Consider the following 288,358-nt stretch of genomic DNA (forward strand, 5'->3'; position numbering starts at 1 on the left):
CAATGAAGGTGGACAGGGTGAAAGAGGCAAACAGAAATTCAGTCAGAGAGAGCAGCAGTACTTCTTCAAGGAAGTCATTCCTGGAAGAGAACTGGCAGTGAGTTAAACACTAAGGTAAAGGCAAAATACTGCGGATGCTGGAATCTGAAACAAAAACAGAAAATGTTGTAAGTCTTTCCTTTGCATGATGTGGAGATGCTAGCATTGGACTGGGGTGGGCACAGTAAGCAGTCTCACAACACCAGGTTAAAGTCCAATAGGTTTAGGTGGAATCAGGAGCTTTCAGAGCACTGCTTCTCACTCATCTGATGAAGGAGCAGCGCTCCGAAAGCTCGTGATTCCAAATAAACCTGTTGGACTTTAACCTGGTGTTGTGAGACTTCTTACTGTTTCCTTTACATGGACAGCACCATGTTGTCAACAACACAACTGCAAAACCAATGAAATGCAAAGAAACCAAAACGCTGGCGAATTATTTTTAATTTTGTATTTAAGTCAATTCCTAATTAATTCACAAAAAAATGGATTTGCTTCTTCTTGAAAGTTTATTTCCATGTAATTATGTTCTGCTATCGTGGCAATTATAAACACATATTTGCTCTGCAATGTACAGCATCAGTCTCCTGAGCCTGTCTGTTTGCAGCTCACATTAGAATGATTAATTGGGCTTTGAAACTCTGATCTTCAGCAGGTTTCTTGATGATTTTCTGATAGCAATTCCTCTCCACATCTGCAGCTTTCTCCTGGTGTGGGGAGGATGAAGGCTCCTTGCAAGGATAGGGCCATTGTATCCAGAGCGTCTCCGGCATCAGCCAGGAGGGTTATTTTTATGAAATTTGAAGGCAGAAACTATGAAGCAACATGTTTATTTTACAGTCCGTGAGGGAGCGGACTATTTTTTTCCTACAACACAAAGTGATTGTCTAGTTATGCAGCAAGCTGATCTCACCTCATTTTTTTCGCCCTGAGGTATAATTTCAACTTTCACCTAAAGAAACATATTTTATTAATTATCATTTCGAATAATAGTTCTTAAGAATAGTAAGTATTAACAAGTCGATGGTAATTTATTTTTCAAGCTCACATTAGCTCAGGTTTCAGCCTCCCTTTGTGGGCCGCGCCTGCAACATGTATTATTCAAAAGTAGCATCAGTTTGGAGCAAGGAGTTCCTAGAATGCCGGCTTCTCTCCATCCCCCCTTTCCAGAAGGTACCTGGGCTCCACATATCATGCTACCCACTCTCCTTGGTGTACATCTGAGCTTGTTTAACTTGGAAAGGAGAGAAGCTGATGTTTCTTATGTCTCTGCCCATTGAACCCATTCTTCAGTTTCTTTGGCACTGTAATACAGTACCAGCTTAGACAGATGGACAGCACCACTTCTGTGCCAATCTTCCCACAAGGGAAATGCTGAGTAAATATTTCTAAAATGAAAGGCATTGTAAATTGGAGTGCTTTGAATGTTGTTATTGCTTTTAATTTGATATACGAAGCGAGAAGTTGTATATTGTTCAGGTGACTCTTTACTATCAGGGATATGGGCATATCAGATGGCATGGTGGCACAGTGGTTAGCACAGCTGCTTCACAGCGCCAGGGACCCGGGTTTGATTCTGGCCTTGGGTCTAGTTTAATGGTGTGGGAGAGGTAGAAAGAGGGTGGGGCACGGGAAGAGAGAGAACAGAGGCAGAAGCGGAAAGAAATGCTTGAGAGGGGATGCAAATTTAGGAATGAAACTCAGAAATAATAAAACATGCAGTAAGGATAATAGAATTAAAAATAATTTCTGAATTTCCATACATTTTATTTTAAGGCTTTCAATTTACATTGGTGTTTTTATTTAATCATTATAAAATTATGCAACATAGATCTACAGATCTTGAGAGGTAGATCACATTGAAAGAAGTGGCTAGTGAGCTAGTGGATGGTTAGTACTACTGCCTCACAGCTCCAGGGAGCTGGGTTCAATACCGGCCTTGGGTAACTGTGTGGAGTTTGCACATTCTCCCCTTGCCTGCGTGGGTTTCCTCCGGGTGCTCCGGTTTCCTCCCACAGTCAAAAGATGTGCGGGTTAGTTGGATTGGCCATGTTAAATCACCCCTTGGCATCGGGGGATTAGCAGGGTAAATACGTGGGGTTACGGAGATAGGACCTGGGTGGGATTGCTGTCGGTGCAGACTCGATGGGCCGAATGGCCTCCTTCTGTACTGTATTCTATGATTATAATTTTTTTGCCTTATAGTGAATGATAATTATCATGAACTGTTTCCCCTTTTGCTTGGAGATCATCAAGTTAAAATGATGTAGCGGTCTGTTTTACAACAAAATAACCAGTGTAAAGACTGAATGGCTAATCACAGATTTCATAGATTAGGAAAAAACATCGCAGGTTGCGTTGTTCAGGAGGGTTCAAATCCACGAAGGCCTTTTAACTCCATGAACAATGTAACCATTTCCCTCATTGGGCTGTGTCTAAATGAGTTCCAGACAAAACACTGTGCAGATAATGCCTGCTCAATTAGAGGATTTTAGAGATCAAACCAAGAGAAAAAAAGGTCTCTTCACATAAGAGACAAAACTGACTCTCTTCCCTGCTCACACAGAACTCTTCCTCTCCTGACCCACAAGCGGCTGGCTTTGAAGGGGGAGGATAGGCGCACCCAAAGCACATTTCTATAAAGGATTGCTTTTGTTTACAAGGAATGATCCAGGAGACTGGTTAATGTAACAGTCTACATCTGGTTGATTACTGATAGAATCATTATACATTGCAGGGTTAGTCGCATGTAAAGCTTTTAATACTCTGACTGTAGTTAAACGATTTTCCATATCATTGTCTGATGATTAATATCAGACTTCCCCGAAAAAAAAAATGCAGCCATTTAGTTTGTGTTTTTAGGAGACGGGTTTTGACAGGAGCTGCCAGCGGAAAGCACCTGATGATTTTCTGTAGGTCAGATGTTATCTATTTCTCTCTTTCTCTTTTCCTCAAAGGTTGGAAAATTAGGCCTGGAGCAAGTCTTCGAGTTAATATGTCTCATGTTTCCCTGAGGACTGGAAAACTATGAGTCATAACTCACTCCCCGCCAAAGTCCCTTTGACTTGTATAGCAGTCTATGATGCACCACTGGTAGTGGCAATTTGATTTGATTTTCCACACTGTTTCTTCCAATCGATTGGGGCGGCGTGGTGGCACAGTGGTTAACACTGCTGCCTCACAGCGCCAGGGACCCGGGTTCGATTCCCAGCTTGGGTCACTGTCTGTGTGGAGTCTGCACATTCTCCCCGTATCTGCGTGGGTTTCCTCCAGGTGCTTCGGTTTCCTCCCACAGTCCACAGATGTGAAGATTAGGTGGATTGACCATGCTAAATTGACCCTTAGTGTCAAGGGAATTAGCAGGGTAAATACATGGGGTTACGGGGATAGGGCCTGGGCGGGATTGTTGTCGGTGCAGGCTTGATGGGCCGAATGGCCTCTTTCTGCACTGTAGGGATTTTATGATTGTCACGTGCCTATATTTCTACTGCATGTTTTGCCTGCTTGAATAACTATTGTCTGCCCTTTACATATAATAGATCTGCTACCAAAGTAAAGTGTAGCTCATCTTGGTGTGTATGTATTTCAAATTTTCAAAAAAAGGAAATTTGAGCTTATTCCATTCTCCTGTTTCCAAAATACTCTGGTCCTACTTCTCTCCTCAGTTCTGCAATTTAACAAAGTTGTTCAAAACGTTTGAGGCCAACTAAATGTCAGATGTGCACTCTGCCAAAGGATTCCAAGAAAAAGATTTCCAAGGATGTTACTGGGACTGGAAGGTTTGAATTATAAGGAGAGGCTGGATAGGCTGGGACTTTTTTCCCTGGAGCGTAGGAGGGTCAGAGGTGACGTTATAGAGGTCTATAAAATCATGAGGAGCATAGATAAGTTGAATAGCCAAGGGGTGGAATTCTCCCACAAAAGTTCTAACTGTCGAATTTGCGGGAAAGCTGGAGTAAATCACTCTGTTTTTTTCAGTGGGAATTCACACTAGAATCTCCCACACTCTGTGCAATGCAGAGGCCACCAGCGTGAATATCATTAGATTTCAGGGGAGGGCCTATTCCTGCCCGGGAGGCTGAAACCAGCGAGTCTCCGCGCGTGCACTGTGGCCCCCAACTGTCAGCCTCCCTGTTTGCTGGCCAGCTTGATCACTGGCCAGCCCGGGACCCCCACAGTGCTGCCTCCTTCAAACCCCCCATGGCCTGATCGCGGCCCTCCACCACCCATTCCCGGGCCAGCCCTGTCCCGGCCAGCCCCAAGCCCGAACCGATCTCCAGTCCCCACCAACACAGATTCACACTTCCCAGCAGTCCCGACACCACCCCCCCCCCCCCCCCCCACACCCCCCAGCCCATCTCAATCGCTGGCCTCCCTCCTGCCCCGATTGATCTTCATGTAGAGTGGCAGCAGGACCCGCATCCCTTTGGCACTGCCGGTGGACAATGCCAAGGTTCCCCCAAGCATGGGCACTTTCCCCTTGGGCAGTGCCGGGGGCACAGGCGGCACTACCAGGGTGCCCATGCCTAGGAGGCACCACCCCCTCCCGCCATCCGACCCCCGGGGGGCCCCGATTGCCCCCTTCACTCCAGTGGGGTCAGGGCGCTAGTACCCCAAAAGTGGGGAGCAAGTCTGAACCCAGCTGGGGTGGGGGATGCAAGCGGCCCAGAGAATGCAATCCCGGGCCCACTAATCACATTAAAATGACATTAAAATGAGATGTAAAGTACTTCATAGAATCATAGAAACCCTACAGTACAGAAAGAGGCCATTCAGCCCATCGAGTCTGCACCGACCACAATCCCACCCAGGCCCTACCCCCATATATTTTACCCGCTAATCTCTCTAATCTACGCATCCCCAGGACACTAAGGGGCAATTTTAGCATGGCCAATCAACCTAACCCGCACATCTTTGGACAGTGGGAGGAAACCGGAGCACCCGGAGGAAACCCACGCAGACACGAGGAGAATGTGCAAACTCCACACAGACAGTGACCCAAGCCGGTAATCGAACCCAGGTCCCTGGAGCTGTGAAGCAGCAGTGCTAACCACTGTGCTACCGTGCCACCCACCTAGTGTTCCCACGGTTTCCAGCGTGAATGAGATGGCGCCGGATATCCAGCGCTGGGAGATGCGCGCGCGGGGGAACGTAAGCACGAATCCCGCACATGCCCGGAAGCGAGATTCTCCCATCACTCTGTGCTAGAAAATTAGCACGGCGGGTGGGAGAATCGTCCCCAAGGTCTTTTCCCCAGGGTAGGGGAGTCTAAAACTAGAGGGCAAAGGGTTAAGGTGAGAGGGAAAAGGTTTAAAAGGGACCTGAGGGACAACTTTTTCACACAGAAGGTGGTGCGTATAGGGAATGAGCTGCCACAGGAGGTGGTAGAGGCGGGTATAATTACAACATTTAAAAAACATTTGGACAGGTACATGGATGAGAAAGGCTTAGAGCGATATGGGTCAAACACCAAAGGCAAATAGGACTAGTTTAATTTAGGAAACCTGGCCGGCATGGACAAGTTGGGCCGAAGGGCCTGTTTCTATGCTGTATATCTCTATGACTCTCTATGAATCTCTATGAAGGCTTTTAGATAGCACCTTTCTTGACCCGAGGATGACCCAAAGTGCTACAGACAATGAAATATTGCTGTAATATAAGAAACGCAGCAACCAGCACTCCCTCAAGCCCTGTACTGGAGCATCGGTCTTAATTTCTGTTCTCAAATACTGACTTGAAACCAAAACCTTCTGACTTACAGGTAAGAGTGTGACCAATCTCGTCATAGCTGACACTTAATGCCCTTCCAAAGAGTAGAAAATTAAAATGACCACGGTCTCTTCTCTATATTCTACTACCCTCCTCCTCCTGAGTTCTGGTTAAAATAGGATTTGATACCAATGATATCTTCAAGCCATGATTTTTGCATTTTATAACAAGCCCATACCTGGGATGAAGAAGGGGGAAGAGGGAGCAGGGCAGGAAGTTGGAAGAGGGGAGGGGATAGAGATGCAAAGGGAAGGAAGAAGATGAAGATGAGGGGTGAGGAAGAGGAGGTGGAGAGAGATAGTCTGGATGGTTGGGAAAGTTTGTGAAGATGGGGGGTTGCGGATACCTGGAAGTTATGGGGGGAAAGGATGGGTGACAATGTGTTGGAGTTGATTCTTTTAAGAGGGATGGTTGAAAACATCGAGGGTCTAGTTTAATGGTGTGGGAGAGTTAGAGGGTGGAATATGGGAAGAGAGAGAACAAAGGAAGAAGTGGAGAGAAATGCTTGAGAGGGGAAGCAAATTTATGAATGAAACTCAGAAATAATAAAACATGCAGTAAGGATAATAGATAATAAATAAAATAATTTTATTTTAAGGCTTTCAATTTACATTGGTGTTTTTATTTAATCATTATAAAATTATACAACATAGATCTACAGGTTAACATCTATAGATCTTGAGAGGTAGATCACATTGAAGGAAGTGGCTAGTGAGCTAATGGATCTATTGGCATGGTGGCTCAGTGGTTAGCACTGCTGCCTCACAGCTCCAGGGAGCTGGGTTCAATTCCGGCCTTGAATGACTGTGTGGAGTTTTCACATTCTCCTGGTGTCTGCAATGAGTTTCCTCTGGGTGCTCCAATTTCCTCCCACACTCCAAAGATGTGCGGGGTTAGGTGGATTGGCCATGCTAAATTGCCCTTTAGTGTCCAAAGATATGTATGATGTGGAGATGCTGGCATTGGAATGAGGTGGGCACAGTAAGAAGTCTCACTACAAGGATATGTAAATAAATATGTATAATAAATGTGTGGGGTTGTGGGGAGAGGGAGGGGGTAAGATACTCTGTCAGAGTGTCCGTGGAGACTCGATGGGTCAAATGGCCTCTTCTGCACTGTAGGGATTCTTTGATATTCAGAGGATACAAAAGGATGTAGATGGGTTAAGTGAGTGGGCAAAAATCTGGAAAACAGAGTATAATGTGGGAAAATGTGAAGTTGTCCATTTTGGCAGGAAGTTTGAAAAAAAACATATTATCTAAATGGTGTGAAATTGCAAAGCTCTGAGGTGCAGAGGGATCTGGGTGTCCTCGTGCATGATTCACAAAAGGCTTCTATGCAGATACAGCAAATGATTAGCACAGCTAATAATTATTTATTGTGAGGGGTATTGATTACAAAAGTAGGGAAATTATATTTCAGTTGTACAGGGCATTGGTGAGACCACATCTGGAGTATTGTACTGTACTGATCTCCATATTTAAGGAAAGATGCGTTAGCAATGGTTCAGAGAATTACTAGACTAATACCAGGAATGAATGGGTTGACTTATGAGGAAAGTTAGAGAGGTTACGTTTGTATCCATTAGAGTTTAGAAAAATAAGAGACAACTTAAGTAAAAGTAAGGGGCAAAACCTTTAAGACCTTGAGGAGTATTGACAGGGTGGATATGGAGAGGATGTTTCCTCTTGTCAGAGAATCGGGGACTAAGGGCCACCTATTAAAAATAAAGGGTCGCTCATTTAAGGCAGAGGTAAGGAGAATTTTTTTTTCTATCAGAGTCGTGAGTCTCTGGAACTTTCTTCCTCAAAAGGCAGTAGAAAAGTTTTTGAATAATTTTAAAGCAGACCTAGATAGATTCTTGATTAACAAGGGGCTGGAAGTTATTGGGGGTAGACGGGAGTGTGGGGTTGAGGTTACAAGTAGATTAGACATGATCTTATTGACTGGCAGAGCAAGCTCAAGGGGCCGAGTGGCCTACTCCTGCTCCTAATTCATATGTTCCTATTCAATGGAAAGATTTGCTTAGCCATTGAATTTTGACCCATAGTTGAGTGTTGGTGGTTCTTCACACGAAAGTGTATTAAGTGTTATTTCTGTGCTGATCATAGACCCTAATATGCAGCACAATATTCAAAGCGTGGGAAAATTCAACACAAATTGTAATCAACAGTGTACTGTGTCACCACTGTCCAGTCACGTTCATTCTACTCTCTTAGGCTCTATTCTCATTCCACAGATACTGTCAGACATGCGGAGATTTTCCATCATTTTCTGTTTTTGTTTCAGATTCCAGCATCTGCAGTATTTTGCTGTTTTCTTTGGGTTTTCCTTTATATTTTTTTTTCCTCTTTGTGAAGTACAAGCCTGCCTTTGTCATCCCAGTTGAGAGGTTTTGCATTGAATCATAGAATCATCAAAGGAGGCTATTCAGCCCATCAAGTTGCACTGACTCTCTGACAGAGTAACTTACCCACACCCGATCCCATAACCCCACATATTTACTTCGCTAATCCCCCTAACCTACTCATCTTGGGATGCTAAGGGGCAATTTAGCATGGTCCATCCACCTAACCTGCACATCTTTGGAGTCTTAGGAAACAGGGGCACCCGGAGGAAACCCACGCAGACACAGGGAGAATGTGCAGACTCTGCACAGACAGTGACCCAAGGCCGGAAGTGAACCCGGGTCCCTGGAGCTGTGAGGCAGCAGTGCCAACCACCGTGCCATTGTGCCCTCCTAAAGCTGATTGATCATTGATTGAGAAACAGCCAATGACCAAGAACCTTCCAAAATTCTAATCAGTTATCCTGACCGGGTGGGGTTCTCTGAGTTAAGTGATGCACCCCAGCATCACCCAGTAATGAATTCAAATCCAATATCACAAAGATTTGTCTTTATTACATTTACTGCTTTTTTTGAATACTATAGAAATAAGAAGTTAAAGTTTATAGAAATCATAGGTAGGTATATTTTGTGTAAGCGATCTTGTCATTCCAGAATAGTATGCTGAATTTGATATTTTCAGTTGCTATACAGGCTACTCCTGTGCCTTTTCGATTTCTGTTACATAATCTTTAAATATCTTATATTAATTATTGATTGAATGGTTAAAATTACTAATACTTTCTAAATTTCATAAGATTACAATCTTATGAAAGCAGATTTTGGATTACACACATTGGTAAAACAGTTCAGCATATGTGTTTGCATCCCCAAGGAAGATGCTATACCAGGCCCCAGATTCCGTTTGGCATGCCTGATGCTGACATATTATAGATAATAGTTATAAAATTTGGGTTGGGGCTGTACTGCTCAGGGATAAACTGCATTTTGTATGTGATTTTCTTCCCCACACTCCAATAGCTCTCATTTGAGTGGGAATTTTACCACCCCACCCGCCACGGGAATCGGAGTGGGTGAGGGGCGAGAACAATGGGAAGGTCCATTGACCTCGGATGAGATTTTATGGTTTCGGGACCGTAAAATCCCACCCTTGAACTGAGTAGCAATATATACCTAAATTAGGGCCCTGTGCTGAATGTTGTGCAGTATGCCAGCGTTGTACAAACTTTCATTACTGCTCTCAAAAAGTTATGACTTTGTCCTTGGAACTTTATAGATAATTTTTGTGATTTTATTGGAGGTATCCCCAATTATTATGAGAGATTGGCTGGTGTTCACCTGAAGCTCAGTGATATCACTGACATTATTAAATTGCAAAGGTATAACATGATTATGCAGCTCTACAAAAACAGTCACCGTATTGAGACCAACATAATTAGATTTGTTTGCTTGCGTTTTTTTTAATAAATGCTTCGAGCAATGTTTTTACTGCGAACCATGAAGTTTTAGATGAAGAGGAGCCATTGAAACGTTTATTGGCAAAAAAGAGTGCTTGGAATTTAATAAACTCCGAAGGAAAGGTAGTGATAGGTCAGTATAGACTGATGATATTGCTGATGGAGGGTACAGTAACTGCACTAACTCTGCACCGATCTGACATAACTCTACTCCAGATTAGTCCCAAAAGCCACATTATCATGAAATAGAATCAAGGGACTTTTGCAGGTAAATTGATTTACAGAACATGGGGGTGGCATTAGCACAGCTGCCTCACAGCGCCAGGGACCCGGGTTCAATTCCCGGCTTGGGTGACTGTCAGTGTGGAATCCTCAAATTCTCCTTGTGTCTACATGGGTTTCCTCCGGGTGCTCCGGTTTCCTCCCACAGTCCGAAAGACGTGCTGGTTAGGTGCATTGGCCATGCTAAATTCTTCTTCAGTGTACCCGAACAGGCGTCGGAGTGTGGCGACTAGGGGATTTTCACAGTAACTTCATTGCAGTGTTAATGTAAGCCTACTTGTGGCACAAATGGATAAACTTAAAGAAATCCTAAACGCATCCTATGTAAATATTGAATTAACTTTGCTCTCATATGACCAGTCACTGGTAACATTATGGCAAATGTAGGGCCTGTGGTCCCATCCATGGTCCATGGAACTTTGCATGGTCCGCCCCGTCTGCTATGGTTGCCGTGGCAAGCGGGACGGGAGAATTCCCCACAGAATGTCAGGTAGTGCATCTTAATTTCAATCTGAAATCGATGGCTCTGAAAAATTAGTTCTTGTCTTCCTATATATAATATATATATATTTAGCTTTTGCTTATTTCATAATAATCTAGATGACTGATATTCTGGTCACATATCTCTGACATTACAGAGAGCAGGGCGGGGGCAATTCTCCCAGCCCGCTGTGCTGCTTTAGCAGACTGGGAGACTCAAGCGAAGGCCGTTTAGCAGGCTCCCTGCTGGGATCCGTGTCCTCTACAAATCGCCAGCTGCCAGATTTCCAGCGCCGTCAGCTCCGCGCCAGAAATTGGCGCAAAGCTGTATAAATTATTTAAATTAGAATTAGCGTACAATTAGCGGGTCCGGGACTGAAGTCTCTGGACCCGCTAGAGTCTCCCCCTACCCTCACCCTCCACCAGGAGTGTTTCACTTGAGTGGGGTTTACAATAACACCCCATTTGCGGGGAGCTGGTGGCCCCACCCTGCTGCAGTGAAGAGGGGGCCAAGGAGGCTCCTCAGGAGGTTGGGGGTAAGGGGGCCAGTGCCGGTGGAGGGGAGGTAGGGGGAGATCGAGGCGGGCTGGAGGGAGGTGGGGGGAGGCTGAAGCTGGCCCAGACATGTCCAGGAGGCCAGCAATCGGGGAGTGGGGGGGGTCACGTGGCCAGTGATGCAAGGTCGCAGGGCTGGCCAGCTATCGAGCCCCCCAGGAGATGGGGGGATAATTGAAGAAAGTTTGAAGGTGGGGTTCACTAATGTCTTTATTGGAAGGAATTCTGCCATACTTGTCTAGTCTGGTCTTGATGTGACACCAAAGTGGTTGGATTTTAACTGCAACCTGAAGTGGTCCAGAAAGCCAGCCAGTTGTATCATGAGCTTCCTGGGGCTGCTGGTGATGAACACTAAATGCTAGACTTTCTAGCAGTACGCACATGCTGAGAATGAATAATAAAAGAGACAATTTTCTTAGCAGTCACCCACTATTAACTCCCTTTATATCTGTTCTTGGTGATCCCATTTGTCTGCAGTGTTTCAGATAGGGTTAATACACTTCACTTTGTCTACAGTGAGGAAGGGAAATTAGAGTCTAACTCACCCAAAGGCAATCCTATATATATATTTCCCAGCAACTCAACGGAAATGTTAAAAAGCTGTAGTTTTGGAAAATACACACTTCACATAAATACATATTTTCTCAGGGAATGAAATCCAAAAATTGGCCCAACAGATGGAAGCTCTCTTCAAATTTGACATTTGTGGAATTGGAGGCTTGTGCTTGCAGTGTAATTAATGCCTTAAGACGCGCGTTGTGTTAAAACACATGTCGAGATACTGCAGATAATGTAACTGTGAGAGCTCTCCCCTTTTTCTTCCTCAGTCCAGGGATCACAGAATAAAATCCCTCAGCTGCCTTACCATTAACCTGGTAATTCTGTGATGACTTTTTGCCGGAACCTACCTGCTTGATAGGTCCAACGATACATTCTTTCAAAGGAAGAAAGCTAGAAAGGATTGCTTGTCATTGATATTAACAGTAATCACGTACAAACCTTGATTGTTTCTACATATAAAGTGCTCTGCGTTGTAAGAATTTAAAGAGAAAATGTGTGCATGTTTGAAAAAGGCACTGAGGTAAAGCCAGTTTACTATTATTTGTTATGACAGATGATCATTACTTCAAAACAGACCACGTGTTGTATTTTACATGTCCCACCAAGTGTATTTTGGGTTGGGGGAGCATGTAAGATAGGACAGGTGCTTAGCCCACCACCTTCCCACCAGCTCCCGCGCTCACCCCCATAATATGAGGGGGAGCGGTGGGGGGGCGGGGAAGGTGGGCAGATATTTTTAAATTCATTTTTTATTCATGGGCGTCGCTGACTGGCCAGCATTTATTGTCCATCCCTAGTTGCCCTTGAGAAGGTGGTGGTGAGCTGCCTTCTTGAATCGCTGCTGTTGATGTGCTGTGGATTGACCACAATGCCGTTAAGGAGGGAATTCCAGGATTTTGACTGAGCAACTGCAAAGGAATGGTGATATATTTCCAAGTCAGGATGGTGAGTGGTTTGGAGGGGAACTTGCAGGTGGTGATGTTCCCCTGTATCCGCTGCCCTTGTCCTTCTAGATGGAAGTGGTTGTGGGTTTGGAAGGTGCTGCCTAAGGGTCTTTGGTGAATTGCTGCAATGAATCTTGTAGGCAGTACACACTGCTGCTACTGAGCATCGGTGGTGAAGGGAGTGAATGTTTGTAGATGTGATGCCAAACTTGGCAGCCTGCCCACTATATTCCAATCATTAATCAAGGTCAATCAGACTGGTTATCAAGCTGATTGACCCAGATAATACACTGCCCATGCCATAAAACCTTGGCATGGGCAGCCATGCCAGAGTGGGCAGTTGATTTTTGTTTGCCTGATTCTTTAAAGGGCAGGAAGAAAATGAGGGGTTCATTCTTCAAGGATTGCACTTTGCCACCTCCTCCCTAAAAGTGAACCCTCCCCTTCCTTCCTACCCACTCGCAACCTTAAACTCAACCCCACACCCCCCCCCAAGACATACGCGCTCCAGGGACATATGGGCCTTCTTCCTTCTTCTTCTGCAACTCCAGCAGCTGCCAATGCCCCACTCCTGGCACTGCCAGGACAGCCAATCCAATTGGCTGGCTGCTCCAGAGGGTAGGACCTCGCCCCAGTGAGGGGCTGAAGCCCAGCTTGGCCCTCGTTTAGCCGCCCCACAACACTTTATGGCTCCATGCTGACTTTGACTTCGGGGCGAGCGCCACAAACTAGATTCTGGTTTCAGATTTTTCCATTATGTGGCAACTTTGCCATTGTTTTTGGAACATTTTTGTTTAGCTGCTTCAAGCTACACTTCTGTAATGTCCGGGTGAGTAAGGTCAAGGACATCAAAGCAGATTTAAATGTGTTGGTTAGGTTATGAAATGAGTCGCCATTTCTAACTAACTTGTAACGAGCCTCAAGTGAACGTACACTTGGTCCAATTTTGACAATTGCTAGCACACAAGCCAAACATGAATAGTCGTTTTGTCTTTTGCCACTTGGGCTGGGATTTAATAGATTTACAAGAGTAGCCATGAAACCATCAAGAAAATGCTTTGGTCTGCCACAAGTGGTTTATTTTTGACTTGTTTTCCTTTGTTTACTTGGTTGGCTCGTTAGTCAGTTTTTGCATGTTTTTTAAATTCACTTGAGAGCGTATGGATTCAATAACTGCAAAAGCAGCTGGGCCATAAGTAACTTGAGGTCTCTCTACCCTGCCCATTCAGATACTCTTGGGAAAGCTAAAGAAAGAGATATTTTCTCAAATAAAGATCATTGAAGAGCAGACTGGCGCAGAGAGAAAAGTCCCTCCAGATCCTTTGGTTTCAGACATTAATTCTTTGTATGGATTTGGGCTTCATCTCCAAGCAATTTTTAATGGAAATTTCCATTTCATTTCAATGATAATCCATACGAAAGGTTTACTGTGTAGCATTGCAGCCAAGATTTAGTATTGTCACAAATGCTGTAGCACAGTGGTTAGCGCTGCTGCCTCACAGCGCCAGGGACCCGGGTTCAATTCCAGCCTTTGGTCACTGTCTGTTCTCCCCGTGTCTGTGTGGGTTTGCTCCGTGCTCATTAGATGCTAACTATTCTAAATTCTCCCTCAGTGTACCCGAACAGGCACCCGAGTGTGGTCACAATAACATCGTTGCAGTGTTAATGTAAGCCTACTTGTGACACTAATAAATAAACTTTAAATGTTTTTCTTTCTGTTAAAGACAGAAATGTTTTTTGTTGTGGTTAAAAGAAAAGATATTAGAATCAGGCATCAAATATTCCAAGCTCAGATATAACCTTTGAGCGAGCAGTATACTATCCCTAATTTGGGAAGGGCTGTCAAAACTGCGCCAATGTGACCTCTTTATACCAACCCTTCTGTAGTTCCTTTTATTGAAATTTCTTACCAAGTGTGGATCAGTGTTGAATCAAGAGCAATTTTGTGCGTAGACACTTCTGCAGTTGATTTTTAGAATTGTATTAAGTCTGCCCAGATGCATTTCATATCGAACCTTCACAACCAGAAAAATGAGATTTCCATCCCAATTATCCATTTTAGGCTACCATGGAAGATGAATTTCATCCTCAGCATCTCCCTATATAATTAGATACAAATGTTATGAGCAGAATTTAATGGAGACGCTGGGCGTCTTGCCCACTGGCTGGAGAGCCAGTGAGAACACTATGTCACCTCTTTTTGGGAACTGCCAATCAGGCACTTAACTGGGCAGCATCAGGCCTTCCCCAGGATCAAGGACCCCAGAGGCAGAAGGCCTGCAGCCCTTCATTACTCAGCAGTACCAGTAGGATATGCTGAGCGACCCAGGCCAGAGGGGAATGATGGCGGGAAGTGGATGGCTCTCTTGATGCTCTTTCCCCGCCTTCCTGATACCAAGTTCCTTGAGAAACCTTGAAGGGCTTTCGTTTTCAGGATTCCTGCATTGGGCGAATACCAGTGTGTGATGGTGAGGTAAGATGTTAGAGTTAAGTGCTGACTGACTAAAGATTGGTGGTGGATGACTGATGGTGTGTAGTGAATAGAGCAGTGGATGAGGCCAGTGATGACATTTTAAGATGAACTCACTGACATTGACAGCTCATATGAGATTGTTAAGTTTCTTCCTACGCAGCATCCATGTACTTGGAGTAACCTATTGGGCATTGACCTTCATTACTATTTGTTCCCACTGCCTCCTGAATATTTACCTGGAGGGTTTCCTACCTGTGGATGTAGAACATTTCCCTCCTTTCCACCAACACATTTTCAAAGGAGTCCCACCACTTTTGCAGTCACAGTGAACCTTCCTTTGCAAGGCTGCCTTTAACTGCCACAAGCCACTCATGCCATCAGGCCCCAGTCTGACATATGCAGCCAATGAGTTGCGTAGATAGTAACATGGTTGCACATGGTAATCATTATACCAGCAGGCAGCTTGAATATACCACACTGCTTACAACTCAATGAATGGGTACAGGTTATTCATGCACTGAGATTCCCATACTCATTTTCCGAGCTAACCCACTTCTCCTCTACTATCTCATAGGAAAGGGATAATAACTTATTGAAGTGGCACACTGGACGGAAGGGTATGATTTTTGAGATGCATGATTTTCTATCCAATGTGTTATTTTCCCAATATTTTTTCCACAGAAGGCATCAGACGTTTTTCTGCACGCTCCGATACAAAACTACAGCAGGTAGAGTTTGGAACCAATGCCATTCCAATTATATTCTGGTAGACAGCATGGAATTTCTACCACCTGTAGGATTCATGCCCACCACTCTCCACAGGGTAGAATCATAAAATCCCTACAGTGCAGAAGGAGGCCATTCAGCCCATTGAGCCTGCATTGACAACAATCCCACCCAGGCCCTATCTCCATTACCCCACGTATTTACCCTGCTAATCCCCCAGATACTAAGGGGCAATTTAGCATGGCCATTCCACCTAACCCACACACCTTTGGTCTGTGGGAGGAAACTGGAGCACCCGGAGGAACCGCACGCAGACACGGGGAGAACGTGCAAACTCCACACAGTCACCCAAGGCCAGAATTGAACCCGGGTCCCTGGCCCTGTGAGGCAACAGTGCTAACCACTGTGCCACCATGCCGCCCCCATAAGTTACTGTTTGCCAGTTGTGTGACGCTGAGAAGGCAGTGAACAAAGGCTTGACACTGAGAGAAAGGGAAAGAGACAAATCATTGCTCATCCAATGGTTATTCTGAGGCTGGTGTTCACCCAGAGGCTTTTGAATGGGTTCTTTTACTACCCAGCTGAAGATAGGATATAGCACAAGAACGACAACATATGAAAATAGAATAAAACTACCCCAATTAGTCTCCTCTCCAGCACATTTTCTTGGGGATTGCTTTATAATGTAGATGTATAGGGAGATAAATTATACTGTAGCTCTGAAACTGAGCACAGGGATTACAATGTACGATTGACCTTCACCTGTTAACTGTAATACTGACAGCACACTAACTTTGTGCGGCTATACACAATTGCAGTGACCAGCCAGTGATAACTGCACTGTTAATTAGCTGGACTCCAGAGAGCCAGTATTGTGAGTGCTTAGCCAATACTGCTTAAAGGTAGCCTGCCTCGCTGAAAGAGGAGGTGCAAAGTAGCTGGGGCAGGCACTGGGAGGCCTTTGTGAGTCGAATCTGACCCAGGAAGCGCTGATTAATGGCTAAAGATGGGAAAGAGCAGACTCCAAGCTTATCAGATGCTGCTCTGGAGGTCTCGCTGGAAGGGTTGGAAAGGAGAAGAGATATCCTGTATTCACAGGGGCTCCGGAGACCCTCTCGACACACTCAACGGCAGCACAACAAGAGAATCATGGAGATAATGGCTGGAGTCAAGCCTGAGTACCTGGTTACAGTGCTGCAAGAGATTCAGTGATCTTACATACTGAATGCTGCAAGAGATTCAGTGATCTTTACAGGAGTGATCAAGTTCACTGAACGCATCATCAAATGTCATATCTTACAAATGACAGCACTAACTTCCGGCAATGCTCAAATCACCACAGCCGCAGCACTCCCTGTGAACAACCTCTGAGTCAGGACTCGTACCTGACATTCATATGCTCTACCATACTCTCACATTCAATGTTGCTACAGACCCATATCCATATCTTTCTACAATAAAGGCAAATTACTGCGGATGCTGGAATCGGAAACAAAAACAGAAAATGCTGGAAAATCTCAGTGGGTCTGACAGTGTCTGTGGAGAGGGAATAGAGCCAACGTTTCAAGTCTGGATGACCCTGAAACATTGGTACATATCTTTCTGCCTGCACACAGAACCAGCTATTCAACCATGACACTACATCAACCAAATAGATTGTGTAACACTCACTAGCACATTCTCTGCTCTCTCACAGCTGAAGCTGGGCACAATTGGAGGCAATAGGGGCTAATTGGAGGGGACAGGTCCTGACAACAATGGAGGAGACAGTGCTGGCTATATTGGGATGGTCATTGCTGGGGCTGTGACTATCAAAGACATTATCCTCACACCTAACCCTTTTTCTCACATCTCACTTCACATTCTCTTCTGATTCACAAGCCTCAGATTGAATGAACATTGACCTCTTCATTTCCCACCCCTCCTTTCATCATAGCCTTACCCTTGGATTTTGGATCTCTCTTCTTTCGGAATCCAGAGGTACAGCCTGGAAAGGCAGTGGAGGCACAACAAGAAGGCAGTGATCGGGCAGCACAGTGGTTAGCACTGCTGCCTCACAGCGCTAGGGACCCAGGTTCGATTCCCGGCTTGGGTCACTATCTGTGCGGAGTTTGCACATTCTCCCCATGTGTGCATGGGTTTCCTCCGGGTGCTCCGGTTTTCTCCCACATTCCAAAGATGCGCAGGTTAGGTGGATTAGCTATGCTAAATTAACCTTAGTGTCAAGGAGGCGAGCTAGGGTAAATGCATGAAGTTATGGGGAAAGACCTTGGGTGGGACTGTGGTCGGTGCAGACTCGATGGGCTGAATGGTCCCCTTCACTGTAGGATTCTATGATGAAAACACAACATTGTTAATTGATTTCACACTCACAGCCAGCAGCTCAGATACTGGTGCTACACGTTAGAGGAAAGCAGAGAGATAGGATCTGCACACGGTGACACACCAGGATCGGCATACGGTGACACACCAGGATCGGCACACGGTGACACACCAGGATCGGCACATGGTGACACACCAGGATCTGCACACGGTGACACACCAGGATCGGCACATGGTGACACACCAGGATCTGCACACGGTGACACACCAGGATCGGCACATGGTGACACACCAGGATTAGCACATGGTGACACACCAGGATCAGCACACAGTGAAATACCAGGATTGGCACATGGTGAAATACCAGGATTGGCACATGGTGACACACCAGGATCGGCACATGGTGACACACCAGGATCAGTCCATAGTGAGACACCAGGATTAGTCCATAGTGAGACACCAGGATCGGCACATGGTGACACACCAGGATCGGCACATGGTGACACACCAGGATCGGCACACGGTGACACACCAGGATCTGTACACGGTGACACACCAGGATCTGCACACGGTGACACACCAGGATCTGCACACGGTGACACACCAGTATCAGTCCATAGTGAGACACCAGGATCAGCACATGGTGAGACACTAGGATCGGCACACGGTGACACACCAGGATCAGTCCATAGTGAGACACCAGGATCGGCACACAGTGAGACACCAGGATTGGCGCATGGTGACTCACCAGGATTGGCACACAGTGAAATACCAGGATTGGCACATGGTGAGACACCAGGATTGGCACACAGTGACACACCAGGTTTCAGTCCATGGTGACACACCAGGATCAGCACACAGTGAGACACCAGGATCGGCACACGGGAAGACACCAGGATTGGCACATGGTGAGACCCCAGGTATGAATGGTCTGCAGTCACATCAGGGGCAAGGATCGCTCAGGTGCCAGCTTGCTGCAGGGATAGCACACTGGTCCCACTGCAGGTAACTCAGTTGTGCACTTTGATGGGGCAGCCTATGTAAGAATGCAAATGGGTATAGGCATTGGGACAACTCCCAGACAGCCTGTGATCAATGTCGAGGAGCATGGTGGAGTCCAGCATTAACCTGGCACAGAGTTTTATACAGAACCTGGAGCCCAACATGGAACTGGTGACTAACTCCATCAGTGGACTTGTGGACCCAACCATAATTTCAATCACATTTCAACTTCCTTCACAGAACAAGCAACTTCCAGCCTGATCATGCAACGGCAGCCTAAATGCCTGGAGAAACCAGAAGGGCAGTTTAGCTTTCCTCTAACGTTTGACACCAGTATCTGAGCTGCTGGCTGTGAGTGTGAGATCAATTAACAATGTTGTGTTTTCATCATAGAATCCTACAGTGAAGGGGGCCATTCAGCCCATCAAATCTGCACCGACCACAGTCCCACCCAGGGCCTTTCCCTTACCTTAGGCAAAAGGTAAGGAAGGGAAGCGGCAGAGACAGCTGAGTGGCTGTTTTAAACCTTGGTGACAAACAAGTCTTAGTTCGGTGGGACATGGGCATCACTGGCTGGCCATCAATTTTTATTGCCCATCCCGAGGGAGGCAGTTGAGAGTCAATCACATTGCTGTGGCTCTGGAGTCACATGGAGGCCAGACCAAGAAAGGATGGCAGATTTCCTTCCCTAAAGGATATTGGTGAACCAGGTGGGTTTTTCCTGACAATCAACAATGGTTTCATGGTCATCAGTAGATCCTTAATTTGTTTTATTGAATTCAAATTCCACCATCTGCTGTGGGATTCGAACCCGGAATCCCAGAACATTAGCTGAGTTTCTGGATTAATAATCTAGCAATAATACCACTAGGCCATCACCTCCCCTTGTTGGAGGTGAGAGTGGTGGGGACATGAAGAGGTGTTTAAAGAGACAGTTGGTAGTGGAGGAAAAAGCCATGGGTTCTCTTTTCTCTCCAGAATGATTTTAAAATAGAAGGTTTATGTTTATACCTGTGTTCCCACACTATTGTGAAAACTGTGCTAAAACATTTCTGTAAATTTACTGCCATCTTCCTCATGCTTCTTTTCTGTCCCTTTCTCTTTTAAAACTTTGTCCCACTCAAAAATGACAGCTAGGTTTGTAAAAGCAAAGTTAATGATTTAAAATGCTAACAGGAACCCTGTTTTCAAAATGTCCTTCACCGAGATACAGTGCTTACCTGGTCGCATTCAAAAGAGGTCAACAAAAGATCTATATTGTGGGAAATGTATGTAGATCTTCCACAATAGCATTAATCTGTACCATCCCTCACAAAACAGTGCTTAACGCTGACAATGGACACGAAACAAAGCAGAATACAATTCCACACTCTACCATTCTCATCCATCATATTAATGAGACCGAAAACAGATCATTTTGCAGAAGTGTTCCAGCTGTGCGCATTCTACTGCAAAGATATTTTCATTAGCAAGAACACAATTTTAAAAAGACTCAATTAACCCTTAGCGTTGCACAAGATCATTCTTTAGAAAAGTACAAAATATACAGCTTAATTATTGAGAGAATATATCAACACTGTGAATTGTTCCGTGATTCCATTCGTTCTATTATATCCTGTTGAGTCATAATTTTGCAAGTAAGTGGAAAATGCACATTTTAATGTATACTTTTGAAGCATTCATATCCCAGTTAGTTTACTGGCTAAAAAAGATCTCACTCGCTCATTGCATTTCATGTAATGCCATATATCTGCAGCATGCATATATCTACTCAGTGTTATTGCTGTATATCTACTCAGTGTTATTGCTGTCGCATGTATATCATGCTGTCCCATGTATGGACTGAGATTTATAGATATATTTTAAAATTGTAAGAAAGATAATGTTGTAAAAGATTAAACTTGCAAACTATCTCCAAAGTAGAATCACTGAGTAAAGAAATCTGTGCAAATACTCTACATGGATTTTCGGGTCCAGATTATTTGATGTTCAAGGTTTTAATGAACCACCCTTTCATAGTCCAGAAGATGGACAACATTAATTCTAAAATTCTGTACAAATAGGTATGGCATATGATAGAGATGTGCCTAATGACTCTTAACTAAGACTGCGATTTTCACTGCTGTAATATTGCCTGTCAGCCCCAACTCAGGTCATCTGCTGCTGAAATCCTTGTCTTTGTTACCTCTAGACTTGACTACTCAAGTACATTCCTGGCTGGCGTCCCACAACCTATCTTCCGTAAACTTAAAGTTTAACGTTTATTTATTAGTGTCACAAGTAGGCTTACATTAACACTGCAATGAAGTTACTGTGAAATTCCCCTAGTCGCCACACTCCGGCACCTGTTCAGGTACACTAAGGGCAATTTAGCATGGCCAATGCACCTAACCAGCACATATTTGGAGTGTGGGAGGAAACCGGAGCACCCAGAGGAAACCCACGCAGACACAGGGAGAACGTGCAGACTTCACACAGACAGTGACCCAAGCTGGAATCAAACCCAGGTCCCTGGCGCTGTGAGGCAGCAGTGCAACAACAATATCCAAAATTCTGCTGCCTGCTTCTTAACTTGCATCGAGTCCCATTCACCCCATCATCGCTTGCTTGCTGGCCTGTGCTGGCTGCCAGTTTAGCAAGCCTCAATTTTAAGATTCTCATCCTGGTTTTCAAATCCCTCCGTGACCCTCTTTCCTCCCTATCTATCCAATCTCCCTCAGCCCTATAAACTTCTGAGATATCTGCACTCCTCCACTTCTGACCTTCTGAGTAACCCTGAGTTTAATTGCCCCAGATGGCTACATTTGCCTTCTGCTGCCAAGGCCCTAAGGGCTGGAATTCCCTCCTTAACCATCTCTCATCTTTTTTTTATTCATTCATGGGACATGGACGTCACTGGCTGTCCATCCCGAGTTGCCCTTGGAGGGCGATTGAGAGTCAGCCACATTGCTGTGGCTCTGGAGTGACATGCAGGCCAGACCGGATAAGGACAGACAGTGACCCGAGGCTGGGAATCGGTCATGAGGCAGCAGTGCTAACCATTGTGCCACCATCCCCCCCGTGCCAAATGAGAAACATTCTGGTAGTTAAAGAGAGTGGAATGATTGACAGCAAGAATCTGGTTATTGGACCATATTAAGTGAATTAACTCTTTTCTTATGTTTTAATAATCACAACCTTCAAATACAATAATAAATGGAGAAAAAAAGTCTGCCAGTGTGAAAGAGGACTGTATGGCATGGATTTAAGTTATAAACCATGCATGGATTTAAGTTATAAACCATGCCTGCTATATAATAAATAAATAATGGAGAATAAACTTTGGAAACCAGTGAAGTTTACCACTTGCAGTTTGTCTGATTGCCAGATCTCCCAGACTTTGTTGTTCACCATTATCTTAAGGTCCTTTCAACTTAGTCCATGTGCAACGAAGTAATGGGGCACCCATAATGACACTGGCATGATGCCCAGCTTCATTGCTGTGGCACAAACTGTCACACAAATGTAGCACAAAAGATGAGGAGTCCAGTAGGCAGGGATGGGATTCAGAGTGGTTGGTGGCTACCATTGGGGATCCAAGGACCCAGTGCCCAGTAGCAAGGTAAGCATCGAGTGGCAATTAGAGAAGTGAGTTTGCAAATGACAACAAAATCTATGCATGAGATAAGATAGTAATGGCGTACAATCAAACCCAACTCAGTTATCACTGTTAGAGTGCAACGTTGTGCATGTTGTTAGGTCCAATACAGAGGGGGGGATTTTCATGAGGGAGGTGTGGAATTCCTAGCAAATTTATGTGCATTGAGGCAGCCTTAGAAAAAAGCTTTAAGGAGTGCCATTTTTAATGTTCCCAACAATATGATAGAGAAAGGTTGGAGGCTTCTACGCTGCTTTGCCACCCACTGTCACACTCTACTGAATACAGGTAAAATCCCAAATATCTGATACATCCCTCAACCTCTTTCAATATGTGAGAGGGTGTAACAGACTTGCTGCTACATTACAACAGCAACTACACTTCAGAAATTACTTCATTGGCTGTGAAGTGCTTTTAGACATTCAATGGTCATGTAAAGTGTCATATGAACACAAGCCTTTCTTTGATTTGATTCCACAAAATGTGCACAGCATTAGTTAGAAGTTGCTACTGTTCACTTCAACCCATTCACGCCACTTTAAAAATATTGGACGTTGACATGAATGGGGCTGCAGAGATTCCATCCTTCTTATCAATCTCTTTAACTACCAGAACGCTTCTCAGTGAAATTGCCCCTTTGTCTTTTTCTTGCTGGACACAAATCTGCAGCACACAACGATTGTAGCATTTTGCAAATGGTATGTAAAAAAACAGCAACCGTTATTAATGATCTGGGATTCTATTAATTCCTCACAGCATGCTTACATATTAGAAGTATGCTTTTAACTTTAAAGCAAAACTGCTGAAGTTATGTGAATTATGTTATATATTTTTATCTCATTAGTATAACTCACTGCTATCACGCCTAAGGGAAAGATCTGTTATTAAGTGCCAATATTTACACTTTTAATAAATGTGGGCTCAGGAAAAATGACGGGAGGCAAAAATTACTCTTTTTTTTCTTTTGACTACTGGAATTTATTGTACGGCTAAATGTATTTCAGCAATTGTATAGATTTGTTTTCAGTTCCTATTCACTGAACTGAAATAATAGCTACTGACTATTTCTTTAACCCTTACAAGACATCAATCAGTTATATTTATTCACAGGAGCCTGCTATAATGAAGTTTGTTTGGGTTACTTGAGCAAATGTACATATTTCACTGATGTGATTCTGGAAAATCAAAGCACATCAAGGGAGGGTTTCTTTTTGGAAGCTCAGGCTAGCAGGCCTATTATAAACCGAGAGGCTGAGATCCTGAAATTTTCCGTGGTGTAAGAAAATTTGACCCTGTAATTCCCACTGAGGTTTTTCCAGTCGGCAAACTTGGTGGAACCCATAGGGAAACAGCATTTCAGCTAATAATGGCCATTGATACTACAGGCTTAATTTTCAAACCAGGGAACTGATAATTTCTGGGTCCCGACCTCGCTTCACAATGCATTGACCAAGCGATGCTATCTTAATATGTAAATGCTCTAACCAAGACGGAGGCGAGCTTGGTGTCCAATTAGCGGCACAGAGCATTACCAGGAGGTAGAGTGTGAGTGACATGATACGGCCTGCTGTGCCTTATAGAAGAGAACAGGCAGCAATGAAGCTTCACCAAGCACAAAAGTGGCTGGAAGGACAAGTGGAAGGTAAAACATACAATCCGGTGCAAGACTCCCCCAGCTTCTGAAATTTTTTAACTTTATAAAACTTTGGTTCAGCCGCACTTAGAGCATTGCGTTCAATTCTGGTCTCCACGTTACAGGATAGATGTGGAGGCTTTGGAGAGGGTGCTGAAGCGGTTTACCAGGATACTGCCTGGATTAGAGGCTATGAGCTATAAGGAGAGGATGGACAAACTGGGATTGTTTTCTCTGGAGCGACGGAGGCTGAGGGGAGACCTGATAGAAATCTATAAAATGATGAGAGACATAGATAGGGTTGACAGTCAGAATCATTTTCTCAGAGTTGAAATGTCTAATACTAGGCAGCATGCACTTAAGGTGAGAGGGGGATGGTTCAAAGGAGATGTGAGGGGCATTTTTTTACACAGAGTGGTAGGTGTCTGGAACACGCTGCCAGTGGGGTGGTGCAGGCAGATACGATAGGGGCGTTTAAGGGGCTTTTAGATAAGCACATGAATATGCAAGGAATAGAGGGATATAGACCAAAGGCAGGCAGAAGAGATTAGTTTAATTTGTTTAATTTGGTGTCATGTTCAGTACAACATCATAGGATCATAGAATCTACAGTGCAGAAGGAGGCCATTTGGCCCATCGAGCCTGCACCGACAACAATCTCACCCAGGTCCTATCCCTGTAACCCCACATATTTACCCTCCTAATCCCCTGACACTAAGGGGCAATTTATCATGGCCAATCAACCTAACGCGCACATTTTTGGTCTGTGGAAGGAAACTGGAGCACCCGGAGGAAACCCACACAGACAAGGGGGAAAAATCATCAAAATCATGGGCCGAAGGGCCTGTTCCGGTGCTATACTGCTCTATGCTCCATATTTTCTATGTTTTAAAAACAACTTTGACTTTTGCCCACTTTGAAACCAACAGACTATTCTGATTTGATGATTTCAGCTTTTTTCAAATTGCATTCTCACCTTCCCTGGCCCGTTAACAATCTCCTCAAAGAGCTTCATGGACCGTTTGAAGATGAACGAGTTCCCCCTTTCCTCCTGCCCCTCCCATTGTCCTTTTGAAAATTGTATTGTGTTCAGGAGGCAGCAGGATCCAGCGCCGTCCTCTGGGACCTAAACATTCAAACAGTATCCAAACCCTGGGACCTCAACATTAAAACCATGTCCAAATCCATCCCCCCATCACACTGGCAATTGGATTTCCTGGCCCATATCTCCAGGGCAGGGCTCCATCAAACTCCCATCAACTAGTGATTGAAGAACACCCACTGAATTTCAAAGCTTTATTTTTCAAAAAAATGAAAGCCTCCAGAATGCAATTTCCTAGTATTTCTTTCCAATAATGTGTTGTTATTTTTGGAAGCCCATTTTGAACGAACTTGAGCAAAACACCAAGAAGTTATTTTGGTTTGAAGTTAATGGAAATGAAAATGAAGAGAGATGTATAATGGCTGAATCGATATTGACCATTGAAACTCTGCACGGTTTAGAGTGCATGCTTCGTGCAAATGCAATTTTCCCGCTCTGTATGGCTGGCATACATTCGTATCGTTCCTCACTACATCAATCAAATCATATCTCTCTGAAAATACATTATGAAAGCTGGTTTGTTAATGGCAGTGAGGCAATTCTCTTGCCTCACAGTTCATTACTGTAAGAGTTCTGTTGAGCCTTACATAAACTGGTACTCCTCCTGCCTCAGAGCCTGCCATTTTGTTAACCTCTGTACATTACAAACAGTCCCACCATCAGAAGCCACAGTGCCTTTTACCTTGGAGGAATTTTTAAAAATATTTTTTACTCCATCCTTAAAGTTACAAAGCCAATGCTCAGAGTGGACCAGGCAAACCCAAATCCATTCCTTGCTTACTCCAAAAACCAAATTCAAAATCCAATTGAATCCAATTCATGGTCCCCACAAGAGAGACAAACAAGATCCAAGCTGACAAGACAATGCATTGCACACCATCTTGGGCTTGATCCCTTTAGCCCCAAGAGCTATATCTAATTTCTTCTTGAAATCGGACAACGTTTTGGCCTCAACTACTTTCTGTGGTAGTGAATTTTCTTTTCATCATTGGCAATGGAAAATCCTGCCCACTTTGTCCAAATTCTCTTTGCATCTTTGCATCTTTCTCACAACACAAATTCCCATATAACTTTGTGTCATCCGCAAACTTGCAAATAATACATTTGGGCCCCACATCTAATTCATTGATACATATTGTGAACAGCTGGAGCTTGAGTATTGATCCCCGTGGTACCCCACGAGCCATAGCCTGCCAATGGGAGAATGTGCCATTTATTTCTACTTTCTGTTTTCTGCCTGTTAGCCAATCCTTAACCCATGCTGGCATATTACCTCCAATCCCATGTGATTTAATTTTTCTCACCAACCACCTTGACTTTCTCAAAAGCCTTCTGAAAATCCAAGCATACTACATCAACTGATTCCCCTTTGTCAATTCTGTTAGTAATATCCTCTAAAACAGGTTCATCAAACATGATTTCTCATTCATAAATCCTATTCAGGCCTATACCCATTGGAAATTAATAAAATAAGAGATGGTTCTGCGAGACTTGATAGGGTGGATACTAACAGGACTTTTCCTCTTCTGGGGGAGACTTAAAATAAGATGTCACTCTTTTAAGACAGAGATGGAAATATTTGTGGGAAAACTGGAGTAAATCACGTTTTTTTTCAATGGGATTCACACTAGAACCTCCCACACTCTGTGCATTGTTGAGGCCACCAGTGTGAATATCATTAAATTTCAGGGGGCGGGGAGGCTGGGACTGCGCATGCGCAGTGGCCCTGAATTGTCAGCCTACAGTTTGCTGGCCAGCTCGATCACGGCCAGCCTGGGACCCCGCAGTGCTGACTCCCCAATCCCCACACAGCCCGATTGCAACCCCCATCCATTCACGAGCCAGCCCCAAACCCTCCACCACCATCTTGGACTGCCCAATCTCCAACCAACCCCCCCTCCCCCCCAGCAGTGACGACCACCGCCCCCCCCCAACACCCTGGGGAGTCCCAATTGCCCCCCACCTTCACTCCAGCAGGGTCAAGCCACTAGTTCCCCGAAAGTGGGGAGCTAGTCTGAACCTGCTGGAGTGAAATACTCCTGGCGGGGTGAGAGATGCTAGTGGGCCTGGAGAATTCAGTCCCGGGCCTGCTAATAGCATTTAAATAGTATTTAACATACTGTTTAAATAGTTTAACAATCCCCACCTCCCAGCCGATTTCCGACACCGCGCAGACGCTGCCAGAAATCCGGGCCTGGGAGATGCCAGCGCGGCGCGGTGGGAATCCCGCGAATTTGCCGACGGGTGATTCTCCGGGGCTGCTGTGCTAAAAAATTAGTGCAGTGGGTTGGGATAATTTCCACCATCGTTTTTCTCCCAAAAGATTGTCGGTATGTGGAATTCTCTTCCCTAGAAAGTAGTGGAGGCCAGGTCTTTGAATTTATTTAAGGCAGAGTTAGATAGATTTTTGTTTGTCAATGGAGTCAAGGGTTATGGGAAGTGAACAGGACCTGAGACCACAACAAGATCAGCTATGATTTTATTGAATGGTGGAGCAAGCTCAAAGGGCTGAATGGCGTCCTGTTCCTATGATTTGAAAAACGCTGACATACCTCAGCCCCAGTGCGTGTGTATTTCACCAGAAAGACTTTGTCAATCAGGTTTAGACTTTGTTACTTGAGATTTAAAGGAATCGTCTAATTGAGGAGGTCAGCTGATATACTAACCACAGAAACTGTAATATCATAACCTGTATTTTGAGATTAGATTGCACCCAAGCAGTTGCCTCCTTGTATCTTTTTATGCCAATGCATTTATATTCAATGTTATCTCATTTGGATTCAATTCTAGGACAATGATCGTGTCCATGCAATTAGACTGTCCATTCCATGCCGCAAAATGATTCACAATTGACATTTTACTACAACCTTAAAAACAATAATCTATAGCTGGTGACCGATCAATTATAATTTTAGAAGGGAGATATCATTTAACAAACTTCACCAATTAAGTGGATATTCAACATGTTTTGAAAAGCACGTCATTTTGAATTTAAACAGAAGCAGAGTGTATTTCAAATTGTAAGTGTCCTTCAGTCCCAAAGGGTACAATCAACTGTCCACAGAACATTAACTGACTGTTTATGACACATGTGTCATTACTCCTAATTGAAAGGTACCCCATCTTTTGTGTTTCATGTAAATTCGGTCTCAGTTCAAAGATAGCATCCCACAGCATGAGCTATGCTAACTGCATTGTGTGCTTGCAATTTAAAATACCTTACAACACAGGCAAGTGACAATCTAACACATTAATGTAACCGTACTGTATACCATTGGAGATTGCCTCCCCAGTGATATTCAAACTTTTAATAACAACGCAATATACAAGCGTTTGAATTAAATAACGTCTGGCACCATTTTAACACAGTTCAAACTGCATCTTTTTATTTAGTTTTTTTCTTGCTATTAAAGCAGAAACTGATATTTGGTGCTGGGGCCACAAATCTCACTGGAATTGCATGAATTATATTGTGCAATGAATTCAATTTAAATGTGTCAAAAATACTTTTTAAATTTTCCTTCTATACAATAAAGTACAATATTTTGTGTGTTGAATAGTCAAAAGATAAATCAATAAACAAAATTTAAATTAAATAGGAACTGACTGATCAGAGGAATAAGCCACAATCTATATTGTTTCAAAGTGGCATGGTGGCACAGTGGTTAGCACTGCTGCCTCACAGTGCCAGGGACACGGGTTTGATTCCCAGCTTGGGTCACTTGGGTCTGTGTGGAGTCGGCACCTTCTCCCCTTGTCTTTGTGAGTTTCCTTCGGGTGCTCCGTTTTCCTCCCACAGTCCAAAAGATGTGCAGGTTAGGTGCATTGGCCATGGTAAATTCTCCCTCAGTGTACCCGAACAGGCACCGGAGTGTGGTGACTAGGGGATTTTCACAGTAACTTCATTGCAATGTAAGCCTACTTATGACACTAATGAATAAACTTTGAACATAAACATGGGTTTGTCTTAGTATCATTTCACTAGACTTAAGCTTTTCTATATTGGTTAAGTGATTACGCACAATCTGTTTAAATACAGTCACATTCACATTTATTTTTAAAGTATTTAATACCTTGCAGTGTATTTCTAGTTAGAGAAGTCGAGCTTTGGAATAATGAGTGCATGGACTAGGCTTTCAGTGAAGAGGTCGGAACTGAACTCTGAGACATGTGAAGATGGAATACAGCTGTCTTAGTAACAGAATGGATGTGGGGAGGACACTTAATGACATGCGTCCACTGTGCTTGCCCTTGGCTCTGGGTCAGAAGGTTGTTGATTCAACCCTTTTTTCAGGTTTTAAGCACATAATTCAGGCTGACATTTGAGTTGATCAGTGCTGAGAGAGTGTTAGGTTATCAGAATTGCCATCATTTGAAGGGAATATTGAACTCAGGCCCTTCTATCTTTTCCAGTAGTTCAAAGACTAAAGACTCCAAGATGCTATTCCAAAAAGAGCAGGAAAATCTCCCAGTCCTAGTCAACATTCTTCCTTCAGCCAGCACAACCAGGAACAGATTCATTTCATTGCTGTGTGCAAAATTACCACATTGTCCACCGCCTACATAATAGTGGTGTCTAGAGCACATATAAATCTGTTGTATGTTAAGTAAGACAAGGTCCCACATAAATGAAAGTTCTTTCTTCTACGTGACCTCAGCTGTCTGGGCCTTAAACTCTGGAATTCCCGCCCTTAACCTCACCAACTCTGTACCTCCTTCTCCTCCTTTAAGTCACTCTTTAAAATCTACCAGCTTGATTAAACTTTTGGTCACCTGTCCTATTAACTCTTTGCACAGGATTCTAGGGCCCCGCTTGTCCCGAAACCATAAACTCCCACCCGAGGCCAACAGACCTTTCCATTGTCCACCCCTTGCCCGCTCCAGGCGCCACAGTAGCTCAGTGGTTGGCACTGCAGCCTCACAGTGCCAGGCGCCCGGGTTCAATTCCTGGCTTGGGTCACTGTCTGTGCAGAGTCTGCACGTTCTCCCCATGTCTGCATGGGTTTCCTCTGGGTGCTCCGGTTTCCTCCCACAGTCCAAAAGACATGCTGGTTAGGTGCATTGATCATGCTAAATTCTCCTTCAGTGTAGCCGAACAGGCGCTGGAGTGTGGCAACTAGGGGATTTTCACAGTAACTTCATTGCAGTGTTAATGTAAGCCTACCTGTGACACTAATAAATAAATCAACTTTGAAACTTTGATTCCTGTGGTGGGCGGAGCGGTAGAATTCCAGTATTTATGTGGCTTAATGTAGAGAAATGAAAAGAGATACATTTTGGGGGCAATAATAAGAAGAGGACATACATATTAAATGGTAAATGTTGAAAGGATTGCAGGAGCAAAGGAACTGACCAATCTTCAAAAATAAACATTGATTCTTAATTCTGGTAAATAGGACTATAGCGTACAACAGCAAAAAATAACTGCTGAACCTATAAAAATAGGTGGGGAGGTGGTGGAGTCGTCCTATTGTCACTCATAATCCAGAGACTTGGTTATGGTCCGGGGCGGTGGGTTTGAATCCCACCATGCCAGGCGGTGAAATTTGAATTCAATAAAAATCTGAAATTAAAAGCCTAATTGTTGATTGTTGTAAAAACCCAGCTGGTTCATTAATGTCCTTTCAGGAGGGAAATCTGCTGTCCTTACCTGGTCTGACCTACATTTGACTCCAGAGCCACAGCAATGTGATTGACCTGAAATGGCCTAGCAAGTCATTTCAAGGCAATTAGGGATGGGCAATAAATGCTGGCCTAGCCAGCAATGAATACAACCCATGGATGAATAAAAAAAAACCTTTTTGCACAAAGTTATAATGTCATGTCCACTTTTGGACAGTTTATTTTAGGCTATGGAGGTTACAAAAGACAGTCACATGGACAACATTTTTAAAATTTGTTCTTTTGTGGGATGTGGGAATTGCTGGCATTTGTTGTCCATTCCTAATTGCTCTTGACTGAGCAGATCGGTGGGCCATTTAAGAGGGCAGTTAAAAGTCAACCACATTGCTGTGTGTCTGGAGTCACATGTAGACCAGGTCAGGTAAGGATGGCAGATTTCCTTCCCTAAAGGATATTAGTGAACCAGATGAGTTTTTACAACAATTTATGATATTTTTCTTGGTTACCATCACTGAGACTAGCTTTCGGCTCTAAATTCTATTACTTGGATTTAAATTCTACCAACTGCTATGGTGGGATTTGAACCTGTGCCCCCACAGGACTCTGGGTTATTGGTCTTATGACACTATCATTATGCCACCATTTCTCCACTAACAATAGGAATGAGATACTTCAATTGTACTGAGAAACAAGAGGGAGATTAGAGCAAACATCAGTCAAGAGGGAACTGATGGAGATATTCAAAATTATGAAGAGTTCCAATAGTATAAATTGGGAAGAGTTATTTCCATTGGTGAGTTGATAAATAATTATAACAAATTTAAGATTAGAATGAAAGAATAAAGGAAGAATTCAAAAGTTTTTTTACATAGAAGATTCTGAAATGAAAAATCCTTTCAGAAGAAATGGTCTTAAGAAATTCTTAACAGCTTTCGAAATGAAAGAGAATAAGTTCTTTAAAAGTCAATAACTTGTCATTTGACATTTTATTCATTCCATTTAACAGAATATTTTTACCTTTTTGTTTCTTCATTCGTATTTCCAGTATAAATTTAAGTTCTCTCATTTCTACATCAGTTCTGTTCTTTCGCACTTGGATTTAAGGTCCACATTAAATACCGATAATTCCCTTCAGTATAAAACAAGTATAAAATGAATATGCAAACATGAGGTATGTATTTTCACTACAATTCAAAATGTGCTAGGAATGTTGCAGAACAGTACACAAACTTTTTTTAAAATAGCGTGGGAGATGTAATTTGTCCTGTTAAGAAAAAGAATTGTAAGCTGATTATATAATGAAAATACATCCAACTTATAATGAAAACATTAGTCCTCATGAATTGCTTCCATGATGTGATTTAAGTAATTAATCTATACAAGTTACAGTGACCTCTAGTGCTTGTGTACAAAGCGTAAAGAACCGCTAAAGTAGCAGGAACTTTATCCTTTAATAAGTGATTTGGTGGGATTAGCACTCCCTTTTAATAGTATTGTTTGGAAGGAGATTTGTACATCAAAATCCTATGCAGCAATTAGAAATATGTTTAGTTCTTTGGTCTGAAACTTGATGTCTGTGAGGTTCTATACGGGTATCTCGCCACTTCATTTGCCACTACCTTGAAAGTTATAAAATTCTATACACATCTCATAAATATGGGCCAGAATTCTCCAGCCAGTGGGATTCTCCTGTTCTGCTGCAGTGAATGGATATTTGGCTGAGTGCCAAATTCTCCGTCCTCACTTGCAGTGGCAGCGGGACACAAACGGTCGGAGAATTCCAACCCTGAACTAAACACATCAGAAATAAATAAGGCTTGCTCATTCCAATGTAAACATCTTGTTAATATTGTAGTGAGCATTAATTATTGCCAAATAATCTCTCTAAAACTTAAAATTTGTTTTTGCAAATGTGGAGTTTCATTCCTGCATGTGTTAATTACCATTGGAAATTTTTTTTTAAAATGTTGAACTCTACCTTTCAGTCTGTTTTTTATCTCACTCCCTCCTAATCTAATTTTTTCCTTAATTTTGTTTTCCATACCTGATCTCACATTGAACTAAATATTCTAAGTCACCCATCCTTGCTCAAACTCTGATCGATAAAGGAGATACAGAGTTGCTTGCCCTGTTCACATAGGTTCCAGATAATCTGGAGAGGGTGCTGCACTTTTTAGATGCTTGGGTAACAGTAAATTCCAATGCAAAAGCTCATGGAAAGGCTGCGAGCAAGTGCAATTTTCATTTATCAGTGACTCCAGCTATCTAAACAACCATTTCCGCCATCCTTTTAGGGTTTTTACTGATCTTCAAGATAGGCAGTGAGATCAGGAGAGCCCCATGGAACTTTTTCACTGCCTCGAATGTATTCATGTAAATTACACTGAAGGTTAGATTTTTGCAAAGTTATGGTATGCAATTTTATTTTATTTTAAAATTCCAATGAAATGCTATTCCCTTGTGTAAAGTTATTTGTGCACCATGAGTGTCTAAGCAAGATTCTGTGCAAGTGAACTGTCTCAGGGCGCGATCTTACCTGCTGTTCACGCCATGTTCTCGCTGCAGCGAAGTGGGAAAATTCGGCGCCTATCTCCGTTCATTATGGCAGGAAAATCTTCTGTCCATGCCACTTCAGTATCAACTACAAAGACTTGCTGTTCATTTTTATCTCTCTTTAAATGCCTCATTCCCACTCTTGTGTGTCCTCATCATAGCACGGCTGTAATTGAGGTTTAGCATGTACCCAAATTGTTGGATGGACAATTACACAGCATTTCAGTACCTTGTATTAATGTTATTTTAATGCCGTGAGGAATCTCCAGAACATTGTGACCAATGTTTGAATCTTCAGAAAGCACAACGTAGAAACATAAATCCTTGATGTGAATTTTTTGAATTCTGGTGGGGGGTTGTTTGACCCTAAATATATGTTGCTTTGTGAAAAACATAACCGCAATGATACAAGTCTATATCTTGGCTTGAATAAAAAGCTTTCTGGGCAGCAGTAGCCTGCATTTCTGTCTGTATCTCCACTTATTTTTATGCAAATGACAATATTAGGCATTTGTGTGGCATCTTAAGTGTTCATGAAACAGATGGATTTCATTGACATTTCTGCAAAACCTTGAGATAAACAAGAGGAAAATAACAGGCAACAATCTGTGACAGCAAAGGACATTTGGGGCTTACTGCAGGCAAGTGAAAGAGTCTAGGCGATATGAAGCTAAGATCTGTACTAGATAAAGAGATGAGGTTACCCAGACTCCACGCCCTGCCTGCTGTATTATTATTTCAAGCTGAGCTTTAAGATGACATTCTGTTTAAAAAAAATGTACATTTATGAGGTCACTGCCGAGCAGACCTGAACCAAGCATGTGGCATCTGGCTTGCAACCTTTGAAGGCTAATTGGTCATGAAGCTTGTTTGGCTAAATGGATGACATCACGACTGTTTACCAGCAGGAGTTCATTATCACCCTGGATGATATATGTGGAAAAAGTTAAAAAGAAAACTGCAAAAGTAGTCAACACCAGAATTGATGAGGCACACTCAGAGGGATTTTTCGTGAGAAGTTACATTTTTGGGCGGAAATATTAAAAATAGTGAAGAATTAAAGTCTTTGGAAAGTAACTGTTTGATTATCAAAGGTTCCTTCAGTTTTTTATACGTGTATTTTTGCAGAACATCTACAAATACACTCCCAATCACAAATATTATAATTATTAGAATTAAAATGAGCAGGATTTATGGAGGAAATTCCCCTCACAAGAGCCAGGCAGCAGGCCGGGCCTGACTGGAAATTAATCCCATCGGGGTTCCTGAAAATGGTTGCAGTTGCCACAGGTTTTCCAGGCGTGACCATTAAATCCCGCCCATAATCTAGGTGGGCATGACTGCACATTAACAAGGGACCGCTGCGTTGTGTCTTTTCATTGAGAGGATAGAAATTGGTCATTGTTATGCTGTTCCCAGGTTAAAATCAGGATAAAAAGTACCAATTTTTGAAGAGCTATGCCCTGCATTCCAAAGGTGCTTAAAAAATATTAGGTGCGCTATTGGCCTCGGATCATTTTTTACACTGAGTACAATGGCCTAAAGCAGGTATTAGCACAGCATGGTGGTAAGGCAGGTATTAGGCAGCACGGTGGCACAGTGGTTAGCACTGCTGCCTCACAGCACCAGGGATCCGGGTTAGGTTCTCGACTTGGATCACTGTCTGTGCGGAGTTTGCATGTTCTCCCCGTGTCTGTGTGGGTTTCCTCCGGGTGCTCTGGTTTCCTCCCACAGTCCAAAGATGTGCTGGTTAGGTGGATTGGCCATGCCAAAATGACCCTTAGGCCGCGATTCTCCCATCGCAACCTGCAGCTTTTCTGTCGGGTCGCAGTGGGAGATGCGTGTCGCTGGCCTTGAACAGGGAACGCATGCATATCTCCCAGAATCGGCGAACAGTCGCCTGTCAGACCATGCTGGAAACCGGCGGGAAGGCAGGTAAATAACTTAAATCTTTTTAAAATATGTTTTAAATATGTTTATTAGTTCAATATCAGGACCGTTCAGGTCCCGATCGAATCTCCCACCCCGCCAGGAGTATTTCATTCCAGCGGGGTTCAGACTCGCTCCCCACATTCGGGGAACTAGCGAGAGACGCTGCCGGAATGAAGGGGGGGGGCAATCGGGGCCCCCCAGAGGGTCGGGCGGCAGGAGGGTGGTGCCCCCTAGGCATGGGCATCCTGGCAGTGCAGCCTGTGCCCCCTAGCACTGCCCAAGGGGCAAATTGCCCATGCCCAGGGGGCATCTTGGCACTGCCCATCGGGCATCGGGCAGTGCCAAGGGGGTGGGGCCGATTGTGGGCGGTCCGAGGGGTGATCGGTAGGGCTGGGGGGTTCCCGCTGCCACTCTGCAGACAGGATTGGTCTAGGATGGAGAGAGGGCAGCGATTGGAGCAGGCTGGGTGGGAGTGGTGGGGTGGTCTGCCGGGGGGGGGGGCTATCTCCGGGGGAGTCTGACCTTGGAGGGGGAGTTTGGGGGGTGTCTGCTGGGGTGAGGTGGGTGGGGGGATCACCACTGCTGGAGGGGGGGAGGTGGGCTGTGCATCGGGGCATTCCGGAGCGGGGATAGGGGCCAGGGCTGGCCCGGGAATTGCTGTGGGGGCCGTGATCGGGCCGTGGCGGGGAAGTTGGAGGGGCAGCACTACAGTGGTCCCAGGCTGGCCAGCGATTGAGCTGGCCAGCAAACGGGGAGACTGGGACCACTGCACATGAGCAGAGTTCCAGAACTGTCAGACTCTGGCGCGAATAGCCCTGGCCCCCGGATTTTTTATGAGATTCACGACTGGGACCTCTGCAGTAAGAAGTCTCACAACACCAGGTTACTGTGCTTACCCCAGTCCAACGCCGGCATCTCCACATCACCTCTGCAGTGCACAGAGTGCAGAGATTCAGGTGAGAAGATTAGAACAGTTTTCCCACCAATTCAGCACTTTTGAGAGAATCGCCCCCTTAGTGTGAGGGGAACTAGCTAGGGTAAATGCATGAGGTTATGGGGATAGAGCCTGGGTGGGATTGTGGTCAGTGCAGACTTGATGGGCTGAATGGCCTCCTTCTGCACTGTAGGATTCTATGATCTATGATCAGGCCCCATACATGGCAATAAGGAGCTCAGAGCCTATTTTGGGGCCAAGTGGGGTCTCTGCCAACCTGTGATTCACCCATTGTCTTCTCTGTTAATTCATACCCCTCCCAGACTTACCCAAGGAATGCAGCCAATGAGGCAACTGGCTCAAATTCATCTGTTGAAAGGGACAAGCTGCCATGGAGTTTCCACAAAGACATTGGCAGTTTACCTAAATTGTCAAGCCTGAAGGTTCAAAATGACTGCCAGCGATGCTCAATTCTGAACCCAAATGGATTTCTATGTCAAAACATGGACCTCAGTCTCGTGCTCATGCAGACACAAAAGATTCCAAGGTTCGTGTGCAGGTGAGTTTGGACCTTTAGTTCCCAAAGCTTTGCATAAGGTGGGTTTTCCTCAATATGCCTGGGTCTGTTTTAAACTCATTGCTGGAGATTGATAGAGATATAAGCTGGAATTTTACTGGCATGCCCGCCCCAGAATCAGGATGGGCGCAGCTCGCAGAACAGAATTCTCCGTTGGCCTCAGGCGGGATTTTACGAGACTCGCCCGAGCGAGGTCGTTGGTGCACAGTCAGGAAATTTCACAGTTCCCTATCGGGGAATTGACCCCCGGTCTTCCGTGTGACAGGCGGGGATACTGACCACTATACTAACGAGGAAGTGCAAATATAGTAAACTTTGGTGTTAAATTTGTCGGAGGGTGGAGTGTTCCAAGAAGCATTGATGCATGTTTATCAGCTCTGGGGGGGGCAATTTTTCATATGTACAGTTTGCTGGACGAGTCATTCCCTCAGGTGTATACTTGCTGCTGCAATGAAAGGGTGTTGAAATTGGGGGCTTGTTTTGGGGTCTCCAATGCATTTCGCAATTTAATTCACCTGATGAAGGAGCGACACTCCGAAAGCTCGTGCTACCAAATAAACCTGTTGGACTTTAACCTGGTGTTGTGAGACTTCTTACTGTTCCACAACTTAAATGAGGAGGGTGAGTTCATGTGGACATCAATAGAAGATGAGGCTCATTCTCATTGGTACCCCATTACCCACAGATATATATCCCAACAGTTCAACTTCAACATGTCAGAAGAGACTTGACTCCACTGCCTATGTTATTTTCCAGATGGTTATCATAGAGCTATGCTACCTATGCTAGGGAGAACTGCTGAAAATGTCTATCAAGGCTGAGAAATTTACCACAGTGCTTAGGTTGTTGTGCTGTTGGAATCTTCCATGCAACCAGAGGAGACATCTGCCAAATCAACTCATCACCATCCAAATAGCCACATTTGCAGGAAACAGCACCTTTCCCATGGAAAGCAGGCTCCAATCAGACAGGTAACTGGATGGTAGGTAGCTGGCTGTAGGTAGCTGGATGGCACAATTACAAAGATTTCAGAATGTAGATGGTAATCACGTGGGCACGAGGATTCCTTGCATAAACTCCATTAGCTACAAAGAATTCTAAAATCATAGAGTGCAGAAGGAGAACATTCGGCCATCGAGACAATCCCACCCAGCCTCTATCCCCGTAACCCCACATATTTACCCTGTTAATCTCCCTGACACTTACAAGCAGTTGAACATGGCCAATCAACCCAACCTGCACATCTTTGGAGTGTGGGAGGAAACCGGAGCATCCAGAGGAAACCCATGAAGACACGGGAAGAATGTGCAAACTCTGCGCAGACAGTGACCCGAGGGCGGAATTGAACCCAGGTCCCTGGAGCTCTGAGGCAGCAGTGCTAACCATTGTGCCCCGGTGCTACATGATCAGAAAAAGCTTGCATTCAATTACTATTCACATGGAAGTAGAATGTCCATGGAGTCTGTAATACCAAAGCAAGAATTCAATGTTGGACCACTTAAGCAGGTTGATGATTTACAACCCAGCACCAAAATAGTCACAGGCTGCTGCATAATAATGCAATATAATCAGATTGCAGTCAGATAAAAATGAGGCCCATGACACAGCAATAGCAACAGAAATGGAAGAAGCAGAGGTGTAGCTGTTGGTGCAAAAGATATTCATTGATAATGATTTACTGTTTCTTCCAGCAGCTCCACCGATATTTCAGTAATCAAAATCTTACACTGTAGATGGGTTTTCTGGATTAGCATTTTTAATACGTTACTATGTCTACCAGTAATGCATTTGGGAATTTCTGTTGAATCACTGGGAATACTGAAGCCACAATTACTCTGGCCTTTCCATAAATAACCTCCTAAATACTTCCTTAATTTGACTGTTGCTGAAAAAATAACAGGCTGTCAAAGCTTTTTATCATGCTCTCACTAGGACAGATTCGCAAGAATACGAATTGTTCAGGAAACAACAATTTATGTATTGTATGAGAAGAGAGTGCTGAATGGTTGGCATGGTGGACTTTGATTGTTACTGACATTACCATGGAGAATGCACCGAGGAATAGTGAACTGAATGCATCAGGGAACAGTTAACCAACAAGTTTGGGTTTAAATTCAAACTAGGCAGGTTGGCTCTGGTCCTTTTTTACCCACATCCATGCCTACTTTTAACAATTCCAAAGGGGACCTTACTTCTTCCAAAGGGCAATGTACCTTTCCCAATGGCCACCTCACCTCTCCCAAAGGTCCCTGGGCAATATCTAAAAGAGTAACATACTTTCCAAAAAGATACCCTACCTCTCTAAAGAACTCGAGTAAATTTAGAAATTCACTTCCCGGGTCTAAGTGCACAAGTTGAGTTTTGGACATCCCATTAGCAAAAATCAGATCTGATTGAGGTAGTTGTACTTTACCATGTGTGATTGCTTCCATGAACCATGGATGTGCTATTTAGAACCTGCCCCCATTCCCACCCTGTGTAAGTTGTGGGACTAGGTTCAGGGACAAGGCTTCCAGATTCATGCCGATGCAACCGTTTTTTCGCTAAGGCTCTCTACGCAACAATTCAGGCCAAGGGATTAATGGTAGCAAAAACGATTCTGATGAAAGGTCACCCATTTCAAGCATGATCATTCCTCTTCATTCAACTGTCCATTGTAACTACAGAAACAGGGTGGGGACCTGGCATGTCTTTTGCCTCATCCTGATACCCCAAACATTTTGCTCATGAATTCGGATTTGTGGTATTAAGTGTTTGCCAATTTGCAGTGGAGCTCCAGAGAGACCAAACTCAAATATGATTTCATCAACATTGTAGTGGGTCTGTGGAAATATTAGGCTGGAATTTATGGGCGTCGATGACTTCAGTATTTGACATGTTTACATTGGCTTGAGAAATGATGACAACATACTTCGTGCTGCTCAATGGCACTCTATGATTTGCTTTAATGCAGATCACTTGGCATTCTGGAGGTCTGCCCAGCATCTGGGGCTTGGCAAGAGAAGGGAAATATGAAGTAGCTCCCTTTCAAGGTGTTTTAGCGTCCCTCCAAACCAGCCCGCCATTTCAATGATTAAGGAAGACCTTGTTTGTGGACAGCAACTAACTGTCATTAACTTCTTGGATGTGACTCCAGCTGTCACAGAACTATCTTATGATCGGGCACGCATAGTCATTGTTAAATCCCTCCCTCAGAGCCTGCACTGAACAAAAGCAGTATTTATTCCTCCTACTCATGGAGCACTTGGATGCATTAGGCAATAGGAGATGTACACTTTAAAAGAAGGTACAGTGGTAGATTTCAGACAACCTTCAACTGCAAGTATCGTATGGTACTTTTGAGAACTCTATTTCACCTTGGCGTAAACACCTTTTGATAGGCAGGGCCATGTTGAAGTCAGGTTGATGGCAAAATGATGCAATTAAGGAAGTTGTTGTTTGGTCGTACAGAACTTGAGTGTTGCTGAAAAAAGAGACTTGCTGTTGAAGCTTTTCATCTTGCAGTTATCAGGACAAATTACCAATTTTAAAGGAATACGACTAATCCTGCATGAGAAGAGAGTGCTGATTGGTTGACAAGTGCAGTCTGAATGGTAGTCTGATTGCCATTGAGAATGCACCAGGGAACAATTAACTGCCAAGCTTTTGTTTAAATTCAACAAATTCAAACTATGTCACTTCTAGCACATGTAAGTGAGCCACACTGCGATGCCCACTGGTAATCTTAATTTTGTCGTCAGTGTAATTCTTAACACAATTTTTAGCTGTTTAGCAAGTGCTGTCCAATCGCAGAGTCATAGCTAATGATGACACTGTGGCCGGAGTTTTACTGGCAGGCCTGGCCGAGGCTCGTAAGATCGCGCCCAAGGCCAATGGAGAATGCCATTCTGCAAGCCTCGCCCTGAAATCGGGGCAGGTGTGCTGGTGAAATCAGGGCCCATGTTTTGGGTTTTGCGGGCATGGGCTGATTCAGCATGATCAGCCTGTTGTGAACAGCCGATAAAACAGTTTGATACAATCCAGCAGTTATTGGGACGTACAGCCTGCATACCTGGGGGACAATTCACTCAGCCCGCTGCACTGCTCTAGCAGTTCAACCAGCGGGAAACATCAGCCGAGGTCATTTAGCGGGCTCCCCGCTGGGCACCAAGGCCTCCGTGTGTCTCCCAGACAGAGATTTTTCGAGTAATCAGCTCCGTGCCGATTTCTGGCACAGAGCTGATTTCCATATTAAAATATGAATTTGAATGTGATTAGCAGGCCTGGGACTGAAGTCTCCCAACCTGCTAGCATCTCTCAGTATCCCCCCCTGCCCCACCCCCCGGCAGGAGTGGTTACCTCCAGTGGGATTTACAACAGCTCCCCACTAACGGGGAACTGGCAGCCTGATTCCGTTGGAGGGAACAGGGGCCATGGCGGCCTCCCCAGGAGTTTAGGATAAGGGGGTGCCCCCTGGGCAGTGCCAGCCTGGCAATGTCAGCCTGGTCCCCGGCACTGCCCAACGGGCAAGCTGGCAATGCCCAAAGGGCACATTGTTACTGCCCACCAGGCATCGGGCAGTGCCAAGGGGCAAGGCTAGAGGGATGGAGTGTATTCATGGCGTGGCCTAAGGGGGGGGCCAATCGGTGGGGGTGGGAGGTCTGCTGCATCTCTACATAGGGATGGCAGAGGGAGGGAAGTGGGTGAGCCAGGCTGGCTATCCGGGTGGGGGCGTGGCCGGGACTGCCAGGGGGTCGGGACTTCCAGGGTTGGGGAGGAGGGGAGGCCAGAGATCGCAGGTGGGAGGGATCAGAGAGGCAGCGATGCGGGGTCGTGGAGCTGGCCAGCGATCGTGATGCCAGCAGTGCGGGGCTACTGCGCATGCACCGATCTAGGCGCTAACAGATCGGTGCATGTGCAGTGGCCCACTCAGTGCTATGCTGCCGGCCTCTCCAACAGGAATAGGTCCCACCCCCTAATTTTCAGAGTGAATCCCGCTCAGGCTGTCTGCAGTGCACGGAGTGTGGAAGATTCATTTTGAAAATCCCACTAAAAAAATCAGCGGAAGTTACTCCAGTTTTCACAGGAATTTGGCACTTAGAATTTTTTGGGAGAATCCCAGCCCTGGCATCACACTGCCACTAAAATTCATATACCACATTATTCATTTAGGATAGGCAGATCATCTTTTCCACTCATGTTGCTGCTGCATAGTCTGCTAGCTTCACCTGTTGCTCAAATTTCTGAGACACCTTACCCGTCCAGGGCAAATTTAATGGAGATAGTTGTCTCTTTGACAGCCCGTCCCATATTATTCCTGCAGTACTTTACAACCACACTGTTCAGCATACCTAAATAATTTCCATTACCACAGGAAGTCGTTGATGCCAAAACATTGAATATATTCAAGAGACGGCTGGATGTAGCCCTTGGGGCGAATGGGATCAAAGGTTATGTGGAAAAAGCAGGATTAGGCTACTGAGTTGGATGATCAGCCATGATCGTAATGAATGGCGGAGCAGGCTCGGAGGGCCAAATGGCCGCCTCCTGCTCCTTTCTTCTATGTTTCTATGTTAATCCAAATAAAAGGCTCATTGACACCATCAATTTTAAAAAAAGACAGGACACTTTTCAGGACTGGAAGTGGTGTTCTTAGGTCATTCATGAGTTTTTGCAATATACAGCAAACAATGATCTAAACAGGGTAGCCATTATCCTGCAGGATGGCTTTGATGTGCCCTATTCAGCATCAAGCTTGCACAGTGAGCAAGTGGTTCATGGCCTACTTATGAGGTTGCCAATAAGGCTAGTTTTGCAGCACGTTGAAACTGTAGGAATCCCAATGCATATATTGACCAGTGAAGGTAGGCTTGCAGTAGACAATAGCAGAGAACCTATTGGCAGATTTCTCAACTAGCACATTGAGGAAAGGGAGCTCATTTGACTGCTCCATTGCAAAGATGAATTTGAGTGCAGGATAGAACCCATTAAGATGTGTAAAGAAATTCTTACATGCAGCTGCAGATTCAAATATAGCAAACATATTGTCTACCTATTGGAAATATGCAAGGATTATCTGGTGCCGCCAGACTTTTAACTGGCTCGCTGCAATTTACAGCTCCTCCCCACTGTGATTGAGCTATAAAATTCTGCCCATAGAACTTTATTTTGTTTTATTTCATCTCCATAAGGGTCCTGAGGTCTACCCATGGTGGATACTAGGTGAGTTTTCATGGTAGGTTTAAGAGCCATGGGTGGTAAGTCGGGCCTGGATTGGCATGAGTTAGCACAACTTGGCGTAAGGACTTAAAGGGCCACGGGGATTGGTATAGGAGCATGTGGAGTGTGCGGGGGCTGAGGGATGGAGGGCTTTTTGTGTTTTATTCATTTTTCAAAATTTGGACACATTGTTGGAGCCCTAAGGCAGGCCATCCACCCAACTCACCTCTCCACCTGGCATCCCCCTCACTATTTCTGAGGTTCTCTGCCCCAACTTCTAATATAACCCAACGCCTCCATGGACTCAAAATATGCTCTCCAGGCAGCCAATTTAAAAAAAAAATGAATTGGCAGAGCCAGGAATTACCCAACTCTGCGCACCTGGCCTGCGGATAAAAATCCGGGCCAATGAATTCATCAATGGACACTTCAATTTATTTACCTCAACATGGGTCCTGAGAGCTACTCATGATGGATACTGGGTGAATTGGCATGGATGAGGTAAGGGCAAAGGGTGGTGGGTGGGTGGGCATTAGTTGGCAACGCTGGGAGCAAAAATTCAGACTCATGTCTACAGCAATTGAGTATAATGCCTAGTATAACTAGGTGCTCAATGATGTGACATTGAATAGAACAAACAGAAGAGTGTTTTTGAAGTTTTAAGGCCAATTTAAACTCATGTTTGGACTTTTGTGATGTTTTCCCCCTCCCCGTCCCCAATTCTGGCATTGGTCTATATCTAATCTCTGGCTAATGGTACAAATAAGCTGGAAATTTGAGAGCTATTTGCACATTGTCACTCAGGCAGAATTAGAATTAGGTTTAACCTTTTGGATATAACTTGCATCATTAGAGAAAATTCAACACTTATTGTCCTTTGAAGAGACCTTTAATGTCAACATTTCACCCGTTTTCTTCTTTTTGCTACTTTAACCTTTGGAGTTAATCACAAACCACCCTGAGTCAAATATTGCTTTCTTTGAGCCTTCTCTACTTAAAATTAGTTAATTTATTCTAATGGATCCCAGACAAAAGAAGAGAGAGTTTTACTTTATGTGGAATTAACAATAGCTGATCAGGGCCTGAGGAGGGGCTGATGAGATCACGTATCTCACTGTTCATATAGCATCTGTTTCATCAAATCAGCACCTAAATATTCACCATCAAATGTGAGGTTCTCATTCAATTCCATTCACTTCACAAATAGATCAGATAACATTCCTGTCTATAAAAAGTGAATATATTCAATCACTACTGCAATTTTGCAGTCAGAATGTTCAATTAGAGAGAATGATAGACATTAGACAATGGCTGAATCTATCATTAAGGTCTCAATAATTGATAAAGCATGAAATGATCTTACTGGGTTGATAGCAGCCATGTATTTCAAAGACAGGGCTCCTGTAATACTGCACTACAGTAATAATAACCTTTGTGATATCCTTGTGAAAAATAAAATAGCTAAAGCATCAATCAGAGTAATGATCATAGTCTGTTACATTTTTCAAAATGAACAATCCTGGAATATACCAGAAAAGGCAACATTTTAAAATACTTATAATTTTGTTTATTTGTCAATAATGGAAAAGGCACTATTTTCATAATGTTCATAGAATCTACAGTGCAGAAGGAGGCCACTCAGCCCATTGAGCCTATACTGACAACAATCCCACCCAGGTCCTATCCCTGTAACCCACATATTTATCCCCTAATCCCCCGCCACTAAGGGGCAATTTATTATGGACAATCAACCTAACCCGCACATCTTTGGACTGTGGGAGGAAACCAGAGCACCCGGAGGAAACCCACGCAGACATGGGAAGAACGTGCAAACTCCACACAGACAGTCACCCAAGGCCAGAATTGAACCTGGGTCCCTGGCAGCTGTGAGGCAGCAGTGCTAACCACTGTGCCACCGTGCCGCCCCAATATTCATTTTCTTGACCCCTTTTCCCTTGCTGAAGAGATGAACTCTTTGCTGGTGTACAATTCCAACCTGATTTTATTTTATTTGATTTATTATTGTCACATGCATTGGGATAGTGAAAAATATTGTTTCTTATGCACTATACAGACAAAGCATACCATTCATAGGGAAGGAAAGGAGAGAGTGCAGAATGTAGTGTTACAGTCATAGCGAGGGTGTAGAGAAAGATCAACTTGGTGCATGGTAGGTCCATTCAAAAATCTAATGGCAGCAGGGAAGAAGCTGTTCTTGAATCAGTTATTCAAGTGATCACTGTACAAGTTTAAGAAGGTGAGTTGCGGCAGGTTATTTGATTGCGAATCAAATCAAATCCTGCCCTTGCACACATTTTTAGAAAGGGATTGCTGAAAAATAGTTAGAAGCAGGAACCCCTCTTGATATTCTGTTTTCTAACTCAAGCCCACTGACGCTAATTGGAGTAGCCAAATACCAGTCTGGCTGGGATTAACTAATTTAACACAGATTGAAGATTGAAACCAGGACCTTTTTGATCTGTAGGGCTTTACTCATTGTGTAGACTTGCTGAGTTATTTGAATTTTTGAAAAAAAGAAATCTGCTAGACTGGTTCTGTGTCTCGAGCTTATTTTATGTCCTTTTATTAATATTTTTTAGTATTTTAATAGAAAATATATGTGCACATGGTGCGCATTTACTACCAAAAGACATTTGGCATAAATGTTCACTGAAGTTACTAGAAAGGTTGCACAATTATTCAGTAACAGAGTGGCTGTGGCAAGTGACATCATTGTGGCAGTGTCGAGTAAATGGATTCAAGTTTGTTTTAAAGACGTTAAACACAGCCTGACTGATGGTATCACACGCAAAGAGACAGAGGCAAAGAAGTTCAGGGCAGCAGTGCACTTGCTTGCACCAGCCAATGCAATATGTTGATTACATAGCAACCTTCTTGCAGGATCCATGTAAGAAGTCGCACCAAGCATACCTGTAATAAGGTGTTAACCTGATAAAGTCAGTAACACAGGATTGCGTGCATGGCAAAAGGCAGAAGCAGCATGTTGGAGACAGAGCTCCCATAATCAACAGATCACGTCACAGCTCTGCAGACCTCCCACATCCAGTTGTGAATGGTGATAGATGAGGCTCCATGAACATACCCTGCAAGAGACAAGGTTAAAGCATTTGCCCAGTGTGGATGCTGCACATTGGCCTACTCCTGAGGACCACACCATCACAGAGGTCATTCTTCAGTTAATTCCATTCATTCCACATAAATTTAAACTGTTCAAAGATGTGTGGGTTAGGTGCATTGGCCATGCTAAATTGTCCCTTAGTGTCCCGGCATGCGCAAATTAGAGGGATTAGTGGGGTAAATAGTTGCGGTTACGGGGATAGGGCCTAGGTGGGATTGTTGTCGGTGCAGACTCAATGGGCTGAATGGCCTCCTTCTGCACTGTAGGGATTCTATGTTTCTCTCCACAGATGCTGCCAGACCTGCTGCGTTTATCCAGCCTTTTCTGTTTTTTATAACTACACTATAATGTTTACATCTCTCGGTAATTTCTCTGCAGATTTGTTCCTCTACATCCTTCCCACAAGTTGGTGGTCTATAGACTACACCAAGCAGTGTACTTGCACCCTTCTTGTTTCTTAAATCTAGCCAAATTGATTATGTCCTCTTTCTAATGCTTTCCTTGATCAATACCACGACCACATCTTTTCTCCCATTCCTATCTTTTCTGAACACCTTATCGGTGGCCTGTTCCTGTGCTGTATTGTTCTTTGTACATTGTTTCTTGCTCTTACACCCAGGAATATTTAACACCAAGTCCTGCCTTCCTTAAGCCAGATCTCTGTTATTGTCACAACATCTTTCCACATGGCAATCTGAGTCTGTAACTCCCTAATCTTATTCACTTTGCTCCGTGCATTCACATACATGCACAGTAACACTGATTTAGACGTCATTACTTTCTCCCTTGTGTCAACTCCACCTATTAACTTACTATTCTCTCTACTAGTGCTATCTATGTCTCCTGGTACTTTGTGCACCCTGGTATTCCACTCTAATATCCTCTTTCGGTTCCCACACTCTTGTCAAGTTAGTTTAAAGCCTTCCCAACAGCATTAGCAAAACTCCCCCCACCCAAGGAACTCAGCTCTGTTCAGATGCAACCCATCAGATTTATACAGGTGCCACCTTCCCCAGACCCAGTTTCATTGTCCCAGGAATTGAAAGCCTTCCCTTCTGCACCATCTTTCCAGCCATGCATTCATCTGTCTTATCCTCCTATTTCTGTGCTCAATTGCATGTGGCACAGTATAATCTGGAGATTACTACATTGTTCACTTTCTATCTAGTTCCCTAAATTCGGATTGCAAGAACACGTCCCCCATCCTAGCTAAATCATTTGTACCAGTGTGGGCTTCTGGCTCTTCATCCTCCCCAAGAAGAATGTCATGCACCCGCTCGGTGACATACTTGACCCTGACACCCGGGAGGCAACATATCATCCTGGAGTCACATCCATGGCCACAGAAACAGCTGTGCAACTTACCAGACAAACAACAGATATGTCTTTACATGTAGAAAAGGACAATTATCCAGCACTGATGGGTCAAACATAGTTAGAAAAGATTCAACTAATCAACTAATTGGGGCAGCACGGTGGCCACAGTGGTTAGCACTGCTGCCTCTCAGCACCAGGGACCCAAGTTCAAATCCCGGCTTGGGTCACTGTTGGTGTGGAGTTTGCACATTCTCCCTGTGTCTGTGCAGGTTTCCTCCGGGTGCTCCGGTTTCCTCCCACAGTCTAAAGATGTGCGGGTTAGGTTGATTGGCCATGCTAAATTGCTCCTTAATGTCTGGGGGACTAGCAGGGTAAATATGTGGGCTTACGGGGATAGGGGCTGGGACGGGTTGTGGTCGGTGCAGACTTGATGGGCCGAATGGCCTCTTTCTGCATTGTAGGGATTCTATGATGATTCTGTGAATAAATTAGGCTGAAGTCAACCTGCTGACTAATACAGAATCAGGCCTTACAAAAACTCTCAAGAAACACGACTGCGTATTTGATGAAGAACTGGGTGGAGAGTATGAAAGGTACCACAGTGAAACTGAAGATTAGTGAAGGGAGCCAAACAAAATGCTTGAAGGCAAGGTCAGTACATTATGCCACAAGGCCTAAAGTAGAGGTTGACTTAGAATGACAGGTGAAGACAGGAGTCTTGGAAGCTGTCAACATTAGTGAATGGGCTACACCAATCACACCAGTTATTAAGAAGGACGGATCCATACAGATTTGCGGAGACTTCAAAGGTCTCTCTAAATCCAGTAGTGTGTGCAGAACAATACCCATTATCCCATCACAATGACCTGTTCGCAGGATTGGCAGGAGGCCAACATTTTAGCAAGATCGACATAACTAGGCATATCTACTAATGATTGTAGACCTGAAGTAGCAAGAGCTTCTGACAATTGTGACACACAAATGTCTGTTTCAGTACCGAAGATTACCAGCTGATATCCCCTCAGCTCCATGATTGTTCCAAAGAGCAATGGATCAAATCCTGAGTTGGCTAAGCAGAGTCCAGTGTTACTTGGATGACATTGTGGTTACTGGTAAAGACAAGAAGAACATCTTTGGAATCTGGATGCCACTCTTCAAAGACTGGAGGATTATGTGCTGAGCATCCGCAAGAACAAGTGCAAATTCTTCCAGTCTTCATTCAAGTATTTGTGACATGTGATAGATGCCACGGGCCTTCACAAACCTCCTTCAAAGGTCAAGGCTATTAAAGAGATGCCCGCACGTCAGAATGTAAACCAGTTGCAATCCTTCCTAGGATTGTTGAGCTACTATGGAAGATTTGTTCTAAATTTGGTGACCGTTTTAAAACCGTTGCATAACCTATTATGCCAAAACAAGTGGAAGTGGTCAGATCAATGCAATATGCTTTTGTGCAAGCCAAGGAAGTGTTGCTCAAGTCTGTAGTCCTGAAATATTTTGATCCAAACCTACTTCTACAGTTAGCGTGTGACATCTTTCCCTATGGTTTTGGGGCAGTGATATCCCACATCATGCCGCCAGGTGAAGGGAAACCCATTGCTGTTGAGTCCATTGAGCTTTGAGCAAAGCTGAAAGTAACCATGTAGGAATCGAAAAAGAAGCCTTAGGAATTATCTTTAGAGTAAAGAGATTGCACCAATTCTTATATGGAAGAAAGTTCATACTGTTGATGAACCATTGTCCATTAATGACAATTTGTCACAGGAATTCTGTCATTTGCAGCAAGTAGAATGCATTGCTTTTACCTGCACTACTTATACTATCAAGTATCGACAATCAAGTCTTCATTGCAATACAGATGGGCTTTCTCGATTACCACTATCAAGTCGCACAGCAACAAATAGTTCGAGAGGAAGCATCTTCTACTTTTTGAACAGGTAGACATTTTCAACTTGAAAACATATATATTTTCTGTTACATTGAATGTGCAAGATTATTTTCTGTTTTAATATCATAATCTGATTCTAACAAAGTAATAGTCATGCAAAAAATGCCTCAGTTCGCCGAATCTGCTAAGTAAATTAAAGAATTGTGAGTTACGTTTTTGCTGCGGTTATATTCTGGTGTAATCTTCAAATTGATCTGGGGCAACACGGTGGCACAGTGGTTAGCACTGCTGCCTCACAGCGCCAGGGACCCAGGTTCAACTCCAGCTTCGGGTCACTGTCTGTGTGGAATTTACACATTCTCCCCGTGTCTGCGTGGGTTTCCTCCGGGTGCTCAGGTTTCCTCCCACAGTCCAAAGGTGTGCAGGTTAGGTGGATTGGGCATGCTAAATTGCCCCTTAGTGTCAGGGCAATTAGCAGGGTAAATACGTGGGGTTATGGGGATAGGATCTGGGTGGGATTGTTGTCAGTACAGACTTGATGGGCCATATGGCCTCCTTCTGCACTGTAGGGTTTCTATGATCCGATCTTCTTACTATGACCTCTGGGTTCCATATGCATTCCTGCTTTTGATCATGATTTGATGCAAATCACAGATCTAATATAAACAAGGTTTAAATGACAGCAGTAAAGTTCAGACCAAAGGTACTGATGTTCCTGGTTACCGGACCATCAAACAAATGACACAAGCTATGGTGACAACAGTGCTTTTGTTGTTCTGTTTGGTGTTAGTTCATGACTTGTGCCCTTGAGGAGAGGTAAAATGAAATGAGATTCAGATTACAGCTAAGAATTAGCCAAGAGTGAGAAAAGGTGATTAAAACCTAAATAGAGACAAAGGCTCCTGGTAACTTTACCTGCAACAGATGTTCAAGTTTGAATGGGAATTTCGTAATGTTGAGGATGCAGTAGGAATTTTGGTCATGAATGTTTGATGGATAGAATCAAGTCATCAAATTTACTCATTTCCTTTCAGACGCACAATTATGGAGTGGAACAATACATAGGCCCCTATTCAGTGTTATATTTGTTTCCATAAAACTTCATAACAAATCAGGTAGAGCAACCACAAAGTAGTCAGTTACACAAAGTTGGAAGCAGTAATAGGAGAAGCATTTGAGAGCTCTGCAGAGATGGCCTGATTATGAAGGAAGGTCAGGGCAAAGTTTAATTCCTTTGGGGCTTTATTCAGCAACACTTTTTTAATAAGGGATTTTTAAATTCCCAAACCTTCATGGTGGCATCCATGGAAGCCTGCCTTTCACTTTCCTGAATCATTTCATTCCAGCTGTGATCCAGAAGGGATTAGACAAGGTTCATATTTGACGCCCCCTTAAGAAGAGTTTTGGAATTATTTCATTTTACTCAATTTCGGATTCTAACATACCTTAAAGAATTGCTGTTTATCTACTATCCCTACTGTCCAAGAATGCTTACAACATGAAGAAGCAAGTTTCTGATTTCAGATTCCAGTTGTCATTGATTTGATTTGATTTAATTTGATTTGATTTATTATTGTCACATGTATTAGTATACAATGAAAAGTATTGTTTCTTGCATACTATACAGACAAAGCATGCTGTTCATAGAGAAGGAAAGGTGAGGGTGCAGAATGTAATGTTACAGTCATAACTAGGGTGTAGAGAAAGATCAACTTAGTGCGAGGTAGGTCCATTCAAAAATCTGATGGCAGCAGGGAAGAAGCTGTTCTTGAGTCGGTTGGTACAAAGGTGGAAGAGAGTAATTCCAGGGCGCGTGGGGTCCTTAATTATGCTGGCAGCTTTTCCAAGAAGCGAGAAGTATAGACAGGGTTAATGGATGGGAGGCTGGTTTGCGTGATGGACTGGGTTTCATTTATGACACTTTGTAGTTCTTGCGGTCTTGGACAGAACAGGAGCCATTCCAAGCTGCAATACCACCAGAAAGGATGCTTTCCATGGTGCATCTGTGAAAAAGTCGTAGCTGACATGTCAAATTTCCTTAGCCTCTGAGAAAGTAGAGGCATTGTACACGTAATAGATGGTCAGACAAGAGACAGAATTCTGCCTTCCCAAATCCAATTCAAACATGACATAAGATGCGGAGTGAAATGTAACGATATATTAAAAATATCCAGTTGGTTACATTATAAAACATATCCTTGATTAAAAAGTTTAATGCCAAAGTTATTGTGGGAGAAATTGACTTTCGTGAGGAACCAGCTTGGAATAGGCAATGTGTTCAAAACTCATACTTGATGAAACTGGGTCTTAGGCCTCACCTCCATAATTCTGACAAGGTGTTAATGCCAATTGAGCATCTCTTGGAATTCACTGCTCTGGCATTTCCAGATATCTGTCAGCTCAGATATCAAGTAACATCAACCTCATCCCGCTTACTATCTGTTGTGGGGAAGTTATTGCCATCACCAAGGGTGAAGGCGGGGGGCAGCTTTGAAACTTCTCACCCCCACAATGGTTGGGAGAGGATCGGGCATTAAATTGATGAAAACACAAATATAACCCACGATAAAAACATCTACTTTTTATTTAGCTGTAGATGAAAATAACCCCTTTAGAGAGAATGATTCTAATACTTAGATTAGGATCCTTTAATGAGATTTGAATTTAATGCCTCCTGCACAGGTTCAAAAAACTCATTAAATTGGGGGCAAACATTTCACCATTGGTAAACCATGATAGACCTCCTTTGTACCCTCCCTAAGATCTTGATATCCTTTCTAAAGTGTGGTTCTCAAAACTGTACACAACACTCTAGTTGAGGTCTATCCAGTGATCTGTACATGTTTAGGATGATTTCCTAGTTTTTGTATACAATACTCCATTTACGGGGTCAAGTGTGGTATACACATTTTTTAACCACTCTATCAACTTGCTCTATCACATTCAAAGATTTGTGAATAGTCACCCAAGGTAATTTTGCTCTTTCTTCTTTCTCAAAACGCTACCGTAGATTATACTGTTCTTTACAAGGACAGCACATCAGCTGTTGATGCCTATGCTGGAATGGAAAGATGTGGAGATTGGAATGGAAAGAGGCAGAGGGTAAAATGTTAAATAACCTTGCCTGCTACTGACAGTATTAACTCAATTGAAGTTGCACCATATTCATAGAACAATACAGCACAGAAGGAGACCATCCAGTCTATTGTGACTGTGTCGGCTCTTTGAAAGAGCTATCCAATTAGTCTCACTCCTATAGTCCTTTCCCAATATAAATCAATTTCCTTTTGACAGTTAGTGAGTGAGAACCCATAGACATTGGCAGGTAGATGCACCAAGGCCAGCAGACATGCTTAGTGGTGTCATGATGAGTATGGTTAATCTGCTTGCTGATCTCTCACACATCCCTGTATTCATCTTGCACAGTAAATGCATGAATTGTCACAGGGAGATTTCATCGCATCCACTGCCATGAAGGTAAACTTGCCAAATGGCATCTAATTAGATGCAATGATATGCCATGAGGTGGAAGAAACACTATTGTGGAAGACACTTTACACAGGTAGGATCTCTCTATTCTGCAGATTCATGGCAAGAGTTTCTGTGAAGTCAGTGAGTTGGATTCTCCTTCGTGATCCCAGCTAAAATGGAACAGTACGGCAGCAAAGAATAAGAAACATTTCTGGAGGTGAGGTCTCCTGTTACTCATTGCCCTCACCTATATTTCATCCTGCCTGCCCCCACCTGGACCACCAATGGGTGTCCTTTTCCCTGGTTGTAACATGCAAATGCCTGGGTGTAGGTGAATAGAGAGGCGTGGGTAGATTCTAAGGGGGAGGGGATTCTGAGCCCGCATTCATCGTGAGCATAAATAGCGACGCAGGCCCAAAATATCGTGAGAGCTGGAAAACAAGATTCATGCTGGCATGGTCTCGTTTTCCAATTGTATTCATCCCTCGCTGGTGGCGTAGTAAGTTTTTTACCCAGGAAAGTCGGGAGCCTCATTTTGATAGATTTTAATCTCATTAGCAGACTGCACTGCCCACCCCCCCTCACCTCCCCCCACCCTGACACACACACACATACATACACACACACAATGTCACTTCCATCCTCACTGGATATTCAAACCTCGCTGGCATGGTTTACAACAACTTTATAAAAATGTGAAACTGGTGACCTCACCTCCAAGGGAGATAGCGAGGTATCCTATGGAGAGAGGGCACCAGAAAGGCCTTGGGGGTGCCAGATCAGCCATTCTTGAGTCCAGGGAGATTGAGTCGTGGTCTGGGAGGTGTTGGGCATAGCCTGGTGTGGGTGTCCGGTCTGGGAAGTGCTGTACGCAGGTCTGGTGTGGGCCTCTGGTCTCAGGTGGGGGTCATATGAGTGTGATGTTCGGGGGAGGTGGGGGCAGCATTAGTGTGGCGTTTTGCGTTGAGGGACATTAGTGTGGCGTTCTGCGTTGGGGGACATTCGAGTGGCATTTTCGGAGGGGGGCATTATTGTGGCCTCCTGCAGTGTGGCCCGCCTTTGCTGGGTTGTTAGCCCTGGATCCTGAGAGGGAATGGCAATCCTAAATGGTTACTTAAAGAGGTTGGGTGGGAGAGCAGAAGGGGGCGAGACTATGTTGCTAGGTGGGGTGGGAGCTACTCTTGGATGGCGGGCCAATGTGGGGGACATTGACAGAAGGTTACGCTTTGCTCCAGGAGGGGGGGAAGGACACAAGTAATATCTCTCCCACTGTCTGACTGCAATCCACAGCTGTAAGACCTGAGCAGTATCGAGGGGCACTGCACTGCTCTGGGAAACCTGCCCTTCTGGGCTGGGTATGTGGTTTTTTGGGTGTACAAAATGCAAGGCTCTATGAGCTGCAACTCCAGGAGTGTGGGGGATGCAAGTGGATGTTTATGATCAAGTAAAGTTTAATCATAGAATCTCTACAGTGCAGAAGGAGGCCATTGAGCCTGCATGGACAACAATCCCACCCAGGCTTAGATAGATAGATAGATACCCTACGGTGCAGAAAGAGGCCCTTCGGCCCATCGAGTCTGCACCGACCACAATCCCATCCAGGCCCTATCCCCATATCCCTACATATTTTACCCACTAATCCCTCTAACCTACACATCTCAGGACTCTAAGGGGCAATTTTAGCATTGCCAATCAACCTAACCTGCACATCTTTGGACTGTGGGAGGAAACCGGAGCACCCGGAGGAAACCCACGCAGACACGAGGAGAATGTGCAAACTCCACACAGACAGTGACCCAAGCCAGGAATCGAACCCAGGTCCCTGGAGCTGTGAAGCAGCAGTGCTAACCACTGTGCTACCGTGCCGCTTTACCCCATAACCCCACGTATGACACTAAGGGGCGATTTAACATGGCCAGTCTACCTAACCCACACATCTTTGGACTGTGGAAGGAAACTGGAGCACCCGGAGGAAACCCACGCAGACACAGGGAGAACGTGCAACTCCACACAGAGTCACCCGAGGCCAGAATGGAACCCGGGACCCTGGTGCTGTGAGGCAGCAGTGCTAACCATTGTGCCACCGTGCCGCAATCTGGAGGTTTGAGAATAATGCAAACCCACTTGACTGTTAACAAGTCAATTATGCCCAATAAGTTAGTTGTGTGGTGTATGAACCTGTCACCGAATGGCGCTTACAAGTTAACCCTTTCGACGATGAGCCTCCCATGGAAGTCCATGGCTATGCGAGCTTTCACTGAGAGAACTAGCAGAGGTACTGCATCCAATACAAGGGACAGAGGTTTCAGAGTTCAGCAGGAAGCCAATGTGTGATCCAATGTGTGCTGGTGCAGTGGTGTCCTTGCTGGCCTCCCCACCGCACACTGCCCCCCAATTCCACCCCCCGCCCCCCCCCCCCCCCGCACCAGATGTGTGTATACAGGGCCCATCAGTTAATGCATGGCCCTTGGCTCTCACCCTTAGGAAATGCTGAGGGCCAATAAAGGTCTCCAATATTGTTAAATCAATGACTTTCAACCGTTGACGGCTCCCAAATCCGTCCACTCACTGTTTCCCACAATGCTCTCTTACACCCATGATCCTACCCTTTCTCCAAGAGTTTCCATCTTTATTGGGCACTGTGGATCTCCAGACAGTCCGTGTTGAAGGTTTCTGTCCCTCACTTTACAAGCCATCGAACATGCCAACCTTCGTCGCTCGTATTAAATCACTAAGTACTGAGGTGTCTTCTCAGTAACTACTTCACAGTCAGGAGTCAGAGAACACAGAGCTTTATTCAGTCTACTCATTCCACACTCCAAACGTAGACTGCCCACCCTGGACAGATCCCAATAACCCACCCCACAACCCATTCCCTTAAAGAAGCTATGTCCCAACATACTTAACCGATATTGACACCCATCTGTCACATGGAGTTCGGAGAGGCTCATATGGGGTCTTGGCCATTGTGGGTGAGAGTAAGGGAGTTCAGCTCAGTGAGAAGGCGCTCACAGCTGTGATGACCATCAGTGATATGTTCCATGTCTTGAATGGGCAATGGATCAGGGCATTGACTAGACTCCTTAGTGCTAATATTCTGTTTCCTCCCATTTCGTTATTGCATTTATATAATCATGGAGCCCGTGGAGTTGGCAGCAATCCTATTAGCCAGCGGCAGGAGAGACAATGCCAGCGTCATCGTGTAGCTGCATGGAGGCAGGAGCAGCACCCTGAGGAGGAAGGGGTGGCAGGGCCTGCTTAGCTGCTGGAGTCTGCACCACACAGGGGTGTTGCTTGGAGGCGACAATACCGGGCCAGAGTCTCCCAATGGCAGATGACTGAGAACCAGAACAGGCAGAAACTGCGGATGTCCTGAGGGATGGCCAACCACCTTCACCAGATTATGCAGGAGTTGATGCCACATAGGCTGGAAAGTCACCCACTGCCTATCACCCAGAAGGTGACAACTGCCCTGAAACTCTATGCTATTAGCTCCTTTCAGAGCTGCACAGGTGACCACTGTAGAATCTCCCAATCCACCACACATAAATGCATCAGGGATGTGACCGATGTGCTCTTTGCAAGGGCACATCACTACTTTGATTTTGACTGGGACCATGTTAGCCAAGATGTCAGAACCGTGGGGTTCACACACATTGCTGGATTCCTCCGAGTGCAGAGAGTAATTGACTGAACGCATGTGACTCTATGCTCCCCATGGTGTCATGGTGCCTCACTCATGAACCGCATGGATTACCAGGATCACACCAGCATCATGGCAGTGTGAGGGAAGCTCAACCATTCGGCTGACATCCTCGCAGAAAGGAGATGGAGGAGGCACCATCGGAGGCCATCTAGCTTAGATGTGGAGGATGGCAGTGCATGCAGCACTGAAATGGAGGCACTAGGAGAGTGCATAAAGTGATATTTAATACATTATATGGTGGTTACACCAGTGCTCAATATCTTACTGTGCCTAACATCACCCGTGCCCGCACGGTGACTATAATTTCCTCACCTTCATAACACTGCCGCTACATCTAGGTGTTTCCCTAGGGTTCACTACTGAGGTGGAGGCTGTCTGTTGTCTGCCACACCCTGTTGCCTGAGATGACCTTGGCGGGCATCCTCTGTTCCTCTGCCTCTCCTCCACCGCATCAAGCATTTTCATGAGCGCTACCTCTGAGAACCTCGGGGCAGTTTTCCTGGCGGACAACCCCTGATTGTACTTGGAACAAGCACTGGGGAGGCACTCTCATGATTGATGAGCTCAAGTGATGCTGGGGGAAGCGAATGATAGGCAGGCTGCCATGGGCACACCGTGAAATTCATGGAAATCTTTTTAAAAATTGTGCCTGAAGATAGTGCATGATTTCTCACCGACAAGGTTGGTGGGATACTCTCAGGTTTTCTCACTAAAATCAACACCCTATTAATCCAGTGGATTTTCCTGATATCTTGGCCAGTGATTGTCACTTCCTGCAACTGCTGTGTGGCAGTGGACCATAGGAAATGTCACTATTATCCCAGCTGAAGGAAGAGAGCTTTGTAACAGCCTCAAGCCTACATCTATTTTTCTGTGTAGGTCTGTGATCCTGCTGAAATTTTAAATTTGAGACAGATGGATTTTTACTGGCCTGAAATCCCCATAATTTTCAACTGCTGTCCTGTCTAATTTCAAGTGGAATTATGGAATAATGACATAAGCCAAAATATATTGTTTAAAACGTGGTTAGATGCTATTCTTCCATCTCTAGTGTTAGGACTGAATCCAGCTCAGTCTGATGAGAGGGAGCCCTCTTATCCATTAACTATAAGTGCAAACTGACTTGGACAGTTAACCATAGGTATAAAACTGGTTCTGATTAGGTATCAAATGCCAATCTCAAAGACCACAGGGAGAGCTTCTGGAAAGCAAAACAAAACCAAATTCATGCTGTACAAGATACTCTTCAAAAGTTGGGGTTAAGGCACATTGTTGGGACAAAGCAGGAGTTTTACTTTGCAGCTGGGAGCATTTAATATTGGCACTGGGTGACAAATTTTGAAACAAAAATGTTCCATTTTGAACATAACACTGACTCAAAATGCTTTCTACAGCAATCTAATGTTCAAAAGCAGAGTGCTTGTAGTACATAACACAAAACAATGGATGGCTGGGGAATGAAGTGCAGATGTGTATTGTTGGTTTTTGGCCTTATGTAGACACATGATAATGGTAGACAGATACAGACTGGCCCAATACCAACTAGTGAATCCACCCACATCTGTAACACTTAATCTTCAACTGATCTTGTGAAGCATTTTCAAAATGGGCAATTTATATGCATCGCACAGCACTGTCATTATGCCAATTGATACGATCTAGAGTTAAAAATAGTTTTGACTATTAACCAAAAATCCAACAATCACACTATAAGTTTCCGTATAATGTTATTGCACGTCAAAAATTTCTTACAAAAAACTGCAACTAAAACCGAGATGAGGCAAATGTAATATTGATGCTTTTATTCCTGGTTTCTTAATGTTTAATTTACAAGTGTTTCTCGTAAATCCAATATTATAAATACTTCATCATACAAGAAGTCTCAGAGCCCATGAAAAATAATAATTATTGACCAGAATGAGAATTAAATTGTGTTCTGAACCCTAATGGCTATAAAAAGATCAAGGTGAAGAATTGCATATTGCAATATCAATACTCTCAAATAAATTTTTTTTATTATTATTCACTACAAGCTTATATTAATGTTCAGTGGAGGTTTATGCTATTTTTTTCCTTGCTGTCACTGGTTCTCAAAGCAGCTATCCTCAAAGGCAGAAATAAAGTATCACCCAGGGAAACATGCAGTCAGTAAATAGGAATCTGAAAGCAGTCAATTTTGAGATTTGTGAAGGGTCTTGGAGTTTATTAGATTTAGTAAGGTTACAGCTGCAGATATTTTATAACGCACAAAGCAGTAATTTTTTTTGGTGCGGGTAGATGGTAAATGTTTTAAAAATCTTTACAAAAGGAAACCCATTCTTATGCTGCTCAAGTGTTTAAAAATATTGATCAAAGTTCAGTATTAAATCCTGCAGCCTGAATCGGTAAATTTAAATTTATTGTAACAGGATAATGCTAATTTAGCACATAAAATGTACATCAAAAAAAATCAATATGCGCCCTTACTGCTGTTTGATTATATTCATTTACATCAGCAGCTTTCAATTACATAGCACCTGTAATGTAGTAAAATATTCCAAGGTGTTTCATGATATGCAGATATTTTAATTTTATACCTATTTTCCTCCTAAACAACTCTCTCTCCCAAAGGCTATGCATTACCCTATATTTACTGTCAACTCAGGACAGAGTACGTATGTTGGAACTAACAGATCTCTTGTGCCATTACTCACAGCAAGTTGGATGATGCATTTTTTTATGACAGGAGCATTAAATTATGTACTGCAAATACATTATTCTGTTGCTAAGGGGAAGCTAGGCCTGTCCCATTAAGGCTTCAAAATCTCATTAATGTAAACAGCCAGCGGTCAATTACAGTTAATTCTTGTTCATGAGGCAAGTTTGTCGAAAGGCAGTTACATTGCAGGTCAAAAGACATGCCAGCATGAAATGGCTGTCCTCCTTTCTCTTTTTAACTGCTTTTACCACTTCAAAGGAAGCTCTCAAACACACATACATATGGAGTTCCCATGGTGTTACTCATGGTGAATTTAAGATGGGAATATAGCAAGTGATCCAATAAGTAACGGTTTGAGGTTCAGCCGTGGAGGAGGGGAGAAGGCTGCAATATGTGCAGAAACAAGACTTTGAATACATTATAACTATAATACACTTGATGCAGTGAATAGCCTCAAGTTGTCTGAACAAATAGTGTTTCATGAGCATCAAGTTAAAAATGCTTCACAAATATCACCTTTTTATTAGTTTTCCACTTTCTTCCTTTTTCCTCCTATAAGCATTTGCTCACGTTGGAAAACAGTGCTACAGGCATCTCAACCAAATCATCATTCTCCAAGTATGAGCCTTGATAGGAAATGCCAGTACATTATCCAATAGTGGCGCAGCATAGCCAAGGCCCAATATGGTTTTGATGTGATTCTGCAAATGTACATTTTCCACTGCAGGTCACTGTGTAATGACCAGAAGTGAGACTCCTGGCAGGTTTTATTTTCCCCCCTCAGGGTCACTGCGACCAGGTACGGGTACTACTGCTGACCATCCCGAGATCAGCAAAACAGGGATCACATCCAGAACCATAGAATAGAATCATAGAATCCCTACAGTGCAGAAGGAGGCCATTTGGCCCATCGAGTCTACACCGACCACAATCCTACTCAGGCCCTATTCCCATAACCCAACATATTTACCTTGCTATAATCGCCCCTGACACTAGGGTCAATTTAGCATGGCCAATCCACCTAAGCCGCACATCTTTGGACTGTGGGAGGAAACTGGAGCACCCAAAGGGAACCCACACAGACACGGGAAGAATGTGCAAACTTAACCCAGACAGTGTCCCGAGGTTGGAATTGAACCCGGGTCCCTGGCGCTGTGAGGCAGCAGTGCTAACCACTGTGCCATTATGCCGACCTTACTGCTCATCAGGTACATAACAGACTTTCAAGAAAAACATCAATTCCGCTTTTAAAAAAACTAAATTAGGGGAACTAAGTTCCAGAAGCATGCTTTGAAATTACACATGGGCTCTCACTATCTCTACCTGTAACTTAAAATGGAGATGGGAACTCTCAGAGAAATAGCAGATAGCTGAGAATGAGCCGTTGTTTATCTGGGAGTTCTACCATTGGAGTTTTGGCAGAACACTCGGAGAGTCCCCGTGGCATTTTGAGTGCCATAACTCTAGTTAGGTCCAGGACAACTCAGATTTTCTTAAGTGAAAATAATTCCCTTCAAAAGGAGCACTTATCTTTATACAAAATATTCATCCTCCAATGAATGTAAATCTCAGTCACATAACGCGGTTAAAAACTAAGCAAGTTCAACTCATTTGGTAACAAATTAATTTGTGAGCCACAGACACGCAAGGAATATCATGCAGCTTTTTTGATCCCCCTGAGAAATTGAGCTTGTGAAGACTAACAAAGGGCTACTGTCTCATCAGAAATGTACTGAGTACCTGCATTCAATGCTATACCTGATAATCGTTATTAATTATTGTGCAATAGCCATGTTTATGACATAGCTTATCTCTAAGTGTGACCCTTAGCATAATTGGAAGTTAAGAACAGTTTACTTTAAGTTTAACTTATAACATCCATTTGTACCTTATTGGACTGAGCCAGCTTAACAGCTCTTTTAACTTGTGTAATGTCAATGAAGCCAAGGTTTGATAACAAGGTGATGACAAGTGCTACGATGCAGATATAATAATCTCAGTCAACACATTTTCTTATAAGAATTTCCAGATCCTTCAAGTAACTGTTCAGATTGTTAGATCTTTATATGCCAAAAACAAATCAAGTACACCAGTAATTTAAATATTTCTGCAATTGACTGAAATTTTGTTCAAATGTTGGGGTGTATAGAGAATTAAAGAAAAGAGGATTGCCCTTTTTAACAGTAATACAAGAGCAAAATATTGCAGATACTGAAAATCTGAAATAAGAACAGAAAGTGCTGGAAATGCTCAACAGGTCAGGCAGCATCTATGGAGTGACCATCAATATCAATCATCAAACCATTGTATCCAGGGCTGTCGCTAAACTCACCTCCTCTGGGGGTCTTACCTTCATAGCTTCCAACTCTGAACAGTCCACTTCTACTTCCCAAAATCCATAAAGAGTTGCTCTGGGTTGGCCCATTGCTTATGCCTACTTCACTGAATTTATTTCTTCCTATCTCCACTCTACTTTATCTCCCTTTATCCAGTCTCTTCCTATCTTCATCAGCGACACTTCTTATGCACCATACTGCTTCTACAGGTTCCAGTTTTCTGGCCCTAACCATCTCCTCTGATCATGGATGTTCAAAACTTCACCACCTCCATCCCCCAAAAGGCTTGAACAGAGGCCCATGCAATCCCCATCTACCATCACACTCTCTTCTGGCTGAACTTGTTCTCACATTGAACAACTTTTTCCTTCAACTCCACTCACTTGCTTTAAATAAAAAATGCTGCTGTGGGTACCCACGTGGATTCTAGCTGTCTCTGCCTTTTTGTGAGAAATGTGGAACATTTGTATTTCAAATCCTACTCAGATCGCCTCCCCCCTCCCTTTCTGGTATATTGATGACTGTATCAGTGGCTTTTTCTGTTCTCTGAACTGGAAAATTTCATTGATCTTGTTTCCAATTTCCACCCTTCTCTCACCTTCATCTGACCCATCTCTGACTCTTCCCTTCCCTTCCTTGATTTTTCTGTCTCACTTTGTGGGGATAAGCTATCAGCTAATCTTCATTACAACCGTACAGTTAGCTTGATCATACTTCTGCACACCATGTTTCCTGTAAGGACATTAATCCATTCTCCCAGTTTCTCCGCAACTATACTGACAATGTAATCTTCCATAATGCTTCTGATGCGTTTTTATTTTTCCTCAACCAAGGACTCCTCCCAACCTACTTGACAGGGCTATCCACCATGTTTGATCTATTTCATGCAATCATGCACTCATCTTGTCTCCTCCCCCACTACCCCGAGAACCAAGATAGGATTCCTCTTGTCCTGACTTTTCGCCCCACAGCTTCCTCATTCAATCATTCATCACCTTCCAACATTTCTGCCACATCCAACATGGTTCCAGCACCAGACATGTCTTTTTCTGCTCCCTCTTTTCAGAATTCCAAAGGGATTGTTCACACTGCAACACCCTATTCCACCCGTCAGACACCCCCAACACCCCTCCCTTTGGAGAGACAAAATACAGACTTTGTAGCAGCTTGTTACAACGGAATGACTTGCTAGGCCATTTTAGAAGGCAAAAAAGAGTCAATCACATTACTGTGAATTTGGACTCACATAGGAGCAGGGGTAGGCCATTCTACCCATCAATATGCTCCACCAATCAATTTGATCATTGCTGATCATCGACTTTAATGCTTTTTATGCACAATATCCCCAGGTTCCTTGATGTCAGTAACTGAGCTGCCACAGCCCTCTGGGGTAAAGAATTCCAAAGATTCACAACCCTCTGTGTCAAGAAACTTCTCTTCATCTCGGTTCTAAGTGGCTTTCTCCTTCTATTGAAATTGTGTCACCTGGTATTAGACTCCCCAACTTGGGGAAACATCTTACCTACGCCCAGCCTGTCTATTCCATTAAGTATGCTGTAGATTTCAATCAGATAACCTCTCATTCTTCAAAACTCTGGAGAACACAGGCCAATTTTTCCCAATCTCTCTTCATGTAGGGGGAATAAGTCTGTAGTTCCCCGCATTCTCCATAGCAATCAGAATCCCTCTTCTCATACAGTATAAAGATGTTGGAGATGATTCTCTCAAAAAAATTCTAAGTGTCGAATTTGCGTAAAAACTGAAACAAATCACGCTGGTTTTTTCAGCGGAAGTTTAAAAAAGAATCTCCTACACTCTGTGCATTGCAGAGTGCACTAGCATAAATCACGTTAAAAATCAGTGGGCTGGGCCTAACCCCGCTGGAGAGGCCGGCAGCATAGTGCTGAGCGGGCCACTGCTCATGCGCCGATCTGTCAGTGCCGAGATCGGCACATGCACAGTGGCCCTTGTCTGCCGGCATTCCGATGGCTAGCCAGCTCAATTGTTGGCCAGTTCAGCAACCCTGCAAAGCTGGCTATGCACCACCCCCATTGCAACTTGATCACTGCCCCACTCCCCCCGAGACATGTCCGGGCCAGCCTCAACCACCCCCACTCCCCCCCGGCAGCCTCAAACTCCCCCACCACCCCCAATCCCGACACTCCCCAGCAGTCTGCCCCTGCCACCCCCCCGCCACCCAGATGGCCAGCCCTAATCGCTGGCCTCCCTCCCTCTTCTCCCCCCACCAATCCTGACTGCAGAGTGGTAGCGGGAGCCCCCCCCCCCCACCGATTTCCAGGATGGAACTGTTGCGCTCAAGCCCGGGCGCTCAGCGGGGAACCTGCAAAACGCTCCTCACTAGAGTCTCCCAGCCTGCTGTGCTAAAAAAACAGCGCAGCGGAATGGGAGAATCACCCCTGTTGTTTTCCCTAATTAATACATAACTTGAGTGTTGCTGAAAAGAGACATTTTGTCTATCGAACTGTGGGAGGAAGCAGGAGCACCCAAAGGAAGCCCACGCAGAAACGGGAAGAACGTGCGGACTCCAAACAGACAGTGACCAAAGCCAGGAATCGAACCCAGGTCCCTGGCGCTGTGAGGCAGCAGTGCTAACCACTGTGCCACCGTGCTGCCTGTGTACTGTTGTGCCTTTTAATATTTTTTTCCCAATCCAACTCTGCCAATTCTCTCCTCATACCTTCATAATTTCTTTTATTCAAATGTAACACCCTGGCTTCAGATTGAACTACCTCACCTTCAAATATAATATTTCATCATTATTATGGTCACATCCCTAAAACCTCTTTTACAACAAAATTATTAATTAGCCTTTTCCCATTACATAATACTAGATCTACAAAATTGTCGAATTAGTTCCTCAATATGCTGCTCTCGAAAACCATTCCTAACACACTCCAGAAACTTGTCTTCCACAGCATTTATGCTCATTGGGCCTGATTTTACCATTTTCATTCTTAGTGTCGAATCTGGGCGTAATGCAGATCCACTTAGAAATCTGCTTTCAGGCGCCCCCATACGTTCTCAGCCATCTCCAGTCCCATTCGCGCTGTGGGCGGGGCTTAGCGCGGCTGAAACGATCGGAGCTCTGAACTGCGCATGCGCAGTTTGAAAAAAATTTGAAAAAGCGCGTCCGTGTCAGATCGCTCCCGGGCCGCAGAAAGCGGAGAAAGCGGCCCGGGAGCGACAAGCGGGAGCGAGGGTGCACACACACATCACTGTCCCCCTTATCCACCCCCCCACTACCCACACACATCACTGTGCCCCTTATCCACCCCCCCACTACCCACACACATCACTGTCCCCCTTATCCATCCCCCCACTACCCACACACATCACTGTTCCCCTTATCAATTCCCCCACTACTCACACACATCACTGTCCCCCTTATCCACTCTCCCCCACTACCCACACACACATCACTGTCCCCCTTATCCACCCCCCCACTACCCACACACATCATTTCAGACTTTTATTTAGCGGGTCCACTACGGCACGGTTCCGGATTGGTAAACGCGGTGGTAAAGGGGGAAATGCTGATAAAGTTGGGCGGGCAGTTCATTAATTCAATTTAAATGCATGCAAATGCATTTAAATCGTCGTTGCGCCCGTTTTGGGCGCGAATCGAATCACCACCATTCCCGGGTTTCGGTAAAGTGGCAATCTGCGCGGATGCAGATCACGATAATGGCCTCTCACCTGACTTTACCACGTTTTCGCGCCCATTAGGGCCCATTAAGTTTACCCATCTATATACAGATTGAAATCACCCATGGTTCCTGTATTACCATGCTACATGCTTCTCTAATCTCCTGATTAATACCATGCCCCACACATTATCACTTCTGTTTGGTGGCTTATAAACAACTACCAATGTTTGCTGCTCTTTGCTTTTTTTTTAGCTCCACCCAAACAGATTCCACATTTTGTTCTTCCAATCTGAGATCCTCCCTTACTAAAGTACAGATTTCATCCCGTATTATCAGCACAGCACCATCTCCTTTTCCTATTCGCCTGTCCTTAAATGTTAAATATCCTTGAATGTTCAGTTCCCAGTGTTGGTCACTCTGTAGCTATGTTTCTGTAAATGCAATTAGATCATACCCATTTACTTCTATTTGCACTTTGCTGCGTGTGCTGCATGTATTCAGGTAGAGCGCCCTTAATTTTGTCTTTTTAACATTATTCTACACTCAAAGCCTAGTTGATGCTTGGCTTTTTTTCACCTGCCTTCTAACTTTGCTTGTTACTTTTCTACATGTAGGCCATGCCCTTCCCCTAATTGACATTAGTGAACCAGATCAGTTTTTACAACAATCATAAATGATTTGATAGTTATTATAGAACATAGAACATAGAACATAGAACATTACAGCGCAGAACAGGCCCTTCGGCCCACGATGTTGCACCGACCAGTTAAAAAAAAAACTGTGACCCTCCAACCTAAACCAATTTCTTTTCGTCCATGAACCTATCTACGGATCTCTTAAACGCCCCCAAACTAGGCGCATTTACTACTGATGCTGGCAGGGCATTCCAATCCCTCACCACCCTCTGGGTAAAGAACCTACCCCTGACATCGGTTCTATAACTACCCCCCCTCAATTTAAAGCCATGCCCCCTCGTGCTGGATTTCTCCATCAGAGGAAAAAGGCTATCACTATCCACCCTATCTAAACCTCTAATCATCTTATATGTTTCAATAAGATCCCCTCTTAGCCGCCGCCTTTCCAGCGAAAACAATCCCAAATCCCTCAGCCTCTCCTCATAGGATCTCCCCTCCATACCAGGCAACATCCTGGTAAACCTCCTCTGCACCCTCTCCAAAGCCTCCACATCCTTCCTGTAATGTGGGGACCAGAACTGCACACAGTACTCCAAGTGCGGCCGCACCAGAGTTGTGTACAGTTGCAACATAACGCTACGACTCCTAAATTCAATCCCCCTACCAATAAACGCCAAGACACCATATGCCTTCTTAACAACCTTATCTACTTGATTCCCAACTTTCAGGGATCTATGCACACATACACCTAGATCCCTCTGCTCCTCCACACTATTCAAAGTCCTCCCGTTAGCCCTATACTCAACACATCTGTTATTCCTACCAAAGTGAATTACCTCACACTTCTCCGCATTAAACTCCATCCGCCACCTCTCGGCCCAACTTTGCAACCTGTCTAAGTCTTCCTGCAAACTACGACACCCTTCCTCACTATTAGTGAGATTAACATTTAAATTCCAAATGTATGAACTGAATTTAAATTCTACCAGCTGCTGTGGTGGGATTCAAACCCGTATCACCAGAGGATTTGCCTGGGCCTCTGGATTACAAGTCCAATGACATTACCACCGTGCTATGTCATAAAGTGCTCAAAGTTCATAAGTTCATAAGATATAGGAGCAGAACTAATCATACTGAAATGCTCATTTCCGTCATGGAGTCTGCTCCACCATTCGATCATGGTTTATATGCTCCTTATCCCCATTTTCCTGCCTTCTCTCCCTAATTACCAATTAAAAATCTGTCTAACTCATCCTTAAATTTACTCATTGTCCCAGCATCCACCTCACTTTGGGCTAGCGAATTCCACAGATTCACAACTCTTTGGGAGAAGTAGTTTCTCCTCAACTGTTTTAAATTTGCTATCCCTTATCCTAAGACTATGATCTCTCATCCTAGAATGCTCCACAAGAGGAAGCATCGGCCCCACGTCTACTTTATCCATATCCTTTATCATCTTATTCATGCCTACCATCCCTCAAAACTCTATGCAGCACTGACTGTCAATAAGCAGTCAAAGACAGTGGTTGAGTTAAGATGGGGAGTGGAGGTAGTCAGAAGTTGACAGGCAAGCTTCCATCTTGGTAATATTAAGTTGAAGAAAGTACCTGCTCATTCATGATGTATTGTCAGACAACATTGTTAGACAGCATTGCATTGTTTGTAGAATCAAGAATGGCAGCAGAAAGTAGAGATTGATGCTGTGAGCCAATGAATTATGTCAAGAGTGGAAGCATTTAGTCAAGTGGTTAAGATGAAGAAGGGTTTTCAGTGGCCTTTCCAAATCATACCAGATTTGCTTACCTGTTTTCAATTATCGGAAGATTATCCACTCCGTGTGAATCAGGAACCTAAGATAAATGATAGTGTTGCATCTCATTAATACCACTGGGACATGCACAGCATTTTAACTGAGGACCTGCTAATAGCTTGCAGGATCTTGAGCCCATCAATAAAACCTGGCAGCACCAAGAACCTATCATCTATAATGTTTTAGATAAAGGTTCCATATGGTCGACAGAAAGCAAGAGTGCTTCACCTAGACAAATTATCCTGTACTCCAGCTTTCTTCCAGCCCTGACTGCAGACTTGCCAATGCCCTTAACCCTGATTATCTTATCGGGAAGGGTCTGTGGGTTCCAGGTGGCAGCCTGTCACTTGTACAAATTTTGACACAGTGTAAATATATATAAAGAATGAAGTAATTTGAAACTCATAAGCTTTATCCCCACTATATCCTTTACTTATGCTTGAATGTTTTAAGTACGGTAGGAATGAAAGGTTAGCCGATAAGAAGTGTTTGAAATGCTGCCGCAGAATTTTTACAATATTTTCCAGCAGTCACGTTCCAAACCCATATAGGAATGTTTTGGGCATCTAGAATTCTAATTAGTCATTTTCTAAGGATTTACCAAACCAATTCAAAAAGTGTTCTGTTTGGAATTAAAAATATGCTACATTGGTTTGAAAATCTTGGAACACAGATTCTAATTTTGAATACAGTAAAATAAAATTCTGACAATTTTTAACAGTCAGTTATTGCAGTGTATTCCAGAACGCCTCACTTGGTGAAAGCTTACTTTGTAGCATTTTTTAAGTAGGACATACAAGCCAAAGATGGCTGAGGATGTAAAGTCTGTCACTGCTGAATTACTGGTGGATGAGACTCTGAGACAATGGAACCCCACCGTTTCTGGACAATATATTTTGAAAGCATGCTGAAACTAATTGTCATCTCCGGTGGAGGCAATGGGATATAATAGGAGATGAGTATCATCTCATCAAGATATATCATGTGCGTAATGCCCAGACGGATTTGTGGATTTTGCCTTCCAGGAATATAGAAAGACGGGGATAAAAGCCAGCTAAAAGCTGCCTCAAGTGGTTGTGCTTGTGTGAACCAGTGCTGGGTGTCAGAATGAGTGTGACACAGAAGAAGAAGCCAGCCGGTAGCACCAACTCTGCCACAGCTTTTGCAAGTATATTTCTATGTCTCTGAGTCAGCAAAGGCCACGATTGGGATTCTCCCAAAAAATATATCTTAGTTCCCAACTTGTGGGAAAATGGGAGTATTTTTTGCCTGTTTTTTTTTAGTAATTACCAGAGTGAATCTCCGACACTCTGAAAACTGCAAATTGCCTCAGCAGGATTCACTCTGGTATGTAGGGAGTGGGGCCTATTCCTGCCTGAAAAGCCGGCAGCATAGCACTGAGTGGGCCACTGCACATGTGCCGATCTGTCAGAGCAGAGATCGGCGCATGCACAGTGGCTCCTCCATTACCAGCCTCCTGATCGCTGCCCTTCCTAATCACAGGCCAGCCCTGCAACCCCCCGGATTGCCGATGCCTTCACCCCCTGATCGCTGGCTCCCGTACCTCCCCAGGCCAGCTCTTCAATGGCCTCTGTTCCTTCCAGCAGGGTCAGGGTGCCTGTTCCCCATTAGTGGGGATCAGTCGTAAACGTCGCTGGAAGGAACCACTCCCGACGGGGTGGGGCGGGGGGAGGGGGTGGCCAGGTGGGAGACACTAAGGGACCCAGAGAATATGCTCCTGGGCGAACTAATCATACTGAAATGCTCATTTCCGTCATGGAGACGATTATGCTAAAAATAATTACCTGGGAGATGTGGGAGGCCTGGGCGCCCAGCGTGAATCCCGCAAGACGGCCACCGTTGATGTCACCTGGCCATTACTCGAGCAGTGCAGCGGCCTGGGAGAATCCCAGGCCACTTTTGAAACAGAAACAGGGAAGCTTCTCCATGAAACTGCTGAACGCCAGAATCTCGAAATTGACTATTCACCTGCTGAAGTCAGCACTACTGGAATATCGAAACTGATATTTAGCTGATGAAGTCTGCCCTGCTGGAATCTTGAAACTGACTATTCATCTGCTGGAATTAGCGCTACTGAAACCTCAAATCACAATTCTCAATCATCTACTCGTCGCAAGTCAAACTGTTTCATCTATCTTTTTTCTTACTTAAACTCAATTATCACTTCTAATCGGCATGAACGTTTATGCATGTGATTTACCACTTTTTTTGCCTTTAATAGTTAATTGAAAACATGCAGAATTTTAAAATCAAGGCATTGTTTAACCAGGAACCAAAAGTCAGCAAGGGCAGGGGTGATAATTGAATAGAACTTGGTGTGAGTTAGGACATGAGCAGCAGCATTTTGGATGACCTCAAGTTTACAGAGGGTAGAACATCGGAGGTTGCCCAGGAGTGTGCTGGAATGGTCAGGTCTAGAGGTAATAAAGCCATACTGCATGGTTCATACGTTCATAAGATATAGGAGCAGAATCAGGCCATTGAGCCCAAAGAGTCCACTCCGCCATGCGATCATGGCTGGTATGCTCCTCAATCCCCATTTTCCTGCCTTCTCCCCATAACTTTTCAACCCATTACCAATTAAAAATCTGTCTAGCTCTTCTTTAAATTTACTCAATGTTCCGGCATCCACTGCACTTTGGGAGAGCGAATTCCAGATGTTTTCAGAAGCAGATGAGCTCACGCAGGGGCAGAGTTGGGCACTGTTAATTGCACTTTTAGTGACGAAGAGTTGTATGGTTGGAAGTTCATCTCTGGGTCAAATATGATGCCAAGGTTGTGAACAGTCTGATTTAGTCTCAGACAGTTGTAAAGGAGAGGGATTAAGGAGAGGTAGCTAAAGAATGTGGTTTGCAGTGGGAACCAAAAGTAATGGCTTCATTCTTCCCAATGATTTAAGGACTGACATTAAGCCACTTTGAAATCTTCCTTTTAATTTAGATGTACAGGTGGCAACATATTAGGGAGGAACCTGAGGAGGATCCAAAGTAATCTACTCCGCATTTTATGAATTCCAATTAAAGTCCAGTCCAACATTTATACCTAGTATCCCCAGTTTGTTGGTCAAATTACAACTAAAAAGCTGGGAATGGTGGGATTTTACAGCCTCGCTTGTCTCAAGACAGTAAAATCCCACCCGAGGTCAGCAGATCTTCTCACACTCCACCCCTCGCCCACTCCAATTCCTATGGCAGGCGAGCCGGTAAAATTCCGGCCATTGTAGTTTCAGGCCAGCATAATAATTAGCATCAATTTATGAATTCATTACAAGTAATTAATTCAGAAATAATTTAGAATTTTCAGTTTGATCATTTTGAAATGTAATTATTTAAGATTAAACAGCCTAAAAATGTAGCCTTGACAAATTTGGTTTCAGCTTGAATGAGATATGCACTAAACATTCCTAAACAAAAAATGTTTAGGCAAGTTAGAGAGAAAGAGAGAGCGCTGCCTTTGCTATTTAAGAACATAACAGTGCTCAAATAAATGAAAAGGAAAAGATTTACATTTATATAGCATCTTACAACAATTAAGTACATTTAGAATTGTACCTGTTATAATGCGGATAATTTTCATGCATTCTACAAATAGCAATGAGCCATACCACCAGAATATTTCAGCGATGTTAGATAAGGGATAAATATTAGCAAGGGAGCTGAGAGTTTTCCCATGCTCTTCAAATAGTGCCATGGAATATTTTACATCCACCTTGAGAACAGATTAGCTTTGGTTGATTGTCTCATCTGGAAGATGGCAGTTCCAACTGTGCAGCACTCCCTCAGTAATGTACCGAAGTGTCAGCCTAGATTATGATTTCAAATCTCTAGAGTGGAACTTGGGTCATTGGCCTCTTGATTGAGGTGAGAGTGTTCATACTGAGTCACAACTGACACAATGACCAAGATTAACTTCCCGGTTTAAACTATAAAAAAACTTGTTTACCATATTGGGAGCATATTGAAGACCACTAAGTAATAGAAGACTGAGACTTATAGGTAATTTAAGCGAGGTCTGCATTTGTAACAAAGTTAGAATAATTGATGGTTTAACATTTCCGAACCATAGAATCCCTACACTGTAGAAGGAGGCCATTCATGCCATCACATCTACACCAACTCTTCGAAAGAACATCTTACACAGGCCCACCCCACATCCTATTCCCATAACCCTGCACATTTACCATGGCATTACCTAACCTACACATCTTTGACTCTACAAAACAATTTATTATCGCCAATCCACTTAACCTGCACATCTTTGGAATGTGGGACAAAACCGGAGCACCTGGAAGAAACCCTCGCAGACACGGGGAAAACATACAAATTCCACACAGTCACCCAAGGCCGGAATTGAACCCGGGTGCCTAGCGCTGTGAGGCAGCAGTGCTAACCACTGTCACCGTGCCACCCAAGATAGACTTGGATAAGAAAAACCTTGGTGTTCAAAATGGGGATTCTTACAACATTCAGGATGCAGATTTTGATATCATCTTTGGCAAACTCACAAAATGTGCATGAACTAACATCAAACTCAGCCTTGGAACTGAGCGAATGGTTTATAAAGCCTGTGTTCTCAGCACCTTGGCTGTGAAGTATGGATGACTTACAGCTATCACTGAAGCTAGCTGAACAATTTCCATCTTCGCTATTTGCGGTCATTTTGGTTATATCCTGTCAGGACAAAAATCACAAAGGTGGCAGACCTTTCAAAGTTTGTTGGCACTTTTTGGACAGAGTGGCTTCATTGGCACAGGCACATCCATATGATGGAAGATGGTCACAGAACCTATTCTGTATCACGATGTAGCTGGGATCAGATGACCAGTGGGACACCCAAAGCTCCACTTCAAGGATGCTTGCAAGCATGACATGAAGGACCTAGACCGCAACTGTTTACGATTTACATAGATGGTTTGGAGTTGGGGACCAAGTGTGTGTCAAAATTTGCAGATGACACTAAGATGGGTGGAAGAGCAAAGTGTGCAGAGGACGCTGAAAGACTGCAAAGGGATATAGATAATTTAAGTGAATGGGCGAGGGTCTGGCAGATGGAGTACAATGTTGGTAAATGTGAGGTTATCCATTTTGGTAGGAAGAACAGCAAAATGGACTATTATTTAAATGGTAAAAAATTGCAGCATCCTGCTGTGCAGAGGGACCTGGGTGTCCTTGTGCAGGAATCTCAAGGATTTGCAGGTGCTAATTAAGAAGGCAAATGGAATTTTGTCCTTCATTGTGAGAGGGATGGAGTTTAAAAACAGTGAGATTATGTTGAGGCTGTATAAGGTGCTGGTGAGGCCACACCTGGAGTACTGTGTACAGTTTTGGTCTCCTTACTTGAGAAAGGATATACTGGCACTGGAGGGGGTGCAGAGGAGATTCACTAGGTTGATTCCGGAGTTGAGAGGGTTGGCTTATGAGGAGAGACTGAGTAGATTGGGGCTATACTCATTGAAATTCAGAAGAATGAGGAGAGATCTTGTAGAAACATATAAGATTATGAAGGAAATAGATAAGATAGAAGCAGGGAAGTTGTTTCCACTGGCGGGTGAAACTAGAACTAGGGGGGATAGCCTCAAAATAAGAGGAAGCAGATTTAGGACTGAGTTGAGGAGGAACTTCTTCACACAAAGGGTTGTGAATCTGTGGAATTCCCTGCCCTGTGAAGCAGTTGAGGCTACCTCATTGAATATTTTTAAGGCAAGGATAGATAAATTTTTGAGCAGTAAAGGAATTAAGGGTTATGGTGAGCGGGCGGGTAAGTGGAGCTGAGTCCACAAAAAGATCAGCCATGATCTTATTGAATGGCGGAGCAGGCTCGAGGGGCCAGATGGCCTACGCCTGCTCCTAGCTCTTATGTTCTTATTACACTTGGGAGTCACTAGCTGATGCTTGAGGAAAATGCTGACATCTCCTGTGTCCAACAATCCACAACACTTGGTAGGGTTTCATGTAGGGCACTTGTGGCAGAATCTGCCTCTCGAGGATTGACCTCTTCAGCCATCCATAAAGGTGAAGACTCCCTATCTGAAATGGATGTTACATGTCCATCATCTTTCATAGGTGGAAGAATGTCAATCACACATTCAGGCTGTATGATCAGCAAGGAAGGGTGCAGTACTAGATTTGTTATTTATGAAGACAATGCTGCTTTAATATCTTCTAGTCTTAACTGCCTGCAAAGATATTATTTAGCACCAATCATAATTAGTCATCAGTGAATGAAATACTAATCATCTGTGAACATAGTAATTAAACATTCTGCCACAGTTCATTGATATGGTAAGAGTTACAGTAGACTGACATAATAAATATGATAGCAATGGTGATATTAATTTTCATTGGATTAACTATTGCAATGAAAGATGTTGTAATATGAGGTTACTTGACACAAGTATTACTCAACCAGTATGAACATTTGCAATACTGATGACATTAGGGCTGTAACCTTCACCCGAACAAGATCAAAAATCTTGTCATTGCTGTTATAGTTTAATTATTATTGATTTACATCCTAGGTATGATGAAGATGGATGAGTAATGGTCCTTCGGTATACTGCAATAAAATGGTTCAATATTCATTTTCTTGAGGAGTTGAATGACACTACAGCAATAAACAAATCAACTGAAGATTATTTCTTACTATTTGAACAATAAACAAAGGATTAACCTACATTAAGTAAATACACATTGAAGGATTAGTAAAGGAAAAACAAAGATAAGATAAGCAAAGTGTTATTGGTAAAGTGTAATCTCAAGCAATATTGCACAAGATCAGTAATGGTCAAACTCTTTGAAAACTGTCTAGCAATATTATTTGCACCAAAATGATAAATTTAACAGAATTAGAATTAAAGTAAATGAATACAGACACTGAGGATTTTGTCCTCTGAGTGTAATGTTTAGACTTTTACTGAAAATTATACATCCAGAAATGTATAGCAATTAAATTTATATTAAAAGAAATCTTCAACATGTTCACTCCGATTATATTTTATAATAAATTCTTCATTATCAGATTTTTCATAATTACTTTTCAATAAACAGAATATTTTGTTTATGTATATACACTAACCTGCATGAATGTAGTGTATAATTAAAATTGTTTTAATTGTCCTATTCAGCAATGTTTTCCAGTTGTCTCTATTTTCTACCCCCTCTTGTGAAGATAGTAACTCATGGTGTTTGGTTCTACATACATTGCATTATTTCTCTAAATGTCCAATCTCCCTGCCTGAGCTGAGAGTGGAAGGCCGGCAGACTATTCAACTGTGACGAGATTCATAGCTGAGCCCTTCCTATTATCCTAGACACACAGTGGCTCATTAGTGCCATCACTGACTGGAGGAGGTATTGTGGGATTGTGGGACAATAGTCGCGTCCCTACCTCTGGACAAGAAACTCTGAGTTCAAGTCCAGTGCCAGGACTTGTTGGCCACTGATGGGGTGCTCATAATTGGCTGATAATGGAACCCTTCCATCACTTCCCCACTATTCCCCAAAGAGGAAAAAAGTGTTTGTGTAAAAATACACTGAAAGAAAATCTGACTGAGCCCTAAAAGACATAGCAGCCGAATTGGGCTTATTGTAAGTGGTGAGAAAACCAACATGAGCGAAAAGTCCACTTGACGTTGTTGTCACCAATAGATCTACCTCAGATGCATCTGTCCACGGTGGCATCAGGAGGAGTGACCAATGCAATGTCCTTGTGGAAATGAAGTCCTGACTTCCTACTGATGACACCCTCCATTGTATTGAGAGAAGCTACCAGGGTGCCAGGATTAGATCTGCAACACAAACTCTGTAACTCAAACTGGGCATCCATGAGGCCCTGTGGGATATCGGCACCAGCTGAATTTTATTCCACCACAATCTGTAAACTCATAGCACATCAAGAAAGGGTCCAACCCTGGTTCAAGGAGGTGTATCAGAGAACATATCTGGTGCAGCAACAAGCATCCTAAAAATGAGGTGCTAACCTGGTGAAGCTACAACACAGGACTAGGCTGCAAAAAGACATTGGTAGGATGCAGAGCTGGGCCGAAAAATGGCAGATGGAGTTTAACCCTGATAAGTGCGAGGTGATTCATTTTGGTAGGACAAATTTAAATGCGGATTACAGGGTCAACGGCAGAGTTCTGAGGAATGTGGAGGAACAGAGACATCTTGGAGATCATATCCACAGATCTCTGAAGGTTGCCACTCAAGTGGATAGAGCCGTGAAGAAGGCCTATAGTGTGTAGGGTGTTTATTAACAGGGGGTTTGAGTTTAAGAGCCGTGGGGTTATGCTGCAACTATACAGGACCTTGGTGAGACCACATTTGGAATATTGTGTGCAGTTCTGGTCACCTCACTATAAAAAGGATGTGGAAGCATTGGAGAGAGTGCAGAGGAGATTTACCAGGATGCTGCCTGGTTTGGAGGGTAGTTCTTATGAGGAAAGGTTGAGGGAGCTAGGGCTTTTCTCTTTAGAGCGGAGGAGGATGAGAGGCGACTTAATAGAGGTTTATAAGATGATGAGGGGGGATAGATAGAGTGGATGTTCAGAGACTATTTCCTCGGGTGGATGTAGCTGTTACTAGGGGGCATAACTATAAGGTTCATGGTGGGAGATATAGGAGGGGTGTCTGAGGTAGGTTCTTTACTCAGAGAGTGGTTGGGTTGTGGAATGGACTGCCTGCTGTCATAGTGGAGTCGGACACTTTAGGAACTTTCAAGCAATTATTGGATAGGCACATGGAGCACACCAGAATGATAGGAAGTGGGATAGCTTGATCTTGGTTTCGGACATAGGCTCGGCATAACATCGAGGGCCGAAGGGCCTGTACTGTGCTGTACTGTTCTATGTTCTATGACTACGTGCATACTGAACTGCAGACGTAATATGCTGTAGACAGCTAAGTGATCTCACAGCCAATGGATCAGATCAAAGCTCTGCAGGCCTACCAGACCTAGTCATGAATGATGATGGACAGTTAAATAACTAATGAGAGCAGGAGCTCTGTGAACATTCCCATCTTCGATGATCGTGGAGTCCACTACGTAATGTAGGTAATAAGTGGGACTAATTAGATAGATTTTACAAAGAGTTAACACAGGCATGATGAGTGGATTGGCCTCTTTATGTGCTATGTGTTCAGCTCATCTGCTACTGAAACTCTTTTCCCAACATATTACCTCTAGGCTTGACAATTCTTACACTCTTTTGGCCAGCCTCTTGCATTTTACCCCCCACAACTTTGAGCTGGTCTTCAACTCTTCAATCCCTGTCCCAACTCACACCAAATCCTGATCATCCATTATCCATATGCTAATTGACCCTCACTGGCTTCCGGTTAAGCAACACCTTGATTAAAGCGCTCTTCCTTGTTTCAAATTCCTCCGTGGCCTCACCCCTCCCATCTCTGTAATCTATCGCCCTCCAAGATCTTAGTGGTCCTCCAATTTGGGGCCTTGATCTACCCTAATTTTAATTACTCAAACATTGGTAGCCACACCTTCATTGATAAGGCCCTAAGCTCTGAAGTGCCTTCCCTAAACCTCTCCACTTCGTTTCCTCCTTTCAGATATTTCTTAAAACCTTCTTCGTTGACCAGACTTTTAGACATCTGTTCCAATATCTCCTTGTGTGGCTCAGTATGAAATTTTGTTTGGTAAAACTCTTATGAAGTGCATTAGGATGTTTACCTGTGTTAACTACAATGGGGGTTGTTCCAAACATGATAGCTGTAACATTGATCTCTAGCAGTGTTCCTCAACTATCGTTTTGTACTATCCCATCTCTGAATTGTAGTTTGTTTAAAGAGGACCTGGAATCTGGCACCTCAATGTTTGCTAGTGGAATAATTACTCTTAATTCTATCAATCTTTGTAGATAGAAGATTGGCTGACCAATAGAAAGTAGAGTGTATGCATAACTGGGACTTTTTCAGGTCGGCAACATGTGCCACAGGGTTCAGTGCTGGGATTTCAAGTATTTACAATTTATATAAATGACTTGGATGAAGGGTTGGATGGGACAGTTGCCAAATTTGCTAATGACACAAAGGTAGGTAGGAAAGGAAGTTGTACAGAAGATATAAGGCGGCTACAAAAAGATATAGATAGATTAAGTGAGTGGGCAAAGTTCTAGCAAATGGAGTACAATGTGGAAAAATGTCAAATTGTCCATTTTGACAGGATGAATAAAAGAGAAACATATAGGGGATAACCTTGAGTCCGTGCTCGGCGTCCACAGGGATGGCGGCAGGGGCTCATGATCCAGTGAAACCCAGAAGTTGTGTATTTCGCTGGTGAGATTGCGACTTCCAATTTCCGCTGCCTTACGCCAGCAACGTAATCAGGGTCACACCCACAATGGGCGTGAATTTGATTTCAATATATTTAAATACATTAATATGTTATTAAAGACCCCCCTTGCCACATATTGAACCTGCAACATATTTTCAAACTTTGCCAATGTGACATCACACGGTGCGATTTCTGACAGGTTCATCCAGACGTGAACCTGTTGTGGGGATTCCTCCCTGGGGGTGTAAAGGTGAGCACAGCACCAAGGGAAAATGGACATGGCCAGGCACTGCCCTGGCAATTCTCCCTGATGTGGAGATACCAGCATTGGACTGGGGTAAACACAGTAAGAAGTCTCACAACACCAGGTTAAAGTCCAACAGGTTATTTGGTAGCACATGCCACTTGCTTTCGGTGCACTGCCTCTTCATCAGGTAAGTGGGAGTTCTGTTCACAAACAGGGCACATAAAGACACAAACTCAATTTACAAAATAATGGTTGGAATGCGAGTCTTTACAGGTAATCAAGTCTTAAAGGTACAGACAATGTGAGTGGAGAGAGGGTTAAGCACAGGTTAAAGAGATGTGTATTGTCTCCAGCCAGGACAGTTAGTGAGATTTTGCAAGCCCAGTCAAGTCGTGGGGGTTACAGATAGTGTGACATGAACCCAAGATCCCGGTTGAGGCCATCCTCATGTGTGCGGAACTTGGCTATCAGTCTCTGCTCAGCGATTCTGCGTTGTCGTGTGTCGTGAAGGCCGCCTTGAAGAACGCTTACCCGAAGATCAGAGGCCAAATGCCCGTGACCACTGAAGTGTTCCCCAACAGGAAGAGAACACTCTTGCCTGGTGATTGTCGAGCGGTGTTCATTCATCCGTTGTCGTAGCATCTGCATGGTCTCCCCAATGTACCATGCCTCGGGACATCCTTTCCTGCAGCGTATCAGGTAGACAACGTTGCAAGTGCATGTACCATGTACCTGGTGGATGGTGTTCTCACGTGAGATGATGGCATCCGTGTCGATGATCCGGCATGTCTTGCAGAGGTTGCTGTGGCAGGGTTGTGTGGTGTCATGGTCACTGTTCCCCTGAAGACTGGGTAGTTTGCTGTGGACAATGGTCTGTTTGAGGTTGTGTGGTTGTTTGAAGGTAAGAAGTGGGGGTGTGGGGATGGCCTTGGCGAGAGGTTCGTCTTCATCAATGACATGTTGAAGGCTCCGGAGAAGATGTCGTAACTTCTCCGCTCTGGGGAAGTACTGGACGACGAAGGGTACTCTGTCCGCCGTGTCCCATGTTTGTCTTCTGAGGAGGTTGGTGTGGTTTTTCGCTGTGGCGCGTTGGAACTGTCGATCGATGAGTCGAGCACCATATCCTGTTCTTATGAGGGCATCTTTCAGCATCTGGAGGTGTCTGTTGCGATCCTCCTCATCTGAGCAGATCCTGTGTATACGGAGGGCTTGTCCGTAGGGGATGGCTTCTTTCACGTGTTTAGGGTGGAAGCTGGAGAACTGGAGCATCATGAGATTATCCGTGGGCTTGCTGTACAGTGAAGTGCTGAGGTGACTGTCCTTGATGGAGATGCGTGTGTCCAAGAATGCAACCGATTCCGGAGAGTAGAGCATGGTGAGTCTGATGGTGGGATGGAACTTGTTGATGTCATCATATAGTTGTTTCAGTGATTGTTCACCATGAGTCCAAAGGAAGAAAATGTCATCAATGTATCTAGTGTATAGCATCGGTTGAAGGTCCTGTGCGGTGAAGAGGTCTTGTTTGAACCTGTGCATGAAGATGTTGGCATATTGAGGTGCGAATTTGGTCAGGAGAACAGTGACCACGACACCACACAACTCTGCCACAGCAACCTCTGCAAGACATGCCGGATCATCGACACGGATGCCATCATCTCACATGAGAACACCATCCACCAGGTACACGGTACATGCACTTGCAACTCGGCCAACGTTGTCTCCCTGATACGCTGCAGGAAAGGATGTCCCGAGGCATGGTACATTGGGGAGACCATGCAGACGTTACAAGAACGGATGAATGAACACCGCTCGACAATCACCAGGCAAGAGTGTTCTCATCCTGTTGGGGAACACTTCAGTGGTCACGGGCATTCGGCCTCTGATCTTCGGGTAAGTGTTCTCCAAGGCAGCCTTCACGACACATGACAACTCAGAGTTGCTGAGCTGAGACTGATAGCCAAGTTCCACACACATGAGGACGGTCTCAACCAGGATCTTGGGTTCATGTCACACTATCTGTAACCCCCACGACTTGCCTGGGCTTGCAAAATCTCACTAACTGTCCTGGCTGGAGACAATACACATCTCTTTAACCTGTGCTTAACCCTCTCTCCACTCACATTGTCTGTACCTTTAAGACTTGATTACCTGTAAAGACTCGCATTCCAACCATTATTTTTTAAATTGAGTTTGTGTCTTTATGTGCCCTGTTTGTGAACAGAACTCCCACTTACCTGATGAAGAGGCAGTGCACCGAAAGCTAGTGGCTTGTGTTACCAAATAAACCTGTTGGACTTTAACCTGGTGTTGTGAGACTCCTTACTGAATTCTCCGTGACACAGGCTGGCAGTTCCAGATTGACACCACGCTAACCTGGTAGTGCGAACCTTTGCTGGAGGCAGTGCCAAGGGCACTCCCAGTGGGAACGTCATGGGGGAGGGAGGGAGGGGAATCATTTATTTTTGGTGCTGAGGGGAACAGATGTGGGAACTGGGGATGCCGGCGATGGATGTTTGGGTGGGAAGGGAAACACACCCACCTGTTTTTTTTTACAGTGTTGTAAGATCTGGAGAGAAAACTGGTGTGTTTTTCTGGAGAGAAACATGCCGTTTTTCTCGCTGGAACCAACACTCTGCCATTTTTTGGTAAGATTCCCCCAACTTCTATCTAAATAATGAGAGATTGTAGAGGGATCTTGTTGAGTCTTCGTGCATGAAGCGTACAAGGCTTGCTGCAGATACAGCAAGTAATTAGGAAAGCTAATAGAATGTTATCATTTGTTGCAAGGAGAATTTAACACAACAATAGGGAGGTAATACTTCAGTTATGAGACCACATCTGTGTACAGTATTAGTCACCTTATTTAAGGATGCAAGCGCATTGGAAGCAGTTCAAAGAAGGTTTACCAGACTAATACCTGGAATGCACGAGTTGTCTTATGGGAAACGTTGGACAGGCTTGGCTTGTATCTGCTGAAGTTTAGAAGAGAGGGAGGTGACTTGATTGAAACATATGAGAGGTCTTGACAAGGTGATGTGGAGAAGAAGTTTCCTCTTGTGGGAGAATCAAGAACTAGGGATCACCATTTAAAATGGAGATGAGATGAATTTGTTTCTCTGAGGGTCATGAGTCTTTGGAAATTTCTTCCTGAAAAGGTGGTTGAAGCAGAGTCTTTGAATATTTTTAAGGCAGAAGTAAAAAGATTCTTGATAAGCAAGGGGGTGATAAGAGTATCAGGGGTAGGTGGGATACAGTTTGAGGTTGCTGTCAGATCAGCCGTGATTTCATTAAATGATGGAACAAGCTCGAAAGACCAAATGGCTTATCCCTGCTCCTTGTTTGTATGCTTGTAGTCTTTAGTCTTTGCTACTTTCATCTAATTTTTAACCTCACTGTCTTTGTTCCCCAGTTTTTCCTGTAACCTTTCGTGCACATTTGGCAACTGCTCTGGACTCAAACACATCACTTCTATTTTCCCTCTTCTCTTCCCATTTCTCTTCAGCTGTCCCTACTATCATGCCTACTTTTGTTCCTCTACCTCTGGTAATCCAACTTCAGATTCCAATTCTTCAATACTCATCATTTCTCCTTCTCTCATGCTGCCACACTAGGCTTGACTCCTTAAATAACCGTACAACCCCTCAGCATTCTTAAAAACACCCATTACAGCACACTGCAGTGCTTTCTAACAACAGCAACACCTGCCCTTCTCACCTACTGGGGACTAATCTTGCAACCTCCTCTCTGTCCCTCTCATTGTTCTTAGCTCAGACTCTTATGAATTCTTCCCATAGGATGGCAGGCACTGCTTCCCTCCACATCTCCCTCCAAAATATTAATTTGCTAATAAAGCCCTGACCCTCCATGAGCTTAATGTATATGATTGCATCAACATTATGGCCTTGACAGAGGCATAGTTGAGGGGAGATAATACCTTTCCCCTTCGTGAAACTCTCCCCCAGCTAGCTAACCTTTTACCTTTAATTTATCATGACACCTCAGCAGCTACTGACTTCTTAAATCATAATCTTCCCACTACATTTGATGCCTTCCTTCCCACTAGAACTATTACTCTTTCCCACCTAATTGTTCCCTCTGATATAGCCCTTCATCTCATCTCTGCTTCCTTAAAGTGAATGGGTTATTAAATTTAAAAGTATTTTACAAACATCTTGTTTAACCATTCATTAGCAGATCTGGATAAAACATTTAAAAGCATTATTGGGCAAGGCTTTTCATCACTAAAACTGTCCACTATTCCAGCATCATCCAGGAAGGCAAAGGTAACATCCAGCTTCTCTTCTCCATGGCTAACCATGTTCTTAAACTACCCCTATTTGCCTCCACAACCCTCACCTCCAGTAATGAGGAGCTCACGGACTACTTTGTTCAGCTGTTTCCTTCTTTTCCCATATCCCACTCAGCCTAATTTATTCTTAGTTCATTCCTACCCTAACGCTTTGCATCTTTTTTCTAGATTCTTTCCCATCTCCCCTCATTTTCTCTCCAAGCTCATCTGGCGAATGAAATTCACCTCTTGCTTTCTAGACCTTATTCCTTCTAAGCTGCTGACCACTCTACTTCCCATCTTGGCTTTTATATTAATTGAAATTGTTAAGACTGTCTCCTCAGGGACTGTCCCTCTCTACTTCAAATCTGCTGTCATCACCCCCTCTTCAAAGAAAAAGCCCTTGACTCCCCTGTACTTGCAAGCTGCCACCTTATCTCCTCATCTATCACATCCCAAATCCCTGTCTATTTTTCTCTGAATTTCTTGTTTGAAATCCTTCAATCAGCTCTCCATCCCATCGTTGTAAAGAAACAGCTCTTACCAAAGTCACAAATTATATTTTAGTTGACTGTGACAAGGCCTTCACATCCTCCTCAGTCTGTCTGCAGCCTCTGCCACCCTTGACAACAAAATCCTGCTCCAATGCCATTCCACCATCATCCAATTGGGAGGGACAGCCTTTGCCTGGTTTCTTCCTTATCTAGTGGCAAAATACTGCAGAAGCTGGAAATCTAAATAGAAACAGAAAATATTGAAAATCTCCAGCAAGTCTAACAGAATCCGTGGAAAGAGAACAACAACAACATTGAATAAAATGATTTCAGTTACACCAGGTAAAAAAAATTGCTTTGAAACCAGCAGTTGTTACCTTAAAAGAACTGGTAGGCCTCGACATTTCAGGTAGCGCGCTCTGCCTATCGTCTCCTGAAATGACTCGAACAGATGAAAAAGATGGTTATATGTAGCGGAGGAAAGGAATATGAAGATGTTATTGCTGATTGGTCAAACTATTGTGCAAGCAATAAATCTGTGCATGTTAACATTTTTGCTGCTGATTGGTTGACAGAGCAGAATGGATGATAATGTGTTTCTTGAGTAAGCGTAGCCAGATGTCACTGATGAGATGGTCACTGCCTTGGCATACAGTGTGATGTTGGTAGATTTCCATGGTCTCCCTAACTCATTTTGTATGCCAGTGCCCGATGGATAAGTCTAGAATTGGACTGTTGTAGGTGGTGGTTATTAAGTTGAGTGTGTTTGATAATAACTAGCACGAGCTTTCGGAGCGTTGCCCCTTCATCAGGGGCAACGCTCTGAAAGCTCTTGCTACCAAATAAACCTGTTGGACTTTAACCTGGTGTTGTGAGATGACATACTATGCCTATCTCAGTCCAACGCCGGAATCTCCACATCATTGATAATAGCTGACATGTTCCATGTTTGAAGCAGGTTTTATGTTCCTTGAGTCTATTGTGTTTCTCCAATATAGATGATGCTACAACTGCACAATAGGCTGTAAATTTCTGGTTTATTGTGAAATGGTTTCTTTCTTTGAAGGCATGAAGGGTTGAGAGGAGCTTCTTAGATGACTTGTCTTAGGTGACTTTTATATCTGCTGACTTGAATATATGTTGTAGTCTGTGCAAGGTGGAGCCGATGTAATAATGGACGCTGATACTTCCTTGTCTTAATGCAAGTTGTTGTGGAAGGAGCAACAGATTTGTGAAGGGAATCCATGGAGTTGAAGTCGAGACTTAATATAGCAAAGTTTTTGTTGCATGTCAATGTTTCTTGTCACTGATTGAGTAGCTCTTCTAATGAGGGTGTTGAAAAGATCAATGTACTGGTTTCTGTCAGTGTGAGTGGACTTATGATAGACTTGATGGCCAAATTTCAAGCAAGAAAACAGCTGTGATCCACTGGCATGAATCAGATCACAACTGTCCCACATTTAGTCATATTTTGGAAGGGTGGTGGGTTTCACGTTGGTTCTGGAAGTGGCGGGGCCTAAATATTTCCACTCACAGAATTCCCACTCACCTGAAGAAGGGGCTTGGAGCTCCGAAAGCTTGTGTGGCTTTTGCTACCAAATAAACCTGTTGGACTTTAACCTGGTGTTGTTAAACTTCTTATGGGGCCTAAATATGCCAGTGAGCCTGGCTGCAAAGTGATCGGGCGCTGTTTTGAAAGGGCACACCAATCTCACAGTGCATTGGAAGAGCCCCTCCACAGGGACATCGGACCCCACCCCCTCACCCCCCCATTCGGCGGCATGTTTCCGACCCCCTCCCCGACACAGATCACTGGCTTTCGGGCCCTACCAATGGGTCCCCCTTCATGATACCCAACATGCCCCCGTTTCATAGCCCCTCCATCATAGCCCCCTTCATTCTCCAACCCTTTCATATTCCCCATTATACCCCACCCCTTCATGACCCCTACTCAGGCCCCACCTGCACTCAGGCCTCACACCCTTGGCACACTAGCAGTGCCCACCTTACAGTGCCCACCTAACCCCCTCCATGTGCAGCCCCGACCCTTCCATGTGCAACCCTGACCACCCTCCATGTACAGCCACGCCCCCCCCCCCCACCCCCACCCCCACCCCCACCCATGCTCAGCCCTGATTATGCCAAACGCTGGTAAGGATTTCTGTGCATGTAGGAGAGTCCTGGCGCAGTCTCTTAAAGGTCAGCAAGTGGGTGACATTCTGATTCCTATGGTGCAGTACAGCATGATAGGTTTAGCTCAGTTGGCTGGATGGCAGCTTTATGATGCAGGGTGACGTGAAAAGCGTGGGTTCAATTCCCTTACCAGCTGAGGTTATTCATGAAAGCCCTGCCTTCTCAACCTTGCCCCTTGCCTGAGGTATGGTGATCATAGGTTAAATCACCACCAATCAGCTCTCCCCCCTCAAAGATAAGATCAGCCTATGGTTATCTGGGACTATGGAAACTTTACCTTTACCTTAGAGCACGAGAGGAAGGTGATGGCCTAGTGGTATTGTCGCAATCCAGAAACTCAGCCAATGGAGACCCGGTTTCAAATCCCACCACAGCAGATGGTGGTATTTGAATTCAATAAAACATATCTGGAATTAAGAATCTACTGATGACCATGAAACCATTGTCAATTGTCGGAAAAACCTATCAGGTTCACAAATGTCTTTTCGGGAAGGACATCTGCCGTCCTTACCTGGTCTGGCCTACATGTGACTCCAGACCCACAGCAATGTGGTTGACTCTCAACTGCTCTCGGCAACTAAGAATGGGCAATAAGGATGGTCAGCCAGTGCTGCCCCATGTCTCACAAATGAATAAAACGAAGGATCAGTGTTTGCCGGCAGTAAATGAAACTTGAGGGCAGTTTAGAGGGAAGGGGACTCAAGGAAGCAGAAAACTGAGGCATTTGAGCAATTTAAGCTCTCAGGACACCGGGATCCGGGATTTTCTGGCCACGTTCGCCCCAAAACCCGAAAATCCCACCCAAGGTCAACAGACCTTTGCATGGTCTGTCCCACGCCTGCTACGATTCCCATGGCGGGCGGGACGGAAAAATTTCCTCTTGGGACTTTTAGTGAAAACCCAGGAAAGTTCCAGCAAAACCTGCCAGGTCACCAAGACTCCATGTGAAATGATGTTCCACAATGCTCCAGCAAAGCACCTTGGGCTGTTTTATTAAGTTTTTAAAAACTATATGAATGCAATGTGTTGCTATATGAAGCTAGCCCTATTTGTAAGCTGGAAGAGGACATATTTTAGTCAGCACTCAGCCCCTGTTGTCCATGTCCAGCTTTCCCGCCACTGCTGCCACTGAGCTCCGCGCATGCGGGGCCAGTCAGTGTGTTGGATGACAGTGAGCGGACACGATTCAGGTACGGATAGTTAACTCATAGCCAGAAGGAAGGAAATCGGGGCCGCTAAACATTAAATTCCGCGTTTAAGGATGACCATAACCAGTGGTTTCATTTACCGCCCACCCTGAATCTGGGAGGTGAGACCAGAGCCGCTTGAGCGTCGAGTGGAGCGCGAGCAGAGCGCGCGGCTGCTTCAGAGCGCGCGGCTGCTTCAAACCGCGGCCTGGCGCCCGGACGGTTAACGGCCGGAGGCCAAATCCCGCCTCAGTCCCGTCCGCTTCACACCCCCCCCTCCGCCTCCACCACACGTCCCCCCACCTCACACTCCCTCCCCACCCCCCCTCAGTCACCCCACCCCACACCCCCTCACTCCACACCCCCTCACCCCACACACCCCCCACCTCACCCCCCTCAGCTCACACCCACCCCTCACACACCCCCCCACCTCATACAATCCTCCACCTCACACACATCCCCCCCCACCTCACACCCCCCCCACCTCACACCCCCAAACCTCACCTTCACCCCCAGCCCCCACCTCACTCCCACCCCCCCACCTCACCCCCACCCCCCCCACCTCACCCCCACCCCCCCCACCTCACCCCCACCCCCCCCACCCCCCCCACCTCACCCCCACCCCCCCCACCTCACCCCCACCCCCCCCACCCCCCACCTCACCCCCACCCCCCCCACCCCCCCACCTCACCCCCACCCCCCCACCTCACCCCCACCCCCTCACACACCGTTCCCCACCTCACACACCCCCTCCACCTCATACGCCCCCCGACCTCACACACCCCCCCACCTCACAACCCGCCACACCTCACACCCCCCCCAACTCACATACCCCCCCACCTTACCCCCCAAAAATCACCCTCACCCCACCCCCCCACCACCACCCCACGCCCCCTTCTCACCCCCCCCACCTCACCCCCACCCCCCCACCTCACCCCCACCCCCCCACAACTCGTCCCCACCTCACCCCCACCCCCCACAACTCGTCCCCACCTCACCCCCACCCCCCACAACTCGTCCCCACCTCACCCCCCACAACTCGTCCCCACCCCCCCACACAACTCGTCCCCACCCCCCCACACAACTCGTCCCCACACCTCATCCTCACCCCCACCTCACACGCACCCCTCCACCTCACCCCCACCCCTCCACTTCACACACCACCTCACACCCCCCTCACCTCACACCCCCCTCACCTCAACCCCCCCACCTCACACCCCCCCACCTCACACCCCCCCACCTCACACCCCCCCACCTCACACCCCCCCACCTCACACCCCCCCACCTCACACCCCCCCACCTCACACCACCCCCACCTCACACCACCCCCACCTCACACCACCCCCACCTCACACCACCCCCACCTCACACCACCCCCACCTCACACCACCCCCACCTCACACCACCCCCACCTCACACACACCTCCACCTCACACCCTCCTCCACCTCACACCCTGCCCCCCCACCGTCACTCCTCCCCCCCCACCGTCTCTCCTCCCCCCCCCACCGTCTCTCCTCCCCCCCCACCGTCTCTCCTCCCCCCCCACCGTCTCTCCTCCCCCCCCCACCGTCTCTCCTCCCCCCCCACCGTCTCTCCTCCCCCCCCCCACCGTCTCTCCTCCCCCCCCCCACCGTCTCTCCTCCCCCCCCCCACCGTCTCTCCCCCCCCCGTCTCTCCCCCCCCCCCCCCCGTCTCTCCCCCCCCCCCCCGTCTCTCCCCCCCCCCCCCGTCTCTCCCCCCCCCCCCACCGTCTCTCCTCCCCCCCCCCCCCACCGTCTCTCCTCCCCCCCCCCCACCGTCTCTCCTCCCCCCCCCCCCCCACCGTCTCTCCTCCCCCCCCACCGTCTCTCCTCCCCCCCCCCCACCGTCTCTCCTCCCCCCCCCCCACACCGTCTCTCCTCCCCCCCCCCCCACACCGTCTCTCCTCCCCCCCCCCACACCGTCTCTCCTCCCCCCCCACCGTCTCTCCTCCCCCCCCCCCCACCGTCTCTCCTCCCCCCCCCCCCACCGTCTCTCCTCCCCCCCCCCCACCGTCTCTCCTCCCCTCCCCCCCACCGTCTCTCCTCCCCCCCCCCACCGTCTCTCCTCCCCCCCCCCACCGTCTCTCCTCCCCCCCCCCACCGTCTCTCCTCCCCCCCCACCGTCTCTCCTCCCCCCCCCCACCGTCTCTCCTCCCCCCCCCCACCGTCTCTCCTCCCCCCCCCCACCGTCTCTCCTCCCCCCCCCACCGTCTCTCCTCCCCCCCCCCACCGTCTCTCCTCCCCCCCCCCCACCGTCTCTCCTCCCCCCCCCCCACCGTCTCTCCTCCCCCCCCCCACCGTCTCTCCTCCCCCCCCCCCCACCGTCTCTCCTCCCCCCCCCACCGTCTCTCCTCCCCCCCCCCCACCGTCTCTCCTCCCCCCCCCACCGTCTCTCCTCCCCCCCCCACCGTCTCTCCTCCCCCCCCCACCGTCTCTCCCCCCCCCCACCGTCACTCCTCCCCCCCCCACCGTCACTCCTCCCCCCCCCACCGTCTCTCCTCCCCCCCCCCCACCTTCTCTCCTCCCCCCCCCCCACCGTCTCTCCTCCCCCCCCCCCCACCGTCTCTCCTCCCCCCCCCCCCCCACCGTCTCTCCTTCCCCCCCCCCACCGTCTCTCCTTCCCCCCCCCCACCGTCTCTCCTTCCCCCCCCCCCACCGTCTCTCCTTCCCCCCCACCGTCTCTCCTCCCCCCCCCGACTGTCTCTCCTCCCCCCCCCGACCGTCTCTCCTCCCCCCCCCGACCGTCTCTCCTCCCCCCCCCGACCGTCTCTCCTCCCCCCCCCGACCGTCTCTCCTCCCCCCCCCCGACCGTCTCTCCTCCCCCCCCCGACCGTCTCTCCTCCCCCCCCCGACCGTCTCTCCTCCCCCCCACCGTCTCTCCTCCCCCCCCACCGTCTCTCCTCCCCCCCCCACCGTCTCTCCTCCCCCCCCACCGTCTCTCCTCCCCCCCCACCGTCTCTCCTCCCCCCCCCACCGTCTCTCCTCCCCCCCCCACCGTCTCTCCTCCCCCCCCACCGTCTCTCCTCCCCCCCCACCGTCTCTCCTCCCCCCCCCACCGTCTCTCCTCCCCCCCCCACCGTCTCTCCTCCCCCCCCACCGTCTCTCCTCCCCCCCCACCGTCTCTCCTCCCCCCCCACCGTCTCTCCTCCCCCCCCACCGTCTCTCCTCCCCCCCCACCGTCTCTCCTCCCCCCCCACCGTCTCTCCTCCCCCCCCACCGTCTCTCCTCCCCCCCCCACCGTCTCTCCTCCCCCCCCACCGTCTCTCCTCCCCCCCCACCGTCTCTCCTCCCCCCCCACCGTCTCTCCTCCCCCCCCACCGTCTCTCCTCCCCCCCCACCGTCTCTCCTCCCCCCCCACCGTCTCTCCTCCCCCCCCACCGTCTCTCCTCCCCCCCCACCGTCTCTCCTCCCCCCGCCACCGTCTCTCCTCCCCCCCCCACCGTCTCTCCTCCCCCCCCCACCGTCTCTCCTCCCCCCCCCACCGTCTCTCCTCCCCCCCCCACCGTCTCTCCTCCCCCCCCCCCCCCACCGTCTCTCCTCCCCCCCCCCCCACCGTCTCTCCTCCCCCCCCCCCCACCGTCTCTCCTCCCCCCCCCACCGTCTCTCCTCCCCCCCCCACCGTCTCTCCTCCCCCCCCCCACCGTCTCTCCTCCCCCCCCCCACCGTCTCTCCTCCCCCCCCCACCGTCTCTCCTCCCCCCCCACACCGTCTCTCCTCCCCCCCCACACCGTCTCTCCTCCTCCCCCCCACCGTCTCTCCTCCCCCCCCACCGTCTCTCCTCCACCCCCACCGTCTCTCCTCCCCCCCCCGTCTCTCCTCCCCCCCCCCCACCGTCTCTCCTCCCCCCCCCCACCGTCTCTCCTCCCCCCCCCCCCCACCGTCTCTCCTCCCCCCCCCCCCCCCCACCGTCTCTCCTCCCCCCCCCCCACCGTCTCTCCTCCCCCCCCCCCGTCTCTCCTCCCCCCCCCCACCGTCTCTCCTCCCCCCCCCCCCCACCGTCTCTCCTCCCCCCCCCCACCGTCTCTCCTCCCCCCCCCCACCGTCTCTTCTCCCCCCCACCGTCTCTCCTCCCCCCCCCCCCACCGTCTCTTCTCCCCCCCACCGTCTCTTCTCCCCCCCACCGTCTCTTCTCCCCCCCACCGTCTCTTCTCCCCCCCCACCGTCTCTCCTCCCCCCCCACCGTCTCTCCTCCCCCCCCACCGTCTCTCCTCCCCCCCCACCGTCTCTCCTCCCCCCCCACCGTCTCTCCTCCCCCCGCCACCGTCTCTCCTCCCCCCCCCCACCGTCTCTCCTCCCCCCCCCCCCACCGTCTCTCCTCCCCCCCCACCGTCTCTCCTCCCCCCCCACCGTCTCTCCTCCCCCCCCACCGTCTCTCCTCCCCCCCCACCGTCTCTCCTCCCCCCCCACCGTCTCTCCTCCCCCCCCACCGTCTCTCCTCCCCCCCCACCGTCTCTCCTCCCCCCCCACCGTCTCTCCTCCCCCCGCCACCGTCTCTCCTCCCCCCCCCACCGTCTCTCCTCCCCCCCCCCCCCACCGTCTCTCCTCCCCCCCCCCCACCGTCTCTCCTCCCCCCCCCCCACCGTCTCTCCTCCCCCCCCCCCACCGTCTCTCCTCCCCCCCCCCCACCGTCTCTCCTCCCCCCCCCCACCGTCTCTCCTCCCCCCCCACCGTCTCTCCTCCCCCCCCCACCGTCTCTCCTCCCCCCCCCACCGTCTCTCCTCCCCCCCCCCACCGTCTCTCCTCCCCCCCCCCACCGTCTCTCCTCCCCCCCCACACCGTCTCTCCTCCCCCCCCACACCGTCTCTCCTCCTCCCCCCCACCGTCTCTCCTCCCCCCCCCACCGTCTCTCCTCCACCCCCACCGTCTCTCCTCCCCCCCCCCCGTCTCTCCTCCCCCCCCCCCACCGTCTCTCCTCCCCCCCCCCCCACCGTCTCTCCTCCCCCCCCCCACCGTCTCTCCTCCCCCCCCCCACCGTCTCTCCTCCCCCCCCCCCCCACCGTCTCTCCTCCCCCCCCCCACCGTCTCTCCTCCCCCCCCCCACCCTCTCTCCTCCCCCCCCCCCCCGTCTCTCCTCCCCCCCCCCCACCGTCTCTTCTCCCCCCCACCGTCTCTTCTCCCCCCCACCGTCTCTTCTCCCCCCCACCGTCTCTCCTCCCCCCCACCGTCTCTCCTCCCCCCCCACCGTCTCTCCTCCCCCCCCACCGTCTCTCCTCCCCCCCACCGTCTCTCCTCCCCCCCACCGTCTCTCCTCCCCCCCACCGTCTCTCCTCCCCCCCACCGTCTCTCCTCCCCCCCCCCCACCGTCTCTCCTCCCCCCCCCACCGTCTCTCCTCCCCCCCCCCACCGTCTCTCCTCCCCCCCCCACCGTCTCTCCTCCCCCCCCCCACCGTCTCTCCTCCCCCCCCCCCACCGTCTCTCCTCCCCCCCCACCGTCTCTCCTCCCCCCCACCACCGTCTCGCCTCCCCCCCACCACCGTCTCGCCTCCCCCTCACCGTCTCTCCTCTTCTCCCCCCCCCCCCCCCCACTCACCTGTCTCTCTTCCTCCTGACCGCTGTAGCAATAAAGGTGTATTACTGATCAACCCCTGTGCCTGCATGTTCACTGATTGATCTTGAAAAGTCCCTAGACCAAGAACGTAACAAACTGGTAATGAGGACGGTGGACCTTTTCAGTCAGACCACTCAAAAAGTGAAATTGAAGTAAGGAGACTTTATTTTCCAACTGAACCGCATGCTGTTTTTAACCTGCAAAATAGTCTGGCAGTGTTTGGTATGGGAACCTGCAGACATTAGAACAGAAAGAAACCTTCAAATTTTAAAAATAAAGTGAAACTGTACTATGCAACTAATAATATAGAATTGCATCTGTTTGAGAATTTTTAAAAATTGGCAATCAAGTGTTAAGTTTTAAAAAAGGAATAGTTAAAAGAAAATTAATAACAGACAAAAGGCTAGTAAACAGAAATTACTAGTTTTTAAAAAGGCCCCAATCGGATGACGAGCTCACTGAGTCTCCCCAAAGTGGGACATTCAAATTAAAAAAACTAGAGTTTAAGAGAATCAGAGCTAACCGCATGAATTGCTGCAGTTAAAACAAAAGTTCAAAAGCTTAAAAGTAACCTGGCACTAGAAAGCAAAGCTGCAGCTTCAAATTTAAAAAGAAAAGAAACGACCCGATGTAAAAGACAGTGAAATTTCCCGAAACACTCCCAAAGTTTAAAAAAATCCCCTTCATGACAAGCAGAGTGAAATGCTGAAATCTTGGTTTTAAAATCACTAAGCTAAAAGGAAATGTCTTCAAATACTAATTTTAAATAAGGAGAGTAGATTTAAGCTTGAAGCTCAGCATGGTCAGAACAAACTGGAACACTGTACTTTAATTGATAAATTTGTTGAAAAATGCACCTGCAGATTTCTTTTTCAAATATCTAGCTAGCAACAAGATGTTAAAAGAAAGAGGGAAGCCAAATGTAACCTAGCAACTATAGCATGTGGGGGAAAAAAATATTAAGCTCAATCTTGAAGAGGTAACAAAATTTAAAGCAGCAGCCACATAAATAAAAGGCTATGAACAGGAAAATTAGAAGAGACCCCCAGATGAAGGACAATTCTCAGAAAAGGCGTATAGGCAATGAAAGACCTCAGAAGACAACAGAAGACCCCAAGGAGAGAGCAACAAGGAGGCATCAGAAGACCTGAGAGGAGGCAATGAAAGACCCCAGAGGAAGGGGTCAACAAATAACCCCAGAAAGAGAATGATGGCAGAATTGTGTGACAATACACAATGATGATTGTGTATTGAATACACACGTGAAGTTGAAAAAGTGTGCAAAGGGACAGGTTCTCTTATAAAGATGTGAGCAGCTCAACCTTCTGAAAAAGATTACCTCGCTTTGACATTTCGGGACTCTGAAAATCATAAGAACTGTTTAGACTCTGAAAGAAATTAAAAAGCAAATCCAAGGTGGTTTGTACCAGTTTGCACTCAAAGTTTTATCCTCCTGATCTTGCTCAGTTCTCTGAGGACATTACGAGAATTGATTTGCAATAACGAGAACAGGATCGAGCTCGGACTTGGAATTAAAACAGGATCGATTACAGAAGGAGGCCTTTGAAAAGAAAGAGGAAGTAGTTCAGCAATAACAGTGTTGAGAAAAGTAGGAAGCGAGAACATGATTGCTGATGCATGATCAGGATTTTAATGAAAAAAGAAGGAATGTTCAATGTTTGAAGAGAAAGACTGAACTGGACTATACTATTGCTGTTTTTGCATGCTTAGACGCAATAAAATGTATGAATAGTGTACTAATAGTGTGAAAACTAGAGGTTTTGAAAAATTAAGCCACTTTTTCAAGTTGTTGGTTCATTTTTTAAAGGGGAAGAGTGATGATATGGATTTTAATAAATGTATTCATATGTTTTTTGTGAGATGTATGTTTAAAATTCAGCTCTGTTATACTCGGTGCTGATTCTTCTGCAAAATCAGGAAGTTTAGATGCTGAGAATGCAGGCTAATTGATTTTATTTAGGGATGTGTTTGTTTTAATCTGCGTTAATGCATTTTTGTTTAATAGGTTTTTCCCCTGGGGTTTCAGAGTAGGGTTTTAATTAGGTTGATTAACAGAATCATGTGCTTAAGGGGAAGGGCTAAGTTTACAGGGAAAAGCAGGCAGTTACTGCTGGGTTCTGAAAGAAACAAGAGGTATCTCTCTGGAAGCTACTGTTTGGAACCTGCTAGGAAAAATAGGTCTCTCTCTCTCTGTCTTTCTCTCCAAAGGTGTTCTGGAGACTCGACTGGCAGCCCAAGTACAAGTACACAAACTGTCTACTCATACTTGGCTAACTGATTTTGAGGAGGAGTTTAAGTCTATAATAGGAATATTGCTTGAATTGGAACTAATAAAGATAGATTAACAGTTAAGAATTGCAACTTCTTATGTTCGAGTATTTCAATTGGTAACGGTTAAGCTAATTCATTTGTTAAAGTATTAAATAAAGTTTGTTTTGACAAAAGCTTCCTAGTGTGTCAATGGAATCACACCTGGAGTGAAACATCTTATCCTCATACTAATGCCAAAATAGAATGCCTTTTGGAGCCTAGTTGAGCTTCATAACATACTTTGGGGTTTCTGATTTGCACCTCAACAATTGCAAAATGAAAACAAGTCAACATTTCTCCAGAGACAGACCTGGGCAACAGTGAAACTAAAAGAAAGGACAAAGACCAAAGTTCTGCTGCAGGCAGAAAAATAAGAGCCACAAATGAGATATGAAAACGTAAATTCAACACTGAAGCACAAAGCACTAGAGGAAGGAAAACCAAGCTGAATGAAAAGATTCATAACCTTGCAAAAGGATCTGAGAGTAAAATAACAAACAACTGTTTGGCTGAAGTTAAGACAAGTGGAATTGAAATTATGAAATGTATGGGTACATTTGTACGAACATGACAGACACCAAGTAAAAAAATGCATCATGATATGAAGTAAAAATTATATCTGTTAGAAGGAAGGAATGTTTTTCAAAGTTTTACCTGCATGCATTATAATGTAACAGTGCTTGGCAGAGCAAGGGTTAACATGAGATTGGAGAATAGCACCAGCCACGCAATAATGTATTCCATCACATTGTAAGAGACTGCAAGAGAACAGTCAAGAAACAAGTAAACACCTAGCCTGGATGGTGGAGCACCAGCATGCACGAACAAGGCCAACCCATGTGCTTTTTTTTGAGGTAGTCCACCCTCTTTCCCAAGTTCAGAAAATGTTTGTTAAACTGACAATTCCCATAAGGCGGGATGAATATGTTACCATGCTTTACAAGCCAGTGCATTTTGGGATCGCAGGACGCATGTTTTCTTGTTAGTTTGACTGCTGAAACAATAAAAGGGCAGATGCAATGTTAACCACCTCCTGTACCTACATGTGTACTTACTGATCTTGAAAGGTACCAGGACCAAAAACAGAACAGGTGAGTGGTTGGGTCAGATCTGGGTGGGGGCATTGTCAAGTCAAATTGGACCTTGGGGCGAGGGGAGGTGTCCAGTTAATTTAGGCCTTTGGGGAGGGGGTGTGAGGGGGCTGGCAGTCCTTGGAGAAGATTGGGTGTCAGGTCAAGTTGGATTTTCAAAATGGTGGTATTGGTGAAGTCGGGCGCTGGGGGTTGGGTGGGTATTGGTTTAGGTCGAACCTTTGAGTGATAATTGGGGATGTGGGTAGGGGGGTGAGAGTCAGGTCTGGCGGTGGGAGTAGTAAGGAGGAGAGGTAGGTAGTCAGGCCTGGTGGTGGAGGGGTTATGAGGGGAATCCTGCCGATTGGGGAGTTGGGAGTTCCCACTCAGTTGAGGGTGGGGGGAGAGGAGTATAGATCTGTGGGGATAGGGGTAGTCCTGTGAGGGAGTTTAAGTGGGTGAGTGGGGGTTGGATAGTCCTGAGTGATGGGGGTGTCCCGTGGCGAGCCAGCGTGGGTCTGTACAATAGTTACCCAGAAGCTAGAAGTGGTTTTAATTTTTTCTTTTTCTGGGTAATGATTGATGTAACACAGAATCATTTGAAGTTTGCAGCTTAAATCACATTTTTGGATGTTTCACAGTACAGGGCAATTGCCAATGGGAAGTTTACATCATCCAGGCAATTGCGATGCAAAAACCTTACTTGGGTACTCCTTGGTGGGGGTGGGAGCATCCCCATCTCATATCCCCATCTCATATCCCCAAATGCAACACCCTGAAGCTCGGATGTTACTGCCCAATGCCTCACATATTCTCCTCACTTATTCATGAATTTGACTTCTTTGTTGGGGTCAGGGGGTTCATTATTAAGGAGCTATTGCTGGTCCCTAATAATATCCAGGATATCACAATCCGGCTGAAATTTGTTAAAAAGGGTATCTGGTGGACAGTAATTCCCTCAGGGGGCCCCTTTCCTTTGAGGAGAGATAGATCAATCTTTCAGACCCATTTAACGTCTTTATGATCTGTCTTTCTCAACCTAAAGTTTAGGGGGATCATTTGAGAGGTACATTCGATCTCAGATTTTCCCTATGAAAATGTTTAAGATTATAATTCACCACAATATTGTTGCCATACCTTGAATGCATGATGAATTGTGACATCTCAAGGAGCACGTCTTTTGGGAGTGGATTTTTTTGTAGTTTCCATTTTGACACATTTGATGGAAAACATCTGTTTCTGTGGCTGTTTTGGGCTGGTGAGTTTTCTTTTTGTATGAATAGGAATTTTGCAGGCAAAAGAAAGCTGCACTACCATCACGTTCCCAATGAAGAAATGACTAAATCAAACTTTACTTTGTTTTGGAAGAAGAAAAATATGAATTGGATAGGCACTCTGATGATATTCACAAATGTCCAGTTGAGCTTCCATATTTGAAATTGTTTCATGGGTGAAAACTTATGGGAAATACTCAATCTACTGTATTAAATTTGTTGAAAATGTGTGAAATCTGAACTTATTTTTTTAAATTACAGGGTACGGAGATGATGGCTTTCAGTTCCTCTAGTCAGAATTTGGTTCCAATTTCTGATCTTCATCCAAACTCAGCACGTCCTGTAAGTCTAATTGCACAACAGCCTAGTAATATTAAGTCTATTTGATTCAAAGGATTTTAAACGAAGTTAGATCTTAAATACTTGTTACATAAGATTTTTTTATCAGTTATGCAATGATTTGTCACTGAGGTCTTTTTAAGCTTGATCCAAATCTACCCCTATCTGCGCTCCTGCTTCCGGTCCAAGAGGGAGCTGTAGAATGTCATAACATTAGATTGCTTGTATTGTGAAATGCTCATGACAAGCTAGGAGCAACAATGGAAGAGAAGAAATAAACTGCATTTTTTTTCTCCATGACGTGATGATCTCTGCTAGTTCCACTCTCCATCCCTCCCTACCATATTGCAACCAGAATGTATGCACATAAGTCTGCAGGTTAGAATTACATCCTGTAGAAAAGAATGAGTTGTCTCAGCCTTATATTAAAACACAAGTTAATTTCCTGTGACATTGCAGATAGAGTCACATCTCCAGACGAAGCAGAGTTAAAGGCAGAGATAGTTGGGCCAGGGCTTGCTTTCATAATGAAGCCTCAAAGAACAAAGAAAATTACAGCACAGGAACAGGCCCTTCAGCCCTCCAAGCCTGCACCGACCATGCTGCCCGACTAAACTAAAACTCCCTACTCTTCCGGGGACCATATCCCTCTATTCCCATCCTATTCATGTATTTGTCAAGACACCCCTTAAAAGTCACTAGCGTATCCACTTCCACTACCTCCCCCGGCAACGAGTTCCAGGCACCCACTACTCTCTGTGTAAAAATTCTGCCTCGTCCATCTCCTTTAAACCTTGCCCCTTGCACCTTAAACCTGTGCCCCCTAGTAATTGACTCTTCCACCCTGGGAAAAAGCTTCTGACTATCCACTCTGTCCATGCCTCTCATAATCTTGTAGACTTCTATCAGGTCGCCCCTCAAACTCCGTCGTTCCAGTGAGAACAAACCAAGTTTCTCCGACCTTCCTCATAGCTGATGCCCTCCATACCAGGCAACATCCTGGTAAATCTTTTCTGTACCCTCTCCAAAGCCTCCACATCCTTCTGGTAGAGTGGCGACCAGAATTGAACATTATATTCCAAGTGTGGCCTAACTAAGGTTCTATAAAGCTGCAACATGACTTGCCAGTTTTTAATTTTTTTAAAAACTCAATGCCCCTTATTTTAATCATACATTCTCTCTTTATTTTTATATTTCAGTTTTTATTCCTGTGTTTACGTTTTTGTGGAAACTGGTTTTGAATTTTTGCTTCGAAAAGGATGGTGTAATTATAGCTTAGAAAAGTTTATGTAGGAAGTTTCCATCCTACATGTAGCAACAGGAATTTCTAGTGAAACAAGTTGGCAGGAAGTATGGTGACTTCAGTGGAATGGAAAATTAGACAAAGTGCATGCCATGTGGCCGATCCATAAGCACCAGTTTCCTACTTGCAACCATCCTGAAAATTACCCCCAGGATCTTTAATATTATGCAAATAAACGCTATCATAGAAGCACATTTAGTGATTCAATTATAGGTAAAGTTGCCATAATCCCAAATAACCATTGGCTGCTCTCCCCTTTGAGGGGGGGAGCTGACTGGTGGTGATTTTAACCTGAGGATCCTAACACCTCAGGCGAGGGAGAAGTTGAGAAATCGGGCCTTCATAAATAACAGAAATTGAACTTGCGCTTTTGGCGTCACACTGCATCAGATTAGCCTATCATTTAACAATTGAATGATACTTAAGATACAATTCTTTGACTGCACACCTCTAAACATGAGAACCAATTCAAGTAATATTCCTCTTACAGACTTACCCCTCTTCAAAATCATTTGGCAAAACCCAGGCTTGCGTGCTTGTACTTAGGTTGTCAGCCCGGAAGCTCCAAGAAACCTCCAGAGAGCGAGAGAGAGACAGCAGGACATAGCAAAATAGCAAATAGCAAAATGGACTATTATTTAAATGGTAAAAAATTGCAGCATGCTGCTGTGCAGAGGGACCTGGGTGTCCTTGTGCAGGAATCTCAAGGAGTTGGTTTGCAGGTGCAGCAGGCAATTAAGAAGGCAAATGGAATTTTGCCCTTCATTGCTAGAGGGATCAAGTTTAAAAACAGCGAGATAATGTTGCAGCTGTATAAGGTACTGGTGAAGCCACATCTGGAGGACTGTGCACAGTTTTGGTCTCCTTACTTGAGAAAGGATGTACTGGCACTGGAGGAGATACACTAGGTTGATTCCAGAGTTGAGAGGGTTGGCTTATGAGGAGAGACTGAGTAGACTGGGGCTGTACTCATTGGAATTCAGAAGAATGAGGAGAGATCTTATAGAAACATGTATGATTATGAAGGGAATAGATAAGATAGAAGCAGAGAAGTTGTTTCCACTCGCAGGTGAAACCAGAACTAGGGGGCATAGCTTCAAAATAAGGGGAAGCAGATTTAGGACTGAGTTGAGGAGGAACTTCTTCACACAAAGGGTTGTGAATCTGTGGAATTCCCTGCCCAGTGAAGCAGTTGAGGCTACCTCATTGAATGTTTTTAAGGCAAGGATAGATACATTTTTGAACAATAAAGGAATTAAGGGTTATGGTGAGCGGGCAGGTAAGTGGAGCTGAGTCCACAAAAAGATCAGCCATGATCTTATTGAATGGCGGAGCAGGCTCGAGGGGCCAGGTGGCCTACTCCTGCTCCTAGTTCTTATGTTCTTATGTCTTGCTTCTTTCAGAATCAGGTGGGAATTCGCTGTTTTAAAATGTGAGAGAAACTGTGTTTTCCCTGCAAGCTTAGCTCCTCCCATTAGCACATGACTTTGTCTCTGTCAATCAAATCTGACCAAATCAAAACCCTACTCTGAAACCCTGGGGGAAAAGCCAAGTAAATACAAATGCATTAACTCTTGTTAGACGAACACACTGTTAGCAAAAATGAGTTATTATCCTGCAGTCTCAGCATGCACCTGAGTGTTATTTTCAGACAAGTGGACTCCTTGCAATGAGGGGCAACCATCAGTCTCAGCATGCAGCTGAATGTTATTTTCAGACAAGTGGACTCCTTGCAATGAAACACTGCCTCTTACAAGAAACGTGATATAAATATATTTCTTAAAGACACAGTATCATCACAGTATCTCGAGTTAAATACCACCTAACAAAGCTGGAGTTACACTCTAGGTTGTGATTCACACTCTTTGCCAGAAGAGACCTCTCTGCACCTGTCCCACGAACTGGTGGTCTGAACTCTGCTTCCTCAATTATTATTTTGAAATATTTGGCGAATGGATAGCAACGTCTGCTTGTTCATTAAAGTAACCAGGAGATCCAATGGATCAGGGATCATAACCAGTTTTAACTTACACCGCATCCAGAATTAAAGCCAAATATTATAAATGGTCTTTTGAAGGTGGGCTTACCACTGTTTAGTTTTAATGCATTTGAGTCAGATAAGGATCTGAAACAAGATATATTGTCAGTTGCGCATCTTAAACTGCTTTGCCTCCACCCACGAGTGACTGTATTACTGGAGCCTGCAAGCATAATGGTGTCAGTAAACCCAGACTGGAAGCATGACTAAAAACAAAAAATGCTGGATGAACTCGGTAGATCTGGCAGCATCTGTGGAGAGAGAAACAGAGGCCATGATTCTTCCAAATTGGGACTAAATGTCCACTCCAGCAGGAAACATGGAGGATTTCCTGCTGGCGTTAGCAGCATCTATCTAATGCTAATTTATTCAAATCAGACAACCCGCTGGCCTGCCCCACTGTTCTGAGACAGGGCCACCATTTTTAATGTGACCCGATCTCCATGCTCGGAGATAGCAGCCCTCCACCAACAAAACAAAAATGGTGGCCCCCAAACTGACCATGGGAGCATCACCAACCCCTCGTCAAAGAGGGGTCTCCTCCCTCACCCACAAATAATGGGTAACCCCATTATGGGTAACGCTGATATGAGTGTGACCTGACCCACCCCCTTCCCCCACTCAGGCCCCCTTCGCCCTCAGACCTACACTCAGCCCCCTTCCCCTCTCAGATCTCCCACTCAACTCCCCTTCCCCCGCAGACTCCCAATCTGCCCCCTTCCACCTCAAACTCCCACTCAGCCCCCTCCCCTCCCCATTCAGGATCCCTTCCCCCTCAAATCCCCCCATTCAGTATGTCTCCTCCATCCCCCCCGCCCACCCCATTCAGTATGTCTCCTCCATTCCCCTCCCCCCGCCCAATTCAGGCCCCTTCAGGCCATGCACCTTGGCTGTGCCAACAGTGCACGGTAACCTGGCCTGGCGCCTTGTACTCTGTGGGGGTTCAAGGAGGTAGGTCAGTTTGCCCCTCTGCTGCTGCCAGACTGCAGAGGAAGGGTCCCTCAAGCATCCTGGGGGTTAGTTGGACTCAGGCTGGGGGCAAGAGGTTGACCTTGCCATTCTCAGGTAGGATGGGGATGTTGTGGCTGGACTGCCCCTTCCAGCCCTGGCAGAGGGTCGAGAGTTTTTAGGTGTCCAGATCACCAAAAACCTGTCCTGGCCCCCCATGCATTCACTATAGTTAGGAAAACCCACCAACTTCTCTACTTTCTCAGAAGACTAAAGAAATTTGGCATGTCAGCTACGACTCTCACCAACTTTTACAGATGCACCATAGAAAGCATTCTTTATGGTTGTATCACAGCTTGGCTCCTGCTCTGCCCAAGACCGCAAGAAACTACAAAAGGTTGTGAATTTAGCCCAATCCATCACGCAAACCAGCCTCCCATCCATTGACTTTGTCTACAGTTCTGGCTGCCTCGGCAAAGCAGCCATCATAATTAAGGACCCCATGCACCCTAGACATACTCTCTTCCACCTTCTTCCGTCGGAAAAAAGATACAAAAGTCTGAGGTCACGTACCAGCCAACTCAAGAATAGCTTCCCTGCTGCCATCAGACTTGAATGGACCTACCTTGCACTAAGTTGATCTTTCTCTACACCCTAGCTATGACTGTAACACTACATTCTGCACTCTCTCATTTCCTTCTCTATGAATGGTATGCTTTGTCTGTAAAGCACGCAAGAAACAATATTTTTCACTGTATGCTAATACACGTGACAATAATAAATCAAATCAGACTTGAAGATCACCCCTGGCATGGTGATTTCAGAGTTCAATGTCAGGATTAGACACTATCTACATTGTGGTCAGGATCAATGGGGTACTTGAGGTGCAGTCGACTGAAGGGGAATTGCAATTAACACAGGTGGCTGGACGATGATAGAAATCCATTTATCTGACGGCTGAATCTTTTACGAGGCATTGCACATTGAATGTATGACAGATCAAAGGCTTCAAGTGCTACAGAAAAGGTTTCAATGATTGCTGCTTGCTGGGAAGCCTCAGCAATTTCAACTGAAACCTCTGTGCATACATTGGGGCTGAGTGCACAGCTGGGCAGACTGGAATCACCACCCCCAGTGAAATTAACCTCTATCAAAGGACTCCAAATGGGTCTGATCTCACCTGCAGCTTCTGACAGGGAGAAAGGAAAATCTCTGCTGCAGAATGGAGTGCTGCAATGATTCAAGATCCTGCCAGGTGACAGGGTGGCATGGAGGTTAAAGTGACCTGGCCATCTCAGAATTTGCACAGCTGACAGACAGGAATGCAGAAATTGATCACAGGGCTGCCTGAAATCACCATGCCAGGGGTGACCTTCAGATCTACCACACCTAAGAGGGCAGTCCAGCTACGATTCCCCCATCCCGGCTGAGAGTGGCAAGGTCTACCCCTTGCCCCCAGCTTGAGCCCACCCAACCCCCAGGACCCTTAAGGGACCCTTCCTCTGCAGAGTGGCAGCAGCAGAGGGACAAATGGCCACAAGACCTACCTCCTCAAGCCCCATGGGGCCCAAGGCACCAGGACAGTTGTCAGTGCCAGGGACTTTGCACTGTTGGCACTGCCAATGTGCATGGCCTGAAGGGGCCTGAATAGCAGGGTCTTTTGTCTTGGGCTGCAAGCCCACTAATTGTATTTAAATGTGACGTTTTGAATATGCATTGGCGAGTAGGAACCCGATTGGGGCCGGCTGGGAGGGTCGCAGCGGGTTTGAGCCCGGCACAAAACCTGCTTTCCCAATAACTCACGATTCTCTGGGCCATCATGATTTGTAATCGGAGTTAGCAGGCCTGGAGAATCCCTCCCAGCGTTAACGTTTCAAGTCCATATGACTTTACAGTTCTGTAGAAAAGTCATATGGACTCAAAACATTAATTCTGTTTCTCTCTCCACAGATGCTGCCAGACCTGCTGAGTTTATCCAGCATTTTCTGTTTTTATTTCAGATTTCCAGCATCCACAGTGTTTTGATTTTATTATGGAAACAGAATGGTTTTCCTTGGAGAGAAGAGGACTGAGGAGATTTGATAGGATTATTCAAATCATGAGTGGTCTGGACAGAGGAGGTGGGCAGAAACCTTTCCCACTCATGTAAGGATATAGAATGAGGGCACAGATTTAAATTAATCGGTAAAGAATGCAAAAGCGACACGAAACCCTTTTTCACACAGCGAGTGATTATGGTCTGGAATGCATTCATTGCCTATGAGGCAGTGTGTTGGAGGCAGGTTCAGATGAAGCATTCAAAAGAGAATTAGACTTATCTGAAAAGGAAGAATGTGCAGGGTTACGAGAGAATGGCGCTAAGTAAATTTCTCATTTGGAGAGCCAATTCAGACAAGATAGGCAGACTATCCTATCATCTTGCACTGTAATGATTCTGTGAAACCCATCATTCTTCCAACATACTGCACCTCTACTCCATATAGTGGTAACATTAATAGCATACACTGGACACCTCTGTTATTATTCTCATTGTTATATTGTGCATTTCAGAGTGTAGCTGGAGTCGTGATTGGAAAAATTGATGCCAAAGGATTTCCTGACCGAAAAAGTAAAGTATGCTTGTGTTCTTTTTAAAAAGATTGTATAGAATCACTTATTGGTTAATTGGCATATTTCATGTATTTATTTGTAGAATTGTAAAATGCTGGATGTTGAGATTAAATCTTGATTCAGTATTATATGCACAAGTACTATCGATGATACTGAAACAGAATCCATTCAGGAGCCTGATTCTAGATTTGTTGAGTAAAAGTGATAACTTCTGTAACAGTTATTTAGGGTGGAATTTTTTTCGTAGTAAATACATATCTTTCTTTATGAGGAGCATATAATGTCCTTGTAAAATATAATAAAAATGAATATTAGCCCTTGACCTTTGGGTTTGTTAAATTGAAAAGTTGTCTCATTTGAACAGCTTTGTATCTTTGTGTAGCATTTAATTGGGATGTCTGTTAATGTATAACATTGCTAAATCTAACATTGATAGCCTCATTGTATCTGTGTTTGAAATTGTTTAAATCACACCTTAATGATCCCCTTGTAGTTTTAACTTCAAATTGCTGCCTGGTAGGTAACTCAACTGAAGATAAATAAGAATACATTTGATGTATTTTGTGGTAATCTATTGACATCCAGTCTCTGTTTGAATTATTGTTTAAGGGGCAGGATGTGTTGTGCTGCCCCCAATTGTTTTAGATGACCTTTTGCCTGTTTTGGGGATGGCTGCATGGTGGGGTTTCTGTATTTGGGAAGTTGAAGTCCAGCTGCTCCATCTCCATTTCTATTCTTATAATTTGCTTATTTTCTCCTGATTTTTATTCTTTCGCATAAATGATGTCACTTTGTTTGATCTAAATATTTATTCTTCCTTGCAGCCCTTGATCATAATGGACAATTTCCCCTCGTGCTGTTTCCATGACTTTTTATCCTGGTCCCTAAATAACCATCCTGCCAATACAGCTGTTAACTTTGTCATTCTTGGGACTCATGCAATGACAACTTTTGTTTTGTCCGTTTGGTTCTATGCCTTCTGATTCAGAAGGTTGTGAGTTCATTTAACACAAATCTCTGTTTGCTATTTATTTGATGATGGGTACATTAAATGAGTAGTGGCAGCCTCAATCCATTTTCTTAGGAAGGACCCACAATGTAACACAGCAAATTGTCAGTACTGTCATGATGGATGAGGTAAATGGAACAGTTCACGTTGGTAGAGTAGGGGGTTAAGGAATCTTGTCAGAGAAGAGGGGGCTTTGTGCATTATGGTTATCTGACTTGGCAGTGTACAATAAATGCTTTTATGTTGAAAGACTGCAACCTACAATAAATGCATGATCTTTGATTGTGTGCTGTTTTAGTAATATAAATTTAATGACTTAGCAGAGGCTCATTTTGAAAAAACTTTAATAATTAACATGTAGAAATATATTCAAACGTTTCTCCAGAATTAGTTCATATAAAAATGGGCAGTTTTTCTGACTTGATTAAAACAATTCTCTACACTGGTATAATGGGTGGGATTCGCCGATCTTGTTCGTACCCACCTGCTGCCAGCGAGAATGGGGAATTTGATACTCAGCCAAAACTCCATTCATTGCAGCAGCCCCCGAGAATCTCAGTTGTGGACAAGGTTGGAGGCTTCCAGCGAATATGTTTAGGTAAATAGGTATAGTACTCAGATTACAAAATGCAGTCCATTATTTTCCAATATGTGGAATTGTCTTCAATAATTTTCTGAAAACATTTGAAATGTATGTCTTCATTTAAGGTAGAGCTGGAGTGGTTGATTGGCATTGAAAGATTCACTCGTTTATTCTTTAGTTATATGACATGTTTTCTCATTTTCTTTGCTGAAGCACCCTGTTAGTGCTTTGACACTGTTAAGTTCTTCTAAGAAATTGCTCACTTGTTACATTTTAGTATTTCACCAGTACACACACCAATCTGATAAACAGAACTTGTGCTGCACTGATCGTCCTGTGCACTGCAGCACCTGTGTTACAAACTCCTGTGACACTGAATTATATTAACTGAAGAGAGAGAAAAAAAATATTAAGGGAGAAACTTCCAATTCAAAATGCTTCCTTCTCCTATCTAAATAAAAATATTTGAAATTATATTCTCTTAAGAGCAATCTTATATTTATTTCTCTTTAAAACCATAAGTTTTCTCATAAGTTGAGTCTCCAGTCTATGAAAGCAACTCTTCTACCTTTGTTAGCAATGCGTGCATCTACAATGGCCATATCAGGGCAGCATCCGGGTCAATTCAGAATGCAAATAGAAAGGCATTTAAAGTAAGAGAATAGATGTTACTGAACATTAAAGGAGTGTCATTCTAAGCAGTCTTGTGCATCCCCTAGTGGCTAATTTAGGGAAGCATTGTCAGATGCCTGGAAGCAGGTCAGCCACCAATCGTTTGAGGCAACCGAAGAACTTGACAAATTAAGGAAGTTCACTTTCAAATAATATTTTAAAAAGTAATTGGCCACTGTAAATATTCGAAATTAATGATACTATATTTCAATTATTTAGAATTTTATGGGAGCATTACTGTTGCAGCATTGGGCATTGAAAGTGTTTCTATAACAGAAAATATCAGTGTACTTAAGCAGTCAAAATTACTAAACAATGACTTTACAACACATTAATTATTGTGTCAGTTTTATAATACTCTGCTAAAAAATTACAGAAACTGTCGGGCTTACACAAAGTGGGAAATTAGCATATTTTGAGAAGTTAGAAAATTTTGAGCAGATGCAAAATGATACTCAAATGTTTGCCCAAGGAATCATGCAAAGAAAATTGTTGCAGTTCAAATTAATAGCTATTGCTCCTGATTTCTGCCAGTTCCAGTATTCCAACAAAATAATCAGTTGGCATCAGTCTAAGAAATTCAAAATACTATTTATTTTAGTTTATTAATGTTTAGATCATTTTAGTTTATTTGTTTTCAAAAATAAAGACGACAAATAGCATTTAGTTAAAGTATATTTTCTCTCATCATAATTGAGGCTCTATTATGATAATAGACCTATTGATTGTGAACCTCACCCTGACCTTTCTTTAATGTGGTTAGCTCATAGTCAATAAAGGAGTTCTTAGCTAGATAATATAAACCCCTCTTCATAAATGTGCAAAATCAAGGTTTGACTACATGAAACAAATAGAGCATTGTGCCCATGTAATTGCTCAAGATAAGTCTGAGGATCTGCTATTTTGTGATAACAGAAGCATTATAACATGTAAAACAACCCCATCCTCAGCAATGGAGCTTCAGTGTACAGGTGATGTTTGTGTGTTCGCTCAGTCAGAAACTGAGCTCCAGGTCATTGTCAACTCCCTCTCCAAAGCATATGAGAAAACACCTGGAAACAACTTTTACAGATGCACCATAGAAAGCATTCTTTCTAGTTGTATCACAACTTGGTATGGCTCCTGCTGTGTCCAAGACCACAAGAAACTACAAAGGATTGTCAACGAAGCCCAGTCCATCTCGCAAACCAGCCTCCTATCCATTGACTCTATCTACACTTCCCGCTGCCTCGGAAAAGCAGCCAGCATAATCAAGGCCCCCACGCACTCCGGACATACTCTCTTCCACCTTCCTCCGTCAGGAAAAAGATACAAAAGTCTAAGGTCACATACCAACCAAACTCAAGAACAGCTTCTTCCCTGCTGCCATCAGACTTTTGCAAGGACCTACCTCGTATTAAGATGATCTTTCTCTACACCCTAGCTATGACTGTAACACCAACCTGCACCCTTTCCTTCTCTACATACGGTATGCTTTGTCTATAGCATGCAAGAAACAATACTTTTCACTGTATACTAATACGTGACAATAATAAATCAAAAACCTGAAGTTGTCTTCCAAGCAGCTCCCACATCCCCCCATTGATTAAGATCAACATCGAGATCCCAGAAAATATGGACAATTTTTTGAATCTTGGGAGCCTCCTCTTGAAGACAGACAAGGACAACAAAATTTACCATTGCCTCTAATGGGCCAGCTCAGTCTTCGGCCAACTGAAGAAAAGAAACCGAGGCTAAGGTCATGATTTACTGGGCAGTAATGACCCCTATGCCCCCTTATGCTTCAGAGACTTGGACAACCAATAGCAGGCACCTCAAAGAATTGGAGAAATACCACCAGTTGTGTCTTTGCACGATCCCCCACATACAGTGTCAAGAAAGGCAATCCAACAGAAGCATCCTCTTCCAAGCCAACCTGCTCAGCATTGATGCGCAAATCACTCAAAAACCAGCTCCACTGGGTAGGGCAAATTGTTCGTATGCTCTTCTCGGAACTCAGTCACGGGAGGAGATTCCCATGGAGACAATGAAACACTTTACCGAACAGGTGCTGGAGTGTGGCAACTCGGGGATTTTCACAGTAGCTTCTTTGCAGTGTTAATGTAAGCCTACTTGTGACAATAATAAATAAACTTTTTTAAAAACTCAGATGAGTTCCGGTCCCAATCCTGTGCCTGTGCTGCTTCACACTTGCAATGTAATCTTCAAAATCAAATGGCCTAATTGACTAGGAGGCAAACTCCACATCCGATTAGAGGTGCCAAACTGGTGCCAGCAGCAAATGCAGGTGACAGTCATGTTGGGGGCTACTGCTGCCTTGCTAGTTTGCGCAGGCAGCTCCTCAACAGGCCAGGAGGTCAAACAAGGAGAACAGCAGCCTTGAAAGAGGTAAGACCAGCTCTCATGATGGCTCTTGTTGGTCCCACAGGTTCCTCCCAAATCCATCTCCAAAGAAATTTATTTGTGCCCCACACCAAACCTGACAGCTGTACCCATTGAAAATTTGGAACTGTCCCAGAGGCATTGAGATGCCAACATGAGGTCTGGGACGTGATTTACAAAGCCGCACTTCATTGGGTCCCAACCCTGAGACCCTTTATAAATCCCAGCTCTAATGTTCAAGGGTCTGTATATAAGATTGTGTATAAATTTGGGACAGAATGGAGAAACTTCTTTTTACATAGAATATTGAGACTAAAGGATACAGTCCGAGTTGGTGATCATTTTTCAACATTTCAGAACATTCAATGTAGATGATTGAAGCAAACATGGAGAAGGGGATATTAGTATAGGATGGGCACATGAGATTTGGATTACTGCTCCTGAGAAAAGTAAATACTATGGACTGATTGAGTTGAACATTATGTATATGTGTTGTCATTTCTATGTAATTAGGATAATTAAAAGTTGATGGGGAAGCTTTTCTCCAGAAGTACTGATGCTTGTAAATCCCAGGATCCTCCTGATGGTCAGGAAACACCAGCAGACTTTCTCTTTATTTTTAAATAAAATTGTGACGCCAAAGTTCTTACTTGTAATTTAAATGTACATTAGATTTTTACTGATTTATTTTAGAAGTGCAAATGCATACAATTTGGTAAATTTCATTTATTTTCTTTAGACATTGGAACAGAAAGATATACTTTTACTTTCACAATCCGAGATTGTCCAATTTACTTCATCAATGTAACTTCCTGGGGGAGAGAAGAATACGTAAGAGGGCTTTCTAACAGTTTCAGAATTGGAGATTGTGGTACGTTTTAAGGAACTGATCGTTTTAAAAAAAGACTTAAAAATCAGAAATATTTTATAAGAAGTGTACTTTTCATGTGTATTCTATGTCATTTTGGAGAAAAGGTGTGTTATTCAAAAAATGTGTTATGTGATCGACATGCATATTGACTTTTAATAAATTGACTCATCCTAGGCAAATATTTTGCTTAAAAATCTGTCACACTGAACTCCATTAATTTTCTTTGTTAATTAGGTGATAAATGCTAATAGTTTTTTGGTTTAAATTATCTGACCCTTAGAAAATGCTGTTTCATATTTTAACGTTAAGTCATAGAATCCCTAGTGCAGAAGGAGCCGTTCGGCCCATCGAGCCTACATCATCAACAATCCCACCTAGGCCCTATCCCCGTAACCCCACGTATTTACCTTTCTAATCGTCCTGGCACTAAGGAGCAATTTATCATGGCCAATCCAAATAACCCGCACATCTTTGGACTGTGGGAGGAAACCAGAGCACCAGGAGGAAACCCAAGCAGACACGGGAAGAACATACAAACTCCGCACTGACAGTGACCCAAGTCGGGAATCGAACCCAAGTCCCTGGCGCTGTAAGGCAGCAGTGCTAACCACTGTGCCATCATGCCCCCCGCATATATACATATAAATCTATTTTTCCACAATGCCCCTCCCAACCCTCATTCTTTACATGAAGTAATTTATTCTTCAAAATGTTTTCCCGTACATCAAGAGTCCTTAGATGTCTTGCCCAAATATCCACTTTCAGGGCAAAGTTTTCAGAGGTTTTGTGTCATCAAGGGGATTTGGAAAGATTTAAGTGCCTATTGGAAAATCACAGCAATAAACCCATGATTTTATGATATTACTGCCTCTGCGTGTGGGGCTGTCAGCTAGTACAGTGACCATTAATAACTATACACAATTTCTAGGAGTTATAGGAGATCAATTAGGAACAGAAATCCAGGCATCTGGAACTGGCTGGTATTTTAGGAATTTTTAGAGATGCTGATGTTGTCTTTGAGCTGTATTTTTTAATTTCCTTTTATGGAATTATACTTTGTTGTGTCTTCTATTATAATTGTACCTTTTTATCTTTTATCTTTTGTTTAATCAGGTTACATCAATAAAAAAAAATGTTGGTGCAGTTTTCAAGAGCTTAAATTCAAACTAGAAGCAACTTGAGGTTCGCTTTTCAGTACATGCACTATGCAAGACTGATAAGCCTCCTGGCCAGAAAAGATGGGCTTGGATGACTTGACTGTGGGTTTGGCTGAAGCCAGTTATAATCTGTTGAGCACAGATTAGCAACATTTCAGCTCTTGGAAGCTGATCTCAGGAAACAGAATTGTACAAAATAATTTAATTGATGCAGTGCACCATTTGCAAGATGCAAACCAGATAGATTTTTTGATTCTTATCATGCTTACAAAGCTTTTATTCCCTTCTATATCTTTATACTTCTGTAATACGTTTCTTTTACTAAGCTGAAGTGATGAAAATTCAATTCCCTGACATATTAAGTGATAATTATCAGAGTATTTCTTAATTTATCTCCTTATCACGGGAGTAGGTTGGATGGTTTAAGACATCAAATTAAATACATTTGGGCCTGAACTTCCCCAGAGAGGCGATCGTCAGATTTCCACTCTGTTCACAATTTCTTAACTGAATTTTTTTTTCAATCCTATCTTGCCAACCTGCTGAGGGTGTCAAGTGGGTTGGGCCTGGGAGTTTGTCGGCGGTCAGGAGCGGCTGGAGGTTGTAGTTAGAGTTGGGCGGCAGGGTAGAAGGCTCCCCTTAAATATGAGGGAGTACCAAGTGGTAGAGAGGTCCTGTTGGGTGTCATATTCCCTTGTGGGTGGATGGAAGGTGGTGTGTGGAGACTCTTATGAGGTGGTGGGGGAGTCCCCATGAAGTTAGAAGTAGTTTTAATCCTTCTAAAGTTTTTCTAGGTAACTGTTGATGTAACCCATTCGGAACCATCTGAAGTTTGCGATTTAAATTGTATTTTCTGATGGTTCCTAGTGCAGGGCAATTTTTCAGAGAATGTTTGCACTTCTGGACAATTGCTATGCAGACCTGACCTGTGAACTTCTGCAGGAGATTCCCCAGCATATCTCTGGGGTACTGTCCTCCAATATGGCGCTGGGGAGCTTGGAAATTACATCCCTATGTTTCTGCTTCATTCACTAAAATCTACCTTTGGATTAGAAACATAGGCCACGATTCTCCATCCCGACCCGCAACTTTTCCAGCGGGTCGGGGTGGAAGATGCGTGTTGCTGGCCTTGTTCCGGGATTTGCGCATGCGCCGGGAACGCATGCGCATCTCCCAGAGCCGGCGAACAGTTTGTCGCCGGTCAGACTATGCTGGAAACCGATGGGAAGGCAGATAAATAATTTGAATCTGTTTTAAATGTATTTAAAATATGTTTACAATGTAATTATCGGTAACTTATCGGTCCCAATTGAATCGCCCACCCCGCCAGGAGTACTTCATTCTGATGGGGTTCAGAGTAGCTCCCCATGTCAGGGAACTAGCGGGAGACCCCGCCGGAATGAAGAGGGGGGCAATGGGAGACCCCCAGGGGGGCAGGGGGCGGTGGTGCCCCCTGGGCATGGGCACCCTGGCACTGCCCAAGGGGCAAAGTGCCCATGCCCAGGGGGCACCGATGGGCAGTGCCTTGTGGGCGGGGCCTAGGGGCGATCGGCGGGAGTGGGGAAGTCCCACTGCATGGCGATCGGTCTGGAATGGAGGGAGGGCAGAGATTCGGGTGGGGGTGGAGGCTGTGCCGAGGGTGGGCCTGCCCCCTGGGCGGGAGGGTCTGACCCCAGGGGGTGTCAGCGGGGTGGGGGGGGGGGGGGTGTGGGGGGTTGTGGGGTACAACCCCGGGACAGGGGGCACTCTGGGACTGGGGGGGGTCAGGACTGGCCCGGGAATTGTGGGGGCCACGATCGGACCGTGGGGGGGGTGGGTTTGGAGGGGCAGCACTGCGGGGTGTCCCTGGCTGTCCAGCGATCGAGCTGGCCAGCAAACGGGGACTCTGACAGATCGGAGCCACTGCGCATGCACAGAGTTCCAGAAGTGTCAGACTCCGGCGTGAATAAGCCCCGCCCCCAGGTTGTTAATGATATTCACGACTGGGACCTTTGCAATGCACAGAGTGGGGAGATTCGGGTGAGAAGCTGAACTGACAAAACTGTCGGGATCTAGAACAGTTTTCCCGCCAATTCAGCACTTTTGGGAGAATCGCGGCCATAGGGTGGAATCTTAATACAATACTCCTTCACTTCTCCTTTAGCTTAACAAGGTTTTAACACACAGGTTTTAAGATAAATACAAAGTACATTTGAAGCTACAATGGTCTCATTAGCACCCAAAGTTAAAGTTCATAGATTTTTTCTCAGAATCCCCCCAGATGATTGTCATATGAGGGTCTCCACTATCAAAGTACGCTTTAAAATCTTATGTCACAGTGATATATTCACTTAGTGTTCACATTCTGAAATTCAGTCCATATTTTCCAGTGGACTCTTGACCAGAACTTCCGCTCCACTTTGAACAGTGAGTCCATTCCATGATTTTGTACCAACCCCTTTAGGTTTTTGTTCCCTTGACTAACTCACTGTCACACAAATTCTGATATCCAGTCAATACTTTCATCCCAATTGCTTTACAATTTGGTCACAGATGGTAATAAGAGATTCCAAACTTTAGGATTACTTTAGAAACCTTTTTTTTAAGCATTCTCACCAACTGATTCCTTCTCAGCTTTGTCTGGGGTCATGAACAGTGTACTTCCAGGTTTCCAGACCCAGTCGTTCCTTAGATTCTACGGAGCTTGCTTTCATACACATTACTCCATTGTACAGCTCTTCTCTCTCTCCAGCTTCTCCAGAGTTGAGACAGAGCTGTTCATTTCTCTGTGACTTGTCTGCAACTGCCTCCAGCTAAATCTACAGAACAAAGAAAATTTTTTGCTTTACCTTACAAGGGCCCCTGGTTGCTAAGAAACTATAATTATTCTTCATGCCATAGCTCTAAACACAATAGAATCCCAACTGGAATTGAAACGAAACCCCACATATACAAACACATTTGTCCGGCATGAAATAAATTTCTTTCAAGCACAGAGACGTTAAATTAAACCCACCTAAAACTATACATTATTTCTAATGTCTACCAATACAAATATGAATCCCTTAGGACTACTTTTTGGTTTCCTAACTATATCAGCTTTCTATTATCTTAAAGGTGTGGACAGGATATTACACCTAATTTAGAAGAGTGACACTGTGATAGATGTCTTGAATTGTTTACACAATGTAACTGCTATGGGAAGTGACATATCTATCATTTGTTGTAAATGCTCTCTTTACCGCTATTTTACATTAATTTTACCCCTCTAGATTTTTAGATTTCTCCATAATATAAACACAATCTTGAGTTTATCACCTTCAGGCAACCTCGGTTGACCTACTGTAGGGTTTGTTTTTTCTCATTTTTTTGATCCCATTTCCCCAGCTATATATGATCTTGTTATAGTGATAGAGATTCTTAAAACATTTGCTTCTATGTACTTAACGATAATTTGAAAAATATTTTTTGCTAGTTGTAATTGAAAATCCACTAGTACAGGCCAAAGATACGGAAAAGGAAGAAAGATTCAGTCCATCTACTTCAAGGTATATTCAAAGTCATATCTCCACTATAATTATAATATTAATGCTTGAAGCTCACTGGTATAATTGAAATTGCTAAATTGTTGGTGTCTTAATAAATATGTCAGGCAGGATTTTTCCACCCCGCTGCGCTGGCCGAGTAGCAGGGTGGGAAATATGAGCTAGAGGCGAAAAATCGGGTTCGCGCCAATCAGATGTTTAACAACTCATTTATCTGCATACAATTTTTTTGTCCAAACCTCAAATGGAGGCTCCTGCAGAACTCTCCCAGTGTGAGAATCCTCGTAGAGAGCAGCATAGAGAATCTGCACAGAGGCCACACCCTCTTTTTAAATCAGTAGCTGCAGTGTTCTGGTAGTGTTTAATGGTCCCCAAGCTTCTCTGTGTTAATGAATGAATTGGTGAGTGGGTAGGTGTAAGTGGGTAGGTGGGTAACTGGGTGTGTGGTAGTTGGATTGGGAACTGAGGTGTAGTCAGGACATTGAGGGAGTTAGGCAGAATGGGGGGCGGGGTTCGTGATGGTGTTCAGTTATATAGTTACCCAGGTGTTACACTAGGATTTTTCTGTACAACATTTCCTTGGTAAGTAAGTTGGAACTGTCCAAAGTCTGCGACTCTAATTTAAAACCGGAGACTTTTTCACCGAGTCCTGGGGAGCAGGGGAATTGGAAGTTCAAACTTCCCTGGCAATTCTTGGCTTATTGACGGGGCACCGTATAACTGTCCTGCTCAAAACATGAAGAGCATGACTGGGCTTAGTACTCAAGGGTCTAATGCATAATAAACAAGCTTGGCTCCTTTACTAACGGTTTGCATTCAAGTGAGAATCCATTAGGTTTAGGTGCCTCAATGCATATGGTCCTAATTGGCAGCTGATCCTTACAGAGGCATATTAGAATGGATGTAGGATTTTTAAAAATGACCACACATGCTATGCAGAGACAGAATAGGCCCTACAATACAAGCCTCCATGTTCCTAGTGCACTGGTCATGGTATTCAAGGCACAGTGCTTGTACTGAGGACATAAGTGCAGGGATTATGTCTTTGTGGAGTTTGCACATTCTCCTCGTGTCTGCGTGGGTTTCCTCCGGGTGCTCCGGTTTCCTCCCACCGTCCAAAGATGTGTGGGTTAGGTTGATTGGCCAGGTTAAAAATTGTCACTTAGAGTCCTGGGATGTGTAGGTTAGAGGGATTAGCGGGTAAATATGTGGGGGTAGGGCCTGGGTGGGATTGTGATCGGTGCAGACTCGATGGGCCGAATGGCCTCCTTCTGCACGATAGGGTTTCTATGTTTCTATGATTATGTGTGAATAGTTATTGTCAAGGCCACTGGAGGACAACCAACACAAGGCTGACTGTGGCTTCTAATGCCTGGGCCTTTTGACACTAATTAAGACTCTCGTGAATGTGCAGTCACATCTGAGGGGAAAGCTCAGCCAGTGTCATCCTCCAGGATGATATCAGCGTGCAAGGGGTGGCCTTGTTAGTCAGGGGCTGGAGACTGAGTTCCTGCCTTGTATATGGAGGGAGACCATTCCACTGGAATTACCATTGATTACTTAATTGTATCCATTCACAGATTAAAAACATCTGGTTCACTAATGTATTTTAGGGAAAGAAATCTGCCATCCTTCTGGTCTGGCCTATATGTGACTAGATCCACAGCAATGTTGTTGACTCTCAAATGCCCTCTGAAATATCGTAGCAAGCTACTCAGTTCAAGGGCAATCAGGGATGGGCAATAAATGCTGGCCCAGCCGGCCATTGCTGTTTGCTGCACCTTGCATAACCTAACACTACAAAGGGGGAGCTAGACATCTGTTGGTTGAGAAGGGCGTTGAAGTGGATGAATCTGAAGAAAATGAGGATTCAGATGAGCCACATAAGGATGTCATTGTACAAGCATGGCGCAGTAGACATGCCAGTGACAACGTCAGCTATAAGATTCCATGAGGAATAAGGTGAAGACAACTTGCAATCACAATTCTCTTTAATGTTTCAATGCAGGGGACACAAGATTTCCATTGTCATCTTCAACATATCATGAGAGGTTATCAATCTCACATTGATCACAGAGGAAGCATAAGTCACCTTCAATTCTAACAATGGGGGTCAGCCTTAAACGGCTCAGTAGCCTAGGGACCATGTGATTGCTGTGGAATGTGATAAGCACTCCACTTGCACAAATCCTTAAACAGCTACACATAGTTCAGTTCTTTCAACCATGGCATTGACAAGTTAGTGGCCATGGCATCCTCAAGAGGCTGAAACACTATTGCACCCATGGCTGCATTCATCCTAGTATGAGAGCAGCTTAGCAAGGCAGCCAGAGGAAGAAAAATATTTATCAATGGTTAGTGCTTGACCATCTTGAGAGGGAGCTACATCCAAATAGCACCATCTCGCCAAACAGAGCTGTCATGCATGATTAATGCAGAGGCTGCATCTTGATCCTGACCCCCAAGTTGCCATTGGACATCAGGACACAGTTGTCTGTTATGAGACAGCATGTTGCCTAAGCTGCAAGTTATGATGGCAGAGAGTGGTTCAGCAGGAACATCATTTGATTTGTGACAATCGCTCATTACTCTGCATTCACTGGAAGCCTGTCAAGCTTACATCCTACATTGTTTTGGAATTTTGGAGAAACGTCGGCCAGTCAGTTTTGACGCAGCAGTCAATGATAACTTGTTCCCTTCATAGATACTGCTGAGCACTTAGGAGATGTGCTGGAGCATCGCTTTCATATCATTACAGTCTTTGACATTGTCTGTCTCTCAGAGGCCAATCCTTTTGATGAACCCTAAGTCAATGAGTGCAGTCATACAATGAATTCCATAATGATTTGCATTCCGTGACTTCACACAGGAATACTGTGAAGCACCGCTAGGCAACTATTCAGAAGCAAAGTAAGATCCTCGGATAAGTAGACAGAATCAGATGAGTATACACATCTGAGTGCGCACATTCCCGCCTAGCAGACATTTCAAATGTCACCCTCAGCTTCATGCATGTGGTGCGTGAGAACTAATAAAGGAATAACGTTCAACCTTAAACATGGAGATGGAAAAACACTGCATGGACGCTTAACAATGAATACTGCTTTCACCAAAACTTCAGTCATAAAACAAACACCATTGCAAAGTGCACTTGGGTAAAAAGACTAACATTGGTCACGGCAAGTACAACATCCACAAACTACAGACTTAATCGCAACAAAATCAGGATAATCATTAACCTTGACGAACAGTTCTCATTAGGCCACATAATGTGTGCCTGAGGTGTAAGGGCTACATGTGAATTGTCCATCCATCACCTTTCATATAGAAGTGCCTTTGTTCATGTCGCAGATGTGAAACTGAAGACGATTCACTGTAATGTGATTGAGAACTAAGGTACAAGATGAGAGATAATTGTAAAGGGGATTTCATTTTATACCCTTGAGTGAGCACATTACATTGATTAGTCATTCAATACTTGAAACTTAGGGATAAAGGCAAAATATATTACAATAGTGCAGATTATATACAGTGAATGAACACCCGTGCCAAAATTGTGCATTCAAAACTTCATAATTTTCCTAACTCTTATCGCTATGCCTGGGTGCAGCCCTGACATCTGCAGCAGAGGTGGGGGCAACCTCCTAACTGCTGCGCCCTATTCTCTGAGATTACTTTGGCGGGCATCTTCTGGAGGCCCAAGGGCTGGATGGTCCATGCCAGCTAAGGATCACCTACTCTGGGGTAATTGCACTCTCCTCAGCCTGACCTGCTGAAGTCGATGGAGTCACAGGCAGAAGGGATTTGCAGCATCAGGTGGATGTCCCAGAAATATCTAGCTGGTACTCCTCCTCCCTTTGGGTACCTGGGGAATCTTTCCTGAATCGTTGATGAGAAGGGACACCTAGAGGGAGGTAGCAGGGCCCCATGCCCCTCACTCCTAGCTACTGCTGGAGCGCACCTATGGCAAGAGTGATGGTGTGCAAATCCATCAGAAACTGCTCGGCGTGGTTCTCCGAAGCAGCCGCCACCTTTCCCATGGAAACTTTGCACTCAAATACCAGAGCTACAATATTGGACAGAATGTGGATGGACTCTTCCATCCTTCATTCCAGTCTGGTGACGGCCTCTGACAACACTTCTTGACTTTGCATATCCATTGCTCTGGGGCTGATTGCACAGTGTGGAGATGCTGGCGTTGGACTGGGGTAAACACAGTAAGAAGTCTCACAACATCAGGTTAAAGTCTAACAGGTTTATTTGGTAGTACTAGCTTTCGGAGTGCTGCTCCTTCGTCAGGTGAGTGGGGGTTCTGTTCACAAACAGGGCATATAAAGACACAAACTCAATTTACAAAATAATGGTTGGAATGCGAGTCTTTACAGGTAATTGAGTCTTAAAGGTACAGACAATGTGAGTGGAGAGAGCGTTAAGCACAGGTTAAAGAGATGTGTATTGTCTCCAGCCAGGACAGTTAGTGAGATTTTGCAAGCCCAGGCAAGTCGTGGGAGTTACAGATAGTGTGACATGAACCCAAGATCCCGGTTGAGGCCATCCTCATGTATGCGGAACTTGGCTATCAGTCTCTGCTCAGCAACTCTGCGTTGTCGTGTGTCGTGAAGGCTGCCTTGGAGAACGCTTACCCGAAGATCAGAGGCCGAATGCCCGTGACCATACCTGTACCTTTAAGACTTGATTACCTGTAAAGACTCGCATTCCAACCATTATTTTGTAAATTGAGTTTGTGTCTTTATATGCCCTGTTTGTGAACAGAACTCCCACTCACCTGATGAAGGAGCAGCGCTCCGAAAGCTAGTGGCTTTTACTACCAAATAAACCTGTTGGACTTTAACCTGGTGTTGTGAGACTTATTACGCTGATTGCACAACTCATTGGACTCTGACTCAGCAGGAGCCTGGTCTCCAGCAGTTCTCTGAGTACCAGAGACCTCAGCTGTCACTGCCTGCACCTGCTGTGGACACATGTCCGTGAGGTAATCACCAGATTGTGACCGCACACCTACTCTAGAACTAGGAAACACCAAGGTGCGTGTATCTGCACTGGTGGTGGGTGCAGGTAAACACAGTGACAGGTGTTCCTTGGATGCATCCTCAGCCTCCTCATTAGAGGGGGGAGACGATGTTGCAGTGGTAATGTCACTGGACTAATAATCCAGAGGCCCAGCATAATGCTCTGGGAACATGTGGTCAAATCCCACCATGGCAGCTAAATTCAATTAATAAAATCTGAAATTGAAAGCTAGTCTCAGTAACGGTGACCATGAATATGTTGTCAATTGTCATAAAGTCACAGCTGATTCACCAATGCCCTTGAGGGAAACAAATCTGCTATCCTTACCTGGGCTGGCATACACGCGATACAGACCAACAACAATGTGGTTGACTCTTAAGTACCCTCTGAAATGGTCCAGCAAGCTACTCTTTCCAAGGTCAATTAGGGATGAGCAAGAGATGCTGGCCACATCCCATAAAAGAATAAATTTTTAAAAGGTGTTCTGAGGTGATAGACTGGTGCTTAGTGTTTGCTTGTTGTCTTCCCCTGCCTTTTCTTGCTGGTGGCTGGAATAGAAATTGATTGACTAGGCAAGCTCCAACATTGGTCATCCATAGTCATTGTCTGATTGTGGCCGATGTATCCTAAGTGGACCCCTACTGGCTTGTTGCGGGAGGCTAATCTCGCCTTCCACGCAGGAATGATCTCTGTTCCACCTACTGATGGCATGTGACATCCCAGTGAATTTGGAGTGTGTAGAAGTTTTACTTATCCTGGCAAATGCATCAAATCATTCATTTGTTTCCTGCACTGCAGGGCAATTTTCTGTACTAATCTCCCTGGCAACTTCCTCCCAAAAGAGTGTGTCAGGTGGGAGAACCTCCTGCCCCCATCCCTCAGAAAGAGGATCACCTGCTTTTCCTGGATAGCCTGGAGGAGAATTCCTAGCAAGGTTTCGCTAAACTGTGGGGTCAAAGGTTTGGTACATCTGAGCATCATGATGGTGCAGAAGTTCACAACACACTTGGCCTGCAATGATTGAATGTCTTTGTGGTGCTGTTTAAATACGACACCAGGATCTTTGACCCCATGGGATAACAGTGAGGCAAACAAATCCATACCCGCCCTGCCATGAAATTCAACGTGCTCCTCATTGGATGCATAATTAATGAGCTGAAAAGCAGAAAATCGTGCAGAAAAATCTGGTCCACTGCCCAGCAGGAATCACGTCATCTTTCCTATCCACCATCACAAAGGTCTCCAGAATGGAAAACTCTATCCAATTAAATGAGAGAGCTGTCCAGAAGAGATATCCAGATAGTTATCAGAAATGAGACACTTATTTAATGTTTATCTACAAGCTATGTCATAAATCAAACAGTTCAATTTTATTGTTATTCATTTATTGCTATTAATTTGCATTTATTTTATATTAATTTGGATATACAGAATTGCAAATTAGTGCAAAATTAGTTGAATGACCGCTCACTGAAGTTTGTTCAAATATAAATTTAGCCTTGTGCCAACAGTGGGGTTGGAAAGATTGCCAACCATGTAATCAGACTGATTATGTACATTTTTCAGAACAAATTTGATCTAATTTCTAAAATGAAGTATTTTAACAGAACAGTTGAGAGAATAAGGCACATGATTACTCAACATTTTAGTTCTGATTTATCCTGCTGATGAAACCTTTGACATTAATATTGTTTGTTGTTTCACATTTAGTTGCTATAAACTTTTGGTCAGTGAGAACTTTTCAACAGTCAGGATGTGCCATGACCTGGAGCTTGAAACTAGGCTTCTCTCCTTATTGCATTTACCTGTGAAAGACCCTCAGGATTATTATTCACTTGGAGATATTGCTCATAATGGCCAAAGCCTGAATGGAAACATTATCAATATACTGGCATCAGTCAGATCGGTGAGCTTTTTGCAATTAAAATATAATAGATATTTTCTTCTATCAAGCAGTGTGCATTCACCAACACGCATTCTGTATGAATTGGTTAAAAAAAAATACTTTTAAGTATCTAAAACATACCTCAATTAAGGCTAACTGTTAAATACTGACAATTCTTTGATATGTTTTTCAAAGTACTCACCAGCATTTTTAATTTGTTTTTTAATTGGTGATATAAAAATATTATTTTCAGCCTTCCTTTTTATTATGTATCTCTGCTCTTACTTTAATTGATGATTTCTGATGACATCCCCAGGTAATTGGCATAGAGGTGTTAATGAATCTGAATGTGACATAAATTAGTATGATAATAAGATTGCAGAAAGATCCTGAGTTAACAACGTCATCTGTTGATACTATTTCAGCTTTTTCACATGCCAGACACAATTCAAAGAGATCCAGCTGGTGGAACTAACCTCTAGTGCCTAAAGGACATCGGAAACACATCCACTGCCACATTGGTTTTGGGTGGTAGTGAGCTGTCCCTGGTGGCCAGTTTAGATAAATGTTATGCACTTCAGTATGCTAATGAGGAGCCTAGTTTAGGACCCAAGCCAGACTATCATGGGCGACGTTCTTACTGCGTTTAAATCAATAAGTCATTAAATGAATGCTGGAGGTTTCTGCCAAAAAGCTGAGTTTTGTAAAAAGAAAACGTACCTCAATATGCAGCTAGAAGGAGTTGCCATTACTGACCACCACATTGATTTCTCAATTGCCTGCTGACACTGGCAGTGAGGTCAAATTAAAAGTTTACAATGATGTAAAGTTGATTTTCCCTGACAGGGAATCGGACCTGATCTGGGATGACAAGAGCCCCGAATCCTAACCACCAAACCATTTTGAAAAAAAGTTTACAATAATGTACATTTGCATTCAATTTGGAAAAGCTGCAAAATTTTCAGTTTAGTTTCAAGTAGTATACATTCGGCAATTTTGTTTTTAAACTGCTGACTACTAATACTCTGAATGCTCCTAAAATATGACTAACATTTATATTTGCATTGCCAAAACGTAATTGCCAGGATTTCCCTTGGATTGGCAGCTTAATGATGGTGTGGGATTTTCTGTGTGTCCACTTGACTCTGCCACAAGTCTGCCTGCTTTCTTCTTTCCCTAATTGATCCAGCTGATCAAGTCCTGCTAAAACTACCCACTATTCAAAGATCATCCAGTAAGTTAAAGATAACACCTGGCTTATCTTCTCTACCACATACCTGCTTCTTAAACTACCCTGCCTGTCTTCTCAACCCTTGCCATTAACAATAAATGCAAAGAGCACAAAAGTGCTACAAAAGTTGTCTCTGCTGCTTCCCAAACTTCCCCAATCCACCGGGCCTAATGCCCTTTAAGGTTCCCCATGCTCTAACCATAAATGTATATCTTTTCTCTTGTTGCTCTCCTATCTTTCTAATCCTTTTCCAAGATCATCTTGTTTATGCTAGCTATCTCTTTTCCTATTAAACTGCTGACCACCCAACTTCTTTTCCTGACATTAACTGGTATGAACTGCCACCCTCTCCTTCAAATCTTCTTTCATCGTTCCATTCCTCAAAAAAACACTTCACCACTATATCATTGCAAACTACCATCTCACCTGCAACCACACTTTTCTGTCAAGTTCTTGAATGTCACCTCCCAAATCCATGCTCCTCTTCCTTGAAAATCCATTTTTTAATCTTATCAAAATCACAAATTACTTCTATATGATGGTGACAAAGATAAGCTATCCATCCTCTTGCTTCTCAACCTATCTGTAGCTTTTGACATCATTGACTACAAAATTTTGCCCCCTGCCTCTCTACTGTCACCCAGCGGGATTAGGATTGCTCTCACTTGATTCTGTAGTTCCAGCAGGAGAATTATATGCAATGGCTTCTCTTACCATTCACATTATGCTATTTATGATGTCTTTTATTTCTCATTTGCTTGTTACCCCTTGGCGACATCAATTAAAACCTCGGCACCAGTTTCCACATGTACAAGAGCCTGATTTACCTAATCTCCACCTTTCTTGACTGATTCGCTGGATGTTCATTCTGTTGTGAAAAACGGAGTGTTTCCCGCTGACAGCGCCGGCGTGCTTTCGGGCTGAATCTTATGTCTCATTAGCGATAATTTTTAAGCCCATGCATTTTACACTGCCCCAGCAGGGTGTTCCCCATGATTTGCCCACCCCAGAACAACTTGATTGCTACAAGTACTGGGGAGTTCCATATAAATGGCTCCCCAGCACTTGTTCCACAACAACTGCAGGAGATGAAAGGCAAGAAGGCAGCACCATGCTTTTCGGAAGGGGCATTCACAAGGATGCTGAATGGAGTGCAGCAGAATGGGACACACTCTATCCTGTTCCAAGAGATGGCTTTCCAGCAGGGTCACCTGGCAGTGACTGCCCTGGTCAGTGCAAGCACACTCCAGAAAAGGATGAGGCAGCTGTGTCGGAAGAAAATGAATGATCATCTTCGCTCAGCCAGGGTAAGTCTCAGTCTCCCACTGGACCCCTTGCACACCCTTCACAGCACCAACCCTTTCTCTCACAGCCACCTTGATATTTGCCAACACCAGGCACCAGTTCCCACATCCTTTCTTCAATCACCATGTTCCTCCAGTAGCTGCTATGCTCCTCATAATCCAGCTCCCACTCAAGCCCCATGTCTGCCATACCTCATCACCATCATAAATGTCAATGCTCGCACATTCACTCTTCCTCTTTGTCATTGCAGGACAAATCCAACCACAACAGGCATCAGTGAGTGCAGCCAGCTAGAGTCATGCCCAAGCTCTGAACTCTCACACATTTTGAGGAGCAAGCCCTTGACCTGGCCGGGGAGGAAGAAGAGCGTGCCTGCGCTGCTGGTGAAATGGAGGGAGCAGAAAAACGTGCGAATCCTCAACACATATGCTGTCATTTCTCAAGTTTCAAGTGAGTAATCAATGTTCCCTCCATATCCCCTGTAATGCACTGATGCCATGTCCCTTCTTTTGCAGGCTGGCCAGCAGAATAGACCGGACCATCTTCGTGACCCCTGGACCCACCGGACTCCAGCAGTTCAGAGGGGGGAACTTCTCAAACCCCGCTGTTGATGAGGCGTTACAGCTGTCACCGGCACCAGTGCAGATACTCACACCTCGATGGGTCCAACGAGTAGGCAGGCTTCTACGTCACTCATTGGTGAGCAGCTCACAGCTTAAGATCCATAGCAGGGAGAGGCAGGGACATCCCAGGGAGCAGGCACTCGGGGGGATGCCAGATCCCAGGACTCTGCTGAGCCCCTTGCCGATGATGTGCCCCTTGGCCTGGTCATCCCACAGCTGCTGGAGCTGCATAGGCAGGAAGGGCTGACAGCAGTCCTCGGAGTGTAAGGCTAATGGAAGGAGTCCCATCGCCTTCTATCTGAGGAGATGGTGCTATCACTGCAGCACACCAAGGCCAGCACGGTGAGGTTAATGTCCGCAGTGGAGACCTTGGTGCAGGACATGCACTCCATGGCAGGAGATGTCTGCACCATGATGCAAGACTTTGACTGCATGGTACAGGCACTGGTGGGAATTGACGAGTGTCAGTGCCAGATGACAGTGGGATCTCTGGATCTCATTCCACCTGTCCCTCAAACCCATGGAGGAGCATAGAGGCCCCCGGGAACCTGAAGCGAAGAGGATGGTAATCTCAGGCAAAAGGGCATGGAAGTCAGCATGCCACCTCAACCTCAGCTGTGGATCCTGGGGATACATCGAGATATAGTGGGAGGGTCAGACAGATTAAGAAACCATAGGCACTTAGTGGGCACGAGTGAATATATACATGAGTGTAGATAGGTCACCATTTTGTTTTGAATGTTTGGCAATAAATTTCACTTTGCTCACCCACAGAGCCTCCACCCTGTCTTTTCATGCAACCAAGCTTGGGGAAACCACTGTGCTCACCTGGTGCCTCTGTCCTGTGGAGTATGAGGATGGCAGTGCAATATCCCTCCCACCATCTTGCCAGCCCCCACTAAAGAAGAGCACTCCTTCAGCTGTGACATGGACAGGAACCCAGGACAGAGGACATGGGAAGCGTTGCCTGCATACCAACCTTCATACCCCTTTAAAGCAAGGGACATCCTGACATGAAGGAAAAGTAGGGCCTGCAAGTGATCCCTCCTGACCCCTCTCCCCGAAATGGCGATTCCGGGACCCCTGGCCCCGGGTTGAACTTATCTGTGTCTTCCGAATCCTCTCTGGTGCACACCACGGACGATGCAGGTGACCTGAGCGCTCACCTTCAAAATCTTCCTCGGAGGTGAAGGCGCCAGGCGCATATGTAGACCTGTTGTAAATGGTGCTGGCATGATGTCTTGCCAGTGTCCGCTGAATATCCGGTGAGGGGGAAAGTCACGGAGAGAGCACTCATTAATTAATGACATGCAACTATATTAAAATGAGCTTTCTGTAGCCCCATGGCGAGTTTCATGCCACTCTGCTGGCAAGGGGCCGGTAAGATTGGAAATTCGCTGGCATAAATCACGCTCTCCGGATTTTGAGCACATACTGTCATTCCTGCAGATGGAGAGTGTGTGCTCAAAATCCTCCCCCGCCGCCACTGCCCCACTGTTTCTAATGATCAGACTGCATGTCCAACATCGAATAGTGGAGTTGCAAAATTTTACTCCAATTAAGTATTGGTGAAGAAGAGATTGTCATTGGTCCCCATCAGAAACTCTATCCCTTTGCCACTGACTACATCCCTCTCCCTGGCAATTGCCTGAGGTTGAACCAGTCTGTTGTGATCTTAGTGTTACATTGGACTCAAAGGTAACTTTCTGACTATATATCTACTCTAATACCACATACTTAAACCTCCCTGTTACTGTCCAACTCCATTGTTGCTTTTGCTCATTTTCTGTGAAACTTTCAGCATACCTTTGTTACCTGACTGTTACCTCAATACTCCCTAGTTCTATCCTGTGCGCACTTAAGATCATTCAAAACTCTACTGCCCATAAGTAGCTAGGCTTGAGCAAACTTGACTTCAAAAATAACTGCAGTGGTATTTTATGACTTATTTTTCTTCATTATTCCAACGGAAGTAGAATTCAATTTAAGATTGAGATCTTCAAAGAAACCCACTGTGACGTTAAACCCTTGATGTTTATGTTGAAAATGTAATTATTTCATTACTGTATTCGTTTAAAGATGAGAAAAATAACATTGTCTTAAGGTAGGGGAACACAAGCATTTTACCACTGCAGATAGAAGAAAAGGACAGCGATGTGAAGTAAGACTGTTTGATGAAACTGTACCATCATTCCTAATGAACTGGTTAGTATATTTTTTTAACTCTCAACAAATGTAGTTAACTAATTTTGGAAGTGGCTGAGATAAATTTGGATGGGCTGTTCAGATTATTTATTATCATTTATTTTAGAATACCAGCCCTTTTATCTCTGCGGTAATGCATCCAACTGAGTCTGGTGCCCTAAACTTGTCTTTCTGGCAAACCTTTGCCATGCTGCTCTACCATTGCTGGAAGTATCGCTTGCAGCTTAATTTTTCTATCCTATTAACTCTATATACTTATGTAAATTCCCGTTTGTGACATCTTTTTAAGGCTTAGAGGCCTGAGCCTTTCAAGTTAATATAATTATTTCCTTTGATGCCAGTGATCAACCTGTTTGTCCCTCTCTGCACTTTTCTTCTAGGCTCTAAATGATGCCTTTATGTCACAGCAAGCAAAAGTACTGTATGATATCAAGGCACCACCTGGCCAAAGTGCTGCACAACTTCAGTATGATCTGGAGGATTTGAGCCCAGTTGATTACTGGCATTTTTCTTTAACCTCAGATCTATAGCATTTGTAATTGTTACCGGTCTCTGTTTAGTTTTTTCATCCATTTAAATTAAGAACATTGAAATTGTTAGCTATGTTTCAGTATAGAAAAGCTTTTAGAGCTTTCAAAATAAAATCAATACCCAATATTAGAGAGTAATGCTATGCAACATTTATTGATTCACATAATACAGCAGATTGTGACATAATATATAGTGCTTTTGATATTTCCCTGCTTTACAAATTCAAGAGATAAACCATTTACACAGAAAGTAATTACTGGAATAAATTGGGACATTATTATCAGAGTAGATAACCGTTTCCTTGCATAATAGTGATTAATTCTCTATCAGCAATGAGAAAATAACAAAATTTTTGTGTGTTTGGGGAAAGTTACCTTTTTACTAGTTAACTAATTATATGTGTAATTTCTGTAGCTGGGATAATGAATCTATACAGCTTGCACAGACATGGATACCCAGGGAAACAGGTATTGAATATGTAAATTTATGTGAGTTATATTTTTCTTATTCTGAAATTAATAATTCTGTAGCAAGCCTTAATACGTTTTATAGATTTGGCTTTTGTAACTTACAGTACTGTTCATAGCTGATGTTCGAGTAAATTACGACAATTTTCGCAACAGCATGGCTGCCACAATGATCGCTAAAACGATAATTACAACAAATCCTGGTAAGATGTTTCAGTTTTATTGCATTTTTAATTATTTTGTCAAAATTGAAGATTAATTAACATTCAGATTGATTTTTTTTACACTTTAAGAGATATCAGTTTATTTATTGCAAGGGGAATGGAATATAAATGTAGGGAAGTTTGTAATAATTGTACAGGTGTTGATGAGATCACATTTGAAATATTGTGTACAAATTTGGTTTCCTTTCGAAGCAGTTAATTCCATTAGAAGCAGTTCAGAGAAGGTTCATTTGACTGAGCCCTGGGAACAAGGATTGTCTGATGAGGAAAGGTTGGACAGGCTGGGCCTGTATCCTTTCAAGATTTTTTTTCAATCATTTATGGGATGTGGGCTTCGCTGGCTAGGCCAGCATTTATTGCCCACCCCTAATTACCCTCAAGAAGGTGATGGTGAATTGCCTTCATGAATCACTGCAGTCCATGTGGTGTAGGTACACCCATAGTGCTGTTAGAGAGGGAGTTCCAGGATTTCAACTCAGCAACAGTGAAGCAATGGCTTCAAGTCAGGATGATAAGTGACTTGGAGGGCAATTTGCATGTGGGGGTGAAACCATACATATGCTCCCCTTGTCTTTCTAAATGATAGAAGTGATAGTTTTGGAAGGTGTTGGCAAAGGTGCCTTGGTGAGTTTCTGCAGCACATCTTGTAGATGGTACATCCTGCTACCACTGTGTGTCGGTGGTGGAGGGAGTGAATGTTTAAGTTGGTGGATTGGATGCAAATCAAGCAGGCTGCTTTGTCCGAGGTAGTGTTAATCTCCTTGAGGTATTGTTGGAGCTGCAGTCAAACACGCAAGGGGAGAATATCCCAGCACACTCCTGACATGTGCCTTGCGGATGGACAGGCTTTGTGGAGTCAGGAGGTGAATCATTCTCCACAGGATTCCTAGACTCTGACCTGCTGTTGTAGCCACAATATTTATGTGGCTGGGTCAGTTCAGTTTATGGTCAATGGTAACCCTCAGGATGTTGGTAATGGGAGATTCATTGATGGTAATGCCATTGAATGTCAAGGGGTGATGGTTAGATTCTCTTGTTGGAGATGGTCATTGCACGTACGTGGTGCGAATGTTACTTGCCACTTATCAGCCCAAGCCTGGATATTATCCAGATCTTGCTACATTTGAGGTGGCACAGTGGCTAGCCTTGCTGCCTCACAGCGCCAGGAACCCGGATTCAATTCTGGCCTTGGGTGTTCGTCTTTATGGAGTTTTCACATTCTCTCTGTGTCTGCATGTGTTTCTTGCGGGTGCTCCGGTTTCCTCCCACAGTCCAAAGATGTGGACTGGTTAGGTGGATTGGACATGCTAAATTGCCCCTTAGTGTCCCAAGATGTATAGGTTAGATGGATTAACCATGGCAAATGTGCGGGGTTATGGGATAGGATGGAGGGGGGAGGGCCAGGGTAAGATACTCTGTCAGAGGGTCAGTGTAAACTCGATGGGCTGAATGGCCTCCTTCTGCACTGTCGGGATTCTATGATCCTGTGGTTTGGACATGGGCTTCTTCAGTATTTGAGAAGTTGCGAAGGAAAACGAGAGGTGATCTTATTGAAACATATAAAATCCTAAAGGACATTGACAGTGTGGATGCTGAGAGGATGTTTCTCCTTGTGGGAGAGACTAGAACTACAGTTTAAAAGTAAGGGCGCTCCCATTTAAAATGATGATGAGAATTTTTTTGCCCAGTGGTCATTGATCTGTGCAATTCTTTTCAAATGCGAGCAGCGGAGGCAGTGTCGTTGAATATTTTTAAGGTTGATTTAGATAGGTTCTTGATTGACAAGGGTGTCAAAAGGGGGTACACTTGAAAGTGAATTTGAGACCATGATCCGATCAGCCATAGTCTTATCAAACGGTGGCGTAGATGCGAGAGGCCGAATTGCCTATTTCTGATTCTAATTCAAATGTTCGCGTGTAGCATGGAAAGTTTTGCATTGTCATATTAGTTTTTTTTGTGAGAAACAATATTGGCTCAGAAAATCAGGATGTAGAATCCGTCTGGGTGGAGCTAAGAAACAACAAGGGGTGAAAGATATTGGTGGTAGTTGTCTATGGGCTTCCAAATAGTAGTGATGAGATAGGGGGCAGCATTAAACAGGAAATTAGAGATGTCTGTAACAAGGCTGCGACAGTAATCATGGGTGACTATAATCTACTTACAGACAGGGCAGACCAAATTAGCAGTAATACTGTGACTGATTAATTCCTGGAGTGTGTGTGAGATGTTTTTTTAGACCAGTATGTTTGAGGAATCAACTGGAGAGCAGGCTATTCTGAATTTGTTTTGTGCAAAAAAGGATTCATTGTTGTGCAGGATTCTTTAGGGAAATGAGACCATAACATAACAGAATTCTTCATTAAGATGGAAAACGAGTCATAGAGGGTCCTAAATCTAAACAAAGAAAACCATGAAGGTGGATAGGCAATAGCCAATATTGAAGAAATCAATGCATGCATTGCCACAGCCATACATTCTTCCCTGATGCAAAAAAAAACAAGAACAGTGACTCCACCCATGGCTAACAATATAAATTAAGGGTAGTATTAGATCCAAAGAGGAGTCATGTAAAGTTGTTAGAAAAAGTAGAAAGTACGCAGATTGAGAGCAATTTAAAATTCAGGAAAGGAGGTCCAAGACATTGATTACAAAGGGAAAAATAGAGTTTGAGAGTAATCTTGCAAAGAACATAAAAACGAACTGTAAAAGCTTCTATAAGTATGTAAAAAGAAAAGCATTAGTCAAGTCAAATGTAGGTCCCTTATAGTTTGAAACGGGAGAATTTAGAATGATGAGCAAGGAAATGACAGCTGTTTACACTTAATTTATATTGTTTTCACAGAGGAAGACACAAATAACTTCCCAGAAATTCTGGAGAACCAAGGGTTTGTTGAGAAGGAGGAATTGAAGGAAATTAGTATTAATAAAAAAATAGTGCTGGAGAAATTAATGGGACTGAAAGCCAATAAATCTCCAGGGTCTGATAGCTACATCCCAGAGTACTAAAGGAGGTGGCTATGGAAATAATGGACATTGTTCGTCATCTTCCAAACTTCTATAGATTCTGGAACAATCCCAGCAGATTGGAGAATGGCAAATGTAATCCCACTATTTAAAAAAGGAGGAAGAAAACAGGGAATTACAGACTGGTTAGCCTAACATCAGTAGTAGAGAAATGCTAGAGTCTATTTTAAAGGATGTTAATATGTATGTTGGGCATACCCCTTTAAGAGAACGAGTCAGGTGACCCGGGACACAAGTTCCTCTCTGGGTGGAGCTTGCCAAGCCAGTCTTGCGCTGACTGTGCTAGAGATATGATGTGTTAATAAGCAGTTCCAGTTAGTTTATTCCACTTGCCTCGTGGCCTCCTATTGATCCATGAGTAGACCTCACATAATAACTGGCTGGCGACGAGGTTGACATGGCCCACAGACTGTGTGTCACCGCTGATTCTTCGGAAGAAGGGAGAAAGATTGATGTTGTCTTAGATTGTGAAAATGGCACGAATCACCATGGTACCAGGGTGGACACGTGGGAACAGGCCTAGGCATCAAGGGAAGCGATCGCGAGGGAACGTGAACTGCATTCGATATCACTAAAGAGGTACTGGGAAACGGGCTAAAGGCAGTGGTCGCAAGGGAACTCGAGCTACATTCAGAGGCCAGTAATAGGAGAGGAAATTTTCCACCAGAGAGCACCGAGACCATCGTGGGGCAAGCGGTCACGAGGGGACTCGGGCTGCACTCAATGGGAAGAGTAGGAGAGTACAGTCGGTGGGGGAGCAGCAGCGCAATGTGTGCGAAGAGTGGCAAAAGCACGTGAAAAGCAGCTACAGAACGTAAAAGCGGAAAAGAACTCCCACCAGCGGGAACTGAAAATGGTGAGCCAGTTCAGGACAATAGGGCCATTCAATGAAGACATGGAGAGCTGGACGCTAAACACGGAGCATTTTCATTCACATTTAAAAGCCAGTAATGAAGAGGAAAAACTTGTGGTCGTAGTCTTCCTGAGTACCATAGGCAATAAGATGTTCGTTACATTAAGAAGTCTCACAAAACTTGAAAAGCTCGCAGAGAAACCTCGAGCAGAGTTGTGCAAGATACTAAGGAAACATTATGCCCAAAGCCACTTATGTTAGCAGAACATTTCTGATTTTATTTTTAAAATTGGAAGAAGAATCCATCACGCAATTTGTGGCCATGTTAAAAAGACAAACAGAGCAATGTGAATTTGGTGGGTTCCTGCAAGAAACCCCGGACCGTTTGTTTGTGGGATCCGCAACAAAGCAATCCAATGGAAATTTTTGACAAAAAAGATCTTAGACTTTAAAATGGCTTTTGAAATAGCTGCTGCTATGGAGCCCATGCAAACACAGTTGGGTGTCAGTGCCCAGGCGCACAAAGTAGCTGAAGCGCAGCAGAAGCTGGTGTCAACTGCAGAATGCCGTAACTGTGGCAAGCCTGGCCACATAGAGTCATTGTGCTGGACTAGTGAAGCCCAATGCTGCAGGTGTAAGCGGGTGGGGCACATTGCCCAAAATTGTAGGGCGGAACTGAAAAAGGAAAAGGGGAGTTGGGGAGAGACGAACCTGAGGGGGACAACCAAGAGGGGGACAGGGAGTCCGCCGAATTTGCAGAGGAACTTAAATCTCCAGAACTCCGGCTTAATATATCATCCGTTCGAGGAGAAGCCAATAGATTCTGGGTTCTTTCCAAGATAAAAGGGAAGGTAGTTAAAATGGAAGTGGATATGGGATCAGTGGTATCGCTGATTCTGGACTCAGTACAGAGACAGATTGAAAACACTGCCATTGAAGCCGTTCAAAATCACTTTACGTACTTATACGGAGCAAGGGTTGCCACTGAGAGAGTATCTATTATTGTCTCATGAATTCAGATAAAGTGAAAAATATTGTTTCTTGCATGCTATACAGACAAAACATACTGTTCATAGAGTACATAGGGGAGAAGGAAAGGAGAGGGTGCAGAATATAGTGTTGCAGTTACAGATAGGGTATAGAGAAAGATGAGCTTAATATTTGGTAGGTCCATTCAAAAGTCTGATGGCAACAGGGAAGAACTTGTTCTTGAGTCAGTTGGTGCGTGACCTGAGACTATTGTATCTTTTTTCCAACGGAAGAAGGTGGAAGAGAGTATGTCTGGAGTGTGTGGGGTCCTTGATTATGCTGGCTGCTTCCCTGAGGCAACGGGAAGTGTAAACTGAGTCAATGGATGGGAGGCTGGTTTGCGTGATGGATTGGGCTACGTTTCTTGCGGTCTTGGTCAGAGCAGGAGCCATACCAAGCTGTGATACATCTGGAAAGGGTGCTTTCTGTAAAAATTGGTGAAAGTCGTAGTGGACATGCCGAATTTCCTTAGCCTCCTAAAAAAGTAGAGGCGTTGGTGCTCTTTCTTAACAGTTGCAGAGCAGGTTGTTGGTGATCTGCACACCTAGAAACTTGAAGCTCTTGAACATTTCCACTTCATCACAGTTGATGTCGACAGGGGCATGTCTTTCACTACGCTTACTGAAGTCGATGACTATCTCTTTCATTTTACTGACATTGAGGTAGAGATTATTGTCATCACACCATTTCACCATATTCTCTATCTCTTTCCTACACTCTGTCTCACCATTGTTTGAGATCCAACCCACTACTGTGGTGTCAGCAAACTTGAAAATGGAGTTGAGCGGAATTTGGCCATACAGTCATAAGAGTATAAGGATTGAGGACACAGCCTTGCAGGGGACTGATGTTAAGGATAATCGTGGAAGGGGTGTTGTTACCTATCCTTACTTATTGCGGTCTGTGGGCTAGGAAATCTAGAATCCAGTCACAGAGGGAGGACCAAAACCTGCACCATGGAGTTTGGAGATAGGTTTGTTGGTATAATGGTGTTGAAGGCTGAGCTGTAGTCAATAAATAGGAGTATGTCATAAGTATTTTTATTCATTTGTTGGAAACGGGCATCGTTGGCTGGCCAGCATTTATTGCCCATCCCTGGGTGCTGCTGTTAAGAGTCAACCACACATTGCTGTGGCTCTGGAGTCACATAAAGGCCAGACCAGGTAAGAATGGCAGATTTCCTTCCCTAAAAGACATTAGTGAACCAGGTGGGTTTTTCTTACAATCAACAATGGTTTCATGGTCATCAGTAGATTCTTAATTTGTGATATTGTTTATTGAATTCAACTTCCACCACCTGCTGTAGCGGGATTCGAACCCGGGTCTCCAGAACAATGGCATAGTTTCTGGATTATGGATTAATAGTCCAGCGATAATACTACTAGGCCATCGCCTCCCCTAACAAGCGTCCTTGTTATTCACCAGGTGTACTGGTGAAAATGCAACTGAGGGACCAGTGTGCGGAGCTACCATTGTACGTGGTCAAGGACGACTACCCTACCTTGATTAAAGGCTCCTGGCTGCAGAAATTAAAATTAAACTGAGGTGTGTTCAACAGGCTGGCGGATTTGAGTTTACTGGACGTCCTGGAGAAATATAAGGACGTGTTTAAAGGGACCCTGGGTGAGATGAAAGTGGTCGAGATTAAAACTCAACTGAAGTCAGAGACTTCAGAGGCGCATCCGGTACCATATGCCATTCGGCTGAAGGTGGAGGCCAAATTAGAACAACTGTTGAGCATGGGGGTGCTGGAACCGACCTAAATGTTCCAGTCTTGAAGATTACACGGTGAGAATCTGTGGGGACTTCAAGGTCACCATCAACCCAGTGCTGTGTGCGGATCAATACCTACTTCCTCTTATTGAGAACCTGCTTAGCGGATTGGCAGGAGGGAAGAAATTGTTGAAGATGGGCTTTTCTCAGGCCTATTTCCAAATGGAGGTTATGGAAGAGTCCCAACCACGTCTGATGATAATCGCGGGCTTTCCCACAATAAACGCCTTCCCTTTGGCATCACGTCGGCACCAGCCCTGTTCCAGAGAGCAATGGATCAGATTCTAAGTGGGTTACCTGGGGTCCAGTGTTACATGGATGATATTTTAGTGATGGGTTCCACCAAAGAGGAGCATTTAAAGAATCTTTGAAACGACCCACAGAAGGTTGCAAAAGCATGGCCTGCAAGTAAAGAAAGAAAAGTGCAAATTCTTTAAAGATTTGATTGAATACCTGGGCCACCTCACTGATAGTGAGGGACTACACAAGGCACTCAAGAAAATGGATGCCATTATGAAAGTTCCTAGACCAGAGAAAGTATCACAGTTGTGATTGTTCCTGGGGTTGGTCAATTATTATGACAATAATAAATTCATGCCAGATCTGGCCACTGTGCTTAAACCGTTACGCTGACTGCTTGGTAAAGACTGACCGTGGAGATGGACTCAAGCGTGTGAAGAGGTTTACCGGGAGGTAAAACAAACTTTATGAAGGTCAGAAGTGCTAATCCATTTCAACCTGAAGTTGCCACAGCAATTCGCCTGTGATGCCTTGCCTTATGGGGTTGGCGCTACATTGTAACACACATTGGGCCTGATTTTACCATTTTCATTCTAAGTGCCGAATCTGGGCATAATGCAGATCTGACTTAGAAATCTGCTTTCAGGCGCCCCCATACGCTCTCAGCCATCTCCAGTCCTATTCGCGCTGTGGGCAGGGCTTAGCGCAGCCGAAACGATCTGTGCTTTGAACTGCGCATGCTCAGTTTGAAAAAATTTTGAAAAAGCGCGCCTGTGTCAGATCGCTCCTGGGCCGAAGAAAGCGGCCCGGGAGCGACAAGCAGGAACGAGGGTGCACACACATCACTGTCCCCCTTATCCACCATCCCACTACCCACACACATCACTGTCCCCCTTATCCACCCCCCCCTGCTACCCACACACATTACTGTCACCCTTATCCACCCCCCGCTACCTACACACATCCCTGTCCCCCTTATCCACCCCCCTCCACTACCCATACACATCACTGTCCCCCTTATCCACTCTCCCACTACCCACACACATCACTGTCCCCCTTATCCACCCCCCCACTACCCACACACATCACTGTCCCCCTTATCCAACCCCCCCCCACTATACAGACCGATCGCCCGCAGAGTGGCAGCGGACCCCCCTGCCCCCCCACCAGAGATCCATCTGCCCCCCCCACCACAAGAGATCCATCTGCCCCCCCACCGCCAGAGACCCATCTGCCCCCCACCACCAGAGACCCTTCTGCCCCCCCCCCCCACCAGAGATCCATTTGCCCCGCCCCCCGACCAGTGAGCAATCGGGCCTCCCCCCCCCGCCGAGAGATACATCTTACCCTCCTCCCCCCACCCCCCCAGACAACGATCTGGCCTCACCCCCCCCACCCCAGTAAATGGTCTGGCCTCACCCCCCCCACCCCCCCCAAACCATACAACGATCTGCTCCCCCCTCCCCCCCACAATGAACTGGCTTCACCCCCCCCCCCCCCCCCCCAAGAGAATGGTCTGGCTTCACTCCCCCTCCCCTCCCCTCCCCTCCAGAGGAACATCTGACCCGCCTCCTCTTCCCTCCCCATCAGACAACGATCAGCCCTCCGCCCCTACCACCAGACAACGGTCGGCCCCCTCCCCCACCCCCCAGAGATACATCTGACCCGCCTCCTCTCCTCTTCCCCCCCCCCCCCCCCCCCCCCCCCCGCCCCCAACCAGACAACGATCTGGCCTCACTCCCCTCCTCCCCACCCCCCCCCCCCCAATCAGAGAATGATCTGACCCGCCTCCCTCTTCCTGCCCCACCACTGATCTGAGTCAGAGAGCCGTTGGAAACACTGAACGCACCTTTCAGAAGCTGGAGCGTCCGTTTCAGACTTTGATTTAGCAGGTCCATTACGGCGCAGTTCCAGATTGGCAAACGCGGTGGTAAAGGGGGAAATGCTGATAAAGTTGGGCAGGCAGTTCATTAATTCAATTTAAATGCATGCAAATGCATTTAAATTGTCGTTGCGCCCATTTTGGGCGCGAATCGAATCGCCGCCATTCCCGGGTTTCGGTAAAGTGATAATCTGCGCGGATGCGGGTGCAGATCGCGATAATGGCTTCTCACCCGACTTTACCACGTTAAAACGGGCGCGAGGCAATGGTAAAATAGGGCCCATTGTCTAATGGAGAAGAAAGACCCATTGCCTTTGCATCAAGGTAGAGGAAAAATATGACCTGGCCAAGAAAGAAGGGTTGAGTATCGTATTTGGGTGAAGAAATTCACCCAAATTTCCTATAAGGCCAGCATTTTGTGCTGTTAACGAATCACGAGCCCCTCACCACCATTTTCAGGCCATATACCGGAATACCATCCAGGGCAGGAGCACACTTACAAAAATGGGCACTACTTTTACCAGCATACTCCTACGACATACAGGATCATCAATCAGAAAAGCATGGTCAACACTGATGCCCTTTTAAGGCTCTCCCTGGAGGAATGGATGTTCCTGAATGGCATTTGAAAATTATGTACTTTCACCTGGATGATAAGGCATCAGTGTCCGCAGCCCAGGTATGAAACGCCACAAGAAACAACCCAGTCTTAAGTAATGGATTAAAACTTATGAGAGAAGACTATTCATAGAAATCAGTTTGATTTCCGTCCCTACTTGTCCAGGAGGTGGAGTTGTCCGTAACAGACTATGTCTGTTGTGGAGAATGAGAGGAAAGGTGCTGGAACACGGGCGTCCAAGGGTGGTGAAAATGAAGGAGATTGCCGGGAACTATTTTTGGTGACCGAGTGTAGACTCCCAGATCGAGGAAAGGGCAGGTTCTTGTGAATCATGCACTGTGGTACAGAAGGCACCGCCGTTGTCATCCCTCCACCCATGGAAATGGCCTGAAGCTTCTTGGCAAAAGATCCATATAGACTTTGAAGGTCCAGTGGAAGGAAAAATACGATTGGTAGTGATCGATATCCACTCAAAGTGGCCAGAGGTAGCAATTATGCAGTCGATGGCCGCAGAGGCAGCTATAGATCGACTCAACAAATTGTTTGCTCGATTTGGGAGTCCCGAACAAGTGGCAAGCGACAACGGGTCACTGTTTGTGACGAAGGAGTTCAAGGAATATCTCAACCACCAATGAGTCCGACACCAAGGTGAGGTCGGCTCCATACCACCCTTCCCGCCAGACAGAAAGGTTTGTCGATGGGTCTGAAGGAAGCACACAGATCAGCTGATGACCACCCCACATCAAAGGGAGGAAGTCCTCCCTGATCCAGAATTCTTACAGGTGGAGCCAGAGAAACCAACTGAGTCTAGTGTTCCTGAAACAGAGGTAGTTTTCCCCAGAGAGGAAACGTTGGCAGAGTCTACTGGAGACAGTAACCAAGCGAGAGAGGATGCTCAAGAGCTTCCAGAAATTCAGGGAATAACACCCGAGAAGACTCCTGAGGCAAGGAGACATTCGTCCAGGAACTGTCATCTTTCAGATAGAGTGATTATATCTATGTGGACATTTAAGTGGATATCGTATTCACAGTTCATGTCCATGTTCTTGTATATAGTTGAATTGTGTATATATATATATATTATTTTAACACAAATATATAATGATGCAACCAAACATATATATAATATATATATTATATATATATATATATTATATATATGTTTGGTTGCATCATTATATATTTGTGTTAAAAATGTATACATGTTATTTTGGGGGGTTTTGAAGTAGGAGGGGAGGAATATTATGTCATAGAAATCATAGAAACCCTACAGTGCAGAAAGAGGCCATTCGGCCCATCGAGTCTGCACCGACCACAATCCCACCCAGGCCCTATCCCCATATCCCCACATATTTACTCGCTAATCCCTCTAACCTATGCATCCCGGGACACTAAGGGGCAATTTAGCATGGCCAATTCACCTAACCCGCACATCTTTGGACTGTGGGAGGAAACCGGAGCACCCGGAGGAAACCCACGCAGACACAGGAAGAATGTGCAAACTCCACACAGACAGTGACCCAAGCCGGGAATCGAACCCAGATCCCTGGAGCTGTGAAGCAGCAGTGCAAACCACTGTGCTACCGTGCCGCCCTAATGTATGTTAGAGCATGCCTTTTTAAGAGATTGGGTCAGGTGACCTGGGACACAAGCTCCACTGTGGGTAGAGCTTGTCAAGCCACTTTTCTGCTGACTGTGCTGGAGACAAGATGTGTTCATAAACAGTTCCAGTTTACTCCAATTATCTTGTGGTCTCTTATTAATCCATGAGTAAATCTCATACATAATAGGACACTTAGAAAGTATCAACAGGATTAGACAAAGTCAGCTTGGATTTATGAGTGGGAAATCATGTTTGACAAACCTATTGGAGTTTTTTGAGGACGTAACTAGTAGAATAGATAAGGAAGAACCAATGGATGTGGTGTATTTGGATTTTCTGAAAACTTTTGATAAAGTCCCACGTAAGACGTTAGTGTACAAAGTTAAGGCACATTGTTTTGGGGATAATATGTTGGCATGGATTGGGAATTGGTTAGGCAGGAAACAGTAGGAATAAACATCTCTTTTTGGAGTGGTGGCGGTGACTCGTGGGGTACCACAGGGATAACTGCTTGGGCTCTAGCTATTCGTAATATACATCAATGATTTGGATGAGTGAACCAAATGTAATATTTCCAAGTTTGCTGATGATACAAAGCTTGATGGGAATGTGAGTGGTGAGGAGGATATAAAGAGACTTCAATGCAATTTAGACAAGTTGAATGAATGGGTAAATACATGACAGATGCAATATAATGTGGATGTTTGAAGTTATCCACTTTGGTAGGAAAAGCAGAATGACAGAATATTATTTAAATGGTGATAGATTGGAAAATGTTGATATACAAAGGGAGCTGGGAAGCAAGTGGTCTGTTGGCCTCATAAGAGAATTTTAGTACTGGAGCAAGGATGCCTTACTCCAACTGTACAGAGCCTTGGTAGACCATAACTGGAGTATTGTGTGCTATTTTGGTCTCCTTACCTGAGAAAGGATATACTGCCAAAAGAGGGATTGCAGCAAAGGATCACCAGACTGATTCCTGGAATGGCAGGGTTGACCTATGAGGAAAATTGGGTCAACTAGGCCTGTATTCACAGGAATTTAGAAGAATAAGAGGCGATCCTATTGAAGCGAATAAAATTCTGACAGCTCTGGACAGACTTGATGCGGGGATGTTGTTTCCCCCGGCTGGGGGCCTTGAGCAAAGGCTCACAGTTTCAGGTTACGGGGTAGGCCATTTAGGATTGACATGGGAAGAAATTTCTTCACTCAGAGGGTGTTAAACCTGTGGAATTCTCAACTACAGAAGGCTGTGGAGGTCAAGTCACTAAATATATTTAAGAAGGAAATAGAGACTAAAGGTGTCAAGGGGTATGGGAAGAGTGCGGGAGTATGGTGCTGATCAAAGAACAAAGAACAATACAGCACAGGAACAGGCCCTTCGGCCCTCCAAGCCCACGCTGCTCCCCGGTCCAGGATCGAATCCAGGATCCCCGCCCAATTTTCCAGCCTATCTACATACCAATATCCTATCCACCGAGCTGTCCCCCACAGCTACGATGATTTGTTCATTACAACCTATTAACTCACCCCCACCCCCCCATTCCAGACCATGTGATCTCCAGGGAGAGGCGAAAACCCAGAGTGAAAAACCCCAGGGCCAATATGGGGGAAAAAAAATCTGGGAAATTCCTCTCCGACCCCCTGAGGCGATCGAAACGAGTCCAGGAGATCACAATGGCCCTGATCGGAAAATGCTTCCCAACCCTAGTCATTTCCACTTCCACGAGAAACAAGGAACAATTAGCCCGCGCCGCTCCCTGGTCCAAACTAGACCACTCTTTTGTATCCCTCCATTCCCACTCCGTTCATATAGCTGTCTAGATAAGTCTTAAACGTTCCCAGTGTGTCCGCCTCCACCACCTTGCCCGGCAACACATTCCAGGCCCCCACGACCCTCTGTGTGAAATATGTCCTTCTGATATCTGTGTTAAACCTCCCCCCCTTCACCTTGAACCTATGACCCCTCGTGAACGTCACCACCGACCCGGGGAAAAGCTTCCCACCGTTCACCCTATCTATGCCTTTCATAATTTTATACACCTCTATTAAATCTCCCCTCATCCTCCGTCTTTCCAAGGAGAACAACCCCAGTTTCCCCAATCTCTCCTCATAACCAAGCCCCTCCATACCAGGCAACATCCTGGTAAACCTCCTCTGTACTCTATCCAAAGCCTCCACGTCCTTCTGGTAGTGTGGCGACCAGAACTGGACGCAGTATTCCAAATGCGGCCGAACCAACGTTCTATACATCTGCAACATCAGACCCCAACTTTTATACTCTATGCCCCGTCCTATAAAGGCAAGCATGCCATATGCCTTCTTCACCACCTTCTCCACCTGTGACGTCACCTTCAAAGATCTGTGGACTTGCACACCCAGGATATAGAGGATCAACCATGATCATGTTGAATTGAGGAGCAGGGGTTGAATGGCACACTTCTGCTCCTATTTTCTTTGTTTCTATGTTCTATTTCAAAATTTCTGTTGGTGTGGGTTTTGATGTAATCAAGGATAAATTATAGATGGTTTATATTGTAGTCATATCTATTTGAAGCAATATGATTTTCTCAGGTTGAACATGAGCATTGATGATAGCTAAGTCAGGCCCTGAAAGCTAGCAAAATAGGCAAAACTGATGGCATTCAGCAGGTAGAAACGTGAAGCTATTAAAGAGAGTGCAGAAAAAAATCATGAGAGTGCTTCCAGGGATGAGGAACTTCAGTTATGTAAAGAGATTGGAAAAGTTGGGGTGCCTTTCTTAGATAAGAGATGGTTAAGAGGAGATTTGGAAGAGTTATTCCAAATCATGAGGGGTCTAGACAGAGCAGGTAGGGAAAAACTGTTCCCACTGGTGCAAAGGTCAAGAACGAGAGGGCACAGATTTAATATAATTTAAAAGGAACAATGGAACTTTGAGGAGAAACCTTTTCACGCAGTGAGTTCTTAGATCAGAAATGCACTTCCTGATAATGTGGAGGAAGCAGATTCAATCAAGGCATTCGAGAGGGAATTGAATTAATACCTGAAAAGGATGAAGGTGTATGGTTGCGGGGAGAGGGTGGGGAATTCACACCAGATGAGTTGCTAATTTGGGAGTCAGCAAAGAATCTTGGACGCGATTTTACCGGCTGTTCATGTGCCACTGCAAGTGAGGACAGAGAATTTGGTGCTCAGCCAAATCTCCATTCGCTGCAGCTGGACCAGAAAACCCCACCGGCGTGAACGGCCATAAGATTCCGCCCGATGGTCCAAATGACCACGCTCTCTGCTGTTGCAATATGATTTTGAAGTGAGTTAATACTTTTGAAGAGAACTGATAGCATGACCATATGTGTCCTAACTCACATCAAGTCCAGTTCACCCATCATGATCCCTGTGCTGGTTGACCTTCATTAGTTAAGCAATACCTTGATTCTAACATTCTGGTCCTTGTTTACAAGACCCCAAAGGACCTCATCCTTTCTTATCTCTGTAATCTCCTCCAGCCCTATAACCCTGCATGATATCTCTCTGCTATTGGCAGCAATGCCATCAGCTACCAAGGCCTTAAGCTCTAGGATTCTTTCCCTAAATCTCCCTGCCTCTTGACCACTTTCCTCATTGAAACCTCTTTGACAAACTGTACTGTCTTGCTGAATATCTATTAGAGATTTCGATATTACAGCAGTAAAAGATCTCAGTAAAATACGACAATATGGTAATCCTTCAAGCTTTTCTTTGATACCTCAAATTATATTTTATGGAATTAAGTTAACTTCTTGGGAAATTAAATGCCTTTAAAAATAACTCTGAAGTTCTTGGCAGTATAAAACACTCCTAATTCAAGTGAATGGTCTGGACGTAAATTAAAATTTTACTGCTCTTAAATCAGGCCTCAGAAGAGGCCAGTGCAACATTTCAATATTGCATTGATGGTTATTGTTATGGTAATAAGATATTCAGTTTAACTCCAGTTTCTGCCAGATTGTGAGTAGATGCCGAAAGCAACAATTAAATGAAGGACCAGTTGATCTGCTCTTGTTGGTTTTGGTTGAATGTTGGCCAGGATGTCAGGAGATCTCCCACCATTTCAAAGAGCTCTACATACTCCATAGGTTCATTTTAATGATGGGAACCTCAGTTTATTTTCTTAACTAAAGGATGGCAGCTCTAACAATGCAGCAGTCCCGTTACTTTACATTTGAACTCTAAATTTATGTGTAAATCCTGGAGGGATTTGAAACCAGGGGGATGATTCTCCCTAAAGTGCTGAATTGGTGGGAAAACTGTTCTAGATCACAACTGTTTTTTCAGTGCAACTTCAAACCTGAATCTCCCCACTCTGTGCACTGCAGAGGTCACAATCGTGAGTATCATTAAAAGCTCAGGGGGTGGGGCTTATTCACGCCAAAGAGCCTGAAATCGACGGGATGAGAGGGAATCCCCGCATGCGCACATCACTGGGAGATTTCTGAAAAGACTTCGCAGCATCCAGATCACTGCCATCCAATCCCCACAGACATTGCTGGCCTCATCGCTGGCCCCCACAACCCCCCCACAGACACTGTTGGCCCCCACAACCCCCCCACAGACCCTGTTGGCCTCCACAACCCCCCCCCCACAGACATCACTGGCCTCCATAACCCCCCCCACAGACATCGCTGGCCTCCACAACACCCCCCCACAGACATCACTGGCCTCCACAACCCTCCACAGACATCGCTGGCCCCCACAACCCCCCCACAGACATCACTGGCCTCATCGCTGGCCTCAAAATCCCCTCCACAGACATCGCTGGCCTCCACAATCCCCCACAGACATCGCTGGCTCCCCTCCCCTATACAGACATCGCTGGCCCTCCTCCCCCATACAGACATCGCTGGCTCCCCTCCCCTATACAGACATCGCTGGCCCTCCTCCCCCATACAGACATCGCTGGCTCCCCTCCCCCATACAGACATCGCTGCTCCCACCCCCGTCTTCCCCCACACACAGACACGGCTGCCTGCTCACCCCATGCCCCCATGGATCCAGATAATGCGAGTACCCAATCCCTCCATCCCGTGAACATATTGTCCTCGGTGCTGCCCTGCAGAGAACTTGCACAACCCCAGCTTGCGAGCATTCCCTCTCTTGAATGGGAGCCTTGAGTATTGCACCCCCCCGGATACAGCAGCTGATTAGGAGCCCTGAGTATTGCCCCCCACCCCACTCCCCCGCACCCCGGTTGATACACGGCTCTACGACAGACCGGGTGGCTGCATGGGCCCTGTTGTAGCGGGTCTCTGCCTCGGTCTTGGGCCTCCGCACAGGCGTCATCAGCCATGACCTTAGCGGGTAACCCTTGTCACCTAGTAGCCATTCCAGGAGCCTGGGCTGGTCTTCAAAGGGCCCAGGGATGTCCGACTGCCTGAGCACAAAGCTATCATGGACACTCCCTGGGTGGTGTGCATCGACCTGCATGATCTTGAGCCGATGGTCGCAGACAATTTGGGCATTCAGGGAGTGGAACTCTTTCCTGTTCACAAATTGCTGCGGCCCTGCATGGGGGGCCCGCAAGGCATGTGTGTCCATCCACTGCTCCCTGCACATTGGGAATCCCAGCGATGAAAGCGAAGCCGAGAGCCCGGACCTTCTGCTGTGCATGGCCCACATCAAAATGAATGTACTGCCCTGCCTGGGCATGCAGGGCATCTGCCGCACACATCTATGCCCGGAGGCCTCGGAGATCCCAGCTAGGTCGCCACTAGGTGCCTGGATTGATCCAGAGGCATAGAAATTCAGGGCAGCCTTCACCTTCACGTTCACAGGGAGCGGGTGGCCGCCCCTCCCCTGAGGTGCCTGGTGTGCAAGCACTTCACAAATGTGTCGCACCATAGTCTTGGAGAGGCGCAGCCGGCGACGGCATATCTCCGGAGGGCCTCAAAAGAATTGTGGGCCCTGTACCTCCTTGGCCTCAGCACTCTCCACGTTCTGTGCACCCTCTCGGGAGCCTGCTCACCCACCTCCTGGCCCTCTGCGGCAGCCCCCTGCCCTCCTTCCTGAGGGACTGGTAGTGGCTGTTCCTGCGATGATCTCTCCACACCCGCCACCTCCTGAGCCGCCTCCTCCTCCTCCGCCCCTGCTGCCACCACCATGGCCAGCTCCTTATCGAGCAAACTGAGATCCATCTGCACAGTGGGTTTTGGAAAGAGCATAAAATGATGGATTTTTCTCATTGGCTGCATAGTGCCAGCACCACCCCAATCCCTCACTTGGACCAGCATCCCCACTTGTGGGAGCTGGCAACCCGACACAATCCATGGTGCCATGTGTGGCCCGATTAGGGTTGTGTGAGATTCTCATCATGACAAATGCTGGTACAGATTATGGAGGTCAGTGTGCAGTGGTGGGCAATGCACCATTGAGCCATTGCTTTGTGTGCAACTGCAACATCCATTACAGGCATGTGTTGCAGGTCTAGGCCATAAGGCAGGGACAGACTGCAAAGCAGCACCAGATGTGTGCCCAGTGACAGCAGATTCCATGCAGTCCATGTCTGAACCTCTGCACCCCGGCCTGGAGCAGCAGCTGCTTCATCTGCTTAGGCCTCAGTCAGCACATGGTGCACTCCTCTCCCACCCCTGAACACCAGCACTCAGTTGAGTCCCTGACCACACCCCGCGGCAAGACAATGCCACTGCAAAGTGCCCTGGAGGGGAGGGACAAGCAGGACTCTTTGACGGGAACTCCCACACTGAGCTACAGCGCTGCCCTGCAGGGGAGGTCAACAGGACTCCTTGATGGGGCCTCCCACACTGAGCTACAGCTCTGCCCTGCAGGAGAGGGGTCAGCAGGACTCTTAATGGGACCTCCCACACTGAGCTACAGTGCTGCCTGCAGGGGAGAGGTCAGCAGGACTCTTTGATGGGGCCTCCCACTGAGCTACAGTGCTGCCCTGTAGGGGAGGGACCAGCAGGACTCCTTGATGGGGCCTCCCACTCTGAGCTACGATGCTGCCCTGGAGGGGAAGAGTGAGCAGGACTCCTTCACGGAACTTCACCCAGAGAGCTGTGAAAAAATAGAAGCCCCCCCCCACCCCAGATATCAGTGGTCCATGGGCCAACACATGAAGATAGCAGGAGGAAGGCCACCAGGCATCTCCAGGGCCTGCCTGCAACATCCCCCGCGCTCCGCTAGCAGCACTTACCTCCTCACGCCAGTTCAAGGCTGCCACGCCAGGTTGAGGCTTTTATATACCTACTCTGATTCGCACCAAAGTGACATCACGCCAAAGAGGTGGGAGGCGTAAACGTGGGCAGAGATTGCCATGTTGATCCCGATAATGGCATGTTAAGGTATGTCAAGTCATGCAAATCAGCAGCACACTGGTTTTCTGCACGTTCCCGGCGGCGCCGTTTTTCTCCGGTTGGAAGATGCGTGCGGGTCGTAAAAGCTCACAGGGAACCTGCAAAATGGCCGACACACGCATCTCCCAGCCCGACCCACCAGAAAAGTTGTGGGTCGTGATGGAAGAATCAGTTTTCTGACTATCACACTGACCATCATCCCAGGTAAAATCAGTGATGGAGCATTGGTTTTCTAGGGTACCTTAACTACATTATTAATAAACTACATTTCCTATCTGTAATATTAATATTTGCCATGGAGCTACCTAAATCTAAATTTAAGAATAGAAAATAACGCATTAATGATATTTTAAATAGATTTTAACCAATTTCTTTTAACCCTAAGAGCTTTGGATTTTTTTTGTTTTGTTGATTTAAGGGGTGATGAAGTCATAGATATAATGGGCGGAATTTTATGAGATTGATTTTAAGTGTCCAGCGAGCGTGAAAATGGGAGAGTTTCTGATCCATTTTTGGGCGAGATTTCACGCCCAATCCTTTGCACTTAGTCATTGAAAATATAGGCGAGACTATTTCTAGCTGCTGCAGGCAGTGGGCTGGGCTTAATGCATCAGCCTGTAGAAGGTGCTACTGCGCCTGTGCAGACACCCACCCCCCGCCAATCCAATCCCGTTGCCCATCAATGGGTGGGGCAAGCTGGTACAATGCCACCCAATCTATTTTTGTAAGGTGAGTGATATGTATTTAGTACATTCTTTATTGTATTATCACTGAATAAGCAGATCATATTTTTCTCTGTAGTGACTGGATTATGATTCACTGACAGAGGTATGATTTAATTATAATCTTTTTTTGAATTGGACAGAAAAGAACATTGTTAACCTGATATATCTAAAATAGTATGATGCAATACAAATAAATGCATTATTGGTTTGTTTTTCTTTCTATCTGGAAGACACCAAAGAAGCGAATCTGCTATATAATTTTGCCAAAGAATATGCAGAAAATGATGATGAAGATCCAGAGCAAACAAATGAATTAATAAACTGTAAGTCATTCAGTTTTATATTTGAAAATATTGGCTCTTTATATTAATCAGTGATATAAAAATTAGACAAACTATGCAAATTGCTTCATTTAAATGTGATAAGCAGCTGGATTTTGCTGTCATCAACAATGTGAGAGCACTCCCGCTGACATCAAAGTTGCCCACAAAGATTGACCGATCTCTATACCATAGATTTTCCTTTTCCCAACACCCATTTGGAACATATGCCAAGTCAAGGGGATCTCCATTCATCCAGCAATAATGATATCATCAAGAAGGGCAAACAGCTGATCACATTGAAGCTTTCTCCAGGAAGTTTGAAGCACTGATTATCCTTCCCTTTTTAATATGACTTCACAGGGTATTAAAGACTTAAAGGTGTACATGGGATTAAGATAGTGTTAAGAGATAGTTTAAGTAATCTATATTTGTACTGTGTGTGTCAGAAGTAAGATATAGGGGGATTCTCTGGGCCCGCTAGCTCTGATCGCGAATCACAATGGCCCAGAGAATCAGAAGTCGGCAGAAAAGTGGGTTTTGTGCCAAGCAACAAATCTTCTGAGATCATCTCAGGCCACGCTGCTGACCTCAATCAGGTTCCTGCCCATAGCAGGAAGTAACTCGATGCATATTCAAAACCACGGAACTAAATATAATTAGTGATCTTGCAGCCTGAGTCAAATGGCCCTTGCTATTCACCTGGCCTCTTCAGCGGAATCTGCAGCAGGCAGGCTTTCATACAAGTCCTCACAAGCAAGGATCTGATGGGTTGAATCCCAAGGGTCGAGGAAGCGCCACCAACCAACCCCTCAGCAATGAAAGGCATCTTCCCATCCCCTAACACCACGCAGGCATGAGGTTTATCCCGCCCAAACCCCTGCCCCCCCCCTCAGCCCACATTCCCCCTCAGACTCCCATTCAGCCTCCCTTCAGGCCAAGCACCTTGGCAGTGCCAACACTGCCTCCTGGCACTAACACCTTGGCCTGTTGCCTGGAGCCCATGGGGCAGTGTGTTCAGAGGCTAATCCTAATGAGCTGGCCAACAGATTGCCTGATACGAATAAATTAGCTTCTGTCAGTATAGACGCTGCTAACACCAATGGGAAACCCTCCAGATTTCCAGCTGAATTGGGCACTTAGTCCCAGTTCAGAGAATCGCAGCCATAATTTTAAGTTTAATTTGTTTTACATATTTAAGTGCTAATAACGGGTTAAAACTTAAATTTAGTTTCATGTTAAACAAAGGTGCCTACAATCTAGGTTTTCATTTCACTTTAAACTTTGCCTGCATTATAGTTAAGGTCTTACGACGTAAAAACAACTACAGGAGTAAAAATACTAAGCTTAGCAATGAGCACGATGGGCACTGGTTAGCACAGCTGCCTCATAGCCCTAGGGACCCAGGTTTAATTTCCAATTTGGATCACCGTGTGGAGTTTGCACTTTGGCACAATGGTTAACACTGTTGCCTCACAGCACCAGCGACCCAGGTTCGATTCCCAGCTTGGGTCACTGTCTGTGTGGAGTTTGCACTTTCTCCCCGTGTCTGCGTGGGTTTCCTCCGGATGCTCCGGTTTCCTCCCACAGTCCGAAAGATGTGCTGGTTAGGTGTATTGGCCATGCTAAATTCTCCCTCTGTACCAGAACAGGCGCTGGAGTGCGGCGACTAGGGGATTTTCACAGTGACTTCATTGCAGTATTAATGTAAGACTACTTGTGACACTAATAAATGAACTTTAAACTTTAGAGGCTCACACTGAAAATCAAAAGCACTTGAGCTTTCTGTTAGAACTTGGCAACCGAGAGCTAAGAAGCATACCACAGACTGCCAGTATAGGCATGAGGGACAGAAAGCAGGTGCTAGAAGCTAAAGAACAAGAAGTCCCAGAAACCAGAGAGGTCCTGGAAGTTAAAGGAACAGAAAACTGGGAAAAGAAAGTCCTGTTCAATGAAGTCAGGAGCAGAGAGAGGGAGGCTTCCAGTTAAAAACAGGGATGCACAGTACAGACCTGGAGGCATTGGCTAGCAAGAAACGAGACATCCATTGTGATCCTAAGGTTGGTGAGACCTTAATACAGCCTGTGAAGTAGTAGTGCACTATGATGTGGCTGGATACCTAAGATATAGTGTGGAATCTTGAATCCATGTGGTGATCCAGGCCAGAGGAATACTGAAAGGAGAGGTTGTAACCCTGGATGTAGATCCTTGGTGAAGATCCAAGATAAAGTGTTGCGTCGGAGAAGATTCCAAGATCTGTTCTTTGAAAGTGGAGTTTGGAAACCCTCGTGTGAAAGTCAGAGTTCCAGTGAGACTTGTTGGCTCAATGTAACAAGCATCGGGAAATTTTATGAGAAATCCACAGAAGTTGTTTTGAGTGGTTTTGTCACTTGGTTTCAGAGTGTGGTGTGTCTGACCACATTTCACCTATTAGTTTACATGGACTGTGCACTTACTGAGAACATTAGAATATAAGATTTTGTAACTTGTGTTATCCTTCTAAATCTGTATATATGTGTAAAAGTATAACTGGGGTGAAAGAGTAGAGTATTATAGTTAATATTTTCTTGTTTAATAATGTTTCATTCTTTTGTTAAGAGTTAATCATTCCTGTGACTCTACTCATCTACATCTCTACACAAAAAATAAAAGTTAAGATCTATCGAACGAGGTTCCACAGTGGGATCTGACTGTCCAGTAGTAACATTAGCTGGGATCGTAACAGTAGACAAGTCATAGAAATCATAGAAACCCTACAGTGCAGAAAGAGGCCATTCGGCCCATGGAGTCTGCACCGACCACAATCCCACCCAGGCCCGATCCCCATATCCCCACATATTTACCCGCTAATCTACCCATCCCGGGACACTAAGGGGCAATTTAGCATGGCCAATTAACCTAACCCGCACATCTTTGGACAAGTGAATATCTTAAAAACCTTTTAAAGAAGTGAAAAATGTGCAATTTTTATCATTGTACAGAAATTTCACAAAGCTAAAAATAGGTTTTCAGGCCAATGAGGCTGTTCAGCTGTAATTATTAAGTTAGTACCCTGTAAAATACCCAAATAAGCCTCATCATCAAAGTGCAATTTTTTGACAGTTTTTACAGCAAGTCGAACAGTTGGCCAAGTTCTCATCAGTTCAGTTATTTCTATTTGATTGCAATGTAGGGGCTTCAAAAGCACATGCTTTGGTGAAGCATTGAATCGTTGACTGCAATTTCTGGATTTCCACTTTAAATTGTGTGAATGCAAATTCCAGAAGTTAATATAAGTTTCAGAGAAGTAATAAAAGTGAACACTGACAATTTCACCATCATTGCCACTGCAAAGTCCAAACCATGGATTAACAATTCTTCCAATTAGTATACAAATATTAAATTCTGATTTTAAAGGACCACTCTTTGATTTTAGATATATTTGAGGTTGCATTTTTATCAAACACTTAAGATGTTGGCCAATACAATTACCGTCGATTTTGCAATTTTGTAACATCTTGATATGGCAGCTAGTCTTTGAACAACATCAAGATTACATGACATAATGTGAGATATTTTTCCACAAATACAACAAAATTGAATATATTATGCAGGAGAATCTAGCCAAAGAACATGCGTCAAATAACAAATGCCATAAATGACAAGATGTTTGTGATTTTATTAATGTGATGACAGAAATACTATGCTTATGAAAGAATATTAGTAAGGGGTTTATTGAATACAAACGGAATCCAAAATAAGCTACTGCCAATTGGCAGGAACAGTCTGACATTAGGGATCTCATAAATGCAAGCACATATACACCAAAAAAAAGCTAATTTCTATCCCTGGATATTCTGAAACTGTAGAGCAAGCAGAACTTGGCCTTCTCACTCCTGAAGGAAAGGTTTTGGTTAATATGATTTAACTACTTCCAACACATGCTTAAGTAATCAATGAAGAGTTGAAATGAAGCAACCGTATGCTTGGAAGCACTAGTTTTTGTTGTGAGACAGATTCCATTATAGATGGTAGCTAATTTCTATGTAACAAAAGAATGCTGCAAAATTGATTTCTTTATTTGTTGACTCCCACAAAATATTTTTTACAATTTAATGCACGTTGTCTTTTGGACAGAATTACTCAGTAAACTTTATAATGGCACATTTTTATTTTACAAAAAACATACAATGAAAGCGCATTAAATAATTTACAATAAATATTCAATTTAATTCCAAGAACTTGTGATCTTGATGGCAACTAAATCGTTTACACTTTGCTTCTTATAAAAACACAGGGATAATTTCTGTTTTCATTGTGCTTCTAGCATATTAACAAGGTCCTAAGGTATGTGCTAATAAAGAAAATAATTATGTGACTCCAGTTAGTGATTAAATGTGAGATACCCAAGTTGATACCACTATTTATTTGTGCTATTTTGTGCTATTGCTATGCAATTACACTTATTTGTACATTTCTTTGAAGTGTCTTGTGATGCACACATTATAGACGTTTTACTTAGTAAGTAAATGGACAGCCAGCATTTTCTCTTCTCTATAGAACTCAGTATGAATGACTTAGCTGTAATTAGTTGTGGGCTGGATTTCTGTATTGTGCATTCCTTTTACTTATGTAAGAGAGGAACAGTTTACATATTTTCATTGGTTTGCAGTGCATTCTATTGTGGATGTGTTCACTGTGCAGCAGTTGAAAAATAAACTAATGGACAAAGTCGGCAAGTCAGAACCCATCTATGGAATCATATATGCGTACATTACTATGTTTAATATTGATTCTGACAATTCAAAGATAATTAAATCTAGATGGTAAGAATGACATTATGCACTTTAAATGTGAATATTAAAAATGGCAGAAACAATTTTGCTTGGTGCTGTATCAAATGTAAATGTTGTCTGTTCAATATATAAAAGCACAGTTAGGACTAAGGAAAATAATATTTAGTTTTACTGTTTTCTTCACAAAAATATTTATGACAATTTTGCTAACCCATCAAATCTGCACATTCTCCTGTTTGTGTATATCCATTTCATGTCCTGGGTGGAGTTAGCTAGCTTGGATGTTACTGGATATAGAATTTATCCTATTGCCAAAACAATTTTGCTAAACTTGAAGATTTCTTCCCAGTAGAAATTACAATGTAAGCAAAGGCTGTAAAATGATGCTAGAATGAAAAAAACATTAAGGCCTGAATCTTCTGATATTGGGAGCTGCGATTGACTCAACTTAAGCTGCTGTTGTGCCTCGGGGCTCTGAGGAAGTCCCGATACACATACAGGTACATATGCCAAAAGTTTATACTCCTGATTTCTGGTTTTACCCTGCCGCAACTGCAGCACAATTCCCTACAATATGATATGGCCACATTCATGCAGATGTGGGCAGTTTGTGCTACACTGTTCTGTTTTTACACTGATTTACTTAGAACTGTTTAGCAGGTGTAAAGCCTGCTCAGGAGCAATGCTACAAGTAAATAAGCTGGAGTAGAGTCCTCTGAAGGAACTGAAAATTATGAAAGCAGAATCATTACCAGTAACTGCTGTCCAAAGAAAAATGGGAATAGTGGTTATGATCTGAAATTGTGGAACTTGAGTCCAGAAAGTTGTAAAGTGGCTAATTGAAAGATTAGATGCTGTTCTGAAAGATTCCATTGAGATTATTTAGGACAGATGTCAGGATGGAGTAGGATGCAGAATTAAAATGGTGAGCACCAATTGTAAAATTATGCTGTATTCCAATGGTATTTGACAAGAATCTTAAAATGCATAATTCTGTGTTTATCAAAGTGGCAGATGCAGATTTTTGATCGATATTGAATCAAATGTATGCACAAATCCTTCCTGTTCATCTGGCACAATGAACCCTTCAAGTATTATCACCAGTTTTGATTTCTGGGTGGATGTGTCTGACCATACAGGCACTCTTCAGTCATGCAACTTAACAGGGAGCACAGCTGAAAAAACTCTTGGCTACACAGTAAGTATCTGGTGTTTGAGAGTTTTTGATTAAAGTTGCAATATGGGGACTGATATTGTTTTCTTCAACGTCCTTTACTCCAGTGATTCTCAAACTGGAGTATGAAAATAATTTTTTTGTGATCCGTGAGATAATGTGAAACATGAGAAGCACATCTTAAGAAAATATCTGTTTACTCAAAGGTATTATTAAAATATTTCCTTTATGCTACACTTTCATAGAAACATAGAAGAAACATAGAAAAACTACAGCACAAACAGGCCCTTCGGCCCACAAGTTGTGCCGAACACATCCCTACCTTCTAGACCTACCTATAACCCTCCATCCTATTAAGCTCCATGTACTCATCCAGGAGTCTCTTAAAAGACCCTATTGAATTCGCCTCCACCACCCCTGACGGCAGCCGATTCCACTCGCCCACCACCCTCTGTGTGAAAAACTTACCCCTAACATCTTCCCTGTACATATCCCCCAGCACCTTAAACCTGTGTCCTCTCGTAGCAGACATTTCCACCCTGGGAAAAAGCCTCTGAGAGTCCACCCGATCTATGCCTCATGTTATAAAGATATGGGCAGAATTCTCCCAAAAACATTCTAAGTGTCAAATTTGCATGCGCACATCCCTGTCCCCGGGGACATCACTGGCCTCCCCTCCCGACCCCCCACGGACATCACTGCCCCTACCCCGCTCCACGGACATCGCTGGCACCCCAACCCCCAGTGACCCGGACATCGCTGGCACCCCAACCCCCAGTGACCCAGATATCTCTGCCACTCCAGTGATCGGGACTTCGCTGGCACCCCGTTTCCCCCCCCCCCCCCATTCCCTTGTTGAACGAGAGCCTTGAGCATTCATTTCTGATCAATCAGGGAATTAAGGGATATGGGGAGCAGGCGGGTAAGTGGAACTGATTCGCCTCAGATCAGCCATGATCTTGTTGAATGGCGGGGCAGGCCCGAGGGGCTAGATGGCCTACTCCTGCTCCTATTTCTTATGTTCTTAGTACACTCCCTGGACACAGTATCTTGTTGAATAGAGCCAATCAGCACCTTGGGAGATGGCTAACCCTCTATTGAAACCAGAATTCCTTTACATTTCTCTCAAGGATTTTTTACTAATGGGCCCATGACTGAGCCAAACTGATTGCACCTGCACTCCCCTAACAAGCTGGAACTGTGTATAAGCTGCAATGATGGACACACAGCCAGTCACACCAGGAAGCTGGCTGGAAAGAAACCTGCCCCGAAGTTCTCCGAGGCTGACCAGGCCCACCTGCTGGATGCAGTGAAGGAGAGGCGCCAGCTGCTGTTCTCCACTCAGAGGCATTGCCCAAGGGGTCATGCCGCAAATGCATTGTGGAGGGAGGTGGCAGCTGCAGTTAATGCCAGGACCTTGACACCTCGGTCCAGGGAACAGTGTCAGAAGAAACTAAACGACCTTCTTCAAGCAGCAAGGGTGAGTGTGCATCCCATTCTGAAACCTGTACATGTGCCCTGGATCTGGCAGGGGGAGAATCAATGCCCAGAATGGTGACCGGCAGCCAGGTCGACGTCCGGCATGCAAGTGAGCATCAGCTCAACCCTCTTCCTAAGTCTTCTTTGAAGTAAGTGCTATGCTACATGGACTGCTTTCCCTCCCTTCCCCAAATGTGTGTTCTTTGTTACAGTCCTGGACCCTGATGCATCAGGCCCTTCAGGTATCAGCAGCCCCCCTGCTGCTCATGAAGAAACTCCCCAGGATACCTCAGACAACACCTCAGAGAGAAGCCCTGAAAATTTCTCCGAGGACAGCACGAGTGATTCAGCACAGGCATCAACCACACAACCCACCAACACGAGAGACTATCACAACAGTGGGTCATTTTAGTGCTGAGGCTTCTGGGTCACTTCCTGGTGAGCACACCACAGCTGCTAATGAACATTGGGTGGAGGCGGGCATATCCGAGGGCTTGGGCACACGAAAGTCTGCCGGAGGCGAGGAATCAGCTGGTCCCAAGCCAGATGCCGGGCCTCAGGGTTCGTTCCTTCCGAAGCTGGTGGAGATGCACCAGAAAACCCAGGGAATTGTGGATGGGCTGTCAGCAGCCAGGCTGCGACTGCAAGGCTGTTTAGAGGAGTCAAACAGATGCTGTTGCAGGAAATGGTGCCGGCACAGCATGGTAACCAAGCCAACACTGCAAGGGTGGCATCCGCACTGTAAATACTGGGTCAGGGATTAGGCCTCATGGGTGACAGGATCCAGGCCATCATGGAGACAGCGGGCCATGGCAGAGACACAGCAGGCCACGGCTGAGGGTGTCGCCGGCATCCAGGAGGCACATCAGTCTGTCATGGATATCGGGAGCATGTTGGAGACATTGTTGGTCATGGCTGGGACTCTTGCTGTCTTTCTGGAGACACAGCAAGCCGTGGCTGTGGGCCTCAACAACTTAGCCCAGTCTTAGAGGGCTAATGCTGAGGGGCTCCAGAGCTTTGCTCGCTCACAGAATGCTACAGCAGAGGGGCTCCAAAGCTTGGCCCAGTCTCAGAGGGCCGGGGCTGAGAGATAATAGTCCATGCGGCAGACGTATCTGGGCCTCCAGGACTGGCAGGACCAGGTGACGCCGGAGCTTCTGGAGCTCAGTCCAGCTACCCCGGCATCCATGGAGTGTCCCTTGGGCCTGTGGGCACCTTGAGGGAGGAGGAAGGGCCTTCCACCCAGGAAACTTCGGACATCCCAAGATCTTCCGATTTCACCCCCTTCCTCACACCGGGGCATCTTAGGGCCAGCTGGATGAACAGTGTGGCACAAAAACATCAGTGTCATCTGCTAGTCAGCCAGGGCCATCCAGGTATCGGCTACCCAGGGACAGCCGCCAAGAGCATCACAGGCAACGGGGCCTGGATCACAGCTGGACACCTCCATCTCTGATGTGCATCCTAGGGTAGCACCTAGAAGAAGCAGTAAGCCACACAAGATTAGAAAGTTATAGGTACACTAAGTGGGCACGGATGAAGGTCAGCAGTAATCAATCTTTTTGACTAACCAAATAAACTAAACTAAATTAACTAAGGGACAAATTAAAAGAGGCAGCCCTCAAAAAGAAATAAAAACCAAAGAAGAAAGGAAACTTAAAACGTCAAACTAAAATGTGATTAAAGGGATCGATAATACACCCCAATCCCTGCGGTGGGCACGGAAGGCTTCAATAGTGCCCTCGGACACTGCATGCTCCCTCTCCATACCGAATGCCCGTGACCTCATTCGGCCTCTGATATTCGGGTAAGCGTTCTCCAAGGTGGCCTTCACGACACACGACGGCGCAGAGTCGCTGAGCAGAAACTGATAGCCAAGTTCCGCACACACGAGGACGGCCTCAACCGGGATATTGGGTTCATGTCACACTATTTGTAACCCCCACAGCTTGCCTGGACCTGCAGAGTTTCACTGGCTGTCTTGTCTGGAGACAATACACATCTTTTCAGCCTGTCTTGATGTTCTCTCCACTCACGTTGTTTGTATCTTAAAGACTTGATTAGCTGTAAGTATTCGCATTCCAACCATTATTCATGTAAATTGTGTCTTTATATGCCCTGTTTGTGAACAGAATTCCCACTCACCTGAAGAAGGGGCTTGTGTGGCTTTTTCTACCAAATAAACCTGTTGGACTTTAACCTGGTGTTGTTAAACTTCTTACTGTGTTTACCCCAGTCCAACGCCGGCATCTCCACATCTGGATCTATTTATGGCAAGTTTGGCCAGGCCCAGGAGTAGGTTCATGGGGAGGTCTTCCGCCTTCCCACCCCCCTCTGCACTGGGTGCCTGTAGATCAGGAGCGTGGGACTGAAGTGCAAACACAACATGGTTTTTAAGGTAGCTAAAAAGAGAGTGCAGCTTATTACACTCAACATAGACATGGTTCACAGACTCCACAAGATTGCAAAAAGGGCATGTCTCTTGGGAGCCCGTGAACCAGTGCAACCTACAGTTGTATGGGACTGCTGCATGCACCATCCTCCACCCAGGCCCCCAAGATAATGGGGGAGGATCCCTCCGCAGAGGGACCTCCAGTGGGGACCTCCACCGCCTGACAGCAACAAGGTGCGCCAAGGTGTATCCGGGCGGTGGGCGAGGGCAAGGTAGTGAAAGGTGTGCAGCAGCAACGCATACTGGAAACTCATCCATGCCATGGCAAAGGGCACGGAGGCATGAGGTGGCTCAAACCATGGGGTGCCTGACCCGGGAATGGAGGTCTAGGCTTGGGGCCAATGTGAAATTCCATCTGAGCAGGGTTACACTCAGAAGGGATTCCACCACACAGTTGAGCCTCCTCGAGACCACGTGTAATTTCAGGTCCAAGCAGGATCGCTCTAAGGTCTTGGATGACACTGGCCGTGAGCCGGAGGTCAGCAGTAGATCAATTGGTTCTACTGCAAAAGCAATCTCATCAATCTGAGGGAGGGGGGGAGTGGGTTGTTGGGGTTGGAAAAGGGGAGAGACAGAGGTTAAAGAACTCTGCTCGCCCCCCCAGCCCAGCAATACACATTCCCCAAATTCCCTCCACATCCCCCCAGCAACACACACACCCCATACGCCCCCCCCCCCCACAGCCCCCGGCAACACACACTTCCCACACCATCCTCCACAGCCCCCCAGCAACACACACTTCCCATACCCCACCCCATAGCCCTCCAGAATGGCAGCATAGCTCCCCATTCCTCCCCACTTACAAACACACACCCACAATCATACAGTAATGGCCCCAGACATTGCTGCTTGACAAGTCCTGAGGCTGCAGCACTGCCACTTCAGAGAGTTTCCAGCCCATTCCCCACCAGCAACAATGCTTGCTGCTGCCAGCACTAGGATCCAGAATCAGCGCTAAAACCCAAGGTCAGCGTTCTGACCCGGGTTCTTGCTGAGAATCTGAAGTCGGACCCCGTGAGCAACAACAGCCCACCCCAACCCAAAGCACAACATGGCCACCACGAAACCCACCCCACCCCGAGCAGCACGGAGCAGTTTGCAAGCAGAGACTTAACCTCCTCACTCACCCTCACTACTCAAGCTCCTGAATCTGACTTTTATACTTTGTGTTTTCCTGATTGATTCCAGCTGCAGCAAACAAAGCTGTTAAGGCAAGTGAGCTGGGACGATTGAGAGTGAAGCTAGGTAACACTATGACAAATTCAAAAAAATGCAAAGTGCTGTTTCGCCCGCTTTGGGCGAGGTCCCAATTGCTGATTTTTTTTTTATTGATAAAATGGGAATGGACGCAGAAATGGAGCACATCATGCCTGATTTTACGACTTTATTCCGCTGCAAAACGGGTGCAATGAGGTTGTAAAATTCCACCCAGGGTCTAGGCTAACTGCACAAAACACTTTGGAGTCTTTGGCCTGAGTCTTAACAGTCCGTAATAAATTTAATTAGTAATATCATTGAACAAACATTTAAGATAATTTTGATTTTACATAGTATTACTAGCTTTCCTGGGTAAGGGTTATTTCTCAACAAATTCACCCACAAGTTTACAGTGTTGGGCACAAGTGAGAGATCTGAGTTTGATGATCCAGCTGCACTGCCAGTCATAGTCCTCGATTAGAGAATTCCATAGTGTTAGTGAAGTTACCTTGTAGAAGGAAAGAAAACTGCATCCCCTATGTATATGTCCTGCTTGTTCAACCGTCCAATTGTATATGTATTTACAAGTTATACCACCTTTGTAAGAGAAATTAAACAGAGCATAGAGATGCCTATTATGATTGTTGCCAATTGTTATGGGGATTTCTTTAGAGGATTCCATGAATAAGCATTTAATGATTGATAATGCCCACCACCATCATCTTAAGGGCAACTAAATACTGGCCATTTCCCACGAATGAATAAAAAAAGTTATGATTAAAGTAATGTTTGCACTGTTAACTATGTATATATCAGATAGGATTCAAAATTATGTCTAGCTGGCAGTCATTATATACATACAAAATAAATTAACAATAGTTTGGGCTATTTTCAAAATTCCAGTACATTGTTTGGATGTTTGTTCCCAATTCCACTACTGCCCACTGGTGGTCAGGACTCTTAGTTGCTCAATTCTGAATAAGTTTCCATCATGTTTTTAACATTTTGTATTTCAATAAATTGTTTTATGTACATGAGAAACAATTTACAGAATTCTTAACCATTCAATGAAAATAAAAGCAATACCATTGATTGGGACATTTTTTGACAAGTTTCTTTAATTGTTAAAAGTAAACAGAATCATGTTAGTTCTTTTAACTTGGAACATTGTTTTTAAAATATTCTGCAGTTCTGAAATGATATACTTGTGAATTTTTTGCACAGAAAAATAACTCCTTGTTTTTGCACAAAAAGATCTAATATTAATTAGGGTGCAGTCATTAATAATTTTAACCCCATACCAATCCATACATAGAATATTGCATTTTTTGTTTCAAAATACATTTCATAGAATTCTTACTGTGCCATTCGGCCCGTTGAGTCTGCACCAACTCTTCAAAAGAGCATCACCCCACTCCACATTCTATTCCCATAACCTTACACATTTACCATGGCTAATACATCTAACCTACACACCTTTGAACACTAAGGAGCAATTTTAGTATGGCCAATCCATCTGTTTGATCTTTAACTTTCAGCTGGAAATTTTGCTTATGTACGTATATAAAAATTGTTGTGTTTTTAAAAAAAATGTAAAACATTAAAATATACAAACGTATATTTAAAATTTTCTGATTTAGATTTCAATAACTCTAAAAATGATGGGAACCTAAATTATATCTAAACCATAGAAACCCTACAGTACAGAAAGAGGCCATTCGGCCCATCAAGTCTGCACCGACCACAATCCCACCCAGGCCCTACCCCAATATCCACCCACTAACCCCTCTAACCTACACATCTCAGGACACTAAGGGCAATTTTTAGTATGGCCAATCAACCTAACCCGCACATCTTTGGACTGTGGGAGGAAACCGGAGCACCCGGAGGAAACCCACACAGACACGAGGAGAATGTGCAAACTCCACACAGACAGTGACCCAAGCCAGGAATCGAACCCAGGTCCCTGGAGCTGTGAAGCAGCAGTGCGAACCACTGTGCTACCGTGCCGCCCCCATGTTCTTATTACTTAGCACATTGGCTTCATTTTCATATCGATACCAGTGTTACCCAGTCATAGCCTCTCACTTTTCTTGTATCTGTCCTTATTTAAAACCTGTTTCATATCTGACTTTCCTCAATTCTGATGAAAGGACATCAACCTGAAACATTTGTTTTGTCTCTCTCTCTCCAAGGATGTGCCAGGATTGCTGAGTGTTTCCAATAATTTTTGTTTTTATTTTATAGAAAATACTTAGTTGACACCAGAAGTAAATATCAAACTTCACAGATTTAATCTGTATTTCATCAATACATGTCCATAGAACTCTTTAGTGTCAGTTTTTCAGTAGACTTGCTCTCATCGAGGGATTCTCACACACCTAAGACCAATCTATTTTTTATCAGATCATCTTTTAGCTGTCCAAATTCACATGATTCTACCAGCTGCCTTACTGCCCTCACATACCATTCAATGATCTTGTTTTTATTCTGGACTCCAGTTTTGAATACGTAACATTCATATGTAACATTCACTCAGGGTTAAAAATGTGCATTCAAGCTTTCAAAATCTCTACTGTCGTTTTTCTTTGCGTGTCTGTTAGATTTAGAGTGATATTCACTTTGTAGCAGTCCTCCCACAGTAGTTTTAAAAGTGTGATCACTTATTATTTCACGCTTGTTCATTACCTCTTTGTTATCTCATAGTTTTTCTATTGTAAGTGGAAAAACTGCCAATTTTGCCATGTTCACTGTTACTGGAGATGGAATTGGAAAATTTACTGCAGCCATTTATATTCACTCAGTAATTTTCTTGAAGTCTATGCTTGTGCTTTGTCCTTTTGTGCCTGCTTGGGTAGGTCCTCACAGACTTGGCACCTCAAAGGACCCCTCTCCAGGTGGTGATGGTCATGGAGGCCCTCAACTTTTTCGCCACCGGGTCCTTCCAGGCCGCCAGCGGTGACCTCTGTGGGATCTCCCAGTCCTCTATCCACGAGTTCGTCTGCAAGATGGCAGATGCCCTATTCGCCCGAGCAGGCCAGTACATCAACTTCAACTTGGGCCAGACTCAGCAGGAAGCCCAGGCCGTAGGATTTGCCGCCATCATTGAGATGCTGAATTTGTGCAGGGGGCAATTGGTTGTATGCACGTCGCCCTGCTGTCCCCAAAACATCATGCATCACAGTTTGTGAACAGGAGGGGGTTCCACTCCCTGAATGTCCAGTTGGTCTGCGACCACAGAATGAACTTCATGCAAGTGTATGTATGCCACCCTTCCAGGCAGCGTGCACGATAGCTACATCCTGAGGAGCTCTGACATCCCAGTTTTTCCATTGTAAGACCAGCCTAAGCTGCCGGAATAGCTCCTGGGGGATAAGGGCTTCCCGCTAATGACGTCAATGCAGAGGCCGGAGACCCAATACAATGAGCCCCAAACTGCCACCCGGTCCATTGTGAAGTGGTGCATTGGGCTTCTAAAGATGCAGTTCCGCTGCTTGGACTACTAAGGCAGGGCCCTCCAGTGCAGCCCCCTGATAGTCTCCCTCATCGTGGTGGTCTGCTGTGTGCTCCACAATCACAGCAGCGGGGGGACTTCATAGAGGAGGAGGAGGGCAACCAGCCAGATGCCCCTGTGGAGGAAGAGGCCCAGGAGAAGGTGAAGGACGAGGAGGAACCTGGGGATGGACGACAGGCGGCAGCAAGGGTATGTATGGCAGGGCAGCAAGGGAAGTCCTCATCACCACAAGGTTCTTAGTCTAGGGGGCATGCAGTGTTACCGCAAGAAACCCCACCCCCAGTACTGCAACCATTCTCCCAGACCCCCAAAAAAACCTTTTCCGCACTCCCATGCCCTGGTAACACCAAGGTGTTAGGCCTGAGTTGGCCGTGTTAGCGAGGTAGGACGGTGATAACTCGCCACAATGTGATACTGCCCTGGTGCAGAATGAGTCAGACTCCTACCTGCTCTCTGCATGTACACTGGCGCCTCGGCCCACCACTGGGGTGCCATGCCAGGTTGTGTGACCCAGTGGGCTTGCAGGTCACACACAGCTAGCATTGTTTGTCCTAAGTGTTTGGAATGCCATACCAGTCACTAGTATGCCATAGACATTTGGCTAGAAGGATCACATTCTCGGTGGGCCAAAGTGCCACCCTCACACAGAATAATGGTAACGGTCATCCCTCATGGGAGGTGAAACACACATATTAGTCACAGCTAACGGAGTAATAATATTTATTGGTAAAACTAACAGTGCAATAACATGAGATGCTGATAGTTAACGGTGTAATATAACAGATGGATGTGATCGTTGACAGTGCCTAATTCCCTAAACTTATGCAGTCCATCACCCATGCCTTCTTGATGATCCTACAACTTCTTTATTTTACATAGCCTAGCACTACATCAATGTGTCCCCACCTGCCCCCCCCCCCCCCCCCCCCCCCCCCCCCATGATGTATATCATAGGTGGAGGCGGTCAGCTGCTTCCCATGCCCCGTTGTCTGTGCTACCCTTGGCGGATGTCCCCTGGAGTGCTGGGACCTGGAGAGCCCTGGCTGACTTTCTGGTGGCACTGGAGTATCCGTGCCATCCTATTCATCCTACTGCCCTTGAGATCCATCGGAGTCAGGAAGGGGAGAGTCAGAATGCCTTACGACAGATGGAGTCTCCCGAGTGGGAGGCCCCAGCACGGGCTATAGCCCTTCCTCCTCCCTCGTGGTGCCAATGGGCCCTAGGTCACTCCATGTTGTGGCGGAGCAGATGGACTGAGCCCCAGTAGCCCGGCGTCACCTGGCCTTGTCAGTCCTGGAGGCTTAACTGCATTCACCCCGTGATGTGTTAGCACTCGGTGATGGTTGTCTGAGTCTGGGCAAAGCTCTTGATACCTGCAGCAAGTGCCCTCTGAGACTGGGTCAAGCTCTGCAGCCGGTCAGCCATGGCTCACTGACTGAGCCATGCTCTCGAGGTCCACAGCCATAGCCTGCCATGTCTTGACCATGGCCCACTGGGTCTCCAGGATGGTCATATACCCCTCAGCCATGGCCTGCTCTGACTTGGCCATGGCCTTCAGGGACTCAGCCATGCCTTGGACTCTGCCACCCATGGTGACCATTTCCAGCCCCGGGTTTTCCACTGTGGATGCCACCTTGCAGAATTGGCCTGGATATCACACTGTGCCAGCACTATCTCCTGCACCCAAAGATTGTGGGATTCCCCCCTGCAGCCTCACAGTTGCTGTAGTGTTGCTGACAGTCCCTCCTCCATTCCCCAGCTCTGCTGCTGCATCTCCAGCAGCTTAAGGGAGAACTAATCGCAGTGGCCTGGCTTGTGGCCAGCTGATTATATGCCTCTGGCAAACCTCCACATGCTAGAGGCCTCGGACGTCCCGCTTTCACCCAGTGTACATCAACAGCTGTGTCGTGCGCACCAGAGAGTGACCCAGAAGCCTCACCACTAACCTGTCCCAACATAATGATAGTATCTACACTGGTAGATTGTGTGCTGGAAGCCTGTGTCGACTGACTAGTGCTGACCTCCGAGAATTCCCCTGGCCCTTTGAGGTTTCCTCCGAAGCTGTTGTGAAGCATCTTGGTGGGAGGCATCTTGGTGGTGCCAGACAGACCGGGTGTATTTGGGTCATTTTGTGAAACAAAGAACACAAGGTTGAGTGCAAGGGAAGGACAGGTATCTGGGCAGTATGCCACTTGTAATATGTCAAACGAATGAAGATTGGCGGTTGCTCACTTCTATGTCACAGGTGGACCTGGCTGCCGCCACGGTCCTGTCTTCCCCCGCCAGATGTTACCGGGGTGCTGCCAGAGGGGTTCGAGGCTGATGCTAGCAGTCAGGTGCTGAAAGACCACGAGGTGTCAGGGTGGATGGACATGACATATGGGACCAATGGCAGGATAGGATGGAAACTCACCCAAAGTGCCATCTTCCTGTGTGACTGCCTGTGTGTCTATTGTTAAAGCTTATATGGAGCTCTCTCTTGTTAGGGGAGTTCAACAGCAGGCCGTTTGGGCGAGTCACTTACTGCAGGCTGCATTCTGGCAAGAATCACTTGAGGCAGTATTGTTGCAATAGGGGGGTGAGCCATGGGGAATTCTGCAGGGGTGCTGATGGGGGGGAGTGGGAAAGAAGAGAAGTTTGCAGGGGTAGTGATCAGGGGAACTCTGCAGGAGTGGTGATCAGGGAGGAGGGTGGTGATGGGGGGAACTCTGGGGGGGTGCTGATTGGGGGGAAGGGGTGGTGATCGGGATGGGGGAACTCTGTAAGGGTGCTAACTGGGGGAAGGATGTGGTGATCGGGGGAACTCTGCAGAGGTGCTGATCGGGGAACTCTGCAGAGGTGCTTATCGGGGAGGGGGGATTTGGGGGAACTCTGCAGGGATGGTCTTGAGACCACCCGTGATTCTTGCCGGGGAGAACGTCGACCGGCGAGGTATTTAAGGTAAGTGAGCCCAGACATGTCATTAATATTTAAATCAGCTTTGCAATCACCAGCAAAACAGAGCTGGTACGATCGGGGAGGCAGGCACGAACCTGATTTTGAACCGGAGCTTACCAGCTCACCTTGCCAAAAGTCAGGCGCGACAAGGTCATAAGATCGCACTGTACATGTTATGAGCTCTATTGCCTAGAGGCCCCTTTACTATGATATTATTAACTAATCCTGCTTCTTTGCACATTACCAAGTCTAAAATAACCAGTTCCCTGGTTGATACCAGCATAAATGCACAGAATCCAGGGTGGAAATAGGTTAGTTCAAGTGCTAGCTCATCTGAAGGTGAGGTTGCATATAGTTCTGCTGCAGAGGATTTACAGTTGGGGACTTCAGAAGCCTTGACCATGGAAGATGGCCGATGGATGTACACATCCAAATTCTTGGTACACGAGAAATGCTGTTGGAAAGGATGTGCATGGGGCTTGGCACGAAGCATAAACCCATCCTTTCCAATATGGAATAAGTGATCACCTCTAGCACATATTGATGCAGCGTCTGCTGGCCAATGTGACAGTTTTCATTGCAGCACAAGTAGCTAACACCAAAAAGCTGAGTACTGGAATCTCAGACTACTGTCATGGAAGCTCATCTGGATATCACTGTTCAAAGGGGTTCCAGGGCAACACAAGCTGCCACAAGAAGAGCAATGGTGTTTTGGGTGATATACTAACAAACAGAAAGTAAAGACTTGGGATTAATGGTGAGACTGCACCTAGTAACTGTGTGAGTTTTGGTCTCCTTACTTAAGGAGTAATATAGTTGCATTGGAAGCAGTTCAAAGAAGATTCACTAAACTGATCCCTGGGATGAAGGGGTAGCTTTATGAGAAAACATTGAGCAGTTGGAGTTTAGAAGAATGATTATTTAAGATTCTGAGGGGGCTTCACAGAGTATATGCTGAGAGGATATTTTGCCTCATGGGGTAATCTAAAACTCAGCACAGTTTAAAAATAAGCTGTCTCCCATTTAAGACTGAGATGAACAGGAGTTTCTTCTCTCAGAGGGTTGTTAGCCTTTGGAATTTCCTTTCCCAGAGAGTAATAGAGGCTGGGTTATTGAATGTATTCTAGATTGAATTAGACAGATATTTGATCAACAGAAGAATTAAGGGCTATTGGACAAGGGGTGGTGTGGTGGTGGCAGTTGCAGACAGGAAAGTGGAGTTTGAGGCCTCAAATCAGCTCAACTGCAATGGGCCAAATGGCCCACTCCCATTCCTTTTATTTATGATTATCAATCCATTCTCCAACAGGTCAATAGGATCATTGATTGTTTGCCCCGAGAGAGTGACAGTGGCTCCAGGAAACACAAACTTGCTGTCTTCTCTCAGAATGACAGCATTCTGACTCACTCCGTTCCACTCCATCACTGTTGATACTGTTGTGTCTCAGCCAGCCAACCCGGACAGGTGCAGCCTAGGCCAAGATGGTGTAGTTGAAGCCAAATTTTCAAGGCCCAGAGCTGCTTGAGGTCAACCTCAAGGTCATCAGCAGTCTCTCCTGTTGAGGCTGAGCATCCTTCCTCCACCTATGCTACAACCACAGTGGAAGCTCTTTAGGTTTCGGAGTTCTAGGAAAAGAAGCATTAAGGAGTGCACAATGGTAATTAGTTTAATTGTGTATGCATTATGTAATGAGCAAATTTTAAAATTGGAGTAGCAAATGCATTTTCTGGTGGTTTATTTTGTGTTGTTGGAAAGAGGATGATGTAATTGTGATGGAAGATAGGGAGTGTGATTCTGTTGTCGAATGACCTACTGCATAACTAATAGTAGCAACAGCAGAGCTGGATATGCAACTCGACATTCAGTAATTTGAGAAAGTGTGCACAGGGTGCCAAAGCACAACTCACACACTGCTTGTCAAGTTCATGGAACTCTTCTCCAAACTCTCTTCTGGCAATGCCATAGTCAGATTTGAGGAACATATCCTCTTTACAGTTGCCTCTAGCTTTAGCTTGCAATTGCCATCTTTCATGCAATAAAATGAAAGACTGGAGTCAACCAAACAAAAGCTGTAATTTGGAGGAACTTCAAAAATAAGTAATAGTAGCTTTGGATGAATTCTAGTCAAACTGTGTAAGTAAATACCCAGGGAATGTGTGAATATAGAGCATTTTTCGACACTTTGGATTCTCAGTTATCAGCTGATATATTTTCATTGCATATGACTTTGTTCAAGCATTATGTTTAATTAGCATAAATTAGTTTGTATTAAAGAATCACAAAAACAGAAATGGAGGAGGCAGAATTAAAGCAACAATTGCAACACAGGCAGCCCACCAGCTTCACGCTGTCTGCTCATTTCAATATGTTCAGCCTGAAGCCAGCGCTAACCATTGTGTTGATTATAAGATGACTGCATCAGCAAGGGACCAATATCATGAGTGACCACTTAAGCTTAGCCTGCTCTGCTTAATGCTAGCCTTAAAGGCAAGATGTGTCATAGCTGCATGCTGCCAGTCATGCAGGAAGCAAATCTAACCTGGGAACATTGATGATTAACACAACATGGGAGAGAGCAGATGCCAAGGGTTTTGAATGCTGCAGCAAGAGCCTTGCTGGAGGGGATGGAAAGGAGAAGAGAAGACTTGTGTCCCACAGAAGGCTTCTCAGATATGCACTTAGAAGGCAATGAGAGCAGATCCTTTGAGGTCAAAGCACTGAGGACCTGGATGTAGCACTGCAAGAAGTTCAATGACCTCACGTGAATTGTCAAGATCAATGAATGTATCTTCAATTGCCATGTTCTACTAACTAAACCACTAGCCTCAGACACTGCATATTTCAGTCTCCCAAATAGATTGCTTGACGGTCTGACATACTTCCTACTCTCTTGAAGGACAAGGTGGCGCTCAACCGCAGACAGCTGGAGGCAATCAGAGGTGTATCTTTATGTTCTACTCCAGTGGAGGAGAGCACGGGCCATTATTGGGACAGCAGTTGCTGAGACTATGGACAGCCGTTGGGCTGTAAACATCAAAGAAGATAGGATTCTTGTACTTAATCTTCCTTTTCATCTCCCACCTGCCCCTTATCCTATGTTCTAGAGCTTTAAAGACTTGTACCTATCAAAATGAGCAATAATAAGTCAAATACTTTGCTTGGGACATTTTGAGAAACATTGTATTAAATCATAGTATAACAACATGAGAAAATTTAGCTTATTAATTATCTAATGAATTTAAAATTACACAACTGATACTGTTTATTTTATGCTGTAATTCCTAGACTGATGAGTTTTGCTGTTTAACAGAAGAGCAGAAAACATCATTAAAGTGGAACTTCCTTTTGGAGAGGTGCAAAATCTATCTAAAGGTTTGGATTTTATTCTTAAGTATTTTTTACCTGTGATTTCTGATTTTAATTTACAGCATATAGCTACAAATAACATGCATTTTAAAATAAAAAAGAACAATAACATCTGATAATGGCTGCAGTGCAAGGCTCTCAACGAAAGGGAGCAATCCCTGGTGATCTAAGCACACTGGTTACATGATCATTACACATACTATACAACTAATCGGTTAGAAAGTTCAACTTCAATACAGTAATCCAATGCAATAAGAAAAAATGTTGGAAAGGAAGTCTTCAGTCCACTTCCTCAATGCAGGATGTATCCTAGTGTCCTTCCAGGAGTGAGATCTCTTCTACAGTTCGAGAAGTGGGCTCTTCCATAGTTACCTCATGGTCAGTGCTCAAACCTAGATTCATTCAGTAAACATAGTTGGAGTGTGTCTGGTGAACATTTAATGAAAGCCCTGAAGAGAAGGATCACATGATCGTTCATATCTTTGGCATTCTTGGCTGCCTCAGCCTTTTGTCTCAAGGTATCCACAATTGCATGGTCAAGATTGATTGCAGGTGTTTGTTGATCATCGTGGTTATGTTGTCACTTAGGACCTGAACCTTCATGGTCTTCTCCATTTTTGTAATCCAACCTTAGTTGCTGATCACAATGCAGTATGGAGAGGATACAAGTCAGCTGGAAACTCACATTTTCCATTTGCTTGTGCAAGATCTCTTTCATAAACTCGTGAGATTGTCATACTTGACTCAGTCTTCACATTTTTTCTTCTCCTTACACAGTGGCACAGTGGTTAGCACAGAGCCAGGGACCCTGGTTCGGTTCCCGGCTTGCGTCACTGTCTGTGCAGAGTCTGGACGTTCTCCCTGTATCTGCATGGGTTTGCTCCGGGTGCCCCGGTTTCCTCCCACAGTCTGAAAGACGTGCTGATTAGGTGCATTGGCCATGCTAAATTCTCCCTCTGTGTACCCGAACAGGTGCCAGAGTGTGGCAACTGGGGATTTTCACAGTAACTTCATTGCAGTGCTAATGTAAGCCTACTTGTGATATGAATAAAATAAACTTTAAAAACTTTGGGGTGAATTTTCCTGTTCCGCCCGCCACAGGAATTGTAGCGGGCAAGGGGTGGACCATGGAAAGGTCCATTGACCTCGAGCAGGATTTTCCGGTTTTGGGGCGAGCACAATCTGAAAATCATGGACACTAACTCAAGGTCCTGTTCACACACTGCACAAAGGCAGTTTATGCAGTTTTAGTTTTCCTTCATACAAGAGACGTAGTCTGTCAGTGCGATGAGCTTATCCCCAGACTGCGAGGTGCAACAATGCAGCAGTTCAGACACCTTTTGCAATTCTGAGAGCACTTGTGAATACTAAGCTTGAGGTTCTTGGAGAACTGTAAGCAATTCTACAAGCAGTTCTCGTGTCCTCTGCCAACTCAGAGAATAGCTGCATGCATTTCTTGATGATGTTCTTGCCGATGACCTTCAGGATCGTGCTCTGTTGCAGCACCTCCTGGGAAATATTCAAGAGCAGGTCCTCAAATCCATCACACTGCAAAAAAGGTTGGAGTTCTCCAGGATCAACTTCGCACAGCTGTCCGTGATGAAAACTCTGTGAATATACAACTTGATGTTCTTCTTGCACTCAAAGGGAACTCATCTAGGAATTAACAAGAGGGCATGGAATCTGAAGTTGAGATATACTTCACTGCAAAGTTGTCCTCCCAATCATTAGTGAGTCTCTTATAAATCTCACCATACTCCTCCTGCATTATGTAATTGGGATTGTGGCTACCATAACTGATCGTAGTAGTAAAGTTATCCCCATCACCCTTTCCAGTATAGATTTTCACAGTGCAAAAAGCTGCCAGCTGGTGAATCCCAGGCACACGCCTTGTGTTACAATCCCCATAGGGACTCATAACTTTAAACAATAGATTTGAATTCCCAATGACCAACTGAAAGGATTACATGACAAGATTTTGAGACTTCTACTGGAACAAATTAAATGCAAATTCAACTAAACACTACTTAGTAGGCAAATAACAGGCGGCACGATAGCGCAGTGGTTAGCACTGCTGCTTCACAGCTCCAGGGTCCCGGGTTCGATTCCCGGCTCGGGTCACTGTCTGTGTGGAGTTTGCACATTCTCCTCGTGTCTGCGTGGGTTTCCTCCGGGTGCTCCGGTTTCCTCCCACAGTCCAAAGATGTGCGGGTCAGGTTGATTAGCCAGGTTAAAAATTGCTCCTTAGAATCCTGAGATGTGTAGGTTAGAGGGATTAGCGGGTAAATATGTGGGGATAGGGCCTAGGTGGGATTGTGGTCGGTGCAGACTCGATGGGCCGAATGGCCTCCTTCTGCACTGTAGGGTTTCTATGATTTCTATGATAACACTCTAAACTATCGGAAAGATCGCTCCTCTTTAACAACATGACTGAACTTACTGACAGCGCTGTGGGTGTACCTATATCAAATGGACTGCAGTGATTCAAGAGGCGGCTCACTACCATCTTCTGAAGGGCAGTTAGGGATGGGCAACAAATGCTGGCCTAGGGAGCAATGCCCACATCCTGTGAAATAATAACTTAAAAATAAAACTCCATGCCATTGTTATACTTTACATCTTCTCTGCACAAAATAACAGTTTTTACACAAGAACCAGAAAAACATCACAGCCAACTTCCAACGGGTTCACTTCTACCTGTTTCACTTTATTGTAGTGTCAAGTGATTGTCAAAAGGTGTCTATCTGTTTCCAGAGAAGTCCTGAATCAAATATCAGCAGCAAGGCCCACTCCAGCGATTCTTTTACCCATGGCCACACCAAGACAAATTTTCCAGATTCCTTAGATTACCATGGGATGCATCTCTTTGAAACTCTGCAGGTCCACGCAACTGTGGGAGTTACAAATAGTGTGACATGAACCCAATATCCCGGTTGAGGCCGTCCATTGGGTTCATGTCACACTATTTGTAACTCCCACAGTTGCGTGGACCTGCAGAGTTTCACTGGCTGTCTTGTCTGGAGACAATACACATCTTTTTAGCCTGTCTTGATGCTCTCTCCACTCCCATTGTTTTGTTTCTTAAAGACTTGATTAGTTGTAAGTATTCGCATTCCAACCATTATTCATGTAAATTGAGTCTGTGTCTTTATAAGCTCTGTTTGTGAACAGAATTCCCACTCACCTGAAGAAGGGGCTAAGAGCTCCGAAAGCTTGTGTGGCTTTTGCTACCAAATAAACCTGTTGGACTTTAACCTGGTGTTGTTAAACTTCTTACTGTGTTTACCCCAGTCCAACGCCGGCACCTCCACATCATGCATCTCTTTGACCAGGGACCATCCCCCTGCAATTCTGTTGGTAGCTCACGAAAGGGATACACTCCCCTCTTTGCTGACCATACTATCTGCAGTCCTTTGATTCTCCATGAGCCCTGATCCTGTCTCTTTCTGTCTGAAATCTTGGAAACTGAAAGCCTATCCATAGTCTGCACAGCTGCCTTTGTTCTCTTAGATGATCATTTTATATTTTATTTGCTCCCATTAAGTCTCAGCCTGGCTTCCCTGTTTCCATAGTAACCAAGCTGGATGGTCTGTTGGCAGGCAGAATTCGGAACATATCACATGAACCTCATCACTACTCCATTTTACCTGGAATTAAAGAGGCAGTTGCAAAACCTAATCATCTTATAAAACCTCACAATCATAATACATGTTTTGTGAGCACAATAATCTTCTCAGCCACCAGGTGGCCAGGATGAACCAAAACCAAACTGCTCAATTATTGAAATATCCACACCAGTCTGCAGGACTTTCATGTAGTTTCCTTCATGCCAGACTTGGAAACGGTACGTAAGTTGTTGATCAGGTCAGCCGTGGTCATCCCAATCTCAGTGTCTGATGGTGAAGGTACGTTCACATATATTGGGGATGATTGCAGTCTTCAGATCCTTGCCTCCCTACAGTTTTGAACGATCAGTCACACTTTCATTTTGGATCTTGTCCAGACCATCAGAAGCATGGAGATTATGTTCTCAGCAGATTTCTTTGTTGGAATAGGAATTCTTAAGATTCTATGAATAGAAGACACTGAGGATAAAGAACGTATGCTGAGCAATCTTAACCCAAAAGGCAAAGGTCTCCACCACATCCTTAATAATGCATCTTGTTCAGGTTGTGTGATGTCTGAGTGACAAGGTGGTTTTATTGCTGGCAGATCTTGCCTCTGTAGCCTTGAGAACCTTTGATGGGTCTCCCAGCAACTCAACTTCGAAGATTTGTCAGATAAAAGTCTTCCCTCTGTGTGGGGGAAATCTTTGCAGTGCTTATTTCCCATTCAGTTTCATTCCCCTTTAACTTCTTCATCCTTTGGCCATGGTGAGAAGCCTAAATGCCTTGAACTGGATTGTTTACATTCAGTTTCATGCTCCAGTATCTTTTACAAGCCTCTTGATTGACAAATCTATGCTATTTCACAGTAAGCAGTAGCTTTGTTTGGTTTTGTTGCCCTTAATGGCCAATCAAATGTGAAGTGCATTCTCCATGCCTGTACTGGAGTTGTTTTCAGCCATGGAAAGAGCTGGCATAACTCAGAAATTATCCTCCAAGGGGTCTTCAATAAGGACCTCCATTTACTCCTCTGGATATGATCACGCTGGGGGACTTGGAGGCCTTTGGAGCCCCTGGATGCTCAGGTACGTGGCAATACAGTGCCCTGGCCAGTCTTGCCAGGGTGGAACTCCCCAGGAGTGGGGCCTGAAGGAGGCGGGTACTTTTGTTCCCCCATATTGGAGTGTCTCTATTGTGGCTGGGGAGGGTTGGGTCAGGTCACCCTCACACCTGTAGGGATGGGGGAGTGACCCAAACATTAAGTGGTGATGGGGGTGTTGTCCATCTGGTGAAGGGTGCTCCATTTATGCTATGTCCATGGGAAGGGTGGGGGATTTTTTTTTCAACCAAAGAGGGGTTGAATTCCACCTGATTAGTGCTGCCAGTGAGAAATGCACCATTTTTCCTGAAACAGCAGAGGATGTCCTTGTGCCGACAGAAGCCAATGGAGACACTGGTTGGAGTGAGACAACTCTCGAAGAGAAACCCCAACTAGTGAAACTCTGTTGCTCTCAACATAAACTGAAGTTGCCTGACAGACTGAGGTATTGACATTAAGATCTTTATGTTAGAGCAACCTTGGAGACCACATGATCTCATCCGAGGTTTCAGCAAACCTCTGGAATCACATGACTCCCCGACCTATGGGATGGCTGCATGCGTAATTCGGAGCTAAAGATTGGGTTTTAAAACCCCCAGCTGCTCTTTCCTTCCTGTGAATAAATAGTTACGACTTCACCAGCTGCTACAGTACCAGAACTAGATGCGCACAGTAATAAAAATGAAAGGATTGAAGAGGACAGCAGCAGGATGGCAAAACATGGCAAAGATCTGGAGCTATGTGAGCAGATTAGTTTAAAAGCAATATTTATAGCATTTACTGGGAGGAAATATTCTGGTGTTGTGGATAACCTCCCTGCCTCTGAGCCAAAGTCCCAGGACTTGATTGCCAAGGAAGGTGCATTCATAACGCAGCCAACCTGGTTGAGTATCAACTTGTCAATCCTTCCATTCACCAATGTCAGGCATTCAGAGTGAGAGAAATTCCTGGTCAGCCATGTGATGGAAAGAAAATTGGAGTCTCTAACATCTCTATTATTTATAGGTCTGCATTAAAGTGCATGTTGATACAGCAACTCATTCTTTTGGGGGGGCCAGTTGGTTCAGCTGGCTGGACAGCTGGTGTGGATCAGATTGGTACCAAGAACACGGAGTTTGGTCCCCATTCTGGTTGAGATGAATTTAGGACCTTCCTCCTTGCCCCGCCAATGGTGGAGATAGCAGCACTGTGGGCCAGAATTGTCTTTGGGTAGAGAACTGAAAATTCATTGGGAGAGGCAGCAATTTACTTGTTTATTTAGCAGGGCCCGAGCCAAAGAAAACTACCGAGTAGGTTGGCTGCAAAGAGATAGGTAGATGTAAAATGGTGGCAAGGGGTGAACAGTCTCTGGGTCAGAAAGAGGACTGAGACAACTGAGACTGCAATGGATGAGCCAGCATAATGGAGGCAGAAGAGCTCTGGTTAGATTGGTGCTACTTTCAAAGCAGTTGACATTGGAGAAAGAAAGTAACATTGAAGTGTTCTGGAAGGGATTAGGAAGTCTGCAAAAGACATGAGAGAGCTAAATATATTCAATTTTAAAAAGTTAATTGAAATAGGACAAATATCACACAATAATTGGATCAAAAACAAAATGACAATAGAGCTGGTGAAGTGATATCAGACGTTAATTCAGAAGGCAAGCAACCTGTAATCATGTCGTAACAGGTTAGGAAATTCACTGGATTATTTTTAAATTTTGTTTAAACATTTGTTTTGGACATGAAAATTTTAGTCACTGAAAAAATTGGGAGTGAAAAGAATTCTGAATGCATTTTGAGAAACGTGTGGAAAGCATGTTGCCAAACTGTGGAATTGCCTTTACCGAGAAATGGCAGTGTTGTTGATGTGAAGGTGACCATTTCAGTAGATTTCCATGCAATTGATTTTTCCAAGCCACCATTTGGGTTATTTTCTAAATTAATCAGTCAACTGTGAATATACTGTAGGGAAAGCAAAAAATGACAAGTATTGGAAAGAAAATTCTTCACAGATTGCAAATCTGCTGAACATCTTCAGCTTTTATTTTTGGCCACACACCATATTTTGCTTGTGCATGTATATTGTGTGCTGTGCAAGTTAAATTCTTCAATTTACATTTGGTTTTGCTTTTTTATGTCTCACAATAAAAGCTGAGAAGTCATCGTCAGAATAAGTTAACCGTAACTTTTTATTTTGTTAATCAGTACACATTTTCATGAGTATATGTTTTTGTTTTAGTATAAAAATGCATCTTTTTTGTCATTGTGTACAGTTGCTTGCATCAGGCAGTGCAAGAAACGGAATAAGAACAAGTCTGCTTTCCTGCAAAGTAGCTGATCCTGAGGAGGCCAGTCAGACTTTATCCACCATAGCAATTTTCTGAAACAGCTGCTAATTATGTTCATGATGCCCAAGTGTTCAAATAAGTTACCGCCAAGGAAGATAAGCCTACAAGATATTGACCAGAAGTTCCGTTGTCAATTTATATGGACTAATTAGTATCTTAAGTAATTTCTTTCCATTAATTTGTTTTTGAAGAAACTTATCAAACATCACAATAGCAAAAAAAAATGTTTACATAATAAAGGCTTTTCAAGTCAATTTACAGTAAATGTATAACATGAAAACTGCAGCCAAGGCCAAAAATATCTTGTTTACATATTCTGAAATTTACTGTCATACTTCCTAAATTTACTTTATTTCCCCTGGACTCTATAATTTTCTTGAGCTATCCAGACTCTAGTTCAAAATGTTATTATTCTTAAATGTACAGCCTTTCCTCAGCTCTTGTTGATCCTCACTGATGTATTCTACTTCTCTGCGCTCACTATTCACTTTTAACAATTGAGGCAATTATTGTAAACTTTTGTGATATCAGTTAAGCTGCATCATGATGTCACAATAGCTGTTGTTATCTTAAAAAACTATGGAATTTGTCAGTTTATATTTTAACTGATATAACAGTCCATCATGTTTTTACCAGGTAGGTAAAAACAATTCTGTTATTCAATTTGCTATTCCTTTTCAATTTGCACCAAATATTGCCATTCATGTGGTTTGAAAGCTTCTTTTTCTCTGATCCTTGGGTTCGGTCTTTGAAAGATTTTGGGCGTGATCTTATGACTTTGTTCCGCCTGACTTTTGGCGAGGTGGGAAGATCGAGCAGGAAGTGAAAAATAAATGACACGCCCAGTTTCTCGCCTCCCCTAATCATACTAGCCCTGGTTTCCCGGCGAAATTGGCTCACTTACCTTAACTTCACCAGGCGGAATCACATATGGTCTCCATCAGCGGAGACCAGGCTTGATGGCCTCACCGGGGGGGATCGGAGGCTATTGAAGCCCCCAAGTGGTATGGGGCAGTGCCAGCCTGGCACTGTCCACCAGGCACCATAACAGTGGCAGTGCCGTTGGGGGTTGAGGGGGAGCTGAGCCTGTGGGGTGGAGCTATGACATGGTGGGAGGGAAGGGGGACACTCTGTGGGAGTGAAAGGGAAGGGGGAAACTTGGCAGAAGGTGGCAATCAGAAGTGGGGAGGTGGCAAGAGATCTCCCAGCATACTGGGAGATTGGGGCACGTGCATAATAGCAGACCCTGTAAGCTCAGCCCCCAAAAAAACAAACACTAAACTCTCCCATTTTCTTGCTCGGCACTTGGCTTTATGTTTTAATAATATGGGTATATAGGCTTTACCATTTAAAACTTTTGGATGTTCTCAACACTGCATGTCTTAATACCATGTAATTACTACTTTTGCATTGCTTTGAAGTGGTCTTGAATGGTCTAAAAATGACAATTAAATGTAACTCGAAAGTTAGGCACTAACACAAGAGGTGTGCCACTACCTGTAGAAAATAGTTTTTAACTATTTGGATTTCACTGCAAACCCAAGTCCCAGCTGCTCTCCTGATCCTAAAATGTAACTCTCCTATGAATGGCGCAGACCTTTTTTGACTTTGGGCACAGTACAACATTCAGCTGGCATCCTAACACAGTTCACAGTGCATTTGTGCTTAGTGTACAGTCACTGTTGTGGGCCAGATAACTCTAAATTATAATAAAAATAATAAACACGCAACTCATTAGGGGATTTTAAATGCTCATCATCATTGACTCAATGGTGATGACTATAAAAAACTCTATTGTCAGAAACAGTTTTTTGTAACTATCCATTTGTGCAGTTTTGGAAAGCAGCTAGATACACCTGCTATTACCAACTTAATTCCAATTTCTGGATGGGAAAAAAATTAAAAATGAATGGTGCATTTGTTTCTTTGCATTCAACATTACTGTGGCGGATAATCTTCCCAATATCCAGTTCCTAATTTAAAGTTTGAAAAATGTATGTTGCCCTTCACACCATTTCATGTATTTTGCCCTGTAAATTCCAGTTTATGAAGATAGTTTGAAACATTGTCGTACAGAACAACTGTAAAACCGTTAACGGTATAGAGCTTTGTTTTTTTTGCAAGTACTGCCCTGTTTTCTATTGGTTGAAGAAGTTTTTTATAAATTTCAGTTGATATATAAGTCTAAAATGCCACCTTGCTTTACTTTTGATTCAGAATATCTCATTTGGTAAGACTATACTATTGACTCAATGAGCAGGCATCTTAGCTACTTAATTCCTGCCCTGATGTGGCCAACTGCAACTTTAAAATTGCAGGAAGCAAGGATATCCAGCACACCAATGGGGTCCACTTTAAATATGTAGGCTAGGCTTTGATTACCTCATTGGAGGCCAACGGCTCTTAAAACCTGAGTCCTGAGATGGCAAATTCTCCATCTCCCAGCAGACCTGCCAGCACCCAAAGGAGATCCAGTAATTGTTTTTAAGAAGTTCTAGTTTCTTTCAGGACCCACAGAGGAACATAAGACTTTCTCTGTCCCAGGATTACCATCTGGAATCCTGACCAATTTTCACCTCCTTCAGATGTTGCTCTTTAAATGACTGGGAAAACATCTCTCTGGCTTCCCAACCCATTTTCGTTGGCAAGCTACATGTAAATGAGTTTTAGCCATTCACACCCAGGTCTGAGTTTTATATTTAGGAGTATGCCAGCAGTGCCCAAAATCTAACTACAATAGCAACTTAAACTTGTTTTTCATCTGGTTACATGATCTTATTGAATGGTGGAGCAGGCTCGAGGATCTGAGTGGCCAACTCTATGTATGTACTGTTACCTGAGCTTCTCCTTTCAAAAGGCAAGCAGAAACATTTGACTTGTTCTTGGCATTGCCTTTCTCTTAACTTCTAACTACAGACTGAACCCCTGGGCTTAACTGGGATATTTGGCTACTGTTCTCATGTTGACTATTCTGCTTAATGGACTTAGGATAAGATAACTTTCTCTCATTCTACCAGTTATGAATTCCACAAATTGGCTTAAGATGCAGCCCTTCAAAAATAACCTTTAACTCAATTCCAGTCATTTCCATGAAGAAACAAAATGACGAAAACTCCTGAAACATGACACCAATAATTCAGATGATTTGATGGTCACCCAAAATATTAAAGGTGTTTAAAGATCAGAAGTTCTGAGTTGTCTCTAAGATACTGTTGTCACTCAAATTTTAGTACAGTAGTGGATATACGAAATTATCAAACTACCCAGGGACCCGGGTTCGATTCCTGGCTTGGGTCACTTGTACGGAATTTACACTTTCTCCCTGTGTCTGTGTGGATTTCCTCTGGGTGCTCCGGTTTCTTCCCACAGTCCGAAAGACGTGCTGGTTAGGTGCAGTGGCCATGCTAAATTCACCCTTGATGTACCCAAACAGGCGTCGCCGGAGTGTGGTGACTAGGGGATTTTCACAGTAACTTCATCGCAGTGTTAATGTAAGCCTACTTGTGACACTAATAAATAAACCTTAAAAACCTATATTTGAATTCTGAAAAACATTTTGCATATACAATTTTTTTTTGTCTTTCTACATGAGTTAGCACTAGAAAGATTTTGTTCTATTTGACATTGGAATTAACTGGTTGTTACAGGTTTGTTGCAAATGATAATATTGAGACCAGTTTGAGATGTAAGAACTGTTATACTGTATGTAACAGCTCCCAGGATATCCCAAAAGTGTGTAGATGAGGGCATTGCAGTTGATGTAATCTACATGGACTTCAGTAAGGCTTTTGACCAGGGATCCAGGGCAATTTGGCACATTGGATCCAAAATTGGTTTAGTGGCAGGAGGCAAAGGGTAGTGGTCAATGTTTATTTTTGTGACTGGTAGCCTGTGTCCAGTGGTGTACCACAGGGATCAGTGGTGAGTCCCTTGCTATTTGTAGTACATTAATGATCTAGATGTGAAAGTAGGAGGCATGATCAGTAAGTTAGCAGATGACATGAAAATTGGTGGTGGTAAATAGTGATGAGGAAAGCCTGAAATAACAGGATGATATAGATGGGCAGAATGATGACAAATGGAATTTAATCCTGAAGTGTGAGGTGATGAATTTTGGCTGGGAGAACAAGGATCAGTAGGACGCTAGGAAGTACAGACGGATCTTGCAGTTGTTTCCCATAGATTCCTGAAGTCAACAGGACAGATAAGGTGGTTAAGAAGGCATATGAAATGCTTGTCTTTATTAGCCAAGGTATAGAATATAAGAGCAGGGAGGTTACAGTGTCAAACACTAGTTAGGCAACAGCTGGAGTACTGTGTGCAATTCTGGTTGCCACACTATAGGAAGGGTGTGATTGCACTAGAGAGGGTGCAGAGGAGATTGACCGTGATGTTGCCTGGGCTGGAGTGTTTCAATTATGAAGAGGAAGTTAGGCTGTGATTGTTTTCCTTAGAGCAGAGAAGGCTGAGTGGGAACCTGATTGAAGTGTACAAAATTCAGAGGGACATAGATAGGAAGGAACTTTTCCTCTTAGTAGAGCGGTCAATAACCAGGGGCACTGATTTATTATAAGAGGCAGGATATTTAGAGGTGATTTGAGGAAAAACATTTTTATGCAGAGTGGTGGGAATCTGGAACTTGCTGCCTGAAGGGGTGATAGAGGCAGGAACCTTCACACATTTAAAGAAGCATTTTAGGTGAGCAAACATGGTTCTAGACCAAGTGCTGGAAAAATGATTAGAATGGCTAGGTGCATGATGGCCAGCATAGACCCGTTGGGCTGAAGGGCCTTTGAGCTGTAAAACTCCATGACTGACACTGAACTGCTTTGAAGTACCGTTACCATGCAAATAAATGCAGCAGCCATTTTGCACACCACAATCCAATACGAATATCAGTTTGTGATGGCAGTGTTGTAATGCAGGAAATAATACTAAATCACCATTTAAACAAAAAACCAGAAGGAAGTGTGTTTGTGCCAAGAGGTTGAAAAGCAGCTATTGCATTTTTTAAAATCGTCAATACTTTATTTTGGCAGTAAAAACAGTATAATTGTTTAGTTTGTCAGCAGTTTGGTCTTCAATATGCCAGTCTGATGCAGCATTAATAATGTCATTACTCAGACCACGAATAGCTGCTCCCCCAGTTGAATGCATATTGTTGAATCATTGACAGGCACTTTCATGCTGCTGTTGTACAGAAAAACTGCAGTGTAAGCAATTACATTTTCAACAAAATTAATCTCTTTTCACTTTGAACGTCATGGTGACCAGGTCGTCAATACCAGCTTGCAGCTCATCGTGTTCCTGTACATCAGACACTCCTGCAGGCGTTCCGGTGAGAATCAGGTCCCCTGCTTCCAGCCGGATAATGCCACTGATGTAGCTGATGAGATAGGGGATAGGGAATATCATCTGTGAGGTGTGCCCTTGCTGCCTGAGCTGCCCATTGACCTTGAGCCAGAGAGTCAGGCCGTGCGGGTCGGGGAGCCTGTCCTTTGGGATGAAGTCGCTGACCGGGCAGGAACAGTCGAAGGCTTTGGCCAGAGTCCAGGGATGTCCTTTCTTCTTGCACTCCTCCTGGGTGTCCCGGGCCGTCATGTCCAGACACAGTGCATACCCTCCCAGGTGGCCCATTGCTTCCTCCTGCGGGATGCAGCTACCGCCCTTAGCCAGCACCAAGCCCAGCTCCACCTCGGGCTGCAGCCGGCGGCTGTAGCGGGGCGGCCGGATCGCCGAGCCCGGCCGCAGGTAGGCACTGGGCGGCTTGAGGAAGAGCAGAGGCTCGGCACCGGGCAGCGGGTTCCCCAATTCCCGGGCGTGTTCGGCATAATTCCTGCCCACGCAGACAATCTTCCTGCCCCACTCCCAAAAAGAGTGCAGATCCCGCATAGACATCTTTGGACCCCCCTTGTGAAATCTCAACTTCACCCTGGGCCCCTTTTAATTTTCTTTACAAATGCTAACTTGTGCTCCGCCCAAAGGTTATGGTGAAAAGTTGCAATTGGTTGCAATTACCCAATGAAGGAGTAGTTGAGGGTTGGAGGTGAAAGGCTGTGTGTGCAGAGCCTCCCAGTGCTGATCCCCAGCCCTGACTATGTTGGTGAAGCTGCACCGACTCGGCAGTGTGAGTGTGACTGTGCTGACAGCTGCTGCTCGGAAGCTCGGTAGGCTCCCTATTCCTTTCCCTCTCCTCAGGGTGACTGACACACAACCTTCCCAACCAGCTTAGTTACAGCTGCATTTGTCACTCCAGCTAGTGTCATGCCAAATGCAACAGCTCCTCGATAAACACATTCAGGTGTTTCCTCTTGACTGCAAACATTATGTCATTAGAAGTCTTTGTAATGTGTTTCAAAAGGTGTATGAGCTATTTAAAAGCAAAGAATGTTGTTCATAGCTGTGTCGAGTTTAACTTTTCCTGTACCTAAATATTTTATAATATTTCACATGATGTTGTAATTTTATCTCCTCTAATCCAGAAGCCATTCCAGCTAGTTAAGTTAAAGTGGTTAAAATCAACACACGGTTCAGTCGCTGCCTCTGTTTTGAGAGATGTGTCTCTTGTGGGCCTGCCACTTAACACAGAGGCCGAACTTGCTGACGTTAACAAGTATTGACCTGGGGATTAATAGTGTGTCAGGCCCTGGCAAATTTGTTGTTTTGGGGAGGTGTTCAAACAAGATTCTGGATTTTAATTATTTAGAGCTGTGTTTAAGATACGAGCCCCTGTTTCCAGTTCGGATGCCTTCAGGGAAATAAGTAAACGTCTGTTTTAGAAACGTCGAGTCTGGCTTGTCAGTGACAGCTAGTGGCCAAAGCAATAGAAAACGGAGGGTGACAACCTGGTCTGTTCTCCTGAATATCCCAGTGGCACCCATAGAGCAACATTAATGTAAAGTTGGACAAAGAGGGCACTCGTTATCTTGGTTACAAATAATCATTTGCAAAGGGCAAAAACTGAAGTGTAGTGTCATTTTTTTTAAAAATGAAGGGCTCTTTAAACAAACTGACAAATTGCTCATTAAATTTCTCTTTGGTAGGCCAATATTTTAGTGATTGATGGTGTGTTTCTGGAGTTTACTAACATACAGGAGATTCTATGCTTAAATCTTAATCTCCTACAGATCATAAAACAGCAAGTCACAGTTTGCATAAATAGGCTCTCTCTTGTTAAATGTAAAGTGCTCCTTCTAAATAAATCCGTTTCATATTACAATATGCAATGTTTTCCATATTAAACATCTTGTACAGGTATAACTATTCCAATGCTTATTCAGTCATTTATAATCGTGTTCAGTTGTTTTGTAACGATACAAGTCCCTTTCAACGCCAAGTTTCCTTTACTCCAGTTGGTTATGACTATCAATCAGCGTAATGGAACCTTTTCCAAATTCGACATGAAATGCAAAGAACTCCTAGAGATGGCCATACAAAACAAGGCCCTATAGCCATAACACAGTGGCACAGTTGTTAGCAGTGCTGCCTCTCAGCGCCAGGGACTTGGGTTCGATTCCTGGTTTGGGTCACTGTCTGCGGAGTCTGCACGTTGTCCCCGTGTCTGTGTGGGTTTCCGCCAGGTGCTCCCGTTTCCTCCCACACTCCAAAAGACGTGCTAGTTAGGTACATTGGCCATGCTAAATTCTCCCTCAGTGTACCCAAACGGGCGTCGGAGTGTCGTGACTAGGGGATTTTCACAGTAACTTCATTGCAGTGCTAATGTAAGGCTACTTCTGACAATAAATAAACTTTACAACTGTAACTGTTTGCTGTTCAACAAACTGTTTATTCAAATTGAACTGGTTTAAAAATGTATCACTATACACTTAGGCAAGAATTCTCTCTGCATTTCCAAGTTAAAGACAAGGCAATTAAAGAACACGCCTTCCTTTATTACAGAATATCTACTTCCAAAACAAGTTATATTGGGACCAGCCTGATGTATGATTGGATGTTACAACTGACCTCAGCATCCTGGGCTAGGGAAGGTTAAAATAGGCCATGACAATTATAGAAAGATCTGTGCTAGAAGTGCATTTTGTGATGATTGAATTAAGACAGAAATGAAATATAAATGAGCACAGAGAGAATATTTGCTTACATGAGGTAGGGAAGGACTAATTGCACGTATAGAAATTACCATAGCAAAATGAAACATCCAGGATAGGAGAGCAGAAAGTTGGGAACGGGAGGAGGAGGATAAAGACTTGAACAAATAATCATGGTTTTGGGTGTTGCGTGGCATCCTTTGATTCTAAAATTAGAGACCCCTTACAAAACTGAAAACAATTCTTATACTTTGGTCAGTTAAGAGTTGTTGTTTTCAATGTTAATTCAGGAATCATTTATAGATTTTCATATATCTGTTTATTTACATTCTCTGTCTGCAGGTTCATTTTACTTACACTCTGGAAGTGCCGTTAGAAAGTCTGAAACTGTAATTCAGGCAAACATGAAGGTTGAATTGTTGCCAGCATTGACTGATAACTACATGTATCTCCTCATTGATAATGAAACCAGAGAAGCAGCGATAGTGGATCCAGTGGAGCCACAGAAGGCAAGCAGGAAAAATAACTGTGAAAAACTTTAGTTAGTTAGCCATTGTTAAAAGTTGTTAAAGCAGATAAGGTATCCTCTCTTGCACGTGCTTTGTTTGTGGCTGCGACGCAAAGGGACTGACTGGGTTTATGATTCTATTCAGGTATTTCCAACATGACATTATAATCTAAGCCAGTGGCTGCCAATCTATTATGTGTCATGGCACACCTCTGTAAGTTGAGGCACACCTCCTATTTCCTCTGTCTTCTTCCCTTCCTGGGATCTTTGTTTTTAACTTCTCCCTGGCCTCTTGCCTTTTTTTTTTAAACTTCGCTTCTCCCAGGGTTTTTGTGCCACTTTTGAGTTTTTGCTTTCTGTGCAGGTGCATGGGGACCTTTGTCTTCAGCTCCAAGTCCTGTTGGTCAATGGGCATGGGGCCTGACCAATGTAAAAAATCTAAACTGCGCACGTGCGGCTTTTTCCCAGCCAGCGCATACGTGGAAAGCCCAAGGTTTGTTTGGTCTTGGAGGTGCCAATCACAGAGCTGAAGACAAAGATTGGTTTTAGTTTAATTACATTAATTTTTAACCTTTTTTGTGGCACACTTTGGGGGGTGGGGGTGTGTGGAGGGGGTCATGTGCCATGGCACAATCGCTGGGAGCCACTGATTTTATGCAGGCATGCAGCTTTGGATAGAAGGTTAACTGATTAAAATTGGCTGTAAGTCTTCTACTTAGCAACAGTTCAAAGTATTTCATTAAGAAGCTGTAAAGTGCTTTGGAATGTTTTGAAGTCATGAAACACAAAACTAGATTGACAATTGAGTAATTAAACTGGCAGCACAGTGGCACAGCACTAGGGACCCGGGTTCAATTCCCGGCTTGGGTCACTGTCTGTGTAGAGTCTGCACGTTCTCCCCGTGTCTGCGTGGGTTTCCTCCAGGTGCTCCGGTTTCCTCCCATAGTCCGAAAGATGTGTTGGTTAGGTGCATTGGCCATGTTAAATTCTCCCTCAGTGTACCCAAACAGGCACCGGAGTGTGGTGACGAGGGGATTTTCACAGTAACTGCATTGCAGTGTTAATGTAAGCCGACTTGTGACACTAAATAAATAAACTTTAAACTTTGCAGTGTACCTGTACACAGTAAGAACGGGCCCTATGCTTTGCTGCTCGCCAGCCTGCGCCTAAAGCTTTCTGAACTGTATTCCTATGGGGAAATGGTGTGCAGTAACTATCATGCAATCCAAGCTTATCAGAATCCCCTGGCCAACAAAATTGAACGTTACCTGCATAGTGATAATATAACCTGAATGAAGAAAATGGAAAATTTTGATCAATTTTACAAATATCAAAGCCACTGTTTCATTTGATTTCAACGTCATATCACTTACTTCTCCAAATTTCTTTTAAAATTATTTAATTATACTTCTTAGCATTCCATTGCTGAAATTCATTTTCGAAGGCCTGTGCCTTGAAAATTGCAAATGGAGTTCAGTTCCAAGTGAGTTATTTGTGTTTAGTCTATTTTCTTTCTTTTTAGGTAGTTGAAGCAGTGAAAAAGCATGGAGTGAAACTGACTACAGTTCTCACTACACATCACCACTGGTAAGCTTGTGATTTAAAAAAAAGAACTTTAAAAGTGAATAATATACACAACAGAAAAAGCACCTGGTATAGGCAGCATAAACCTGCAATAAAACTCAGAGTTCAAGCTGACTGTTGATTTTGGGATTTTGGGTCCTTAACGCAGTGTATTCCTACAAGTGAGTGTCAGTTGATTCTATATTCAGGCCTGGACTTAACAAAAAAACAAGATCGAGAGAACAGCAGATACAGTGCTTTTTAATAAAACAAAAACATCCCAAACAAATGCCGCAGTTAGTGATAGAGTTAAGGGGGATTGCCAAAAGCATGGGCAAAAATACATTTTTTGTGGAGGGGTTTAAAGGCTGAAATGATATGGTGAACTTTAGGGAGGGGGCTCCGGAGGGTAAGGCCGAGGCAACTTAAAGACCTATCACCAGTAAGGAGGGAGTGATGCTCAAAGTCTGAAAACCAAAGGACATTGGTTGGGAGTAAGATTGGAAAAGATTGTAGAAATATGAGACCAAGAATAATAAATATTTTGAACTGTCGGTTACAGAGAGTTAAGCAACCTAGTGTAACACAGGATGGTGGAGTTTGTGAGGGCTGAGATTTGGGAGGTCAACAAGGAGGACCTTGGAGGAAGTGTTCAGTCTAGAAGTGGCAAAGGTTTGGATAAGGATTTCAGCATTGTTGGGTGTGGAAGCCAACGTTGCTGAGGAGGAAGTTAGAGGATTTAGTGACAGGTCTGTGTCTGATGAGGTGGTAGTTAGAGGATTTAGTGACAGGTCTGTGTCTGATGAGGTGGTAGAGGATTTAGTGGCAGGTCTGCGTCTGATAAGGTGGTAGTTAGAGAATTTAGTGACAGGTCTGCATTTGCTGAGGTGGTAGTTAGAGGGTTTAGTGACAGGTCTGTTTCTGATGAGGTGGTAGTCAGAGGGTTTAGTGACAGGTATGCGTCTGATGCTACATTGGGCTGAACAGGGTGCTGAGCTTGTGCACAGTCCTGATTTGGCCTTAGCAAGAGACAAGAAAGGGATAGCATTGGTGGCAAGGACTTGAATGTGCTCTTTAACCTAATTTGTATCAACGTGCTGATGGGAATAGTTAGGGAATTATAAAGAAGAATGTGGCAATGACATGGGAGTTGCTGAATAATATAGAAGGGTGCAGTGCCTTGAGGTTATGGTGCATTGCAAAATAAGACAGCAATACAAAGTGCAATCAATGGCAATTACTTGTCTTGGAAATTGGATACTGCAAAGTCAAAATGATTTGAGTCTGATCCCTAAACTCATTGGATGGTATCCCAAAGCAAAAGTGGTGGGAACAGCAGCGATTGGTAAGGAAAGCAATGGCACTTAAGGGATTATCAATAAAACATGAGAGATTACAACTCCAGATCCAACTGATGCAGTCTAGTAATGGAGCGACAGTGGGTATCTATCATCTCCCTCCCCACTCACCCTGCAACTATGTACACATATATTGTCTACTTTCCTGCATTATTTGATACCTAGTTTTGATAATGTTGACCTGCTGTCTTGTTTCCAGGGACCATGCTGGTGGTAACGAAGAGCTGTTGAAGAAAGTACCTGGTCTTCAGGTCTATGGAGGTGATGATCGGATTGGAGCGCTCACTTGTAGAGCAACACATAAGAAAACATTTCAGGTACATCACCAAAATCTGAGCATGTACTTACTCACTAGAAGCATTACTCATACATAAGTTCCTGCTGCTTCCAGTTTGGCAGCCATAGCTGTATTATGTAAATTAATTCCAATAGAGTTTATGAATTTGTAAATGAGTTTAGGGATAAGATTCAAATGATTTGGACTTTGCAGTATCCAATTTCCAAGACAAATAATTGCTTCCTCATTAAAAAAAAATTGCTTGCTGTCTTTCATTTCCTAGCTGACTAATTGAGCACTCTGCCCAGCTTGGAGTGGTTTAGGCTATGGACTGCTTGATGACTAACTGGTTTCCCAGGAAATATAGATGCAGTAGATTGAGTGAGACATGTTTGTCTGCTTCTCTTGTCCTCTCTCTTCCCCCTCTCCCCCAAAGCTGGTTTTATCATTAATGCAGCCATGCTACTCCTTAAATCCTCTACCATTGAGGGCAAGTATTAGGCGATCCTCCGTCTCAGAATGTATCCATCTCACCTATGGTTGTGCCCTGTGCAGTCCCAAGTTTTGCAGCTTATTCCCTGGTAATGCTATTTTTAATAAAAACTTTTTACACAAAAAAAATGAATTATATATTCATAGAATCATAGAAACCCTACAGTGCAGAAAGAGCCCATTCTGCCCATCGAGTCTCCACTGACCCTAATCCCACCCAGGCCCTATCCCTATAACCCTACGCATTTACCCTGCTAATCCCACTGACACACCGGGCGGCACAGTGGTTAGCACTGCTGCCTCACAGCGCCAGGGACCCAGGTTCGATTCCCAGCTTGGGTCACTGTCTGTGTGGAGTCTGCACGCTCTCCCCGTGTCTGCATGGGTTTCCTCCGGGTGCTCCGGTTTCCTCCCACATTCTGAAAGACGTGCTGGTTAGGTACATTGACCCGAACAGGCGCCGGAGTGTGGCGACAAAAAGAATTTCACAGTAACTTCATTGCAATGTTAATGTAAGCCTTACTTGTGACTAATAAATAAACTTTTATTTAGCATGACCAATCCACCTAACCCACAGACCTTTGGAGTGTGGGAGGAAATCGGAGCACTTGGGGAAAACCCACGCAGATACGGGGAGAATGTGCAGACTCCGTACACTCTGGAATTGAACCCAGATCCCTGGCACTGTGAGGCAACAGTGCTAACCATTGTGTCACCGTGCCGCCCATGTCTTCTGTGTGTTTTACTTGCTATATATAAAGCTTACCCATAGTTTAATTCCAGGCGGAGTGGTTAACACGAGTCACTGTCTGTGTGAAGTTTGCACATTCTCCGTGTGTCTGCGTAGGTTTCCTCTGGGTGCTCTTGTTTTCGCCTACAGTCCAAAGATGTGCGGGTTAGGTTGATTGGCCATGCTAAATTAACCCTAGTGTCAGGGTAAGTATGTGGGGTTACAGGAGTAGGACCTGGGTGAGATAGTGGTTGATGCAGACTTGTTGGGCCGAATGGCCTCCTTCTGCCCTGTAGGGATTCTATGGATTGTATAAAATGTGCATGGTTTGGGAAAAGCAATACTATAGAAAGTTAAAGAATAACCAAGTCAATGATTCTTAGAGTGAGTAGAGCGGTGTTTAAAAATGAAACTAACTACAAGATGTGATGTGCTTAACCATTCAGGTTGGCTCTTTGAATGTGAAATGCCTGTTTACACCCTGTCATACATCAGGACATATCTGCTACTTTGTGACAAAAGAGAATAGCAGTGAAGCACCAGCTGTATTCACTGGTGAGTGTAGCTGAACCCTCCCTCTACGATGTAACAAAATTATCATTCAACATATAGATAGCATTTAGCCTGTACTCAATTCTCAATAGATCGGCTTTGCTTTTACAAGAGTAATCCACATTTGCCTCTGCCGTGAGAGGCTTGTTGAGTACTAAGCAATCGTTATATGTAATAAGGCCTAATTACTTTCTTTTAAAGCTTTTATAGACTAGATTAGATCTGAAACATTCTTCACTGCATTGGCACTGTTTACATTTGTCTGGATAGAAATCTCAAGTTGCTAGCTTTGATTAACCAAGTTTATGAATTTTCAAATTAAGACATAAGCTCGGGCACACCCATTTTTGGGATTTTCGGGGTGGCAACACGCGGTGCAGGGAACCAACCCTGTGCCTGAGTGCTGAGTTTTAAGTTACTCTCCGTCCAGGTCTCACCCTTGTTTATACTGAGCTGGTGAGGCCCTCTGCAATGCTTGGTCCGGTAAGTGGGCAAAGGAGGTAGTCAAGAAGTGATGGAGGTTGGGGTGGGGATAACTGGTGAGGGCAGTTGGGGTAACTGGAGGAAGAGGGTAGAATTGAACCCATGTTTCTCCCTGAGAGCATTATACTGCGCCTCTGGATTTTCTGGCATTCAGAAGAATGAGATGGGATTTCATTGAAAAGTATAAAATTCTGACAAGGCTGAATACAGGGATGATGTTTTCTCTGGCTGAGGTGTCTAGAACAAGGGAACAAGTTTCAGGATATGTGTAGACCATTTAGGACTGAGATGAGGAGAAACTTCTTCACTCAGAGGGTTGTGAACCTGTGGAATTCTCTACCACATAAGGCTTTGGAGGAGTATTATAGGCTAATTTGACAAGGTGGATTCAAATTTGGCTTTATTGTAGGAGACAGAGGGTGATGACAGAAGGCTGCATGACACTATGAAGTTCTGAGGAGCAAAGGGACCCTGGCATGTTTGTCTATAGATCTCTGAAGGCAGAACTACATGTTAGTAGGGTGGTGGAAAAAGCATATGGGACATTTGCCTTTATCAATTGAGGCATAGATTACAAAAGCAGTGAGGTCATGTTGGAGTTGTATGGAACTTTGGTGAGGCCACAGCTAGAGTATTGTGTGCAGTTCTGGTCGCCACATTATAGGAAGGATATGATTACACTGGAGGGGGTGAAAAAGAGATTCACCAGGATGTTGCCTGGCATGGAACATTTAATTTACAAAGAGAGGTTGGATAGACTTGGGTTGTTTTTGTTGGAGGAGAGAAGACTGAGGGGCAACCTGATCGAGGTGTATGATTATGAGAGGCAGGGTTGATAGGAAGTAGCTCTTACCCGTAGTTGAAGGATCAGTCACGAGGGGCCACAAGTTCAAGGTGAAGAGCAGGAGGTTTTGGGGGAGTTGAGGAAAAACTTTTTTATCCAGAGGGTGATGGCAGTCTGGAATGTGCTGCCTGGGAGGGTGGTGGAGGTGGGTTGCCTCACATCCTTTAAAATGTACCTGGATGAGCAATTGACACATCATAACATTGAAGACTATGGGCCAAGTGCAGGTAAATAGGATTGGGTGGGAGGTCATTAGGTAGGTAGGATAAGTGTTTCTCACGTGTGGGTGGGAACTCAATGGGCCGAAGGGCCTCTTCTGCACTGTGAGATCGTTGAAATCACTGAATATATTTAAGAAGGATATAAATTTCTAGAACTGTAAAGGCGTCAAGGGATAATGGGAGAGTGCGGGAGTATGGTATTGAGATAGAGGATCAGCCATGATCATATCAAATGGCAGAGCAGACTTGAAGGGCCAGATGACCTTTCCTGCTCCTATTTTCTATGTTTCTATTAACAAGCAAAAATTGATTTCTCAGAAACACTCTGAGACATTTGGTTGTGAATTATTGGCTTCCACACCGATTGCTCACAGCCTGCCTTCCCTCCTTCTCTTCACATGCATTCCCAAGGGCCCCAGATACCCAGGCCCAGGCCTTTAGTGCCTGCAAGGATCCTCCATTTCCCTCTAGCCTCATGGCCAGGACCCAGTAAGAGACTTTAGTATCTGTCTGTTTAGTGACCACAAGCTGCAAATTAGCTGACCTGCCACACACATCAAGGTGATCATGGACAGCAGACGGGAAAACTAGAAGGAAGGAGTATGTCACAAACTGAGACCAAGAGCAAGAGAGTTTAGGTCTTGATTTACATTTCCTGTTTGTAAAATCATTGCTCATCAATCTGAATAAAAACATCATTAGAAATAAGAATTTGACAAAAATATAATTAAATCTCAAATCAAAGGAAATTTTAACATGAAAGATATGGTATATACTGACCATTAAATCCTATGAAGTTTTTAATATGTTCTGTTGATTGTTCTAATTGACTATCTGAGGTTTCTCTTGTATTAGGTCTGTTTAGAATATTAAGGGCAATGGATTTGCAGTGTTGAAAAGCTAATCGTACTCTGTTTCTGTTTCTTTCTCTTTCCCAGTCACGTGTTTATTTTTACTTATGCATATTCACAAAATCTACTGCATGGCCTAGTATTGTCCCTATCATGATTTCTCAGTTGGTTTTGCTTTCCCCACAGGTGATACACTATTTATTGCAGGTTGTGGAAAATTCTTTGAAGGATCTGGTGAAGAAATGTACCGAGCTCTGATTGACATCCTCGGCAGCCTCCCACCTGAAACGGTAGATGTTTTGCCTTTGAGTAAGAATTCTAATTGTTAACCTGTTATTTTGGACATTCAACAGTGTATTTTCACTTATACATTGACGTTTTTTCAAAAAGAAATATCTGAGGAAATTATTTTGAAATAAATGTCGCTGGCATCCTCTTTTCCTGGTATTTTATTCCTTGCCTCATTTTCTGCCCTTGTATTTGTTCCCATTGCCTCTGCCACCCCTGAAGGTATGAGGTGCTTACTGGGCAGGGTAAGGCACAGTGTCAGAGGGCCATATTGTAAGAATTGAGAATTGAGTCTTGGACATAGTTTTACCTTAAGCAGTCTGAAATTGGGAACTGAATTGGTAACTTCGTTCCATAAGATTGGCTTATGCAAGAAATAGTGTGTTGCTAAAATGAAATAAAGCAGGTAATGCTTCTCAGAAGTGTAAAGAAAGAAACTGCATTTATAAATAACCCCCTCAGGCTGGAGAATTAATTTTAAAAATTAATCTCTTTTCAGGTGCAGTCATTGTTGCCATGTAGGCAGACACCTCGTCCAATTAGATTATAGTAAGGCCCTACAGACAGAAATCAAAAGAGAAAATGCTGGAAAATCTCAGCAGGCCTGGCAGCAACTGTAAGGAGAGAAAAGAGCTGATGTTTCGAGTCCAGATGACCCTTTGTCAAAACTGACCAACTTTTAGCTTTGACAAAGGGTCATCTGGACTCGAAACATCAGCTCTTTTCTCTCCTTACAGATGCTGCCAGACCTCCTGAGATTTTCCAGCGTTTTTTCTTTTAGTTTCAGATTCCAGAATCCGCAATGATTTGCTTTTATCCCTACAGACAGGAAATGAGGCAAGTGGCCAGTTCATTTATTTTTGGTAGGGTTGGTTGCAGAAGGAATGGTGGGCAGTACACTGGAATAATTTTTTGCAGTTTAAAAGATATGCAACCTTCTATATTCATCTGAACCAACGAGACAGGTAAACTGGATCTCGGTTTAATAACTCACCTGAAGATGGGGGCTGGAATTTTACTGGCCAGCCCATCACAGGAATCAAAGTGGGCGAGGGGTCGACAATGGGAAGGTCCGTTGACCTTGTGTGGGATTTTATGATTTGGGATGAGCGAGGTCGTAAATTCCCACCCATGATCTCCGTCATGACTCCCTCAACCTGACAGCAAAATGTAACCATGATGTGGAGATGCCGGCGTTGGACTGGGGTAAGCACAGTAAGAAGTCTCACAACACCAGGTTAAAGTCCAACAGGTTTATTTGGTAGCAAATACCATAAGCTGTCTCTGTGCACTGTTTGAGAGCACATTTCCACTCCATCTGACGAAGGAGCAGCGCTCCGAAAGCTTATGGTATTTGCTACCAAATAAACCTGTTGGACTTTAACCTGGTGTTGTGAGACTTCTTACTGAGCAAAATGTAAGCCAAGAATATGCACTAAAATCCTGGCTCAGGGCTTGGGCCTACTCTCCTCTGACTCAAATGCAAGAGTCCTAACAAATCAGCCAAGGTGACACAAAACCACAAAAGTGCAGGCACCTTATTGATGGAACTTTGGCATCCTTACGTGGGTCAGTACAAATACTCAGCAAAATATATTAATTTTTAAAAAGGAAATTAATGAAAAGGATACTAGAACACTGGGAAAACCCGTTCAATTTTTTCAAATCCCAGTAATACTGGAGTTCCATTTTAAGGCATGCAAGATCTGTTGGGACAATACTGGTACCTTTCATTTGCAAGTTTTATTGTTTTTTTTCCTTCAGAAGTATTTCAGTATAATCTGGCGTGGGAACAAGATGAGAAACGTCTGCTACCACTGAGAGTGTTACGAGGAATTAGGATGAAATTTGTGTTTTTGAATTCCAAATTTTTATGTGTTAATGTTATATTTTGTTTCAGAGGGTGTACTGTGGGCACGAGTATACCATCAACAATCTAAAATTTGCCCGACATGTTGAACCAAACAACGAAGCGATCAAAGAGAAATTAGCTTGGGCAAAGGTAAGTTTGTTCACCCTGAACGTTGCCAATCATTAGAATGAAGCACACATGGGATTTGTTACACTAGTTTGTGAACTGTCCACTTCTACCTAATGATCAATTCCAGATCAACGAGCCATTGTAATTAGCTGTAATGAAGTATAGGGTTGGCCTCTGGCATCTATTGAGTTCAATGCCCTACACACAGATGGTCCTGGGACAGATTTTCTGTTCCAACCATCGGACACAACAGGTCTTGAGGAAAATGTGAGGCTTAATGTTTCACAGTAAGAAGTCTCACAATGATGTGGAGATGCCGGCGTTGGACTGGGTGGGCCCAGTAAGAAGTCTCACAACACCAGGTTAAAGTCCAAAGGGTTTATTTGGAATCATGAGCTTTCGGAGCGCTGCTCCTTCCTGAGGTGAGTGGAGAGGTGGGTTCACAAACAGGGCATATATAGACAAAGACACAATTGTAAGATAATGGTTGGAATGCGAGTCTTTACAGGTACAGACAGTGCGAGTGGAGAGAGGGATAATCACAGGTTAAAGAGGTGTGAATTGTCTCAAGCCAGGTCATAAGTCTCCACTTAATCTTTAACAGTAACAGAGCTGATTAACCATCTCACTAAATCCTGTGACTAAATTCTTTGTGTGATGTAAGAAGCTGGTAGAATTATATTGTATAGCCTATTACCAAATGCATCTTACATAGGACAGCAGTTACTATCTTCAGCCATTGCTAGAGCGAATACCACTTAACCGCATACGGAGAATAAATATTTTCCTTTTGTGATGGTGCAAAAGCAAGTTAGAAACTGACCTCATCTATGCTGCCAGTAACAATCAAATTGTGCTCTCCCTATTCTCTCTCTGAGTCAGTGCTAGAGAGTTATGGTGGGTTTTATGTGAGACTGTGTAGCAGGTCATTAAATAGGGAAGAGATTTGCTTAATGACCTAGACACACAAATTGCAATGATCACTGGCAGGAAGAGAAAAAGAAAGACCTGTATTTATATCATGCCTTTCACAACCTCAGGACTTTCTAAAATAGCTTCCAGGCAGTGAAGTACTTTTGAAGTGTAATCATTGTTATAATGTAGGAAACATGGAAGCCAATTTGTGCACAGCAAGCTCCCACAATCAGCAATGCCATGAATGTTGGCTGAGGATAAATATTAACCATGACCCTAGCATTCCCCCCCCTCTTCAACATTGTGTTGTAGTATCTTTTACATTCACCTGAGATAGCAGACTGGGCTTCACGCAAAAGACAGCACCTCTGACAGTGAAGCACTTCCTCAGTATCGCACCAGAGTGTCAGCCTAGATTTTGTACTCAAACCTCGGGAATAGAACTCAAGCCAACACCTTTCAGAGGTGAGAGGTTAACACTGTGGTTAAGCTACCCCCTCCCCCCCCACTCCATTTCTGAATTACAGGAGGGGGGAGTCACCCTCAGAGAAAGTCAGAAAGGAGAGTGAGGAGCATCATGGTATAAACATAGGAGAGGGAAACAAGACATAAACGGCTGGAAAAACAAAGTAGGTCTGGCAGCATCTGTGGCAGTCATGATGTGGAGATGCCGGCCTTGGACTGGGGTAAACACAATGAGAAGTTTAACAACACCAGGTTAAAGTCCAACAGGTTTATTTGGTAGCAAAAGCCACAGAAGCTTTCGGAGCTCCAAGCCCCTTCTTCAGGTGAGTGGGAATTCTGTTCACAAACAGGGCACATAAAGACACGGACTCAATTTACATGAATAACAGCCATTATTTATGTAAATTGAGTCTGTGTCTTTATATGCCCTGTTTGTGAACAGAATTCCCACTCACCTGAAGAAGGGCTTGGAGCTCCGAAAGCTTCTGTGGCTTTTGCTACCAAATAAACCTGTTGGACTTTAACCTGGTGTTGTTAAACTTCTTATAGCATCTGTGGAGACAGGAACAGAGTTAATATTTTGGGTGGGTTTTTACGGCCTCGCTCGGGCTCGGCTCGGAAAATCCTGCCTGAGGCCAACGGTGAGGCGGTAAAATTCCAGCCTTGAATCCAATATGATGCTTCGATGGAACTAGCTTAGAGGACATTTAGAGGTTTTTAGAGGACATTAAAATGATTCAAAGCAAGATTCAGTCACCTTTTTTACAGTTGGATCCTCAAGTTAAGAATCCAAATTATTCTGTATAGTTGGTTAACAGTTATAATAACGGTTGATAACTCATTACCATTTTTTGGGAAATTTGAATCCTAGACTATTAGTGGTGTCTTTTTGCACTTGTTTTTAGGAACACTATGAACTTGGAAAACCTACCATCCCATCCACCATTGGAGAGGAGTTCAGTTACAACCCTTTTATGCGAGTGAGGTACGGTGAAATCCATATTCAACTTTTCGGCACAGTGGTTGGCACAGCGCAAGGGTTCCAAGTTTGATTCCAGCCTTGGGTGACTCTCTGTGTGGAGTTTGCACGTTCTTCCCCGTCTCTGCGTGAGTTTCCTCCGGGTGCTCCAGTTTCCTCCCACAGTCCAAAGATGTGCGGGTTAGGTGGATTGTCTATGGTTACTCCATGGGGTTACAGGGATAGGGCAGTGGGGTGGGCCTGGGCGGAATACTCTTCCAGAGAGTCGATGCAGACTCGATGGACCGAATGGCCTCCTCCTGCTCAGTAGGGATTCTGATTCTAAGACCTTTTTTATCTTTCTTCAGAATTGCTGCCACAGAAGGAAGAGAAAATGACACAGTTGCCAAGACTTTAATTAATTTTCTTTTATTCAGTTTGTTTTGTAATGATTGACTTCAATAGTAAATGAACATTGTTTCTATCTTGGAAAGGGACACCGTTCTGTAACCAAACACCCTCCCAACTCTGAGAAATTTGCAAGCCGGTCGATTTGGTGTGAAAGTAAGCCAGAGCCAGGTTGCATCATGCCTCACTCTTCATTCTTTCCATCATTCCTTCCTGCATCCAATCCTCCAGAGTTTTCCTGCAGCTCTCAGCTATTCACTAATGAGCTCCTCTTTTCCACGAAGCAGCGTTTGTCACAAGTTATTTCCTCTTGCTCAAGCAACTACGCTTGTGGTTGAGATTTGAGCACAGGATTCATGTTCACGATCGGGAGTGAAGGACCGGTAAAGTGCTAAATCGCAGTATTATCTTTACAGGGAGAAGAGCGTACAGGACCATGTTGGACAGAAAGATGCAATTTCTACAATGGATGCGATCAGAAAAGAAAAAGATCGATTTAAAGTACCAAAGGATTAATTGTAGTATGTATTAACACTCACCACCAGCGCTGGAAATTCTAGTATGTCTGGACTAACAGTGAGCTGCAAAATATGTTCAGCAGTGAATGCTCCGTTAAATCAATTAAATCCACTTTGCTGAATCTGTAAAATGTATATAGATTTTCATGTGTTGCAAATCATTTATGATCATCAAATATATTTTTTTTAGTCTTTTCGTGACCTGCTTTCTTCCATTTCTCTCTTTGATTTGCTGCCCATACCCCTCCCCCCCTTCCAGATGTTCAACCAGAACATTGCAATTTGAAATCCCAGTGTTAATTTGTCATTTGGACTTGGTAATCATGTGTTACTGAGTGATGAACACCAAACATTTGCACAGAATTTCTGTTCCCACAGATGGGGGGGGGGAAAAATATAACTCTGGATGAATCCATCGTAACAGAAAGATTTTGAAAATGGCTGCAGCTAAATGTATCCCATATTTAGGACGGCACGGTTGTTAGCACTGCTGTCTCACAGCGCCAGGGACCCGGGTTCAATTCCAGCCTTGGGTCACTGTCTGCGCGGAGTTTGCACGTTCTCCCCGTGTCCGCGTGGCTTTCCTCCGGGTGCTCCGGTTTCTTCCCACAGTCCAAAGATGTGCGGGTCAGGTTGATTGGCCATGCTAAATTACTCCTTAATGCAGGGGGATTAGCAGGGTAATAATGGGCTTACAGGGATAGGGCCTGGGTGGGATTGTTGTCGGGACAGGCTCGATGGGCCGAATAGCCTCCTACACTGTAGGGATTTTGTGATGCTGCTGGTGAAAGGTTTATGGAGAAGTCTCACCACCAAAACGGTCAGTGGGCAGCACATCTCTGCTCCAAGGAGTGTTAATTGGCTGGAGGCGGGAAGGCCTTCCACCCCCACCTGGGAGGAGATCCCACCTCCGAGAGCAGCCTGTTATCTGATTAGTTGGCAGTTTTCTAGTCCCTGCAGCGCCATCAGCAATTGTGGCCGCCGCTGGGACTGCATCCAATCCCAGTGAAAACAAACCAAGAACAAAATGGAAGGTGATTCCGGACCAGGTCAGGACTGAAGGCCCTGGTGGGAGGTGGGGGGAACAGGGTGCACATGCCAGGCGGGAAAGGGGCTGGGGGCGCCTAATTCAAAAGGGGATCCGGGAAGGAGCCACCCCTGAGGCCCCAGCATGCTACCCTAACAGTCTCAATCCGTTCCACCAATCCCCAAACTCGGACCTACGGCTGAAGAACTGCAGCCTGGGTAAGAAGTGGCCAATTGGGTGAGCCACACGTGGACCCACTTGGGCTTTGCCCACCACCATAAACTTGCAGTGGTGTCACGTGCGGGCAGGTAGGTGGGAAAACCACCTGCAGAATGTCACAAGCCTCCCTGCCTGCAAACTCGGGGCAGGGTGATGGAATTCACCACCATGGTGAATTTTAACCAGCCATGGTCACTTAATGTGTGAACCATCCAACTCCCATTTTGACTTCCCATCACACAATCCCATTCATTAATTTCTGAACTTTGGAAATCGTGAAATCCTCTTTAAGATTAGATCATTCCCTTCTCGGCTAGTTATAAATGATGGTGGTATTAAATGGGAAATGTTAAATTGTGGTTTAAATAGTATGATATTTGGATTTAGTCTCTGTTTATTGGTACAATTAACTTTCAGTTAAGAATTGGCCATTAGAGGAATCAAAACTGCAATCATTAAATCACAATCATCAATTGTGAAAAGTTCACATGCATTCGGATGCATGAACACTAGATTACCCCTCCCTTTGTGACAACACTACGAGTGCCTAGTATGCTTAACAATATAACAATTCCTCTTTCATGATACATCACATTTAATCTTTGCCTCCTTGAAGGTCTTTAAGTGTGTAGAGGATCTGTATTTGGGAATTCCTTTTTGTAAAATCAAGGGCCACTAGGAATGTGTAAGGAATGTGAGAACCTATTGTGATAGCCACAGTTAAATTATTTAGTGATTGCTCTCAAAGGTATGATCTAAAAACAGAGGCTAAACTAGATGACAATGCATTGATTTAGGATTTTAACCTATGTTAACTGCTGTGTTGTGGAGTGATTCCCTGTACGCTTGTAGCTAACATGATTGAAGTTATTCATATTACATCTTGCATATTAATCCAGTACCTTCCATTTTAACATAGAAGTAATGAGACCTTGATCAATACAACATATGATGCTGACTTTTCAACTCTTACATTGAACATTAGAATTGGGAGAATGACTTTTGCATTCTGATCCCTCTTTCTTGGCTTCCCTCTTTAATAGTAAGTTTCTCAGTTGACAAGGGCACTGTATGCCTGCTGATTTGTGCTTTTGTGTTTTTTTCTAGCATTCTCGGAATTGTAGTGTTAATCCTGCTGTTCTTCAGTAAAATATAATGTGAAAATGAAATGTTTTCTGTGGTATTCATTTGATTTACACTGAACTCAATGTCACTGGGCAGGATTTTCCAGCCGCGCTCACCCCCCCAAAGCCAGAAAATCGCACCCGAGGTCAACAAACCGTTGCATGGTCCATGGCCCACCCGCTACGATTCCCGTGGGAGGCGGGATGGAAAATTCCACACACTGGTTCAAAGATTAATTGGATTTTATAAGAAGAAAAATGTAAACTTTACAGAAACGTGAAACAATTTTGCAAAGAGTTAATAGTCTCTATTGTAGCACTACATCTGTGTATTAGTCTATATTTTAAAGAAAGGCTTGCATTTATATGGCACTTTTCACAAACACCAGACACATCAAAATGCTGTAAGAATTGGCCATTAGAGGAATCAAAACTGCAATCATTAAATCACAATCATCAATTGTGAAAAGTTCACATGCATTAGGATGCATGAACACTAGATTTCCCCTCCCTTTGTGACAACACTACGAGTGCCAAGTATGAAGTATTTTTGAAGTATTTTTATCACTGTTGTAGGAAACACGGAAGCCAAATTGCACACAGCAATTTGGCTTCCGTGTTAGCAATGTGATAATGATCAGTTAAACTGTTTATTATCATGTTGATTGAGGGGCAAATATTGGCCAGGACACTAAGAAGAACTTTCCTGCTTTTCTCCAAAATGGTGCCATGGAATCCTTTAAATCCACTCAACCTGGCCCCATGATGCTTTGGCTTAAAATGTTTCATTCAAAAGACAGAACCCTCAACAGTGCAGCACTCCCTCAGTACTGTTTGAGCCTTGTTTTTATGTGCTCAAGCCCTGAAGTGGGACTTGAAACCAAACTTTGAGTCTCCGAGGCAAGACTGCTACCTGCTATGCTATGGCTAACATTCAATAAAGTGCAAATCGTCAACATAAGGATATGGTGCTAGGAATGGAGCACTTTTTGATTCTTCTAACTTGGTTTCTTAACCCACAATACCCTTCTCCAACTGCAATCTATCAATCACATATTTGACTTTTTTCAAAGAAATGTTTTCTATGAATAGCCTATTTCAAATTGTAACTGTTGGATTGCCTTGGGCTGTATATTTGCAACTGGAAATGTATTTGTGAAATTAGAGGATAATTAAAAAATAATCTTGGTGCATTTGGGAACCACTGTTACAGGGAATAGAGACATAGAAACAAGAAGCAGGAGTAGGCCATTGGCCCTTCAAGTCTGTTCCGCCATTCATTTTGATCATGGCTGATCATTGAATTCAATATCCTGATTCCCCCCCCCTGACCCCCATATCCCTTGATCCCTTTAGCCCCAAGAGCTATATCTAATTTCTTGTTGAGAGATAATGCAATATTAAGTATTGTCATAATACAGGTCAGAAACTCCAAGGTTTTTATGAAGTCAGCCTCGACCAGTTTTGCACTTTGAATTTGGCTTGGGTAAGCATGAGATGTTTCATTCCAGGTATGATTCAAATGATCCACTAGGGAGCTTTTATCAAACAAAAGTTTATTTAAGAATACAGTTAGCATATAATAAGAAAAATCAGCAATAACTTTTACCAATTACAAAAAGATCACAATATTGTATAATAAGGGGGACGAATATCCTGGCGGGGAGATTTGCTAGAGCCACTCGGGAGGGTTTAAACTAGTTTGGCAGGGGGGTGGGACCCAAAGCAGTGAAGAGACAGAAGAGAAGGTTGAGGACAACACGGAAGTTAAAGAGAGCACATTAATTAGTAAAGGCAGTGTCAGTAATCCTAGTACCAGACAGATCAGGCAAAAGCAGAGCAGAGAGCAAGGGAAGTCCAGATTAAACTGCATTTATTTCAATGCAAGAGGCCTGACGAGCAAGGCAGATGAACTCAGGGCATTGATGGGTACGTGGGACTGGGATATTATAGCAATTACTGAAACATGGCCAAGGGAGGGACAGGACTGGCAGCTCAATGTTCCAGGATACAGATGCTATTGGAAAGATAGAACAGGAAGTAAGAGAGGAGGGGGAGTTGCACTTTTGATTAGGGAAAATATCACAGCCGTACTGAGGGGATATATCCAAGGGTTCGGCCACTGCGTCTATATGGGTAGAACTGAGAAATACGAAGGGGGAAATCACTTTGATAGGGTTGTACTATAGGCCCCCAAATAGCGGGAGATTGAGGAGCAAATATGTAAGGAGATTACAGATAGCTCCAAGAAAAATAGGGTGGTAATAGTTGGGGATTTTAACTTTCCCAACATTGATTGGGACAGCCATAGTGTTAGGGGGTTGGACGGAGAGAAATTTGTTGAGTGTATTCAGGAGGAATTTCTCATTCAGTATGTGGATGGCCCGACGAGAGAGGGGCCAAAACTTGACCTCCTCTTGGAAAATAAGGAAGGGCAGGTGACAGAAGTGTTAGTGAGGGATCACTTTGGGACCAGTGACCATAATTCTATTAGTTTTAAGATTAAGTTAAAATTCTAAATTGGGGCAATTTTGATGGTATCAGGCAGGAACTTTCAAAAGTTGGGGGAGTCTGTGGGAAGGCAAAGGGATGTCTGGTAAGTGGGAGGCTTTCAAAAGTGTATTTAACCAGGGTTCAGGGTAAGCACATTCCTCTTAGAGTGAAGGGCAAGGCTGGTAGAAGTAGGGAACCCTGAATGACTCGGGATATTGACGCCCTGATCAAGAAGAAGAAGGAGGCACATGACATGGAGAGGCAGCTGGGATCAAGTGAATCCCGTGAAGAGTATAGGGGACATAGGAGTAAAGTTAAGAGATAAATCAGGAGGGCAAAAAGGGGACACAAGATTGTTTTGGCAGATAAGGCAAAGGAGAATCCAAAGAGCTTCTACAAATACATAAAGGCCAAATGAGTAACTAGGGAGAGAGTAGGGCCTCTTAAGGATCAACAAGTTCATCTATGTGCAGATCCACAAGAGATGGGTGAGATCCTAAATGAATACTTCTCATCAGTATTTATTGTAGAGAAAAGCATGGATGTTAGGGAACTTGAGGAAATAAATAGTGATGTCTTGAGTGTACATATCACAGAGAAGGAGGTGCTGGAAGTCTTAAAAGCACCGCAAGGTAAATAAATCCCCTGGCCCTGATGAAGTGTATCCCAGGACATTGTGGGAGGCTAGGGAGGAAATTGCGGGTCTCCTAGCAGAAATATTTGAACCATTGATAGTCACTGAAGATTGGAGGATGGCAAATGTTGTGCCTTTGTTTAAAAAGGGCTGTAGGGAAAAACCTGGGAACTATAGGCCAGTGAGCCTCACATCTGTGGTGGGTAAGTTGTTGGAAGGTATCTTGAGAGACAGGATCTACAGGCACTTAGAGATACAAGGACTGATTAGGGACAGTCAGCATAGCATTTTGAGTGGGAAATCATGTCTCACAAATTTGATTGAGTTTTTTGAAGGGGTAACCAAGAAGGTAGATGAGGGCAGTGTAGTTGATGTCGTCTACATGGACTTTAGCAAGGCCTTTGACAAGGTACTGCATGATACATTGTTGCATAAGGTTAAATCTCACGGGATCCAGGGTGAGGTAGCTAAATGGATACAAAACAGAAGTCAGAGGGTGGTTGTAGAGTGTTGATTTTCAAACTGGAGATCTGTGACCAGAGGTGTGCCTCAGGGATCAGTGCTGGGTCCACTGTTACTTGTCATTTATATTAATGATTTGGATGAGAATATGGGAGGCATGGTTAGTAAGTTTGCAGATGACACCAAGATTGGTGACATAGTGGACAGTGAAAAAGGTTATCTCAGATTGCAACGGGATCTTGATGAATTGGGCCAGTGGGCTGACGAATGGCAGATGGAGTTTAATTTAGATAAATGCGAGGTGATGCATTTTGGTAGATTGAACCAGGGCAGGACTTACTCAGTTAATGGTAGGGCATTGGGGAGAGTTACAGAACAAAGAGATCTAGGGGTACAGGTTCATAGCTCCTTGAAAGTGGAGGCACAGAAAGTAGACAGAGTGGTGAAGAAGGCATTCAGCATGCTTAGTTCCATTGGTCAGAACATTGAATACAGGAGTTGGGACGTCTTGTTGAAGTTGTACAAGACATTGGTAAGGCCACACTTGGAATACTGTGTACAGTTTTGGTCACCCTATTATGGAAAGGATATTAGTAAACTAGAAAGAGTGCAGAAAAGATTTACTAGGATGCTACCGGGACTTGGTTTGAGTTATAAGGAGAGGCTGGATAGACTGAGACTTTTTTCTTTAGAGCATAGAAGGCTGAGGAGCGATCTTATAGAGATCTATAAAATAATGAAGGGCATAGATCAGCTAGATAGTCAATATCTTTTCCCAAAGGTAGGGAAATCTAAGACTAGAGGGAATAGGTTAAAGGTGAGAGGGGAGAGATACAAAAGGGTCCAGAGGGGCAATTTTATCACACAGAGGGTGGTGAATGTCTGGAACAAGCTGCCAGGTAGTAATTTTGTCTTTTAAAAAGCATTTAGACAGTTACATGGGTAAGATGGGTTTAGAGGGATACGGGCCAAATGCGGGCAATTGAGACTAGCTTAGGGGTTTTAAAAAAAGGGTGGCATGGAGAAGTTGGGCCAAAGGGCCTGTTTCCCTGCTGTAAGCCTCTATGACCTCTATGATCTCTATAAACCTTAACAGCTAAATATACTGTTCGAAACAAACATCCCTGCAAACATAGGCTTAGCACAGAAAGCAAGTATGCACATGTGATGCTGCACCTTGCAGTTTTCCAACGCCAGCTGTGGATTACTCCTTTGGAGGTTGAATTGAAAATGCTGAGGCCTTCTGGCCCTGGAACTTTGCACACTTCAAGAGACAGAGACACTACTTGCCAGTAGTTTCTAGCTAGTCAGCCAGTCAGCACCTGCCGAATTTCCAACGCCAGAGAGAGAGAGAGAAAAAAACATTGCCTTCAGCCTGAAGTGCCAACAGCTCCTGCTAAGATGAAAGTAAAAACCCCCTTTGGATGTCTCCTGTGCGAAAAAAAACTATCCAAAGGCACCTGACCTGCCAAACAGTCAAAAATCAACAATTCCAGAGAATCCCCACAGTGAAGAAGGAGGCCTTTCGGTCCATTGAATCTGCACCGGCTCTCTGACGGAACATCTTACCCAGGCTCCTTCCACCTTATCCCTGTAACCCTCCCACACTTACCCCAGTAATCCACTAACCTACACATCTTGGGACACTAAGGGGCAATTTAGCATAGCCAATCCACCTAACCTGCACATCTTTGGACTGTGGGACTGTGGGAGGAAACCGGAGCACCCGGAGGAAACCCATGCAGACGCAGGGAGAATGTGCAAACTCAACACAGACAGTCACCCAAGGCTGGAATTGAACCCGGGTCCCTGGCGCTGTGAGGAAGCAGTGCCAACTACTGTGCCACCATGCCCCAAAGGATCATAAAACTCCAGGACTCTGCACTAGGCCCAGATTAAAATTAAACAAGATGCCCATTAGATTGCTTCAATTATCCTGTTTCAGCAACCATAAAAGATGCTGGCACAGACAGCATGGTGCCAAAACAAAAGGTCAGGCTTGCTTGACAAAACTTCTGCAGAGAAACATGATTTAAATAAATTTCTTTAAGGCATAGTATCAAAGAACAAAGATCAAAGAAAATTACAGCACAGTAAGAGGCCCTTCAGCCCTTCACGCCTGCACCAACCATGTTGCCCGTCCGAACTAAAACCCCCTACCCTTCCGGGGACCATATCCCTCTATTCCCATCCTATTCATGTATTTGTCAAGACACCCCTTAAAAGTCACTATTGTATCTGCTTCCACTACCTCCCCCGGCAACGAGTTCCAGGCACCCACCACCCTCTGTGTAAAAAATCTGCCTCATAAATCTACTTTAAACCTTGTCCCTCGCACCTTAAATGTCGTCACAGTATGTAAGTGGTTAAAAGAAATGTTTACTTGATTGGCAATGGCTTTTGGCACAGGACTTCCAATGCTCCAGAGTTACCCTGGAATCTTGGAATGAAAACTTCATCACCTGCGCATCACTGAACAACACATCGGTTTTAGAAAATGGGTTTTTATAATTTTCTTTAAATACTTTAGTTAGTTATTCAGTAATTATTTTCTCCCATCAGGAGACTGTGGGGAGAGGGGAATTTTTTTTAAAAAGAAGCATATTATCCAAATGGTGAAAGATTGCGGAGCTCCGAGGTGCAGTGGGATCTCGGTGCCCTAGTGCATTAATCACAAAAATTTAGTATGCGTGTACAGCAAGTAATTAGGAAAGCTAATAGAATGTTAACATTTATTGTGAAAGGAATTGAATGAAAGTAGAGAGGTTATGCTTCAGTTATACAGAGCATTGGTGAGACACATCTGGAGTACCGTGTTCAGTACCGTCTACAATTGGTTACCTTATTTAAGGAAGGATGCAAATACATTGGAAGCAGTTCAGAGACGTTTAGCAGACTAATACCTGGAATGGTTGGGTTGTCTTTTGAGGAAAGGTTGGACAGACGAGGCTTGTATCCACTGGAGTTTAGAAGAGTAAGAGGCAACTTGATTGCAACATAAAATCCTGAGGGGGATTTACAGGGTGAACATGGAAAGGATTTTTCCCCTTGTGGGAGAATCTAGAACCAGGGGTCACTGTTTAAAAATCAAGGGTCATCCATTTAAAATGGAGATGAGGGGAATTTTTTCTGAGTGTTTGAGTATTTTTTGCAGCAGAGTAGATAAATTCTTGATAAGCCAGGTTATTGCAGGTAGGTGGGAATGTGGGATTGAGGTTACAATCAGATCAGCCATGATTTTATTAAATGGCGGAGCAGGCTCGAGGATCCAAGTGAACTACTCCTGCTCCTTGTTCATATGTTAAGAAAGAATTGCCTTGTCATCATGCTGAGATCATCAAGGCATGGGACAGGATTGATCCAACGCCTCTACTTTCTCAGAAGACTAAGGAAATTTGGCATGTCCACTACGACTCTCATCAGCTTTACAGATGCACCATAGAAAGCATCCTTTCTGGATGTATCATAGCTTGGTATGGCTCCTGCTCTGCCGAAGACCGCAAGAAACTATAAAGGGTTGTGAACGAAACCCAGTCCATCACTCAAACCAGCCTCCCATACATTGAGACTGTCTACACTTCCCGCTGCCTTGGCAAAGCAGCCAGCATAATTAAGGACCCCACGCATCCCGGACATTCTCTCTTCCACCTTCTTCCATCGGGAAGAAGAAACAAAAGTCTGAGGTCACGTATCAACTGACTCAAGAACAGCTTCTTCCCTGCTGCTGTCAGACTTTTTGAATGGACCTACCTCGCACTAAGTTGATTTTTCTCCGCACCCTGGCTATGACTGTAACACTACATTCTGCACTCTCTCCTTTCCTACTCTAGGAACAGTATGCTTTGTTTGTATAGTGTGCAAGAAACAATACTTTTCACTGTATATATGTGACAATAATAAATCAAATCAAATCAGATGACCTTATCCTAACTGGTGATTTTGTACATTCACAAATTGAATGGGTTGATAAGATAAATATTGGGAAATAAAACTAGAGGGCTTTAGAAAAGGATAGTCACTAATAACTCCAGCAGGGAATTCAGAAGAAATATACTCAGTGTATAATGTGGAACTTGCTCCACATGGAACCATTGCAGGTAATAATCTGCATACATTTAAGGGGAACCTATAGTCAAAAGAGAATAGAAAGATTTACTGATCTGGTGAAGTGAAGAGGTTGGGAGGAGACTGGTGTGGATCATAAACAATGATACAGATCAGTCTGATCGAATGACCTGTTTCTGTAAATTGAATGTAAAATATTGGAGGTTTTTTTTAAAAATGTCTCTTTTAGGGATTGTGTAGTTGGAGGCAGAAGGCCAGGCGATCAAACCTCCAAGTATATGTCCAAGCACAGATGGTAACCCCACTTGGAATGTGAGAATGGCAAATACAGTTGGTTTATACACAGACAGACAGCTCGCAGTTACTTCTTCCACAACTGCAGACCCGTTCTGCTTTTTGCTCCAAAATGCAGAAATAACCATAACCCTTTCTGTTTAAAGCAGAGACTCATTTTGGTCATAATCTCCTGATAAGCACCTGAAAAGAAAAGAAAATGCAGGGAGAGAGCAGGGAAGTGGGACAAGCTGTGTCCTTACAGAGCTGCATGGGTACAATGAGCCAAACAGCCTCCCTTTGGCCTGTAACCTGTAACCATTCTATGATGGCATAACCTTGATGTTGAAAATAAAATACTGCAATTGATAATAATGTAAGTAATATGTTTTAGGTCAACACTGGGGTCAAAGGAATAGTTGATTGCTCTGATTGGTGTTGTGCTTTCCTTTTAAGGCCATTATCTGGATGAAAAGTGGCAGGAAAGGACAGAATAGATTGTCATTTATATGCATTAGTGGCTTTGACTTGAGCGTAATGTTCCCACTAAGCTACATGTCTGCACTGCAAGGTACCAGACAGGCCTTATTAAATACAGCAGGTGGATAGCAGCCATGCAATAAAAAAATAAAGATTCCGCACACTTGAAAAACTAAACCGTGCATGATAATGACATTTTACTTGGAAGCACAGAGCACAATTTCAAAACTTGCAGATGACACAAAACCTGAAGAGGAAAGAGAGGCTGGTGGAATAGGTTCAATATAGAAAAGTGTGAGGTGATAACATTTTGGTAGGAAGAATGACAGGGTGGGGGGTGGGGAGGGGACGATCTGTCTACAAATTTTTGAAGGTGGCAAGGCAGGTTAACAAAATGATGAATAAAGCACAACCTGTGTACATGCATAATCACACAGTCAGTAGAACTCTGGATAAGTTACAGTTTGAGATATAGGTGAGGAAAGTTCGAGAAATTGACCCTGAAAGATGAAATGGGGATAGGAGCTCCGTGATATTGGGAGAAAGGAGATTGTTTCTTTCTTTCTGGTTGTATCACAGCTCCTACTCTGTCCAAGACCGCAAAAAACTACAAAGTGTCCTCAACGAAGCCCAGTCCATCACGCAAACCAGCCTCCCATTCATTGACCCTGTCTACACTTCCCACTGCCTCGGAAAAGCAGCCAGCATAATCAAGGACCCCACGTACTCCAGACATACTCTCTTCCACCTTCTTCCATCGGAGAAAAAATACAAAAGTCTGAGGTCACATACCAACCGACTCAAGCTTCCTGCCTGCTCCCATCAGACTTTTCAATGGAACTACCTTATATTAAGTTGATCTTTCCCTACACCCTAGCTATAACTGTAGCACTATATGCTGCACCCTCTCCTTTCCTTATCTGTGCGTTGTCTGTATGGTGCGCAAGAAACAATACTTTTCATTGTATACTAATACATGTAACAGAATAAATCAAATCAAATCATAGAGTCATAGAATCATAGAGGTTTACCGCATGGAAACAGGCCCTTCGGTCCAACTTGTCCATGCTGCCCTTCTTTTTTTAAACCCCTAAGCTAATCCCAATTGCCTGCATTTGGCCCATATCCCTCTATACCTATCTTACCCATGTAACTGTCTAAATGCTTTTTAAAAGAGAAAATTGTACCCACCTCTACTACTACCTCTGGCAGCTTGTTCCAGACACTCACCACCCTCTGTGTGAACAAATTGCCCCTCTGGACACTTTTGTATCTCTCCCCTCTCACCTTAAACCTACGCCCTCTAGTTTTAGACTCCCCTACCTTTGGGAAAAGATATTGACTATCTAGCTGATCTATGCCTCTCATTATTTTATAGACCTCTATAAGGTCACTCTAAGCCTCTTACGCTCTGGAGAAAAAAGTCCCAGTCTATCGAGCCTCTCCTTATAACTCAAACCATTAAGTCCCAGTAGCATCCGAGTAAATCTTTTCTGCACTCTTTCTAGTTTAATAATAAACTTTCTATAATAGGGTGACCAGAACTGTACACAGTATTCCAAGTGTGGCCTTACCAATGTCTTGTACGACTTCGGCAAGACGTCCTAACTCCTGTATTCAATGTTCTGACCGATGAAACCAAGCATGCCGAATGCCTTCTTCACCACTCTGTCCACCTGTGACTCCACTTTCAAGGAGCTATGAACATGTACCCCTAGATCTCTTTGTTCTGTAACTCTCCCCAACGCCCTACCATTAACTGAGTAAGTCCTGCCCCAGGTTCAATCTACCAAAATGCATCACCTTGCATTTATCTAAATTAAACTCCATCTGCCATTCATCAGCCCACTGGCCCAATTCATCAAGATCCCGTTGCAATCGGAGATAATTTTTTTCACTGTCCACTATGCCACCAATCTTGGTGTCATCTGCAAACTTACTAACCATGCCTCCTATATTCTCATCCAAATCATTAATATAAATGACAAATAACGGTGGACCCAGCACTGATCCCTGAGGCACACCGCTGGTCACAGGCCTCCAGTTTGAAAATCAACCCTCTACAACCACCCTCTGGCTTCTGTCAAGAAGCCAATTTTGTATCTATCAGATTATAGTGAAGCTCTAAAGTACAATTCAAGCAGAGTACTGAAATTCCCCATTGAGAGGGACACAAGGGTAGAATTGAACTAGGGTGTAGATAACACCTGGGGATCATGGTAACACAGAGCTGTAACTTGCTTAGCTATCAAAATTCAAAATACACACACTCTGAAGTTATCCAAAGGAAAAGGAGAAGGTATAGGCCATATAACCCCTTGAGCCAGCTCCATATACAATAAGATTATGGTGGAGTTTTGTACCTTCAACTCCACTTTCCTGCCCAATCCTTGAATCTTCTTAATTCCAATGATAAAGTTGGATTTTTAATTGAGAGATTGTGATTACTTTGCAATACTAGAGATTGAACACTTTACAATTCCGATGAAGGTTTTCTATTTCTTAAAGAGTTTGTATCATATTGAAAAAAAAATAATTCAGCACACACAAGTATTCCCTATATGATCACCAGTGCTTTTTATATTTGGTAATCAACTTGAATGGAGAGGACAATAATAACCAAATTAAATTAAAGTGGTTAAATTGGAAAAGTTTTGAAGGAGAAGGTAAATTCTACAATCTGTGATTATATTGGGTACAAAAAAATTAAAAAGACACACTCAGTTTGTTCTTTAATACCGTCATAATGAGGTGGTCTCAGTCAAGATAGACATCACATTCATGTTAAAAAATGAGAAGCTGAATGGAACCTTGTACTTTCTAAAATATTTCATCACAGGTTCTTAGTCCCCAAAACATTTCTAATTGAATAACTGAAGAAATGGGACATCAGAATTCAAAGGCAATCCAGTCGTAATTAGACTTAACTGGTAGATTAAGGATTGGCAGTGCAGTGGTTTAGAATGTGCATAGGGTTCTGCATGGGTTTAACATTAACCCAAACTAATGGACGATCGAAAGTGCATGTCCTAAAGCAAATCATCTGTGCAGTGGTGACAGAGTTCTTAATGAGCACAGGTTCATGTCCTGAGTGAGATTGAAACTAATGTTATTTTACACATAGCTGCTTCAGGAAATGGGATGGCACAGTGGCACAATGGTTAGCACTGCTGCCTCACAGCACATTAAACCTGTTGGACTTTAACCTGGTGTTGTTAAAACTCTTACTGTGGCCTCACAGCGCCAGGGACCTAGGCTCGATTCCCAGTGTGGGTCACTGTGTGGAGTTTGCACATTCTCCCTGTATCTGCGTGGGTTTCCCCTGGGTGCTCCGGTTTCCTCCCACGGACCGAAAGATGCGCTGGTTAGGTACCCGAACAAGTGGCGGAGTGTGACAACTACGGGATTTTCACAGTAACTTAATGTATTAATGTGAGCCTACTTATGGCACTAGTTTAAAGTTTTTTTTATTTCTTAGTGTCACAAGTAGGCTTACATTAACACTGCAATGAAGTTACTGTGAAAATCCCCTAGTCGCCATACTCCGGCGCCTGTTTGGGTACCCTGAGGGAGAATTGGCCAATGTACCTAACCAGAACGTCTTTTACACTGTGGGAGGAAACCAGAGCACCCAGAGGAAACCCACGCAGACACGGGGAGAATGTGCAGACTCTGATGGACAGTGACCCAAGCCGGGAATTGAACCCAGGTCCCTGGCGGTGTGAGGCAGCAGTGCTAACCACTGTGCCACCGTGCCGCCACTAATAAATAAACATAAACATGGTATCATTTCAACACCAAAGCAGGGAGGAGACAAAAGAAATATCAACTCATGTTGGCCAGTGTCCTTAACTCCAGCAGCAGAAAAAATAAAACAGTGGATGGCACGGAGGCACAGTGATTAACACTGCCACCTCACAGCGCCGGGGACCCAGGTTCGATTCCCGGCTTGGGTCACTGTTTATGTGGAGTTTGCACATTCTCCCTATGTCTGCATGGGTTTCCTCCGGGAGCTCCGGTTTCCTCCCACACTCCAAAGATGTGCAGGTTAGGTTGATTGGCCATGCTGAATTGCTCCTTAGTGTCGGGGGATTAGCAGGGTAAATGCATGGGGCTATGGGAATACAGCCTGGGTGGGATAGTGGTCGGTGCAGACTTGACGGGCTGAATGGCTTCCTTCTGCACTGTAGGGATTCTAATAATAAATAATCTAATAAGCTCACCGGAGTTGCTCTTTTGAGGCAGTTTGTCTGAACAATCTGGGGGAGGCCTAGTCTTCCAGCCTTCTGCCTTAGTCTGGCAGTGATTGGTGCTAGAACTGGATGAATAAAGGTCAACTATTCAGCAGTGCACTTTGCTTCCTCGGCCAACTTGTGTTGTGTATTCACAAATAAAGAGGAGCAGCTGGACTATATTGAAGAGTAGCTACAAAAATGAAGGTTATAGGAGGTGCCAGTTGATATTTTGTACCACTCGTTATAGGTTGTTGGCAAGAGATTGAAAAAATAGTTAATGTTTGTTCACTTAAAAATTAAGGTCAAAAGTACAATGATTGGAATTCTGGGTCTGTTAATTTGAGAGCTGTATTGGGACGATATAGTGGAGTGAGAGAAGCGATTCAAGAGCATCTATTAAAACAAAAAGAATACACTTAGCCAGCATGTATTTATAAAGGAGAGTTAATGTCTGACAAATGAGGAGTTGAATTGGTGGGAAATGATGATTTATTATATTGCCTGATATTCAGAAAACATTTGCTAATCCCCTCACAGGAGACTTACAGCCAAGGTGACCATGAGGACCAAGCAGGAAGTAGAAAATTGGATAACAAATTGGTGAGATAATAGGAAACAGAGGGTAGTTATCAATGGTAATTGTTCTAATTGGGCTGCTGTGACCAGTGAAGGGCCCCAGGGATCAGTGCTGGGACCCAGCTGTTCATACGGTTCATAAATAATCCAGAAGAGAGTTTTGTGTTTATCGTGTTGGGATTTTGTGGCTAAATGTGTGGGAACGCTGGATGTCCTGAACAGGATGGAGGGGAGAGTTAACGATCAGGCAGGGGAATGTCAGCCCTCTGATGCTAAAATAACGGATTTGGTGACCGGCTGAATCACTTGTATCACTAAACAGGACAGAGCAGGGGAAAATGATTGAAGTAATCTCTGACCAAATGCTGAGGCTGTTGCCTGAGTTAAATTGCAGCAATTGCTGAGACAAATTGTGATCATAGATAGAATTTATGTCAATAAAAATTATCCATAATGTTCTATTAAATAGAGGTGAGACCACATTTAGAACATTGGGTCCAGTTTTATTCAGAATAGTTATGGAAACATGCAGTGGAATGGATTCTGAGAATGACTACTAAGGTGACGCACAGTTTAAAGACAGTATACAGAGAGAGATTAAAAGAGCTTGATAACTCTTCCATATGAAGACCGGAGACCGCTTGGTGCATGAAGCTAGCAAATGTTCCTTTTATCACTGGCCTCAGTACCTCTGAATTAGGGAAGGGGAGAAGTTCAGCCAAAGTTGTTCCTCTTAATCATCTTCCAGGAATGTCCTGCCTGGAAAGTGTGCACGTCAAAGTGTCAGGTGCAGACATAGCCAAGTCAAATCTAATCCCTATTGCTCGACTCTCACCAGCTTTTACAGATGCACCATAGAAAGCATCCTTTCCGGATGTATCACAGCTTGGGGCGGCACGATGGCACAGTGGTTAGCACTGCTGCCTCACAGTGCCAGGGACCCGGGTTTGATTCCCAGCTTGGGTCACTGTCTATGTGGAGTCTACATGTTCTCCCCGTGTCTGCATGGGTTTCCTCCGGGTGCTCCGGTTTCCTCCCACACACCAAAGATGTGTGGGTTAGGTGGATTGGCCATGCTAAAAATTGCCCCTTAGTGTCAGGGGGGCTAGCTAGGGTAAATGCATGGGGTTATGGGGATAGGGTCTGGTTAGGATTGTGGTCAGTGCAGACTCGATGGGCCGAATGGCCTCCTTCTGCATGATTCTGTACGATTCTATGAATGATTCTATGATCCTTGGTATGGCTCTTGCTCTGACCAAGACCGCAAGAAGTTATAAAGGGTCGTGAATGAAGCCCAGTCCATCACACAAACCAGCATCCCATCCATTGACTCTGTCTACATTTCCTGCTGCCTCGGAAAAGCAGCCAGCATAATCAAGGACCCCACGCACCCCAGACATACTCTCTTCCACCTTCTTCCATCGGGAAAAAGATATAAAAGTCTGAGATCACGTACCAACCGACTCAAGAACAGTTTCTTTCCTGCTGCCATCAGACTTTTGAATGGACCTACCATATATCAACCTGATCTTTCTCGATACCCTAGCTTTGACTGTAACACTACATTCTGCACCCTTTCCTTTCCTTCTCCCCTGTGCACTCTATGAACGGTGTGCTTTGCCTGTACAGTGCGCAAGAAACAATACTTTTCACTGTATCCCAATACATGTGACAATAATAAATAAATCAAATCAAATCAAAATCAACAGTTCAAGTCACCTTGCTGACTTTCTGCTTAGAATCCCCATGAATCAGTTTTATAGGGAAAAGTATTCCCCAGAAGAGGAAAGAATCTAATGCAAAGACAAATCCAATGTACAGAGTGTGTACATCGAGTGTATATTTTACCTGCATATTTTTAAAGTGCACTCACTACAAGATTAGTGTTGCTACAAAGCAAGCTTTAAACTAACTCGTAGAGTGCTGAACTCACTGGAACCAAGTAAGCTGATCTCCTCCAAGGATTCTTATTCCTCTTCTCTCTGCTCTCGGGCTGGCTCAGGCTTTGGATTCAGACAGGATTGACACTAAAACTGTTTCATGACAATGCAATAGTTGGTTGTAGCCGGGACGGGCCCAGTACAGTGTTAGTCCATCGATAAATCTCATTACCTCCAGAATTTGCTTAGGGAATTTTAAAAAGAACGTGGAATTGTTTACTGTTGATTTCTATATTGTGGTTGCAGTTAGTGTGAGATGAAAAAATAGATTAACACTAAGTATCAAAGTTACACGTGATCAGTTTAAGCAGACCTGAAGTAAACCACACAAGACCTTTCTTCTCGTTAATTAATTAATTAATTAATTTAATTAATAATTACATTATTAATTTAATTTTGTCAACGTGACTTAAAAATGAATGAGTTAACTTTTACCCACTCCTCTCAAATGATTATCCTTTATTAAGCAAGGCTATCCATTTTAAAACAGCATGATAGAAACGTCTATTTCTTGTTTTGTACACCAATCATAACAAATGATTTATTAACTGCATTGCTTGTGGAGTTGTTGGTATTACGGCAGTAATGTATTACTGATTAACTGCTGAGTTACGAATGAACTGAACTCTCTGTGTGAAGGAATGCACTTAACATAGATCCTTGACGCCCTAGTTTTATCTTGTGACTCAACAATATCCTTCATGGAAATATGACTCTTGTTTCTTAGGTTGAAGGAACTTATTCAGAAGATGCTACTAAACTTCAGTTTCCACTGCAGCACTGCTGCCTCACTGTGCCAGGGACCCAGGTTCGATTCTTGGCTTGGGCCACTGTCTATGCGGAGTTTGCACATTCTCCCCATGTTTGCGTGGGTTTCCTCCAGGTGCTCCGGTTTCCTCCCACAGTCCAAAAGACGTGCTGGTTAGGTGTATAGGCCATGCTCAATTCTCCCTTTGTGTCCAAAGGTTAGGTAGATTGGCAATGCTCAATTGCGCCTTAGTGTCCAAAGGTGTGTAGGTTAGGGGGATTAGCGGATAACTGTGTAGGGTTTTAGGAATAGGGCATGGAGTGGGCCTGGTAAAATCAGAGAGTCAGTACAGGCTTGATGGGCTGAATGGCCACCTTCTGCACGGTAGGGATTCTATGATTCCATCATATCTATTCATTAACTTGGTAAAAGTTATTGCCATTCTGGAAGACAATTACATGTATCTGGTGAGTGAGGAGGCAATCAGAGAGGCTAACTAATTAGCGACACCCATTCCCAAACTGATAAAACTCAGCCATGAGATACAACAGTATTGTTGGAATTTAAAATATCTTTAAAAAACTTCAATATGTTTAGGTAGGTGAAAATGATCATATGTAAGTGTAGCCAAGTCAAAAACCCTATTATGGTTCAGATATTTTCCTCATACAACCATTCAGTGTTACTGTAAGATCTATGGAAATGGAACTGTGAGTCCATTTTCAATATATTAATGTTATTTGCTTGCCTACACATTCACTTTCTAACAGAAAATATTTTGTAAAATGTTTTGAAATGAAAAGGATTATATCAATCATTCATTATTTATGGAAGAAAGGATTCCACCAATTAGAACATGAGAAGGCAATTCTTCTAAGAAATTAGCTCACTTTGACACAAATTGCACATTTAAAACAACCAGACTTCTTTTGAAAATAACATTTTTGATTTGATTTAATTTATCATTGTCACATGTACTGGGATGCAGTGAAAAGTATTGTTTCTTGCGCGCTATCCAGACAAAGCATACTGTTCATGGAGTACAAAGGGGAGAAGGAGAGGGTGCTGAATGTAGTGTTACAGTATAGCTAGGGTGTAGAGAAAGACCGACTTAATATATAATAGTTCCATTCAAAAGTTTGATGGCAGCAGGGAAGAAGCTGTTCTTGAGTCGGTTGGTGGGCAGCGCAGTGGCATGATGGTTAGCACTGCTGCCTCACAGCGCCAGGGACCCGGGTTCAATTCCCGGCTTGAGTCACTGTCTGTGCAGAGTCTGCATGTTCTCCCCGTGCCTGTGTGGGTTTCCTCTGGGTGCTCCAGTTTCCTCTCACAGTCTGAAAGACGTGCTGACACGCTGGGATCGTTTAAGACTTATCTAGATAACCACATGAACAGACTGGGAATAGAGGGATACAAAAGAATGGTCTAGTGGGCACATGAGCGGCGCAGGCTTGGAGGGCCAAAGGGCCTGTTCCTGTGCTGTATTGTTCTTTGTTCTTTGGTTAGGTGCATTTGTCATGCTAAATTCTCCCTCAGTGTACCTGAACAGGCAGCAGAGTGAGCTGACTAGGAGATTTTCACAGTAACTTCATTGCAGTGTTAATGTAAGCCTACTTGTGATACTAATAAATAAACTTTTAATGTAATCTCAGGCTTTTGTATCTTTTTCCCGATGGAAGAAGGTGGAAGAGAGTATGTCCAGGGTGCATGGGGTCCTTGATTATGCTGGCTGCTTTTCTGAGGCAGTGAGGAGTGTAGACGGAGTCAATGGATGGGAGGCTGGTTTGTGTGATGGATTGGGCTACGTTCGCAACCCTTTGTAGTTTCTTGGTCAGAGCAGGAGACACACTAAGCTATGATACATCCAGAAAGGATGCTTTCTAATGGTGCATCTGTAAAAGTTGGTGATTTTAATGGTAAATTTTAAAAGATATTGCCTGTTGGTTTACTTTCCAAGTGGAGAGGTGACCCTAACCATCCCCTCTCCCCCCATCTCTAGCAGTTTAGATTGAGGACTGACTGAAGGTCTGTTTTCAGGGAGAAAAGTACAGGCTGTTCTGTAGCTGCACCTTTTTACCGAAGTCCAGGAAGCCCATGCAGAAACCAGTGCCAGATTTTTACACACCTGGTTTAGCTCTGACTGCTCATTGTAAATAAAAGCAAAGTACTGTGGATGCTGGAAATCTGAAACAAAAACAGAAAGTGCTGGAAAATCTCAGCAGGTCTGGCAGCATCTGTGGAGATGCTAAAATTTCAAGTCCAATATAAGTCTCCTTCAGAGCTGGAGAGAGGCAAAAACGTGATGTGTTGAAAAATTGAAGGAGGGGCAGGTGGAGAATAATAGGAGGTCCGAGATAGGTTAGAGAGCAGGAGAGATTAAATGATAAAGACATCATGGAAAACAAGACAGTAATAATAGTATCAAAGCCTAAAGCTTTGGTCCAGTGTTGATGTTAATAGCTGAATAATGGTCAGAACAGTCTGAAAGCAAAATAGCAGATTGCATTAATAGCAGAAAAAGGCTCAGCGCTGTCTGAAAGCAAAAAACAAGATGCAGACTAGCACTTGGGGAAGAAATAGAAATTAAATTCAAAATGGAGGACAGTGTTCATCATCTGAAATTGTTGAACTCAACATTGAGTCCAGAAGGTTGTAAGTAGCCAATCAGAGAATGAGGTGTTCCTCCAGTTTGTGTTGGACTTCACTGGAACATTGTAGCAGGTCGATGATAGGATTGTGAGCAGGATAGCAAGATGGAGAATTGAAATAGCAAGTGACAGAAAGGTTGGAGGTCCCATTTTTGGCCTGAGCTAAGATGTTCCTCATCGTATTCACTCTGTTTGCATTTAGTCTCTCCGCTGTAGAGAAGATCGCATTGTAAGCAGCGAATAAATTTGAAGACGTACAAGTGCATTTCTGCTTCGCCTAAAGAGTGGTTGGGGTCTTTGGTGGTGAGGAGGGAGGAAGTAAAGGGACAGGAAGGTGCTGTGGGAAGGGAATGGGGTGTTGGGGATTATAAGAGGAGTGGACCAAGGTGTCACAGAGGAAACAGTCCTTTGATCTCTCTGTCTCCATTTCTGGCGCTAGTCTGTTTACCAAAATTCATTACAAGCCCACTGACTCCCAAAGTTTCCTCGACTATACTTCCTCGCACCCTCACCTCTGCTTCCTGCTACTCAGCCAATTCTGGATCCAATTTGACAAAATTTCCTTGGATCCCATGGGCTCTTACTTTCGCTGTTAGTCTCCCACATGAGACCTTGTCAAAAGCCTTATTGAAGTCCAAGTAGACTACATCAAATGCATTGCCCTCATCATGTTCCAGAGAAGCCCAACGCAAACTGGAGGAGCAGCACCTCCTTCTCCAAGTAGGCATGATGGAAAGAATGTTCCGAGGCGTGGTACATCAGTGAGACCATGCAGACAGTGCGACAACAGATGAATGAACACCGCGCAACAATCAGCAGGCAGGAGTGTCTCCTTCCTATCGGGAAACACTTCAGCAGTCAAGGGCATTCAGCCTCTGATCTTTGGGTAAGCGTTCTCCAAGGCGGCCTTCAAGACACACGACAACGCAGAATTGCCGAGCAGAAACTGATAGTCAAGTTCCGCACGCATGAGGACAGCCTCAACTGGGATCCTGGGTTCATGTCACACTACAGGTAACCCCCACCATTTGGCCTGGGTTTGCAAAATCCTACCAACTGTCCTGGCTTGAGACAATACACACCTCTTTAACCTGTGATTATCCCTCTCTCCACTCGCACTGTCTGTACCTGTGAAGACTTGATTACCTGCAAAGACTCACATTCCAACCATTATCCTGCAATTGTGCCTTTGTCTATATACGCCGTGTTTATGAACCCACCTCTCCACTCACCTGATGAAGGAGTAGTGCTCCAAAAGCTTGTGATTCCAAATCAACCTATTGGACTTTAACCTGGTGTTGTGAGACTTCTTACTGTGTCCTACTGAACACTTTACCACCTTCTAGACTCAACATTGAGTTCAACAATTTCAGACGATGAACTCGCATCTCCATTTTGGTTTCCACCCCCTCCCCCACCTCTCGATCTTGTTTTTGTATTCTTGCTTTCAGGCTGCACTAACCCTTTTACAGCTATTAACGCATTCTGCTAATTTGCTTTCCGACAGTGCTGGCCTTTATTCTGCTATTAACATCTCCTCATGTAAATGTTGATGGAATATGGATATTATTTTGTGCTGCCCACTCAAGTAAAGAAGAAGAAACCCTATTCTTTGCTGTGGAACTGACCCGATTTTATCACTTGAAACTGGTGTCATTTGCATGGAGAAATGCAGATGCAGATAAGTGAATTGTTGGTGTTGGAGCAGATGTTCATCCACAAGGCTCAGAAATTGTCCCTTAGCAGGTTACCAGCACAAATCATTCTGATTTATCTGCTCCCAAAAATAACAAAGTCAGATCCATGAGAAAGATGCCTTTGTTACAATTGACTCCAGCTGCATTGCTACTTAATGCACAATCACACACACACAAATACACACACACAATCGCACACACACACATACACAATCACACACACACAATCGCACACCCACACACACAATCGCACACACACACATGTACACGCACGCACACACACACATATACACAATCGTACACACACATACACACAGACACAATCACACACATACACGCACACACACGCACACACATATACACAATCGTACACACACATACACACACACACAATCACACACATACACATATACACGCACACACACACACACACATATACACAATCGTACACACACATACACACAGACACACACACAGAATCATAGCCAGCAAGTAAGTACTTGCTAAAACATTTGTGGAATTGAAGCTGTAACAGTCTGAACAGTGAGTACCTTAATACCCCATGATTTGGACCAGTTATATTTTCCGTTAGTGAATGCATTTATCAAAGTAAAAGATTAGTAAAGTGAGAAAAATGCCTTTAAGAAATTTCCGGTTTGAAATGTGCATCTTAAAAAAAAATAATTGTTAAGAATGTCAGTACTCTGGTGTGCCAAACAGAAAGATTACGATTCACACTATTCCTTACCTGGTGAGTTTCCAATCCAGCCTGCTGATTGGGTGGCACAGTGGTTAGCACTGCTGCCTCACAGCGTCAGGGACCTGGGTTCGATTCCCGGCTTGGGTCACTGTCTGTGTGGAGTTTGCACATTCTCCCCGTGTCTGCGTGGGTTTCCTCCGGGTGCTCCGGTTTCCTCCCACAGTCCAAAAGATGTGCAGGTTAAGTGGATTCGCTGTGCTAAATTGCCTCTTAGTGCCCAAAGGTGTGTAGATTAGGGGGGGATAAATGCCTGTGGTTGCAGGGATAGGAAAGGCGGTGGGCCTGGGTAAGATGCTCTGTCGGAAAGTCAATGCAGACTCATGGGCCGAATGGCCTCTTTCTGCACTGTCGGGATTCTATGAAGGCGGGTTTCTAGTGTGAGGCTAAAATACTTCATACAGAGGGGAGTAAAGTATACAGACAGGGAGAAGCACAGTTGCTGATCTCTTTAAGCCAAGAGTTTACTTTGAACCAGATGAAATGATATTCATCGGTTAGTTTGTTTATACTGATATTTGAATGTTTACCGAGACAAGGTAGGCAGATTCATTTAATTTGCTGAAGCATTTAGACTGGCATTGAGACATAATTAATGTTAATTAGGTGCAATTTGAAAAGGCTGTATGAATGTTAATGCCAGCAGGATATAGCCATCTGCGCAATGTTTATTTTTCCAGCATCAGCCATTAATCAGTAATAAAGTTAATTGAGCATATCTAATTTTTGTATTTTAAATATTTAATTAGAATATTTTTGCATGGCACTGCAGGCATTTTGAGGTGGTGCATGTTGCAGTAATAAACCTATAATTGGTACTAATTGGTGTTGCGTTAAACAACAAAATTAAAACCATTTATCTTGAAGATGCATTGTTCCCAGGAGTTACGCACACATTGGAAAACAGCACATTTTTTGCCACTACTAATTAGTTGTAATTGCTTCATATGTGTGTGAAGAGGGTACACTGACGTGCAACCTAATCCTAATTACAGTAGAATGGGGGATTTTAATGCATTTCTTATATATCCAGAAAAATGATCATTTCTGCAAATCAAATGATTTAAAACTTTGCTTCCGCTTTCCGAAGGCAGCTTGGTCACTCAACACCCTCTTCCCAGCAGGATACATAACACCTGCCCTTTTACCTCCTCCCTACTCACTGCTCAAGGCCCCAGGCGCCACAGCAATTCCATTCTTTTCAATTTAGAACACTGCATTGACTGCTCACAATATGGTCTCCTCTACATTGGGGAGACCTGTCACGGATTGGGCAGCTTTGTGGAACTCCGCAACATAAACACAAGCTGCATAAATACAAACTGTTGTTGTTTTCAAATGTCAATTCATATTTGTAACTCAAGAGTGGGCATCCATGAGTCACTGTGGGCCTCAGCCACAATCTGTAACCCCGCAACCACTTCCATCTCGAAGGACAAGGGCAACAGATAGGTGGGAACACCACCACCTGCAAGTTCCCCTCCAAGCCACTCACCATCCTGACTTAGAATCATAGAACCATAGAATCCTACAGTGCAAAAAGAGGCCATTTGGCCCATCAAGTCTGCGCCAACCACAATCCCAACCAGGCCCTATCCCCATAGCCCCACGCATTTACCCTAGCTAGTCCCCCTAACGCGAAGGGGCAATTTAGCATGGCCAATCCACCTAAGCTGCACATCTTTGGACTGTGGGAGGAAACTGGAGCACCCGGAGGAAACCCATGCAAACACGGGGAGAATGGGCAAACTCCACACAGACAGTGACCCAAGCCGGGAATCGAACCTGGGTCCCTGACGCTGTGAGGCAGCAGTGCTAAGCACTGTGCCACCATGCCACCCCTTGGAAATATCTCACCGTTCCTTCGCAGTCCCTGGGTTAAAATCCTTGAATTCCCTCCCTAACAGCATTGTGGGTCAACCCACAGCACGCGGACTGCAGCGTTTCAAGAAGGCAGCTCACCACCACCTTCTCAAGGGCAATTAGGGATGGGCAATAAATGCTGGCCAGCCAGCGACGCCAACGTCCCATGAATGAATTAAAAAAATGGCCCGGCATATCCCCAATCTGCCATTGCCACCAAGCCTTGGTTCAATGAAGAGTGCAGGAGGACTTGCCAGGAGCAGCAGCAGGCATACCTAAAAATGAAGTGCCAATCTGTTGAAGCTACAATATAGGGCTACTTGCAAGTGAAATGACGGAAGCAGCTTATGATAGACAGAACTAAGCAATTAAACAACCAACGGATCAACTAAACAACTAACTGTAAGAGAAGTCTCTATAATATCCCTAGTCCAGTGACGGGGGAGCCCAGTGCAACCGTCTTCAGTTAGACGTGCCAAGTGGATGATCTTTCGTGGCCTCCTCTGAGCTCCCCACCATCATAAATACCAATCTTCAACCAATTCAAATCTCTCTACATGATATCAAGCAATAGTTGAAGACACTGGATACTGAAAAGAACATCAGAACTAGGAGCAGGAGTAGGCCATCTGGCCCCTCGAGCCTGCTCCGCCATTCAATAAGATCACGGCTGATCTTTTTGTGGACTCAGCTCCACTTACCCACCCGCTCACCATAACCCTTAATTCCTTTACTGTTCAAACATTTATCTATCCTTGCCTTAAAAACATTCAACGAGGTAGCCTCAACTGCTTCACTGGGCAGTGAATTCCACAGATGCTGTATCTGCTGATCCCACCCCATTCTGTTACCGCGATTGTCTCACCATAACTTTTAATTCCTTCACTGTTCAAAGATTATGGGCCCTGACAACATCCTGGCAGCAGAACTCAAGACTCGTGCTCTAGAATTAGCCATGCCCCTAGCCAACCTGTTCCAGCTATAAGCAGTGTAGCCCACAGTGTGGAAAATAGCCCAGGCACATCTTGTCCGCAAAAAGCAGGACTTACAAAATCCAGCCAATGACTGGCCCATCAGTCTATTCTCAATCATCAGCAAAGTGACGGAAGGAGTCATCAACAGGTCTATCAAGTAGCACTTACACATCATTAACCTGCTCAGTTTGGGTTCCGTAAGGGTCATTTGGCCACTGACTTCTTTACAGCATTTGTCCGGACATGAATAAAAGAGTTGCAATCAAGAGATGAGTGTGATTGCCCCGGACACTGAGGCAGCATTTGACTAAGTGTGCCATCAAGGAGCCCTAGCCAAACTGAGGTCAATGAGAATCATTGGGAGAAACTCTCCACTGGTTGATGTCATACCAAGCACAAATTAAAAGGAGTGTGGTTACCGGAGGCCAGCACAGGAGGTCACTCCATAACCGTCTCTAACAAGAGAGAATCTAAACACCTTCCTTCGACATTCAACGGCATCATCATCGCTGAATCCCCCACTGGGTGGAGGAGGTCACCACTGATCAGCCAGATAAACACAGTGGCTACAAGGGCAGGTCAGAGGCTGGGAATTCTGCGGTGAATACTCACTTCCTGACTCCCCAAAGCCTGTCCACAAGACACAAGTCAGGAGTGTGATGGAATACTCTCCACTTGCCTGGATGAGTGCAGCTCCAACACTCAAGAAGCTCAACACCATCCAGGACAAAGCAACTGATGCGCGATTAATTCACACGGGAGGCTAGGATGTACCCGGGAATAAAGGCTTTTATTCACAACAAGAATAGAGCATACTGCTTAACAATACTATCCCAGACTAAGGGCTACTAGGAAGTAGCAGTGACCTTTATACTCCTGTAAGAAGGCGGAGCCAAACGGAGTGTACCACAAAACAATGCTAACAGGTGGAACACCCCAACCCTAACCCCAACAGTAACAAGAGTAACATATGTACAAGTACCCATAGTGGTAACCATCTATGGTTCACCACAGCAACGACAATTGATTGGCACCCCATCCATGGTTTTGTGAAGGGGAGGTCGTGTCTCACGAACTTGATCGAGTTTTTCGAGGAAGTGACGAAGATGATTGATGAGGGTAGGGCAGTGGATGTTGTCTACATGGACTTCAGTAAGGCCTTTGACAAGGTCCCTCATGGCAGACTGGTGCAGAAGGTGAAGTCACATGGGTTCAGAGGTGAGCTGGCATGGTGGATACAAAACTGGCTCAGTCATAGAAGACAGAGGGTAGCAGTGGAAGGGTGCATTTCTGAATGGAGGGCTATGACAAGTGGCGTTCCTCAGGGATCAGTGCTGGGACCTTTACTGTTTGTAATATATGTAAATGATTTAGAAGAAAATGTAACTGGATTGATTAGTAGGTTTGCGGATGACACAAAGGTTGGTAGATTTGTGGATGAGGACCATCAGAGGATACAGCAGGATATAGATTGGTTGGAGACTTGGGGGGAGAGATGGCGGATGGAGTTTAATCTGAACAAATGTGAGGTATTGTATTTTGGAAGGTCTAACACAGATGGGAAATATACAGTAAACGGCAGAACCCTTAAGAGCATTGATAATAGAGAGATCTGGGTGTACAGGTACACAGGTCACTGAAAGTGGCAACGCAGGTGGGGAAGGTAATCAAGAAGGCATACGGCATTCTTGCCTTCATTGGCCGGGGCATTGAGTTTAAAAATTGGCAAGTCATGTTGCAGCTTTATAGAACCTTAGTTAGGCCGCACTTGGAATATCGTGTTCGATTCTGGTCGCCACACTACCAGAAGGATGTAGAGGCTTTGGAGAGGGTACAAAAAAGATTTACCAGGATGTTGCCTGGTATGGAGGGCATTAGCTATGAGGAGAGGTTGGAGAAACTTGGTTTGTTCTCACTGGAGCGACGGAGGTTGAGGGGAGACCTGATAGAAGTCTACAAAATTATGAGAGGCATGGACAGAGTGGATCATCAGAAGCTTTTTCCCAGGGTGGAAGAGTCAATAACTAGGGGGCACAGGTTTAAGGTGCGAGTGGCAAGGTTTAAAGGAGATGTACGAGGCAGGTTTTTTACACAGAGGGCGGTGAGTGCCTGGAACTCGCTGCCGGGGGAGGTAGTGGTAGCAGATACGACAGTGACTTTTAAGGGGCGTCTTAACAAATACATGAATAGGATGGGAATAGAGGGATATGGTCCCCGGAAGGGTAGGGATTTTAGTTAAGTTGGGCAGCATGGTCGGTGCAGGCTTGGAGGGTCGAAGGGCCTGTTCCTGTGCTGTAATTTTCTTTGTTCTTTGTTCCACTACCTTAAACATTCACTCCCTCCACCACCAATGCACAATGACCTCAGTGTATCCCATATACAGGATGCATTGTAAGGAACTCACTAAGACTCCATCGACAGCACCTTCCAAACCCACTACCTCTTATATCTGGGAGGACAAGGGCAGCAGATATATGAGAACACCACCACCTGCAAGTTCCCCTCCAAGTCACTCACTATCCTGACTTGGAAATAAATTACCATTCCCTCACTGTCACTGCTGGAACTCCCTCCCCAACAGCATGGTGGTTGTACCTACTGCACATGGACTGCAGCAATTCATGGAGATGCCTCACTACCATCTCTCAAAGGTAATCATGGATGAGCAATAAAGGCTGGCCTTACAGTGATGTCCACATCCCAGGAAAGAATAAAAATAGCATTGTTGCTTTCAGCTGCCGAGACCCTGATCTCTGGAATTCCCTCCCTAAACCTCTCTGTATCTCTAGCTCACTCTCCTTAAAACTTACTTCTTTGACCAAGCTTTTGGCTATCTACCTTAATGTTATGTAACTTGTAATGTAACAATCAAGCCAGATTGTGCTTGATAATGTTCCTGTGAAGTGCCCGATGATGTTTTATAACTTTAAAGCTAATATATAAATAGTAGTTATTGTTTCCATGGGCGGGATTTTACACCCTCACTCGAGCGAGAGCGGAAATGCCCACCTGAGGTCAACGGACATTTCCATTGTCCGTCCCTCGCCCACTCCGATTCCAAGGTGGCTGGGGCAGTAGAATTCCAGCGCAAATGTCTATTTGTATGTGTAATATATATTCTCTATATGTCAGTTTTCTGGTCATTTTTCCACAGATTTTGAGATTTAAAACATGGTGGATTCATGCAAGTTTAGCAAGAAAGGCTCTGAATTTCTTCCAATGCTATACTAATGACAGTAATTGGGTTCCTCTGCCCAGGAAAATCTTGTCATGATGAGCATTTTGCAGTTGCCTGCTCTAATGTTCCAAGTTTCCAGTCCCAGCTTTGCCGACCATCAAACGAATTTCTCAGAAAAACTGTAACTGGGTGGCACGGTGGCACAGTTGTTAGCGCCAGGGACCCGGGTTCAATTCCAGCCTCGGGTGACTGTGTGGAGTTTGTACGTTCTCCCCGTGTCTGCGTGGGTTTCCTCCCACAGTCCAAAGATGTGTGGGTTAGGCTGATTGGCCATGGTAAATTGTCCCTTAGTGTCAGGAGGATTAGCAGGGTAACTACATGAGGTTATAGGGATAGGATAGGATTGTTGTTGGTGCAGGCTCAATGGGTGAATGGCCTTCTTCTGCATGGTAGGTATTCTATGCTCTGATTGCAACCATAGCTTAGTGCAAATGTAAATGTAATATATTGTCAGAGCTGATCATATTCTGATACTGCCTGGGTAGGGAATAAAGTATCTGACAACCTGACCAGTGAAAGAAGAGTCTCTGTGTAAGTGAGTTCAATGCATCACAGAAAGGTAGCAGTGAGGATGGCGTGGAACTTTTTTTTTCTAATCAAGGACCAGAAAATATTGTGACACACTTCTTGCAACTTCGAAAGTTAATTGTAAGGCTGTTTTGGGCATTTGGAGAGATTGCTCCATTTGTTGTGTTGTTGAACAGCTCGGTGTAGTGTGGATAATATCACATTTTCCCATCACAGGTGTGTGAAGTGTGAACAGGTATAGGCCTGAGTTTTTAGGCTGGCTGGAGCTCAGCCACTGCCACCTGACTGGTTGGCAAGGAACACGCTCCCCGTCATCTTCGGCTGCTCCCACCCTCAATTTACACTCCAACGATTACTGATTGGCATTCTGCCCCCTCACTCGGGAGGAAGTCCTGCATTGCAGGCCACCAGTCAATCTGATTGGCCGGCAGCCCTCCAGCAACAGCGCTGCAGTGGTCAGGTGAAGAACTGCAACAAGAGGCCTGGGACCAAGACCGGTAATGTGCACGAACCAATCCCCTATCTGTGCTAATATGTTACACCATGAGCTCTTATTTTGATAAGTAACCTCTGATGTGACACCTTATCAAATGCCTTATGGAAATCCAAGTACACTACATCTTTCCCTTGCTTGTTAATTCCTCACAAAGTCATGTTGATTCTGCCTGATTTTAATCTGTTATCCCAGATGTCCTGCTGTTACCTCTTGAATAATGGAGTCTTGCATTTTCTCTCTGGCAGATGTTAGGCTAACTGGTTAATAGTTCCTTATTTCTGTCCCTCCTTTTCTTAAATAGAGATACATTCGACTTGGGAGCACTGGAGTTTGGAGCAGACATAGGCCCCTCTAACCTGCTCTGCCATTCTATAAGATCAGTGCTGATCTAATTATGGATTCAACTCCACTTTCCTGTCTGTTCCCAAAGGACTCAGATTAGCGATTCTTCAATGCATTGGGAATTTTCCAGAATTTAGGGAATTTTAGAAATTTACAACCTGAGGATGCAGGCCATCAGGCCCAGGGGACTTGTCCGCCCTTAGCAAGTGTTGAGTTTATGTCCAATACCACAAATGCCAAAACTAATGAGAATTTGAGAAGTTGGTTTGAAATTTATGGGTTGCCAGATGTGTTATAGCTGTATACATCACACTGTTATTGCTGTATACCACACACACTGTTATTGCTGTATACATCACAGTGTTATTGCTGTATACCACACACACTGTTATTTCTGTATACATCACACACTGTTATTGCTGTATATCACACACACTGTTATTTCTGTGTACATCACACTGTTATTGCTGTATACATCACACACTGTTATTGCTGTCTACCACACACACTGTTATTGCTGTATACCATACACACTGTTATTGCTGTATACCACACACACTGTTATTGCTGTATACCACACACACTGTTATTGCTCTATATCATACACACTGTTATTGCTCAATACATCACACTGTTATTGCTGTATACCACGCGCACTGTTATTGCTGTATACCACACACACTGTTATTGCTGTATACCACACACTGTTATTGCTGTTTACCACACACACTGTTATTGCTGTATACCACACACACTGTTATTGCTGTATACATCACACTGTTATTGCCGTATACATCACACTGTTATTGCTGTATACCATACACACTGTTATTGCTATATATCACACGCACTGTTATTGCTATATATCACACACACTGTTATTGCTGTATACCACACACACTGTTATTGCTGTATACATCACACTGTTATTGCTGTATATCACACACACTGTTATTTCTGTATACATCTCACACTGTTATTGCTGTATACCACACACACTGTTATTTCTGTATACATCACACTGTTATTGCTGTATATCACACACACTGTTATTTCTGTATACATCACACTGTTATTGCTGTGTATCACACACACTGTTATTTCTGTATACATCACACTGTTATTGCTGTATATCACACAAACTGTTATTGCTGTATACCACACACACTGTTATTGCTGTATACATCACACTGTTATTGCTGTATATCACACACACTGTTATTTCTGTATACATCTCACACTGTTATTGCTGTATACCACACACACTGTTATTTCTGTATACATCACACTGTTATTGCTGTGTATCACACACACTGTTATTTCTGTATACAACACACTGTTATTGCTGTATATCACACACACTGTTATTTCTGTATACATCACACTGTTATTGCTGTATATCACACACACTGTTATTTCTGTATACAACACACTGTTATTGCTGTATATCACACACACTGTTATTTCTGTATACATCACACTGTTATTGCTGTATATCACACACACTGTTATTTCTGTATACACCACACTGTTATTGCTGTGTATCACACACACTGTTATTTCTGTATACATCACACACTGCTATTGCTGTATATCACACACACTGTTATTGCTGTATACATCACACTGTTATTGCTGTAAACCACACACACTGTTATTGCTATATATCACACACACTGTTATTGCTGTATACATCACACACTGTTACTGCTGTATATCACACACACTGTTATTTCTGTATACATCACAATGTTATTGCTGTATATCACACACACTGTTATTGTTGTATACCACACACTGTTATTGCTGTATACCATACACACTGTTATTGCTATATATCACACACACTGTTATTGCTGTATAACACACACACTGTTATTGCTGTATACATCACACTGTTATTGCTGTATATCACACACACTGTTATTTCTGTATACATCTCACACTGTTATTGCTGTATACCACACACACTGTTATTTCTGTATACAACACACACTGTTATTTCTATATACATCACACTGTTATTGCTGTATACCACACACACTGTTATTGCTATATATCACACACACTGTTATTGCTGTATACATCACATACTGTTATTGCTGTATATCACACACACTGTTATTGCTGTATATCACACACACTGTTATTTCTGTATACATCACACACTGTTATTGCTGTATACCACACACTGTTATTTCTGTATACATCACACTGTTATTGCTGTGTATCACACACACTGTTATTTCTGTATACAACACACTGTTATTGCTGTATATCACACACACTGTTATTTCTGTATACATCACACACTGTTATTGCTGTATATCACACGCACTGTTATTGCTATATATCACACACACTGTTATTGCTGTATACATCACACACTGTTACTGCTGTATATCACACAAACTGTTATTTCTGTATACATCACACTGTTATTGCTGTATATCACACACACTGTTATTGCTGTATACCATACACACTGTTATTGCTGTATACCACACACTGTTATTGCTGTATACCATTCACAGTTATCGCTGTATCCCACACACACTGTTATTGCTGTATACCACACACACTGTTATTGCTGTATACATCACACTGTTATTGCTGTATATCACACACACTGTTATTTCTGTATACATCACACACTGTTATTGCTGTATATCACACACACTGTTATTTCTGTATACATCACACTGTTATTGCTGTATATCACACACACTGTCATTTCTGTATACATCACACACTGTTATTGCTGTATATCACACACACTGTTATTTCTGTATACATCACACTGTTATTGCTGTATACCACACACACTGTTATTGCTATATATCACACACACTGTTATTGCTGTATATCACACACACTGTTAATTCTGTATACTTCACACTGTTATTGCTGTATACCACACACACTGTTATTGCTATATATCACACACACTGTTATTGCTGTATACATCACACACTGTTATTGCTGTATACCACACACACTGTTATTTCTGTATACATCACACTGTTATTGCTGTATATCACACACACTGTTATTTCTGTATACATCACACACTGTTATTGCTGTATACCACACACTGTTATTGCTGTATATCACACACACTGTTATTTCTGTATACATCACACTGTTATTGCTGTATAACACACACACTGTTATTTCTGTACACATCACACTGTTATTGCTGTATACCACACACACTGTTATTGCTATATATCACACACACTGTTATTGCTGTATACATCACACACTGTTATTGCTGTATATCACACACACTGTTATTTCTGTATACATCACACTGTTATTGCTGTATGCCATACACAGTTATCGCTGTATACCACACACACTGTTATTGCTGTATACCACACACACTGTTATTGCTGTATACCACACACACACTGTTATTGCTCTATATCACACAGACTGTTATTGCTGTATACACCACACTGTTATTGCCGTATACAACACACTGTTATTGCTGTATACCACACACACTGTTAATTCTGTATACATCACACTGTTATTGCTGTATGCCATACACAGTTATCGCTGTGTACCACACACACTGTTATTGCTGTATACCACACACTGTTATTGCTGTATACATCACACACTGTTATTGCTGTATATCACACACACTGTTATTTCTGTATACATCACACACTGTTATTGCTGTATACCTCACACACTGTTATTGCTGTATACCACACACACACTGTTATTGCTCTATATCACACACACTGTTATTGCTGTATACATCACACTGTTATTGCCCTATACATCACACTGTTATTGCTGTATATCACACACACTGTTTTTTCTGTATACATCACACTGTTATTGCTGTATACCATACACACTGTTATTGCTGTATACCACACACTGTTATTGCTGTATACCATACACAGTTATCGCTGTATACCACACACACTGTTGTTGCTGTATACCACACACACTGTTATTGCTGTATACCACACAATCACTGTTATTGCTCTATATCACACACACTGTTATTGCTGTATACATCACACTGTTATTGCCGTATACATCACACTGTTATTGCTGTATACCACATACACTGTTATTGCTGTATACATCACACTGTTATTGCTGTATACCACATACACTGTTATTGCTGTATACATCACACTGTTATTGCCGTATACATCACACTATTATTGCTGTATACCACACACACTGTTATTGCTGTATACCACACACTGTTATTGCTGTATACATCACATACTGTTATTGCTGTATACATCACATACTGTTATTGCTGTATACCACACACACACTGTTATTGCTCTATATCACACACACTGTTATTGCTGTATACATCACACTGTTATTGCCCTATACATCACACTGTTATTGCTGTATATCACACACACTGTTTTTTCTGTATACATCACACTGTTATTGCTGTATACCATACACACTGTTATTGCTGTATACCATACACAGTTATCGCTGTATACCACACACACTGTTATTGCTGTATACCACACACACTGTTATTGCTGTATACCACACAATCACTGTTATTGCTCTATATCACACACACTGTTATTGCTGTATACATCACACTGTTATTGCCATATACATCACACTGTTATTGCTGTATTCCACATACACTGTTATTGCTGTATACATCACACTGTTATTGCTGTATACCACACACACTGTTATTGCTGTATACATCACACTGTTATTGCCGTTTCCATCACACTGTTATTGCTGTATACCACATACACTGTTATTGCTGTATACATCACACTGTTATTGCTGCATACCACATACACTGTTATTGCTGTATACATCACACTGTTATTGCCGTATACATCACACTATTATTGCTGTATACCACACACACTGTTATTGCTGTATACCACACACTGTTATTGCTGTATACCACATACACTGTTATTGCTGTATACATCACACTGTTATTGCTGTATACCACACACACTGTTATTGCTGTATACCACACACTGTTATTGCTGTATACATCACATACTGTTATTGCTGTATATCACACACACTGTTATTTCTGTGTACATCACACTGCTATTGCTGTATACATCACACACTGTTATTTCTGTATACGTCACACACTGTTATTGCTGTATACCACACACACTGTTATTGCTATATATCACACACACTGTTATTTCTGTATACATCACACACTGTTATTGCTGTATATCACACACACTGTTATTTCTGTATACATCACACACTGTTATTGCTGTATATCACACACACTGTTATTTCTGTATACATCACACTGTTATTGCTGTATATCACACACACTGTTATTTCTGTATACATCACACTGTTATTGCTGTATACCACACACACTGTTTTTGCTATATATCACACACACTGTTATTGCTGTATACATCACACACTGTTATTGCTGTATATCACACACACTGTTATTTCTGTATACATCACACACTGTTATTGCTGTATATCACACACTCTGTTATTTCTGTATACATCACACTGTTATTGCTGTATATCACACACACTGTTATTGCTGTATACCACACACTGTTATTGCTGTATACCATACACAGTTATTGCTGTATCCCACACACACTGTTATTGCTGTATACCACACACACTGTTATTGCTGTATACCACACACACACTGTTATTGCTCTATATCACACACACTGTTATTGCTGTATACATCACACTGTTATTGCCGTATACATCACACTGTTATTGCTGTATACCACATACACTGTTATTGCTGTATACCACACACACTTTTATTGTTGTATACCACACACACTGTTATTTCTGTATACATCACACTGTTATTGCTGTATATCACACACACTGTTATTTCTGTATACCACACACTGTTATTGCTGTATACCACACACACTGTTATTGCTGTATACATCACACTGTTATTGCTGTATACCACACACACTGTTATTGCTGTATACCACACACTGTTATTGCTGTATATCACACACACTGTTATTTCTGTGTACATCACACTGTTATTGCTATATACATCACACACTGTTATTTCTGTATACATCACACACTGTTATTGCTGTATATCACACACACTGTTATTGCTGTATACCACACACACACTGTTATTGCTCTATATCACACACACTGTTATTGCTGTATACATCACACTGTTATTGCCCTATATATCACACTGTTATTGCTGTATATCACACACACTGTTATTTCTGTATACATCACACACTGTTATTGCTGTATATCACACACACTGTTATTTCTGTATACATCACACTGTTATTGCTGTATATCACACACACTGTTATTTCTGTATACATCACACTGTTATTGCTGTATAACACACACACTGTTATTTCTGTATACATCACACTGTTATTGCTGTATACCACACACACTATTATTGCTGTATATCACACACACTGTTATTGCTGTATACCACACACTGTTATTGCTGTATACCATACACAGTTATCGCTGTATACCACACACACTGTTATTGCTGTATACCACACACACTGTTATTGCTGTATACCACACACACACTGTTATTGCTCTATATCACACACACTGTTATTGCTGTATACATCACACTGTTATTGCCATATACATCACACTGTTATTGCTGTATACCACATACACTGTTATTGCTGTATACATCACACTGTTATTGCTGTATACCACATACACTGTTATTGCTGTATACATCACACTGTTATTGCCGTATACATCACACTGTTATTGCTGTATACCACATACACTGTTATTGCTGTATACATCACACTGTTATTGCTGTATACCACATACACTGTTATTGCTGTATACATCACACTGTTATTGCCGTATACATCACACTGTTATTGCTGTATACCACACACACTGTTATTGCTGTATACCACACACTGTTATTGCTGTATACCACATACACTGTTATTGCTGTATACATCACACTGTTATTGCTGTATACCACACACACTGTTATTGCTGTATACCACACACTGTTATTGCTGTATACATCACACACTGTTATTGCTGTATATTACACACACTGTTATTTCTGTGTACATCACACTGCTATTGCTGTATACATCACACACTGTTATTTCTGTATACATCACACACTGTTTTTGCTGTATACCACACACACTGTTATTGCTATATATCACACACACTGTTATTTCTGTATACATCACACACTGTTATTGCTGTATACCACACACTCTGTTATTGCTGTATACTATGCACACTGTACTTTGTATATAATTAATACTTTGATGTGCAGAGTAACTGCAATAAAAGCAGTAAGATAGATTTGACATAATGGAACAACATCTAGATGATAATGAAGAAAGATTTTATGCTCTTGGTAACCTACGTCAGATGAGAGGTGATGGGAAAATGTTTTATCCGTCATTCCCAGCCTCAATGGTTTTTCTGAATTTTATATTTAATAATAAAACTGTCACGTACAAATGAAGGGACTTCAGTCAGTTCTTGAGGGGTTAAACACGCAGTTGCTGAGGCAGAAGTCTTCTCCTGTGGGGGTTTCTCTGATTTATGAACATTTCAACAAAGCAGCCAGCTTTAATAGCCTACCTGGGCCAGCAGAAGACTAACAGATGCACCATATGTGAGGTATTAATGATTTACCTGCAATACTTGGTGTGGTAATGATGCCAGTGAGTAGGACCATCACAGTATCACTTTTTAATGATCTAAAGCTGGTGCACTGCTTTGATATTCAACCTCTGTTCCCCCCCCCGTCCCCCACCCTCCTTCCATCCCACCCCCTCAACATTAAACTAATTACTGTTAATTCGTTACTTTATTTAGTAATGTGCTGAGCAAATACAAATGTGAAGCTCCCAAGCCAGTGATGCTGTGTTTGTCTAACAGGTACTTCAGCACCAGTGATGGTGATACATTACAATGATTTATGATCGCGGGTTGCTTCAGGGTAACACGTGAGTCCAGAGCATAACTTCATAAAAACACACAGTTTATAAATGAATCATCTGTCAGTTACTCAGAGTCTGACCGGTAAAGATAGAGACCCATCTGAAATGTTAATCTATCTTTCTCACTCAATCCTTATCACCTTGTTGAGCTATTGTTTCTGTCTTAGTCAAATTTGCCAGTTTTTTTTCCCTTTTCTATTTGATTTACTGTGAAGTATACATTTCTGTAATATTATCTTCAGAAGCTGTGCTAAGAGTATTATTGTCAGTGCTGCAGAATATGGACATTTTTATACTTTCTCACTGAGTTTAGTGCAGACAAGTGTGGGTTTTATATGTTAGTCATGATGTGGAGATGCCGGCGTTGGACTGGGGTGAACACAGTAAAAGGTCTCACAACACCAGGTTAAAGTCCAACAGGTTTATTTGGTAGCAAATACCATAAGCTTTCGGAGCGCTGCTCCTTCGTCAGATGGAGTGGAAATGTCCAAGTGTGATTTCCACTCCATCTGACGAAGGAGCAGCGCTCCGAAAGCTTATGGTATTTGCTACCAAATAAACCTGTTGCACTTTAACCTGGTGTTGTGAGACTTCTTATTTTATATGTTAACCATGGTAAATGCATCAGGTTTGTCATAACAAGGATATCAGAGATGTCACACTCCAGTGCATGCATTACATGTGTATTTAAGTTACATGTGAAGGAAGGTAAGGTACAGGAATGTACCCACTGTAGCTGTAGGGTATGGATGGACAATGAGATTGGGGATTTCAGGATTCCAGGTTAGCACTGCAGCCTCACAGCGCCAGGGACTCGGTTCAATTCTGGCCCTGGGTGCCTGTCTGTGTGGAATTTGTACATTCTCCCCGTGTCTGCATGGGTTTCCTCAGTGCTTCGGTTTCCCACAGTCCAAAGATGTGTGGGTTAGGTTCATTGGCCTTGATAAATTGCCCATTAGTGTCAGGGGAATTAGCAGGGCAAATATGTGGGGTTACAGGGATAGGTGGGATTGAGGTCAGTGCAGGCTCGATGGGCTGAATGGCCTCCTTTTGCACTGTAGGGATTTTATAATTCCCTGGGAATGTGGTGCCTAAAGGCATTACAGGATCAGTACCAGATGTTAATGTAAACAATGTGTTCAGGGCTGAGCGGGGAACATGTGCATTAAACCCCAAAATAAATTCAGTGGGTCGAGTTTCCGGATTGAATCATTCATTTTTTATCTCCTGGGTCTTATGTCTTCAAGTTGTACGGTGGGTATGATTCTCATGCACTCACTGCAATCTGATGTCCAATATTTGATGGGCCAATGCAGGGAAGGACTTTGGAGAAGGCGGGAGGTTTTATTTTATTCATTCCTGGGATGTGGGAATCACTCCCTGAGGGTATCTAAGACTCAATCACATTGCTGTGGCTCTAGAGTCACATGTAGACCAGACCATGGTAAGGACGGCAGATTTCCTTCCCTAAAGGACATTATAACAATCAACAATGGTTTCACAGTCATCATTAGACTGCTAAGTTCAGGTTTTCATTTGAATTCAATGGGACTCGAACCCTTGTTCCCAGAGCATTACTCTGGGTCTCTGGATGACTGATTCAGCGGGAACGCCACAGGCTCCCCTGCTTAGGGTGGGTTGACAAAGAGCAAGCACTGTGAGTCAATGATGCTTCCCTGGAGTGGCTGCAGTCAGGATCAAGAGAGACAAGAACAGAAAATGCTGGAAAATCTCAGCCGGTCTGACAGCATCTGTGGGGAGAGAATAGAGCCAACGTTTCGAGTCTGGGTGAACCTTCGTCAGAGAGACATATCATTCCCCAGCAACTGGAGGAAGAAAGCTGTGATTATCACCAGGAAGGTATGGTTTGACATAGCTGAGTAGGTGAGTAGCAGCAACATGGCACTCTGGTCTGATAGAGTGTAGAAAACAGTTTGATGATCTCACCAGTTCAGGGAAAATGGGCAATTTCTGATTCCTGTGGTGTAAACCCTTAACCCACTTTCACTCTGTCTTGCTAAACACTTTCCGACACATCACCCCTCACATCCACTCCGGTTTCAGCCTCACACTCTCTCTGTGTCCATTCAGCATTGCCACTCACCATAATCCTTACGTAATGTGCCCAATCTGTCTGATAGTCACCATCGCTGAATCCTTCAGTTTCTGTTTTTTGCCTGTTGTAGGAGAGAGCTCAGAACATCAGAGGGGACTGAGGAGGATGGAGATGTGCAGCTGACAGAAACTAGAGGGTAAAGCCACGGAGGTAAGAGGTGCAACTGCATCCCTCTCAATCAGAGATGAAGAGGCAGATTATTGGTGACAGAATTTTCTGATATACATGCTGACTTTACTTCTTCACTGATGGAAGCTGAACCTGTTGGTATCAACCCTCTCATCTGAGACATTGGCCCCTCTGTCTCTCTCACTGGTGCACCCATCTCCAATGTGTCTGCTGATCCCACCCCACCGTGTTATCACAATTCTCTTCCTCTCACATGTATTAACATACAGTGAAAACTATTGTTTCTTGCGCGCTATACAGACAAAGCATACCATTCATAGAGAAAGAAAGGAGAGAGTGCAGAATGTAGTGTTACAGTCATAGCTAGGGTGTAGAGAAAGATCAACTTAATGCAAGGTAGGTCCATTCAAAAGTCTGATGGCAGCAGGGAAGAAGCTGTTCTTGAGTCGGTTGGAACGTGACCTCAGAGTTTTGTATCTTTTTCCCGATAGAAGAAGGTGGAAGAGAGAATGTCCAGGGTGCGTGGTAGGTCCATTCAAAAGTCTGATGGCAGCAGGGATGAAGCTGACTTCATGCCATCCATGGTGCCTCCTGTCCTGCTACTGGCCAGAACTCTGCACAAGGTCTGCCAGAGGGGACTGACAACATAGCTGTCAGCATTGAGCCTTTACTGAGATTGGCGATCTGAGATTTAAATAGTTGTAGCTCAAACTCACCCCCTTTCTGTTGGTGAGGTGGTAAATTCAAATATTTCGTCAATTCAGTTCAAAATCTACAGATGGTAATGATGTTAAATCCTGTGCTAATTGACAACCTGGCTGTCCAAGTATTCACATTGCCACTCCTGAACTCGCAAGCATCCAAACTGATGCGCGATATAACTCACGAGGCTAGAGATGCTCGAGGAAATAAAGGCTTTTATTGACTACTACAATAGAGCTACCATATATAATACACGATCCCAGACTGAGGGGTCCCAGACAGAGCAGTGACCTTTATACCTCTCCCAGGAGGCGGAGCCCGACTGGGATGTACCATAATAACTATATTACAGGTAGAACAGCCCAACCCTAACCCCAACAGCAACATATATACAGACTCATGGTACTGGCCAGATCCTGGCTCAGTACTACCTGGTGGGAACCAACGATGGTTCACCACATTCACCCCTCCTTTGAAGACAAAGGCCAGCGGGGTACAAAAAAACACAGAACAATTGGTCATCAGTCTATAAGTTCAGACGGTCAGGGGGACCGCACCGTCGTTGTGACCTCCTCAACACCGGCGATGACACCAGAGTAGGCACTCGCGGTGGCGTTCTCCCCAAGGCAGTGTCCAACGGCTCCTCCACTGTCTCACGGGCCGGTTGACCCCGAGGTGGTGACAATCCGCTGAGCTCGGACACGCCTTGAAGTGGCGACCATCTCCTAGACTCAGGCAAGCTGTACACGGGAGTAAAAGGGTTAGGTAATGGTCCCGATGCTGCCCGCGCCGTGTCAGGAGGGGAAACAATAGTTGGGGGGTCTCTAACAGGAGGTATGGGAGCGACAGGGGTTTCCAAGCCCCCTGCTGGCGCCAGGTCTCGAATCGAGACCGTGTCCTCTCGCCTGTCAGGGTATGCCACATAGGCATACTGAGGGTTGGCGTGGAGGAGATGGACCTGTTCAACCAAAGGGTCGGACTTGCGGGCCCTAACATGTCGCCGCAGGAGGACAGGTCCTGAGTACGTCAACCAAGACGGTAATGAGGTCCCAGAGGAAGACTTCTGAGGGAATGAAAACAGTCTCTCATGGGGAGTAGCGTTGGTTGCCGTACACAGGAGTGAGCGTATGGAATGGAGCGCATCAGGGAGCACCTCTTGCCAACGGGAGACTGGAAGGCTTTTTGACTTCAACGCCAGTAAGACAGCCTTCCAGACTGTAGCATTCTCACGTTCCACCTGTCCATTACCCCTAGGGTTGTAGCTCGTGGTTCTACTAGAGGCAATCCCGTATGAGAGCAGGTATTGCCTCAAGTCATCGCTCATGAACGGCGAGCCCCTATCGCTGTGGATGTAACAGGGGTACCCGAACAGGGTGAAAAGATCACAAAATGCCTTGATAACCGTGGCAGCGGTCGTATCAGAACAGGGAATGACAAAAGGGAATCGTGAGTACTCATCAATGATATTGAGGAAGTACACATTCCGATCTGTCGAGGGAAGGGGGCCCTTAAAATCCACACTCAGTCTTTCGAAGGGACGAGTGGCCTTAACGAGTTGTGCCCTGTCAGGTCGGTAAAAGTGCAGTTTGCATTCCGCGCATACCCGGCAGCTTCTAGTTATGGACCTGACATCCTCCACCGAGTAGGGTAGATTCCGGGCTTTTACGAAGTGGTAGAGCCGAGTGACCCCTGGATGGCAGAGGTCATTGTGGAGAGCCTGCAAACGATTCTCCTGTATACTGGCGCATGTTCCACGCGACAGGGCATCCGAGGGCTCGTTGAGTTTCCCTGGACGATACATGATGTCGTAATTATAGGTGGAGAGTTCGATTCTCCACCTCAAGATCTTATCGTTCTTGATCTTGCCCCGTAACGTGTTATTGAACATGAACGCCATGAACCGCTGGTCCGTGATCAGGGTGAACCGTTTTCCCACCAAGTAATGGCGCCAATGCCGGACGGCCTCCACAATGGCCTGGGCCTCCTTTTCCACCGCTGAATGTTGAATTTCGGGGCCTTGGAGGGTGCGAGAAAAAAAGGCGACGGGCCTGCCCGCCTGGTTAAGTGTGGCGGCCAGGGCGAAATCAGATGCATCGCTCTCCACCGGGAAGGGGATGGACTCATCTATAGCGTGCATCGTGGCTTTCGCGATGTCGGCTTTTAGTTTTTCAAAGGCCAAACGAGCCTCTGGTGTTAGAGGAAAAGAGGTAGACTTGATGAGCGGACGGGCTTTGTCCGCGTAATTGGGAACCCACTGTGCATAGTAAGAGAAGAAGCCTAAGCATCTTCTCAGTGCTTTTGCGCTAGTGGGCAGGGGAAGTTCGAGGAGGGGACGCATACGGTCTGGATCAGGGCCAATGACCCTGTTTTCCACCACGCATCCGAGGATAGCTAGGTGGTGCGTGCGAAATACACACTTCTCCCTGTTGTAGGTCAGATTCAGGCGAGATGCAGTGCGTAGGAATCTAAGAAGGTTGGTATCGTGGTCCTGCTAGTCATGGCCGCAGATGGTGACATTATCCAGGTACGGGAAGGTAGCCCGCAGTCCGTTATGGTCCACCATTCGGTCCATAGCACGCTGGAAGACCGAGACCCCATTCGTGACTCCAAAAGGAACCCTTAGAAAATGGTACAAGCGACCATCCGCCTCAAAGGCCATGTATTGTCGGTCCTCTGGGCAAATGGGGAGCTAGTGGTAGGCAGACCTTAGGTCGATGGTGGAGAACACCCGGTACTGCGCAATCTGGTTGACCATGTCAGAAATGCGCGGGAGGGGATACCCATCCAGCTGCGTGTATCTGTTAATGGTCTGACTATAGTCAATGACCATCCGGGGTTTGTTCCCACTCTTGACCACCACGACCTGCGCTCTCCAAGGACTAGCGTGAGGTTGTATGATCCCTTCCTTGAGGAGCCGCTGAACCTCAGATCGAATGAAGATCCGATCCTCAGCGCTGTAATGCCTACTCTTAGTCACGATGGGCTTGCAGCCTGGCACGAGATTCTGGAATAAGGAGGGTGTGGTAATTTTAAGCGTCGAGAGGCTACAGGTGGAGCGCGTTGGGCAATTTGGAGGCTGCTGTTCTCCCACTGAAAGCGGAGGGAGTGGCCCACCGTACTGCAGGGTTACACTCTTCAAGTGGACCATGAAATTTAGTCCGAGGAGTATTGGCGCGCAAAGGTGTGGTAACACCAGGAGCTTGAAGCTCTCGTAAACCGTGCCCTGCACCGTTAGATTTACCACGCACCTCCCTAGCACGGTGACAGACCGGGACCTTGACGCCATTGAAATTGTCTGCTTGACAGGCTGGATCTGGAGGCCTCACCGCTTCACGGCATTTGGGTGAATAAAGCTCTCCGTGCTCCCGCTGTCAAACAGACAATAAATCGTGCGTTTGTTTACCTGTATGTCCATCATGGACTTGTCGAGTCTGTGAGGCTTTGCCTGGTCCAGGATGATCGACGCCATCGTTGGTTCGTGAGCGCCACTGCAGGCAGCTGAGATGGATCATGGCGGCCCCTGCTGGTCATTCGTGGTCGGTGCCGACCAAAATGGCTGCTCCCATAGGTCGCACGTGGGTGATGGCGCCAAAATCAGCGACCCCTGGTGGTCGCGCGTCTCTTGCAACTCCGTCGTCAGGAATGGTGACGTCCTGGCCTCGCACATTGAAGAAACCCTTGACGATGCCGACGACGAGGAACCCGGCTCCGGGGAGTCACACGCCGCACTGCTGTTCCTGGATGTAAGTTTGGATTGACATACCTTCGAATAATGCCCCTTCTTGCCGCAGGCGGAGCACAACACCGCTTTAGCGGGACGTCGCTGCCGAGTGTGCTTCACTCCCCCACAGAAGTAACACCGCGGGCCGCCTGGAGCTGCTGCCATCGTCAGGCCCGAGGGTGGGCACACCATCACGCAGCTTTTCGGACCCGCTGGACGAAGTGGGGTCTGTGACTGCTCCTGCCACGCCAGGCTTTTGGAGGCCGTTTCTAGCGTATCCGCTAGCTCTATAGACTTAGTGAGATCGAGATTACCTTGCTCCAACAGTCGAAGTCGGATATAAGACGATCCGATTCCCGCCACAAACGCATCTCGAACGAGGTCGTCCATGTTCTGGTCTGCTGACACTGCTTTGCAGTTACAGCCCCTGGCTAGCTGTAGGAGCTCGCACGCGTACTGTTCCGTCGTTTCGCCGGGCTGCCGTCGTCGAGTGGCTAAGAGATATCGAGCATGCATCTCGTTTGGCGGTTTAATGTAGCGCTTCTTAAGAAGCTCGAGGGCCCCTTTGTAGTCGGTGGCCCCACGGATCGCTAAATATACAGCGTCGCTTACCCTCGCGTGGAGGACCCGGAGTCTGTCCTCGTCCGTGGTGACCGCTGCGGAGGCTTCGAGGTAATCCTGAAAACATTTCAAACAGTGGTCGAAGGTGTTGGAGGCGCCCGCCGCACGTGGGTCCAGCGTAAGACGTTCGGGTTTAAGCATTTGCTCCATGCTCTCTGTATCGTTTTCTTTTTTTTTCAACGACGAGAGTTCAATTAGTAGTCAATAAAATTGATGCGCGATATAACTCACGAGGCTAGAGGTGCTCGAGGAAATAAAGGCTTTTATTGACTACTACAATAGAGCTACCATATATAATACACGATCCCAGACTAAAGGGTCCCAGACAGAGCAGTGACCTTTATACCTCTCCCAGGAGGCGGAGCCCGACTGGGATGTACCATAATAACTATAATACAGGTAGAACAGCCCAACCCTAACCCCAACAGTAACATGTAGAACAGCCCAACCCTAACCCCAACAGTAACATGTAGGACAACCCAACCCTAACCCCAACAGCAACATATATACAGACTCATAGTACTGGCCAGACCCTGGCTCAATACTACCTAGTGGGAACCAACGATGGTTCACCACACAAACACAACTCTGTTAATCCCTGAGAGGGACAAGTCAGGGTCATGCGGTGCTTCAACCCAAACCACCTTGGATTTCAACGCCCCCTTCATGGAATCTAAAACACAGGCCATTCAGCCCCACCTGCTCATGCTGCTGTTTGTGCTTCACCTCGCTTTACCTCATTCTCCCAGCAGAACATTCCATTCCTTTCCCCCTCATTCCCCCCCCACGCCCCATCCCCCAGGTTCCTCTGAAATGCATCTATTCTAATAACCTCAGGAGATAGTAAATTCCACATTCTTTACCATTCTTGATTTATTTGATTTGAATTATTGTTGTCACATGTATTGGGATACAGTGAAAAGTATTGTTTCTTGTGTGCTATACAAACAAAGCATACCGTACATAGAGTACATAGGGGAGAAGGAAAGGAGAGGGTGCAGAATGTAGTGTTACAGCCATAGCTAAGGTGTAACATTATTAAAAAGTTCAATTTCAAAAGCATAGAATGAGAGTAAAAGATAGAATTAGAGGGTACGCTGGGGACAAGAAGTCGCCATCTTGAATGGCGTTTCTTTGCATCAATAAATTTCTTCTCAATTCCCTGTTGGATTTATTAGTGATGATCTCATATTTATATCCATTGGGTCCTTTTCATACTGCAGTATAATTCATAAGTTGGTATCTCTTAAACTGCTGTCAATCATTACCACCTTGACACAGGATGTGATGTGGTAAACACAGGATGTGACATAGTACACCTGGGACTCTGAACTGAGTAGTCAAGCAGCAATGGCAAAGGTCAGCTGTGTACATCGTCTCCTAGTTAACACGACTTCATCCTCAAAGAAAGAAGCCACATTAGCGGCCGCGCTCGCCCCAAAACCGGAAAATCCTGCCCGAGGTCAATGGACCTTTGCATGGTCTGCCCCCCCACCCACTACAATTCCCGTGGCGGTCGGGACGGGAAAATTCCCCCTGCAGACTCCAACTGTACAGGAGGAGAATGAAAATGAGGAGATTGATGAAACTGGTGTAGAGGACAAGGATATAGAATTAGCCACATTCCAAGCCAATGTGTCCAGGGTTAAGGCTGTTTGAGCATTGAAAAATAACATTTTACTTGTTCCATTAATCTTCACTTTCACTTCCACAACTAATTGAATAAAGCAAATTTTACTTGCAATGTGGATTATTAGCATACTGTGTTTAACTTGAAGTGGTAGGACAGTGACATCACTTGAACTGCTGTCACACTGTGACATCCAATGGCATTAGCATCACTGGATCCCCCCCACTATCAATATTCTGGGGGGGGTTACTATTGACCAGAAACTGAACTGGACTACCCATATAGAATACTGTGGCTACAAGAGCAGGTTAAAGGCTGAGAATCCTGTGGCGTGTAACTGACCTCCTGAATCCCTGAACAAGTCAGGAGTGTGATCGAATATTTCCCACTTGCTTGGATGGGTGCAGCTCCAACAACACTTAAACAGCTCAACACCATCCAGGACAAAGCAGCCCATTTGTTTCCTACCCTTTCCACAAACATCCACTCCCTCCACCACCAGCGCACAATAGCAGCTGTGTGTACTATCTACAAGATGCAGTGCAGGAACTCACAAGGTTCCTTAGACAGCACCTTCCAAATCTACAACCAGTACCATCTTGAAAGATAAGGGCAGCAGATACCTAGAAATACCACTGGCAACTAGGGGAATTTCACAGTAACTTCATTGCCGTGTTAATGTAAGCCTTACTTGTGACTAATAAATAAACTTTATGTCCAGCTTTTCTCACTCGTTTGAAAATCAGTTCTTGCTAACTCCACTAGAGGTTCCCTTCAAGTCATTCACCATCCTGATTTGGAAATATATCACTGATCCCTCATTGTCGCTGAGCCAAAATCCTGGAACTCCCTCCCTAACAGCACTGTGGGTGTACCTACACCTCAGGGACTGTAGCGGTTCAAGATGGCAGCTCACCACCACCTTCCCAAGGACAACTAGGGATGAGCAATGGATATATGTTGCTCTAGCCAGCAACACCGACATCCCATAAAACAAATTTTAAAAAATCACTCTCCATGGCCAGAGAGGCAGTCCAGCATGCGGAATCTGTCTCCCTCAACAGGACATGAGGGAGCCTGCCTGTCACTGAGAGACACTCGGCTGGGTAAACCTCAATGCATGAGAAATCTCTAATAGTGTGGAGCTGCTTTACTTATGGTCAAAATGTAATGTGATTCAGATTGCATAATGTTTACACTCAACGATGGACTGCTTTCTAGGCTCAGACTATCCACAAAACCATTGCTGTTCTGGAAAAATAAACTTGTTTCTAAAGGGCAGCAAGTGGATTAAACTGGGAAACCTCTCAAATTAGACAGCTTTTTAAAGTTAGAGGTGCCATCTAGTGGAGTTAGCGAGAACTGATTTTCAAACGAGTGAGAAAAGCTGGACATAAAGTTTATTTATTAGTCACAAGTAAGGCTTACATTAACACTGCAATGAAGTTACTGTGAAGTTCTCCTAGTTGCCACATTCTGGCACCTATTCGGGTCAAAGCACCTCACCAGTAAGTCTTTCAGAATGTGGGAGGAAACCAGAGCATCCAGAGGAAACCCACGCAGACACGGGGAAAATGTGCAGACTCCGCACAGACAGTGACTAAAGCCAGGAATCGAACTCGGGTCCCTGATGCTGTGAAGCAGCAGTGCTAACCACTGTGCCACCGTGCCACCATGTTCCTGTCCCCTGTGATCCTGTGTTCCTAAGACAATCTTTGTGTATTTTCATACCTTTGATGCAGAATATACCACAGCTTTACAGAGACAGGGGGAGTCAAAACTAAAACAGATCAAAGGAATAATGGTAGAGAACTAGATCTGACTGAAAGCTTGCTTTTGAAGACAGATTTTGAACGAGGTTTTTGATTTATTGTCAAATGTATTAGCATTTAGTGAAAAGATAGGTGATGAAGAAATAGTGAGATGGACGGATTTAGGGAGTTTGTTCAGCGATCAAGACCAAAATATCAAATTCCCTTTGCATTCGGGTGAAGAGACAGGAGGTCTACAAATGGTTAAAGTCAGAGGAGCAGAAGGGGGTGCTGGGTTATGAGAGCAGAAGTTGTTGTACAGGATTGCCTGGCTGAGGCTACGGTGGGATTTAAAGACAAATATTTTAAATCCAGCATGAGACACCAATGTAGGTTAATGAGGGATAGGAGCGATGGGCGAGTGGGAAACTGGGAACTAAGCTTTGAATAAGTTAGAGTGATGGGGAGAACTTAAGGAGTGTGATGGAGATCTCGCTCACCAATTGGAGAACCAGTGGGAACCCTGCATTGCTTCTCTCTGGCTGGCCTGAGGTGATTACCAGGTAATTGGGCCTCTTAGAAAACCAACAAGCCCCCATTGAGTCAGAAATCCCAACCCCAAGATCTGCTGACCAAACAGAAGCCAGCAGCTGTCCAGTGGCAACAGTGCCACCGGGAGTGGTGGCCATTACCGGTACAGCACAGTGGTTAGCACTGCTGCTTCACAGCTCCTGGGACCTGGGTTCGATTCCCGGCTTGGGTCACTGTCTGTGTGGAGTTTGCACATTCTCCTCGTGGCTGCGTGGGTTTCCTCCGGGTGCTCCGGTTTCCTCCCACAGTCCAAAGATGTGCCGGTTAGGTTGATTGGCTATGCTAAAAATTGCCCCTAGTGTCCTGAGATGAGTAGGTTAGAGGGATTAGTCGGTAAATATGTAGGAATATGGGGGTAGGGCCTGGGTGGGATTGTGGTCGGTGCAGACTCGATGGGCCGAATGGCCTCTTTCTGTACTGTAGGGTTTCTATGAACACGTGGGCCTGCAAGAGGGATTGGCATCAGGTCCCCAGAAAGGGGAGTGTGGGTGGGATGGGTGTCCAGGGGAAGAGATCGAGAGCAAGAGTGAAGCTCCTCTTCCTCAAGCCTGGTCCCTCAATTGGGCAGACTGCCTAAAAATGAGGGACTGGTAGGCTGGATTTTTAAAGTTTATTTATTAGTGTCACAAGGAGGCTTACATCAACACTGCAATGAAGTTATTATAAAAATCTAGTCACCACGCTCCAGCACCTGTTCTGGTACACGGAGGGAGAATTTAGCAGGGCCAATGCACCTAACCTGCACATCTTTGGGAGGAAAACAGAGCACCCGGAGGAAACCCACGCAGACACGAGAAGAATGTGCAGATTCTGCACAAACAGCAACCCAAGCTGGAAATAGAACCCGGGTCCCTGGCGCTGTGAGGCAGCAGTGCTAACCACTGTACCACCATACCGTCCATATTTGTCACATGACTTACAGAGCTGGGCAGGATTCCCCAGGACCTCAGGCAGAGTAGGTGCATTGAGAGTTTGTGTGTTTAGTAAATAAACTGCCCGTTTGTTGAAAATCCCTTGCACAGTTATCGATTTAATGGACCATGCAGATCTACGTGGTGTCACGGCTGGCAGGACGGCACAGGGACCTCGAAACATTGACCCATTTATCTCTTGGAGGACAATTGGGACAAATTCAAGCAGGAATGGATCATTTTGTGGTGCAGTGTGGTCTGAAAAAAAATGAAACACTACAAGCCTATACTCGGGTGAACCTAACAGTTCCCACAGCAAGTTTAGATTGTTTCAATTCAATTCAGAAGAACATAAAGAGGATCCTACAATTATCCTTCAGAAATTCAAAAAAAATATGCCCCCCACTTAAAAACATAATTTTAGTCTGCAGGCAAACCCAATAGGATTTGCTGGGCTGCCTCCCTGCATGCCAACACCCTCCCTCCCCTAGTTGCATACCAGCAGCATCAGGATGAAGTGATCCTTACATATAAAAAGGCCGGCCACCCTCCAAGCCTCCTGCCCCGACTTTGATTGGGGGGAGGGGAGAAGGAAGGCAGCAGGGCCCCTGCACCACTCCCTCCAGCCATTCAGACTGTCTCACCCACCTTAGAACTCACCTCCAGGGTGGGGAGCATTCAATTCCACGCAGTCATCATAAACCAGGAGGAAGGTGTTTGTGGTGACGTGACCTGTTCTGAATTTTGCTGTTACTAAACCTGTCTGTTTTGACTGTTTAGTTTAAAGCAGGGCCCAGGTTGTTTTACTTGGAATAAGGTGCAAGATGTTCATACTTGTAGACAATGGCAGAAGCATCTGTGGATGTGGATTTTTTCTATTCGCTCAAGGGATCTGGACATTACTGACTGCCAATAATTTATTGGCCATCACCAATTGCCTTTGGTGAGCTGCTTTCATAACCCACTGCAGTCCTTGTGTCAGTGCTGTTAGGGTGTTTGTTCCAGGTTTTTGATACAACAACGAAGGAATGACAATATATTTCTAAGGATGGTATGTGACTTGAAGGGGAACTTGTAGGTGCTGCCATTGTCCTTCCAGGTAGAGATCATGTTTGGAAGGTGCAGACGGAGGAGCCTTGCTGAGTTGCTAGAGTGCATCTTGTAGACACTATGCTGCTGGTGGAAGCGAATCATGTAGGCTGCTTTATCCATTTGATGTTGAGCTTCTAGAGTGTTGGTGGAATTCCACCCATCCAGGTAAATGGACAGTATTCCATCACACTCCTGATTTGAGCCTTGTAGATTGTAGACAGGCTTTGGGGAGTCAGGCGAGTTACTCGCTGCACAATTTCCAGCCTTTGACCTGTCCTTGTAGCCACAGTCACACGCCCCTGCCCCAAGCCCATAATCCCAAACATTTACCCCAGTAATCCTCCTACACATCTTGGGACACTAAGGAATAATTTACCATGGCCAATCCACCTAACCTGCATATCTTTGGACTGTGGGAGGATTCTAGAGCACCCGGAGGAAACCTACACAGACACGGGGAAAACATGCAAACTCCACACAGTCACCGAAGGCCGGAATTGAATCTGGGTCCCTGGTGCTGAGGCGCTAACCATTGTGCTGCCCCCTAATACCACTGAATGTCAAGGGGAGATGGACTGTTAGTCTCCAAAGTCCGAGGGAGGTATTAATGCCAAGTTTCATAAAAGGTTACACTTTAACTGTCCATTTAATTTTGAGATAGAATTTAGACTGTCACTGGTTTAAAATTTTTAGCCATAGAGAACTAAACGAGTTTTACACTTTATTTGAAATGTTGAAAAATAATTACATTTATTATTTACAGAACCAGGTAACGTATATTGCTGACAGGCACACAGAACAGCACCATTCACAGGGTTTGTACATAAATCACATACAACACTTTGTAAAAGAAAGCAGAATCACAATCACACATTTCCCCATTTGAAATGTCCTTTTGTAGCAATATTTTCCTCTCGCCTCTAACAACAACGTTATTAAAAATCATGTCATGAATAAGGCAAGAGTGAAAACAGGAAAGAAATTCCAGGAAAAAGAGTCATCCTCTTCACCCAAGAACGCAGGCTTTGGAATAGACCCCAAACACACATACTGAATCTGGATCAATTACAAAATCGGTAGTGATTAACAAGAAATGTTTTCCAGTATTATTTTATTATTTTAAAGAATTTATTCACAACCTGTTCACTCTGATCAAGGTAAGGCACTGGTTTATTCCCATGATAAGAGTTGAGAAACCCCAAGTAGTGGTAGCTGATACGGAATTTTTCCAGCAAGGCCATGTTCTGACTATGATCCAGTTACGGATCTTTATTTTCTATGGAGTTGCTTGCCTGTAGATACTGCCTTGACTTTCTGCCTGCATGTTTCAGAGGGGAAGGAAAATAGAGACTGCCACTGATCTTCAGGTGTCCAATTCCACTGGGCAGCAGACAATGGAGTATCAGGAAGATGCTCGTGATAAGCAGCTCAGCCAGAGAAAATCAGACACGAGCTGACACAGAAACCGTGGGCAGAAAGTTGGGCATCTCTCACTTGTGAGAGGCCAGGAGCATTAATGCCCCTCCTGACTAACACAAATCAATTTGGAACCTTAGACTGACTAGTGGACTTTAGTGTACGTGAACATTACACCAAGGGTCCCAGTGACATTTACATTGGTCAATTGCCTGTCTCTTGAGGCAAGTGTTTGAAGGCCGCCAACTAATCAGCAGTAGCCAAAGAAGCCACGGAAACAGAGCAGCAAGGGCTGCATCACAATTTATAATGTTATCGGTCTGTTCCCACCTGGCAAAGTGAAGAATCAGCCTCGTGCAGAAAAAGTGTGTTCAATTTACTTCAATGGTAGAATGCATTGGAAATACTTCCTCCTCTTTTTAACTTGTAATTTACTTCAGGTTTAGAAGGGGGAATTAAAGCAGAAGGGGTAGTAGTTATTCCCATCCGATTGTCCTTGTTTTGATCGATTGCTGCTGATAATAGTGAGTCGTATTTCTCACCTTCTGTCCACTTATGAAGTCAGTTCATACTGTTAGTTGAGTATTTATTTGTAAGTTGCAAGTCTGTGCCCTCAAAGCATGAAGACCCCAGCGCAAAAAACAGTTAATCATCTTTCCCAAAAACAGGTTCCACATTGGTTCTTGTTAATGCCCACTGTGTGTTTTCAGTACAGACTTTGAGGTTTTCGGTATCCCTACCATTTAATATTCAAAGCATTATTCATTTTCTCCACAGCGTGGTACTGTGTGTGCAGCATTTTCAAAGTTTTGCTGCTATCAGCACCTCCGAACCACTGTTCATACAGCTTCTTAATGGACTCATCTGCTTCTGGTGCCTGGACCTTCACGCTTGTATAAAGTTCCTCAACGTGTTGCAACAAATCCTTACTGGATTCAGATCCCTCTGTTCGTATTTGGCCACCACCATTAAGACAACCTGTAGGCAGCAACAGATTTGATTCACTAGTCATTGGTTTTCACGACAAATTGATACATTAAAGAAAGCTCTGAATTATATTGGAAGCAGAACTACATCCTTGGGCATTCTGTTTTAACCTTGAAATTGATTTTCAGATAATTACATTCAAGTTTAAATGTCAATTGTTGCAGAGCTGTAACATGTCTAATAGGTCAATTAAAAACCATGTACCTAAAACTGAAAATGACACCACTGATGGGAATCTGCCGCAAGTGTCCATTCAGAGAGAGACATTAACAAAACCAGTAATCTATAACTAAAAATCTTACATGTGAACATTTCCTGTACATTTAAATTCCCATGTTCACATTTGTGTGTTCATTTGAGCTGCAAGTACACTCTTCTCCAGCAGAACTGAAGTACATCGCTTCCAGCTTTCAAAAGGATGCAATTCCAGACAAACATGTTTGCATTATAGGCCTCCATTATGAATGAGAATATTTAAAGAAATTATAACAATAAGGCAACAACGCAGCTTAAAATGGATACCCCATTATGTCTGTGCAACCAGGGCACATTATCCCCATGCTTTAATCTTCCCTCACCTGAAGGCTTGCGCCTCTGCCACATGCAAACTCAGAGGGAATCAACTATTAAAATATTTAAAGCTTCACTTCCTTTCAACCTTTGCCCATATGAATTCCCACGCCCACATTTAGAATAGAAACCAGCCATTGCAAATTGCCCCTGTAATCATACCCCACCAAAGCCTCATTTGAGGTTGCAACTGGCAGTTGAGAATAATTACAGCATAACAATTTTACACAGGCAGTTTCCATTATAATGCGGACCATCAGGAATTAATATCAGAAATATGAAAGGAAGGACAGAATGAATGATTTTAAATGACAATCGATTTACAGCCAACTGCTGCCCACTTTCCAATCCTGCTGAATCCCACTCTGTCTGCAATGCCATCGAAAAGTCAACCAGAGTGTTGGGGAAAAATTCAAAAGAAAAATCTAAACTTTACAGAATATGAAAACGTACAAAAAAATGTCCTCAAAGAATGCAAGGCACCAACTGAATTTGTACTTTGTGTTTCCAAACAGATCCGCAGGCTTGAGTGGCTGTTTATTTTTCTACCACACAAGCTGCAGCAAGCATTTCTCACACTCACCCTAAATTTCCATCTCCCCCCAACAAAAACGTGTCTGTAACGTTTTACCTGAAGGACAAGCCATCACTTCCACGTAATCATAGGTCAACTTTCCACGCTTCAACTTCTGCACCAGGTTCTGAATATTTCTGAATCCGTAGGCTAGTGCAAAGCGCAGCAGAACCCTCCCATCCTGTTCCAACGTTACCTCCTGGAAATCTTTATTCCTACAGAAAGGAAAGATTAGAAAAGTTATTGCCCAATAACCAGTTATACAAAATATTTAATGCTAAGGTGTCGGTTAAAGCTTATTAAAACCTGGGTAAAATGCTCTTTCAGGGAGTCGGTGCAGATTCAATGGGCCAAATGGCCTCCTTCTGCACTGTAGGGATTCTATGGTTCTTCATTGCTATGTGACAATCTTTGCATACAACAAAATGCATGACCTGTTAAAGCACTGTAGCTGAAGAAATTCCTGGGAAGTTGTTGCCTTGGCTCCCAAGCTGGTTAGCAATGAACAAATTCAAGAAAGTTACACATGCTTCAATCAAAGGTAATAAAATGCTGTTCTTATGAAGCAGCTGGAGTAGGTACAGTAAAGTTTAAAATAAAATTAATCAGAAAATGTCTACGGGATATCCAAATTATCCTCAAGAAGCCTTGCTTTCTGTAGGTTATTGGACATGGAGAACTACCAGGCAACACAGCAAGGGACAGAGAAATGTGATCAGCATGATAAAATTAACCTCTGGTACGGTACTGCTGTCTTAATGATCTCTTTCGGATTTGTATGGTTAATTACAGATCCACACAAGGTGTGATACATGAAATTCAAATGCATTGATCAGGTGAATAGAAATTATCTTAAGAGACAATTTAGAATAAAGAGGCAAGCTTTTAGTATTGGATATTTAAAGTCCCTTATGTTAGGTCATTTCCTTTGAGATTCTGTTAGACCAGACTACCAGAAGCAAACTAAAGCAAAACATGTGAATAATAACAGGATTTTTCCTTTCTTGTCAAATAATGGTTGTGGTAATAACTTCTCAATCTATAATCACTGAAAGATAGCCCATTTATTTCTACAAGTTTTTGGCACAGTTAACCTTTACAAAATTATTAAAGTTCACTTGGTTGTTACAGAGGTACTGAATTAGGGGCTACAATTGTTTCCCAAGTTACAGACCTGACCCTGGCTGATTCAGCTCAATATCAGCTCTATGTGTGATGATCACGTGCCTCACAGCCAAGTCCAATCCTGCTCTCATCCAATCATAAGTGCATTAATGATGGAAGTCATTCCCACAGGAGTGGGAACACTGACCAACATTCTCCTTGCTAGCTGAGACACACTGTGGCAATTATAACATGATGTGGAGATGCCGGCGTTGGACTGGGGTAATCACAGTAAGAAGTTTAACAACACCAGGTTAAAGTCCAACAGGTTTATTTGGTAGCAAAAGCCACACAATTTACAGCAGGAATGTACTTATCCTGAGTATTCTGAAATATCCCCTTAAAATGGATACCCCATTATGTCTGTGGAACCAGGGCACATTATCCCCATGCTTTAATCTTCCCTCACCTGAAGGCTTGCCCCTCTGCCACATGCAAACTCAGAGGGAATCAACTATTAAAATATTTAAAGCTTCACTTCCTTTCAACCTTTGCCCATATGAATTCCCACGCCCAATGTACAATATCCCCAAAGTGTGGCTTTTGCTACCAAATAAACCTGTTGGACTTTAACCTGGTGTTGTTAAACTTCTTACTGCAATTATAACAGCCCTACCACATGTCCTAGCTAAGGTAACTCAGTCTAAACTGACAAATGGATCAAGAAATGTCCTTTTGGTATGACTCAATAAATATTCTAAGTGATCATGAGAATCAAATTTTTCTGTTTTAATCAAAAATTAGGGGTAACCCTGTTGATCAAGGATGGCATTGGCTCAGGACAGCATGATATGGAATCAGTTTGGGTGGAGATGAGGAATAGTCAGGAAAAGGAATCACTAGTGGGTCTACAGCCCTCCTAAGTAACCACAATGTAGGGCAAAGTATAGCAGAAATATTGGGTGTTTGTGATAAAAGAACAGCAATAATCATGGATGACTTTAATCTACATATAAATTGTTAGAATCAGATTGGCAGCAGTTGCCTGGATGACGAGTTCACAGAATGCTGTTGGGACAGTCTCTTAAAGCAGCACATTCTGGAACCAACCCAGACCGCAGGTTATATTAGACTTTGCATTACATAATGTGACAGGATTAATTAATGATTCAGGATAAAGACACCCCAAGGTAGTAGCGACCACAATATGACTGAATTTTACACCCAGTTTGAAAGAGTGGGTCTAAGACTACCATTCTAAACTTAAACATGTGGGCATGAAAGTTGAGCTAGGTGAAGTGAACTGGTATATTACACTAGGGGATAGATCAATAGAGAAGCAGTGGTATACATTTAAGGGGATATTTCAGAATACTCAGGATAAGTACATTCCTGCTGTAAATAAAAATTCCATAGGGAGAAGTCACCATTCATGGTTAACTAAACAAAATAAGGAAAGCATCAAACTTAAGGAAAAAACATACAACTGCACAAAGATGAGTGGCACGTACAGATGATGGGTCAGAATATGATAAACAGCAGAGATTGCCTAAAAGGCTAATAAGGGGAAAGAGATTCAAGTGCATGAGGAAGCTAGCTAGCATGGTGGCACAGTGGTTAGCACTGTTGCCTCACAGTGCCAGGAACCCGGGTTTGATTCCCAGCTTGGGTGATTGTGTGGAGTTTCCCCGTTCTCCCCGTATCTGTGTGGATTTTCTCTGGGTGCTCCAGTTTCTTCCTACAGTCTGAAAGACGTGCTGGTTAGGTGCATTGGCCATGCTAAATTCTCCCTCAGTGTACCCAAACAGGCGCCAGAGTGTGGCGACTAGGAGATTTTCACAGTAACTTCACTGCAGTGTTAATGTAAGCCTACTTGTGACACTAATAAATAAACGTCAAAACTTTTAAAAAACTAGCTAGGAATATAGAAACATAGCAAGAGTTTATACAGGTTTAAACAGGAAAAAATAACTAAAATGAGTGTTGGTAGCCTGGGGAGAGGGAATAGGGAGTTAATAGTAGATACTAAGGAAATGGCAGGTGAAATGAACATATTTTGCTTCAATCTTTACTAGAGAGATTACAAGAAACATATTCCAATAATAGCCGTAACTCGGGAGGTAGAAAGGAAAGAGAAACTAGAGAAGTGGTACTGAGCACACTGATGGAGCTGCGGCTGACAAGTCTCCAGGTCCTGGTGAACTTCATCCCAGCCTCTTAAAAGAGGTGGCTAATGGGATAGTGATGCGTTGGTGTTAATTTTCCAAAACTCATTAGATTCAGGAACATAAGAAATAAGGAAAGGTACTAGCAGACTGGAAAGTAGCATATTTAACCCCGCTATTCAAGATGGGTGGGAGGCAGAAAACAAAAAGAGAACAAAGAACAATACAGCACAGGAACAGGCCCTTCGGCCCTCCAAGCTCGCGCCGCTCCCTGGTCCAAACTAGACCATTCTTTTGTATCCCTCTGTTCCCATTCCGTTCATGTGGCTATCTAGATAAGTCTTAAACGTTCCCAGTGTGTCCGCCTCCACCACCTTGCCCGGCAGCGCATTCCAGGTCCCCACCACCCCATCTGCGTAAAATACGTCCTTCTGATATCCGTGTTAAACCTCCCCCGCCTCACCTTGAACCTATGACCCCTCGTGAACGTCACCACCGACCTGGGAAAAAGCTTCCCAGCGTTCACCCTACCTATGCCTTTCATAATTTTGTACACCTCTATTAGGTCACCCCTCATCCTCCGTCTTTCCAGTGAGAACAACCCCAGTTTACCCAATCTCTCCTCATAACTAAGCCCTTCCATACCAGGCAACATCCTGGTAAACCTCCTCTGTACTCTCTCTAAAGCCTCCACGTCCTTCCGGTAGTGTGGCAACCAGAACTGGGCGCAGTATTCCAAATGCGGCCGAACCAACGTTCTATAAAACCGCAACATCAGACCCCAACTTTTATACTCTATGCCCCATCCTATAAAGGCAAGCATGCCATATGCCTTATTTACTACCTTCTCCACCTGTGACGTCACCTTCAAGGATCTGTGGACTTGCACACCCAGGTCCCTCTGCGTATCTACACCCTTTATGGTTCTGCCATTTATCGTATAGCTCCCCCGTAAATGCATCACTTCGCATTTATCTGGATTGAACTCCATCTGCCATTTCTTTGCCCAAATTTCCAGCCTATCTATATCCTTCTGTAGCCTCTGACAATGTTCCTTATTATCTGCAAGTCCAGCCATTTTCGTGTCGTCCGCAAACTTACATCTGATCACCCCAGTTACACCTTCTTCCAGATCGTTTATATAAATCACAAACAGCAGAGGTCCCAATACAGAGCCCTGCGGAACACCACTAGTCACAGGCATCCAGCTGGAAAATGATCCTTCCTCTACCACCCTCCGTCTTCTGTGACCAAGCCAGTTCTCCACCCATCTAGCCACCTCCCCCTTTATCCCATGAGATTCAACCTTTTGCACCAACCTACCATGAGGGACTTTATCAAACGCCTTACTAAAGTCCATATAGACGACATCCACAGCCCTTCCCTCGTCAACCATTCTAGTCGCTTCTTCAAAAGACTCCACCAGGTTAGTGAGGCATGACCTCCCTCTCACAAAATCATGCTGACTATCGTTAATGAGTTTATTCCTTTCTAAATGCGCATACATCCTATCTCTAAGAATCCTCTCCAACAACTTCCCGACCACGGACGTCAAGGTCACCGGCCTATAACTCCCAGGTTATCCTTCCTACCATTCTTAAATAACGGGACCACATTAGATATCCTCCAATCCTCTGGGACCTCACCTGTGTCCAGTGACGAGACAAAGATTTGCGTCAGAGGCGCAGCGATTTCATCTCTCGTCTCCCTGAGCAGCCTTGGATAGATTCCATCAGGCCCTGGGGATTTGTCAGTCTTTATATTCCCTAAAAAACCTAACACTTCCTCCCTTGTAATGGAGATTTTCTCTAACGGGTCAACACTCCCCTCCGAGACACTCCCAGTCACACATCCCTCTCCTTTGTGAATACCGACGCAAAGTATTCATTTAGGATCTCCCCTACTTCTCTGGGCTCCAAGCATAATTCCCCACTTTTGTCCCTGAGAGGTCTGATTTTTTCCCTGACAACCCTTTTGTTCCTAACGTATGAATAAAATGCCTTGGGATTCTCCTTAATGTCTGCCAAGGACATTTCGTGACCCCTTTTTGCCCTTCTAATTCCTCGTTTGAGTTCTTTCCTACTTTCTTTGTATTCCTCCAGAGCTCCCTCCATTTTTAGCTGCCTGGACCTAACGTACGCCTCTCTTTTCTTTTTGACCAATCCCTCAATTTCTCTGGTTATCCACGGTTCTCGAATCCTACCCTTCCTATCCTTCTTTTTTACAGGCACATGCTTGTCCTGTAGCCCTAACAACTGTTCCTTAAAGGACTCCTACATGCCAGATATGGATTTACCCTCAAACAGCCTCTCCCAATCAACAGCTGCCAATTTCTGCCTAATCCCACTAAAATTAGCCTTGCCCCAATCCAACACCTTACCCTTGGGACACCACTCATCCTTTTCCATCACTATCCTAAAGCTAACAGAATTGTGGTCACTATTTGCCACATGTTCCCCTACCGAAACTTTGAAGACCTGACTGGGCTCATTCCCTAGTACCAGGTCCAGTATAGCCCCCTCTCTAGTCGGGCTATCTACATTTTGTTCCAAAGAACCTTCCTGTACGCACTTTACAAATGCCTCCCCATTCAGACTCCCAGCCCTACGCGATTTCCAGTCTATACCAGGGAAATTGAAGTCTCCCACTACAACAACCCTATTTTTCCTGCACCTATCCATTATCTCCTGACATATCCGTTCTTCCACTTCCCTTGGGCTGTTGAGGGGCCTGTAGTATACCCCCAACATAGTGACTGCGCCCTTCCTGTTTCTGAGCTCCACCCACAGTGACTCGTTACATGACCCCTCTGAATTGTCCTCCCTCTGCACCGCTGTAATATGCTCTCTAACTAATACTGCTACTCCCCCAACTCTTTTGGCCCCTCCTCTGTCTCGCCTAAAACACTTGTACCCCAGAATATTCAGTTGCCAGTCCTGTCCCTCTTTCAACCAAGTCTCTGTCACCGCAACCACATCCAAATTCCTCGTAAGCATTAAGGCCCTAAGTTCGTCTGTCTTACCTGCTACGCTCCTTGCATTGAAGTAGACGCACTCCAGACCTCCAGGCCCAGTGAGGTCATCCTCCCCCAGAGTACTCTTCTTCTTTGCCAGCCTTGTCCTGGCCCCAAGCTCGTCCCCAGCCTCTACACTTGTAGACATAATTTTTTGATCCCCACCCCCCTGCCATATTAGTTTAAACCCACCCGAAACAGCAAATTATAAACCAGTTAGCTTGACATCTGTCATGGGGAAGGTGTTAGAATTGATCATTAAATAAGTTATAGCTGGGCACTTCAAGTTCAAGATAATTGGGAAGAATCAGCACAGTTTTATGAAAGTGAAATCTTGTTTAATTAATTTACTGCTGCTCTTTAAAGGATCTTATTGAATGGGGGAGCAGGCACGAGGGGCCAAATGGCCTACTTCTGCTCCTATTTCACATACTCGTATACAAGAGAAGTAAGTATCAGTGAAGAGGTGAAACTACCTACCTGAGTGTTTTATATATAATTTCATGTACGTCAATTCCAAAGAGTTCTTTAGCAGCATGCTTGAAAACATGTTCCAGATATCCACCTGAACCTCCACCAGAATGTCCAATCGCTTCGGCCTCAGTCCCACTACTGAACCTAAAAGTCAAATTGATTTGATGTGAATGCCAAAAGTGCAGAATTATTAATGGCTCAAAAATGTAAAACACTTATTCCACATTGTGGCATATCAGGCACGGTGATCCGAGTATCAAACAGCATTGTCAGCAAAGCTATTTTTAAACAAAAAAAATCCATCCCTGGAATTTATTAAAAAGACTTCTGAAATTATAATTCTTCTCAGTGATGTATTTTTGTACTCATCAGTGTAATTAATAATTAGTTTCTCCTTTTTAAAATGGGTTGGGAGAGTGAGAGTTGTCTTGTTCCTGCTGAAACTATAACTAGTGGCAGTGAACTGCAGGTTAGACTAAGTTCCCCTCCACCTTGGGTCATCCCCTCCCGGAGTGCTGTACATGTTACTCAGCTAACATGAATGTTCCACAAAGTCAACAAAAAGGTGACTGACATTAGTGCAGTACAACATAATCGTAAGCTAAATGCAAAATACTGCGGATGCTGGAATCTGAAACAGAAACAGAAAGTGCTGGAGAAACTCAGCAGGCCTGATAGCATCTGTCAAGAGAGAATAGAGCCAATGTTTCGAGTCAGCTCTGACGAAGGGTCATCCAGACTCGAAACATTGGCTCTACTCTCTCTCAACAGATGCCGTTGGACCTGAGTTTCTGCAGCATTTTCTGTTGTTACAAAATCTTTTAAGGTTGGTGTTAGTATCTAATCTGTCATGTTATAATGTGTGGTCACACACACAAGCAGCACGTAAACCTGACTTAGGTGGAGGGGGCAAGTTTTGTGTACAACATGGCTGCCAACTGTAGTAAAATATTTCACTCCGCAGCACGGAAATCCCTCACTTGATGTGTACAAAAGTTCAACTCCACAAAGTAGCAGCCATCCACATAAACAGAACTCTAGCTGAACTCAAGTGACCGTTATTATTTAATCAGTGCAAGGATACTAAAATTACTCAAATGTAACCAAACAGCACATAAATACCTCTGAAACATTTATTGTGTAAACACAGTTTTAAGTGGATCAGTACTCTAATGAAGCTTGTCTAGAATTGGAAGGAAGAGCTATATGAACCCTTAGGACATTCATAAGGTGGCCTGGTTCTGCTGTTTTGTTTCATATATTGTAGTTCCTTAAATTGTTGAGAAGACAAATTATAAAGTCAAATTATAGACAGATATAAACTATAGCAGTTAGATGCATATGGTTAAAAATCTTTAGCATCGCACATATTCTGTTAGCACCTGACTGCAGTTTACTATTGACGACTTAAAACGTTATTAAATACCTTGTATCGGAAGTATGTTATTACAGAAGTGCAGTTCTTCATTTTAACATCAGCCCTCAAATCCTGTGACCATTTTAAGTTCCAATGGATCAAATTGGGTGGATAATTCACAGGTAACAAGACATTTTAAGTCACTTCACTGTCAGAGCCTGCTCTCTTTTATTTGAATGTGGTGCATTCATTTTGGGTGGTAGACTCATAGAGCAATACAGCATGGAAACAGGCTCTTCGGCTCAACCGGCCCACACCAACCATGGTGCCCTCTAAATGAGTCCCGCATTTGGCCCATATCCCTTTCCCATCCATGTACTTATCCAAATGCTTTTTAAATGCTGCTATTTTGCCTTTCTCAATTGCTTTCGCTGGCAGCTCATTATATACACACCACCCTCTGCCCCTCAGAGCAGGTCGGAGACTAGGAATACTAGAACATAGAAAAGCTACAGCACAAACAGGTCCTTCGGCCCACAAGTTGCGCTGAACATGTCCCTACCTACTAGGCTTACCTATAACCCTCTATCTTACTAACTTCCATGAACTTATCCAAAAGTCTCTTAAAAGACCCTATCGAATCCGCCTCCGCCACCACTACCGGCAGCCGATTCCACGCACCCACCACCCTCTGAGTGAAAAACTTACTCCTAACATCTCCTTTGTACCTACTCCCCAGCACCCTAAACCTGTGACCTCTTGTGGCAACCATTTCAGCCCTGGGCAAAAGTCTCTGAGAATCCACTCTGTCAATACCTCTCAACATCTTATACACCTCGATCAGGTCACCTCTCATCCTTAGCTTCTCCAAGGAGAGAAGACCTAGCTCTCTCAACCTATCCTCATAAGGCATGCCACCTAATCCAGACAACATCCTTGTAAATCTCCTCTGCACCCTTTCTATGGCTTCCACATCCTTTGTGTAATGAGGCGACCAGAACTGGGCGCAGTACTCCAGTTGGGGTCGGACCAGGGTCCTATACAGCTGCAGCATTATCTCCCGATTTCTAAACTCAATTCCTCTATTGATGAAGGCCAGTATTCCAAACGCCTTCTTAACCACAGCCTCTACCTGCGACGCTGCTTTGAGCGTCCTATGAACCCGGACCCCAAGATCCTTCTGATCTTCCACACTGCCGAGCGTATTACCCTTATTATATTCTTTCATCCTATTTGACCTGCCAAAATTAACCACCACACACTTATCTGGGTTGAAATCCATCTGCCACTTCTCCGCCCAGTCTTGCATCTTATCTATGTCTCGTTGCAACTGCTAACATCCATCTACACTATCCACAACACTACGAACCTTTGTGTCATCAGCAAACTTGCCAACCCATCCTTCCACTTCCTCATCCAGGTCATTTATAAAAATCACAAAGAGCAAGGGTCCCAGAACAGATCCCTGGAGCACTCCACTGGTGACCGGCCTCCATGCTGAAAAAGACCCATCTACAACCACTCTTTGCCTTCTGTGGGCAAGCCAGTTCTGAATCCACAAAGCAATGTCCCCTTGTATCCCATGCCCCTTCACTTTCTCAATAAGCCTTGCATGGGGCACCTTATCAAATGCCTTGCTAAAATCCATATAAACTACATCTATCGCTCTTCCCTCGTCTAGGTGTCTAGTTACATCTTCAAAAAATTCAATTAGGCTCGTAAGGCATGATCTGCCTTGGACAAAGCCATGCTGGCTATTTCTGATCATACTATTCCTCTCCAGATGTTCATAAATCCTGCCTCTCAGGATCTTCTCCATCAACTTACCAACCACTGAGGTTAGACTCACTGGTCTATAATTTCCCGGGCTATCTCTTCTCCCTTTCTTGAATAACGGAACCATATCCGCAATCCTCCGGAACCTCTCCCGTCTCCATTGATGATGCAAAGATCATCGCCAGAGGCTCAGCAATCTCTTCCCTCGCCTCCCACAGTAACCTGGGGTACATCCCATCCGGTCCCGGCGATTTATCTAACTTGATGCTTTTCAAAAGCTCCAACACATCCTCTTTCCTAATGTCCACATGCTCAATCTTCTCAGTCCACTGCAAGTCTGCACTGCAACTACCAAGATCCTTTTCCACTGTGAATACTGAAGTAAAGTATTCGAGTACCTCTGCTATTTCTACTGGTTCGAAACGGACTTTCCCACTGTCACATTTGATAGGTCCGACTCCTTCACATCTTATCTTCTTGCTCTTAACATACTTGTAGAATGCCTTGGGGTTTTCCTTTATCCTGTCTGCCAAGGCCTTCTCATGACCCCTTCTTGCTCTTCTAATTTCCCTCTTAAGTTCCTTCCTACTAGTCGTATACTCTTCTAGATTTCTAACATTACCTAGCTCCCTGAACCTTTTGTAGGCTTTTCTTTTCTTCTTGACTAAATTCGTTACAGCTTTCGTGCACCATGGTTCCTGTAACCTACCATAACTCCCCTGTCTCATTGGAACGTTGCTGTGCAGAGCTCCAGACAAATTTTCCTTGAAAATTTGCCACATTTCTTCTGTACATTTCCCTGAGAAAACCTCCTTCCAATTTATGCCTCTAATTTCCTGCCTAATAGCCTCATAATTGCCCTTACTCCAAATAAACACTTTCCTAGCTTGACTGATCCTATCTCTCTCCAATGCTAATGTAAAGGAGATAGAGTTATGATCACTATCCCCAAAATGCTCTCCCACTGAGCGATCTGACACCTGCCCAGGTTCATTCCCTAATACCAAATCAAGTACAGCCTCTCCTCTTGTAGGCTTATCCACATACTGTGTCAGGAAGCTCTCCTGAACACACCTAACCATCTCCTCCCCATCTACCCTTACCCTAGGGATATTCTAATCGATATTTGGGAAATTAAAATCTCCCATCACGACCACTCTGTTATTATCACATCTCTCCAGAATCTGCTTCCCAATCTGCTCCTCCACATCCCTGCTACTATTGGGTGGCCTATAGAAAACACCCAGTAAAGTTATTGACCCCTTCCTGTTGCGAACCTCCACCCACAGAGATTCCGTAGACAATCCCTCTGGGGCATCCATCTTTTCTACAGCCGTGACACTATCCCTGATCAACAGTGTCACTCCCCCAACTCTTTTGACTCCTTCCCTGTCCCTCCTGAAACATCTGAAACCCGGCATTTAAAGTATCCAGTCCTGTCCCCGAGATAACCAAGTCTCTGTAATGGCCACCACATCACACTTCCAAGTAGTGATCCACACTCTAAGCTCATCCATTTTGTTCACCACACTCCTTGCGTTGAAATAAACACATCTCAACCCTTCGGTCTGAGCGCTTCCCTTCTCCGTCACCTGCGTATCCTCCCTCTCACACTGTCTACAAGCCCCTTTTATTTTTACTCTAACCTCTTCTCTCCCAGTCACCTCATTTTGATTCCCACCCCCCAACCATTCTAGTTTAAACACTCCCCAGTAGCCTTAGCAAACCTTCCCGCCAGGATATTGGTCCCCCTGGGATTTAAGTGAAACCCGTCCTTTTTGTACAGGTCGCACCTGCCCCTAAAGAGATCCAAATGATCCAGGAACCTGAATCCCTGCCCCCTGCTCCAATCCCTCAGCCATGCATTTATCCTCCACCTTATTCCGTCCCTCCCTCACTGTCTCGTGGCACAGGCAGCAATCCTGAGATTACTACCTTTGCGTTCCTTCTTCTTAACTCCCGACCTAACTTCCTATATTCTCCTTTCATAACCCCTTCCCCTTTCCTGCCTATGTCAGTGGTACCAGTATGCACCACAACCTCTGCCTCCTCTCCCTCTCACTTCAGGATTTCTTGGATACGGTCAGAAACATCCCTGATCCCGGCACCAGGGAGGCAAACCACCATCCGCGTTTCTCGACTTCCTCCACAAAAACACCTGTCTGACCCCCTCACTGTAGAGTCCCCTATCACCACTGTCTTCCTCCTCCTTTCCTTACCCTTCTGTGCTACAAGGCCGGACTCCGCGCCGGAGGCACGACCACTGCTGCTTCCACCAGGTGGGCTGTCCACCCCAACAGTACTCAAACAAGAGTACTTATTTTTAAGGGGCACAACCACTGGGGTACTCTCTACCACCTGACTTTTCCCTTTCCTGACTGTGACCCACTTGCCTGCTTCTTGTGGCCCCGGTGTAACCACCTGCCTATAACTCCTATCTATCACCTCCTCGTTTTCCCTGATCAGACGAATGTCCTCAAGCTGCAGCTCCAGTTCCCTAACTCAGTCCCTTAGGAGCCGCAGCTCGACGCACCCAGCGCAGATATGCACTTCTGGGAGGCTAGGAGACTCCACGACCTCCCACATCCGGCACTGAGAACAGCAAACTGGCTTCACATTCATAATGCCCCCTTTCCTCAGATTCCACAGGGAAAGAACTAAGATTTAAAAGTTGAAAAACAAAAAAAAGCTCCCTCACCCGTTTCCTCCTAAGCCCGTTGAGTCAAAGTCTTTCAGCTCTCACTCTGCTACCTGCTCACTCCGCTGCCCACTGAATACTGCGGCGAGTAACTCACCTCCTGACTCCCCAAAGCCTATCCACCATCTACAAGGCCCAAGTCAGGAGTGTGATGGAATACTCCCCACTTGCCTGGATGGGTGCAGCTCCAACAACACTCAAGAAGCTTGACACCATCCAGGATAAAGCAGCCCACTTCATTGGCACCACATCTACAAACATTCAATCCCTCCACCACCGATGCTCAGTAGCACCAGTGTGTACTATCTACAAGATGCACTGCAGCAATTCACCAAAGATCTTTAGACAGCACCTTCCAAACCCACAACCACTTCCATCTAGAAAGACAAGGGCAGCAGATAAATGGGAACATCACCAACTGCAAGTTCCCCTCCAAGCCATTCATCTCCAAGCCATTTACCATCCTGACTTGGAAATATATCGCCGTTCCTTCACAATCGCTGGGTCAAAATCCTGGAATTCCCTCCCTCATGACAGTGGGACAACCCACAGAACATGGACTGCAGCGATTCAAGAAGGCAGCTCGCCATCACCTTCTCAAGGGCAACTAGGGATGAACAATAAATGCTGGCCAGCCAGCGACGCCCATGTCCCACGAATGAATAAAAAAAAGTCTTTACTATAACAGTGTGACCAAAACTGTCCATAATACTCCAAATGCGGCCTCACCAATGACTTATACAACTGTAACATAATGTCCCAACTCCTATACTCAATGCCCTGACTGATTAAGTAGATTTTAACGGTCATGTCATAAACATTGAAAAGGGCTGAAATTTAATGCAAAGTTAATTTCTGCAAGAGTCTGAACTCCACACAAGGAGCTCAAGTGTTGCGAATCATCTTGAATACCAATTGCAAACTCACAGAGGCACTGCACAGAGTGAAAACAAAATAATCTGCAGAGTTTTAAAAAATGATAACAGCTGGAGGACAGACTATGTCCAGTCTTATTTTTAGCGGTAGCTGCCTTGTTTACAGGAAGTCTGTAATGCTAATAGCCAAGTGTGATTCCCATCACGTAGCTGCGCGGAAATTATTCTCATCAATAAAAGCAGCAGACAGGTCTACTGTGATAAACACAGGCTTTAGCATTTAGGCTCTGCTATCCCAGCCAAGTTCACTGACTTTTGCTTACCTTCCTACAGACTAATTAAGATATCAGCAGTAATAGGCTGAGTGGAATCATTGCCTTTGACTCGTAGGCTGCACCAAAAACAACCCTTAAAATATACAAAATTGCTCAGCCTTGGATTAATTGAGTAATTTCAACTGATTTAAATCAACTGTATTGACTTTCTCTCCAACAACAAGGAGATTTCAAACTGTAAGTAACTATGAACAAAATAGACAAACAAAACTGAACATTCTTTCAAACTTCCCATTTAAGATTGACCAACTACCCTTACATTCCTTTTACATGGATATGCTGCAGCATGGAGGGGCAAAATGGGCCAGATGTGCATGATTTAGCAAAGTGATCTCCCCATCCCAGCAACCACAAAGGTCTGGTGAAGGCTTTTCCACGCTCACTCACAGGCTAATATGGGGAACAACTTGCATTTATATAGAGTCATTGAGATATACCGCACAGAAACAAGCCCTTCGGCCCAACTCGGCCATGCCAACCAGGTTTCCTCAACTGAACTAGTCCCATATAGTAAAACAGCCAAAGGAACATATTCAGGCCAATACTGACAAGTTGAAGATGATAAAACTGACTACTTTTCAAGCTTCTAAAGGAGATGTAAAAGCTGAGAATTTTAGAGGGAATTCCAGTGCTTGGGCCTTAGCAGCTGAGAGCAAGGCCATCAAAAGTGGAGTGATTAAAATTGGAGATGTGCAAGGGTCCTCAACTGAAGGAATGCAGATATCTCAGAATGTTCTGGAGCTGATTGAAATTAAGGAGATAGGGAGGAGCGAGGTGATGGAGGGACTTGAAAACAAGGATAATAATTTTTAAATTATTTCTTCACTGAGAGCCAATGTCAATCAGCTAACACAGGGGTGGTGAACATGACTTGGTGCAAGTTAGACCGGGAGAGCAGAGTTTTGGACTTCAAGTTTAGAAGGTAGAAGGTGGAAGGGCAGCAAGGAGTATGGTGGAGACCTTGGGGTGAATCCCTAAAGGTAGCAGGATAGTCGATAAGATGGTTAAGACGACATTTGAAATCCTTCCATTTATTAGCCGAGAGCACAAAATCTAAGAGCAGGGAGATTATGCTGGAACTGTATAAATCATTAGTTAGGCTATCACTTGAGGACTGTATGAAGTTCTGGTCCCCTCAATACAGAAAGGTGTAATTGTATTAGAGAGGGTACAGAGGATGTTGCCAGGAGTGGAAAATTGCAGCTGAGGAAAGATTGGAAAGACTGAGGTTGTTCTCAGGACAGAGGAGGCGGAGGGGAGATTTGTACAAAATTGCGAGGGGTCTGGATAGAGTGGATAGGAAGAGTGTTTACTTTAGCAGAGAGGTTAGTGACTAGGGGACATAGATTTAGAGTGATTGGTAGAAGGATTGGGGGTGATGAGGAAAAGATTTTTCACCCACATTGTGGAGATCTGTAACTCACTGTCTGAAAGGGGACTAGAGGCAGAAACCCTCAACTCATTTTAAAAGGTGTCTGGATAGGCACCTCAAGTGCCGTAACCTGCAGGGCTACGGACCAAATGCTGGAACGTGGGATTAGGCTGGGTGGCTCGTTTTTCAGTTGGTGCAGACACAATGGGCAGAGTGACCTCTTTCTGAGCCATAAACTTTCTATGATTTTGTCCACTCTGGAAGTAAAAAGACATGAATGAACTGAGGCTGAAGCAAAGTCAATAATGTTATGGAGATGAAAACAGACATTCTTAATGGTGGCATGGCTAAGTGATTGGAAGCTCATCACAGAGTCAAGTACGACACCAGGGTTGTTGCAAGCAGCCTGAATCGGACAGTTGACGTGATGAGGGATGAAACTTAGCCTTCCCAATATTTTGTTGGAGAATATTTCCGCGCATCCAATTTTATTTTTTGGTTGGCTCCTGGAATGTTGGTGTCATTGGCAAGACCAGCATTTACCGCCCATCCCTATTTGCCCAAGAAGACGGTGGTGAGCCACCTTCATGAACTGTTGCTGGCCATATGATGAATGTACATCCAGAATGCTGTTAGGGAGGGAGTTGCAGGATTTGACCCAGTGACAGTGAAAGAACAGTAATATATTTCCAAATCAGGATGGAGAGTGATGATGGGGAATTTGCAGGTGATGGTGTTCCCATGCGTCACCTGCCCTTGTCATTCGAGGTGGTAGAAATTAGAGGTTTGGAAGGTGTGGTCAAAGGAGCCTTGGCAACTTCTACAGTGCATTTGTAAATGGTACACACGGCTGCCACTGTGTATTGGTGGAGGGAGTGAATGTTTAAGCAGGTGAATGGGCCGCCAATCAAGCAGGCTGCTCTGTCTTGGGTGATGCTGACATTGAGTGTTGTTGGAGCTGCACCCATCCTGGCAAGCAGAGAGTTTTCCAGCACAATCTGACTTGTGATTTGTAGATGGTGGACAGGCTTTGGGAGTCAGGAGGCGAGTTAACCACTGCAGAATTCCCAGCCCCTGACCTGCTCTTGTAGCCACAGTATTAATATGGTGGTCCAGTTCAGTTTAACAGTTTAATCAACGTTAAACCTCTTCGTTGATACTGGGGGATTTAATGATTGCAATGCCATTGAATGTTATGGGGAGATGGTTAGATTATGTCTTGTTGGAGATGGTTATTGCCTGGCATGGGTATGGCACAAATACTTTTGCCACTTATCAGCCCAAGCGTGAATATTGTCCAGATCTTGCTGCAGTGGATATAGATTGCTTCAGTAATGAGAGGAGATAGAAAATCTGGTGAACTGATGCGATGACAATAATCTCTCCCTCAATATCAACAAAACGAAGAAGATAGTCATCGACTTCAGGAAGCATAGTGGAGGACATGCTCCTGTCTACATCAATGGGGATGAAGTGGAATGGTTGAGAGCTTCAAGTTTCTAGGTGTTCAGATCACCAACCTGTCCTGGTCCCTCCGCTATAGTTAAGAAAGCCCACCAACGCTTCTACTTTCTCAGGAGGCCAAGGAAATTTGGCATGTCCGCTATGACTCTCACCAACTTTTACAGGTGCACCATAGAAAGCATTCTTTCTGGTTGTATCACAGCTTGGTATGGCTCCTGCTCTACCCAAGACCACAAAAAACTACAAAAGGTCATGAACGAAGCCCAGTCCATCACGCAAACCAGCTTCCTAACCATTGACTCTGTCTACATTTCCTGTTGCCACGGAAAAGCAGCCAGCATAATCAAGGACCCCATACACCCCGGACATACTCTCTTCCGCCTTCGTCCATCAGGAAAAAGATACAAAAGTCTGAGGTCAAGCACCATCCAACTCAAGAACAGCTTCTTCCCTGCTGCCATCAGACTTTTGATTGGACCTACTTCGTATTAAGTTGATCTTTCCTTTACCGTAGCTATGACTATAACACTACATTCTGTACTCGCTCCTTTCCTTCTCAATGCTTTGTCTGTATAGTGCGCAGGAAACAATACTTTTCACTGTATAGTAATACATGTGACAATAATGAATCAAATCAGTTGCAAATGGTACTAAAAACCATGCAATCATCAATGAGTATCCTCACTTCTGACTTTATGATGGAAGGAAGGTCATTGATGAAGCAGCTGAAGATAGCTGGGCCGAGGAACTCCTGCAGTGATATCCTGGAGTTGAGATAATTGACCTCCGACCACCACAACCACCTTCCTTTGTGTTTAGTACAACTCCAACCAGTGGACAATTTTCCTCCGACTCCCATTTACTTTCAATTTTGCTCGGGCTCCTTGATGCCTCACTTAGTCAAATGCTGCCTTGAGTTCAAATACAGTCACTCTCCTCTTTGGTGTTCAGCTGTTTTGTCAATATTTGGACAAAGGCTGTAATAAGGACTGGTGTTAAGTGGCCCTGCTGGCACCCTAACTGAAAATCAGTCAGCAGGTTGCTGCTCAGCAAGTGCGGCTTGATAGACTGTTAGCAACATCTTGCATCACTTTGTTGGTGGCAAGAGAGTCGAGTGATATGGTGATAATTGGTTGGGTTAGATTTGTCCTGCTTCTTGCCGACAGGGCATACCGGGGCAGTTTTCCACACTGTCGAGTAGATGCCAGAGTTGTAGCTGCACTGGAACAGCTTGGCTAGGGGTGCGGTTAGTTCGGAGTGCAGGTTTTCAGTGCTACAGCTGAGATGTTGTCAGGGCTCATTGCCTTTGCTGTACTGCATGCCAATTTAGAGTTAGTGAAGGGGTCAAGCCTTTTGTAATAGCTATGCTGTAGATGTAGGTAGATATGAGCTTTTCATGCAGTTTGCAATGGAATGCCGTTCAGCATTTTTTTAACTTGAAACAAATGTGTCCTGTCATGTTCCACACTAAGCCTATTTGACTTTCTGAATTTTGTTTTTTAAAAACCGGCTGCATTTGGTGTTTGCAGGACAAAAAGACAAAACAATCTTGGCTTCAGTTGTTAAATGCCTAGAGAGTCTGGTATTTGCAGAGAGGCTGTTTGCAGCTTCCTGAAGTTAATGACGTGTGACAGACAGATTGCCACCAGTGGGCTTTTCCAGCTCATATCTTGTCAGGGAAATTCAGAGCTCTGGCTGCAGCATCTCAAGATATAGCTTGGGTTTTTTTCCGGCTGAAAGTGGTGCATATGAAGGAATGTTAAGATGGAAACTCCTCTAAATAGCCAGAAAACAGATTGTGCACAATACTCGGGACGGGTGAGCACTTAAGACTGGCAGATGTAGCCCAATAGAATAGTATAGCCTGAATTCCACAATGCAATCCTGATTTGTTGTTTTTCACTTTTGAGTATTCACAATTATTTCATGGTTACTACCCTCGGGTGTGGAATAATCTAATCATTGAAAGATAATAATGTCACAAGCAGAATAAAATCAAATCACAGCATCAGAGAATGGTTACAGCACCGAGGGCCATTTGGTCCATCATGACTATGCCAGCTCGGAAACAACAGATGTGCATTTCTGCAGTAGGTGGTATTTTAGACCAGCACAACCCTAAGTTTTTATTCAGTAAAGGATTAGGAATTGAATATTTTAATTATCCACACAAAACGTTTCACAATTCCATCACCAAAAATGCTGAAATATAAAAGTACAATTTTTAAAATAAATTCAGTCCCTCGGCTGGGCCCATTAGTTCCAACCCCTTTTGGCTTACTCCATTTCCTAGACACCGATAACAGGTTTGAACTACTATCTTATCTGGCACAACAATTGCTCTGAAGTTAGGGAGGAGTAGTTCGGGACCCTCCAGATTAGGAAATTGTTTAATCGTAAGAGTAAAAGGAGCAAGGCAGCGATCTTTGCCAGAAAGAGTTCTGCATAAAATAACTTTAAAAGTTATAATTTTAGATTAAGACTATGGATTCATCACAATGTCACCAGTATGGAAGCCTTTCATTGCTGCATTATTCTGACTGTTTACATTACATGCTGAGGAAACTGCAGGTTTCCGGGAATTAATGACATCTGAACTCCTGCATTATTACAGTGAAGCGCCCAGATGGTGAGATGGATACTGAAGGAAAGGGAGTGTGCTTTCAAAACACACTACAAGGGCTAAACTACATAACCCTTTGAATGAATCCTAGATAACGTTCAAGAATTCCCTCATTTGACAAGAAATGTTTTCTTTTAAAATAAACATTTTGTTTAATTGAGCCATTGATCACAACCTAAAGAGCCTCGGAGACTTTTTGACTTACTGTGTATCCAGTGGCACTGGGTCCACATTTGCCAAGGAAAGACCCTCCTGTTCCAACATTTTCAGCACTTCACCTTCAAAACAGAGATTCTGTCATTAGTATATCACTGAGCAGAACTTTAAAACAAGCAAATGATAGACTAAACAAGAATGGAACCCTCACTGAAAAAACCAAACTCAAATTTGAATTATTTCAATAGAAGGAATAACTGGGATCCCTTTCACTAAAAGGTATGATGCTTTCTGGAGTGTACTCATTTGTAAGTCACATCACCATCACAACATGATAAGAATCTCCAGAAGCAACACCATCGGGTTAACTCATAGGCTGATCATCATTATATGAAGATACTGATGAGACTATTTCTAGCCATGATATATATAACAGCTAAAAGTTTCAAGACTTGAAGCTGCTATGCAATGTGATTATTGCCACTGCTAAAAACATAGCAATGCAATATGCTTTTACATTTCTCCATGAAAGTTATGTGATAAATTCCAACATCTATTGAAAATATACACCCCAATAAAATAGAATATCAGCACTATTGGTAGGAAGTTCACAAAAATGCTGTGTGACTTATATACAAGTTTGACTTTTAGTCAAAATATTCCCATTTTTTGACAGACTGATTGAGCCTTAAGCTGACAATTCAGCTGATTTGATTTAACTTCATGGAATAGCATTGAAGGCAGAGTAAAAGCCCAAGTGCAAAGGTGAGGGAGTAACAAGATAATACAGGCAGGCAGAGAATGACAGGAGCATTGATGCCAGTACGCATTAACAGGTATCCTTGTTTCAAACCTTGCTCACCTGACGTAATTACACAGTCCACATCTCTTGTGTGGTATTCTTCACTGAAGAAGTCTTCTCTCGAAGCCTCTAATTTTTTGTCATAACACGGCATCACTGTAACGTGGTATATTTGATCCGGTGTCATATTCTACGGGGCAAACAGAATACATCACAATCTTCTTTTGCTGTTGCCCTCCTGCACAAGCAAGTGAGCGCTTACACTTTCCGACTAATTCACATTGCATACTAGCTTCAACATTCCACCTAACAAAGAAAAATCCCAACTTTGAAGCAACATATTTGAAAGGAGTATAGAAAAGGTCAATCAACTCTTCAATCTTACTCTGCCGCATAATTAGATCACAGCTGATCTCTATGTCCATTCGATAGTCTTTATATCCTTACCCAACTACACTCTCATTTTTATTTTTGGAGTGCACAGGCAATTTAAGTGCATGACCTCGTGTGTGAACGTACAGCAAATTAAATGCATGGACTGCATGGAAAAGCTTAGGAACATCCACAGCCTCCAAAAGAGTTGCAGATTTTTACTAGCCTGGGTGAAAAGGTGCTTCCTGATTGCATTGCTTCACAGCCTAGCTCTCAAGGATTCCTCTGAAACCCCCACACCCCTACCTACAGAAATCAATTTCTCTGCATCTGCTCTACCAAATCGCTCTATATTTTCCAAGACTTCAATGAGATCACGCCAAATCTTCTCATCTCAAGCAAAAGTAAAAAGTGCTAACTTCAAAGCTCTATTGCCAGATGTGAGTCATAGTACAGGCGATTCCAGGTTACATGCGTCATGTGGTAGCTTATCAGATCAGAAATATATCAACTCCTCCTGGATAAGGCACAGCATTACGTAGCAGACATTACACAGTGCATAATACAGTCATGCAAGATCTACAAACAAAATGTTCAATCTCTTGTAGTAACAACACTCATCACACATCCAGGCTGGTAATTAATTTTTTAAACAAGGTGACGTATCATTGCTGGCAGATCTTTTGAACTGAGTGAACTATGCTACACACCCATGATCCTCCTCCCATCTTTATGTGAAGGAGATTTTAACCCAAGTTACAGCAGTGAAGTGGGGAAAGCTAGGAAAAATTTGCCCACACCAATGAGCACAAGAATTACAATGGTTTCATAGAATACCTACAGTGTAGAAGGAGGCCATTCAGCCCATTGAACCTGCACCAACCACAATTCCACGCAGGCCTTATCCCTGTAACCCCACCTATTTACCCTGTTAGTCCCCCGACACGAAGGGGCAATTTAGCATGGCCAATCAACCTAACCTGCACGTCTTTTGGACTGTGGGAGGAAACCGGAGCACCCGAGGAAACCCACGCAGACACGGGGAGAATGTGCAGACTCCACACAGACAGTGACCCGAGGCTGGAATTGAACCCAGGTCCCTGGCGTTGAGGCAGCAGTGCTAACCACTGTGCCGACCACTACAGTTTAAGCGGATGCTTTCCCTCAGCCTTCCCTAGCCACTATCAAAGAGTCTGAAGTTTGTTATATCAGTTTAGAGATTGTAATTCTGTGCTGCAACAATAGAAGCTTTATTGGATGTGAAAATAATGATATTGTCTCTTACCTGCAGCTTTGCAAAGTAGTCCTTCACTAAAGAGCCCATCATCTGCTGTGGGGATTTTGTTGTGCTGATATACGGAATAATGTAACTGCCATGGGTTTTCTCTGCATAACAGATCCAGCCTGAAAGACAGATGTTGGAGTGTAACAAGAAATAAATATTCCCATGTAACCGCACTAGATTATGTTAAAGAAGTTACTGCACTTCAAAAGCGATTTCATGCAAAGCGTATTTAGCAGGTATTTAGTGTAACCAGGCAATGTAAAGCTACGTGCAACATTTTAAAGACAATTATTGCTTCTGATTCAGTCAGCTTGGGTGAAATATCTCAGGAAGTAACCAAGAATCAGCAAACTTGAGAATGAAGAAATTTGCTATGAAATAGAAGTGGAACTGATTCCTCATAAAATCATTTGCTGCCGTGGCAATTGGCTACTGCAAAAAGTAGTCAGCTAACTAGCTTCTACAGATGCTAACTTACTTGCTATTAAGGTTGGGAATAGGATTGCAGACCATGAGAAGAGTATTAAGTGTCAACATTGGCCCAGTGGAAGCACTCTCATCTCTAAATCAACCTAATAGGAGCAGAACTTGGTCCTACGGTCCATCCATCAAGAACATAACTGAACTTCAACATCAGCTCCGCTTTCCTGCCCAATCCTCACTTAGGGCCAAAAAAATCTTTAATCTCAGTCGTGAATATACTCATCAACTGGGGTAGAGAATTCCAAAGATTCACAACCTCTGAGACAAGAAATTTCTCCACACTTCAGTCCTAAACAGGCAACACCCCTTACCCTGCGACTATCCAGCCCTAGAGGATTTTAATGTTACTGAAATCATCTCTCATTCTTCTACACACCAGTGAATACAAATCTATTTTGCTCAATCACTCCACAAAGGACAGCCCACTCAACCCAAGGATCAATTTAGTGAGTCTTCATTCTGCCTCCTCGGAGGCAAGTATATCCATCCTTAGATAATGAGACCAAAACTGTGGTCTTACCAAGCCTTTTCTAATTAAAGCATTACTCTTGTACTCCAACCCCCTTACAATAAAGGCTAATATATCATTTGCCTTCCTAATTGCTTGATGTACCTCCATATTACATTTTTCCAACTCGTGTAAAAAAAGCCCCAAATTCTTCTGATTAACCAATACTTGCTAGTCCCTCACCTTTTAACAATTATTCTCTTCCTCCATTCTTCTTACAAAAATGGATAATTGCACACTTCCGACTCTTCTACTCCAACTAGTACCTTCTTGCCCAATCACTTTTCTGATATATATCCCTTTTTGTCCTCCTCCAAGCTTACTTTCCTGGTTTATCCCTTCATTGATGTGCAAAATCAGATTATTTGGTATTCATTACACTGCTGTTTGTGGGATCTTGCTGTGCACAACATGGCTGCCATGTTTTCTACTCTGCAACAGGGAGTAACATTTTGTAAGTACTTTGTTGTCGATGCCAAAGCGGTGTACAAGTTCTTTCTATTATAAATACCTGGACAGGCAGAGGCCAGCATTGGTAGAGCTTTGCTATCCTCCTTGTGCCTATGGAAACGCTGAACAAACTCATGCTGACTCTCCAGCAAGCTGAAATTTCTCGAGAAGGTCGTGTCAAACACGTAGTGAATGCCTGAGAATATTTAGGAGGCAGAAAAGAGGGGTTAGGAAAATGACAAGTTTAGGAATAGGTTCCAGGACATCATAAACTCAAAATTCTAACAATCCATTTCACATCATGTTAACACGTTCACTTCCTGCATACGTGTAATTATCCACACTCGCCAATTAATTCACATCCTCCTACATGTGCACACAGCAATCGGGATGCAATTCCTTTAATGGAAAACAGGGGAATGCCTGATAAATTCCATTAATTACAGAAAACAAACTACCTTGGAATCTCAGAAACTACACATTTCAAAGCAGGGCAGTCACACAATTCTTTCGATGGGTCATTAATTGAGAAAAAAAAAGAGCATTCTCGAGAATTTTTTCTTTAAGAAGCAAGTTAACCCCGTAAAGTCGTGGCGGTTTCCAGTGAATTGCTCAGACTTTTAACTAATTTGCCCATGAAGAAAATGCTCCTCATATTAATAGAGGTGTTGCGTCCATAAATTTTTTTTGCAATTTTGCTCTCATGGTATGCAAGGTTTGCAGGTTTCTAAATCACACCCAAAGGAGCTGATAATGACAGGATAACATTTTAAGGTCAACTACCATGAAATGGAAATGAGCTGTGTCCTATATAGTGGCTGGGTGATCCACTCCGCCAGATTACCACCCATACATACCACATCTCCACATTCCCACGTCACATTTCAGATCATTACTATTTTAGCAGTCAACAAACATATCCCAGGTTCCACTGGAATTCCATGTAAAATATACTGGCACCCACCACCCCAACAATGGACGGAATCGATAAGATTGTGATAAATTGACCCAGTACCCCATGGCAAATTTAAACTGTAGCCATGTAGAGTCAGGATGCCTTGCCCTGACCTGCAGACAGCTAAGGCTTTTAAGGTAACCCGCATGATACACGTTATCAGAGTTGGAATTTTTATTGTAAAAGTTGACATGGCCAGTCTGGTGTTACACATTTATTTCAAATTGTGTATACGTGATATCTAATTGTCAGACTGTTGCTGTGCACCAGTAGAGAGGGCATGTTATTCCTCTCCAGCACGTAGTAAAATTAAGTCCACTATCATGAATTCAAATCGCACAATCAAAAGCCTCTGGAGGCTGTTACTTATCCTTATCTGCTAAAACAAACAGGCAATGCCAAAAAGCATGCTGCTCCAAATGGAGTATTCAGTTCAACAAACTAACTGTACACATTACAAAGCTGCACTGGCTCTGTTGCTGCGAATGGTTTTGTAAGCTACAAGGCCTCCTGGCTGAGTATGGTTTCACAGACTGCACCAGCTCAAATTAACCCATTCAGCAGAGAATGTGGATCAAATAGGGCACAGGACTGAGAACTGTCTCATTTGTATGACTCAGATACAACCTTAAATACAAACCACTGAGAAAGATTTTCATTTACTTTTCTCATTATCTAGTCGGGTGTGCATGAGACAACTTGTTCTCACCATTTCAACAATGGTGCAAAATCAAACACGAAGAGGTGCACAACTGTTGTACAGGATGACTCACCTTTCAATAATAAAAACACAAAATTCTGCAAATACTCAACAAAGTCAGGCAGCATCTGTGGCGAGAGAAACAGAGTTAATGTTTCAGGTCACCAATGCTGCCTTATTTGCTGGGTAATTTCAGCATTTTCTGATTTATTTCAGACTTCCAAGCATCCAGTTTTTTTGTTTGTTTTCGGTTCACCTTTCTTGGCTCTTTCTCTGCGTAGGGAAAATTAATTTCTGCGCAATGCTCCCCCCCAGATCAGTGAAAATAATTCAGTATGTGCGGGTGAAATCTCCAGTTCCATTCTGGCATGGAGTATTGATCCAAGGTGGTGCCACATGGCATCACCCTCAACTACACTGTTATCTATACCGAGCACGCCTACACCATTTAGAATTGAGTTGATTGTTTAGGTTTTATTCACTAAATAGCAGTGCAGCTTGGGTCACTGTCTGTGTGGAGTCTGCATGTTCTCCCCGTGTCTGCGTGAGTTTCCTCCGAGTGCTCCGGTTTCTTCCCACAGTCTGAAAGACGTGCTGGTTAGGTGCACTGGCCATGTTAAATTCTCCCTCAGTGTAACCCAAACAGGAGCCAGAGTGTGGCGACTAGGGGATTTTCACAGTAACTAACACAATAAAGTGTTAATGTAAGCCTTTTTGTGACACTAATAAATAAACTTCAGCTGTGTCAGTAAAGAACGTTATTCTGCCTCACCATGTCATGAATCCACTCACCCAGATTTTTGAAGAATGCAGTCAGCCGATGTGCAGCGTCTGTAACTTGGAGTTGATACCTTGCAGCTAATGATGCCCTGGATTGTGGTGAAACTGAAACCACCACCAGCTTCTGATTCGTGGAACCCGATACCTAATCAATTAAACAGCAATGCTCAGGGAGTATACTGGTGCTACACTGTGCTCTACTCAAACAGTGACCACTATCAAATGGGTTCAAAGAAACAATGTTATTGATTATTTGCATTTTCTCCTTTGGTTGAACGGCTAAACAAAGAGTTGTTTAGAAGCTCAGAGGGCAAGACAACTGGCCTCAGATACCCCAAAGCGAAAACAAAAGGGAAGCACCAGATTCTTTACTCATGCTTGCTGTCCAGTGATCAGTATAGAATGTTGAAAGGTGTGAAGGGTCAGGTCAGAATGGGGCAGGTTCAGCTGTGACTCCTCATGCAGGAACAGTTCAACTCTCAAGAAATGAAAGAATTGATAGTGGAAGCTGCTAGCACCTGAGGAACCACATTCCAGCAAGAACTGCCACCATGGGGGAGGGAGGTGACAGCAAAGGTAATAACAACAATACAAACATAAATCACGCATCTAATTTGCACAGTCAATACAGAGTGTGGAAAATAGCAGAGTCACACTGATAAGAATCAAACGTTTGAGTGCTAATGTCTATTTCTTCTGCCAGATTTAGCAATGCGTCACAATTTCATATGCAGAAGCTAAGACTTTCTCTGCTATGCTAATAGTAACATTTTATTTTGTGTCTGCTGTGGCTCAGTAGAACTCTTTTCTCTGAATCACAAGGTTGTGCGTTTCAATCCTACTCAGAACTTGCATTCCAGTGCAACACTGAGGGAGTGTTACTGACTACAGAAGGATCAAGTACTGAGGGAGTGCCACACTGTGGGAGGTGCTAGGTCTTTTGGCTGAGACTTTAAACCAGGGCCCATTCCGCCAGCTCAGGTGGATATAACAGATCCCATGACACTACGGCAAAGAGGAGCAGGGGAGTTATCCCAGGTGCCCTAGCCAAATCAACATCACAAAAAAACAGATAGTCATTATTATTTTATTGTTTGTGGGAGTTTGTGTGCAAACTGGCTGCTGCATCTCCTACATTCATGCACGTCAGAGATGCCCAGTGGTTGTGAAAAGTGCTTTATAAATGCAATGTTTTTTGTGCTGGCTCTAGATATAGAATCAAAGAGCTAGCCAGCAATGTTTTCCCCATCACCATGAACAACAAAGATTCTAGCTAAGTTAACATTCCAGCGCCTACAGATTCCTTCACCGCACTGGGAAAAAGTCCTCTTGGGACTGTGCAAAGTCAGAAACTTCATGTCAAATGCTACCACTTCAAAACAGTGACAATACTTGCACTGCAATTAAATTTCAAATCCAATGGATGATTACAGCACAGCAGGAGGCAATTTGGCCTGTCGTGTCTGTGCTGGTTCACTGCAAGAGAAACTCAGCAGGTCCCTTTCCACATAGCCCTGCAAATATTTCCTCCTCAAGTTCTTGTCCGATTCTTTTTTCAAAGCCACCACAGGCAGGGAGTTCCAGGTCCAAACATGAAAACCTTCTTCCTCACATCATCGTTGCTTCTTTTGCCATTCACCTCAACTCAGTGTCCTCTGGTTCTCAACCTTTCCACAGGTTCATTATAACTTTCTTGTTTTTGTATTCCATGCTTCTACATATAAAGCCCAGGATCCTGTCTGCTGTTTGAATCACTTTCTCAACCTATCCTACCAGCTTCAGTGATTTGTGCACACCTATCCTGAGGTGCCCTCTCTTAGAATTGTCTTCTTTATTTTAAACTGCCTTTTCTTGTCTTTCTGACCAAAATGTATCATTTCACACTTCTCTGTATTAAATTTATCTGCTGCATGCCCCACCCATTCTACCAGCTTATGTCCTCCAGAAGTCCACCACTATCCTTCTCACAATACTTCCAGGTTTTGTGTCATCTGCACATTTTGAAATTGTGCACTGAACACCCAAGTCTAGGTCATTAACGTAGATCAAGAAAAACAATGATCTTATTGGCGACCCCTCGGGGGTCCACTGTACACATTCCGCAAGTCCAAAAAAACTATACTTCACCACTAACTGCTCTCTGCTTTCTGTCACTGAGTCAAACCCATATGAATGCTGCCACTGCCCTTTTAGTCCATGGGTTTGAATGATTTTGGAAAGCCATTAAGTGGGACATTCTCAAAACACTTTTTAAAAATTCCATGTACCACATCTATCACAGTACCCTAATCAGCCCTCTTGGTTACCTCATCAAATTAAACCAGTCAATTAAACAACAATTTGCCCTTAAAAATCCGATTCTGGTGGTTACAAATACAGCTAGCCTTTCTAATTAAAAAAACATTCTTGGGATGTGGGTGTCACTGGCTCAGCCAACATTTGTCTATCCATAATTGCCCTCGAGAAGGTCGTGACGAGTTGTCGTCTTGAACCTCTGCAGTCCATGTGGTGTAGGTATACCCACAGTGCTGTTAGGGAGAGAGTTCCAGGATTTTGACCCAGCGACTGTGAAGCAACAGTGACATATTTCCAAGTTAGTATGGTGAGTGACTTGGAGGGGAATTTCCCGGTGGTGGTGTTCCTACGTATCTGCTGCCCTTGTATTTCTAGATGGCAGTGGTTGTGGGTTTGGAAGGTGCTCGATTGGTTCCTGCAATGTATCCTGTAGATGGTATGCACTGCTGCTACTGTGCATCGGTGGCAGGGGGAATGAATGTTTAAGATGGTAGTTGGGATGCCAATCAAGCAGGCTGTTTTGACCTGGATGGTGTCAAGCTTCTTGAGTGTTGTTGGAGTGGCACTCATCCAGGCAAGTGGAGAGTATTCCATCACACTCCTGACTTGTGCCTTGCAGATTGTAGACAGAGTTTGGGGAGTCAAGTGGTGAGTTACTTGCTGCAGGATTCCTAGCTTCTGACCTGCTCTTGTAGCCACGATATTTACATGGATAGTATAGTTCAGTTTCAGGTAAATGGTAACTCCCAGGATGTTGGTAGAGAGGGATTCAGTGATGGCAATGCCACTGAATATCAATGGTGATGGTTAGATTCTCTCTTATTGGAGTGGCACAAATATTATTTGCCTCTCGTCAGCCTAAGCCCGAATGTCGTCTAGGTCTTGCTGCATTTGGATAGGGACTGCTTCAGTAACTGAGGAGTTGTGAATGGTGCTGAACATTGTACAGTTATCAATGAACCTCCTCTTTATCAATAACTAATATCTCATCTTTAATAATTTTTAGCCCATCCAGTATTGTAGCTACCTCCTCTTTCACTATGAGCTTGGTAGAATCTTTACCCTCAGCAAAGTACTCATTTGGTAGCTCAGCCAGTTTCTTTTGGCCCTAACCCTCCTTTCACCACCCTTATACTGTTTATATGCCTAAAGACTTTTGGGTTCCCTTTTGGTATAAATTGGAACAGCTTTGAAAAGAAACTCATTGTGAAGGCTCACAGCTGGACAATATATTGGGCACAGTACCAGAGACATCTTGGCTCATAGAATCATAACTGAGCAAGAGTGGGAGGAGATTGGCAGCAAAAGGGAGAATAATGTCGAATAAACTAGTCTTTGCCATTAGTGCGAAACAAGCTCATAGCAATTTAGCAGTCTGATTTATATCATGCTCAAGTTTCATTTAATTGACTTCAATGTGAACAGTGTAAAACGGACTTCCAGTTCAATAAGAGTCTGTTTTGCGCTACTGGTCGAAACCAATTTACAAGAAATTGCATTTAATAGAGTAACACACTTCAAAGTGCTTCACAGGAGTGCTAGAGGAGGAGTACTAGAGGACAACACTTAACACTGAGCCACAAAATAGGACAAGAATTAAATTTTAAGAGTGTCTTAAAGGAGGAGAGGAAAAGAAGTTTAACCCGTGAATCCCAGAGCTTAGGAGCTTGGCAGCTGAAAACACAGCTTCCAAAGGCAGAGCAATTAAAAATCTGGGATCACAAGAGGCCAGAATTGGAAGCGTGCAGAAATTTTGGATGTTTGTACGTTGGGGAGATGAGAGAGATAGGATGGAGCAAGACCTTGGAGGGACTTGAAAACAAGGATGAGAGTTCAAAAACCGAGGCACCGCTGGACTTGGGGCCAATGCAGGTCAGCAAGCACAAGCATGATGGGTGAATGGGGCTTGGTGCATGTTGGATATGGGCGTTAGTTTTGAATGAGTTCAATTTTATGGAGGGAGGAAGGTGGAAGGTCATCCAGCAGAGTATTCGAATAACTGACATTAGCGGTTACCAAGTCATAGATGAGGATTTCAGTAACAATTGAGCTGAGGTGAAGGCAGAGACAGATAATTTTACAGGTGTGAAAGTCAGTGTTCTGATACTTGACAACTGAGTTGCGACGCAAAGATATTTTGTCCAGGTTCTCCTCAACATATGCCCCTCAGAAACCCAAGAGAAAGTGTACAGGTTTGTGTGAAAGACTGCAATGAGTGTGTGTTGAACAAAGCACAAGATTCACTAAGCTTTATATCACCATGAGCTTTGGAAAAGTCTTTGGGACGGAATCAAAAATAATTGTTTTCACATCTTTTAAACTCTTTCCAAAACAAAAATAATTTAGTAGTTGAGTGCAATCCTCAATTCGTCAACACAAATCACTGAGTATGGAAGAAACTGGAAGCTGTACCCTCTGCCTTCATGAAACACATTCATTTAAACATTACCACACACAGGCATCAGCAGAAATTGTAATATCGGAGAGCTTAGATCAGGCACAACATTGGAACATAGGAAGAAATTATCACTAAACATAATGCGCCATCCAGATCTTACTGCACGATTCCATCTGATCTCAACTGATAAAAATCCTACAGCACATTCATACCCCGCTCCTCCCTGTTAAATCAGGAAATAAGTCTATGTACTGTACCTCAAGATGGTTTAGTTTAATGACGAAGCCTGGAAAATTACCATTCCAATTATACTTAGTCTGTGGCTTTCTCAATTTATAAGATTCTCTGCTTCTCTTATCCTAGCCTTGCACAAACTATCCTCTGTACGTCCAGATTTCCAAATTCCCTTTATATTAATTCAAAACTTGGTGTATTGCCCGTCCCTCAGCTTTGCAAAACAAAAGACATTAAGCTCCCTTTGCGTGACCTCATAAATTAGTCATTAAAATGGTGTATTGTCAAATACAAAAATCTGGCGCTGAAATATTATGCAAGCCTGCCACAAGAAAGTAGTTATCTTACTTTGTTTTGGTTCAGAACTTTGTACAATTCTTCGTGGCTTTGTTGGGTGATTAATACACTTTCTGCTGATGTGATGCAGCCACTGCAGGCCAAGCAGTCATTCAAGGTTATTTTCGCTTTTTCAAGTTTCTTGATGCCTCCATCCTGAAAATGAAAACACAGCGAGGTAACAGAACAAACAAACATGCAAAGACCGCAATGAAAAAATACACTTTCTTCCCATCTTGTATTCCATTTAATAAGGGGTAATTATATCCTGAATCAGGGCACTAGTGCAGATGCTCTACAGGTCCATTTGTTTTAAATAAAGAAAACCCATCTCAGCTTTAATAAAAATATTATTGCTTATATTTATTGTTCAGAACTTGTTTCAGGTGCTATTGTTCTTCCGACATTAACCTGGTTTTTAACTACAGTTGTTACACAAAAACAGCAAAGAATTCTAACGTTTTCAGTGCACAGAGATCAACTCCACACAAGTATGGCTAAACAAAGAAAGTTGTAGGTTTACCTGGCTCAGCTGAGTGTAACTACCATCATTCTCAATTCTGATTATGCCAGAGTTTTTCCCTGGCTTCTTTTCCACTTTCACTGGCTTCACACATTCCTGTAAAAATAAAGTGCATTTTAACTTGGAATTTGATTGCAAGTGGGACTGGCTCTGCCCTCGGACTCGTTCGAAAACGTGTTGATGTTCTGTTTAGCAGCAACGGGAGCACCCAATGACAGCAAAAATGCCCCCTGCAGGGAGTGCACCTTGGCCAAAGCTACAAGCAGCCTCACGAGCAATTTCTTTTAACACTGGTGGCAAAGTTTGGTGTGAATTAATCACTGAGGAAAGTTGGGTACGAAAGTCAACATTAACTGATTTGAAAACTGAGCAGAAAGACATGCAAGCCCTACAAACTCAGGAATCAATAACCCCACAATATTGAAAGGATTGAGAGAGTGCTGGCAGCATTTATTGTGGAGCCCAATATATCTAACCCATCCCACCAGACACACAGAAAAAATATCTTTTAACAGACTCACATATCTTAGGGCTGTGTGCTCATTATGATAAAGGAATCAGCACATACAAAGAAAGCACATGCAATAGAAACTTGAATATGGGGTTTACAGCATCTCATTTTCTGTATTTTAAAAGGCAGTTTACAAATTTCCAGTGTGAAACACTCTCCCTTCATTTCTGAAACAGCAGTGAAGCTCCTTCACAAGGAGTGAATGGTCCCACTAACCCATAAGAAAACACTATCACAAGGCATTCTTTCCAAGTCAATCCCCAACTAATGAGTTTTCATACAGAAAGAAAAATAGTAATTCAGAATACAATTAGTCAAAATACTGTCCCATCACTTTCACTTTATATCTACATGTACGACATTAACAGACCGACATCACTTCAAAGAATGCAAGTCACATTCAAGATAGCTGAAAACTAGACTTCTCTTCATTATGTAATACTACATTATGACTTCTATTATCAAAACCATTCCTTCATGAGGTACACAGTGACTCATTCTCACCCTGCCGAGGCAGTTGGCACACTTCTCCAACTTCATGACAAAATAAGTACTTTGGAAAGACACTTCTGTGAAGTAGGTGAACTTAATAGCACAGCGCTTGCACCCCACCCTCTGTCAGCTACTCTGAGTCTTTTTTCTGGTGTGACTATTTGTCCTGCAATTCAGTTTTGAAGACGTGTTCGGCTGGAGTATGGCACTAATCAGTTCAGGGGTGTGGCTAGTAGAACTGTGTATAAACGCAGCAGGGAAGTGAGCCAGCTTCCCTTGCTTTGGATTTCAGCTCAAAACAAAACAAAAGCACAAATCCTTCTGTTAAACAAAGGTAAAATTATGAGCACTTATCAGTGGCATAAAGAGGCAAAGTAAGTTCTGGCAGGGGATGAGGGAAAACTAATATGAATTGAATGCTGAATTAATTTGTGTTTCTGGCAACAAGTGTATCAGTGAGAAATATCAAGCAAATATGGTTACAGGGGAGTGACTGCAAGGTAGAAATTTCATCCGAGTGTTCAGCAAGATAAAACTCAATTCTGCTGCTGACTATTTAACAATAAGAAGCCAGGAATATGGAAGGCAATGGAGTGTTTCAGGCAAGACAACATGGTGATAGAGGGCAGGGAATGGCTCAGGGAGCTGGGAATTTGTATGTGTGTCAGAGAGACAAATCGTACAAACACAGATCCTGACCTGAAACCTTCGGGTAGAAGTTTCACTGAAACAACTGCAAAATGTCAATTTCAGTACAAAAGACTGAAGAAATTTAGACATAAATATTTGATGCCCATTTTGTGCTATCACTGAATTTCCGCAATCTTTTGCGCTGATTTAGTGGAACACCTGATGCCACCCCCTAGCTCACTGACAGAGCTGTACCCTCATACAAAAGATCAGTGTGAGTTTCTTGCATTTATGCCAGTTCCCAACAGGCTCAAGTTAATGCCCCAAATTTTGTCGATATTTCTGGTATTCTGCACCAATTTTTTTAAGGGACATGGAGAGGTACACTATTCTCGAGATTTTCGACTACAATTTTATGACGAGTTACATTAAAGTTGAAAGCCTTCCTCCACATAGTCTTAAACATACCGTGCCTAATACTCTACTCATAAAAGGATGGTTTTGATCATTTTCACACACAAGACATTCACTTTCCTTGAGTAACCCAGCCTCTCCAAAATCAATTACTGCAGCAGGAAACTTCTGACACTTTTAAAAGATACCAGATCAAGAGTCTTTATATTATGTCTATGACAGGAGATTTCAATGCTTTGTGTGTTCGGTTGGCTGGACCGCAGGCTCATGATGCAGGGCAACGTTAACAGCGTGGGTTCAATTCCCGTATTGACTGAGGCTATTCGTGAAGTCCCCGCCTTTTCAACCTTGCCCCTCATCTGAGGTGTGGTGACCCTTAGGTTATTATATAGAATCCCTATAGTGCAGGAGGCCGCCATTCGACCTATTGTGTCTGCACGATCACAATTCCACCCAGGCCCTATTCCCGTAGCCCCACATATTTACCCTGTTAATCCCCTGACACTAGGGTCAATTTAGCATGGCCAATCAACCTAACCTGCACATCTTTGGAGTGTGGGAAGAAACTGGAGCACCCAGAGGAAACCCACGCAGACACGGGGAGAATGTGCAGACTCTGCACAGAGAGTGACCCAAGCTGGGAATTAAACCTGGGTCCCTGGCGCTGTTAAATCACCACCAATCAGTTCTCCCCCTCAAAAGGGGAGAACAACCTATGGTCATCTGGGTCTATGGCAACTTTACTTTTACAGTATATTCCTGGTGAGCTCTTGCATATTTTACTATATCATTAGGTGTTTCTTTTAAAGAGTGAATCATTTCACAGATTCTAGTTTTACCCTGTGTAACTCTTCCTTTCTGGATGAGGGAATTCTCAGTATTGCCCTCTGAAAAACCCCAGAGAGAGGAGTTCAGACCCACAGAGCTGCCATCTAATTGATTTTTCGATTTGATTTATTAGTGTCATATGTATTGAGATACAGTGAAAAGTATTGTTTCTTGCCCATTCTACAGACCAAGCATACCATTCAGAGAATACATAGGGGAGAAGGAAAGGAGAGGGTGCAGAATGTAGTGTTACAGTCATAGCTAGGGTGTAGAGAAAGATCAACTTAATGCGAAGTAGATCTGATGGCAGCAGGGAAGAAGCTGTTCTTGAGTTGGTTGGTACGTGTCCTCAGACTTTTGTATCTTTTTCCCGACAGAAGGTGGAAGAGAGAATGTCCAGGGTGCGTAGGGTCCTTGATTATGCTGGCTACTTTTCTGAAGCAGCGGGAAGTGTGGACAGAGTCCATGGATGGGAGGCTGCTTTGCATGATGCACTGGGCTACATTCATAGAACATTACAGCGCAGTACAGGCCCTTCGGCCCTCGATGTTGCGCCGACCAGTGAAACCAATCTAAAGCCCATCTAACCTACACTATTCCAATATCATCCATATGTTTATCCAATGACCATTTAAATGCCCTTAATGTTGGCGATTCCACTACTGCTGCAAGCAGGGCATTCCACGCCCTTACCACTCTCTGAGTGAAGAACCTACCTCTGACATCTGTCCTATACCTATCACCCCTCAATTTAAAGCTATGTCCCCTCGTGCTAACTATCATCATCCGAGGAAAAAGGCTCTCACAATCCACCCTATCTAATCCTCTGATCATCTTGTATGCCTCTATTAAGTCACCTCTTAACCTTCTTCTCTCTAACGAAAACAACCTCAAGTCCTTCAGCCTTTCCTCATAAGACCTTCCCACCTTACCAGGCAACATCCTAGTAAATTTCCTCTGCACCCTTTCCAATGCATTCACATCCTTCCTATAATGCGGTGACCAGAACTGTACTCAATACTCCAAGTGCGGCCGCACCAGAGTTTTGTACAGCTGTAACATGACCTCCTGGCTCCGAAACTCAATCCCTCTACCAATAAAAGCTAACACTCCGTACGCCTTCTTAACAACTCTTATCAACCTGGGTGCCAACTTTCAGGGATCTATGCACATGGACACCGAGATCTCTCTGTTCATCCACACTACCAAGTATCTTATCATTAGCCCAGTACTCTGTAATCCTGTTACTCCTTCCAAAGTGAATCACCTCACACTTTTCCGCATTGAACTCCATTTGCCACCTCTCAGCCCAGCACTGCAGCTTATCTATGTCCCTCTGTAACCTGCAACAACCTTCCTTCCACACTGTCCACAACTCCACCGACTTTAGTGTCATCCGCAAATTTACTAACCCATCCTTCTACGCCCTCATCCAGGTCATTTATAAAAATGACAAACAGCAGTGGCCCCAAAACAGATCCTTGTGGTACACCACGAGTAACTGAACTCCAGGATGAACATTTCCCATCAACCACCACCCTCTGTCTTTTTACAGCTAGCCAATTCCTGATCCAAACCGCTAAATCACCCTCAATCTCATGCCTCCGTATCTTCTGCAATAGCTTACCGTGGGGAACCTTATCAAACGCTTTACTGAAATCCATATACACCACATCAACTGCTTTATCCTCATCCACCTCTTCGGTCATCTTCTCAAAGAACTCAATAAGGTTTGTGAGGCACGACCTACCCTTCACAAAACCGTGTTGACTATCCCTAATCAAATTATTCCTTTCTAGATGATTATAAATCCTATCTCTTATAATCCTTTCC

The 288,358-nt window shown here is 44.3% G+C and overlaps 4 protein-coding genes and 1 pseudogene across 8 annotated transcripts in view; 2 read left to right on the forward strand and 3 right to left on the reverse strand.

Moving 5' to 3' along the window:
- The first annotated feature begins 18,424 nt into the window (after window positions 1–18,424).
- meiob (meiosis specific with OB-fold) lies at window positions 18,425–175,075 on the forward strand. Its single transcript, XM_078240979.1, has 14 exons — window positions 18,425–18,595; window positions 36,691–36,926; window positions 103,886–104,010; window positions 109,398–109,529; window positions 114,141–114,213; window positions 120,952–121,147; window positions 126,390–126,490; window positions 127,436–127,488; window positions 127,596–127,691; window positions 147,022–147,114; window positions 151,763–151,916; window positions 152,895–153,084; window positions 167,926–168,012; window positions 174,965–175,075. The coding sequence occupies exons 1-14, from the start codon at window positions 18,425–18,427 to the stop codon at window positions 175,073–175,075; spliced, it is 1,818 nt and encodes a 605-aa protein (XP_078097105.1).
- LOC144510893 (heat shock cognate protein HSP 90-beta-like) lies at window positions 169,254–169,924 on the reverse strand (annotated as a pseudogene).
- A 4,982-nt stretch (window positions 175,076–180,057) lies between the features above and the next one.
- Window positions 180,058–180,969, reverse strand: fahd1 (fumarylacetoacetate hydrolase domain containing 1). The gene has a single exon (XM_078240096.1). The coding sequence runs from the start codon at window positions 180,935–180,937 to the stop codon at window positions 180,278–180,280; it is 660 nt and encodes a 219-aa protein (XP_078096222.1). The 5' UTR covers window positions 180,938–180,969; the 3' UTR covers window positions 180,058–180,277.
- Window positions 180,970–181,087: 118 nt separating this feature from the next.
- hagh (hydroxyacylglutathione hydrolase) lies at window positions 181,088–196,886 on the forward strand. Of its 5 annotated transcripts, none has more exons than XM_078240092.1 (9): window positions 181,088–181,166; window positions 183,430–183,596; window positions 185,118–185,182; window positions 186,716–186,833; window positions 188,462–188,570; window positions 191,153–191,256; window positions 193,155–193,256; window positions 195,521–195,600; window positions 196,398–196,886. In XM_078240092.1, the coding sequence occupies exons 2-9, from the start codon at window positions 183,492–183,494 to the stop codon at window positions 196,495–196,497; spliced, it is 783 nt and encodes a 260-aa protein (XP_078096218.1). In that variant the 5' UTR covers window positions 181,088–181,166; window positions 183,430–183,491; the 3' UTR covers window positions 196,498–196,886. The 5 variants fall into 5 exon arrangements, with proteins under 5 accessions (XP_078096218.1, XP_078096217.1, XP_078096220.1 ...); XM_078240091.1 differs by having other exon boundaries at window positions 181,095–181,206; XM_078240094.1 differs by lacking the exon at window positions 181,088–181,166 and adding an exon at window positions 181,289–181,400.
- A 52,392-nt stretch (window positions 196,887–249,278) lies between these two features.
- Window positions 249,279–288,358, reverse strand: part of narfl (nuclear prelamin A recognition factor-like) — a 42,222-nt gene continuing 3,142 nt past the window's right edge. Inside the window, exons 2-11 of the mRNA XM_078240097.1 lie at window positions 283,651–283,746; window positions 283,140–283,283; window positions 277,877–278,009; window positions 275,491–275,625; window positions 273,989–274,107; window positions 272,392–272,521; window positions 271,579–271,651; window positions 258,880–259,017; window positions 252,175–252,332; window positions 249,279–250,964 (exon numbers count right to left, since the gene is read on the reverse strand). Of these exons, the coding sequence (XP_078096223.1) occupies window positions 250,723–250,964; window positions 252,175–252,332; window positions 258,880–259,017; window positions 271,579–271,651; window positions 272,392–272,521; window positions 273,989–274,107; window positions 275,491–275,625; window positions 277,877–278,009; window positions 283,140–283,283; window positions 283,651–283,746 (1,368 nt within the window). The 3' untranslated portion in view covers window positions 249,279–250,722. The remainder of the gene's footprint in view (window positions 250,965–252,174; window positions 252,333–258,879; window positions 259,018–271,578; window positions 271,652–272,391; window positions 272,522–273,988; window positions 274,108–275,490; window positions 275,626–277,876; window positions 278,010–283,139; window positions 283,284–283,650; window positions 283,747–288,358) is intronic.

Source organism: Mustelus asterias, chromosome 23, assembly GCF_964213995.1.
Source record: "Mustelus asterias chromosome 23, sMusAst1.hap1.1, whole genome shotgun sequence".
NCBI lineage: Eukaryota > Metazoa > Chordata > Chondrichthyes > Carcharhiniformes > Triakidae > Mustelus > Mustelus asterias.

Bases quoted from the DNA above. Each gene is read 5' to 3' on its own strand.
- meiob (XM_078240979.1), top strand. From the start codon at position 18,425: ATGGTGACACACCAGGATCGGCACATGGTGACACACCAGGATCGGCAC. The intron at 121,148-126,389 runs GTGAGCTTTTTG...CATTGTCTTAAG, and splicing joins TACTGGCATCAGTCAGATCG to GTAGGGGAACACAAGCATTT. The intron at 127,489-127,595 runs GTATTGAATATG...TGTAACTTACAG, and splicing joins ATGGATACCCAGGGAAACAG to TACTGTTCATAGCTGATGTT.
- fahd1 (XM_078240096.1), bottom strand. From the start codon at position 180,937: ATGTCTATGCGGGATCTGCACTCTTTTTGGGAGTGGGGCAGGAAGATT.
- hagh (XM_078240091.1), top strand. From the start codon at position 181,137: ATGTTGGTGAAGCTGCACCGACTCGGCAGTGTGAGTGTGACTGTGCTG. The intron at 185,183-186,715 runs GTAAGCTTGTGA...TCTTGTTTCCAG, and splicing joins CTCACTACACATCACCACTG to GGACCATGCTGGTGGTAACG. The intron at 188,571-191,152 runs GTGAGTGTAGCT...CTTTCCCCACAG, and splicing joins AGCACCAGCTGTATTCACTG to GTGATACACTATTTATTGCA.